This window comes from Plecotus auritus, assembly GCF_963455305.1.
Source record: "Plecotus auritus genome assembly, chromosome: 2".
In the NCBI taxonomy this organism is placed as follows: domain Eukaryota; kingdom Metazoa; phylum Chordata; class Mammalia; order Chiroptera; family Vespertilionidae; genus Plecotus; species Plecotus auritus.
Window position 1 is genome coordinate 27,675,478 of NC_137771.1, and position 236,586 is coordinate 27,912,063.

Consider the following 236,586-nt stretch of genomic DNA (forward strand, 5'->3'; position numbering starts at 1 on the left):
AAAAGCAGTTTATGGTGGGTAGTCATGTCTTAGGCCAGTATCTTCCCTGACAAAGGTCAATTTTTACCTTAACAGGGCCTATTGAAGTAATTTTCCTTTTTTTGGACCCCGCAAAACACAGGCACCACTCTGGGGAGACCACAAATCCCCTCATTGTCATTGAGTTAATTGCTGACTGTTAACTACCTTGCACCCACCTAAATAAAAGAAGTAGGTGTCTATCATTTTACTTTTCATCCAATCCCAGAGGTTTCCCAAGTTGCTTTCTCCCACCTCCCTAATCTGTCACCAATGGAGTTCATGTAACCCATTTATGTTTTCTCTTTTAATTGTAATGTATAAAACAGGGTGCAAAACTGCCATTCTCCGGAGTCTTATCTCAATCCATTGAGATTCTGCTTCCCGGCATTTGTCAAAAGTTTGGCTTAAATAAACTCTCAAAAACTCTTCACATGGAAATCATTGGAGAAAAAGAATATTTTGTGGTGGGGAGTCTCAACTCACCTTCAGAAGGTCTACCATTGAAAGCTGTGTATCTAAGACATTTGTATAGATGCCTGATGCACAGGTCTCCAGTTTTTTCTCCAATTAGCATTTTAAAAACAACTCAGAATATAACCCTGCTAAGTACTTTATTGCCCACATAAAGCTGAACAATTGATGAACATTGGTATGGACAATGTTGTTAAAATGTAAATATGAAATACTCAGTGACTAAAGAATGTTATGAACTGTTCTTGATGTGAGGAGACAAAGAGAATGAAATTCAACATATAATGGTTTCATTTTCTTGTATTTTATTCTTTGTTTATGTAAACTTCCTTGGAATATAAACTCAAGCACAGAGGCCTCCATTTGTAAACAAATCTGTTATTTTTGGATATTTTTGTAACGGTTGCTGTGATATTCAAGCTGGTTTCTTAGGGAAGTTTCTAATAACACATTTGGTAAAACTGTCTTCTGGATAATACTTTAGAGTTTTTTAAAGCTATACACAATTCTGGACTCGTTTGTGTGCTCAGAGATAGCAGAAAAGGAAATAGCAAGGCATTAGATATCCATGTGTATAAAAAAGCCAAATATAATTGCTTTGCGCCATTTCCTAATGTATTGTAATTGTTAACAAGGAGTTTGGTTACATGTATAGAAGTATTTTAATACATGATGATGAAAATAGAACTGTCAGAATACCTCTGAAAGATGTACATATATATAACCATTAGAATGGATGATCGCTGTGGGACTGGGGGCAAGGTAGTTTGTACACAGCTGTCACAGACATGAAAGGCTGCTCTGTAGGTGTAGATGTTCATGTGAATGGTCTTTATTTTGAAATGTATATATTGCTCTATGCTTATTACCAAGTGCTATTGCTGTTTATATATAGTAGAACTGTTGCGCCATGTTACAAAGCCATCTTACGGAGATGGCTTACCTCCAGCTCACACGTTTACCTTTAGTTTGTAAATTTTCTTTTCATTATTAAACGGCCTCGTGATAAAAAAAAAACAAAACTCTTCACAGGTTTGAATGTTTCTTACGTTAACAAAGTGGTCGGCAAACTCATTAGTCAACAGAGCGGCAAACCGCGGCTCACGAGCCGCAGTTTGCCGACCACTGCGTTAACAAATTAATTAGCTGAACCACTTGAAAGTCAGTTATAAGCATCATAACATCTCCTGCAAATACTTCCACTATTAACAACCTTGGCTTGAGAACAATGATGATCCACCACACAACTGTCACACTAAGGAAGTTTAACACTGACACAGTATCCTATATAATAAAGAGCTAATGTGCTAATTAGAACAAACAGCCGAACGACCATCCAGATGACCTTCTGGACGAAGCCAGGGCTGCCAGGGCCGGCCAAGGCTGTGAGGGCTGGCCGATGTTGCAAGGGGCTCCGAGGCCCAGCTGAGGCAGCCGGCTGTGAGGGCCGGCGGGGGCTGTGAGGGCTGAGCCCCTTGCGCGAATTTCGTGCATCGGGCCTCTAGTCTATCTATCTATACCAGCCGTGGGCAAACTACGGCCCGCGGGCCGGATCCGGCTGTTCTATCCGGTTCTCTTGCTCTCCCCTCCGCTCCTTTACTTTCAATTTATATTAGTTCACACAAACACTCCATCCATGCTTTTGTTCCGGCCCTCCGGTCCAGTTTAAGAACCCATTGTGGCCCTCGAGTCAAAAAGTTTGCCCACCCCTGATCTATACTAATAAAAGCCTAGGTGGCCCTCGCACCCTCACGCAATGCACCCATGTCGCCACAAGATAGGGAGGGTAGTTGGGGGCGACCAGGCCGGCAGGGGAGAGCAGTTGGGGGCGATCAGGCTGGCAGGGGAGGGAAGTTGGGGACCATCAGCCCAGCAGGGGAGGGCAGTTGGGGGCGAGATCAGGTCAGCAGAGGAGGGCAGTTAGGGGCAAGATCAGGCCGGCAGGGGAGGGCAGTTGGGGGCAATCGGGCCAGCAGGGGAGGGCAGTTGGGGGCAATCGGGCCAGCAGGGGAGGGCAGTTGGGGACAATTGACCCAGCAGGGGAGCAGTTAGGTGTCAATCAGGATGGCAGGGGAGGAGCTAGGGGGCGATCAGGCTGGCAAGCAGAGCAGTTAGGGGCAATCAGGCAGGCAGGCAGGCAGGCAGGCAGGCAGGAGGAGTGGTTAGGAGCCAGCAGTCCCGGATTGTGAGAGTGGTTAAACCGGCAGTTGGACATCCCCCAAGGGGTCCCAGATTGGAGAGGGTGCAGGGTGGGCTGAGGGACATCCCCCAACCCTGTGTATGAATTTCATGTACCGGGCCTCTAGTCTACACTAATAAAAGAGAATCATGCAAATTGACCATCCCTCCACTACACCCACCAGACAATCAGGAGTATGCAAATTAAACCAACAAAGATGGCGGCATCCATGGAACTGGAGCGAGCAGAAGACTTGGGTTGCCCCTAGTGACGGACGAAGCCAAGCTTCCCGCCTGCCCTGGCCGCCACTGAAGGAGTGGCTGGGGCCCTGGGTCGCTGGGGGTGACCCAGGCTTCCAGCCCACCCTGGCCTCCACTCAAGGAGGGATTGGGGAAAAAAAAGGAGGGGCTGGGAGCCTGGGTTGCAGGGGGGCATGGCCAGCCTGAAAAACGGCACTCAGCCCCTTACCCAGGCTGGCCACACAACCTTGGGGATAGGGTCCCCACTGGGGGGCTTGACCAGCCTGCAAACAGCCATCAGCCCCTCACCCAGGCTGGCCAGGCACCCCAGTGGGGACCCCCACCCTGAAGGGGATGTGGGCAGCCTGAAAATGGCCCTCAGCCCCTCACCCAGGCTGGCCAGGCACCCCAGCGGGACCCCCCCAACCTGAAGGGGGTGTGGCCAGCCTGAAAACAGCCCTCAGCTCCTCACCCAGGTTGGCCACGCCTCCCCCCAGCAGGGACCCTCACCCCATGGGGGCGTGGCCGGCCTGCAAACCACCACAGGCCCCTCGCCCAGGCTGCTCCACGCCCCAAGGGAACCGTCACCCTGATCTGGGACACCCTTCAGGGCAAACCAGCCGGCCCCCACCCATGCACCAGGCCTCTATCTATACTAATAAAAGGTTAATATGCTAATTTGACTGGGAGACCTTCCAGGAGACCTTCTGGACGTTCTTCTGGACAAAGCCATGGTGGTGGGGCCAAGGTAGAGGCAGTTAGAGGCCAAGAGGGGAGGGCAGTTGTGGGTGACCAGGCCGGTGGGGGGGGCCATTGGGGGTAATCAGGCCACGGGGGGGGGGAGCCATTGCGGGTGATCAGGCCGGCGGGGGGAGGGGCAGTTGGGGGTGAGCAGACCAGCAGGGGGGCCAGTTGGGGGTGAGCAGGCCAGTGGGGAGGGCAGGTTGGGGTGAGCAGGCCAGCAGGGGGGGCAGTTGGGGGTGAGCAGGCTGGCGGGGGGGCAGTTGGGGATGAGCACGCTGGCACGGGGGGCAGGTGGGGGTGATCAGGCTGGCAGGGGGCATCTGGGGGCGAGCAGGCTGGCGGCGGGGGGCAGTTGGGGGCAAGCAGGCCGGCAGGCAGAGTGGTTAGGGCCAATCAGACAGGCAGGCAGGTGAGCGGTTAGGAGCCAGCAGTCCCGGATTGCGAGAGGGATATCCAACTGCCAATTTAGGCCCGATCCCTGTAAACCGGCAGTAGGACATCCTTCGAGGGGTCACAGATTGGAGAGGGTACAGGCCGGGCTGAGGGACACCCCCCCCCCCGGTGCACGAATTTCATGCACCAGGCCACTAGTATATATATAAAAGCTTAAGTGTCCATTACGAGCAGTTGACCAAACAACCAGATGCTATGATGCACACTGACAACCAGGGGGCAGATGCTCAATGTAGGAGCTGCCCCCAGTGGTCAGTGCACTCCTACAGCCAACCTCCCATGGCTGGCCGACCTCCCACGGTCCATCCCCCCCGCTGGCCAGCCCTGATCAGCCCCGATCGGGATTGGGCAAGACAGCCCCAATCACGTGCCAGGCCGAGGGACCCCACACCTGCACAAATTCGTGCACCCGGCCTCTAGTTACCTAATAAAAATTTACAATCAAATTTTCTCAATTGTCCAAATAATGTCCTTCAACGATATTTTTAAAATCCAGGATCCAAACAAGAATCAAGTAATACATTTACTTACGGATCTCTTTTGTCTCCAATAATCTAGAACCCATCCTTAATTTTTTTTTTAATCTTTCATAACTTCAACATTTTTTTTAAAGAGTTCAGGCCAGTAGTTCCACAGATTGCCTCCTCAATTTGGACTTTTCTGATTAGTTCTTCATATATTATACTGAGGTTAAACATTTTTAATGCAAATATTATGTATGTAATATTGTCTCCCATTCTCTGAGTCCATTCAAATCAAGCTTTGGCCCTCCTCTCAACAATGTGGTTTACCAAAGTCACCAATAGGGACTTCCTTATTACTAAATCCTAAGGTCAATTCTTAGTTGTTCACGTTAGATAATCTGTCAGCAATATTTGACACACCTTCTTCTTGTGGGTTTGGAAACACCACTCTGTTCTGGTTTTCCTCTAACTTCACTGGCTGCTCCTTGTCAGTCTTTATTGAAGAATATTCTAAACAGTAAATATTGAAGTGACCCCAATAGAGTCCTTAGATCTCTTTTCTTTTCTTTTTAATTTTTTTCATTTTATTTTTTTCCATCTCTTTCTTTTAATCTATACTCACTCACTCACTCACTAGATCAATGCTTCTTAAACTAGTTGTGGTGAAGGATCAACCCACCAGCTTCCATGGCCAAGACAGGAATCCACAGGAAATAAACACTTGTGAATTGGATTCCTCTAGGTAATACTAAGAACAGTCCCCAGGAGGGATTGTTAAGCAGGAGATTATAATCATAATCACAACTATCCTATATAATAAAAACCCAGTGACCAAACGGCGGAATGACCAGAACGACCGGTCAACCAGTCACATACTGACCACCAGCGGGCAGATGCTCAACGCAGGAGCTGCCCCCTGGTGGTCAGTGTGCTACCACAGTGGGAGCGCCGCTCAACTGACCAGGATGAGCGGCTACTCCTGCTGTGAACCCCGGGCCAACGGGCAGGAACCCAGGCTGCAATCATCGCCTCCTCACCCCAGGCTCCTCCTCGCTCCCTGCCACCTCCTCCGGATACTTGCAGACCGCTCAGAGCCGCTGCCAGACTCACAGACCTGATACCAGAGGCTAGGAGGTGGGTTCGTGCCACCACAAGACTGAGGCCTACTCCATCGCCTCTCAGTGCTATTGTCCTTGGGCCCAGCCCCGACCGGGTCCCCTGAAGAGGCGAGTGATCCGGCTACACAGAAGATGCCAGACCAGGGAGCAGCTGCTCAGAGGGCGGGTCCACAGCCACTCAGCAGACCAGGATGAGCGGCGTTCCCACAGCGGGCCAATCCCCGCAGGCCACACCCCCCACCAGTGTGTAAATCCCATGCACTGGGCCTCTAGTCCTATATAATAAAAGCCTAATATGCAAATTTTCCCCTTGACCAGAGTTCAACCAGGAGTCCGACCAGGGGGCAGGGACAGCAGCAGCAGGCAGCCAGGGGAAGGGAGGCACTCTGGCCAGCAGCCGGCAGCCACTAGGGACCCTACCCATGCACAAGTTTCATGCACTGGGCCTCTAGTCTCTCTCTCTCTCTCTCTCTCTCTCTCTCTCTCTCTCTCTCTCTCTATATATATATATATATATATATATGTGTGTGTGTGTGTGTGTGTGTGTATACATACACACACACACACACACACACACACACACACACACACACACACACGCCCAGAGATTGGAACAGCGGAACAACCAGAATGACCGGTGGCTATGACGCGCACTGTGGCAGCCAACCAGTCTGATCCAGACCCCAATCGCTCCCCCTCCGCCGCCCTGGCCCCCCAACTGCCTGTGGCCACTTCCCCTGGCCGCCTGGCTCCCAATCAGGGGTGGGGCTGGCAGGCCAACTGCCCGCGGCCCCTCCCTCCGACTGGCCCCACCTCCGATCGGCCCCAACACCCCGATCAAGTGCAGGGCCAGCCAGCCAGGCAACTGCCCATGGCCCCTCCCCCCTGCCAGCCCGGCACAATGGGCCCCCATTGGGGCAGGCCAGCCAGACCCCACCTGTACACAAATTCGTGCACTGGGCCTCTAGTAATGATAACCATCTACTTACAAGCTGCCTCTTCTGGGAAGGCTCAACTCCTTCTGAAAAACAAGATACAAACATGTTAGAAAAAAAGGACCCATCTTGGTCCTACAGGTCTATACTAAATGTTAAAGACTATATATTTCTAAATGATAACCTTTTCCTTTGTCTCTTAAAGTTTAGTGCAATTTTAAGTATCACTTCTTTATTCTTCCTTCCCCAAAGGAATGTTTCTTAGAATACTTGTGACACTTTCCCCACTAGATGGAACCATCTCACCAGTGTAGATTTCCAGGCACTCCTTAGGCCAGCCATTAACTGCTGATGAATTGTAAAGAATTCATGCCATTAGTGTGAGGGATATAAAAGGAATGAACTGATTTATTTTTTAATTAGAAGATATCTTAGATAAATAAATATGTACAGAAAATAATAAAGAGATGAATACATGTACCACTGGCATGAAAAAGAATCCTTACAAAAACAGTTGGGGTCCCTGTGACTTACTCTCCAAATCTATCAAGTCCAAACTCCCACTAATCATCACTTAACAGCTATTCTTAATTTTTGTTTATCTTTTCTATATGTATCTCTGTATTTTATTACACATATATTCATTAGTTATAAATAGTTTTAAAATTATATATACACAGTTTCAAAGTATATGTATTCATCTGTTGGTATCAACATTATAATTGGGGAGATTCCCCTAAGTGGATGTACTCTTGACCCTTGAACAAAGTGGAGATTAGGGGAACCAACCACAGTAAAAAAATCTGTGTATAACTTCTGACTCCCCCCAAAAATTACAGTTGTCCCTCAGTCTCCACAGATTAGTTTCAGGATTCTCTGTTACCAAAATCCATGGATGCTCAAGTCCCTTATATAAAATGACATAGAACAATGCATACAGTCGGCCCTCTACATCCATGGATCCCCATGGATGGAAAAATACTATTTTCCATAACAATTGGTTGAATCTACAGATGCAAAACCCAGGGATACAGAGGGCCAAGTGTATATTTATTGAAAAAAATCCACATATACGTGGACACATGCAGTTCAAACCCGTGTTGTTCAAGGTTCAACTGTATTTCACTTTAGTTCATTAATCTTCAGTAGTCAGTCATCCAATCTATAAATACACTAATATTTATTTACCCATTCTCCAATAAGTAGAAACTTAATTTTCTTTCCATGTTTTTCTTCTCCATCAAAATAATGCTCCTGTAAACATGCTTGTATTTATTATCTCATGCACATGTATTTTGTAAAAAAGGTTTCTTAGAAGTGTACACTAGATGTGGAAATGCTGAGTCATAAAGTATCAGAAATTGCTCCCCCAAACTGCACCAACATTCTGTAAGAGTTCTTCCCAGACCAGTCTCACAAATTCCTGACGCTTATAACCAAAACCCTACTCAACATTTCAAATCCAACATGCCCCAAACTGAACTTGTTCTTTCCACCAACACTAACTCCATCCATAGCCTTTCCCCATCTCAGATCATGGTGATTCTATTCTTCTGGTTGTTCAGACAAAAAATTCTGGATGTCTAGACTCCTTTGTTTTTTATTTTTGTTTGTTTGTTTGTTTGTTTGTTTTCATAAACCCCACAGACCATTCGGCAGAAATTTAAATGGCTCTAACTTTAAAATACATCCAGAATACAACCATTTGCCACTATCTCCACAGACATATGCTTACACTCTTTTAAACAAAAATCTTAGATTTAGTCATGTTTTAGAAATCGGAACTTGGTGGAGGGGAGGGATATTAAAGTAACAGCATATACGTATTATATATTGTATAACACCCCAAAAATGCATTAAACACGTTAAAATTTCTGTAGCAAATGTATGATAGCCACAGTAAATATGATAAAAACTCTAAAGAATCTCAGTTAAGTTTTTCTGCTAAATGAGTTATAAAAAACCCTGTTAGTTTTTGGTATTGCAATCTAAGCCACCATGGTCCCTCCCTCAACCATCTCCCAACTAGTATCTCATTCCTGCTTCTACCCTTATACCTCTTACTAGAGGCTCGGTGCATGAAATTTGCGCACGGGGGGTGGGGGGGTAGGGAGCCCAGCCTGCACCCTCTCCAATCCAGGACCCTTTGGGGGATGTCCAACTGCCAGTTTAGGCCCGATCCTGGGGACATCCCTCTCACAATCCGGAACCACTGGCTCCTAACTGCTCACCTGCCTGCCTGCCTGATCGCCCCTAACTGTCCCCCCTGCTGGCCTGGTCACCCCCACCTGCCCCCCTGCCAGCCTGGTCGGCCCTCACTGCCCCCCTCTGCTGGCCTGGTCACCCCCAACTGCCGACCCTGCGGGCCTGGTCGCCCCATGCAGCCTGCTGCTCAATCATTTGGTTGCTCTCACTATCCCCCCTGCCGGCCTGGTTGCCCCATGCAGCCTGCTGCTCAGCCGTTTGGTCGCCCCTCACTAACCCCCCCCTGCCGGCCTAGTCATCCCACCAGCCTGTTCAGTTGTCCGTTTGGTTGCGATGGTCGCTTAGGCTTTTATTATTATAGATAGTCCATTATCAACATAACGAAGTGTTTCTTTTATTTATTTTTTTAATTAGTGGAAGGGAGAGATAGAAACATCAATGATGAGAGAGAATAATTGTTTGGCTGCCTACTACATGCCCCCCACTGGGGATCGAGCCTGCAATCCAGCATGTGCCCTGACTGGAATCGATCTGTCACCTCCTAGCTCATAGGTCCATGCTCAACCACTGAGCCATGCCGGCTAGGCAAGCCCTACCAATTCTACCTACAAAATATCTTTCTTAATCATCAATTTCACTTTATCTCCACTGCAATATCCCCTAGACCAAGCCAGCATCATCTTGTAACATCCATCTAATTTGTCTCCCTTTAAACTAATTTTGTTCACGTTAACTTTTAATGTTATGTAATGTGAATGTCATGTAATTAATATCTGCTTTCTAGGTAACATTATATGAATTTAATAAATCAAACACTGCAGTTCAAAAAGATCTCTTTAAATTGGGTCATTTCTATTCTTAAAACTCCTCAATGTATAAAGACTAAAATCCTTTCTGCAGCCTACAAGGCACTGGCTGCTACTGCCTACCTCTTCAGGATCATTTACACAATTCTCCAGTCTTGTAGTCTGATCTCTTACACATGCAATATTCCCACTCACCTACAGGTCTTTACCCCTGTTGTTCTCTCTCCCTGAAATTCTTTTCATACATTCTTGGACCTTAGCTTAAGCCCTATTTCTTCTGGGAAGATTTCCCTACACATAGTTTTCCAGCCTCCCTCTTTATAATTCTAACTCTTTATTGTAATTAGTTGCTTAATTATCTATTTCCTGGGACTGTTAGCTCTGAGAAGAGATCAGTCTTGCTCACAATGACATTCCTAGCATCCAGCACAATACCTAGTTATTAGGTACCAAATGAATATTTGATTAATAAATCAATGAATCAATCAAGTAAGTAAATGGTACTTACTAATATCGGTATCATTATAAAGCTCAAAATAGGGTTCTGTTCATTGGGAGTTAACACTGATGAAAACTGTCAACTGCAATTAGGTCAGCAAAAGGGGCTTTACTGGAGAAAGGACATGTTGTCACTTATTTACTGACAGTTGTCTGACTGGTAGCTAACTATTCCAGTGATTTAAAAAAAAAAAAAAATGCTTTCAGGCCCTGGCCAGGTGACTCAGCTTGTTGGAGCGTCGTCCTGTACACCAAAAGATTATGGGCTCAATTCCCCAGGCAGGGCACATACCTAGATCGCAGGTTTGATTCCCGGTTGGGGTGCATATAGGAGGCAATCAATTGATGTTTCTCTCTCTCTCTCTCTCACTTCCTCTCTCTCTTTAAAAAAAAAAAATCAATAAAATATATCCTTGAGTGAGGATTTTTTTTTTTAAAAAAAAAATGCTTTCAGGAGAGTAAAACGTTACCTACCAAAGAAATCCACTTTAAAGCCATATACTAATTGGCCTTAAAAGGATTATCTCTCTATACAAGTATCTCCTCAGCTCTGGCAGCAAATAAATCTTTGGAAATGCACAAAAACCTCCCTTTCCCATGTAGCAAATGAACCATTACTACTGCTCTGGGCATTATGGTGTGTTAGCTCCATTTATTCACATTTGAGTGTTAGTCTATCTTGAGGTCAGGAGCCAAGGGGGAAATCAGTGTATATGCAGCTATGGTACTCCCATGAAACTTTAATGTATTTCGTTCTTCTTGTTCTATTTGCTTGTTCCATTAAATTCACATCATCACTCTGAGAAAAGGTTCCAAAAATAGAGTATTTACATTATACAATAATACTAAGAAACATGGGAAAGCACAGAAAATTTGAAGTTCAGAAAACTAGGTTCATGTTATGGCTCAAAAATATATAATTAGTGTGACCTGGGATTTTACCTACCCATAGGCTTAGCTATAGTGCTTATGAAGGTCAAATAAAATAATGTATAGAAAAGTATTTTATTCTGAAAATTGTGACACAAATAACATGCTCTGATATGAGTCTGAAGAACAGTAAAGACAGTTTGATGATACTAACAGAATTTTTTCCCCATTTATTTTCCAATTACAGTTGATCTAACAGGATATTTCTACATGGCTCAAAAGTCAGAAAAATATTTAAATACAGTTCTACTACTTACTTTGCTCATAAAATCTTGTTTAGTTGTTAAATCTTTCTAAATCATTTTTCCTATCTGCACACCTAGAATAAAAATACCTATTTTGCCTATCTCATAAAAGTTACCCCAGGGCTCTGGCCAGGTGGCTCAGTTGACTGGAGGGTCTTCCCATACACCAAAGACTGAGGTTTCAATACCCAAAAGTTATCCCAAAGCTAGAATAAGAAAATATATTTAAAAGCTTAAGGTTCTCATATAAAAAGATGCTCCACATCATATCATCAGGGAAATACAAATTAAAATAATAACGAGATAGGACTATAAACCTATTAAGAAAGGCCAAAACCTAGAACACTGAATGCTGGGAGGGTGTGAAGCAACAGAGTCTCATATACTGTTGCTAAATAATACAGCCACTGGAAAGACAGTTTAGCAGTTTCTCCCAAAACTAAACACACTTCTACCTTAGAGTGGGGCAATTGCGCTCCTTGGTATTTACCAAAAGTAACTGAAAACTCATGTCCACACAAAAATCTGCACATTGGTGTTTATAGGAACTTTACTCATAATTGCCAAAACTTGGATGAAACCAAGATGTCCTTCAGTAGGTGAATAGATAAATAAAACGTGGTATAACCAGATAATGGAGTACTATTCAGCACTAAAAAGAAATGAGCTCTCAAGCCATGAAAGGCATGGAAGAAAGTTAAATGCATATTACTAAATGAAAGAAGTAAATCTGAAAAAGCTACATACCATATAACTTCAACTATATGACCTTCTGGAAAGGATAAAACCATGGACACAGTAACAAAGGGGCCGGGGCAGGAGGAGATGAATAGGCAGAGCACAGAGGATTTTTAAGGCAATGAAAATACTCTGTATTATAATGATGAGATATATGTCATCATACATTTGTCCAAACCCACAAATTATGTAACACCAAGAATGAACCCTAAGTTAAACCATTAACTTTTGGGGTGATTACAGTGTATTAATGAAGGGTCATTCATTGTTGGTAAAAAAAAAAAAAAAATGTAGCATTCTGGTTAGTGATGTTGATAAAGGGGGAGACCATGTATGTAGGGGCAGAGGGCACCTGGGAAATCTCTGTACCTTCCTCTCCTTTTGTTACAAACTTAAACTACTCTAAAAGAATAGTTTTTTTAAAAAACTGTGCCCCCAAAATAGCTTAAGACTTGACAGTTTGGATTATCATTAATACTAAGGAGTTGCATTTTTCTAATCTGACCTGCCTGTGCAAGCTAATGCATGAGGTGCTATTCTCCAAAAACTAATTCTATCCTTAAAAAACTCAAGAATAGAGATAGATTAAAAATGGATGCAGAGCAAGTGGATGCTTCACAGACATGCTCCCAGTAACAAACTGGTATTACAACTAAAATACAGAAAAACGTCCTGAATAATCAACAGAAAACTCGCAGGAAGAGAACCCTGATACTCGAGGACCAAAGGTGGAGACCGCATAGAGACTGGTAGGAGGGATGGAGGTGCAAAAGGGCTGACGGGGTGCCCACAGACTGCAAGTGAAGTCCCGGAGAGATATCTCAGCTATGGGGAGTTGCCACTGAGAACTCTTGGATCTAATCCCCAAGTTGGGCCCCCCAGCAGAGAGCACCAAAACTGAGGAGGGTACCCACATAACATCTGGCTGCGGAAAGCAGTGGGGTGCTGTCTTCCAGGGAGTGGCAGCTGAAAATTCAGGCACCCTCTTAAAGGGCCAACACACTAAACTCCCTGTGGAGCCACCCACCTTGTGCTCCAGTCAAGGGAGCGTGAAGCAGACTGGAGCTGTGAGAGCAGAAGCTAGGACTGGGGATTCAGGGGATAGACCTCAGAAGGCAGACACTCCAAGTTTCATGAGCTGAGTCATTCCCTCACACAGCGGAGGACATCTTTCCCACACAGACATCTGCCTTGCCCAGAGGGAAGACAGCTGACACACCCTATTGGAAAACACCTGGCCCTGAGGCCACTTAACCATGTGTACACCATAAGCGTCTATAGACACAAGGCACGAGGCAGACCTTTTTAAATTAAATTCAAAATATCATGGCAGTTAACAGGTTAAGAGATTAAAAATTAACAATTAGTCTCCAGGCAGAAGGAACTATCCCACCCTGTTGAAAAAAACTCTCATCACACCGGAGTAGGATTACCTGGGGGCAATTCAGGTTGGAATCCTATCAGTCTGTAGGCAGAGGTGGTCTCTGGAGATTTTGAGTTTGTGCCTGATCTAATTAGTCAGAAACAGCCTTTAACACCATCCTGCACTAGAGATTGAGAGGTGTAGAGGATCTACCTAATACATAGTCACAAACCCAAACAGAAAGCTAAAATGAGGAGCAAAAAAAATCCCCAAATGAAAGAACTAGGGAATTCTCCAGAAAATGAGATAAATGAAAGCAGAGATAAGAAATTTAACTGAATCAGAGTTCAGAATAATGATGGTAAAAATGCTCAACAGCATGAAAAAAGATATAGTAACTATGAAAAAAGAACAGTCTGAGATAAAGAAGGACATAACACAAAGAACACATTGGAAGGAATACACAGCAGATTAGGGGAAGCTAAGGATCAAATCAGTGAGTTAGAAGACAGAGTTGAAAATATCACTCAACCAGAGAACCAAAAAGAAAAAAAACAATTAAAAAACAGAAGGATAGCTTAAGGGAGCTGTGAGACAATGTGAAACATAACAATATTAGAATAGTAGGTATGTCAGAAGAGGCAGAAAGGGATAAAGGCACAGAGAAGTTGTTTGAAGAAATAATGGCATGCCGAAACCGGTTTGGCTCAGTGGATAGAGCGTCGGCCTGTGGACTGAAGGGTCCCGGGTTTGATTCCAGTCAAGGGCATGTACCTTGGTTGCGGGCACATCCCCAGTGGGAGGTGTGCAGGAGGCAGCTGATCGATGTTTCTCTCTCATCGATGTTTCTAGCTCTCTATCCCTCTCCCTTCCTCTCTGTAAAATATCAATAAAATATATTAAAAAAAAGAAAAAAGAAATAATGGCAGAAAACTTACCTCACCTGGTAAAGGAAAAAGTCACACAAGTGCAGGAGGCACAGAGAACCCCAAGCAAGAAGAACCCAAATAGGCCCATGCCCAGACACATCATAATTAAAATGCCAAAAATAAAAGACAAAGAGAGAATCTTAAAGTCAGCAAGAGAAAAGAAAACTTTTACCTACAAAGGAGTCCCCATAAGGCTGACACCTGACTTCTCATCAGAAACTCTACAGACCAGAAGGTGAATGACATGAAGTACTCAAGGTAATGGAAAGCAAAGATCTGAGGCCAAGATTACTATATCCAGCAAGGCTATCATTCAAAATAGACAGTCAAATAAAGAGCTTCCCAGACAAAAAAAAAAAAAAAAAAAAAAAAAAGGCTAAAGGAGTACATCACCATCAAGCCAGCATTACAAGAAATGCTAACGAGATTGCTGTAATGAGAAGAAACAGAGAGAAACCTAGCCATACAGAATTAAAATGGCAATAAATAAGTAACTATCAATAATAACCCTAAATGTAAATGGATTAAATGCTCCAATCAAAAAGCTTAGGGTAGGTGAATGGATACAAAAACATGACCCAACTATATGCTGTCTAGAAGAGACCCATCTCAAACCAAAGACACACACAGGATGAGAGTGAAGGGATGAAAAAAAATTTCCCATGCAAATGGAAAAGAAAAAAAAGCTGGAGTAGCAATACTCATATCCAACAAAATAGACTTTAAAATGAAGGCCATCACAAGAAACAACAAAGGTCATTAGATAATACTAAAGGGATCCATCCAACAAGAGGATATAACGCTGGTAAAAATATATGCACCCAATATAGGAGCACCTAAATATATTTTTTTAAAAAACTTCTAAAGGATTTTAACGGCGAGATCAACAACAACACAGTCATAGAAGGGGACTTTTTTTTAAATATATTTTATTGATTTTTTTACAGAGAGGAAGGGAGAGGGATAGAGTCAGAAACATCGTTGAGAGAGAAACATCGACCAGCTGCCACCTGCACAGCCCCCACTGGGGATGTGCCCGCAACCAAGGTACATGCCCTTGACTGGACTCGAACCCAGGACCCTTCAGTCTGCAGGCTGATGCTCTTTCCACTGAGCCAAACCAGCTAGGGCCATAGTAGGGGACTTTAAGACCCCTCTGTCTTCACTGAATAGATCTTCCAGACAAAAACTTAACAAGGAAACAGAGATTCTAAAGCAGTGGTCACCAACTGTTGCTCCGCGGACCACTGGTGGTCCGTGAGGTCCGAAAGGTTGGCGACCACTGGCTTAAGGACACCTTTGGACCAGCGGTCGCCAACCAGTAGTCCATGGACCACTGGTGGTCCGTGAGGTCCGAAAGGTTAGCAACTGCTGCTCTAAAGGACACACTGGATCACATGGATTTAACTGACATTTATAGAACATTTCACACCAACGCAGCAAAATATATATACTTCTCAAGTACACATGGATCATTCACAAAAATAGACCACATGTTAGGACACTAAACAAGTCTCTACAGGTTCAAGACAACTGAAATTATATCAAGCATCTTCTCAGATCACAGTGGAGTGAAATTAGAAATAAACTACAGTAAAAATGCCCCCAAACATTCAAACACATGGAGGCTAAATAGCATGGTATTAAACAATGAATGGGTTACCAACGAAATCAAGAAAGAAATCAAGGGAGAGTGTGCTTATTCTTCAATAAATTTCCACCTTTGCTATACCATCTTCTGTCCGTGGTTTCATTCTTCAACTCTGATGGACAAAGAGCCCAGGGAAGCCATCCTGCCCAGGGGAACACCACATATTCCAGTCCAAAAATCCTATATCATTACCAAGCGGCATATGACCATATTTAACTCAAGGGGAAAGGGAAGCAAAACCGCCACATGAACCTAAAAGGAGAATGAGAAGTATTGATATTGAGAGACCGCGCCATCTTGAAGAGGAAACTGGCTGTGATCGGAAGCCCAGCCTTACCTTCAACCGGGGAGACTTCGGATACCTCCCGGGACCCTACAACCACAACACTCAGGGACTAGCTGCGAACCCATGAACACCAAGACTCCAGCCTCCCTGACCACGGGCACCTTTAAAATCAGTCCAGGGGGAGACAAAGCAGCACCAAATATGCGGACGCGGACGGGCCATGCACCTTCTCACAGAGCAGATAGAAGGAACAGCTAAATTAAACAACACCCACCTGGAATGGGAGAATCAAATACAGCTAGTGAGGTAATCCATGGACAGAAAGGTCAGATATCGCCTAAAAAAAGCTCTGCCTCCTCAGATTCATCTGGGTGTTTGTTGTTTGGGTATTTGTTGTTTGCATTTTTTTGGATTAGTTGTTGTTGTTTTTTTTTTGGGGGGGGAGGTTTCTTACCATATACATATATTTTCCCCCTACATTTTTCTTCTCATTCTTTTCTCTCTTACATTTTTCCCTTTTCTCAATATCATTTTTGCACTTTTCTATCCCTAATTCTCTTTTCTCTGGTGGTCACCTTTATTTGGGGTTATTAGTATCATAAATACATTTGTGTTTGCTGCCCTGTGCATTGTGTCTTGTCGTGTTGTATTTTGTGCCTTTGAGTCAACGCAGGAGAAAGAGAGAGCTACATAACCAGACACTCTGAGAGGAGCGATAATGGGGAGACAAAAAAAACAGCCCGCATACGAAAGAAAAGGAGGCATCACCAGCAAAGGGAGTAAACCAAATGGAGGCAAGCAATATGTCAGAGAAAGAATTCAGAGCAATGGTCATAAGGATGCTGAAAAGGATGGAAGACAAATTCACCAATATGTGGAAGAACCAAGAGGAAATGAAGAAGAACCAAGAAGAAATGAAAAATGGCATCGATGCAATAAAGAACTCAATAGAAAGCATCAACAACAGACTAGTAGAAGCAGAGGACCACATCAGTGAGCTAGAAGACAAGGTAGAAAAAAATACCCAAGCAGAGCAGCATCTAGGAAAAAAAAAACAACACTTAATAAACAGGAGGAGAGCCTAAGGGAACTTTGGAACAACACAAAACAAAACAACATCCGCATAACAGGAATGCCAAAAGGAGAGGAAACTGAGCAAGAAATAGAAAACCTGTTTGAAGAAATAATGACGGAAAACTTCCCTGATATAGGGAAGAAAAAACTCACACAAGTCCAAGAAGCTCACAGAGTCCCAAACAAAATGAACCCCAAAAGACCAATGCCAAGGCACATTATAATTAAATTGGAAAACAACAACGACAAACTAAGAATCTTAAAGGCTGCCAGAGAGAGACAGAAAGTTACCTACAAGGGAACTCCCATCAGATTATTGACTGATTTCTCAACAGAAACACATCAGGCCAGAAGAGAATGGAATGAAATATACAAAGTCATGCAAAGGAAGGGCCTGAATCCAAGAATACTGTACCCAGAAAGGCTATCAATCAAAGTTGAGGGTAAAATCAGGAGCTTCATAGACAAAAAAGGACTAAGAGAGTTTATTACCACCAAACCAGCAATGCAAGAAATGCTAAAGGATCTGCTGTAAAAAGAAGAAATAGGAAAGAAAGAAGGAACACAGGCATAAAGAATAAAAATGGTGACTAGTACCTATCAATAATAACTTTAAATGCAAATGGATTAAATGCCCCAATCAAAAGACATAGGGTAATTTCACAGACTTAGAAAGAACTCTCCAAAAATTCATCTGGAATAAAAAAAAAAACCCCGAATAGCCACAGCAATCCTGAGAAAGAAGAAAAAAGTAGGTGGGATCTCAATACCAGATCTCAAGCTGTATTACAAAACCACTGTTCTCAAAACTGCCTGGTACTGGCATAAGAACAGACATATAGAACAATGGAACAGAACAGAGAACCTAGAAATCGACCCAAGCCATTATGCTCAATTAATATTTGACAAAGGAGGCAAGAGCGTACAATGGAGTCACGACAACCTCTTCAATAAATGGTGCTGGGAAATTTGATGAGATACATGCAAAAAAATGAAACTAGATCACCAACTTACACCATACACAAACTCAAAATGGCTAAAGAACTTAAATGTGAAACAGGAAACCATAAAAATCCTACAAGACTCCATAGGTAGCAAAATAGCTGACATTTCTCGTAGCAATATCTTTACAGTTACAGCTCCTGGGGCAATGGAGACTAAGGAGAAAATAAACAAATGGGACTACATCAAAATAAAAAGCTTATGCACAGCAAAAGAAACCATCAACATAACAACAAGAAAGCCTACTGCATGGGAGAACATATTTGCCAATAATATTTCAGATAAGGATTTAATCTCCAAAATTTACAGAGAACTCATACAACTTAACAAAAGGAAGATAAACGATCCAATCAAAAAATGGGCAAAGGATCTAAATAGACACTTTTCGAATGAGGACATACAGAAGGCCCAGAGACATATGAAAACATGCTCAAAGTCACTAATCATCCGAGAGATGCAAATCAAAACAATGAGATACCATCTCATACCAGTCAGAATGGCTATCATCAACAAATCAATAAACGACAAGTGCTGGCCAGGATGCAGAGAAAAAGGAACCCTCGTGCACTGCTGGTGGGAATGCAGACTGGTGCAGCCACTGTGGAGAACAGTATGGAGTTTCCTCAACAAGTTAAAAATGGAACTCCCATTTGACCCAGTAATCCCACTTCTAGGAATATATCCCAAGAAACCACAAACATCAATCAGAAAGGATATATGCACCCCTATGTTCACAGCAGCACAATTTACAATAGCTAAGATTTGGAAACAGCCTAAGTGCCCATCAGCAGATGAGTGGATTAGAAAACTGTGATACATCTACACAATGGAATACTACGCCGCTATAAAAAAGAAGAAACTTTTACCATTTGCAACAGCATGGATGGAACTGGAGAGCATTATGCTAAGTGAAATAAGCCAGTCGGAGAAAGATAAATATCACATGATCTCACTCATATGTGGGATATAATGATCAACATAATTTGATGAACAAGAATAGATCCAGAGACAAATGGCAGGGGAGGTGGCGGCGGGGGGTGTGGGGGGGTGGTGGTTAGAGAGCAACCAAAGGACTTGTATGCATGCATATTAGCATAACCAATGGACACAGACACTGGGGCAGTGGGGGCTTGCCCAAGGTGGGAATGGCTGGGAGGGGGGGGGTCAACTGGGGAAAAAGTAGACATATGTAAAACTTTAGACAATTAAAAAATAAAAAAGACTTTAAAAAATAAAAACACAGATATTAACAATAAAATTGCAGGGAAAGGAAGGGAGGAATGGAGGGAGGGAGAGAGGGAGGGATCAAATTGAAACAAATGAAAATGAACACACAACAACCCAAAATCTCTGCAACATAGCAAAAGCAGTCCTGAGAGGGAAGTTCATAGCACTACAGGCATACCTCAAAAAACAAAAAAAAATCAGCAAAAACCTATTTAATCCTACAACTTAAAGAACTAGAAAGAGAACAAGAAAAGCCCAGAGTAATAATAAAGATTAGAGCAGAAATAAATAACATAGAGACTAAACAAACAAACAAAAAAAAATCAATTAAACCAAAAGCTGGTTCTTTGAAAGGATAAACAAAATTGATAAAATCAGTAGCCAGACTCATCAAGAAACAAAGAGAGAGGACCCAAATAAATAAAATCAGAAACAAAAGTAGAGAAGTAATCACTGACACCACAGAAATACAAAGGATTGTAAGAGAATACTATGAACAACTATATGCCAACAAGCTGGACAATGTGGATGAAATAGACAAATTCCTAGAAAAATACAATCTCCCAAAACTAAATCAGGAAGAATAAAAAAAATCTGAATAGGCTAATAACAATTGATGAAATAGAAGTAGTAATAAAAAATAAAAAAAATAAAAAAAAACGCCCACTAAACAAAAGCCCAGGAGGTCCAGATGGCTTCACAGGAGAGTTCTACCAAATATTCAAAGAAGGACCAACACCTATAATCCTCAAACTATTTCAGAAAATCCTAGAGGAAGAAACACTTCCATTCTCTTTTTATGAGGTCAGCATTATCCTAATTCCAAAACCAAATAAAGAGACTACAAAGAAAGAGAATTACAGGAAATCCCTGATGAACATAGATGCTAAAATCCTCAACAAAATATTAGCAATCGCATCCAGCAATATATTAAAAAGATCATACACCATGATCAAGTGGGATTTATTCCAGGGATGCAAGGTTGGTACAATATTTGCAAATCAATAAACATAATACATCACATAAACAAACTGAAAGACAAAAATCACATGATCATATCAATAGACGCAGAAAAAGCATTCGACAAAATCCAACACCCATTTTTGATAAAAACTCTCAGCAAAGTGGGAATAGAGGAAGCATATCTCAACATGATAAAGGCCATATATGATAAACCTACAGCCCACATCAAACTCAGTGGGCAAAAACTGAAACCATTTCTCCTAAGAACAGGAACAAGACAGGAATGCCCACTTTCACCACTCCTGTTCAACATAGTACTGAAAGTGCTAGCCATAGCGATCAGACAAGAAGAAGAAATAAAAGGCATCCAAATTGGAAAAGAAGTAAAACTGTCCTTATTCGCAGATGACATGATATTGTACATAGGAAACCCCAAAGTCTCCATCAAAAAAATACTAGACTTAATAAATGAATTCGCAATGTAGCAGGATACAAAATTAACATCCAGAAATCTATGGCTTTTTTATACAACAACTAGGAGCCCAGAGTGCAATTCAAAATCGCGCAGCACCATCCACTCTCGAGTCACTGGTCTGGCCCTGCGTTGCTCTCCGGCCCTTGAAGCAGCTGCGACTGCTGCTGATCAGGCCCTCCCCCAGCACAGGCACGTGGAGACCCCTGCTGCCCCACCCCCGACGCTGCATGCACAACCTCCTCCTCTTCGGTCGACCCGTTATGGTGTCCCAGTTAATTAGCATATTTCTCTATTTTAGATAGATAGATAGATAGATAGATAGATAGATAGATAGATAGATAATGAACTCACAGAAAGAGAAACTTAAAAACAATCTCATTTACCATTGCAACAAAAAAAATAAGATACCTAAGAATAAACTTAAGTAAGGATATAAAAGACCTGTACTCGGAAAACTACAGGATGTTGAAAAAAGAGACAGAGGAAGACATAAACATATGTAAGAATATACCGTGTTCATGGATTGGTAGAATCAACATCATTAAAATGTCCATACTACCCAATGCAATCCCCATTAAGATACCAATGGCATATTTCACAAACCTAGAACAAACTCTCTGAAAATTCATCTGGAATAAAAAAAGACCCCGAATAGCCACAGCAATCCTGAGAAAGAAGAACAAAGTTGGAGGGATCACAATACCAGATATCAAGCTATATTACAAAGCCACTGTTTTCAAAACTGCCTGGTACTGGCACAAGAACAGACATATAGAACAATGGAACAAAACAGAGAACCCAGAAATCAACCCAAGCCATTATGCTCAATTAATATTTGACAAAGGAGGCAAGAGCAAATAATAGAGTCAAGATAGTCTTTTCAATAAATGGTGCTGGGAAAATTGGATACATGCAAAAAAATGAAATTAGACCACCAACTTTTATACCATACAAAAATAAACTCAAAATGGCTAAAGGAATTAAATGTCAGATGGGACACCATAAAAAACTTAGAAGAATCCATAAAATAAACAAATGGGACTACATCAAAATAAAAAGCTTATGCACAGCAAAAGACACCATGATCAAAACAACAAGAAAGCCCACTGCATGGGAGAACACATTTGCCAATGTTATCTCCGATAAGGGTTTAATCTCCAACATTTACAGGGAACTCACACAACTTAACAAAAAGAAGATAAACAATGCAATCAAAACATGGGCAAAGGTCCTAAATAGACACTTCTCAAAAGAGGATATACCGAAGGTCAAAAGACATATGAAAACATGCTCAAAGTCACTAATCATCCAAGAGTTGCAAATCAAAACAACAATGAGGTACCATCTCACACCTGTCAGAATGGCTATCATCAACAAATCAACAAACGACAAGTGTTGGCGAGGATGTGGAGAAAAGGAACCCTCTTGCACTGCTGGTGGGAATGCAGACTGGGGCAGCCACTGTTGAAAATCATATGAGTTTCCTCAAAAAATTAAAAATGGAACTCCCATTTGACCCAATAATCCTACTTCTAGCAATATATCCCAAGAAATCAGAAACACCAATCAGAAAGGATATATGCACCCCTATGTTCACAGCAGCACAACTGACAATAGCTAAGATTTGAAAACAGCCTAAGTGCCCATCAGCAGATGAGTGGATTAAAAAACTGTGGTACATCTACACAATGGAATACTACCCTGCTGTAAAAAAGAAGGAACTCTTACCATTTGCAACAGCATAGATGGACCTGGAAAGCATTATGCTAAGCAAAATAAGCCAGTCAGAGATAGATAAATACATGACCTCACTCATTTGTGGAATATAATGAACAACATAAACTGATGAACAAAAATAGAGCCAGAGGAAAAAATATTTTAGAATAGAAGTAATCCTGCTATTTGCAGATTTTTAATATTTCCTGCAACTTTTGTGATATTATACTATGTTAGCACAGTTTTGGTAATATTATTATATTTAAAATATTTTTTCTTGAAATAATGTTTATTGCATGTAACATTATATTTTAAATCACTTTTCTTGAAATATTGTTTATTGCAAAAAAAAAAAAGTACCTTCATGGCAAAGTCTTGCCTGATCCTTTACATGTGTCTACATAGCACCTGGCTTAACATACATAAAATGTTGATAGGAACACAGGAGGGCAGAAAGGAAATAAAAGAAGAAACAGAAGCAGAGAGAGAGGAGAAAAGGAAAAAAAGAAAAGAGAAAAAGAAAGGAAAGAAGGCGAAAAGGGAAAGTTAGGAAGAAAGGGAGGGGGAGGGAGAAAGGAGAGAAAACACTAAGATGGTTTAGAATGTGTTGTAAAAATATTTAATATTTTGGCTGATTTTCCAAAATACAGATATCTATAATAATAAAAGCGTAATATGCAAATCGACCAAATGGCGGAACAGCAGAATGACCGTCCCGATGACCACGCTATGACACACACTGGCGCCAGGCCAGCCAAGATGAGTGCGATGCAATTGGTGGGGGGAGGGGGGCCACCATCGCCCCGCAGAGGGAGGCCCAGGCCACCGACAGGCAGGCTGCAGCGGGTAGGCGGCCGTGGGGCAATAGATCACGGGGCTCCTGGACTTCGAAAGGGTGCAGGCTGGGCTGAGGGACCCCCACACCCCCCAAGTGCACATATTTCGTGCACTGGGCTCTAGTATCTAATAAGAGAAGCAACATTTCAATTAAAAAGAGCTGACTTTGGCTATTTCAATTCATTACAGATGAGAAAATAGGTTGCAGTGCTGATTTCTGGCATATATAGGGGACTGACTATAAAATAAAGCACACTAGGAAAATGCAAACATATATAAGTGCGATCATATGGTATTTGTCTTTGTCTGACTGGTGTATTTCACTTAGCCTAATAATCCCCAAACTGATGATCAAAATAGAAACAGAGGCATTGGGTACATGGAACAAACTGACAGCTGTCATAGGAGGGAGGTTGAGGAGCTGGATGAAAGAAGGTGAAGGGATTAAACAAAAAACAAAACAAAACAAAACAAAAACAAAAAAAATCACACGTATATATACAACACATAGACACAGACAACAGTGTGGTGATAACCAGAGATAAAGGGGTGGAGTAGGTAGAGGTGGGCAAAGGGGGACAAACAGGGACAGAAGAGACTGGTCTGGACAATGGGTGCACGACAAAACGCGAAGATGTTTTGTTGAGTTGTACATTTGAAAACTGTTTACTTTTGTGAACCAATGTCATCCTAATCAATATCAAAGAAAAACAAAAAAACTCAAGAATATATTGCTTAGAGCAGCGGTTCTCAACCTGTGGGTTGCGACCCCTTTGGGGGTCGAACAACCCTTTCACAGGGATCGCCTAAGACCATCAGAAAACACAGATATTTACATTATGATTCATAACAGTAGCAAAATTACAGTTATGAAGTAGCAACGAAAATAATTTTATGGTTGGGGGTCACCACAATATGAGGAACTGTATTAAAGGGTCACGGCATTAAGAAGGTTGAGAACCACTGGCTTAGAGTCTCTAAAATTTTACTATTACCATTTGGATCCCTCCAACTGACAAACATTTTTTTAAAAAAAATCTTTATTGTTTAAAGTATTACATATGCCCCCCTTTTTCCCATTGACCCCTTCTAGCCCACCACCCCCACCCATACCCCAGGCTTTCACCACCCTATTGTCTGTGTCTGTACATTATGCATATATGCATACAAGTTCTTTGGTTGATCTCTTCCCACCCACCTCCGCCTCCCCTCTGAGATTCGTCAATCTGTTCTATGCTTGTATGTCTCTGGATCTATTTTGTTCATTAGTTTATTATGTCCATTAAATTCTACATATGAGTGAGATCATGTGATATTTGTCTTTCTCTGATTGGCTTATTTCACTTAGCATAATACTCTCCACAACTGACAAACTTTGATAGTCCCTGCAGAAGATGATATTTCCCAAAGAGCTTAATGTCTTACTACAATGAACAAAATAAAAATTCTTGAACTATATTGCAAAGAAGCTGCACACACTAAATTCTAGAGAAATAACCACTCACTCCCTTTCACTTATCCACAATGCAAACTTATAAAGGTATTACATACAGAACAAACTGTGTTGTTCCCATGGGGAATCACTGTTTATCTATACTCGTACGCATTACTCATTATTCACAATGACTAAACCCATAAAGTATTTCCCAAGAAAAGACAAAGACCAAGTGTCCAAAGGCAGTAACCACTACCCCCACAAATAAATATGCAAGCCAAGAGTCACAAGGCTGGTGTTTGTACTTTATATCAATAGTCACCAGCATGGAGATGACTGTGGATCAAAACTGTCTCTGCCTGAGACAGCTCCTTCCCTGAGTCATTCATTCATTAACTCACTCATTTATTCATTGCTTTTCCATTGCAGTAGCACCACTTTCCCCAGAGAAGGAAATTAACAAGCTCTTAAAAAAACATAACTCAACCTTCCACTCCACTGGAAGTGAATGAAGAATTGGGTTCTGGAGACAACTTCTCAACTGATATTTAAAATCAAGTGGAGGGGCCCTAACCGATTTGGCTCAGTGGATTGAGCATCAGCCTGTGGACTGAAGGGTCCCGGGTTCGATTCTGGTCAAGGGCATGTACCTTGGTTGCGGGCACATCCCCAGTGGGGGGTGTGAAGGAGACGGCTGATCGATGTTTCTCTCTCATCGATGTTCCTAACTCTCTATTCCTCTCCCTTCCTCTCTGTAAAAAATCAATTAAAAATATTTTAAAAAATAAATAAATAAAATCAAGTGGAGGGGAGAGGCATTCTCCACCACTGAAAAACTGGATATTTCGTTACAGAACTTGTAAGGAAATCCATAAAGTGTGACTAACATAAGTAACCACTGGGGTGAGAGTAGGTGTGGAGAACAACATTCTAGGGCCCACTCAGACTCCACTGCTAATGACAGTATCATCCTGTACTTCAGTGTCCCACTGAATAAAAAAAGAAAAATACGTTTAACTATTTATTGAAATCAGTACTAATGACAATACCATCTTGTACTCTGAGTAAAAGACAAATATGTTTAACCATTTATTAAAATACAATATAAATACAGAAAAGTACACACAGCATACAACTCAAAAACTGAACGGGGGGGGGGGGGACAAAGGGGAATATGTACACATGTAATACCTTAATCAATAAAAAAAAATTTTTTTGAAAAAAAAACCTGAACAAACCAGTGTAACCAACAGGCAGATTTTTTAAAATATATTTTTATTGATTTCAGAGAAAGAAACATCAATGATGAGAATCACTGATCAGCTGCCTCCTGCATTCCCCCAATGGGGATAGAGCCCACAACCTGAGCATATGCCCTGACTGGGAATGGAATCATAACCTCTTGGTTCATAGGTCGACGCTCAACAGCTGAGCCATGCCAGTCAGGCCAACAGGCAGATTTTTTTTAAATGCATATTACCATTAACCTAGAAGCATTCTTATGCCCCCTCTTGGAGTCACTGCCTATGACAACCCTCCCCGAAAAAACCGGGGGGTTAGTTGATTTCTAACTTTATATATCAGTTTTGGTATTTTGGCATTTTCTTTAAATTGAATATACAGTACATACTCTTTTGTACCTAACACTTGTGCTCAACATATGTTTAATTCAAATCCCAGAAAGCAAAAAGTAAATGAAAAAAATTACAGTATTTGAAGTAATAATGGCTAAGAAATTTCCAAAATTAATAATAGAAATGAATACACATTTACAGGAAGCACAATGTACCCCAAGAAGGATTGATTTTTTTTTTTTTGGAAGGATTGATTTTTTAAAAATTCAGACTAGGTAAATGATAGTAATACTGAAAAACTCCAAAGACAAAAACATCTTAAGAGTCAGAGAATAAGATCCATAACCTTTGAAGTAATGACAATTAGAGTGGCAATATGTTTCTCTATGATAGAAACCGAAAGACAGCTAAACAGTATGTACAAAGCGTGAAAGAAAATGACTACCAACTAAAACTGTGCACCTACACAAACTATCTTTCAAGGTCAAAGGCAAAATAATAACATTTAAATAAATGTAAGCATTTACTACCAACATACCTATACTAAAAGAATGTCAAAATGGTGTACTTTAGGGAGAAGAAAAACGATCCCAGAAAGAAAGTTTAAGAATCTAAAAGAAATACTGAGAAAGAAAACTAGTAAACTTATGTAAATCTCAATAAGCACTAACTGTATAAAATAACAATAGCAGAAATACCTAATTTATAGAATTTTTTAAAGGAAAAAGTTAAAATACTGGACAAAAATAGCATTAAGTTTGGAGTGGGTTATGAGAGGAAAGGATTCCTTATGGTGTTCAGGAGGAGGTTAAAATCTGAATTTGTTCTAATTCACCAGTACAATTAGAAAAATCTAGTAAGAAAACAAATCAAAAAAGCTCTATCAGTAATTTTAAATGGCAAAAAAAAAATGAAGAAGCAATAAGGTATAGAAATGTAGGACATGGAATGCAAGAAATAATATGGCAGAAACAAGGTCAAATATACCAGTAATCATCATAAGTATAAATAGAAACATTTACCCGTATATACAGAAAAAACATACAACATATTGCATGCCATTTGCAACAGCTATACCAAAAGCAAAATGACATGGAAAGGTTGAAATAAAAGGATAGTTGGGCTTTAGAAAAATTAGCAAGACAGACAAACTTCTGCTAATATTGATCAATAAAAATATCTTAAGTGAGGTTTAAAAAACATTTAAAATCCAAAAATTTTTTGTCAACAATGTTTTCCAATATGCATTATGTTGTCATATGTTCTACAAAATAACTAAGTACCCCTGAACAATGGCACTTTAAGTACTTTCATTTCTGAACATCAAAGCTAATAAATGGGGTAGGAAACATTGCACAATTCTCCTGAGAGTAATAATTTTTTGAGCAGAACAAATATTCTCAATTCAGAACCTGGAAAATTGGGTTCTCCATACAATGCAAACTGATTACTGTATCTGCCTTATGGCCAGATACTTACTTAACATGAAAATGATGGAGCTAATTTGTTTATTGTGGCTAGTATTTGACCTTTCAAAGTTAAAATAAAATCACCTCCCATAAAGTTGATTGGGAAATAAGGCAAATATAAAAGTGCCTTCATCTATTCACTAAGAATTTCAACTTCAAAAATCTTTTACTGAAGAGGCTCCAAAAGTAGCAGCAGTATGAGAACCAATGTTTACCATAAGGAAGACCCAAACCTAAACTGCTCTTCATGTAAAACAATGTCAATTCCTACACAGAATGGAGGCTCCTCTAGTTTAAAAGAAAGATGCTCACACATTATCTCTCAGATGCTTAGTGTGTGACCATGCAAGCTGAAACCACTACAGCTTTTTTTCTAATAAGTAGGAAGCCAGCTTAAGAATGAGGCCAATACACAGAGCAGAGAAGCTCAGCAAAAGACACTAGGGTTACCCAACTCTGAAACCCATCTAAACTCTTTCCATATTTGTAAGTCAATACATTCCTTTAGTATTTATGAACCAGGAGGTAATGGTTAAATTCCAAGTCAGGGCACATGTCTGAGTTGAGGGCTCCATCCCCAGTATGCGGCATGCAGAAGGCAGCCAATCAATGATTCTCTCTCATCAATGAAGTTTTTCTCTCTCTCTCTCCCTCTCCCTTCCTCACTGAAATCAATAAAAACATATATTAATGTATGTATATACATACACACATATATATATTTAAAATACTCAAAGTCAAGTTTTCTGTTACTTTCGTTCAGAGTATCCTAACCTATACACCTAGCCCAGCCACTTACAAGTTGTCTGTCCCTGAGGAAATTGCTGAGCTTCACATATCTGAAAAAAAATGACCAATCAGAAAGCTATCACCCCTCTCCATCCATTAGATCTTCTTGACTTTTTGACCATAACAGTCTCATAACTGGTCTTCCTGCTGCAGCCCTTGCCTCTATAGTCTACTTTCAATATGACAGTGGAATACAGAAGGGAAGGCATTGAGTTTTTCAAAATCTGACCATAGAATATGGCAGAACTATAATCTGAACCAATCTTCTGTTCCTTCTTTAAAATTATCTGTACTTGAACATCCAGACAATACCTACTTATCATCAATGTCATAATGATTAAATAAAAACTATAGCCTAGCAATGTAGGACACAAAACACAATAAATGCATTATATACTATACAGCCACTTCCCAGGGAACCTGGCAAAGAAAACTGGAGGGTCAAAGCAGGTTGTTTCTTAGCTGACTTTCTGAAAAACTATGAGGAAGTCCACCTCACCAAAAAGCAGTTAGTGAGGCCCAAACATTTATTTGGATTTTCATCTTCTAATCTGAGGTTACCCAGTAGATTACCTGTATCACTGGGTACACTTTAGCTTTTGTGTTTTTATGTACAAAAATCTAAAACTAACTTTTAAAATTTTACATTATAATTTATCTGTTTAAAACAAATAATCTAAACTGCTGCTTTTCAAGCATTACTTCTTTTTCAGAATGTTCTATGCAGTCTTCTGGAGAATAAACTTTAAAGTAATAAAGAAAAAAAAGGTGCCAAAACTGGTTTGGCTCAGTGGATAGAGCGTCAGCCTGCGGACTGAAAGGTCCCGGGTTCGATTCCAGTCAAGGGCATGTAACTTGGTTGCGGGCACATCCCCAGTAGGAGGTGTGCAAGAGGCAGCTGATCGATGTTTCTCTCTCATCGATGTTTCTGACTATCTATCCTTCTTCCTTCCTCTCTGTAAAAAATCAATAAAATACATTAAAAAAAAAAAAAAAAAAAAAAAAAAAAAGAAAAAAAAGGAGGCAGTAAAAATACCCTCCAGTGCTATGTAATCCACAATTTGGAACTCCTGTAATCCTCCTATATAATAAAAGGGTAATATGCAAATTGTCCCCTCGACCAGAGTTCAACCAGGGGGTGGGGCCAGCCCGCCAACCACCCATGGCCCCTCCCACCAGTCAGTCCCACCCCCAAATGCCCCACCCCCACCCCATTGGGGGCAGGCTGGCCAGCCAACCTCCTGCGTCCCCTCCCCACGCCGGCAGATGGGCCCCATGCACAAATTCGTGCACCAGGCCTCTAGTATAGAAACAAAGACTCAGAAGAAGGGCATCAGTAAACAGGGTAGCAGATACTGGAGAATGACTCAGTACATGGGAGAAAAATAACTGACTGAACACAAAACAGGCACAATTCCCATTCAACAAATAGGATTCCCTTTCTGAATCCTGGCATCTGAAGAGAAATAAAGATATAAATAGACAATGCATTAAATGTGCTTAAAAAGCCAGCCATTTTTAACAGCTACTTGAACATACATCACTATTTATTAGAGGTCTTTGAGTACTTTATAATTATTTCTCAAAATACCCCCAAGAAAGCAAGTGACACATCTAACTGAACCAACTGTACTAATGTAAGAAATTAAAATAAGGCATTAATTTTTAAAGCCTGGTCATACTGAACAACTGCTGAAATTCAGTGGGTGTTTTCAGTGGGCTTTGAATGGTTACAATGCCATTAATAAGAAGCACAAATGATTAACAATAATAACTACAAATATAATAATTTGATTAAATTTTACCAATCCTATACATTTTCTTTTTGAGCATTTTAAAGAAACCAAAACAATGTTAATGCATGATAATTAAAAAGACCCTAGGTGCTTTGCATACATAAAAAAAAGTACTTTACAAATGTCAAACAAACAAAATTAAAACAAAAGAAATAGCTACATTTCATAATGAGATCTTTACCAGGGGGATTATTTTATACTGAAAGCTTTATTATATCAATCCTTAAAACAGTCAATGATGGACTAAATAAAGCTTGCTTATTCCTATTAAGACTAAAATGGGATGATCTACTTTACAAAGTGAAAAAATTAATGATCAAATTTAAAAGAATTCTGGTATGTATTCTCTTAGTGCTAAGAGCATTCATTAAAACTCAGTTGAAGTTGTCTATCATCCTCTTTATTTCCCCCTTCATCTTACTTGCCTCTTCCTGTGCCAAATTTCACAAGACTTAGGGAGAAAAAGGCTTCCAAACCAAGTGTCAGATATATGGCTATTATTTATGGCTACATTGTATGTATGTATGCAGTGATAATTTAGAAAAGTTCTTAAAACTATGGTGTAGAGCCAAACATGTATTACACATATATGTCACTTTATTAAGAGGGGCAAAGTGAAGAGACAGGTACAATGGTCAGGAACAGAATGTTTACTGTAAACAATCTGCCAGTAGTAATGTCTGCTATCCAAAATTAGGGTTGCATTCATCATAGTCTTATTTAATTGTTCCATTCACGTAATATAATGTCAGTCAGCCCAAGCAGCAATGTTTTCTATCAAAGTAGAAACAATTTTTATAATTATAACTATACATAATGGCATAAAGAAGAACTTAGTGGCATACTATCCTACTTCAAATAAATTAAATAAAATTGAAGCAATCTGTTCAGTACATTTTTAAAAGACACTCAGAGGAAGAAGATCAGTAAAAAGACTCTGTTACTCACCTGTAACCCTCTCCTTCGTAGAATACTGGAATCATCCATAATAAGTATCAGACGAAAAAAGCCACTCCCCAGACAGTCAACTAGTAGTGCCTACTTGCTTACTGCTGGGTGATGAGGCAATCAATCCCATTCTCCATGCTGTGCCCACTAACTATGGCTCCACTAAACCAGTTCTTTTCTCAGTCCAGCATGAGTAGATAATCACTGCCTCACATCAGTGCCACGTCTTTCTTCACAGCAGTACAGACAGATCTCATCTAAATCACCACCAAAACTGGGGAAAATATTTCATATTTCTTTTCTTTTCCATGCATACACCTTTGGTTGAAAATATCTGAAGTACCAAGAAAATGACAAAGGTTCAAAAAAAATTCCAATCTTTGATATCCTAACTTCACTGCTTATTAAAAAGGTTTAACAAACAACAGTCTCCACCTACAGCTATTAAGCTTATAAAATCCATGTCACGTTTTCCCTTCCAAAAACAAAACCACTCCACATGTTTAAAAAAAGATAACAATTCTTCAGAAATACAAAGAAAAACATATTATCCTGATGCCTGTGTTTTCGAATTAGCTGCCATAAAACCAGTTTTTGTTTTGACTCAGTCGGCAAAATTCCTTTCATCCTTTGTACAGACAAAGCAAATGTCAGATTCTTTCGATACTGTCACAGGCTCTTTTGTTTCTTTATCTCTAGATACACTGTTCTTTACTTCTTGGACAGTCACGAAAGCCTCTTTCTTCAGAAGCTTAGATCATTGCTGAAGTCGGTTCCACTGCTCTTTTATGTCTGGAGGGGGCTAGTACATATGTGGTGAGCTCTGAGCATGGACAAATTCATTCATCTATTCATTGCTGACAGTACTGTCACAGGAAAAGCTCCCCATTCCGTCAGACTTCTAAAAGGACACAGCATGAAAAAGTCTAGTTTTACCCAGGCTTTAATAATCTCAGGACAATTTATTTGGTCACTGGCTGCCATTTTCAAAGCAGGTCTTCAGCCAAATTTAAAAATGTTCCTAGTCTCTTAATTTATAACTTAAAACTCATTTTTTTTAGAGCTCCAGAGTGAAAGATTAACTCTCATGATTTTGTCATTTAAATGCTCCATAGCAATGTTTTAAACTTTCCAATTCTATAGTAATCACCAGAATTCTAGGAAACACAGGAGGAAAGTGAGGAAAGTTGATTTTTTCTAATGAGTCACAATAAAAAAAATGGTTAGCTAAGGCAACACTATATTTTTAGGAACACATTATCTACCAATTCACAGTTGTTTTTCTCCAAATTATAAGACATATTATAAATTATGCACTCACCAAAGGATTTCAAGAAATATTAATCCAAATTTCCTAATTTGAGAAATAAAGGTACATATAAAGCACCCTGAATCAGGCTATTATACACTCTCAGGGATAAATATAGTAATAACTACAGAATGGATTCAGACTGCATCCAACAAGGAAAAGCTGTCCCTCATATAATTATGGCAGCTGCACTAACAGTCTGGGGCTTAAAAGAAAGTCTATTTACAAAATCTTTTTCTGGTATTCTTACAGCTGACTTAGTCACAAGAGCTGTAGCCACATTGCTGAAAATAGCACAGAAAGCAGGATCCACCTCCCTTTCATTCAGTAAAAAAACTTCTAATCCTGAACACAACCAGTGTGGTCTTTCATTGTTAGAGCTAATAAATCCACATCTCCATGGACTCCTTCCATCTGCTGCTTTAAACAACTAACAGCTGGATTATGTCCATGGGGAAAACAAACACAAGACCTGAACAGAGCTTATTTGCATAGGGTGTGCTATCCACTGGCTGAGTGTCTGCAAAGTCACAGGCTTTTTTTTTTTTTTTAATTTTTTTTTTATTGATTTTAGAGAGGAAGGGAGAAGGAGAGAGAGATAGAAACATCAATGATGAGAGAAAATCATTGATCGGCTGCCTCCTGCACATCCCCTACTGGAGATCGAGCCTGCAACCCAGGAATGTGCCCTTGACTGAAATCGAACCTGGGACCCCTCAGTCCACAGGATGACGCTCTATCCACTGAGCCAAACCAGCTAGGGCAAGTCACAGCTTTTAAAGCTATAGAACCTCTCTATCAGAATAGATTGTATTAGCTAACTAAAACATATACACTGAGTGGCCAGATTATTATGATCTCTGAACACATAATAATCTGGCCACTCAGCGTATATCCTATATAACAAAAGGCTAATATGCAAATTGTCCCCTCGACCAGGAGTTCGACCAGCAGGCAGGCCGGCCAAGCACCCATGTACCCTCCCCCTGGCCAGGCTGGCCGGACCCCACCCATGCACGAATTCATGCCCCGGGCCTCTAATACACACACACACACACACACACACACACACACACACACACATACACACACACACACTGAGTGGCCAGATTATTATGCATTCAGAGATCATAATAATCTGGCCACTCAGTGTATATATTTATCAGCAGAGAGGAAGTAGAAGTGAGCCTCTAATCTGTTCCTCCTTGTAGAAATATACATGGCATATTCCCATAAACTATTCAGAACAGTGATTCATAATTCAAACTCCTCATTCATTTACTAATTCAGGAATCATTTATTATGCCAAGCAATAAGATGGGCATGGAGAAAGATTACCAAGATTAACATTACCCATAGACTAATAATTATATTCTAGAAGAGTTCGAATTCAATGGGAAAGCCAAATGCAAACAAGTAATTATAATACAATGTGAAAATTTACAAAAAGGTTTCTAGTGGAAGTGTTATCTGGTTGCTGAAGATAAAGACAATAAAGATAATGGCAGGAGTTGAGAGGAGTAGGAAAATTTATGCCTGATGATATTATCTATCTATCTATATATATAAAAGGCTAATATGCAAAGTGTCCCCTTGGGACTTCGACCGGTAGTTTGATCACTCGCTATGACGTGCACTGACCACCAGGGGGCGGGGCGGAAGAAAGGAAGGCCCCAGCCGGCAGCCAGAAGGCCCTGATCGGCCCTGATTGCCAGCCAGGCCTAGGGACCCTACCCGTGCACGAATTTCGTGCACCAGGCCTCTAGTCTAACATAAAAGGGGAGGAATAATTAGGTGGTTAGTAAATACAGCAACCAGGAAGGCAAGGGTTTAGACATATGGATTGACAAGAAAAATTAGCCTAATTTTGGGGGTAATTTCATATTGAATAAATTTGATTTATAAATGATGTGATAATTTGGCTGAAATGCCTTATTTTATAACTAGACAAATGAGGGCCCTACTATACAATTTCTTAGCAGGAAATATAACCTGCTCAGAAATTATATAGTAGAAACTTGAACTCATGTTTCTGCTGGAACATGCAGCTTTCTAAACAGAACAGATAGAGGAGGGTTTCTTGTCCCAGAAAGAATGAGTAGAACAATTTCAACAACTTCTCTACTATACATTAATTTGGTGTTAATAAGACTATTTGGCAATGAACTACCATGAATTGTAGAGGTTCCAAGTTCTGCGCTTTGCTCTGTGTGCAGTGTTACATGCAGTGACTGTGATAGGCCTGGTGAAAACGGCCCCTTCAGGATTTAGGTTTTGTAGGGGGGAGTAGGTAGAAGTTATTATATTCACCTCCTCCCAAATCAGAAATACAACTAAATTATAGAACAATCAACCTGAAGACTAGCTGAGAATCCAGAGGGAATATCTCAATTGCAGGGGTCCACCCCCTGCCTGAGGAGCAAGGGGTTTCAACCCCATGCTGGGCTGCCAGCCCTGGGAAGAGGAGCCCACAAACTCCTGGCTGTGAAGATCAGTGGGGTTTCCGACTGCCACAGTGAGACAAGAGACTGCAAGAAACCCAGGTGCCCTTTTATAGGACCAGTGCACAAAATCACATTCACAGGCGCTCTCCCTGGCCTCCTGTGGAGGGACAGTAGCTCAGAGCAGACTGAAGTCATACAGGGAGAGATTGGGTTGTGCAGCATTTGGGAGAGGGCTGGAGGAACAGCTGCCAATATACCTGTGTTGAGTCCTTTTCCCACATCACCCAAAGACAGTATCTTTCCATAGTCCGGCACTCCCCTCCAAAGAGCATCAGCCTGGGGAGATGTACTAGCTCTACCTTCCTGACTCCCTGGGGGCCCATGCTGCCAAACTTGTACCCTGCAGAGGAATCAGCTATGGAACTTAGGGGAAGAATGGATGAACTCAGTGAGAACTTAAAAAGATAGTAAGCATAAAAAAGGACATAACCATAAAAAAAGTCAGAAATAAAAAATATAATATCTGAAATTAAAAAGTACACTAAAAGAAATTAACAGCAGATTAAATGAAGCAGAGGAAAAAGTCAGAGATTTGGAAGACAAGATAGCAGAAAACATCCAAGCAACCAAAAAGAAAAAAGAATTTAAAAAAATGAAGATAGCTTAGACCTCTGGGACAATATCAACTATAACAACATCTGAATCATAGGGATACCAGAAAGAGAAGAAAGCATGGGATTAAGAATCTATTTGAAGAAATGATAACTGAAAACTTCCCTAACTTGGTGAAGGAAAAAAAGACACAAGTCCAGGAAGCACAGAGTCCCAAAGAGGCACACACCAAGACATATCATAATTAAAATGGCAAAGGTTAAAGACAAAGAATCTTAAAAGCAGCAACAGGGAGAACAATTTTGCAAGAAACAAACCTTGCTACCATGAAACCACTTGAAAACAGAATTATTAAACAAAAAGTTTACAAATAACTATTTGCTCTCTACCTTATTTTCTAAAAGAACTTTAACTTATAATTTATATATACAAATTTTAAATTAAGGTATAGTAAATGCTATATTTACATGTATTTTATTAAGCCAGAAAACTGTGGAATAATAGAATTTCTGAATTACAAGAAATTGTCTGGGATGAAGACAATCTCAAGATTTATGAAAAAAATTAGCAATGATTTGACCAAAATTGCAATATGATTTAACATAAAGTAATTCATAGTCAAAACTATATATGTAAGCTCAATATTTTAAAAAGTTGTAAGATATACAGGATATCATCCACTTGCCCCCACAAGATTATCCCCTGTACCTCAAACTGCAGGAACATTATGAACTACATCCACAGGTTGCCCTGCCCTCTTCTGTCCAGAGGGGGTCAACCAATAAGTAGCACCAGCAGGAGATCACAGAAAGAAAAGAGGGTAAGGGAGAGTGTCAGGGACAATTTATTCTCCTTGGCTGGTCCCTGCTGGGTCATGTTAGGCTGGCTATATCCCACTACTACAAGTCATATCAATTGTCAGGTTGTCCTCTACACACAGCCACCTCTGTCTCCCAAGTTCCAAGCATTACTTCCTCCCCTCATCCTTTCTCCAACGCTAGGTAATAGCAACAGTTTACTATTAAGCAGAAGGTACTATGTGTATATTGTCATTTCACTATACTCTACTCATATCCCTTTATTATAAGCTCATAATTTGTTCTGTTTCCTTCCAGGAACCTAATATGTGGACTAAAATTAAATGTATTTTCATTTTTATTTGCATACTCTACAGAATAGAAATTCCTTTCAACTCACAGAGAAATTTTTATGTAGTAAGAATTATGTAACTTATATACTAATATGCATAGCCCATGAACATGGACAATAGGGTAGTGAAGATCTGGGTGGGTGGGTAGAAACTGGGAGGAGGGGGGGAGGGGTGAAAATGGGAGAGATCTGTAACATTAACAACAATAAAAAAATGTAGAAAGACAGAACCAAGTAAACCTCTCCCTACATATAATCCCAATAAAAATCTTCAATATCTGAATAGTTGAGAAAATTATCAATAAATCCAACCAAAACTGCAATTCAAATAACCCAACCTGCCAAAGACTTTTCTTTCCACTTATGTACAACTCTTAAAATAGACTTTCAAGTCAGACCTACCTGCCCTAGCCGGTTTAGCTCAGTGGATAGAGCGTCAGCCTACAGACTGAAGGGTCCCGGGTTTGATTCCGGTCAAGGGCACATACCTCGATTGCAGGCTCCTCCCCACCCCGGGGCCCTGGTCAGGGTTCGGGTAGGAGGCAATGAATTGATGTGTTTCTCTCACATCAATATTTCTCTCTGTTTCCCACCCCCCCCACCCCCCGTCTAAAAATCAATGGAAAAATATCTTAGCGTGATTAAAAAAAAAAAAAAATCAGACCTGCCTGGTTTTGAATTCCTGCTCTAACATTCACTTACAGCAAAGTGTTTAACTTTGCTTTGTTCTCTATTGTATTCCAGGCACCTGGTACAATGGTGATATATAGGGGGTACTTCAGAAATATTTGTGAGATGAACGAACAAATGAACAAATTGCTGCGAGCATGACATTTCCTCACCTGTAACGTAAGATAATTACATCTACCTCAGAAAGTTCCTGAGAAAATAAGGAATATATGTATGCAAAAGAACTTAGGTGTGGTGTCTAGTAAATATTAATTTTCTATCCCAACTCAAATATCTCTAATAATTTGACTGTTTCATGACAGAATATACCAATATCAGTACTTTTCAATCTTTCCTCAATATTGTTAAATAAACCTATGCATAGCAATACATAACATTAGTGGCTCAATTAAAAGACTTTCTGTACAAAATTTATAAAACAGAACAAAACCTAGTTATAAATTTTAACTAGTGATTTAATAATACCATTTTTACACATATAAAACTTTGTGCGAAGCTTGCATAAATTTTCTGTCATGCATTCTAACCCTAAATAAATTCAATAACATGTCTTTCAATAGTCTCAGTAAACTGATTTATCTTTTAAAAAATAATTTTAAGTGCCTTTTTAAAATACCAAAGCCACTATTTTTTAAGGCAGTACACCTTAGATTCTTTACAAATTATCACAGAAGATATAATTAAAATGTTTAACAATCTAAAATTCAGCTCCATTTTGTTCAGGCAAAATAACTAGTCTGTTCTTTTGCTTCTCTTTTAAGAATTCTCTTGAGAATAAGCAACTAGGCTGCTAATAGTTTGTTCAATCTCATGAAACTCTCCCAACTTTTTATTTTAAAGTCTCTTATGAAATATTACTCTCATACCTTTGAAAAGACACTAGGTGGCATTGGAAACATGTTCCTCTTATAAAAAAGAAAATAGAAAGTACAACAATTCTCAAGTTAATAGGCAGTGAGTGCACTTAACCTAAACTCCTAAAATTCTTACTAAGTTTAATACTTCACTGTCTTATACTATTTGCCTTTCATATATAAATTGTTCATGTTTCCCTACATTCCTTTTCATTCTCTGCATTTTCTTCCATGACTTATTTCACAGCTTCCAAATCCCTATCTATAGTTCTAAAACTGACCTCCTTTACTCCAGATGTCTATTTCTAAGAATAGCTAACAAATGGATAACATGCAAAAGAATTAATTTGAACACCCCCCTACTTTATACAAAAGTTCATTTTAAATGGATCAGTGAAGTAAATATATGAACTAAAACCATATAACACATAATAGATAGCATAGAGTTAAATCTTCCTGACCTGTTATCTGGCAATGAATTCTTAGACATGAAACCAAAAGCACAAGCAACAAAAGGAAAAAATAGATAAATTTGACTTCAAAAATTTTATGTATCAAAGGACATTATAATGAAAGTGAAAAGATATACAGAATGAAAAATAATTGTAAATCACAGGCCTGATAAAGGGTCTAGTATCAAGAATAAATAACTCTTGCCGAAACCGGTTTGGCTCAGTGGATAAAGCGTCGGCCTGCGGACTGAAGGGTCCCGGGTTCGATTCCGGTCAAGGGCATGTACCTTGGTTGCGGGCACATACCCAGTAGGGAGTGTGCAGGAGGCAGCTGATCGATGTTTCTCTCTCATCGATGTTTCTAGATCTCTATCCCTCTCCCTTCCTCTCTGTAAAATATCAATAAAATATATTTTTTTAAAAAAAAGAATAAATAACTCTTACAACTCAACAACAAAAGGACAAACAACATAATTATTTGTTTTACTTTAATTTTTTTTATTTTTCAATTATAGTTGACATACAATATATCAGTTTCAGGTGTACAACCCAGTGATTAGACATTATATAACTTACTAAGTGATCATCCCAATAAATCTCATAATGATCTGACACCATAAATAGTTATTACAATATCGACTATATTCTCTACACTGTACTTTACTACTGTAACTATGACTAGTCTGTAACTACCAATTTGTACTTCTTAATCCCTTCATCTTTTCACTCATCCCTGCCAACACTCCTCCCATCTGGCAACTGTCAAAATATTTTTTTCTTAAAATGTTTTTATTAATTTCAGAGAGAAGGGAGAGGGAGAAAGATAAAAACATCAATGAGAAAGAATCATCAATCAGCTGCCGCCTGCATGCCCCCTACTGGGATCAAGCCCACAACCCAGGCATGTGCCCTGACCAGGAATTGAACCATGACCTCCTGGACTTAGGGAAAGAGTAGATGAACTTAATGAGAACTTCAACAAGAGACAGGAAACATAAAACAGAATCTATACTAATAAAAGCAACCACTGACCCACACTGGCCAGGCCAAAGTATTTTCTGTATCCATGAATCTGTTTCTGTTTTGCTTGTCAGTTTATTTTGTTCATTCAATTGTTGATAGATATGTATTTATTGCCATTTTATTGTTAGTATTTTTTTTTTCATTCTTCTTAAAAAAGACCCTTTAATATTCCATGTAATACTGGTTTGGTGGTAATGTACTCCTTTAGCTTTTTCTTATCTAGGAAGCTCATGTCCTTCAGTTCTAAATGATAGCTTTATTGGGTGATCTTGGTTTTAGGTCCTTGCTTTTCATCACTGAATATTTCTTGCCAATCCCTTCTGAACTGCAAAGTTTCTGTTCAGAAACCAGCTGACAGTTTTATGGGAGCTCCCTTCTAGGTAACCAACTGCTTTTCTCTTGATGCTTTTAAGATTCTTTGTCTTTAACCTTTGCCATTTTAATTATGATGTGTCTTGGTATGGTCCTCTTTGGGTTCATCTTTGCTTGGGACTCTGTGCTTCCTGAACTTGTATGCCTATTTCCTTCACTATGTTAAGGAAGTTTTCTGTCATTACTTTTTCAAATAGATTTTCAATTCCTTGCTTTCTCTCTTCTCTTTCCAGCACCCCCATGATGCAAATGTTGGCATGCTTGAAGTCCCAGGGCACCTTATACTATCCTCATTTTTTTGGATTTTTTGTTCTGATTGGATATTTTCTGCTTCCTTATCTTCCAAATATCTAATTTGATGCTTTGCTTCATCTACTCCAATGTATTCTTCATTTCTGACTAGTTCTTTTTTATTTTCTAACTAGAGGCCCGGTGCACAAAATTCGTGCACGGGACGGGGGAGTCCCTCAGCCCAGCCTGCACCCTCTCCAATCCAGGACCCCTCGGAGATGTCCGACTGGGCCTAAACTGGCAGTCGGACATCCCTCTCACAATTGGGGACCGCTGGCTCCTAAACGGTTGCCTGCCTGCCTGCCTGATCGCCCCTACCCCTCTGCCTGCCTGCCTGATCACCTCTAACCACCTCTGCCTACCCTAACCACCTCTGCCTGCTGCCTGATTGCCCCTAACTGCTCCCCTGCCGACCTGATCACCCCTAACTGCTCCCCTGCCAGCCTGATCGCCCCTAACCGCCTCTGCCTCGGCCTCCACCACCACAGCTTTGTCCAGAATGACATCCAGAAGGTCGTTTGGTCTAATTAGCATATTATGCTTTTATTAGTATAGATTCTGTTTTATGTTTCCTATCTCTTGTTGAAGTTCTCATTAAGTTCATCTACTCTTTCCCTAAGTCCATTGAGCATACTTATAACCAGAGTCTTGAACTTTGCATCTAGTAGATTATCTCCATTTTGTTTAGTTCTTTTTTTCCAGAGTTTTGTTCAGTTCTTTTTTTCTGGAGTTTTGTTCTCTTCGTCCATTTGAGAAATGTTTGTTTGTCTCCTCATTTTGGCAGCCTCTTGTGTTTGTTTCTATATATTAGGTAGAGCTGCTATGTCTCCCAGGCCTGGTAGAGTGGCCTAATGTATTAAGTATCCTGTAGGTCCAGTGGCATGGCCTCCCAAGTTCACCCAAGCTGAGCACTCCAAGTGTGTGTGTCCCTTACTCCTGATGTGTGGGCTGTGTATAACCTTCTGTTGTAGTTGACCCTTGATTGCTGTTGGCACATCAATGGGAGGAATTTACTCCCAGGCTGATGGGCTGGAAGGATTGACTGCAACCACTGTGGAGGGGCCCAGTCCACAGAGCAGGACTTACTTCAGTGGGGCTCCAGTGCCCACTGAGTTTGCCGCTTGAATGTGTTGTTTGTGGAGGTGGTTGGGGGTGCTTCTATGTGGTATGAAGCTGTCCACCTGATGTACTGGTTCTGGGGCCTCCTGGAGGTGCAGGCCAGGTTCAGCCACCACCTATGTTCTACCTGGGGCCACCTGGCATGAGCTACAAAGCGATCTGCATATAGCTGCTATTTGTGCTAGGCTAGGAGTTGCCCAAGAGAGACCAAGCTACAAACCAAGGCCAGCTGCAGTTAGTGCTGGGCCTGGGGTCACTTAAAGAAACATATGAGGGAGAAACCAAGATGGCGGCATAGGTAAACACCTAAACTGCTGCCTCGCACAACAATTTCAAAACTACAACTAAAAGACAGAACAGACACCATCCAGAACCACAGGAAAGCAGGCTGAGTGAAAATTCTACAACTAGAAGGAAGGAGAAAAGCTCACAGAGAATTGGAGGTACGGCAAAGGGGCTTTGTGCGCGCAGAGAGGAAGGGCGGCTGAGAGCTTGGCTGACTTCCTCTGGCGGAAGGGGGAAGGAAGCCTCCGACCGCGAGCTGGGAAAGGCAGAAGTCTGAAGGCGCACACGGGCCAGTGCGCACAAAGGCTGCGGAGGTAGCCATAGGCTTTCCCTAGTGAAAGGGAGTCAGAGGATCCTGACTGAGCCCCAGTTCTGACTGCAGTGAACCCCGGTTCCAGGCGAGCCCCTGGGGACCCACGCTCTTGTAGGGGGAGTCTGGACTCTCGGGCGGAGACTCGGGAGCCGGGGAAGGCGGAGGACTGAAAGTGCGCACACGCGCCGCGCCGGTGCGCACAAAGGCTGCGGGGGTTGCCACAGGCTTTCCCTAGTGGAGGGGAGTCAGAGGATTCTGACTGCACCGAGCCCCAGTTCTGACTGCAGTGAACCCCAGTTCCAGGCGAGCCCCTGGGGACCCACGCTCTTGTGGGGGGAGTCTGGACTCTCAGGCGGAGACTCGAGCTGGGGAAAGCGGAGGACTGAAAGCGCACATGCGCGCAGGGGCGGGGCTGACAGGAAGCCAAGACTGAGACTCCACCCCATCCAAGCTGAGCACAAAGGCTATTGCAATTTGGCAAGTCTAATCCTATAAGGCTGTCTCCAGCACCGGGCTTCTCCCAGCATAGACACAGCTGATCCTTACAGCCAACTGGCCCGGAGGTCAATTCTTCCCAGTGATACCAACAACAATAAAGACTTAATTACAACAAGGCTGTACACACAGGCCACAAAGGGGTGCACCAAGAGTGTCCACCTCAGGTTAACTGGGGAGGCAGACCCACTGGGCCATATTGGAAACCTAGCACAAATATCTACCTTACCAACTCAGGGATTCAGTGAAAATGCGGGGTCAAAGAATCAGATCACAAACGAAAGAAATGGAGGAAAACAAACGACTGGATATAGAATTCAAAACCACCGTTATAAGACTTTTTAAGAATATCCTAGAAAAGGCCGATAAATATAACGAGACCCTCGAAGATATGAAAAAGGACCAACTAGAAATTAAACATACACTGACTGAAATAAAAAATATTATACAGAGACCCAGAAACAGAATAGAGGAACCCAAGAATCAAGTCAAAGAATTCAAATACAAAGAAGCAAAAAACACTCAACCGAAAAAGCAAAAAGCAAAAAAAATCCAAAAAGTTGAAGATAATGTAAGAAGACTCTGGGACAACTTCAAGCGTACCAACATCAGAATTATGGGGGTGCCAGAAGAAGAGAGAGAGCAAGATACTGAAAACCTATTTGAAGAAATAATGACCGAAAACTTCCCCCACCTGGTGAAAGAAATAGACTTACAAGTCCAGGAAGTGCACAGAACCCCAAACAAAAGGAATCCAAAGAGGACCACACCAAGACACATCATAATTAAAATGCCAAGAGCAAAAGACAAAGAGAGAATCTTAAAAGCAGCAAGAGAAAAACAGTTAATTACCTACAAGGGAGCACCCATACGACTGTCAGCTGATTTCTCAACAGAAACTATGCAGGCCAGACGGGAGTGGCAAGAAATTTTCAAAGTGATGAATAGCAAGAACCTACAACCAAGATTACTCTACCCAGCAAAGCTATCATTCAGAATTGAAGGGCAGATAAAGAGCTTCACAGATAAGAAAAAGCTGAAGGAGTTCATCACCACCAAACCAGTATTATATGAAATGCTGAAAGGTATTCTTAAAGAAGAGGAAGAAGAAAAAAGTAAAGAGAAAAATTATGAACAACAAATACATATCTATCAACAAGCGAACCTAAAAATCAAGTGAATTAAAAACTTGAGGAACAGAATAATCTGGTGAATATAATAGAATCAGGGGCATAGAAAGGGAGTGGACTGATAATTCTCAGGGGGAAAGGGGTATGGGGGAGTTCATGAAGAGAATGGACAAAAATCATACACCTATGGATGAGGACAGTGGGGGGGAGGTAAGGGCAGAAGGTGGGGTGGGAAAGGGGTGGAGGGGAGCTATGGGGGGGAAAAGGAGAAATAATTGTAATAATCTGAATAAAGATTTATTTAAAAAAAAAAAAAAAAAGAAACATATGAGGCACACTGAAGCCTTATGCTGCTTGCTAGAGAAATTTTAGGTAAGTGTGAAGCATGAGCCAAGGCAGGTTGTTCGTATAGAAAAGCCACTGGAAAACAGCTTGGGTGGGTCCAAAAGTGGGATTGGGTGGGGCTCTGAGAATCACCAGAGTGGGACAAACCATGATAGCCAGGCTAATGGAGAATCAAATATGACTCCTGCCTGCTGGCTTTGTGGGGGGAGGTCTCAGAAAAGGAATAGTGGCCTCTGCCAGCACTTCTGTCGGGGAGAAAGCTGCCCCTCCTGCTCTTGACCTGATGCCAGACAATTCAGTTCCTCCCATATGTCTCTGGTGCCTTCTGAGCTACTCCCCAGCACTGGAGCTCAGAGGGAGTGAGTCCAAGTTAAGTCCATGTACAAGCCCTTTAAGAGGAACACCTGGGACTCCAGGAGCCCTCAGCAACCATCCCTGCTAGCCTTTACAGCCAAAAGTTATGGAGACTTCTCTTCCTGGCACTGGAAACCTGAGCTGGGAACCCTAGTGTGGGGCTGGGACCCCTCACTTCATACTGAATTTTTTCATAACTCTCAGTACATAATTAGTATCAGTGACAGTATAAGAGAACAGTCAGAATATATTCAATTAAATTCCATTATTTTTCTATTCTTCACTTTGAGAAATAAAACTATCCAAATCCTAAAAAGGAAAATAATAGATGTGGCAATGACAATCAATGATTTATTCATAAAGCAAGGGACCAGCTTTACTGACACTTACCAAACCAGCGGTAAGAGAAGGTGCAGACTGTCCAAGGGACTGATTCCTCATTCGAACCAGGTTTGATGCTTCTCCTGAAGACTGCCAAGTCGCCTGTCCCACACTGCTATGTACACTGCTGGACAAGGGGAGCAGCTGCTTACCTTCAAATAAAAGGTTTAGAAAATATACCTGTAATTATTTTAATTAATTAATGAAAAATATAATGATATCAACTGGATAAAAGTGTATTGATCCAAAACAAAGTCAAGTTCCTCCATAACCATTTCAGAATCTGCAGCCCTTTAAAAATTCCAACCATCTTGGTGGTGGTGAGAATTCCAAATGGAACACTAACTAAACTATTTAAAATTCTCTGTAATATCTACCACCATGCCACCTCCAACCCCTCACCCTAAGATCTGACCTAGCATGCTAGGAGTTTTCCAGTCTTTTCCATCCTGTTTAGTTTTTCAACAACTCAATGCAACATGACAGTCTTCTAGTTTAGCCTTTAGGTTTCCAGAAGACAAACACTGAATCTATACTGCTCTTTCAAGACTCCATGTGTTCAGCCAGGACTGACTACCTTAATCCCATTGAAAGACTACAAAAAAGTCACTTACTAAAGACTGAGTATCTAGAACTGCAATGATTTTCTAATTGAGATACAAGTCTTATTTCAAACCCTTCCTCCACACCATTCTTAACGTTGCTGATAGTGATCTAACCAAAACAAATGTGGTCCTGTCATTCCCTTCCTTAAAAATGTCTAAAGACTGCCTACTGTTTAAAGAATTAAGCCAAACTTTTAAAAATACTAAAAGGATCCTCCATAAATCGATTATCTTCCTGGCCTTATCTTCTTCAGGAGTTCCATACCCATTCTCTCACTAACCTTCAATTTATGCCCTGCACTTTCACCTGGCTTTATCTTGATCACCCAATTCAATTGGAAATACTTCCTCTTCCTGGCAAAATCCTATTCGTAATGGAAAGAACCACTATAATAAAGTATAAGCAAAAGAAGGTTTCGTTTTGGTTTTTCTACTACATACTCTTTTACTGCAAACAAAACTGACAAGTTATTTAGAGAGCAATTTAGCAAAACTTATAAAAATGTTGACCTGAATATGTTTGGACCCAGCATTCCACTTGTAGAAATGTAGTATAAAGAAAAAATATATATATATAGACCAGGATGTTCATCTTAGCAATTCTCACCAAAATAATATTAGAAATAAGTATTTGTTACAAGTTAAAGAAATTATAATATTTCCACATAATAAAATACTAAGCCCAGTAAAAATAATGAGGCAGCTCAACATTTAATTAAAAGAAAAATGCTCAATAGTTCCTATTTAGTGAAAAATGCAGAAAGTATGTAGCATATGATGCCATTTTTTAAAATAAAAGTTTGTATATATTTTAAATAATTATTAAATGTATGTTGAAATACACTGAGTGGCCAGATTATTATGATCTCTGAACGCATAATAATTTGGCCACTCGATGTATATCCTATATAATATCCTATATAATAAAAGGCTAATATGCAAATTGTCCCCTTGACCAGGAAGGAGTTCGACCAGCAGGCAGGCCAGCCAAGTGACCATGTTCCCTACCCCTGGCCAGGCTGGCCGGACCCCACCCATGCACAAATTCATGCACCAGGCCTCTAATATCTACATTAATAAAAGAGAAACATGCAAATTAACCATCACTCTGCTACACCCACAAGCCACGTCCACCAGCCAATCAGGAGCAAGTATGCAGATTAACCCAACCAAGATGGCAGCCAGCCACAGAGCTGGAGCAAGCAGGAGTCTTGGGTTGCCCAGGCAATGGAGGAAGCCAAGCTTCCCACCCTGGCCTGGCCCTGGCCTCCGCTCAAGGCTACAAAGTTTCAATTATAGAAGATAAATAAATCCTAGATACTTGCTTCCAGCCGGCCCTGGCCTCCGCTCAAGGAGGCACTGAAAAAGAAAAAAAGGAGGGGCTGGGACCTTGGGTCACCAGGGGTTGATCAGGCCAGGATGGGATGGCAGGGGCCGATGGGGGTAAGGAGACCAGCAGGGGAGCCAGCTGGGGGTGAGCAGGCCGTCAGTGGGGATCAGTTGGAGGTGATCGGGACAGTGGGGGGGGGGGCAGTTTGGAGTGAGCAGGCCAGCAGGGGGGTAGTTGGGGGTGAGCAGGCCAGTGGGGAGGTAAGGTGGGGGCGAGCAGGCCAGCAGGGGGGGGCAGTTGGAGGTGAGCAGGCTGGCACGGGGGGCAGTTAAGAGTGATCTGGCTGGCAGGCGGGCATATGGGGGCGAGCAGGCCTGCGGCGGGGGGCAGTGGGGGTGAGCAGGCTGGCAGGCAGAGTGGTTAGAGGCAATCAGGCAAGCAGGCAGGCAGGTGAGTGGCTAGAGCCAGCAGTCCCAGATTGTGAGGGATGTCCGACTGCTGAGGCCCGATCCCTGTAAACTGGCAGTAGGACATCCTTCGAGGGATCCCAGATTGGAGAGGGTGCAGGCTGGGCTGAAGAACACCCCTCCCCCACCCCCGTGCACAAATTTCGTGCACCGGGCCACTAATACACACACACACACACACACACACACACACACTGAGTGGCCATTTTATTATGCATTCAGAGATCATAATAATCTGGCCACTCAGTGTATAATGGAATATGTGTAAGTGGGTTTGGAGGGAGGGAAACAGAAGAAAGTAATGATTAAGGACTTTTTCCTTTTTCCTATTTTTCCTTTTTCCTATAGCATCTGCCTCAAAGGGTGACTTAAAAGGAGGCTCAGTGCCTAGTAATTCACCCAAAGGTAAACAACCTGGATATTTATGCAAATATACTGCAGAACATGCAGCAACATAGACTACTGATAACAGCCCAAGGTACAATGCTATTATCTGCCCAAGGTCACACAATTAATGGGTCCAGGAACTATTGTGGTGTTCAATGAATCTGTCTTCAAAGCTAGTGGCTGGTTTAGGGCTTTCATGTATAGTGCCCCCAAGTCTTTCCAACTAATTCTCATAAATATCTACTTGTCTTCTTCAGTCATCAACCTCATTTAGACTAACATCATTCAGGGACTAGCAAAATGTATGTCTTTTTACTTCTAGTATCTTTACACCTATTACAAATGCCAAATACCTTATTTCAGGCCATCAGCATCTTAGCCACTCTTGTTGCAGCTCAAGGAGGATTCTTTTTGCTCTTTACATGCACAGAACATATACAGACATAATCTTTAGCCTTTAAAAGGAGTCTCCATCTACTTCATCCTTCCTTTCATACATACCATCCTTGAGCCATTTACCCATGAGTATCAGGTTTTTTTAAATGTTCCTCTGGAGGGCATGAACGAGTCTCACATCCCCACACCTAGTCTTGCCTTATGATAGGGTTTATCACATCCTATTAAAACTCTTTAATGCCCTACTAAACTATGGGTTCAGTAAGGATCAAAATAAGAATTTCAAGTCATTTAAAAATTCCTCGAAGAAAGATGGTATCTGCAGTGTGGGAGAGGGACTCAGCACAGGGATCCTGGCGGCTATCCCTTCAGCTCTCTCCCCAAAGCCACAAACCCCAGTCTCTCCTCCCACAACTCTAGTCCACTCTGTCTTCCCTCTGCCGGAACCCAGGTTCCTGAAAGCAGAAATGACCCAAGACTACCATTAGGCTAAATAATTATGTCAAATGATCCTAATCTATGTACCAGAAAATCCTGAGACCAAGGAGTTTTTCTTACTTATTGAAGAAATATTGCTGATGGAGAAAGGTCAAAATCTTCAGGAACATGATCAAGATAGTAAAGAAAACAGCAGCAGAGAGAGAAAACCAAGATGGCGGCATAAGTAAGCACCTAAACTGCTGCCCCATACAACAATTTCAAAACTACAACTAAAAGACAGAACAGACACCATCCAGAACCACAGGAAAGCTGGCTGAGTGGAAATTCTACAACTGGAAGGAAGGAGGAAAGCTCACGGAGAAGGAGTGGCAAAGGGCTGAGGTATGGAGACACGCGCGCGCCGAGAGGAAGGGCGGCGGAGTGCCTGGCTGGCTTTCTCTGGCGGAAGGGGGAAGGAAGCCCCCGACTGCACTGAACCCCAGTTCCGACTGCACTGAACCCCAGTTCCGGGCGAAACCCTGTGGACCCAGGCTCATACAGGGGGAGTTTGGACTGTCAGGTAGAGAGAAAGGCACATGGAGACTCGGAGATTTGGAGACTCGGGGGAGCCGCGGCAGCAGGGGTCTAGAGGCGCGAGTGCGCACAAAGACTGACTGCGGAGGTTGCCACAGGCTATCCCTAGCAGAAGGGAGTCAGAAGCTCCTGACTGCACTGAACCCCAGTTCTGACTGCACTGAACCGCAGTTCCGGGCGAGCCCCTAGGGACCTACACTCTTACGGGGGAAATCTGGACTGTCAGGCAGAAACTCGGGAACCGCGGAAGGCAGAGGTCTGGAGGCGCGCGCACAAGGGCAGGGCTGACGGGAAGCCAAGGCTGTCTGCTCCGCCCTGAGACTCCACCGCTTCCAAGCTGAGCACAGAGGCTTTTGCAATCTGGCAAGGCTAATCCTATAAGGCTGTCTCCAGCACCGAAAATCTCCCAGCGTAGACACAGCTGATCCTTACAGCCAACTGGCCTGCAGGTCAATTCCTCCCAGTGATACCAACAACAATCAAGACTTAACTACAACAAGGCTGTACACACAGTCCACAAAGGGGTGCACCAAGAGTGTCCACCGCAGGTTAACTGGGGAGGCAGACCCACTGGGCCATATTGGAAACCTAGCACACAAATCTACCTTACCAACTCAGGGAAGCAGTGAAAAATGGGGAGACGAAGGAACAGATCACAAACAAAAGAAATGGAGGAAAACAAACAACTGAATATAGAATTTAAAACCTTGGTTATAAGGCTTTTCAAGAATATCCTAGAAAAGGCCGATAAATATAACGAGACCCTCGAAGATATGAAAAAGGACCAACTAGAAATTAAACACACACTGACTGAAATAAAAAATATTATACAGAGACCCAACAACAGACTAGAGGAATGCAAGAATCAAGTCAAAGATTTGAAATACAAAGAAGCAAAAAACACTCAACCGGAAAAGCAAAAAGAAAAAATAATCCAAAAAGTTGAAGATAGTGAAAGAAGACTCTGGGACAACTTCAAGCGTACCAACATCAGAATTATGGGGGTGCCAGAAGAAGAGAGAGAGCAAGATACTGAAAACCTATTGGAAGAAATAATGACAGAAAACTTCCCTGACCTGGTGAAAGAAATAGACTTACAAGTCCAGGAAGCGCACAGATCCCCAAACAAAAGGAATCCAAAGAGGACCACACCAAGACACATCATAATTAAAATGCCAAGAGCAAAAGACAAAGAGAGAATACTAAAAGCAGCAAGAGAAAAACAGTTAGTTACCTACAAGGGAGCACCCATACGATTGTCAGCTGATTTCTCAACAGAAACTATGCAGGCCAGACGGGAGTGGCAAGAAATATTCAAAGTGATGAATAGCAAGAACCTACAACCAAGTCTACTCTACCCAGCAAAGCTATCATTCAGAATGGAAGGTCAGATAAAGAGCTTCACCACCAAATGAGTATTATATGAAATGCTGAAAGATATTCTTTAAGAAGAGGAAGAAGAAAAAAGTAAAGATAAAAATTATGAACAACAAATACATATCTATCAACAAGTGAACCTAAAAATCAAGTGAATTAAAAATCTGATGAACAGAATAAACTGGTGAATATAATAGAATCAGGGGCATAGAAAGAGAGTGGACTGATAATTCTCGGGGGGAAAGGGGTGTGGGGGGTGCAGGAAGAGACTGGACAAAAATCGTACACCTATGGATGAGGACAGTGGGGGGGAGGTAAGGGCAAAGGGTGGGGTGGGAACCGGGTGGAGGGGAGCTATGGGGGGAAAAAGGAGAAACAATTGTAATAATCTGAACAATAAAGATTTATTAAATTAAAAAAAAAAAAAGAAAACAGCAGCAGAGACAGTGACAGAGAAAGCAGTGAGGAGCTAAGAAAGCTCTGATGAATGTGAAGTTGGGGTGATAAAAGGTACTACTATGGTTTAATCTTCATATATTTTCATTACTGTGTAACAGAAATATAAAGAAGAAAGCTGCAAATAAATAAATGAATAAATAAATAAATGTTCCTCAAGAACTTAATTTTTTAGAGAATGGTAATGAAGTTGGGTTCCCTTTTTAATATCACGTATATACTGCCATATTCCTGCTAAATTAGGGGATTAAAAACTTTAGTAGATATACATTATAAACAAACTATTGTATAATAATACAACAGAGAAGTAATTCCTAGATTTAAGAATATATTGAAAATATTTACAATTAATCTAAAAAAATCACATAACCTCCCCATAATGCTAAAATGGCATTTGCTAAAATCGCTGAGAGTCAAGATTCCTAACCTGATAAAAAGTATCTTACTTCAAAAGCCTGTGTGATGTTTAATATGGAAACTCTAGAAGTGTCCCTATTGAGAAAAAAAAAAAAAAAAAGAGCTTTGTTCAAAGGCAAATAGGCAAGAGAAGAAAATAAATGCATAAATGGGGAAGGGGGACTTTTTCCATAAAGCCCTCCACACACACAAAAATAATAATGGTGATCTAAACTTCCATAAGCCCAGAGAAGAGCCTGCCTGCCTCTGTCTGCAAATGTTGCCAAGTTCTCCAGATGATCTGCCTACTCCTCATCTATAAATTCTAAAGGAAAGCTAGTTTAACTTACCTATCCACATACAAAGGCTAATATCATATCTTTATCTCTCTTCAAAATAAGGTCCTGCTGGGGAAAGAGGCTTACACAACTGCAGAAGATACCCATTTGGACATATAGAGCTTGAAGTGTACCAAGAATTGCCAAAAATTTGAGGAAAACAAACAACATAAAACAGAAGCAACAAAATGTACAAATGAAGCAACTAGCTCCTTAGTAAATAAATAATTCAGGGAAAAAAATTAATTCCAATTAATATTCTTACAATGATTCAAGAGGCCATTATATAAAATATTCCCAGTTAAAGATGGATGACTGAGTATATACTTTTATCTTTTGTCCCCAAGGAAACTCCATTAAAATTAAAAATAAAGAAGTAAAATAAACAAAGTGGAGAAAGAAAGAGGGAGGGAGGGAAGGAGGTATGAGAGAGAGATGAACAAATTATAAGGAATGAACAAATTATTGTTGGGAAAATCTAAAGAGGATAGGTGAATCATAATAAATAGAACTGGGCAAAAAAAGGCACAAGGTATAATAAACATAGAGGAGGTTGCAGTTAAATGGGGTATCAGGCTGCCCTGCAAAATCTTAGATAAGTTCAGTGCTCAGAAATGCAAAATACCTAAAAGGACATAAAGTAAGACATAAGGTTGAAATCAGACTAACTGAAAATATATAGGTAGAACAGTCAAACACAATCACAGCCCCACATTGTACCACCCAGTAACCAGGCCACTATCTCACCGGATAGAAGGGATATAGCATCACAGAGCAAAGCAAAGGATTCTGGTAGTTAGGGGTCGAAAGAAAAAGTGGTGAGCCCTAACAGGTTTGGCTCAGTGGATAGGGCATCAGCCTGCCAAAGGGTCCCAGGTTCGATTCCAGTCAAGGACTCGTACCTCCATCGAGGCTCATGTAGAAAAGCAACCAATCAATGTGATTCTCTCACATCAATATTTCTCTCTGTCTTTCCCTCTCTCTTCCACTCTATCTGAAAATCAGTGGAAAAATATCCTCGGGTGAGGATTTAAAAGAAAAAGAGTTGATTCATAAACAAAAGAAAACCTTTTTTAAAAATTTTAATTCAAAAATCTATTTACTCACAGAGAATTAGAAGATAAACACATTTTTAAAAGAAGAGCAGAATGTCTGGCTGGCATGGCTCAATGGCTGAGCGTTGACCTATGAGAACCAGAAGGTCACAGTTGAATTCCCACCCAGTAAGGGCATATGCAGACTCAATCCCCAGTGTGGGGCATGCAGGAGGCAGCCGATCAATGATTCTCTTTCATCATGGATGTTTCTATCTCTCTCTCCTTCTCCCTTTCTCTCTGAAATCAATAAATACATTTAAAAAGAGAGAAAAATTAAAAAGAGAGAGAGAGAATAATGCTAAAAAAAATTAAATAAGAAACAGCTCTTTATGATCAAATACATATCTGACAAAATAAAAATGTCAATAGACAAATGAGAAGATAAAGCCAAGAAAATAGCCCTAAAAAGGGACAAAAATAAAAAGATGTTGAAAACTGTTTACTCTTAAGCCAAGAAGTATGGCAGGATTATATTTACTTCTCTACTGATCTAATATTTTAGCAGGAGTCACATAGATTCTCTTTTTAACACACTCATTGATTGCTTAAAATTATGCCACATTTTAATTGCTTCCTATTTGGAACATGACTTCCTTGTATAATTTTTTCCCCTTGAATTTTTTAACTTTTCAATGGAAAAGGGGGGAAGACACTATGGGCACTAAATGGGTTTTCAAATTGGGGGGGAAAAGATAATCAAAAGAAGCAAAGGATGTGAAGTCCATAGAAGTAAGTAGAGAGCAACAATCAGATTAAAAGGAAATAATCAATGACAGTGGTCAATCAAGAAATATTAGCAGGTTCAGGAGGTTAGTGTTCAGAGATACCAAGAAGTAGTAACGAGAGGAAGACAGACTTAGCCATAAGTGTTCTATACAAAACTACCACCAGAGAAGAAGCTGTCAAGATGCCAATTCAGTTGGTCCACCTTTAAATATTGACAACACAGTCTCACATTTCTTAAAAAACAAAATAGATACTTACCTGACACAGAACTGGCCAGGCTTCCTCTCCGTAACTTAGAGTCATCCTGACTAAGTTGTCGGTGAAGTTTAGCTTTTCCAGTGGATGAAAATATGTCAGGATTACTGAGCTTCCTGAAGAGCAGGGGACTAAGTCCAGGTATAACATCCTTCAAAGAGAAAAAAGTAAAACATAAGTCTTACATAAGACAAACGAGAAGCTTAAGGATAAATAACTGAAATCTATATTAACAGACATTTGAAAAACAAGACTCAAGTAACAGGTACCATGGCAATACTAAAAGCCACAGGCAGCCCTGGCCAGTGTGGGTGTGGCTCAGTTGGTTGGAGTGTTATCTGTGCATCGAAGAGTCTTGGGTTTGATTCCCAGTCACAGCACATACCCAAGTTGTGGTTTCAATGCCCCTCGATGTAATGTGTGTCTCTCTCTCTCTCTCTCTCTCTCTCTCTCTCTCTCTCTCTGTGCCATGCTCCCTCCCTCTCCCTCTAAAATCAATAAAAACATATCCTCGAGTGAGGACTTAAAAAATAATAAATAAATAAATAAATAAATAAATAAATAAATAAAATAAGGGGAAAATGAAAAAATGCCTACCTCCTTGAGAAAACTTTTTAAAAGCCCTCTTTAGGTCATATACGGTGATTGATGGTTTCACAAACATGGGAAAATACTATACATAATATAATTTACAAATACCCAAGCATAAAGAAAAGAGTGAAGTTGATGAGAAGAAAAAAAATTTTTAATTGGTAGCAAAAAGATAAAATGAGATATTTAGGCACTGTATCATTAAAATAATCAATGTGAGCAGCAAGAAAGGAGAATTGGAAGCAGCAGTTAATGCAAAAAGAGAGGGCAGCAAGGGAGCAGCCTACATTCCCACTATTTGGTGTGTTGATGAAGAAATAGAATCTATGCATCAGGGAGAAATCATGGATGGAAGCAGGGTTTGGACACTAATGTTAGTAACTCACCAAAAATGGCTGGCCACTCACAGAGGCAACACCCCCAGCAAGAAAATTTGGGTAGAGGAAAATGAGAAAGCCTTGGAATATATCAAACTAAAGTAAAATCCTACATGAAGGCAATACAGAAAGTAAAGGTCCATCCCATGAGAGCGCCAGCACTTGATTGGATGACTGCTACACTGGATGAGCAATCAGTCTTAGTCAGAAAAGAATCAACAATCAATAGGGAACTAGGTCAGCACCAATTAAGAGAAAGTCATATCCTTTCCAATCTCCCTATTCCATATCATAACACACCAAAGAAAAGAAGCCAGAAAATAGAGAGAGAAAAAATAAAAGCAGGTCATGCCCCTTCTTGTTCCAAGTCTCCCTTGTCAAAACCTTGCAAGGGGAAGAAAATATAAATTTAACTGGCCATGAAATTTAACTTTTAAATTAGAATGTCTTTTTAACTTTTACTTAAGAAGCCTGCTCATTTCAAAAAAGTACATATACCTCAGAATATAACTCAATGCATTTTCACAATTTAAACATATTCATGTAATCAACATCAAGATTTAAAAAAAAAAAAAAAAAAAAAAAAAAAGCCCTGACTAGTGTGGGAGTTGTCCTGTACACTGAAAGGTTGCTGGTTCAATTCCTGGTCAGGGCACATACCCGGAATGCGGGCTCAATCCCCAGTAAGGGGCATGCAGGAGGCAGCCAATCGGATGTTTCACTCTCATATCCATGTTTCCCTCTCCCTCTCCTTCTCCTTTCCTCTCTCTCTAAAAATCAATTTTAAAATATTTTTTAGCCTGGCCGGTGTGGCTCAGTGGTTGAGTGTCAACCCATGAACCAGGAGGTCACATTTAATTGCCGGTCAGGGCACATGCCTGGGTTGCAGGCTCAATCCCCAGTAGCGGGTGTGCAGGAGTCAGCCAATCAATGATTCTCTCTCATCATTGATGTTTCTATCTCTCTCTCCCTCTCCCTTCCTCTCTGAAATCAAGTTTAAAAAATGTTTTTAAAAATGTGTTTTTTTAAAGACATAACCAAGGGCCTAAGAAAGTCCCTGTGTTCCCTTCCAGTCACTTCCCCAGTTGCCTCCAGAGTAACCACTATCCAAGCTTCTAACAGAATAGATTATATAAAGTGAAAACCTTTATATGAACCACTCAGTATGAACTGTTCTGTGTCCTGCTTCATTTGCTCAACTAAGCTTTTATAGCAGAACACACACACCAAAAATAGCAGAACATTATTGAGTTTATCCAAGAAGTCATTAAGGGAGAGGATATGAGAACTAAACAAAAAAGACAAAACCACAAAAAGCCCAAGAGAGAAAGAAAAAGGACATGAGAAATAGAACTTCCTTACTGACTTCCATACTAACTTACTTCTTACAGTTTTCTAGTTCCCATTTCTAGTTCTTTACAAAGTCCAGTCAAACTACATGCTTTCAGGTTCAATGGGATAAGACGGTGACCTTATAATAAGCTCTTCCTTTCTGCTTAAACTAGATCAGATTGGTTTCTATCATTATTATGATCAAACCTAGAATGACTTCCGGGTTTCTGACTTGGGTGGGATGCTTATCAACCCTGGGAATACAGAAGGAAAAACAAGTTTACAAATAAAACACTGCTATGGCAATAGTAAATATGAGCATAACTACAAATTACAGTACTTTTCCAATAACTATTAAGGGAGCTATAAACATTTAACAAGAAGGAAGGAAGGGGGGAAGAGAGAGGAGGGCAGGAAGGGAAGGGAAGGAGCAAAGGAAGGGAAGGAGGGAGAGAAGGAAGGGAAGGAAGGAGACATTCATAACTCTCTTCAACTACTTGAGGGCTATTTCCTACATTGTAAAAGAGTAATCTCCTTACTGCAGAGGCCAGAATTAGAATTACTGGATGAAAATAACAGAAGGGTTAGTTAGAAGGAAGAACTGTCTTACAGTGACTAAGCCATCTTAAAAAGGAATGGATTGTGCCAGTAGAAATATGGGGGGAAAAAGGTAAAAACATCAGGATGCTAAAGCAGTAAGTTCTCAAAATGTGGTTCCCAGGCCAGCAGCAACAACCTCACTTGTGAACTTGTTAGAAACAAATTCTCAGGCCCTACCCTAGATCTACTAAATCACAAATTCTGGGAGAGGAGACCAGCAATCTATACTTTAACAAACCCGCCACGGAATTCTGAAGCACACTAACATTTGAGAACTGCCAGACTAGATAAAAAACTTTCAATATGACGCCACCAGCACACAGATATGTTGATCAGTTGTATTATATCATAAATAATTCAAAATTGATAATAAAGTACTCAGGTTTGCAACTAGTTTAATTTCTTAATTAAATGAAAGCAGGTTCTTGGTAAACGCTATAATAAATTCGCTTGCACTGCAATATGCTTTAAGTGAGATTTTTAAGAGACAGAATTACAGCAAGCATGGCAAAAAATACATATAATCTATTGTAGCAATATTGTAACAGTAACATCTAACATATGCCATGCACATTTCAATTGTCAAATAAAATTTTTAAAGGTGAAATGTTGCCTTACTATACAATCTCTACATGTTCCTTCCAATTCTAAGAGAGTATTGCTTTCTCTTTTAATTCAGAGTGCTAAATTGTGGCTATTTTGCCTCCTGGTAGTTTTCACCGAGTCCTGCCTCTCTGGGCTCAGAACCATCTCTCTCCTCCACATTAGCAAAGCAAGTCTCAGGCTAACTACCCACAGGCTAGTGCTCTACTATGCTATGAAAAATATGATACAAAGTAAGCACAGGATTCACAGCTGAAAACAGGAGTCTACACACTAAAAATATGTCTATCGGGCTAAAACCCTGGGTTAACTTTAATTAGGAGTTGTCTTACCCCATATGACTGGTAATTAAGTAGGTGAAAAAAATTTATACCCTGTGGCAATTTCTTCCTGACCTACCCTGCCAAGAGTCAATCGCAGGTGCCATACTGCTCAAAGTCCATTCTCTTAATTCCTATAAAAAAGCCTTTGTTTGATATCCACATGCAAAAAAAAAACTTTGACCCCATACCTCAAGCATATCAAACACAACATATACAAAAATTAACTCTAAATGGATAATGAATCAAACCATAAAACCTAAAACTATAAAACTTCAGAAGAAAATACAAGAGTAAATTTTTGTAGCTTTGAGTTAGGTAAACTTCTTAGGACACAAAGCACAAGTCTTAAGAGAACAAATTTACCAACTGGACTTCAACAAATTTTAAAACTACTATTCTGCCCTGGCCTATATGGCTCAGTTGGTTGAGCATTCTCCCGTGCACCAAAAGATCACCAGTTCGATCCAATCGGGGTGTGTACAGAAGGCAACTGATCAATGTTTACCTCTCCCATTGATCTCTCTCTCCCCCCCCCCCCCAACCCTTTCTTCTCTCTCTAAAAATCAATAAAAACATATTTTTTTAAAAAACTACTTTACGGGGAGATCAAAGATGGCTGCTGACAGCAAGGCAGGCTACAAGACAGTGTGTGAGAGAGAATGAAAGGAGAGTGTGTGGATGTACGGGGAGTGTCTATTTGTGACTGAGGGACAGCTATATTCCAGGGGACTGTTGGGGACTGCTGGACTGGGCTCCCCTGACTGGGCAGCCTCCATTGCTGCTGAAATCTCTCCTGGAGTGATTGGCTCTGCCGCAGAAACCGTGCCATCTTGAAGGGGAGAGTGGCTGTGATGGGAAGCCTAGCCCTACCTTCAATCGGGAAGAATTGGATACCTCCCGGGACCCTACAACCGCAACACCCAGGGATCGCTGCGAACCCACAAACACCAGGTCTCAAAGAGGGCGAATACACGGACTCAGACGAGCTCGGCACCTTCTTATGGAAAGGTGAGATTTCGCCCAGAGAAAGGTGAGATCTGCAATCCAAACTAGAGGGAGAAACACCTGCAGCGGGATCTAAAGATTCAGAGGAAGTCTGCGCCCCACAAAATCCATGGCCGTTGGGGCCAGCATAGTCTGCGAATGTGGAAGGGGGTCCACAGGGCTGCTGACAGAAGGGAACTCTATAAATCAACCCAGAGCGGGCTGGGCACAAAAACGCAGCCTGAAGCTGTACCAGTAAACCAGCTGTGCTGTGCCAGGGGGAAAAGACATGCACAGAGACGTGAGCAGAGTCGCGTGTAGTGCCGGGGTAAAAAAGCCAAGAGTTCACGCACTTACTCTTTTTTTCCCTTTTCTCATTATCATTTTTGCACTTTTTTTTTATCCCCTAATTCTCTTTTCTCTGGTGGTCACCTTTATTTGTGGTTATTAGTATCATAAATACATTTGTGTTCAGTGCCTTGTGCGTTGTTGAGCCTTTTTGGAACCTGGGGATCAGAGCAGGGAGTAAAGATCAGAAAACCAGCTCTGGGGCAGTCTATACCCCAAAACCAGTATTAAGTGCAGCAGGGAAAACAAATTCTAAATACTGGGTAGAGAGGACTTATAGCCCTGGATGTCAATACAGAAACACTGCCACCCAGGGGTTGAATCACAAATTGACTCTTATGTAAATACAACCACAGGCAGGCTGAGAAACAAAGAAATACTGCCTGCTTGAAAACAAGATTGTGGCCCTAGTCAGTTTGGCTCAGTGGATAGAGCATCAGTCTGCAGACTGAAGGGTCCCAGGTTCGATTCCAGCCAAGGGCACATGCCTGGGTTGCAGGATCGATCCCCAGTGGGGGGTGTGCAGGAGGCAGCCAATCAATGATTCTCTCTCATGATTGATGTTTCTATCTCTCTCTCCCTCAACCTTCCTCTCTGAAACCAATAAAAGAAATATATAAAAAAAGAAAGAAAACAAGATTGTGGCTTATGACACAGAGGAGCTGTGGAACGCAGGGAACTTTAATACTGTCCTGACTACCTGACAGGAAATAGGCATGCCAAACAGAACAGTAGAGGAAGTGAATGACCTTCACTACTGCACATTTTTATTTTTTATCTTTTATTTAAGAAACTAAATTATTTTCTCACTTGATTTTACCTTTTTAATTGTTATATTTTTAGTCAGTATTATTACTACTATTATTTTACCTTTTCATTAAAGTTTCATTTTATTTTATCTTTATTTTATTTTATTTTATTTTGGGATTAGTGTTCTACATTCTATTTTCCTTTTTCCTTTAACATAATTTTACTTTATCTCAAGTTTACCTTTATGCCAACACTCTCTTCCTCACTTTTCCCCTTTTGTTGTCCTGTTTCTCTTACCATATTCCTGCTTTAGATTTTCCCTATTCCTTCTTTTTACCCCGTTAAAAATTCACCCTACTTATATATCTAATTTCCGATCCCCTGCTCCAAGTCCATACATACTTCTCTCTTCTTTTTCTTCACTATCCAAATTTTTTCTCTTCCCTTTTTTTTGTTTGTTTGTTGGTGGTGGTGGTGGTTTTTTATGTTTTTTTTATTTTGTTTTGTTTTTCCCTTCTTTCTCTCTGTCCTATTGATGTTGCTAGTTTGTTGATTAGATTGGTTTGTTTATTTGTTTGTGTGATTGTTTCTCTCTCTTTTTTTTTTCTTCTTCTGTTTTTCCTCTCCTCACATGTTATTAGTTGCTGTTTGTAGTTTGCATTCATATCTGGGAGTTGGTTGTTTGTACTTTTTAGGATTAGTTATTGTTCTATTGGAGTTTTCTCCCTATATAAATAGTTTTCCCTCTTCTTTTTTATTTTCTTTCTTTTCTCTCTTACTTTTTGTCCTTTTCTCAATATCATTTTTGCACCTTTTTTTTAACCCCTAATTCTCTTTTCTCTGGTGGTCACCTTTATTTGTGGTTATTAGTATCGTGAACACATTTGTGTTCAGTGCCTTGTGCGCTGCTGTACCTTGTTGAGTTGTATTTTGTGCCTTTAAGTCAATGCAGGAGAGAGAGAGCTACATAACCAGACACCCGGAGAGGAGAGATCATGGGGAGACAAAAAAACAGCCCGCATACAAAAGAAAAGTATGCATCACCAGAAAAAGAAGTAAACGAAATGGAGGCAAGCAATATGTCAGAGAAAGAATTCAGAGCAATGGTCATAAGGTCGCTGAAAAGGTTGGAAGGCAAATTCAACAATACGTGTAAGAAGAACCAAGAAGAAATGAAAAATGACATCACTGCAATAAAGAACTCAATAGAAAGCATCAACAGTAGACTAGAAGAAGCAAGGACCCCATCTGTGAGCTAGAAGACAAGGTAGGAAAAAATTCTCAAGGAGAGCAGCATCTAGAAAAAAATCTTTAAAAACAGGAAGACAGCCTAAGACAGTGGTGGGCAAACTTTTTGACTCGAGGGCCACAATGGGTTCTTAAACTGGACCGGAGGGCCAGAACAAAAGCATGGATGGAGTGTTTGTGTGAACTAATATAAATTCAAAGTAAAGGAGCGGAGGGGAGAGCAAGAGAACCCTCCGCTCTTTCAGCTCCACGGGCCGGATAGAACAGCCGAACGAGCCGGATCTGGCCCACGGGCCATCTTTTGCCCACGGCTGGCCTAAGAGAACTTTAGGACAATACAAAACGAAACAACATCCACATAATAGGGATGCCAGAAGGAGAGGAAACTGAGCAAGAAATAGAAAACCTGTTTGAAGAAATAATGACAGAAAACTTCCCTGATATAGGGAAGAAAAAAAATCACACAAGTTGAAGAAGCTCACAGAGTCCCAAACAAAATGAACCCCAAAAGACTGACGCCAAGGCACATTATAATTAAATTGGCAAACACCAGCGACAAACTAAGAATCTTAAAAGCGGCCAGAGTTAGACAGAAAGTTATCTACAAAGGATCCCCCATTAGACTAGCAACTGATTTCTCAACAGAAACACATCAGGCCAGAGGGAATGGAATGAAATATACAAAGTCATGCAAAGGAAGGGTCTGAATCCAAGACTACTGTACCCAGCAAGGATATCAATCAAAATTGAGGGTGAAATCAGGAGCTTCACAGACAAAAAAAGACTAAGGGAGTTTATCACCACCAAACCAGCAATGCAAGAAATACTAAAGGGTCTGCTGTAAAAAGAAGAAATAGGAAGCGAAGAAGGAACACAGGCATAAAAAATAAAATGGCAACCAACAAATACCTATTAATAATAACTTTAAATGTAAATGGATTAAATGCCCCCAACAAAAGACATAGGGTAGCTCAGTGGATAAGAAAACATGACCCATATATCTGCTGTCTACAGGAAACCCACCTCAGAAGAACCCACACAGACTGATGATGAAGGGAAGGAAAAAGGTATTTCAGGCGAATGGAAATGAAAAAAAAGCCAGAGTAGCAATACTTATATCTGACAAATTAGATCTCAAACTGAAAGCCATAACAAGAGATAAGGAAGACCACTTCATAATACTAAAGGGAGCAATCCAACAAGAAGATATAACTCGGGTAAACATATATGCACCCAATACAGGAGACACCCAAATACATAAAAAAAAACTTCTGGAGGATATCAAGTGAGAGATTGACAGCAATACAGTCATAGTAGGGAACTGTAATACCCTACTAACACCACTGGACAAATCCTCTAAACAAAAAATCATCAAAGAAACACCAATCCTAAATGACTCACTAGATCAGATGAAATTAATTGACATCTTCAGAACATATCACACCAAAGCCACAGAATATACATTCTTCTCAAGTACACATGGGTCATTTTCAAAGATAGACCATATATTGGGACACAGGCAAAGTCTCTTCAAATTCAAGAAGACAGAAATCATATCAAGCATTTTCTCAGATCACAATGGCATAAAACTAGAAATCAACTACAATAAAAACAATTTAAAAAATCAAACATGTGGAGACTAAATATCATGCTATTAAACAATGATTGTGTTACCAAAGAGATCAAAGAACAAATAAAAAGCATCATGGCAACAAACGACAATGAAAACACAGCAATTCAAAATCTATAGGACACAGTGAAAGCAGTCTTGAGAGGGAAGTTCACAGCTCTACAGGCCTACTGCAAAAAAACAAGAAACAATGGTAATAAATTATCTAACCCTACAACTCAAAGAGTTAGAAAGAGAGCAACAAGAAAAGCCCAGCGTAAGGAGAAGGAAGGAAATAAAGATCAGAGCAGAAATAAACCACATAGAGACCAAAAAAAAAATACAAAATAGATCAACAAAACCAAGAGCTGGTTCTTTGAAAGGGTAAACAAGATTGATGAACCTCTAGCCAGGCTCACCAAGAAGCAAAGAGAGAGGACCCAAATAAACAAAATCAGAAATGAAAGAGGTTAAGTAACAACCGATCCCACAGAAATACAAATGATTATGAAAAAATACTATGAACGGCTCTATTCCAATAAAATGGACAACCTAGATGAAATGGACATATTCTTAGAAAAATACAAGCTCCTGAAACTCAACCAAGAAGAATCAAAAAACTTGAATAAGCTGATAACTACCGAAGAAATTGAAACAGCAATCAAAAATCTTCCAGCAGCCCTGGCTGATTTGGCTCAGTGGATAGAGCATCAGCCTGTGGACTGAAGGGTCTCAGGTTCGATTCCGGCCAAGGGCACATGCCTGGGGTTGCCAGCTCGATCCCCAGTAGAGGGCATGCAGAAGGCAGCCAAACAATGATTCTCTCTCATGATTGATGTTTCTATCTCTCTCTCCCCCTTCTCCCTTCCTCTCTGAAATCAATAAAAATATATTTTTTAAAAAAATCTTCCAGCAAACAAAAGCCCTGGTCCGGACAGCTTTACAGGAGAGTGCTACCAAGCATTCAAAGAAGAACTAAAACCTATCCTCCTCAGAATATTCCAAAAAATTCAAGAGGAGGGCACACTTCCAAGCTCTGTCTATGAAGCCAGCATTACCCTAATCTCAAAACCAGATAAAGATACCACAAAAAAAAGAGAACTACAGCCCCAGCTGGTTTGGCTCAGTGGACAGAGAGTTGGCCTGCAGACTGAAGGGTCCCGGGTTCAGTTCTAGTCAAGGGCACATGCCCAGGTTACAGGCTCGATCCCTGGTAGGGGGCGTGCAGGAGTCAGCCAATCGGTGAATCTCTCTTATCATTGATGTTTCTGTCTCTCTCCCCCTCTCCCTTCCTCTCTGAAATCATTAAAAACATATTTTTTTAAAAAAGAGAGAGAGAGAGAACTACAGGCCAGTATCCTTGATGAACATAGATGCTAAAATCCTCAACAAAATTCTAACAAATCAGATTCAGCCTTACATTGGAAAGATCATACACCATGACCAAGTGGGATTTATTCCGGGGATGCAAGGATGGTACAATATCCGCAAATCAATAAATGTGATACATCACATAAACAAACTGAGAGACAAAAATCACATAATCATATCAATTGATGCAGAAAAAGCATTTGACGAAATCCAACACCCTTTCTTGATAAGAACTCTCAGCAAAGTGGGAATAGAGGTATCACACCTCAACATAATAAAAGCCCTATATGACAAATCCACAGCCAACATCATACTCAATGGGCAAAAACTAAACCCATTTCCCCTAAGAACAGGAACAATGCAAGGATGACCACTTTCAACACTCCTGTTCGACATAGTACTGAAAATGCTAGCCATAGCGATCAGACAAGAAGAAATAAAAGGCATCCAAATTGGAAAAGAAGAAGTAAAACTGTCCTTATTCGCAGATGACATGATACTATACATAGAAAACCCCAAAGACTCCATCAAAAAACTACTAGACCTAATAAATGAATTTGGCAATGTAGCAGGATACAAAATTAATACCGAGAAATTTATGGCCTTTTTTTACACCAATAATGAACTCACAGAAAGAGAAACGAAAAAAACAATCCCATTTACCATTGCACCAAAAAAAATAAGATACTTAGGAATAAACTCAACTAAGGACGTAAAAGACCTGTTCTCAGAAAACTACAGGACATTGAAAAAAGAGATAGAGGAAGACATAAACAAATGGAAGAACATACCATGTTCATGGATTGGTAATATCAACATCATTAAAATGTCCATACTACCTAAAGCAATTTATAGATTCAATGCAATACCTATTAAAATACCAATGGCATATTTCAAAGATCTAGAACAAAATCTCCAAAAATTCATCTGGAATAAAAAAAGACCCTGCATAGCCACAGCTATCCTGAGAAAGAAGAACAAAGTTGGAGGGATCACAATAACAGACATCAAGCTATATTACCAAGCCACAGTTCTCAAAACTGCCTGGTACTGGCACAAGAACAAACATATAGAACAATGGAACAGAATAGAGAACCCAGAAATTGACCCAAGCCATTACACTCAATTAATATTTGACAAAAGAGCTTAAGAGCATACAATGGAGTCAAGACAATCTAATAAATGGTGCTGGGAAAATTGGCCAGATACATGCAAAAAAATGAAACTAGACCACCAACTTACATCATACACAAAAATAAAGTCAAAATGGATAAAGGTCTTAAATGTAAGATGGGAAACCATAAAAATCTTAGAAGAATCCGTAGGCAGCAAAATATCAGACATATGTCGTAGCAATATCTGTACTGATACAGCTACTAGGGCAATGGAAACTAAGGAGAAAATAAACAAATGGGATTACATCAAAATAAAAAGCTTCTTCAGAGCAAAAGAAACCATCAGCAAAACAACAAGAGAGCCCACTGCATGGGAGAACACATTTGCCAATATTATATCTAAAAAGGGCCTAATCTCCAAAATTTATAGGGAATCCTACATCTTAAAATAAAGAAGATAAACAATCCAATCAAAAAATGGGCAAAGGTCCAAAATAGACACTTTTCAAAAGTGGACATATAGGGAGAAACCAAGATGGCGGCATAGGTAAGCACCTAAACTGCTGCCTCGCACAACCATTTCAAAACTAAAACTAAAAGACAGAACGGACACCATCCAGAACCACAGGAAAGCTGGCTGAGTGAAAATTCTACAACTAGAAGGAAAGAGAAAAGCTCACAGAGAATTGGAGGTACGGCAAAGGGTCTTTGTGCGCGCAGAGAGGAAGGGCGGCTGAGAGCCTGGCTGGCTTTCTCTGGTGGAAGGGGGAAGGAAACCCCCGACCACACTGAACCCCAGTTCTGACTGCACTGAACCCCAGTCCCGGGCGAAACCCTGTGAACCCAGGCTCATACAGGGGGAGTCTGGACTGTCAGGTAGAGAGAAAGGCACCCGGAGACTCGGAGACCCGGGGGAGACCCGGGGGAACCCCGGCCGGCAGGGGTCTGGAGGCACGCCCGCCAGTGGGCACAAAGGCTGCGGAGGTTGCCACAGGCTTTCCCTAGCAGAAGGGAGTCAGAAGCTCCTGACTGCACTGAACCCCAGTTCTGACGGCACTGAACCCCAGTTCCAAGTGAGCCCCTGGGGACCCACGCTCTTACAAAAGGGAGAGGGGGAATCTGGACTCTCAGGCGGAGACTCGGGAGCTGGGGAAGGCAGAGGTCTGGAGGCGCGCGCATGCCAGTGCACACAAAGGCTGCAGAGGTTGCCACAGGCTTTCCCTAGTGGAAGGGAGTCAGAAGCTCCTGACTGCACTGAGCCCCAGTTCTGACTGCACTGAACCCCAGTTCCAGGCGAGCCCCTGGGGACCCACGCTCTTGTGGGGGGAATCTGGACTCTCGGGTGGAGACTCAGGAGCCGGGGAAGGCAGAGCTCTGGGGGAGCGCGCGTGCGCAAGGGCAAGGCTGACTGGAAGCCAAGACTGTCTGCTCCGCCCTCAGACTCCACCCCATCCAAGCTGAGCACACAGGCTATTGCAATTTGGCAAGTCTAATCCTATAAGGCTGTCTCCAGCACCGAACTTCTCCCAGCATAGACACAGCTGATCCTTACAGCCAACTGGTCTGGAGGTCAATTCCTCCCAGTGATACCAACAACAATCAAGACTTAACTACAACAAGGCTGTACACACAGTCCACAAAGGGGTGCACCAAGACTGTCCACCGCAGGTTAACTGGGGAGGCCGACCCACTGGGCCATATAGGAAACCTAGCACACAAAGCTACCCTACCAACTCAGGGAAGCAGTGAAAATGCGGCGTCAAAGAAACAGATCACAAACGAAAGAAATGGAGGAAAACAAACGACTGGATATAGAATTCAAAACCACGGTTATAAGGCTTTTCAAGAATATCCTAGAAAAGGCCGATAAATATAATGAGACCCTCGAAGATATGAAAAAGGACCAACTAGAAATTAAACATACACTGACTGAAATAAAAAATATTATACAGAGACCCAACAACAGACTAGAGGAACACAAGAATCAAGTCAAAGAATTGAAATACAAAGAAGCAAAAAACACTCAACCGAAAAAGCAAAAAGAAAAAAAAAATCCAAAAAGTTGAAGATAATGTAAGAAGACTCTGGGACAACTTCAAGCGTACCAACATCAGAATTCTGGGGGTGCCAGAAGAAGAGAGAGAGCAAGATACTGAAAGCCTATTGGAAGAAATAATAACTGAAAACTTCCCTGACCTGGTGAAAGAAATAGACTTACAAGTCCAGGAAGCGCACAGAACCCCAAACAAAAGGAATCCAAAGAGGACCACACCAAGACACATCATAATTAAAATGCCAAGAGCAAAAGACAAAGAGAGAATACTAAAAGCAGCAAGAGAAAAACAGTTAATTACCTACAAGGGAGCACCCATACGAATGTCAGCTGATTTCTCAACAGAAACTATGCAGGCCAGACGGGAGTGGCAAGAAATTTTCAAAGTGATGAATAGCAAGAACCTACAACCAAGATTACTCTACCCAGCAAAGCTATCATTCAGAATTGAAAGGCAGATAAGAGCTTCACAGATAAGAAAAAGCTAAAGGAGTTTATCACCACCAAACCAGTATTATACGAAATGCTGAAAGGTATTCTTAAAGAAGAGGAAGAAGAAAAAAGTAAAGATAAAAATTATGAACAACAAATATGTATCTATCAACAAGTGAACCTAAAAATCAAGTGAATTAAAAACCTGAGGAACAGAATAATCTGGTGAATATAATAGAATCAGGGGCATAGAAAGAGAGTGGACTGATAATTCTCAGGGGGAAAGGGGTATGGGGGGGTTCAGGAAGAGACTGGACAAAAATCATACACCTATGGATGAGGACAATGGGGGGGAGGTAAGGGCAGAAGGTGGGGTGGGAACCGGGTGGAAGGAAGCTATGGGGGGGGAAAGGAGAAACAATTGTAATAATCTGAATAACGATTTATTTTTTAAAAAAAGTGGACATAAAAAAAAAAAGTGGACATATAGAAGGCCAAGAGACATATGAAAACATGCTCAAAGTCACTAATCATCCGAGAGATGAAACTCAAAATGACAATTAGATACCATCTCACACCTGTCAGAATGGCTATCATCAACAAATCAACAAACGGCAAGTGCTTGCAGGGATGTGGAGAAAAAGAACCCTCTTGCACTACTGGTGGGAATGCAGACTGGTACAGCCACTGTGGAAAACAGTATGGAGTTTCCTCAAAAAATTAAAAATGGAACTCCCATTTGACCCAGTAATCCCACTCCTAGAAATATAGCCCAAGGAATCAGAAACACCAATCAGAAAGGACATATGCACCGCTATGTTCATAGCAGCACAATTTACAATAGCTAAGATTTGGAAACAGCCTAAGTGCCCATCAGCAGATGAGTGGGTTAAAAAACTGTGGTACAGCCGAAACCGGTTTGGCTCAGTGGATAGAGCGTCGGCCTGCGGACTCAAGGGTCCCGGGTTCGATTCCGGTCAAGGGCATGTACCTTGGTTGCGGGCACATCCTCAGTGGGAGGTGTGCAGGAGGCAGCTGATCGATGTTTCTCTCTCATCGATGTTTCTAGCTCTCTATCCCTCTCCCTTCCTCTCTGTGAAATATCAATAAAAAAATATATATATTTAAAAAAAAAAACTGTGGTACATCTACACAATGGAATACTATGCTGTGTAAAAAAGAACTCTTACATTCGCAACAGCATGGGTGGACATGAAGAGCATTATGCTAAGCAAAATAAGCCAGTCAGAGAAAGATAAATATCACATGATCTCACTCATCTGTGGAATATAATGAACAACATAAACTGATGAACAAAAATAGATGCAGAGAGAAGAGAAGCATCGAACAGACTGTTAAACTTCAGAGTGAAGGCAGGGGAACGTAGGGGGGTATAAGAGATCAACCAAATGACTTATATGTCTGCATATAAGCATAACCAATGGACACAGACACTAGGGGGGTGAAGGAATGTGCTGGGAGTTGAGGGTGGCAGGGAAGAGGTCAATGGGGGGAAAAGGAGACATATGTAATACTTTAAACAATAAAGAATTAAAAGAAAAAAAAATAACCTGGGGAGAGTACTTCTAGGAATATAACCTAAGAGACCCAAAACACCAATCAGAAAGAATGTATGCATCCCTATGAATATATGCATCCCTATGAACACAATTTACAATAGCTAAGATCTGGAAACAGACCAAGTGCCCATCAGGAGATGAGTGGATAAAAAAGCTGTGGTATATTTATACCATGGAATACTATGTAGCAGTAAAAAAGAAGAATATCTTACCCTTTGAGACAGTATGGAGGGACCTGGAGGGTATCATGCTAAGTGAAATAAGTCAGTCAGAGAAAGACAAGTATCAAATGATCTCACTCATAAGTGGAATCTAAGTAACAAAATAAACTGATGAATGGAGTTGATCCAGAGACGTGGAACAGAGTGTGGAATCTCAGAGGGAAGGCGGGGAGAGTGGGTGAGTGGGAGGTAATCAACCAAAGACCTTGTATGCATATATGCATAACTCGTGGACATCCTATCTAATAAAAGAGTAATATGCAAATTGACCATACCTCCGCCACACCCACCAGCCAATCAGGAGCGGATATGCAAATAAACCCAACCAAGATGGCTGCAGCCACAGAGAGCAGGAGAGAGGCTTGGGTTTCCCCAGCAATGGAGGAAGCCAAGCTTTCTGCCTGCCCTTGCTGGCCCAGGCCTCCACTCCAGGCTACAAAGTTTCAATTATAGAAGATAAATAAATCCCAACAGAAATGGCAGCAGCCACGGAGCTGGAGAAAGCAGGAGGCTAGGGTTACCCCCAGCGATGAAGGATGCCAAGCTTCTGCAGCCCTGGACTGCTTTGGCCTCTGGTTAAGGCTACAAAGTTTCAATTATAGAAGATAAATAAATCCCAACAAAAATGGCTGCCGCCATGAAGCGAGCAGAAGGCTTGGCTACGCTCCAGGCTACAAAGTTTCAATTGTAGAAGATAAATAAATCCCAGATACCAGGGCCTCCGCTTGGGTCGCCAGGGGGCATGGCCAGCCTGCAAACCACCACAGGCCCCTCACCCAGGCCGCCCCACGCCCCAAGGGAACCCCCACCCTCATCCGGGACACACTTCAGGGCAAACCAGCTGGCCCCCACCCGTGCACCAGGCCTATATCCTATCTAATAAAAGAGTAATATGCAGATTGACCATCACTCCAACATATAAGATGGCTGCCCCCATGTGGTCTAAGATCCTGCCCCCATGTGGACACAAGATGGCCACTACAAGATGGCCAGCAGGGGAGGGCAGTTGGGAGGAATCAGGCCTGCAAGGGAGGGCAGTTGTGGGCAATCAGGCCAGCAGGGGAGGGCAGTTGGGAGGGACTAGGCCTGCAAGGGAGGGCAGTTGGGGGTGATCAAGCCTGCAGGGGAGGGCAGTTAGGGGTGACCAGGCCGGCAGAGTAGGGAAGTTGGGGGCAAACAGGCTGGCAGGGGAGCAGTTAGACATCAATCAGGCTGGCAGGTTAGGGGGTGATCAGGCTGGCAAGCAGAAGCAGTTAGGGGCAATCAGGAAGACAGGCAGGCGAGCAGTTGGGAACCAGCAGTCCTGGATTGTGAGAGGGATGTCCGACTGCCCGTTTAGGCCCGATCCCACTGGGATTGGGTCTAAACGGGCAGTCGGACATCCCTCGAGGGGTCCCAAATTGGAGAGGGTGCAGGCTGGGCTGAGGGACACCCCCCGCCCCCTGTGCACGAATTTCATGCACCGGGCCTCTAGCAGACAATAGGGTGGTGAAGGCCTGAGGCAGGGGAGCGGGGGAGGCTGGAGGGGGTCAATGGGGGAAAAGGGGGACATATGTAATACTTTCATCAATAAAGAATTATTAAAATAAATAAATAATAAAAAATAAATAAAACCTAAGGAGACTATACTATCTTCTAAGCCAGTTACTTAATAAAGAAAAAGTTTCCCTAAAGAGAAAATGCCAAACTAAAGCCTCCTTTCAAGCTGAACAAAGTAAAATAATAGTTCAAGAACATCCACAAATCAAAGGTCCAAAACATATAATTTTCTATTATATTTCTTTCTAAAAGCAAATGAGAACAGTAAAAAAATATGAATTCTATTTTCATACATTCTGTACATGTACTTTTAAAATATGATAATTAACCATTATTGAGCACTTCTTGGTATTGGCTTTGTAGTAAGTGTTTTATATGGATTAATTTCTTAAATCCTCACAATAACCCTATAAGATAGGTAATAATAGCTCTATTTTATATATATATCTGGGATAATTGAGGTTTAGAACACTTAAGTAGCTTGCCTAAGGTCACAGAGTTGGAATTTGAAGTCATAGAATGACTCAATCTTAATCACTATACATTCACTAAGAAGTATTTTAGAACCTTCTATATACAATTCTAGAAACTGAAGATATAGCAGTGAGAAAAACCCAAATTCTTCCCCTCATGATCCATATATTCTAACTAGAGCCCCGGAGCACAAATTCATGAATGGGTGGGGTCCCTTGGCCTGTCCGGCGATCAGGGGCTGATCAGGCCTGTCTCGCCCAGTCCTGATCGAGACCGATGAGGACTGGCCAGCTGGGGAGGGGCCGCAGGAAGTTGGCCAGCCGGCTGGGGAAGGACCGCGGGAGGGCTCCAGGGCATGTCTGGCCCTCTCGCCCAGTCCCGATCAGCCAGACCCCAGCAACAAGTTAACCTACCAGTCGGAGCGTCTTCCCCCTGGTGGTCAGTGCGCGTCATAGCGACTGGTCGAGCAGTCAACCAATCAGTTGGATACTTAGCATATTACACTTTTATTATATAGGATGTGGAAGAATTACAATAAACAATAAATATCTAACACTAACAGGTGACTAAAAAGAGGAAAGACAATGACTAAGCATGTTACTTTAAAAATTGGTCAAGAGCCCAGCTAGCATGGCTCAATGGTTGAGTGTCAACATATGAACCAGGAGGTCACAGTTCTATTCCCAGTCAGGGCACATGCTCAGGTTGCCGATTCGATCCCCAGAAGGGCATGTGCAGGAGGCAGCCAATCAATGATTCTCTCTCATCACTGATGTTTCTATCTCTCTATCCTCTCCCTTCCTCACTCTCGAAAAAAAATCAATTAAAACATTTTTTTCAAATGTGAAAATTAAAAAATAAACTCTATATATAAAAGCCTAAGCAACCAAATGACCAAACTACCAGTCGCTATGACGTGCACTGACCACCAGGGGACAGACGCTCAATGCATAGGATCGGGCTCCCTCCTGTCTGGATCGGGCCTGCAGGGATTGGGCTCCCTCCTGTCTGGATTGGGCCTGCAGGGATCGGGCTCCCTCCTGTCTGGATCGGGCCTGCAGGGATTGGGCTCCCTCCTGTCCGGATCAGGCCTGCAGGGATTGGGCCAAAACCAACTATCCAACATCCCCTGAGGGGTCCCAGATTACATGAGGGCACAGGCCAGGCCTCTAATAATAATATAAAAACTGGCCAAGGGCCCTAGCCATTTCTACTCAGTGGTTAGAGCATCAGTCTGAAGGATTGTGGATTCGAATTCAATCAAGGGCAAGTACCTCTGTTGCAGTCTCAATCCCCGGCCCCAGTCTCTTTCATATCCATGTTTTCCTCACTCTCTCTCCCGCACCCTTCCACTCTCTGAAAATCAATGGGAAAAATATCCTCAGGTGAGGATTAACAACAACAAAAACTGGTCAGAAAGACCTCTTTGAGGAGGTTATATCTGGACAGAGACCTGAATAAAATGAGAAAATGAGGATGCCAGTCATATATACATATATAGTATACTGTATATATATAATTTGGAAAAAGAACATCTCAGGTAGAAAAAACTACCGAGTGCAAAAGTCCTCAATAATTTTTAAAATGTCCTCAGGCGGGAGCAGACAATATACTTGGAGATGATCAAGGCAGCCAGTGTGACTAAAGCTCAATGAACAAGAACAGTGGAAGGAAATGAGATTTGAGAGGCCAAAAGACAGATCATGCAGAATCTTAGAGGACAAAGCAAGCATTTTGGATTCTCATCTAAACTGATGGAAAGCCACTGTAGGGTTTTAGTAGGAATGGGTGACAAACTCTGATTTAAGCTTTTACAGGGTGATATGACTGATCTTGCTATGTGCAAAATACCATGGGGAAGGGAGACTGGAGGGTGGGGTAATGGGAGGTGGGGTGGGGTAATGGGAGGTGAGGTGGGGATAATGAGAGGTGTAGTGGGGGTGGGCAACCAGAATATAACCAGGTGACTTTTACAATAATCCAGATGAAAGATGATAGAGGTTAAGCTTATGGTAGTGATGGGGCTAGTGGGGAAAAGTCTCATGCAATATGAATGTAGCACCAACCAGACCTGATGGGCTGAATGTGAACTATGAGGTCAAGTAAAGAATCAAAGACAACTTCCAAATTTTGGTCTGAGTAATGGATGGTAGTGCTATTTGCTGACATGGGAAAGACTAGGGAAGAAGAACACCTGACCAGCGTGGCTCAGTGGTTGAATCGACCTGTGAACCAGGAGGTCATGGGTTCGACTCCTGGTCAGGGCATATGCCTGGGTTGTGGAATCAATCTCCAGTGGGGTACATGCAAGAGGCAGCCAATCAATGAGACTCCTTCATCATGAATGTTTCTCTCTCTCCTGCTCCCTTCCTCTCTGAAATAAATTTTTTTAAAAAAAATTTTTTTAAAGAAGCAGACTGGGAAGAAAAAAAAATCAAAAGTACTGTTTTGGATATGTTAAATTTAAGAGATCTAAATTTAAGAGATCTATTAGCTATTCAAATGGAAATGCTATAGACCGATAACTAAAAATAGGAGTCTAGAGCTCAGAAGAAAGGACAAGACTAGAGAAATACTGTGGGAATAATCAGCATACAGATGGAATGTAAAGCAATACAATCTGATGAGATCAAACAGGAGGAAGAAAAGAATACAGAAGCAAAGACTGAAACCTCTGAAGTACAAGTGAGATAGGAAGAAAACCAAGAAAGCACAGTTCAAGAAGCCAAATAGTGGAACGATCAACCATGTCAATGCAACAGGTTAAGTAAAATGGAGACTGCAAATAGACCACTAGGTTTGGCCAATGATGACCATGACATAAGTGGTTCATTGGAATGATGGGAGGCAAAAGCTTGATTTGAGTGGGTTCAAGAAATTGAAAGGAGAGGAAATGAAAGCAAAAGGTAAGAACAATACTTTCAAATAGTTTTGTTATAAAGAGGAGCATTCTCCTACTCACAGACAATTATTTCATATCACTTGCTCTTTTGCCTAAATTACTGCAAGAGCCTCTTAACTGGTCTCTCTGCTTCCACATACCCATTCGGTCTCAAATAGATCAGATTAAAATGAATGTTACCTCAAGTGCTTCCTCTGCTCAAAACTCTCCAATGGCTTCCCATCTCATCTATAATAATAAAAGTGTAATATGCTAATTAGACCGGACAGCCAAACGACCTTCCGGACAATCTTCCAGATGAAGCCGGGGCTGGGAGGGCCGAGCCCCTTGCATGAATTTCATGCATCGGGCCTCTAGTTTAACACAAATGCTGAAATCCTTACAACTGCCTTCACAATTTGAAACTCTCCACAATCCAGCCCTTCTCTCCCCAAACTTTCCCCTCTGAGCTCATCTACTACCTTCTCTTATTCCATTCCAGCCAAACTGGACTCTTTACTGTACCTTAAAAACAAATTTTAAAGGTAGGAAGCCCAAGGTACTTCCTATTCCCTCTACCAAGTATGCCCTTCTTCGGATAATCTAAATCAGCCGTGGGCAAACTACGGCCCGCGGGCCGGATCCGGCCCGTTCGGCTGTCCTATCCGGCCCGCGGAGCCGAAAGAGCGGAGGTTTCTCTTGCTCTCCCCTCCACTCCTTCACCAGCAGCAGTGTTAACATGGCAACGTCGGGAAACACGGCCGCAGCTCCTTCTTCTGAGTGGGCGGATTTATATCCACCCATTCAGTAGAAGGAACAACCTCTCAATCTTCCAGAGGCTCCTTGTAATGCCCGCGGATGCGTCCCCCGACATCACCCTGGGAATGCGTAGACACGTTATCGTGGTGATGTAGGGAGACACGCCCCTGGAGAGCACAGTATCGGAGCATTAGCTAAAAAGGAGACCAACAACACTGTTCCCACTGAAGTTGATGTTTTAAAGACCAAAAACCTTTCAACCCAGGCTACACTGCCATCTACATCTACGTCCCGGGCATAATTTGGAAGTTGCACTAAAGAAAATGTTTAATTTACTGTTTACACATTTTGTTCTTTTCTATTTGTTTTAGTTTTAAATTATTTTATTATATTTAAGTTTAATTTGAAAGGCTTTTGTACCTTTCCTTTGTTAGGCAATTTTATTTTGCCTTTGCCATCTTCAATAGAAGGTATGTTATTGTGCTATGATTCCTCCATTTTTTGAAGTTTCAAATTATAATAATTAGTGTTTACATTCTTCTTGTTAAAATGTTTGAAATGAATAAAACTATTGAAATAAAAAAAAAAGACCGTACCCTTTTATGTAATGATGTTTACTTTGAATTTATATTAGTTCACACAAACACTCCATCCATGCTTTAGTTCCGGCCCTCTGGTCCAGTTTAAGAACCCATTGTGGCCCTCGAGTCAAAAAGTTTGCCCACCCCTGATCTAAATGCTTCTATCTCTTACATCCTTCAGGTTTTTATTCAAATATCCCATTCCAAAGAGATGTCTTTCCTGATAATGCTATTTAAAATCATAATCCCCCATTACTTCATATTCTCTTTCCCTGCTTTATTTTCTTCATAATACTTATCCATATAACATACTACATATTTTACTAATTTATTATCTAATTCTCTCTACTAGAATAGAAACTTCATGAAAGCAGAGTTTAAATCTGCCTTTTGCACTGCTATAATCTCAAGAGTACTAAAAAAAAAAACACGAAGGCTGAAACCGGTTTGGCTCAGTGGGATAGAGCGTCGGCCTGGGGACTGAAGGGTCCCAGGTTTGATTCCGGTCAAGGGCATGTACCTTGGTTGCGGGCACATCCCCAGTAGGGGGTGTCCAGGAGGCAGCTGATCGATGTTCCTCTCTCATCGATGTTTCTAACTCTCTATCCCTCTCCCTTCCTCTCTGTAAAAAATCAATAAAATATATATTAAAAAAAAAAACACAAAGTTTTTGAAAATGTAAACTATTATAGCATGTTTATATGTGATGAGAATCATCAATAAAAAAGAAAACTAATGATTCAGGAGTATCAAGAGTATGAAGGAATAATAAGACTAAAAATCTTTTTTTTATTTTCTTTACTGATTAAGGTACTAATATATGTGTCCTTATACCCCCATAAGAATAAAACTCTTAATCAGATGTAGATTAAGATAGTAGGTACATACTATTCATACCAATAGAAAGTAAATGATGTGGTACAGATACAGTAGAGTAGATAATTTATAATGGGAGCTGGTAAAAAGTTCTCTTCTGATTACCTGTTTTTTCCTCCTCAGTGAAACAGGAAGCAAAGACATCCATTAAGAGTCAAGATGAGCCCTAGCTGGTTTGCCTCAGTGGATAGAGTGTCAGCCTGTGGATTGAAGGGTCCCTAGTTCAATTCTAGTCAAGGGCACGTACTTCAGTTGCACCCTCCCAGCCCTGGTCAAGGGCATGCGGGAGGCAACCAATGTGTCTCTCTCACATCGGTGTTTCTCTCTGTCTCTCCCACTCTCTCTAAAAACCAATGAAAAAAATACCCTTGGGTAAGGATTGTTTAAAAAAAAAAAAAAAGATGACAGCCCTGCCAGTGTGGCTCAGTAGTTGAGCATTGACCCATGAACCAAAAGGTCACAGGTTCGAGTCCCGATTCTCAGTCAGGACACATGCCCGGGTTTCTGGCTCAATCCCCAGTGCAGGGGCATGCAAAAGCTTGACTGGAGTGGGTTCAAGAAAGATGAGGGGAGAGGAAATGAAAGCAAAAGATAAGAACAACTTGCTCTTTTGCCTGAATTACTGCAATCAATGTTTCTCTCATCGATGTTTCTAACTATCCTTCCCCCTTCCTCTCTCTCTAAAAATCAATTTAAAAAAAAAAAAGAGTAAAGATGACAAAAACAGTGTTGGAGTTTGAGAAGAGAGAAAAATTAAACTATCATTTAACAGTGAAGGAATCAGGGAAATGTCACACAAATGACTGTCAGTACTGACAGACTCCTTAAGGTCCATGATCACAAATTTTGATGTCAACATGACCATGTTTTCTTTCCAGCCACATTCAGCTGCAGGTGAATAGGCAGAATTGGTTTAATTTGTCAAACAAGTATGACAAAAGGGAAAAGAGGCAAGAGAATTGAAGGTACATACACAGGAAAGATTATGATAGCCCATGAAATGTTAAGTTGGATAAGGAGAAAAGTAGAGGTAATTGACAATGAAACAATGGTTTAAACAAAAAACAATGAACTGGGGGTTCCAAAGAACTTTGAACAGTTTTTGGAGAAAATTCTGAAAGGAGTGTGAACTGGAGAAAAGGAAGATGATGTAAAGGTCAGAGTGTGTGGTAAGTTCAAAACTAAAATTTTAGAGGTGAAATGATTATTGGTAAAAATAAAATATACCTAATGAACATGGTATTAGGAGGCTCAGGTTGAGGTCAATTCTTCACACCAATTATTCACTGTACAATCACTGTATACATGGTTATAGCACTGAGGAAAAAAAACAGTCCTTGGGTATTAAAATGAGGTACAACGTTAACAAAAAAAAGTCGTCAAATATGTCTCACTAACAATACATTATATGTAGGCCCTTACTCTCAACAGGCTAACAGCCTTTGCTCTCCCTTGAGAATTCTTCCTCTTCCCCCAGGGCTAGCTAGCCCTTGATCCAACAACCCGTTTTCAAACCCCCTTGAATCCCAAGTATGTATATTAATGATGAATAACAACCAACATCTACTGATGAAAAGTAATAATTACCAAGGTACCATGAGATTTCACCAAGAAAGTACAAAGCTAGTTAGCAAATTTAGCAGAGAACCATATAGTAGCTAAGATCAGCAATGAAGGAACTATACTCATTGCAATATTTGGCTGCCTCTGATAGTCCTGACTGTAGGTCACCATCAGTAACTGGTGGAAAAGCTTTTAGGTTGATTTTTAGGCTAAGGAGCATTCAGTAGAACAAAGATGGGAAAACTCTGTAAACAGATGTATCCTACCCTCATCAGGAAACACTGTCCAACTTGCTTCAACCATCCCATGCTCTCTGCTCCCAGTACCCTTAAGGAAATCAAATCTTCCCAAGCTAAGAGGTTTTCAGGAGCTGGCCCTTACCCATCTTCTGGATAAGAGGGGGAGGAAAGACTGCCAGGTTGGCATGGCTCAGTGGTTGAGCGTTGACCTATGAACCAGGAGGTCAAGGTTCGATTTCCAGTCAGGGCACATGCCCGGGGTTGTGGGCTCAATCCCCTGTGTGAGGCATGCAGGAGGCATCCGATCAATGATTCTCTCTCATCATTGATGTTTCTATCTCTCTCTCCCATTCCCTTCCTCTCTAAAATCAATAATAAAAATAGATTTTTTTAAAAGAGGGGGAGGGAAGGCTAATAAACTTTCTGTATTGAAAACTCAGAAGAATTCTCAAATGCCCATGTCTCAATCACCATGTTCTACATTCTATCCCCCACACAATTGCCAGAATAATCCAGCTAAAACACATGTAAGACCATCCGGCTCCCCTATTTACTACCCTTTTATTTAGTACTAAAGATTAAATGAGGAGATGGTGCTGATTTTCATGAAAAATTTTTTGAAAATTTCTCCATGGTGCTGAAGGAATTCGAGGAACTAAAATTGAACTCCATCCTCAAAACAATGTCTCATTTCCTTTACTTGACTATTTCTATCATAGTACCATTATTACTCCAATCACTCAAATTCAAAATATTTGAATCATTTTCTCTCCCTTCAATAAATAATTACTTATTAGAACTATTGTGAGCATAACCCCTGACTATGCATTATGGTAAATAAAATGATGATACAGTTCCTACCCTCAATAATTTATAACTTAAAAGCAGAAATGAATCTACAAAATAAATACAAAAGGACAGAAGTGTTAAAACACTGTTCATTCGTTCATCCATTCATTCAGCAAATATTTATTTAGAACCTACTATATACCTAGGAATGGATAAAACAATTTGCTATAGAAACAAAGTGGGATGAAAATATTTATTAAGTACCTATCTACTATATGATTTCTAATCATTATTTCATTTAATCTCATAGAACCACGTTTTTACTTTTGTATCATGGAATTGTGAGAATTGGAATTTAGAAGATTCACAGATTTACTGAAGCCCAATCAAAGATCCGCTTAGGATCCTACATAAAAATTAAAAAATTAAAAATTAAAACTTCACAGAATAGTTTCTGTGTCACTTGAGTTAGGCCTGAAAGCTTGAGTAGAATTTTAATGGGCATAGACAGAGAAGAAAGAGTTTTTCAGATAGATGATTAATTAAAATACATGAAAGTGCCTAGCAATAAATGAATATTTACTGAATGCCCATTACATACCAGTTAAACAGTAAAGGCTGAGGATACAATAATGAAGACAGCCTCTCAACAGTTTTTTCTCTGATGAGAGACTGACAACCAATTATGGTATTAGTTAGCAAATATCTATTTCAAGCACCAGCACATATCTATGTTTCTAATAAATATTCAGACTAATAACTATGTTTCAAATACAATACCAGGCCTTAGGTATGCAACAGTAAATGAAAGTCTGACATGAAAGTGAAATAGACAATTTGTATTTATGCAACAATGGACGCAAAACTAAATCTTGGGAACCAAGAAGGGGCATCTAACTCTGATTCTTCAAAAAGTGGTAAGTATCAAGTAGACCTTGAATGCCAAGGTCTTCAGACTTTATTCTATGGGTATTAAGAAGCTAATGAAGGTTACTTAAGATAAAGAAATGAAATGATCAATTTAACAAATATTTATCACTGGAACTCAGGTAGCAATGAGGTCCAATATTTTTGTAACAGAATGCAGCATAAATTAGAGACTAAAAGCCGAGAAATGCAGTTGAAGTATTACAACAGCCAAGACAAAAGTTTATAAATGCTGTATTAAGCTAATGACAGTGTGAATAAAGATTTGAAAGATGTCATGAAGGTAGAATCAACAGAGCCTGGATAAGGGAAAAGGAAAAGTCAAAGACCATGGATACAATTTCAATTTTGATGACAAAAACAAAGAAAAGACACAGGTAGAAGCATACTTCAAAGGAGAAATAATAGGTTCTATTTTAATGATACAGTAAGCCACTAAAGATCCAAGCCCTGCATCCTGCTCAGAATTTATTCCTAAATGCCACTATAGTATCCTAGCTAATAAAAAGGGAATATGCTAATTGACCATCACACCCTCACAAAGATGGCGGCACCCACAGTCACAAGATGGTGGCGCCCAGTCCCCTCAGCCCCGCCAGGGCGGCAGGCACGCAGCACAGCCGGGCCCACCCCCAGGTGGGTCCAGCTGCTCTGTGTGCCTGCCTCCGGAGTCCCCCAGTCCCCTCAGCCCCCCGGCCTCCCAGGGCCGGCCTGAGGCGCAGGCAAGCCTCAGACGTCAGCTGCCGAGCCGCCCAGGGCTGCCTGAGGCTCAGGTAACCAGGGCCAGCCGAGGCTTGCACTGCTGGCAGTGGCAGCAGCAGAGGTGTGATGGGGGCGTCGCCTTCCCGATTGCTGGGTCACCTCCCGCCCCTGAGGGCTCCCGGACTGTGAGAGGGGACAGGCTGGGCTGAGGGACCACCCCCGCTCCAGTGCATGAATTTTCATGCACCGGGCCTCTAGTAAAGTATACCAAGCATTACTTCATGTCATGAGAAATGGAGAACAAAGTCATTGAGAGGTATATGTTTGTTAATTGGCTATGCTCCTACTCCCTGGATGAATGGAGCCCATCTAGCCTCTAATACACACAACTGAAATTTTTACCTTTTCAAAATCAAATAATTACAAGTTATGGACTTTCAAAGACACTATCAAATTATAAAAATCACAAATGCTGAAAATCTATGCTGGAAACATTAAGCCCAGAAAAGGAAATGTACAGCTAAGGAAAAAGGTCAGGCATAGAGTCTCAGATCACTCTACAAAAAGGTTCTGTAACACAATGCCATTAATAAAGAGGGCCATAGACCCTTGTTCCACATCCTAAGCACTTGCCACAAATAGGAAAGTCTACTAAAAAACAGAGTACAATTAAGGAAAAAGCTAAGAACAGAGGACATATCCTCAAGGAACATTTAGGGGACAGGAAAAGAAAACAAAAAAAAGACACACAGGAAGCAGTCAGGCAAACAGAAGTGGAATGGATATTATGACCAAAGAAAATATCAAGGAACACACAGTCAATAGTGACAAAGAGGATGAGGACTAGGGGAAGACTATCAGATTTAATTATTTAAAGGTTTCTGGGACTGCTACATATCTCTATGTGTAATTCTTTCACAATTAAAACTTTTCACAAGTAGTCATGCATTACTTTTTAATTTCAAAAGACATTTTAATATCCATCCTGGTACATTCACACAATGGAAAGCTATACAGCAATGAAAAAGAACCAACTATTTCCACAAGCAACAACATAGATGGATTTCACACACGTGATTTAAATAAAATCTAATCACAAAAGAGTACAAACTGTAAGATTCCATTTATATGAAGCTCAAGAAGAGGCAAAACTAATCCATGGCGATAGAGGTTAGGAAGGTGGTTACCTTTCGAGGATTGTAGAGTTTAATAATGTTCTACATTTTTATCTAAGTAGTGGTCACATACATATATTCATCCTCTAAAAATTCATTGGCTGAATGAACCTTTGATTTGTATTTAAGTCACACCTCAATAAAATAAAATAAAAAACGTACAAAATTATTGGTGACCTTGAAGACATCAGTTTTGGGAGAGTTTAAGTGCAGAAGCCAAACCATAATATGAGAAATGTATACAAAGTGAGGAAACTGATTCATTTTCAAGAAGGTTGATGGTGAAGCAAAGAAGAAATAACAAAGTAGCTTGGGTGGGTTATACAATTCAGGGAAACTGTGTTATTTTTATTTTATTTGAGATTTAAGACAAAGAGAAAATAACATACATAACAAGGGCAAATGAGATAGAATGAAACCAAGAGCATTAATAGAGGGATTAGCCTCAGAGAAGGGGATGAATACTTTTCTCTGAGATTGATGCAAAGGATGAGTGAACACAGAAATCCTGACAGAAATAAGAGGAGAAAATCAAGTAACCTTGAACTCTATAGTGAAGCATGCAATAAAGTCCATTGGACCAGGTAAGTTGATTAAGGAAAGGATCTGAGCTTTAAATACATTTTTAAAGTTCCAAATAGGTACTGCAGAAAATATAAAAGGCAAGGATAATGGGAGAAATTACAGCAATAGGACAATGCTCAGTGGCCTGAAAGCAAGGGCAGAGATAGCCCATGGTGCAGTCTGCTCAGGATTGGGTGGAGAACAAAAGGTGAAAGAACGAAAGGGGGGGGAATCCAAATGCTAGCATGTGCATCACTGAAACTATATAATAAGGAGTGATGTCTCGGGAAAATACTTATTTAACTAATAGAAGTCTTAAAAGATTCAAAGATGAAGTCACTAGGTCTAGAGTGCAAAAGGAAAACTGTCAGTAGAGTTCATTACAGAACATTTTTCTGCAAATCCCACAAGATCAAAGACCACACAGTCTCCTTTCACTGAACTTCCTACAGCTACAAGTGGTAACTTCTCCCGGATAAAACTGACCTTTAACCTCTACCTCGAACTACACCTACACTTGATTAATAAATCATACAAACACATCCTGTCCATTCAGAAACTCCATGGATATTTTTTCACTGCTTTCTGTGTTTTCCCATCAAGATGTTTTCAGTGGAAAACTCTTAGAAGGGAGAGCCTATAATCTATGAATTTCCTGTTCACAGCATCGGGCTTGGGATTGCACACATGCAGGTGTTTTAAAAAGTGCTTTCTCATGAAATAGATCGTTATTGAGAACTTTAGAAACAATTCTGAACACACTCCTACAAGACTATAATGATGGCCAAATCAGAGAATGCTTAGGAATAACATCCGTTTTATACCTGTCAAGAAAACCTTTAGGAAGTAGGATAACATTTACTACATAATATTGATTTTCCTATTTTATACTGTTTATCCCTCTAGGTAACTCCTTAAATACCCCTTTAGTAAGCTGCTTCTTTGCAGTGCATTTACTCCCAGCCCACATTCCTGCGTCCCTTCTTCCCATCCAGAACCCCTGACTACAAACGCTGATAGGACCATTTTTTCACCCTCTACTCCCCCATTTCCCATTCAACCCCAGGCCATCACTTCATTTCTCCACTCCCCATTTTTCTGCCTCTCCAGATCTCCCATTCCTCCTGCGGTACTCAGTCCCCACCCCTCAAAAGCCCTAGTCTTCCCGCCGGAGATCCCCTCCCCCACCTCTTCCATTCAGGCTCCCCCTCCATCCTTCCCCACCCCACCCCGGACCCCCAGCCCTCCCTACCTGCTCCTTGACCTCAGGCCCCGTGGGCCCGGTCCGCTCCTCCAGTCGCTGCCTCCCGGGCGGCGCTCGCCGGCGCGGGGGCAGGAGCTGGGGCAGCTCGGCCGCCCGCTGAGTCCCATCCTCCCCGCGGGCAGCCGGCAGGGGCGGCTGAGGTCGGTCACGGCAGCGGCTCCGCTTCATATCTGCGGCTGGGCCCCGCGGGCGTCAGCGCCGCGACAGTCCCGGCCCCGCACGACTCCGGGCCGCAGCGCTGCCGCGCCAACCACCGCCCGCAGCCACCATGGCCCGGCGGGCGCCCGAGGCCACCGACCCCAGCTCGCGGCTCCTCTGTGCTTTCTGGAGCCTTTTCGGCGCTCCTCACGGAGAAGGCAGCATCGCCGCCGCCTCGTTTTCTCCCACCCGGCACGCGTTTAGCCGGCCATCCGCAGGCGACGCCGCCGGCTCTACAGCCAGCTGCCCGCCCGCTTCCAGCCGGGCCCCGCCCCTCCCTTCCCTTCCCCTCCCCTGGCGCGCGCACGGGGAGCCCGCCCGCCACCTCCGGCCGCGCGCGGCCTCCCGCGCACGCGCCAGTGAACGGTCGCGAGAGACCCGCCCGTGGCCCCTCTGTGTAGTGGGGAGAGCGGAAGAGGGTGGGGCTCCCAGCGGGCAACTGCGGCTGCAGACACTCATTGATTCTTTCATTCATCCATTCATAAAAATGTGTGCTCGGCCAAGGTAAGTGGTAAGGATCCAAAAATGAGTTAGAACTGGCCAGTGCCTTCAAGGAACTATGGGGAGAGGGACCAAGAGCAGCAAGGAGTCAAAATATACGACTAATTAATAAAATACTAATGCAATGCCTTTTTATTGAGAGCTTGCCACCGTCACCTAATCTTCACACTTTGGAGGCAGGTCTGCTCACTCTCATGTTACAGATAAGAAGACCGAAGTGAAGTGACGTGCTCTGCAAATCAGTCAACAAATTAGACCGGACCCAAATTCTGGCTTTTATGATCCTTTCCACTATTTCCTGCTGCTTCCAGAAAGTAAGATAGGGTGTGCAAAATCCTATAAAAGAGGAAGAAGTGATGGATTCCTCTGGGGGAAGGGAGGACAAAAAGGCTTCCAGAATGATTCCCATGATTCCCCAGTGACAATGAAGTCATCATGTTATAACCCGTCCAGCCTGGCCACAGCCAGTCCATCTGTGGCCTGAGCAGCCTGGCCTGTCACTTCAGTGACTCATCTGCTCAGCAACGTGGCTATAGATCAGCACTGTCTGGCATCCTGCTCTGGCTTCAGCTAGTCTGCCACAATGTTGTATTTTCCTTTCTTTTGACTTGACCATAGTTCTTTCCCTGAAGGCTGCACTCATTTTTCCTGGACCTCCTCCCTGAACCCTTTCTGAAAAATAATAGCTACCATTATAGAGTGCCTACTGGACCTACAGACACTGGGCATCAATTCACAAATATGCAAACAAGAAGTAAGTTGTACCTTGATACCCCAAGGCTGCAGGTTTAAGCCCAGGTCAGAAGCAGCCAATGAATGCATAAATAAGTAGAACAATAAATCCATATTCTCTGTGTGTGTGTGTCTCCCTCTCTCTCTTCTTCTCTCTTAAAAATAATTGATCAATTTTTTTAAAAGAGGTAAGTTGTGTTATTTCTAATTCACAGTTGAGGAAACTGAGACACAAGTTACATAATATGCTAAATATGATACAGCCAATAAGTTCAAGGCCAGGACTCAAAGCAAGGTCTAACAGATACTGGAGCCTGCACACACAATAGAATATATAGCAAAGGTGATGTGATATCACTCCATGATTAAATTACAAGAGATTCTGTCTTGTTAGCAGACTCACTCTCACTCTACTAATGGCTTTGAAGAAGCAAGATACCATGTTCTGAACTGCCCATGGAGAGGGCCATGTGGCAGGAAATACCAGAGACTCTCTAGGAGCTAGGGGCAGCCTCTGGTCCAAGAGCCAGCAGCAAAGAAAAAAAACCCCAAAGTGCTAAATTCTACAACCATAAAATCCACAATCTGAGTGAGCTTGGAAACAGATCCTTTTCCAGGTAAGAACATAGCTCAGCCATACCTGAATTCCTGATCCACAGAAACTGGGAGATAAGTGTGTGTGTTATTTTAAGCTGATAAGTTTGTGGTAACGTATTACACAGAAATAGAAAACGAATATAACAGCCAGATACTCACCTTCTCAGCCTTTCATCAGCCAGAGAGGACCATGTGACACAATCTGGCCTGAATCCACTCTTACCTTCCTTTCTCAGTTTAATAAATGACAAGCCTTTTTTTTTTTTTTTTTTTTTTCAGTTGCTCAGGCCAAAACCTCAGAATGATCCTGAGTCTTCTCTTTCTCACGTTATATCCATTCCACTCGTAAATCCTATGCAGATTAAGAGGATAGACAACCCTAGCTAATGTGGCTCAATTGGATGGAGCTTTGTTCCAGTGCACAGGAAGGGACTTGGGTTTGATTCCCAGTCAGGGTACGTACCCAGGTTGTGGGTTCCATCCTTGATTAGGGTGCGTATGAGAGGCAACCAATGGATGTTTCTCATACTGATGTTTCTCTTTCTTCCTTCTCTCTCTCTCAGAAACAAAAAAAAGGTATTAATTATCTGGGAGAGAGGTGATGAAAGCAAGTACTACCAAAGTGATAGTAGTGATGGAAGAGAGTAAATGGATTTTATTTTTTTTAAATATATTTTATTGATTTTTTACAGAGAGGAAGGGAGAGGGATAGAGAGTTAGAAACATCAATGAGAGAGAAACATCGATCCACTGCCTCCTGCACACTCCCTACTGGGAATGTGTCCGCAATCAAGATACATGCCCTTGACCGGAATCGAACCTGGGACCCTTCAGTCTGCAGGCCGACGCTCTCCACTGAGCCAAACCGGTTAGGGCAAGAGTAAATGGATTTTAGAGAAACTCAGAAAAGTAAAAACAGGACCTGCTATCTGCATCAGGGTACAGAGAAAAAGAAAAGACTTGAGAATGATTTACAAGTTTCTGTCTTGGGTAACTGAGATAGGGAACATGAAGAAGTCTGAAGGAGATGATGATTAGATAATTGTTTTAGATGTGTTTACTTTTAAGTGCCAAGTGAAGATGTTCAATGAGCTATTGATTAAAGTGATGTAGAGCTCAGAACTGAGAGCTACCAATATTTAGATGTGTAATTAATACACATATAACCTTAATCTTAGAGTATAAATATGATCACATCACTTTTCTTTTTTCTAGTCAGTCACTTGGGACCCCAGCAAGTCTAGTATCTCCTTTATTATCTTAAAATTCCAAGGTTCCTATATATTCTAAAAGGTAAGAGTGGCAGTTATCTAGTGTTATATAACAAAACAACCCAAAATTTATGACTTAAAACAACAATCATTTATTTGGCTTACAATTCTGTGGGCCAACTAGGCAATGATTGCTTGCTAATCCTCCTAGTGGAGGATACTCCCAGTTTTTCTAGGGAGTTGGGGAATGTACACACCCTCTTGGAGAAGGCTGCTTTCAGTGATACTAACATGCTCTTCTATGAAAGACTCCCGATGTTATTCAAAGGAGCCCACTCCTCTTAAGAGTCAGCTTTAAGGATTCCTTATTATAATTACAGCAAAAACAGATACTTGTCTCCCAATATCCATTCTCCCTTTTATCATTGGACACATGGCCACCTAGAATAAAAACAATTTCCCAGCCTTTTTTATGGCTAAGTAGAGCCATGTGACTAAGCTCTTACCAATGAGATATGAGCATAAGTGATGAGTGCAACTCTTAAGTTATGTTCTTAAAGAGAAAAGGCATGTCTTCCCTTTCTCCTTTTCTCCCTTTATCCAGCCTGTTGCTTGGAAAGTGTTCATAATAGAAATTTATCTTGGACCACAGGGATGAGGAAACATCTTAGGGATGGCAATGCAACAATGTAGAAAGTTCCAAGATGAACTCATAGAGCAGAGCTGCCATCCTTGCTCTCTGTACTATTATGTGAGAGTTCACTCTATACGTCTATCTTGTTTAAGTCACTGTATTTTGGGTGTCTGTTACATGTAACTAAACCTCCATTGTTATCCCTTAAAATGGTGTTACTAGTACCTGTTATATTAGAGAAGCTGATGGATCACAAATGTAATCTTTGGCAGGGCATGGGCTCCAGATGGAAACTGAATCCATATTAAATACATTAGGATACATTTGGCATCTCAGGGAAATCCAAGAATAAAAGTAAAGCTGACCTCAGGGAATTTGGACTGGAAGCATCTCTAGGATCCTCAGCAGTAAAAGTTTAGGATAATTTATTCCATGCTGTTATTACCATGACTAAGTTTCTCTCTTGATCTCTGCTTTAATTCATGTGTCTTTTTGCTTTTCTTCCCTGAATTAACCAGCTTATTTACCCTCTGTTCTGTATTATTGCTCTATACCATAACTTCTGCCTAACAATATTTTCTACTTAGCCAAAACTTTGTCTTGATCAAAGCCTCTTCTCTACTAATTGTCTCTCTATACAATTTAAAATTTTCATTTCTTTTTTTTTAAATATATATTTTATTGATTTTTTACAGAAAGGAAGGGAGAGGGATAGAGAGTTAGAAACACTGATGAGAGAAAAACATTGATCAGCTGCCTCCTGCACATCTCCTACTGGGGATGTGCCTGCAACCAAGGTACATGCCCTTGACCGGAATCGAACTTGGGACCTTTCAGTTCGCAGGCTGACGCTCTATCCATGGAGCCAAACTGGTTAGGGCTAAAATTATCATTTCTTGCCTCTAATATCTGATTCATTCTCTACTTCTTAATTCACTTACCTAAGGACAAGAAGCTAATTGCCCATATTTTACCTTTCAAGTTACTTTAATAGCTGCTGGATAACCTACACATTAGTCAGGAGTACCTTCCAGGTCCAATCAGCAATGTCTAGAAATTTGAAAGATAATATCAAGTGGTACCAAAAATGACCGCCTAGGACTGTAAGGGAGGGATAATCTATCTATATATATAAAACCCTAATATGCAAATAGACCGAACAGCGGAACAACCGAACAACCAGTCGCTATAACGTGTGCTGACCACCAGGGGGCGTGCACAGACCATGGCAGGTGGCAGAGCACAAAACATGGTGGGCGTCAGCCGCGGTGGGATGGTGGAGCAGATGAGCAGGGGTGCCAGACCAAGGCGGGGCGCCAGTCACTGTCATCAGGGCGAGCCTCTGGCCGTTACTGAAAATTCTTTGCTCCCGCACACCGTGGTCCCGCCTGGCACTCGCACCCACTGCTGGTGCCGGCCCCGCTGACACCCACTGCTGGTGCCCAGCACCAATCCCGATTGCCCCTGAGGGCTTCTCCACCTCAGGGCAGCAGCCGCCACTCGCACCCGCTGATGGCACTGACCCCAATCACTCCACACCATCAGCGGGTGACAGCAGGGCTGGCGCCATCAACTGGTAGGAGCAGCTGCAGCAGCGGGAGCAGGGCTGTCGACAGGGGACCCGGGCTGTGGCAGGAGGGGCGTGGAGGATGGGCCAAGACTCACCCCTGTGCCCACACCAGCCTCATGGCCCACAGTTCCTTTCAAGGTGCACGAATTCTTGCACTAGATCGGGCCTAAACGGGCAGTCGGACATCCCTCTCACAATCCAGGACTGCTGGCTCCCAACTGCTTACCTGCCTGCCTTCCTGATTGCCCCTAACCACTTCTGCCTGCCTGCCTGATCACCCCCTAACCACTCCCAACAGCCTGATTGATGCCTAACTGCTCCCCTGCCAGCCTGGTCACCCCTAACTGCCCTCCCCTGCAGGCCTGGTCATCCCTAACTGCCCTCCCCTGCAGGCCTGGGTCCCCCCCAACTGCCCTTCCCTGCAGGCCTGGTCGCCCCCAACTTCCCTCCTCTGCCAGCCTAGTCACCTCTAACTGCCCTCCCCTGCAGGCCTGGTCCCTCCCAACTGCCCTCCCCTGCTGGCCCTCTTGTGGCGGCTATCTTGTGTGCACATGGGGGCAGCCATCTTGTGTGTTGGAGTGATGGTCAATTTGCATATTACTCTTTTATTAGATAGGATTATTAGGTAGGATAGAGACCTGGTGCATGGGTGGGGGCCAGCTGGTTTGCCCTGAAGGGTGTCCCGGATCAGGGAGGGGGTTCCCTTGGAGCGTGGGGCAGCCTGGGCATTACTGAAAATTCTTTGTGGTGGTTTGCAGGCCGGCCATGCCCCCTAGCGACCCAAACAGAGGCCCTGATATCTGGGATTTATTTATCTTCTATAATTGAAACTTTGTAGCCTTGAGCAGAGCCAAGCCTCCTGCTCGCTCCGTGGCTGCAGCCATTTTTGTTGGGATTTATTTATCTTCTATAATTGAAACTTTGTAGCCTTGAGTAGAGGCCTGGGCCTGCCAGGGTGTGTGGAAAGCTTGGCTTCCTCCATTGCCAGGGAAACCCAAGCTTCCTACTCACTCAGTGGCTGCAGCCATCTTGGTTGGGTTAATTTGCATACTCACTCCTGATTGGTTGGTGGGCGTGGTTTGTGGGTGTAGTGGAGTGATGGTTAATTTGCATATTACTCTTTTATTAGATAGGATATGTGACAGAGTGAAAATGCTTACAACCTTCTCTCCCATCCTGGAGACTTCTCCTGGGCCAAGAGAATTCTATGGATGCCAGACTGCTTCTTTGGACTTTGAGAATGCAGGATAAGGAGAATGAGAAATAGGAAGAATACAGGCATACCTCAGAGATTTTGTAGGTTCAGTTCCAGACCACTGCAATAGAACAAATATCTCAGTTGTTACATAAAATTTCTCAGGAGCCAAGAAACCAAGAAAGGGACTGATATCTGCAGCATTACATTGTGAATTTATTAAGGAAACTTACATATGGGGTGTGCCTCCAGTGGCAATGAGAAGACATGGATATCCTCTGCCACATGGCAAATGCTAAGGGGTTCTATGGGACAGGGCAGGTTGGATAGGGGTACTGGGGCATGACCCTCCCCAGGTAAGAAGAAAAGACCTTACTTGCTTGCCCAGAGGTGGGCCTGTTCCAGTAACCAGCACACTGTGGGGCATAGGGGAAGTTAGATCAGTCTCTGAGGGGATTTTTGGGAAGCAACCTTTGTTCTGGGCAGGATCTAGCAGGCAGTTCAACAGTGGCCACATCATGAAAATATCTCTCCTCCACAGCAATAAAGCAAGCCACACTTAATTTTTTTGGTTTCCCAGTGCATATAAAAGTTGTGTTTACACTATACTTCAGTCTATTAAGTATGCCATAGCATTGTGTCTTTAAAAATGTACATACCTTGGCCTGGCTGGGTGGCTCAGTTGGTTGGAGTGTTGTCCCATACACCAAAAGGTTACAGGTTCAATCCCCAGTCAGGGCACCTATGGGAGGCAACCCATCCATGTTTCTCTCTCACATCGATGTTTCTCTGTTTCTCTACATCTCCCTTCCTCTTTCTCTAAAATCAATAAAAACATATCCTTGGGTGACGATTTTAAAAATATATATACCTTAATTTTAAAATACTTTATTGCTAAAATATGCTAACCATCATTTGAGCCTTTTGCCAGTCATAATCTTTTTGCTGGTGAAGGGTCTTGCTGCTATGTTGATGGCTGCTGACTTTTCAGGGTAGTGGTGGCTGTGGCAATTTTAAAAACAAGACAGCAAGAAGTTTGCTGCATTGGCCTTTCTTTTCACTGATTTCTCTGTAACATACATTGCTGTTTGATAGCATTTTACTCACAGTAGAACTTTCAAAATGCTGTGGCTGTTTTGATCTTCCATCCAGACCACTAAAACTTTCTCCACATCAGCAATAAGGCTGTTTTGCTTTCTTATCATTTGTGTGTTCACTGGAGTAGCACTTTTCATTTCCTTCAAGAACTTTTCCTTTGCATTCACAACTTAGCTTACTGTTTGGTGCAAGAGGCCTACCTTTTGGCCTAGCTCAGCTTTCAACATGCCTTCCTCACTAAACATAACCATTTCTAGCTTTTGATTTAAAGTGAGAGATATGCAACTCTTCCTTTCAGTTAAACACTAAGAAGTAATTATGGGACTATTAATTGGCCAAATTTCAATACTGTTGTGTCTCAGGGAATGGGGAGGCCCAAGGAGGGAAAGAGACAGAGAAAAGCTAATCGGTAGAGCAGTCAGAATATACAGAAAATTAATCAAGTTCACCATCTTATACGAGCATGGTCCATGGCACACCAAAACAATTATAATAGTATCATCAAAGATCACTGATCACAGATCACCATAACAAATAAATATTAAAAAGTTTGAAATATTGCAAGAATTACTGAAATGTGGCACACAAACATGAAGTGAGCAAATGCTGTTGGAAAAACAACACCAATAGACTTGCTCAACACAGGTTTGCCACAAGCCTTCAATTTGTAAAAAAACAGTATCTTCAAAAATCAATCAAGTGAAGTGCAATAAAATGAAGATAGAAGTAGAACTTAGATCAAGAAGCTAAGTTGAGCCCTGGCCAGGTGGTTCAGTTGATTGAAGTGTCATCCCATACACCAAAAGGTTAGGGGTTCAATTCCCAGTCAGAACATGTACGGGAGGCAACCTATCCATGTTTCCCTCTCACATCTCTCTCTCTCTCTCTCTCTCCATCTCCCTTTCTTTCTCTAAGCATGTCATCCAGTGAGGATTTTTTTTTTAAATGTCTCTCTTTCTCTTTCTCTCTCTAAAACCAATAAAAACATATCCTCAGGTGAGGATCAAAAAGTAAAAATAAATAATAGCAATCAATGGCAAATAAAATAAGAAAATCCATTTCACCGTGACACATATTTTTGGTGTTAAAGTTTTATAATTTAGATTTTTAAAAATTATAATAGATTTGGGGATATCTTTGTAAACTTCAGTCATTATTAATTGAGCTAGTCTCAGATCCATGTCTTGTCCCTCCTCTCCTTTGCCCTAACTTGCAGGAAATTAACTCATGCAAGTTATATTTCTAAAGTGCTATAATGTGGCCCAGCCCACGTGGCTCAGTGGTTGAGCGTCGACTTATGAACCAGGAGGTCACAGTTCAATTCCCAGTCAGGGCATATGTCCAGGTTGCGGGCTCGATCCCCAGTGTGGGGTGTGTAGGAGGCAGTCCATCGATGATTCTCTTTCATCATTGATGTTTCTATCTCTTTCTCCCTCTCCCTTCCTCTCTGAAAATGTTCTTTAATAAAATTTTTTAAAAATTAAGTGTCCTAATCTGGTTACTTTTGGTTACTGGGTGGGATATTGGGGAATCTCTGCTTCAGGTAGCATCTCTAACATTGGCTGTGTCTTTTCTATGGTTCCAGGTCTCACCAGTCCCTTCCTCATATCTCAGCTTCCACAGAACAGTCCTTCCTTCTGTGCTTTCAGTTCCCACTGAGTGGTCCCAGCTCATGGTCTCTCTTAACCACCTCCTCCTCTGATTCTCCAGCCTAGGGATGGTAGAAGTTTCCTGCTGTTGGTAATTTCTGAGTTGCTTCCCCATCCCCTGTTTCACTTCCAACCTATTTGTAACTAGTTCCTTGTATTAAATTCCTTCTACTTAATTACTGGCACAGGCTCTGTTTCTCTGACTAGACCCTAACAGATTGACCTAAATAGTGTGTATAAACCAAGAGCATTAATTCCATGCAATCATCCATCAAAGGACAAGAAAGGAGACCATGGAGACTAAAGAATTCCAGGAGCAATGAGTTAGATGGGAGTTTTTCTACACAGTTCTTCTATGGAATCCCAGAGGGTGGGCTATCTCTCCTAATATAAATCATTCTTAGTAGTCAATCTTAAATTCTATAATCATCTGTTGAATGTCCATTCATGCTATATCCTGAGGGAGATACAAAAATGAACTAGACATAATACTTGCCTAGGATCAAGGATATCAGAGTCTAGTATAAGAAATAAAACATGTACAAGTGATCAGAAATAGGCAACACTTGTGTATGAGGATTCAAAGTAAGAAAGGATCAATTCTAGCTGTAGGTCCAGAAAGGAGATGCCATTTGCACAGAACCTTGAACTGTTTTGATATTGAGAGACCATAGATGGAACAGCATGAACAGAGGGGACCTGGGAAATGCAGGTGGTTTATAGTGAATGATAAGTATTTTAAGTTCACTAGTGCAGTATGTGAATAGAAGTAGTGAAAAATACGGATGGAAAAGGCAGTAAGTCAATCTTAGAAACCCTTCAAAATATAGTCTTCAGCCGAAACTGGTTTGGCTCAGTTGATAGAGCGTCGGCCTGTGGACTGAAGGGTCCCGGGTTCGATTCCGGTCAAGGGCATGTACCTTGGTTGCGGGCACATCCCCAGTGGGAGGTGTGCAGGAGGCAGCTGATCGATGTTTCTCTCTCATCGATGTTTCTAACTCTCTATCCCTCTCCCTTCCTCTCTTTAAAATATCAATAAAATATATTTTAAAAATATATATATATATAGTCTTCAGACATTGGGCCATGAGTTGGCAAACTACAGACCACAGGCCAAATATGGCTTGCTGTCTATTTTTGTTAGGCCTGTGTTACACATCAACATTTGCAATAAAATATCTACTACTTGATCCTTTAAAGTACAATTTGTGATGATAGAAAACACTAATTTTTTTAAACCCAAATTAAGTAAAATGTTATCTCCCATCCAAAAAGAATTCTATTCTTTCCATGAGTTTTTATTTTTTATACAGTTTAATGAGCATCATTATGACTATTACTCTTTATCTAATAGACAGCTTACCTTTGATTCACTTGGTTCTTTTTCTGGGGTTTTGTCTTGTGTTTTTATTTGGAATGTATTCTTTTATCTACTCCTTTTGCCTGTTTGTTTCTCTGTATTAGGTAGGTCAGCTATGTCTCCTGGTCTTTAAAAAATGGCCTATTTAGAAGGTGTCCTATGGGCTCAGTGGTGGAATCCCCTCTTGTCAGAAGAGCCACGTGCTCCACAGGTGTTCTCGGGATGGACTAGTGTGGCCTCCTGTTGTGGTTGGGCCAGGACTGCTATGGACACACTGGCAGGAGAGGCTAGTCCAGCCGTGGGCAAACTACGGCCCATCCGGCCCGTTCGGCTGTTCTATCCGGCCCGCGGAGCCGAAAGAGTGGAGGGTTCTCTTGCTCTCCGCTCCACTCCTTCACCAGCAGCAGTGTTAACATGGCAACGTCGGGAAACATGGCCGCAGCTCCTTCTTCTGAGTGGGCAGATTTATATCCGCCCATTCAGTAGAAGGAACAACCTCTCAATCTTCCAGAGGCTACTTGTAATGCCCGTGGACGCGTCCCCCGACATCACCCTGGGAATGCGTAGACACGTTATCGTGGTGATGTAGGGAGACACGCCCCTGGAGAGCACAGTATCAGAGCCTTTCTGAGGTAAGATTAAGAGCTCTACTCAAACACAATTTTTTCCTGTTCCCACATTCTGTACATCGCAATGACTTGTTAATAAAACAACAAAGACTTTCAGCTTTTAGGGCTTGTATCCACTGCAGTTTTTTTTCCCACTGCGGACGCGCGCAGCAGGGAAAAAGACACACAGAGGACATGTCACACTAGCCATGCTGCGGCTGCATTTTTTTGCTGATACAGATGTGGTATCAGTAACGCTACCGTGGCCACTAACCGCATTTACTGTTTACACATTTTGTTCTTTTCTATTTGTTTTAGTTTTAAATTATTTTATTATATTTAAGTTTAATTTGAAAGGCTTTTGTACCTTTCCTTTGTTAGGCAATTTTATTTTGCCTTTGCCATCTTCAATAGAAGGTATGTTATTGTGCTATGATTCCTCCATTTTTTGAAGTTTCAAGTTATAATAATTAGTGTTTACATTCTTCTTGTTAAAATGTTTGAAATGAATAAAACTATTGAAATAAACATCATTCCTTTTGTGGAATGATGTTTACTTTGAATTTATATTAGTTCACACAAACACTCCATCCATGCTTTTGTTCTGGCCCTCCGGTCCAGTTTAAGAACCCATTGTGGCCCTTGAGTCAAAAAGTTTGCCCACCCCTGGGCTAGTCCCTGGCTGGGCTGGCTGTGAGGCCTGGCTGCAACTGTTGCAGACACACTGCTGCATGCTGGTGCTGACTAAGGCTGCCCACTGGGTGTGACAGGGCAGGAGCCACTTTGAAGGGGTGCCAGCTGGGTGGGTCCTCAGGGAAATGCTAGGGCGGGGTGAACAGTGTTAGCAAGGTTAATGGAGAGTGTCAGAAATGGCCCTTGCCACCATTAGACCAGCAAGGAGGGAGAGGGAAGAAAAGTGAGAGAGGGAATGACACCCACCAACACTTCTTTTATATATATATATATATATATATATATATATATATATATATATATATATATATATATATATTTTATTGATTTTTTACAGAGAGGAAGAGAGAGGGATAGAAAGTTAGAAACATCGATGAGAGAGAGACATCGATCAGCTGCCTCCTGCACGCCCCCTACTGGGGATGTGCCCACAACCCAGGTACATGCCCTTGACCGGAATCGAACCTGGGACCCTTCAGACTGCAGGCCGACACTCTATCCACTGAGCCAAACCGGTTAGGGCACCACCAACACTTCTGACTCAGAAGAAAGTTCTAACAGAACCCTGTCCCTCCAGCACACACCCTAAAATTAGTCAATGTATCACATTGATGTATGACACAGGTGCTTTTCAAACTGCAGCCTCTGTGCTCAGAATCACAAAGAGCTCATACTTGGTTTTCTATAGCCCTTTGGCTCTCCCAGATGTAAACCCTGCTGATTTTTAAGCAAGATGTTATGGGGCTCCTTTTCTGGTACAGGTCCCCCAGTCTGAGGTTCAGAATCCCTCACTTTTGGGAGTGGGGGACCTCAGTTTATATCATTCCCACCTGTGGGTCACCAAAGGAGAAGTGGCGGGTGTGGTGGGTCCTGGCTAGACTTATCTTTTCCCCTCCTACCTGTCTCAATATGGCTTTTTCTTTTCTTTTTTTATAAATCTTTATTGTTGAAAGAATTACATATACTTTTTCCCCCAATGACCCCTTCAGCCTCCCCCTGCTCCCCACCCCAGGCCTTTACCACCCTATTATCTGTGTCCACTGGTTATGCATATATGCATACAAGGTCTTTGGTTGATTACCTCCCACCCACCCACCCTCCCCTACGTTCCCTCCGAGATTCCACACTCTTCCATTTCTCTGGATCCACTCCATTCATCAGTTTGTTACTTAAATTCCACATATGAGTGAGATCATGTGATACTTGTCTTTTTCTGACTTATTTCACTTAGCATGATACTCTCCAGATCCCTCCATATTGTCTTAAAGGTAAGAGATTCTTGTTTTTTTACTATTACATAGTATCCCACGGTATAAATGTACCACAATTTTTTTACCCACTCATCTCCTGATGGGCACTTGGGCTGTTTCCAGATCTTAGCTATTGTAAATTGTGCTGCTATGAACATAGGCGTGCCTACATTTTTTTTTTTATTGGTGTTTTGGGTTTCCTAGGATATATTCCTAGTGGGATCACTGGGTCAAATGGCAGTTCCATATTTAATTTTTTGAGGAAACTTCATAATGTGGCTTTTTTATTTATATCTGTACTTGTAAAAAATTTGTTCTGCTTGTCTTCAGGTCATTCTCAGAGACGGTTGCTCTATATGTAATTGTAGTTTTGGTGTCAATGAGAGCAAGTGAGCTCAGGACCTTCCTATTCTGCCACCTTGAACATGAAGCCAAAAGCCTTGCTCTTGAATGCCAATTTAGCTTTTCTTTTTTTTTTCTTTTTTCTTTTTTTTTAAAAATATATTTTATTGATTTTTTACAGAGAGGGAGAGGGATAGAGAGTTAGAAACATCGATGAGAGAGAAACATCTATCAGCTGCCTCCTGCACGCCCCCCACTGGGGATGTGCCCGCAACCACGGTACATGCCCTTGACTGGAATCAAACCTGGGACCCTTCAGTCCGCAGGCCGATGCTCTATCCACTGAGCCAAACCGGTCAGGGCCAATTTAGCTTTTCTATGGAAAATCATTCCTTGCTTGCGGTTGATGCACTGCCCCAGCAACAAACGTGTCTCTGGATCATTGAATCATTGTCCCCCTCATGAGTTTGTTGTTTTTTTAAGTACTCAGTTATTATTGTATTTTGAATTTTGTCAGTAATAAGTCTGTAGAAATTTGTTTTCTGTGTTCTTATAAAAACACCTACATAATATCCTTAGTTTTCCCTCTTGGCCCACAAAGCCTAAAATATCTACTACCTGATCCTTTAAAGAAAAAGTTCGCTGACCTCTGGTCTGCATTAGGCAGTAAAGTAGCCAGGCTCAGCGATGTGCTTTGGGACATCTGGTTGCATTTGGATAATCATTCCAAGAAAAATGGACCCCAATACAGTAATCCAGAAGAGAGACGATGAGGACTGTATTAGTCAAAACTTATCTGGCTGCAAGTGATCCAAATCTAATGTAACCTCATAAGCAAAAGTGAACATGGAACACACTGTTAGTTGCCTATCCAATATCCATTTCTCTATCTTCTATAGTAGAATTCCAATTTGCTATGGAGCACCAATGTATGTAGTAGCTAAAAATTCTTACCTTTCTAGAGTGCAAATGGGGGTAATCTGTACTTAGGGGTGGTCACATGGCTCAGTTCCGGCAAATGAGAAAATAAAAGGAAGTTTCAGAGTTGGGCTTCCACAGGTATGTGGTTGGTGTGCTTACTCCTTCAGTCCTTTGTCCTTTGTCCTTTCCTTCTCTTCTTGATAAGAAAGCAGACTTTGCTTGGAAGGTATAGCCACTATCCTGCCTCATATTAAGGATGGTGGAACAGGAAGACAGAGGAGCCTGGTCTTTTATGACGTTCTGTAATCTGAAACAGTTTCTCTTACCCTGGAATGCCTATCTCCAAGTATCTTTTTATGGTAGGAAATAAATTCCTATATGGTTAAGCCATGTTAATTAGTTGCAACTGAGCCCATCCCTAGCTGATAAAGAGAACGTATTAGAAGGATCCGAAGAATTCACAGATCATACAAACTGAACTGGAGTTCAACAAACTGTTCTTGAAAGATGCTGAGTACTGTAGATCTTACCTCTTTATTTCATTGCTTAATAAATAGTAAAGACTGATTTACTATATCATGATATCCTCTTACAATGCAATATTATATAACCACTATAATGATAGCAATTAAAAAGTATATACTAGCCGGTTTTGCTCAGTGGATAGAGCATTGGCCTGTGGACTAAAGAGTCCCGGGTTCAATTCCAGTCAGGGGCACATGCCTGGGTTGCGGGCTCGATCCCCAGTAGGGGATGTGCAGAAGGCAGCCGATCAATGATTCTCTCTCATCATTGATGTTTCTATCTCTCTCTCTCTCTCCCTTCCTCTCTAAAGTCAATAAATATATATATATATATATATATATATATATATATATATAGCAGCATGAAAAATGTTTCTAACATAACCTTAGTTATATTAGCAATGCTCCATGTATAAATTCAAATCAACAAAAGTGTATGAAGTAGAAAATTAAAGTTTACCCCAGGGTAACTATTGTTAAAAGTTTTGTATGTTTACAAACGTTTTTCTATGCACAGAAAATTGTATATCCTAATTTTACTTATCAGTGTATGTTGAGCATTTTACATATCATTAAATAGTCCTCTAAGACATATTTAATGGCAGTTTGATAATCGACTGTTCAAATAATATACAATTATTTACTCAACCATCTCCTTATCTCTAAAACTATAGTAAGCTTTTGGATCCAAGTAATTGAAACACACTTAATAAGCTAAAGGGGAAAAGATGAGCTGTTATAAGGATACTGGACTGTTCCACAAAATGAAGATAAAGGAATGCCAAAAGTGACTAGAATGTACAATGGAATGCTCCTGCTAATACTTTTCTCTCTCTCTTTTGTCTCTGCTTCTCCCCACATCTCTGCCTCATTCTCTTCTCTCTGCCAAATGGAATTCTTTGCCCTTCAGTCCACCTGGAGGATAACAGTCTGACACAGTTCCTGAATTTTTTACTTCTTCCATTCAAGATAGCTTGAACTAAACTGGAATTCCTAAGTAAGAAAGACAATATAATTGACCTAGTTAGGACAGGTTAGGTCTACCCTGGTCCAATCAACAGTGGCCAATGGATGAAGGTCCCACTTGAGGCTAGAGTAAGGAAGGTGATGATATGAATAGGTCCTTATGTTCTCAGAGAAGGGTGAATCACTGTAAGCTAAGAAGATACCCCCAAAGATGTCTACTAATGCCTTCATGCTACCTTCTTAGAATGGACAGATAAGTGAAATCATCAATTCAAATGATATGGGCATTGTAAGGCCAATTTGCTTTCCAAAGAAAGCATCAGCCTACACTTCCACCTGCAGTGACTGGGAGTTCCTGTTTGCCTACACCCTGCTAACTCTAAAAAAATGGAGGCTCTGACATTTTATTTTGAAAGGGGAAAAGTGGTATCTCAATGTTGTTTTAATTATTTTAATCACTAGTGGGCTGAGCATTTTCTTAGGTATTGATGGACATAGCAGAGCTGCTTTGTGAGCCTCTCCTTGGGAAGATAGTGACGATTCTCCCCTACAGGGCTGAGGAGCGAGGCTGTCTGATGGGACATATGAATGGATAGGACCTCTGAAGCTGTTTTACAAATGTCTGCATTTCTTCCAGGCTGCCCATGCCTGCTGGCCACCCACTACCATCCCCTGCCTGGATCCCCTCCCTCCCGCCAGCAGAAAGTCTAGCTGTCCAGGTTGCCCAGCTCTGTGGGAAAGTATTTGTAGAGCAAGCTCAGAAGCCCCTATTGGCAGAGTCAACACTGGAGCAATCTGTACTACAGCACATAAGCTGGGTATGGGTGGTACCAGATCCAGCTATGTGGAGAATTTAGCTGTATTATCTTGTGGAGCATGCAACTATGAAGACTGAAGTTTTATTCCCCTGCCCATCATCTCTCTGCGATGTTTCACCCATCCCACCCACAGCCTCCAGTGCACATTTCTGTCATTGCATTTGTATACTGTGTTATCAATATCTGTGCTAGTGTCTTTTTCCTCCATAAAGTATCAACTCCTTGAGGACACGAGTTGAGGTCTGTCTTGTTCGTCTCTGTGTCATCAGTTCTATGAAATTCCTCTACTAGACTTGCTCTGCCAATATTTCATCAGAGCTGCCTGGTTGGGAAAGATAAAAACTAGAGACTGTAAGAACAGTAGAGGCTCAAGAAGGACCATTTGTTATCCGAAAAGCTAAAGAACAAAAATATTTTTTACTGAGGACTGAATTTACAAGACTTACGGTAAAAGGAAACTAGCATTTTCTAAGTACCTACTAAGTGCCAGGCATTTGTACTATTCAGTCCTCTCATTCACCTGGTTTCTTGCTTATAGTTGTCAGGCTCCCGGGACTGTAAGAAAGATGGTAGTCAGCATCTCCAGGCCTACATGATCTTAGATAAGAATCTGCAGCCAAAAAGGAAAGGGATTCTCTCCCACAGTCTATAGATTAAGCCAAAAAAATTATTCTGATTAGGTCTACTTTGGTCATATATCCCCTCTGGGTCAATCACTGAGCCAGGGAGATGGACTACTATGACAGGCCTTAGATAAGTTATGTGTCACATGACAAGAGGAACAAGTTTTGTTAACCCAAACAACGGAAATGGAAAAGCTTGCTGGACAGCCAAGAGCCTTAGTTACCAGGGCTAAAAAGTATTGGAGCAATTGTCTGCCTTGGGATCCTTTCCTCTAACACTATAAGGACTGTCTTCTTGTGCCTTGAGGGAACATGCCTTTTTAGCCAAGCATTGAATACTGGGCCTGGTCTGAAATAATTCAGAGAACTGAATAGTCAGCACATCTGGGTGAAACTTCTCCCACTACTAGGTCTTCAGATAAGAAATTTCAGGTCCAGGCAGAATCCATTATCAGTCCCCAAGCAACAGGAGTTGTTTTGAGACCAAACACAGTCATGCCCCATTTTTTTAATCCTAGTTAGTTTCCAGTCCTCCTTCACTAAATGATGACTGACTCTCAAACTCACTCTTCCTCTAGCCATTTTCTTCACTCACTTTTTTTTTCCTCAGATATGCCTCAAGTTTATTAAAGATGCCCTATATACACATTTGCTACTAAAAATTAAAAGAGTACATCAAAAAATGTGTTACAATTCAAATGAGTGCAAGAATACAGTGTATGCCATGTCATAATTCTTTTTTTAAGGTGTGAGTTTTGTTATATATATATATATATATATATATATATATATATATATATAATTGATTGATTTCAGAGAGGCAGGGAGACAGAGAGAGAGATAGACACATCAATGATGAGAGAGAATCATTGATCAGCTGCCTCCGCATGCTCCCCACTTGAGCATATGCCCTTGACTGGAAATGAACCCTGGACCCATCAGTCTGCAGGCTGACGCTCTATCCACTGAGGCAAGCCAGCCAAAAGCATGTCATAATCCTTAACAATACCAGAAGGACCTGGATGTGATAGGCAATGACTACAGCCACATTGAAGTACTGGTTCATTCTTGTTCTTCTTGCTGTTTTGAATAGCCTCATTCCTTCTCCTCAGCCATGTTGGAAACAGTTCTTTGAGGTCTCTTTTAAGACTTGCCATTGTCCACAATCCACGTCTCCTCCTGTAAACCAGGCCATAACTCAGCGTCAGTACATATTCTTCTCTGTCCTGTTGGGGTGAAAGTTTTCCTGAATCTTCTTCATCGAACAGCTGAGAAAACGACCCAGTGGAGGGGGCGTTAAGCTCTATTGGTGAATCTATTGCTAGTCCAGTCACAGGCTGGAGTTCCTCCTAGAATCCGAAGGCAGAGTTCAAGCAGAAGGTCTCTTCACTCACTTTTTAAGAGACTTGCTATGGAAATTTATTCATCCATCCCTTCAAAAATAATTAAACACCTGCTATGTACCAGGACTATGTTGGGCACCTTAAAAAACTTAAAAATAGCCCTAGCTGGTTTTGCTCAGTGGATAGAGCATCAGTCTGTGGACTGAAGGGTCCCAAGTTCAATTCCAGACAAGGGCACGTACCTTGGTTGCAGGCTCCTCCCTGGCCCGAGCTCTGGTGGGGCGCGTGCCAGAGGCAACCAATTGAAACTCTGTCTTTCCCTCTCTTCCACTCTCTCTAAAAATCAATGGAAAAATATCCTCAGATGAGGATTAAAAAAACAACAACAACAACAACTTAAAAATAGAAGACCTGCCGGGCCGGCATGGCTCAGTGGTTCAGCGCTGACCTGTGAACCATGAGGTCATGGTTCAATTCCTGGTCAGGGCACATGCCCGGGTTGCAGGCTCAATCCCCAGTGTGGAGCATGCAGGAGGCAGCCAATCCCTGATTCTCTCTTGTCATTAATGTTTCTGTCTCTCTCTCCCTCTCCCTTCCTCTCTGAAATCAATGAAAATATATATTAAAAAAAAAAAATAGAAGACCTACAGGGGGTTAAATTAACAGATGTAAGCCTGACCAGATGAAGCTTTCTACTGAGTCCTTTCAGACTCTTCCTGAATCCCAGGTCTGCAGAGCACTAAACAAAACACGTGTGTGGACGAAAGGGGCCACATGCTAACCTGACAAGCTCAGGGGAGGCCTGCATGGCAGTCTTGCAAACTCAGAGACCTAAAGTAACAACAAAGGATGGTCTGAAATGAAACTTTAACTAAAAGCAGTTATGGTGGGTAGTTACATCCTAGGCCGGTATCTTCACTGACAAGGTCAACCTTTACCTTAATTGAGCCTATTTGTCTTTTTCCATCTATAATAACATACCCTTGAAATGTCTGGGTAACTTGTAACTTCCCTTTTTCTGGACCCCTTGTGGCACAACCTAATGTGCCAGGCACCAGGACAGATACCACAATTCCTTCATTATTATCATGATTATTGTTCCTGCACCCACCTAACTATGTGTCTATCATTTTACTTTATATCCAATTCCTGGGGTCCCCCCCTCCACTTTGCTTTCTCCCGCCTCCCTAGTCTATCACCAATGGATTTCATGTAACCCACCTAGTCCCTTCCTTTGATTGCAATGTATAAATATAGATGTAACCTGCCATTCTCCGGAGCATTATCTCAATTCGTTGAGGTTCTGCTTCCCGGCATATGTCGACAGTTTGGCTCAAATAAACTCACAAAAATTCTTTACAGGTTTGAATGTTTTTATGTGAACAGGTGTGAGACTACCAGATGTGGTTTCCAAGTGTCCCCTTTATGATTCAGTTACCAAAAAATACAGGACACTTTTTTCAATCAAATAAATAAATAGAACTATCTAAACAATTGGGGACTTGAAAAAGATAAGGCTATGTTTTTTTCTGGAAGTGGAGTATAACTGACTTTACACATATGTGCTCAACTTGTACCTTGGCCCAAAGCTGATGGTCTCACCTCACCAGCTATCCACACAGTTGGTGATTTTCTTTAAAATTTAGCAACAGCAGCAATAGCTGGGTAGTTCTAATAACAAGGTCAACTGCTCAAGGGTATTTCTGGGAACTATGGTTTCTTAGTAAAACCAAAAAAATAGTCCCCCTGGTCTTCCTCATCTCTACTCTGTTCTGTTGTCAGGGAAAGTGATAAACTCAATTTCCCCAGGCTAGAGTAAACCACACTTCAGCCACCATACATTCTGAGTAATAACAGCTGATTTGAGTTAAGAGATCTCAGGTGCTTTTAAATGGAGCATATAGTACTCTCTAGTATCTTTCCAGAACTCAGTGTTAACTCTTAAGCCTGCCCTTGCTATGTGTGTGACAGGAGTACAAATAGCACTAGTTGAAAAGCCATGTCTTCTAGGGTGAAACCTTCAAACTGTCAAAACCTTATTTTGTCATGTGCTATGAGACAGAAACCTTCCCAAAAGCCTTGGGATGAAAGAGAGGCAAAAATAGGCAGAAATGCTATTTGCTTAGCCTTAGAAAATCCAGGCATTTGATCAGTGATGGTGAGAGGAAACTGATATAAACCTTCAGGCAAGGCAAAGGAAGCAGCCAGAGTAGTCTCTTGCATACTTAGTGTCCATTGTATGCAGAGCTGGCAAAGAGCCGCTAGACCAAGAAAGAAAAGGCAGACATCTCTCCCCTGGTGGGTCAGTTGGTTGAGTGTTGACCTATGACCTAGGAGGCCACAGTTCAAGTCCCGGTCAGGGCATATGCCCGGGTTGTGGGCTTGATCCCCAGTGTAGGCATACAAGAGGCAGCTCTCTCATCATTGATGTTTCTATCTCTCTCTCCCTTTCCCTTCCTCTCCGAAATAAATAAAAAATATTTAAAGAAAAAACACAGACACCTGATTGAGATCTCATCTTGTGTTAGTTTCTATTGTTTATAGATAAACTGGAATAATATGCTGTATTGATTAAGTAGATGTTTTGATAGAGGCAGCAAGTTTGGAAAGTCATAATCAATCTCTCCAATACCCAGAAGATGCAAACTCTGCAGACCAGCCAGCCTTGGGCAGGCCAGGAGGAGACTGATTACACCAGAGGGATTGGTGTATCCTTGGAGAGTGGGTGCTCTAATTAGAATTCCCCTAGAAACAGACCCTGAAACAAGGATTCAAGAGCAAGTAGTTTATTAAGCAGTATAGGAAACACCAGCAGGGAAGTGAGGAGTGAGAAAGGAAGGGAAAGAAGTCAATAAAGAACAAGTTATCAAACTAGCTATCACTATAGGTGATTGGAACTTAATCCAATAGAGAAACTGTGGGAAATTATGTAGAATACAGGTCTCAGAGTTATTCCATGTCAAGGGTGAGGAATAGATCCCATCAGTCATTGGCTGAGAACTGCTCCAAGGGATATTAATTCCCTCCATCACCATCTCTGTCACTGCACATCCAGCCGCCACATACCTGGACTGAGTGGCCTTCAGGCAAAGAGATGCAGATGCAGATGCAAGCAGATGGAAGTTTGTTTCTCAGTACTTAAGTGATAAGGCCCAAAGGGTAAAGGCAGGGTACCAGCAGCATCTGCTACAAAAGGGCTGGAAGATGGTGTGCATCAAATTTTGTGAGACCTTTGGGCAAACTTGGAGAAGCTTTGTGGACCCTACGTGACAAAGTTAGGGAGCTGAAATTCCCTTCTTTCCCCTTCTCTACTATACAGTAAATTACAGTGCCAAGGCCTGCAGGAGAATTCTGGTGGAGGGTAGCCAAGCAATTGGAAGGTTCCTTGAAGAGATGGCTGGAGTGTAAGAATATAAGCAATTTTCTCTCAATTCCTGTGAGATGCCTCTGAATATTCTTTGGAATGTCTGGGGGGACTTTTGAGGGGCACTGAGGTCCTGCATGGCAAATGGAGGCTAAGCACCACTGTGATTGGACATTAACAATAAGATAGCTTCTTTTGAACCCATATTTGGTGAGGCCTAGAATATTCTGATTGCACAGAGCTGTGGTATGACTCCATGTGATGGCATATACAAAGGGGCTAAGGCAATACTGCATACAGAGGCAAATTCAATACAAGGCAACTTTTATTACTTTTGTGATCTCAGTCATTGAAAAGAGTCATCAAAGACAGAAAGGGCACATCTCTAAGAATTCCAAGTCCTTTTTTTTTAAAAAAAAAATATATTTTATTGATATTTTACAGAGAGGAAGGGAGAGGGATAGAGAGCTAGAAACATCGATGAGAGAGAAACATCGATCAGCTGCCTCCTGCACACCTCCCACTGGGGATGTGCCCGCAACCACGGTACATGCCCTTGACCGGAATCGAACCCGAGACCCTTCAGTCCGCAGGCCGATGCTCTATCCACTGAGCCAAACCGGTTTCGGCTCCAAGTCCTTTTTAACATAAAATTTTTACATGTCTGTCTGGACTTTTGGAAGTAAAGGAGAATCAGAGGCAATCACTTTCCCTACCCCATCTAGCCCTTCTGACCTAAGGTATTTGTGTCAGTGTGTATTTGTGCATGTGTGTGTGTGTGTGTAATCACATTAGTATGCATATCTCTGTGTATGTCCATAATGTGTATGTAGAATTTGCATGTTAGTGTGTGTGCATGTTTGTGGGCATGTGTGTCAGTCTGTGGGGGTTGCAGGGAGGTAACAATAATGCCTTCTTTTCCTCTACAACTTGGCATCAAGCCCAGTGGTCTCTCCTCCAAAGTTGCCTTGTGATCCTGAATCTGGGGGAAAATAAAGAGGCAAATTATTCAGGCAGCGCTAACTCTTGGGGCCAGCTGCAAAGAGACTGGGTGGTGGGCTAAATAGATGATTGATAGTCCAACCAGGCACAACCTGGACCAGAACCTAAAGAGCACATCTATGAGCATGAGCGGGGGCGGGGGAGGGCAGGTAGCAGGGACAGAAAACAGAAAGCAGAGCAAGGTAGGGACAGGAGTGAGATAGGGCAGCTCAAAAACTGGAGTCAAGAGATAAGAACTGAGAAGCCCTTTTCTATGATATACTGGATCCAGATAATGATTTTTCCAACCCCTTATCTCAGGAGGCCCAGATTGGCCAGGCAGAACTTCCTGAACAGCCCCTGTTCAATGCCAGCCCAAGCTGAAGCAGGGCCAAGTTACAAAATAAACTGGATGAAGGCGGAAATTCAGCTTGGCTTCCCTGGGACCTAACACAGCAGCCAGAGTCAGAGCAGATGCATGCTCCATGTGCAGGAAATCCACTAGCCACTTTGGCCATATAGGAAGCAATCATCCTCACAATAACAATGGCTTGTGTTTGCAGAGAGACAGATAGTTTATGGGCCCTTTAACTGTATTATCTCATTTTTGCCTCATATGGGCCCTTTGGGGACATTGTCATATGCATTTTATAGATGAAGTGATATAAATTTAGAGGTTAAGTAATTTTCCTGTGATCATATAACTGGTTAGTGAACACATCTAGCAATTCAGGTTTGTCTGACTCCAAAGCCAGAACATTATATCTCTTCTTTTTCCTTTCCCAAATTTGTCTCCTCAGTGCTCTATTCCTGGAGACATATACTGTAGAGGCTCCTGGAAAAAAAGAGTCCACTTCATTAGGCCCTATAAAACCCAAGAACCTGTTTGTCTTCAAGCAGATAATGTCCTCTGCTCAGCCACCTGATGCTTTTCCTGCCAATTCACTCAAGGAACCCTGTATGAACTGGGATAAAGCAAACTTGGGAGCAGAATGTCTCATAGTCTATCTTGGTAAATGTTCTATGTGCATTTGAAAACAATATCTATTCTGAGTATAGAGTTCTATAAATGTCTATTAGGTCAAGTTTGTTGATAGTATTGTTCAAAGCTTCTGCAGGATACACATGCCATTGAGGTCAGAGACAATGAGAACTGACACGGGTTTCAGTCCATCCTTGTGAGCTACAACTTGTGCTCCGGCCATTATTTTTCCAGTCTTTTTTCTCTATTTCATTTTGGCTATGTCTTCTATTGCTATGTCTTCAGGTTAACTGATCTGCAGTATCTAATCTGCTGCTATTCCCATCCAATGTGTTTTTCATTTCATTCTTTTTTTTTTTTCCTCTAGAAGCTTTATTTGGGACTTTTTCTTATATCTTCCATGTTTCAGTTTAACATGCTCATACATGCTTCCTTTTACCTTTTTGAACATATGAAATGTAGTTAAAATAATTTTGATGTCTTCGTCTATTAATTATATCATCTGTGTCACTTCTGGATCTGTTGTCTACTGATTGATTTTTCTCCTCATCATAGTTTATATTCTTTGCTTCTTTGCATGACTGATAATTTTTTATTGGATGCCTTACTTTGTCAGTTGTTGGATGCTGGATATTTTTTAATTTCTATAAATATTCTTGAGCTTTGTTCCAAAAAAAACCAGTTTGATTATTTCAAGGCTTATTTTAAAAATATTTTTAATATGTTTTTATTGATTTCAGAGAAAGGAAGAGGGAAAGAGAGATAGAAATATCAGTGATGAGAAAGAATCATTGATAGGCTGCCTCCTACACACTCCCTACTGGGAATCGAGCCTGCAACCCGGTCATGTGCCCTGACTAGAAATTGAACCGTGACCTCCTGGTTCATAGGTTAATGCTCAACCACTGAACCACACTGGTAGGCTCAAGGCTTATTTTTAAGCTTTGTTAGGTGGGACAAGAACAGCTTTTAATCTAGCGATAATTTTGCTATACAACTGAAGCGTTACCCTACCTGATGACCTACTCTGGCTCTTGGGAACATGAAATGTTTCCAGCCTATGTGAGACCAGGATTTTCCCACCTACCTTCCCAAGACTTGGATAGTTCTCTTACACACATGTTCTGATCAGTACCCAGATGAAGATGTGAGGGGAATCTTCTAAAAATCTCCAACGTGCTCTCTTTTCTCTATGCTACTCTCTCCTCTCTGATACTTAATCTTGCAAATTCTATCCACCTTGGCCTCCTCAAGCTCTCAACACTGTCTCAACTCAGAGAATGCTGGACTCTGAGTTCTCCCTCCCTGAACTGTGGCAGGAAATTCTCTTCATGAAGCTGAGGCAATTACAGGGCTCACCTCATTTGTTTCCCTTCTCCCAAGGACCACTCTCTTGTTCTGCCTGTCTTCCAACATCTGAAAAGTATTGTTTCAAATATTTTGTCCAAACTTTTAGATATTTTATGCTGAAGGGAAGTGAAAGTCTATGAGGAGATACTTTGAGATTATGTAAACATTCTGTTCTCCAACATATTTTTATTCGATGGTTTTAGCATCCATTGACTATTCTTATTTATATCATCTATTGCCATGATGGTTGAAAATAGTGATTTCCTGACTATCATTCCTTCTACATTTTTTTCTATTTAATAAAAATATTTAATGCTGTCAAAAAGTATAAAAATACAGTAGAAGTGGCAGTACAATACAAAGTAGTCTCTCCTAATTTATTTCTTTTACATCTTTCCACATTTCATACATTAGATTAAAAAACTTAACAATACATCAAAGTAGAGAGTTCTGGAAAGTCTTCTGCTGGTGGTGATCTTCTTTCCCTGGATATAAAGTTTACTTTGTAAACAGACAAATGTGAGGCAATCTACAGGTTTATTAAGCCTCACATTAGTTTCCGGAGTGGGCTTCAGGTCTTGCTTTGCACATCAATGGTTCAAAATTTATAGCTGCAGAATATTCTCAAGTCATGAATATTTAGGTGTCTGTCAATCTTGGCCTTTTTCTTTTTCGTTCAGTCTCATTTAGCCTGTTTCATCTGCTGCACCTTCTGAGCAGTGTTAGCTTTTCTGTCTTCTCAAATTCGTTTCCATAGAACACTCTCACTGTTCTCCTCCACAGTATCTTGCATTTTAGAGGACAGTCCTGTATATCTGTCACCTGTCAGTTTTTCTTCTTCTAGCCCTATCCTGTTCCCATTGTATTTTTCATTCATTAGTTTGGTTGGTGAATGATCAAAAACAGGACATAAATCGCCGAAACTGGTTTGGCTCAGTGGATAGAGCGTCGGCCTGCGGACTGAAGGGTCCCGGGTTCGATTCCGGTCAAGGGCATGTACCTTGGTTGCGGGCACATCCCCAGTGGGGGGTGTGCAGGAGGCAGCTGATCGATGTTTCTCTCTCATCGATGTTTCTAGCTCTCTATCCCTCTCCCTTCCTCTCTGTAAAAAATCAATAAAATATATTTAAAAAAAAAAAAAAAAAAAGAATGTGTTTAAAAAAAAAAAAAAAAAAACAGGACATAAATCTTCTTTAGAAAGTTCTTTCCACCGTTTCTGTATATTTGAATCTCCCTTTATAAATTTTGCTCCTTCTATTATAGTCATATATGAAAATCTGAGTTGATCTGGCGTCTGAATAAGTCCCATTCGATATTTTCTCATATTCAGTAACAGTTGTTTAATGTTAATATCATCTCCTTTCTCCATCAGAACAAGACATGTATCTACTAGAGAAAAGGTGCCTGACCGCCCAATGCCTGCACTACAGTGAATCACTGCAGGCCCATGTTCAGGATTCAAGGAACCAGATTCTCTCACTTCACATAAAAAATTCAGAAATGAAGCTGGTGATTCAGGGACTCCAAAATCTGGCCAGGTAGTATAATGTAAGTGAGATATTGTTCTGGTTGCACCACTATTGATATTTTCTAACTGCAGTAGATGTACTGTATAATATGACTTCACATCTTCTGACAAGAACTTCACACTGAATCCTGTTTCTTTAAACAGCATCTCCCAGTCGTCTTTTGTTGGCCAGTACTGTGCACATTTAACCGACTCTTTCTCTACAACTCGGTTTAGCATCACAATTGCTTTCATCTTTTGCTGCCAAACCATGAGCCAGAAATGACAAGCTGTATTAGGAAGTGGACCTTGTGTTAAGATGTAACTCCTTTGTGCCTCTTCTATGTCAACTCAGCTGGCATTAATATAATCATTTTCAGCATTTTGCAGTTTAACACGACTATGATCATATGGGCTTACATCTCTGTATCTGTTTCGATTTCTGTTTTCTGGAAACTTGGCCACTCTGTGAGGATAGTCATGGGACTCATTTCGAATTTCCCGCGCGCGCCACAAGACGCCGCTGTAGTCTCTACATTTTTTTAGTTGGCCTATTACTATGAAAAATAGCTTATATGTATTTAGGTATTTAATTAGTGTGATGAACAAACTCTAGGATGGTCTCCATGATCCCTGCCTCCTGGTGTTCACTACCTTATGTGACCCCTTCCCTTTCAATGTGTGAGACTTGTGACTTGATTCTAAACAACAGCATACAGCAAAGGTGACTATATGTATGTGGTTATCTGTATGTGCTCATACTACGTAAGATTTATCTATCTTGCTAGAACCTGTCTCTCCTTTTCTAGCCATGTTGTGAGCTACCATATGAAGAACACTTTGCAGAGCTAAGGTTGGCCTCCTGTTGACAGCCAGGAAGAAAGACATCCCTCAATCTAGTAGCTGGCCCGTAAGGAACTGAGTACTGCCAACAACCAGGTGAGCTTGGGAGCAAATTCTTACCCAGTCCAGCCTCAAGTGAGATGGCAGCTTTGGTAAACTAGCTGATTAAAACTTTGGAGAACCCTGGAGAGAGGATCTAACTAAGCCATGGCCAGATTTCTGATTCTCTGAGGCTGTGAGATAATAAACTAAGCCATGGCCAGATTCAAAATTTTCTGAGGCTCCAAGATAATAAATGTGTGTTATTTTAAGGCACTGAATTCATGATATTATTGCTATATAGTAATAGATTGCTAATACAGTTAGAAATTCATATCTTTTAGTATCAGGACTAAAAGGACTCATGGAACTTTTTCTGAATTATATTTTTAAACTATAATATACATTAAATAAAGCATGAAAATGAATTGAACCTACAAATAGATTTTCAAATTACTGTTTTACAATATATTTAAGAAGAATAAAGCCTATTCTGTCTCATTGCTCTCAATAGAAAGAAAAGGGTCCTTTATACCATTAAAAGTAAAATAAAAGCTATTTTTAAAATTTTAAGTATGTTTATATTGATTTCAGAGAGAGGAAGGGAGAGGGAGAGAGAAATGTCAGTGAGAGAGGAAAATCAATCGGCTGCCTCCAGCACGCCCCTCACTGGGGATCAAGCCCACAAACCAGGCCTATGCCCTGACCAGGAATGGAACTGGCAACCTCCTGGTGCATGCGCCGACACTCAACCAACTGAGCCACATCAGCCGAGCAAAATAATAACTAATTTAGAAGTATTGAGCATGTCATATTTATATAATCATTTATTATTATTATTTTAATCCTCATTCAAGGATATTTTTCCATTGATTTTTTTTTTTAGAGAGTGGAAGAGAGAGGTAAAGACAGAGAGAAATCTCGATGTGAGAGAAATACATTGATTGGTTGCCTCCTGCACGCGCCCCAACCAAGGCCTGGGCCAGGGAGGAGCCGGCAACCGAGGTACATGCCCTTGACCGGAATCAAACCTGGGGTCCTTTGGTCCGCAGGTCGACGCTCTATCCAATGAGCCAAACCTGCTAGGGCTATATAATCCTTTGATTTTATAGTTTGTGTTACATATAATTTACACAAAAATAAATATACATCTATGTGTAAGGCATTTAAAATATTTTACTGGTGGGGTATATAATGAAACAGTTTAGAATTTACTGTCCTCTATCTATACCTTTTTTGTCCTATTATCAAAAGCCACCTTTGTTTTTAAAAAACTCAAAAGCCTTCAGGTTTTTCACTCTATTTAGAAGAGTGGTTCTCATCCTTAGTTGCATATTAGATTCACCTAGTCACTCTCGATTCCAATAATTACAAGCTGTTGTTGTTCCTTGTGATTAAGCCCCTATCCAGTGGTCGGCAAACTCATTAGTCAACAGAGCGGCAAACAGCGGCTCGCGAGCTGCATGTGGCTCGAGAGCCGCAGTTTGTCCTAGGGAATGGTCAGAACATTAGAAGACTGTGCCCCACCGCAAGCCAATTTAACCAGCATCATCTCTGGGGGTTATGCATAGTATTGTTTTAAAAACTCTTCAGGTGGTTCTAATGAGCAGCCAGGGTTGAGAATTACTGCCTTTGAAATAAGCAATTGTCTTTGAAAAGTACTTTGTGAAAAAAGACTCAGTTGGAAAAACATCCTGTTTGAGGTGTGATTCTCTGGCTAAATCCAACTCCTGGAAGCCCGGAAACTGACCCCTAGAGGAAATTTAATCCAGATCACAAGATGTCCAGCCAGCATTCACCTCACTTCTCTTAACCAAAATAAAGTCATGAGTATTAGATAAAGGTCAAAACTAACATATGTTTTAGATGCAAAGCGGTCCTCAACCAAGATTCAAGAAGTTTCAAGTTTTGAGGGAAGTAAGGACAATGGTGAACGGCGAACTTTGAGGTCAGTTCTCTTCTGCTGTGTAAATAAGCTACTTTACTTATCCTTTGATTCTCTGTTGACTTGCTTGCCAAATTAGTAAATACAGTGACTGCAGAACAATCGAGCACTTCTGGGCTGGGCACCAAAAAAGAAGCAGTAGGTACTTCACATAATTTGCAAACACTCCTTTTCTTCCATAACCACTGCATTGTTTTCTATCTCCTCTGCGTTTCAAGGTTACATATTTCCTTGGCTAATATGAGAAATCTGTTTTGTCTCTGCCTCTGATAATTCTACAGCAAGTTTTCTGTTCAAATCTAAAAGTTGGCTCTTTTATCAAAATATCTTTCTTTCCTACTCATTATTTCCAACTCAAACTATTATTTCTCAGGGGAAATGAACAGAAAGAAAGAAAAACACAAGTAGTGATCTTCTGATGAATAAATTTAGTCTATTTTATTGTAAAACAGATTGCTTAATTAGCAAGTCTCCATTCTCTAATCTTTAACATAATTTTCCAAGGAAAACATAATTTTCCAAACTGTATTCTAACAACTCAGAATCTTTTTAAATTGAGTATGGTTTAACTCAGTCGCAGTGAGCTCCCTCTGGTGTCCAGATTGTGATCTCTAAATACCATTTCCCATTAGAGAGCACCTTTCTGTTTACTAGATGGGATGCTGCCTGATTCATGAATTATTGAATAAAGCCAATTAGATCTTTTTTTTAAAAAGTACCTATGTTATAGTTGTAATTAGCTACTTTATTAATATTCATAAAGGAAGAGAGCAAAAGGAGAGTCAGATATTATAAGCATTGTTATCTGGGCAGCTTCACCAGGAAGCTACAGTTTTACACTCCCCTGGAAACAACCAGTCCATTCCCTGCGGATCACTGGAGGGAGATATCAAACAAAGGATAAGATGGATGCATGCATAGTGAAGTCAGGGTGACATAGGGAAGGTGCTTGCCTGTCAGTGTAGCCTGGGAAGAGGATCATTGGCTAGGAAGGTGGAGCCACTGCAAGCCTAGGAAACCTTGGAAGGGTAAAATCCCCAAAGAGTTCCCTCTCTCATATGCTCTTTTTCTTTTTTTTTTTTTTAATACATTTTATTGATTTTTTACAGAGAGGAAGGAAGAGGGATAGAGAGTTAGAAACATCAATGAGAGAGAAACATTGATCAGCTGCCTCCTGCACACCCCCCACTGGGGATGTGCCCGCAACCAAGGTACATGCCCTTGACGGGGATCGAACCTGGGACCCTTCAGTCCGCAGGCCGACGCTCTATCCACTGAGCCAAACCGGTTAGGGCTCATATGCTCTTTTTCGCTCTTGCTCTTGTGCCCATGTACTCGCCCTGTTCTCTCTCCATGTTCTCTCTTAAGCCGCTGCATGGCCCACACACAACGGACTGCAACTGGGAACACAAGCCAAGCTAGCCAGATGCTGGACTGGACTGGACTTTGACATAGTGCAAAAATTCTGGGCAGTGGCCTTAATTCCTACCCTGCTGAAGACAAGATTGGACTTCTTCCATGGCAAAATGGACAGAGATGGGAACTCCCTTAATTTTGCATCATCAATAAAGCTTCCCACAAAACCCCATCCTCCCATAGGGGCCTCAGCAAATTCTTTTCCTGGGGGCACCCCAAGAACTCATTTCCACCTATAACATCTAGAGCTCTGTGGAGAAATAGCTGATTCCAACACTTGCTATTGTCTTTTTTTTTGACCAGCTTAGTGGGTATTGTAAGATTCGAGGCGCAGGAAACGGGAGTCGGAGACCAAGGCATGTTAAAGGAGGAAGTTTATTCTGCACTAACGAGCGAGATTCATTACGGAGGAGGATTAGAGGAGAAGGACCCAGCCGGACTGCCTCGCAGACTGGGGAGACAGCAACACGTGCAGCGGTGAACACGCCTTTTGAGGGGAGGAGCAGGAAGGGGTGGGGCCCAGGGCAGAACAGGAAGGGGTGGGGCCCAGGGCACTCCTCACGCGCTGATTGGTGGTTGAATGTCTTGGGGATGTCCCGGCAGCAGATGCCGGATACGTCATACTCTGCCCACCAGTTGGGGGAAGGGAGGATCTATCAGGTATGAAATAGTATCTTCTTGTAGTTGGTTTTTTTTTTAATATATTTTATTGATTTTTTTACAGAGAGGAAGAGAGAGGGATAGAGAGTCAGAAACATCGATGAGAGAGAAACACCAATCAGCTGCCTCCTGCACACCTCCTACTGGAGATGTGCCTGCAACCAAGGAACATGCCCTTGACTGGAATCGAACCTGGGACCTTTCAGTCCCCAGGCTGATGCTCTATCCACTGAGCCAAACCGGTTTCGGCTCAATTAAAGTCTTGAAATTTAACTTGGAAAGACCATCACATATATATATATACACACACATACACACATATATATATCCCAAAGATTATATTATATATATTTTTGTAATTATTCTAAAAGATATCAATTAAATTTAAACTGGTTTTTATATTAAAACTTTGGTTGAGACCATAGAATTTTTTTTTAATGTATTTTATTGATTTTTTACAGAGAGGAAGGGAGAGGGATAGAGAGTTAGAAACATCGATGAGAGAGGAACATCGATCAGCTGCTTCCTGCACACCCCCTACTGGGGATGTGCCCGCAACCAAGGTACATGCCCTTGACTGGAATTGAAGCTGGGACCTTTCAGTCTGCAAGCCGACACTCTATCCACTGAGCCAAACCGGTTAGGGCAAGAGACCATAGAATTAATCCTCTTTTTTAATCAGACCTAGGTTGAAATTTTACAACATGTAGTACACATAAAGACTACAATATATTTTGAACTACTAATATCTCCAGAGAAAATACAATAATTATTTTCTCAAAAATAAATTTGCATACTTTATGCATTTTGTTATCACAACCATATGATTTCCCCCAACTGAATTTGAACTTTAAACTCTTAGAAGCCTTAAATTTTAGGTGGCAAGTTAAATATTTAGCATTTCTCAGATTAGTAATAACTTCACATTTTTAAGGATATATTTCAAAAATACAATACATTAATAGATTCAATTCTGTCCTCTAGATTTTTCATATGAGGCAAACTCAGATTAATATTTCAGGATTTTTCATTTTAAAATACCTAGATATTTAATAAATTTTTATTATTTAATTCAGCAAACTCCAAAGTTTTAAGTTGCCAAAGACTTTGGAAAACTACGTTTCTGGCTGGGGAAAGGAGGGGGAAACAGGGAAGCGAGCCTGTAGCTATTTGAATGTAAAACTGTCGGAGGAGGATCCAAGATGGCGGCATAGGTAAACACCTAAACTGCTGCCTCGCACAACAATTTCAAAACTACAACTAAAAGACAAAACGTCTATCACTCAAAACCACGGGAAAGCTGGCTGAGTGGAAGTTCTACAACTAGAAGGAAAGAGCAAACAGCATTGAGAGGTGCACAAGCGCTGAAAAGCTGAGGTACGGAGGCGCGCGAATCAGGCTGGCGACGGGCATCTGGGGGTGCTGCTTTTTTCAACCCGAAGGGAGACAAGCTCCCAATTACTCCAAACTCCAGTTTCTGGGGAGCCGCGGGGGACCCAAACTCCTACGGGGAGAAGCTGGACTGTCTGCCGTGGGGTCAGAAAGTGAGGGTGGCTTGCTTGCAGGGCTGCGCGCAGGAATAATTGTTTACTGTGCTGGGGCACGGGATGCGGGGACACGGTTGGAGACGCAGAGCCGACTAACTGGAGCCATTGCTGTTTGCCACGCCTTAGCCTAGTCACGCCCTGAGACCCTGCCCTGCACAATCTACAAACCCACCCAAGCTCCAAGCAGCGGCTTTAGCATATGAATGACCTGCCCTATCGCAGCTTAACCTAGCAAACTTGCAGCCCTGGTCAGACAGCTCCAAAACCTCCAAACCCCAAGCAAAGAGGAGAAAACTGTAGTTCTCGCTGTAGTGCCTGCTGGGTGGCCTCAGACAGTAGATGACCTGCACCCCATTAGAGATCCAGAAGCCTGTGTACCTAGTGGTCAGTGTGAGACACCAGATTTCAACTCCTCACATCCATAAGTGACACATTCAAGAGGCAGACTCAGTGAGCACCAAAGCCCCACTGAAACAAGTCCTGCACCATAAGCATGTCTCCAGTGCAGCAGTTCTTCCATTATAGACACAGCGGGTCCTCACAGCCAATTGGCCTGGAGGTCAATTCCTCCCAGTATACCAACAGCAATCAAGGCTTAACTACACCAAGACTTTGCACTCAGCCCACAAAGGGGTGTACCAAAGGCATCCACCTCAGGTGATTGGGGAGGCTGAGCTACTGGCCCCTATAGGTCACCTACCACACAAAGCCACTCCATCAACACAGGGAAGCAGCAAAATGCGGAGACAAAGAAACATGTCACGAATGAAAGAAATGGAGAAAAGCAAACTATTGGACGACATAGAGTTCAGAACCACATTTATAAGGTTACTCAAGAATCTTCTAAAAACCGCTGAGGAACTTAGTGAGACCATTAAGGATCTTAATGAGAATGCCAAAAAAATGGAAAAGGACCAGTCAGAAATTAAGCATACACTGTCTGAAATAAAGAATATACAGAAACTCAACTGTAGATCAACGTACCCCAAGAATCAAACCAAAGATCTGAAATATGAGGAAACAAAAAACACCCAACCAGAAAAACAAAAAGAAAAAAGAATCCAAAAATATGAAGATAGTGTAAGGAGCCTCTGGGACAACTTTAAGCGTACCAACATCCGAATTTTTGGGGTGCCAGAAGAAGAGAAGAGAGCAAAATATTGAAAACCTATTAGAAGAAATAATGACAGAAAACTTTTCCTACCTGGTGAAAGAAATAGACTTACAAGTTCAGGAAGCACACAGAACCCCATACAAGAGGAATCCAAAGAGGACCACACCAAGACACATCATAATTAAAATGCCAAGGGCAAAAGACAAAGAGAGAATCTTGAAAGCAGCAAGAGAAAAACGGTTAGTTACCTACAAGGGAGCACCCATACGGCTGTCAGCTGAATTCTCGGCAGAAACTATGCAGGCCAGAAGGGAGTGGCAAGAAATATTCAAAGTGATGAACATCAAGAACCTACAACCGAGATTATTCTACCCAGCAAAGCTATCATTCAGAGTTGAAGGTCAGATAAAGAGCTTCACAGACAAGAAAAAGCTAAAGAAGTTCATCACCACCAAACCAGGATTACATGAAATGCTGAAGGGTATTCTTTAAGAAGAGGAAGAATGCCAAAACCGGTTTGGCTCAGTGGATAGAGCATCAGCCTGTGGACTGAAAGGTCCCAGGTTCGATTCCGGTCAAGGGCATGTACCTTGGTTGTGGGCACGTCCCCAGTAGGGGGTGTGCAGGAGGCAGCTGATGGATGTTTCTAACTCTCTATCCCTCTCCCTTCCTCTCTGTAAAAAAATCAATAAAATATATTTTAAAAAAAAGAAGAGGAAGAAGAAGAAAAAGGTAAAGATAAAAATTATGAATAACAAAACGACATCAAATACATACCTACCAACAAGTGAATCTAAAAATCAAGTGAATAAAAAAATATGAAGAACAGAATGGACTGGTGAATATAATAGAATCAGGGACATAGAAAGGGAGTGGACTGACAATTTTCAGGGGGAAAGGGGTGTGAGAGGTGCGGGAAGAGATTGGACAAAAATCTTACACCTATGGATGAAGACAGTGGCTGGGGGAAAGGGCATGGGGTGGGGTGGGGAATCAGGTGGAGGGGAGCTATGGGGGGGAAAAAAAGAGGAACACCTGTAATAATCTGAACAATAAAGATTTATTTTAAAAAAATGTAAAACTGTCACATTCTTTCCTTAGAGAAACACCTAAGGTTTCTGCTTAGGGAAATGTGTCCAGCCCCCTCCTCCATCAATATATCTATACTTATCACTGAAAAGCTCTACCACAAATCCTTCATTTTAGTTACATCTATTTATCCCTGTTTTAACAATTTTGAGATTTTAAAGCCAATTATTATTATCCAAGGCATTTACTTTGGCAAATTCTGTAACAGGGATAACTTACTGACTTTTAGTGGCCTTAATGTTAACTTTGGAATGTGGTCCATTATTACTTAAAAACTACCCTTTATTATGGAAACATTAATCTTGTTGCCTAAACCAAGCCTGTATATTTTTCTTGGGTCATTTTTGCCATCTTTTTTTGAGAAAAACAGTCCTGGGTTTATTCTATAGCATCCGTAAAGAGATTGAGCTCAGCCCAAGATCCATCCAAGATCAGACAGGGCGCGCCTTTGTCTTAAGCCAGACTTTTTCTTTTCATGAGTACAAAAATCCCAGACATATCCCCAAATTCTGCTAAATTTTAAATGATGCACCGGGAAATAAAAAACATGGTGAAAATGAGACTTTTTAATAGCACTCTCGAGAGTGGGCGTCCATTTTACAGGATCACCAAAAGACTTAGTAATAAATGGGCCACGTGTCTCCCCACCCCCACATCCTGTTTGCTCTGGGGAAATTCAGTCAATGGCTTGGCCGCCTAGGTTTCTTTTCTTATTAAATTAAAGGCATGCTTAATAAACTAATAATAAACACATTAAACCAAACAAAAAGGACAGATCAACAAACATATAGACAAGACTTAATAAATCAAAGTTATTTTCCTGGTCTTTTCTCTCCATAGCTTTGACTACCCTTTAAAGTTATTTTAGCTAAACTCTGCCTGTCCCAAGGCATCATATGGTAATTTTCAGACAATGCATCAGAGAGTCCACCTGCAAGAGAGCTGACAGCTCCACCCTTTCTAGCTGCCGAGCCTCTCCACACCAGAGGTGGAGGATCCAGCGGGGCCTTTTTAGTTATTAAAGACTTTTGATCCCCAATACAAATCAGGCACAATACAATTTGAACAAGACCCCACATAGTTAAATATGACAAGGGCACTCTTTTTCTTTGAGCCTGATTTAAGAGAGTTCCTTTTGACATTTGAATTTCTTTATCCTTGAGCATGGAAGCTAAAAATTTACAATGGTATTTTTGCCTTCTGGTCGAATCCTTCCCCATTATGGCCTGGCTTGAAACAAAATACATCCTCGCACACTTTGGATCGCGAATTCCAAAGCTTGGCGCGAGCTTTATGTGCAGTGAATCTCCTCATCTTTTTTCCAGTGAATCCCCACCTTTACCAGTGAACAAGTTCTTTCGCTCAGGCGAATAATCTTCTCCAGTCCCTGTCTCAGGCACCATAAATGCCACAGTCTTTTGCAAGGGTTCGGGAACCTGGAGAAGGGGCCGTGCATAAATGGATACACTAGACAAGAAATACAAATTTGGAAGGCATGGGGAACCAGGCAGATCACTTCTCTCTAGTGGAAAAGTTCTCTGACTTTTCCATCCCCTTTGCTTTTATTTACTAGGACAGTGGTTGGCAAACTCATTAGTCAACAGAGCCAAATATCAACAGTACAACGACTGAAATTTCTTTTGAGAGCCAAATTTTTAAACTTAAACTTCTTCTAATGCCACTTCTTCAAAATAGACTTGCCCAGGCCATTGTATTTTGTGGAAGAGCCACACTCAAGGGGCCAAAGAGCCGCATGTGGCTCGTGAGCCACAGTTTGCCAACCACGGTATTAGAACATACATTTGCCCATAAGCAAAGCAAACACACATATCAAAGGTAAGGTTTGGTAAACATAAAGGATTATCAGGTAAGGGGAATTGCCTTCAGCTGTTCAGCCAGGAGCAGGTAATAATATGCAGATTTTCAGCCATGCTGAATATCAAAATCCATCAGCTTTCTGACGGACTTCTCGCATTTTTTTATGCTAACTACTGTTGGTCTTTGCCTCCAGCAGGAGAGATAGAAAAATCAATATTGAGAGACAATTGATTGGCTACCTCCTGCATACCCCCGAATAGGGATGGAGCCTGCAACCTGGCCATGCACCCTGAGGGAATCAAACTGTGACCTCCTGGTTCATAGATAGATACTCAACCACTGAGCCCCACCAGTTGGGCTCTTCTTGTAGTTTTTATTCTATTTCCCCAGTGACTAATGATGTTGAGCATATTTTTATGTGCTTATTTGTCATTTGTAGACCTTCCTTGGGGAATTTAAAATCAAATCCTTTGCTCATTAAAAAAAAAAAAAAGACTATATTTAGAACAGATTTAGAATTACACAAAAGAAATGAGAAGATGGAACAGAGAGTTCCATATACCCAGTACTCAATTTCCTCTATTATTAACATTTTGCATTAGTATGGAACTTTTTTTTTCAATATGTTTTTATTGACTTTAGAGAGAGAGGAAGGGAGGTAGATAGAGAAACATCGATAAAAAAGTATGGTACATTTTTTATAATTAATGAATTAATACTGATATATTATTAACTAAATTCCATAGATTTTCAGTTTCTTAATTTTTACCTAATGTTTTTTCTGTTCCAGGATAGCATCCAGAACTCAATATTACATTTAATGGTCATGATTTCTTAGGCTGTGACAGTTGCTTAGACTTTTCTTGTTTTTGATGATCATAAGACCTTTGAGGAATGGTTAGGTATTTTGTAGGATGCCCTTTTGGAATTTGTCTTATGTGTTTTACATAATTAGACTGGGTTGTGGGTTTTGGAGAGGAAGATTACAGTGCCATTTTCGTCACCTTATATCAAGAGTACATATTATCAACATGACTTGTGATTGTTGCCCTTTGCCCATTTTTAAATTGGGTTATTGTTTTTTGTTTTTCAGTTGTAAGCATTCTTTACATATCCTATATAATAAAACCCTAATATGCAAATCGACTGAACAGCGGAACCACCAGCAAATGACCGATCACTATGACACGCACTGACCACCAGGGGGCAGACGCTCAACGCAGGAGCTACCCCCTGGTGATCAGTGCACTCCCACAGGGGGAGCACCGCTAAGCCAGAAGACGGGCTCACGGGAGCACAGTGACGGTGGCGGGAGCCTCTCACGCCTCCACTGCAGGTGGGTGGTAAGAAGCGAGGGGTTCCAGACTGCGAGAGGGCATGAGCTGGGCTGCACTGCAGGACCCTCCCCCTACCCCCTGTGCACAAATTTCATGCACCGGACCTCTAGTTTTAGATATAAGCCCCTTACCAGATGTATGATTTGCACAAATTTTATCTCATTCTTTGGTTGTCTTTTTTTTGTGTGTGTGTGTGTAATATTTTTCATTGATTTCAGAGAGGAAGGGAGAGAGAGAGATAGAAACATCGATGAGAGAGAATCATTGATCAGCTGCCTCCTGCACACCCCCTACTGGGGGTCGAGCCCTCAACCCAAGCATGTGCCCTGGATCAGAATCGTACCTGAGACCCTTCAGTCTGTAGACTGACAGTCTATCCACTAAGCCAAACCAGCTAGGGCCTTTGGTTGTCTTTTAACTTTCTTAATGGTGTCCTTTGAAGCACAAAAGTTTTTAATTTTGTTGAAGTTCAATTTATTTATTTATTTTGTCACTTGCACTTTTGGTGTTGAAGAAGCCATTACTTAACCCAAAGTCATGAAAATTTATGCCTATGTTTTCTTTTTTTTTAAATATATTTATTGATTTTTTTACAGAGAGGAAGGGAGAGGGATAGAGAGTTAGAAACATCGATGAGAGAGAAACATCAATCAGCTGCCTCCTGCACACCTCCTACTGGGGATGTGCCCATAACCAAGGTACATGCCCTTGACCGGAATCGAACCTGGGACCTTTCAGTCTGCAGGCCTATGCTCTATTCACTGAGCCAAACCAGTTTACGGCTGCCTATGTTTTCTTTAAACAAGTTATAGTTTGGGGCATTTATATTTAGTTTTTTTGATCTGCCTATATAAGAAATATCCAAAATTGTAGAGAATTTTTGAGTTCATTTGAGACAAACTGACAACAATGCCAGGAAGCAAGATCTTAAATACTCCCTTGAGGGTGGTTATGTCTCTGAGGGGCCTAAAAAAGAGAATTACTCTGGCATTTCAAAGTAATGTGTTACCCTACATGCACAAGAACAATGCATAGGGCTTGCTTAAGCCAAAAATAACCTTTAGTAGGGAAGTTGTAGGCTGAGACATGACTACCCACAATTACCTCCCCAGTTAGGAATTATGATCAGATCGCCCTGTGAGGTTACTTTCAGTTAGATTTATTACAGTAACCTTTTTTCATCCACAAAATCATGGTTGAAAGAAACTGAAGGAGAGCTAAATAAATGGAAAGACATCCTGTATTCATGGATCGTAAAACTTAAAATATTGTTCAGATGACAATATTCCTTATGTAAGAAATGCAATCTTCCTTACATTCCCTCCTAATTACAAACGTATAAAAGAAATGGCAAAACTATCATTATCTGGAACATTTAAGATCTTGCTTCCTGACATTGCTGTCAGTTTGGCTCAAATAAATTCTTATAAAAATTATCTACAGGTTTGGACATTCTTACATTGACATTTTGTAGTCTTCAGTTACAACTTTTATACTTCTTTTATTAAATTTATTCCTAAGTATTTTATTGTTTTCATGCTATCATAAATGGAATTGTGTTCTTTCTTTATTTTTTATTTTTTTAGTTAATCCTCACCAGAGGATATTTTTTCCATTAATTTCTAGAAAGAGTAGAAGGGAGGGAAGGGGAGAGACAGGAGAGAGAGAAACATTGATGTTAGAGAGACACATAAATTGGTTGCCTACTGCATGCACCCTAACAGGGGCAAGGGGGATTAAACATGCAACCCAAGTATGTATCCTTGACCAGGAATCGAACCCTCCAGTGCATAGGCCAATGCTCTAACCCACTGAGCAACACCAACCAGGGCTGTAATTGTTTTCTTAATTTTCTTTTCAGATTGTTTATTTCTAGACTATAGTAATACAATTGATTTTTGTATACTATTTTGTATTTGCAACCTTGCTGAATTCAATTATTAATTCTAATAGTTTTTTGTGTGTACATGGATTCTGTATAATTTTTTATACAAGATCTTGTCATCTGCAAATAGAAATTTTTATTTGCTTATTTTCAATCTGGATGCCTTTTATTTCTTTTTCTTTCTTAATTTCTCTGGCTAAACCTCCAGTGCAATGTTGAATAGAAGTAGTGAGAGCGGACGTCTTCATCTTGTTCCTTACCTTAGTGGGGAAAGTATTCAGCCTTTCACAATCAAGTATGATGTTAGCTGAGAGGTTTTTTTGGTAGATTCTTTATCAGAATGAAACCTATAGGTGGGGATACCTTCTATTCCTAGTTTGTTGTGTGTTTTTATCATCAAAGGGCACCTTACATTTTAAATGTATCATTTTACTTGCTCTCTAGAGAATGGATTGGAGTGGACAAGGTCTAAAACAAGGAGACTGGTTAGGATGCTATTGTGTTAATCTAGGTGAGAGATGATAATGACTTGCAGTTTTTTAGGCAAGAAATGATGAAAGAGAGTGGGAACTAACTCGGAGATCATCAGAATAATCAGAGCTATGAAGACAATAGAACTGATATAGCTTTGAGACAATTGGGCACAGCAGATAATGTTGCTGTCCTGCCCAGCTCTACTTCACTAGGCTGGTACAAAAGTGCCCCCAGCTACTGTGGGTGTTGGCTGATAATGGCTCACACCTGCACTTCTCTCTCTTAACAATTGACATTAGCTACCTCATCCAGAGAAATCTGGAAGGTTTCCATCCCTTTAGAAGATAATAACTAAAAGGCTATCCACCATATCTAACAGGACTATATATTACAAAGATTATGATCCTTGAACTGCCCACTGGGAATGAAAGCCATCTCTTTGGCATGATGAATTCAGCTATTAATGAAAGCCATATATTAAGCTGTTGAGATTATCTATGATAATTGGTCCCAGAAGTTTACTAAGCAATTTGCAGAACTCTGGAGATAATTAAAATACTTGTGGTTAGAAAATAAAGGAAAACAAGTTCTCAAAAGTTATGTTAGTTCAGCCCAGCTGGCGTGGCTCAGTGGTTGAGCATCGACCTATGTACCAGGAGATCACGGTTCGATTCCAGGTGAGGGCACATGCCTAGGTTGTGGGCTCGATCCCCAGTGTGGGTCTTGCAGGGGGCAGCAGATCGATGATTCTCTCTCATGGTTGATGTTTCAATCTCTCTCTCCCTCTCCTATCCTCTCTGAAATCAATAAATATATTTACATATATTTTTTAAAGTTCTGTTAGTTTATGGAGTGATGGAAATAATTTGTTTCTTGACTGTAGTAGGCTATATGACTTTATACTTGTGATGGCCACATGAATGTGCCTCAAGACTTTTAACTACAGGGAGCATAATAACCAAAGGCCCTAGCTGCTGGGCCTAGAAATCTATCAACACATTTGAACCAATGATATGTTTCAATGGACTATTCCCAGACAGTGAATGGGCACAACAAGGATACTAAGGCAGGTGCATTGTGGAAGTTCCTAAGAAGATCAATGTTAGCTCAGATTCCCAAAGACCTTGCCTGCTATTCTTTCCTTAGACATCCTAGCATTCAAGGACACTCTCAACTTTTTTTCATTCTCTTTTTCATTTGGATCAGGCTTGAACTGTGATAACAGCCTTTCTTGGTTACCTCCTCATTTCTATTACAAGTGTTGCCCTAAAAAATATTTTTAAATTCCTTCTATGTTTGATTTTATATTGGCATCTGCTTTAAGGATAACCTGGACTAACACAATACATATGTCAAAACTCAGAACTGTACATTCAAAAAGGGTGAATTTTACTGCATGTAAATTATACCTCAATAAACTTGGCTTAAAAAATGTTATGTTAGTTTTAAACATTTATCAACAGCAGGTGAGTCAAGCCTGTTTCTTCTCCATTCTACTTCTACCATCTACTTCCAAGGTTATATCTTGAAACAGTCACATACCTAGGTTGCAGTTCGATCCCCAGGGTTGGGGCTCATATAGGAAGCAACCAATCGATGTGTCTCTCCCCCATGGATGTTTCTCTCCCTTTCTCTCTCTTTCTCTCCCTTCCACTCTCTCTAAAATCAATTTTAAAAAAAGATTTGTTCATTAAAAATAATAAGTAAATAGGCTGATAAATTGGTAAAATTATGAACTTCTGTTCATCAAAAGAAACGTTAAATAAAATATATAGATGAACCTCAAAATTGGAAGGAAGCATTGGCAATGTGGAAGAACGGGGACACATGCTAACCTGACAAGCTCAGGGAAGGCCTACATGGCAGTCTTGCAAACTCAAGGACCTAAAGTAACCACAAAGGATGGTCTGAAATTAAACTTTAACCAAAAGCAGTTATGCCCTAACCGGTTTGGCTCAGCGGATAGAGCGTCGCCCTGCGGACTGAAGGGTCCCAGGTGCGATTCCAGTCAAAGGCATGTACCTTGGTTGCGGCACATCCCCAGTAGGGGGTGTGCAGGAGGCAGCTGATCGATGTTTCTCTCTCATCTGATGTTTCGAACTCTCTATCCCTCTCCCTTCCTCTCTGTAAAAAAATCAATAAAAATATATTAAAAAATAAAAAATAAATAAAAGCAGTTATGATGGGTAGTCATCTCCTAGGCCGGTATCTTCACTGACAAGGTAAACCTTTACCTTAACTGAGCCTATCTGTCTTTTTGCATTTATGATAACATATCCTTGAAATGTCTGGGTAACTTACAACTTCCCTTTTTCCGGACCCCTTGGGGCACAACCTAATGTGCCTGGGCGCCAGGACAGATACCACAAATTCCTTCATTGTTATCATGTTAATTATTCTTGCACCCAGCTAAGTATGTGTCTATCATTTTACTTTTTATCCAATTCTAGAGGTTCCTCACACCCACCTGCCCCGCTCTCCCTCCCCCCTGCTTTGCTTTCTCCCACTTAGGCTTTTATATATATAGAAGATGCTCAAGGTCACTAATCATCAAGAGATGCAAATCAAAATGACAATGAGGTACCATCTCACACCTGTCAGAATGGCTATTATCAACAAATCAACAAACAATAAGTTGATGTGGAGAAAAAGGAACCCTCATGCATTGCTGTGGGGAATGCAGACTGGTGCAGCCACTGTGGAAGACAGTATGGAGTTTCCTCAAAAAACTAAAACTGGAACTCCCATTTGACCCAGTAAGCCCACTTCTAGGATATATTCCAAGAAACCAGAAACACCAATCAGAAAGGACATATGTACCCCTATGTTCATAGCAGCACAATTGACAATAGCTAAGATTTGAAAACAGCCTAAGTGCCCATCAGCAAATGAGTGGATTGAAAAACTGTGGTACATCTACACAATGGAATAATACTCTGCTGTAAAAAAGAAGGAACTTTTACCATTTGCAACAACATGGGTGGACCTGGAGAGCATTATGCTAAGCGAAATAAGCCAGTCAGAGAAAGATAAATATCACATGACCTCACTCATTTGTGGAATATAATGAACATAAAGTGATGAACAAAAATAGACCCAGAGACATAGAAGCATCGAAAAGACCGTCCAACCTCAAAGGGAAGGCTGGTAGGGGGAGGGGAGGGGTAAGAGATCAACCAAAGGATTTGTATGCATGCATATGAGCATAACCCATGGACACAGACAGTAGGAAGGTGAGGGTGTGTGCTGGGAAGTGGGAATGGCTGGAGAGAGGTCAATGGGGGAAAAAGGAGACATGTAATACTTTGAACAATAAAGAATTTAAATTTTTTTAAAAATCAAACATGGAATTTTAATCTTAATTTTCCCTCATATAAATAAAAAATGGCTTAGCCCATGTTTTAAAAAAATGAAATACCATTTTACACTCACCAGGTTATGTAAAATTGAAATGTTGGCAAAGATGTAGAATAAGGTAACTCTCATTCACTGCCGGAATGTAAATTGAAACAAAGAGTTTGGAAAAGAGGTATTTTTTAGTGAAATTGAAGATGCACATACAGTATGTTTCAGCAATTCTGCTGCTAGGTACATACTGTGAAGCAGAGGTTTTCAAAATGCTGGATGCAATCTAATAGTAGATTGTGAATTTAATTTTAATGGTGCAGAAGTATAATTTTCTGAAAGGTAAATATAAAATTTTTTTCTGAAATATAAATATAAAATTTCATAGAAATATAAAATAAACACATGTCAAAACATTATTTATATTAATTAATGAGGGAGCCAGAAAATGTTATAGGAATGTTGTATAAATTTGCTAAGAATCAGGCATGTTGAAATGAATTTGCTGAGAGACAAATGTGGTTTAATATCCCATAGGTCAATATAATTGTAGTGTTTGGGGATATCTCTTTGACAGAGTAGACAAGAATTACTTTAAATATCAATTAGCTTATAAAATAGCTTAGTCAATAGAAAGTCAGAAGTCCTAATGGATTCAAATCCTTCCAGCTTCTGCTGGACAATGCCTGCCTTACAGTGAAAGGGCTCCAACCCTTACCCAGCAATCTCTTTCATTCATTTCCAAGTCTTTAACAATTTTTCCTGACACTGGGTCCCCTTTTAGCATTTTTCATAATGCAACCAAAAAGAAGAAATAAAAATTTAGTGTATTGCTGGTAGTAAGTATAAAGTCTTGTGAATACAGTCAACAACATAGTTAATTACTATGTATGATGCCAGGTGGGTACTTGAAATACTACCCAGGGACCACTGTGTTTAAAGTACATGATTGCCTAACTACTATGCTGTACACCTGAAGCTAATACACACACACACACACACACACACACACACACACACACACACACACACATATATATATACACCCTATATATAATCTCTCTCTCTCTTAAAAAAAAAAAAAAGAGAGAGAGAGAGAGAAATATGCTAATTAACCGGGACTCCCTAAGGGATAGACCCGACAAGAGGAGGTTGCGCCTGCGCAGCATTGCAGGCAGGGCAGCAGGGGCCTCCCAGCGCCTGTGCTGAGAGAGGGCCTAGGCTGCTTCAAGGGCCAGAGAGAGAGGCAGGGCCTGATCCCCAGCGCCTTGAGATTTTGAATCGCTCTCTGGGCTCCTAGTACAAAATAATACTGAATGTAAAATGTAATTGAAAAATAAAATTAAAAAAACGTTTTGTGAAGGTTTTGTTTCAGGTATATTCGCTTATATACACACATATGAGGTATTATTTGGTTTGATGTAGAGTGTTTTTGTTCACTGTGGGCTAGGGTCAAAAAGTTTGAAAGCCATTTAAGTGACATATGAGGTTCAACAGGGAAAATAACTGGACGTTTTGAGTTCTACCTTCCCTCATAGTTGACATCCATTCACATTGCCGGGATCACTCCGGCCAACTCAGAAAAATGATCTGAGTGAATGGTAAATAATAGAGAGAAGCTACAAATATCACATCATTCCGTGTGCACCTGAAAAGAGTGTGTTATATGTCCATTATATTTCAATAAAAAATAAAGTTAAAAAATATTAGAAGCGACTTGCCGTATGTTCCTCTCTTTTCCTTGGCACTGAGGTTCGCTGGCTGCCTCGGATGCCACAAGAATGGAGAGAGCGTCCGTGGAGTGCAAAAAGGAGGAGCCGACCAGCCCCACAGGCAGGAATTCCCGCTTACAGCTAGAAGGTTCGCTGACGCGAGGAATCAGGCACCAGCTCTGAGCCGCAGCAGCGCGACACCGGGAGGCATCGCTGCCCGCGAGCGTAAGAGCACTGCGCAGGCGCAGACCCAGTAGAGCCGAGCCTGCAGCCACCGCCGACCGCAGTGCCGAGTCACCAGCCCCTGCCCGCCTCGTCACCCGCGCCGGTTTCCCCGCCCCCTGCCCCGGCTGCGCGCGCAGCGCTGGAGCCGGCTCCGGCGGGAAGGGGAAGCGGCGGGTAAGAAAGGCTCAGCGTCCCGGTTGCTTCTATGACGGGGTTGGGACTTTCCTCTGGGGCTCTCTCCGGCTCTCGGGACCCCTGAGGAGGAGGAGGAGAGAGAGGAGCCCCTGAAATCGGCTTCCTCCTGCCGCTTAGGTGTGCCTCTGCTAGTCGAAGTGTTTTCGCCCTCACCGGAGCTTCTCTGGTCCGGTCCGCTCCCCGCCTCCACTGGGGAACTCGAAGGCCCAGCCCCCGGCCAGGCTGCCACCCCCGGACGGGTCTAGGATGCCTTCCCCGCCATTTAGGTAGCACCGGAATGTTTACCCGCCTGCAGTGGCGCAGCAGCTTAAGGGTAACTCTCCAGGCAGCCCCCACCTCAAGCACAGAGAGCCTCGTGGTTTTGTTTGTTTTGACACTCGCTTGTCCTGGGTTTCTTTTTGACACCTTTTACTGAAGCAGCTTTCGTGCTTTACTTCCTCTGGGCTGCTCCGCGGTTTCACGTTTGAGGCTCTGGATGCTCGTCTCTTACATCCCTGTGCAATGTCCCAGAATTATGATCTTTCCCTGCGGAAATACAGTCACACCCTGTGTTCCTTTTGGAATGAAATACACTAGTGGTAGTGGAATGGTATCAGCAGTTTCTAAAAGCGTGGTTAATAGATTAGGATATCTTCTGTCAGCTACCAGAGTGGATGGATATTCAGTGAACTCTTAGTAGCAGGAGGCAACATTTTAGCCCAGTGGCTGTGCTCGATGCCTTGAAGGTACCTTGTATTTAAATCACCAGGGAAAATCTGACAGGAAGAAATCTAAAACAGAATAAAGCTTGAGCCGAAACCGGTTTGGCTCAGTGGATAGAGCGTCGGCCTGCGGACTGAGGGGTCCCGGTTCGATTCCGGTCAAGGGCATGTACCTTGGTTGTGGGCACATCCCCAGTGGGAGGTGTGCAGGAGGCAGCTGATCGATGTTTCTAGCTCTCTATCCCTCTCCCTTCCTCTCTGTAAAATGTCAATAAAATATATTTAAAAAAAAAAAAGAATAAAGCTTGATAGCCAGGTCATGTTTAATAATATCTGCAGGTCAAATTTCTATGTAGAGACAAATACACTGTTTACTTTTATATGCCAGTTAAATATTGGCATTCTGTAGATACTGTTGTGAATGGCAGCCATCTAGCAACTTCTCAAATTTGTCAAGTTAATTTCTAGATAATTATGATAATAGCTTAGTTATTTTTACTTTGATGAGTTTTAATGCTATAAACTTAACCACTTTTTTTCTAACATCAGCCCACACCATTCCTGTCAGCCTAAATTACAAAACCCTAGCCATCTTAGATGTCCCCTGTGCTTCATCTCCTTATATTACATGGTTTCTTGATTAAAAAATAACTTGGATTTATATCTTTGATTCTCATTGTTGAAGCTGAACCGGCTGTGTTTTAGGACTTTGCTACCTCTTAGCTTATCCCCCTGAAGGCTCAAATAACAGTTCTGGAACATTATGTTTACTCTCAAACCTACAAAAAGCGCAAGTCCAAATTTCTGTGCTTGGATTTCTCTATAACCTGGCATGTGGGAAGAGCCCAGGACTTAAAGAAGACCTGTATTCAAATACTGAGACAGTCATTACATTAACAGTGTTCTTAGGAAACTTTAAGCTTGTTTCCTTTTCTGTCATTTTGAATAACAGTATCTTTTCCTTCCAGCCTCTTAATTATTGTGAGAATTATAGGTGACATAATGTGTTGAAAAGCTATCAGAGTTGTACAAAAACAACTTAAGGTATTGTTATTTCTCGTTGTACTGACTCATTTTACCGACATTTGAAAACCTAATATATGTTAGATTCTTGTGCTATAGCTATGAAAGATAGTCCCTGCTTTTGAGGGGCTTCCTTTCAAGGAACTTTCAGAGAGAGTAGGAGTAGGAGTAGGGTGATAGAGTGTCTGACAAGGTAAGAGTGTGATATAGATTGTAAAATAGGTAAGCTTAGGGTGAGCACCAAACCCAGAGGAGAGGAACAGGGAAGAGTTTCTAAAGGAAATTATATTTGAACAGTCTTGAATTATAACAAAGATCCAGAACAGAAGGAAGAGGTGTGGAAGGGTACCATGAGAGTCACTTTTAAAGAACTGCAAATTGTTAGGTTTTGTTGGAGTATTGAGTTCAAAGAGGAGTACAGGAGACAGAGGTGAGATTTGAAGGACTTTTGTGTGCTAAGGGAAGTGTACAAATTGAAGGATTCTAAGCAGTTACCCTGGTCACAGTTGTTTTTTGAAAGTTCATTCTGGCTACAATGTGTGCTTCCTTACTGCAGTGTACAAAAGCTTCTTTCTGCCTTTGTGCCTTTCCTTATTTTCTTTACTCCACCCAGAAAAGCTAATGCCCTCTCCTCATACTTACTATCTTTCAATATCCAGTTCAGGTTCCATTTTTCCGAGTCCTCCAATTATTTTGGATCCTATTACTTATTCCTTTCTCTGAAACCCTAGGAATGGTACCACACAGTTTAGTCCTTATTAGTTTCATGTGTGTTTTATTACCTAAGTAGATTGTAAGTTCCTTGAGGATAAGGAATGTTCCATATGTATATGAATAAAAAACATGTTAAACACAAAAATATGATGTTTGGTCTCTTTCTATTTTGTTTTTCAGGGTAAGACCAGATTATGGGCAGAAGTCCTTTAAATTAATTTATCATCATCATGGCTAATGAGGGCTGTCCCAAGGCTGGTGATAGTCTTTTTTCATCAGATAAACATGCCCAACTCATCTTGGCCCAGATCAATAAAATGAGGAGCGGACAGCATTTCTGTGATGTGCAGCTACAAGTTGGGAAGGAAACTTTTAAAGTTCATCGGCTGGTTCTGGCTGCCAGTAGTCCTTACTTTGCAGCTTTGTTCACTGGAGGAATGAAAGAGTCCTCAAAAGATGTTGTACAGATTCTAGGAATTGAAGCTGCAATATTTCAAATACTTCTAGATTTCATTTATACAGGTATGTTAAGTGAGCCTGTAGTTTTAAGTGAAGAATGATGCAGTCACTGATGTACTGCTATGGAAATATAAATTGATATTACTTATATGGAAAGTAATTTCGCAATTTATTATTATGAGTCTTTGAAAGATTCCTATCTTTTGTTTTTTTGTTTTTGTTTTTTTTTTTAATTTTTATTGATGTCAGAGAGGAAGGGAGAGGGGGAGAGAGAGAGAGAGAAACAGCAGTGATGAGAGAGAATCATTGATCGGCCGCCTCCTGCATGGCCCCTACTGGGGATCGAGCCCACAACCCGGGCATGTGCCCTTGACCGGAATTGAACCCGGGACCCTTCAGTCCGCAGGCCGATGCTCTATCCACTGAGCAACACCAGCCAGGGCAAAAGATTCCTATCTTTTGACCTTGTATTCTTTTTCTAGGAATACTAAGGAACTAATTAGGGATTCAGGCTAACATTTATGTACCAGGATATTTATAACATCCTATATAATAAAGAGGTAATATGCAAATGGTCGTTACGCTGTGACGCGTAATGACTAGCATAGAGCTACAGGAGTGTGGAGCAGCAAGCTACCAGTGGCGAAGAGCTACAGGAGGGTACAGAGCTACAGGAGGGCAGGGCAGAGAGCCACGAGCGGCGGTGGGCGGGGTGGCCAGCTGAGGCACACGGCAACTCGTGCACGGATTCCTGCACAGTGCTACTATTTATAATAGTTTAATTGCAATCTAATTCTCCCTCAGTAGGTTATATGGTTAAATAAATTATGGTACATATAGGTAATAGAATATTTTTTAGATCTTGCAAATGATTTAAATATATACTATCATGGAAGGATGTTTGCAATATATTAAATGAAGATAATCTGTATGTAAATACCATTTCAATTTTGTTTTAAAAAATCATTTGTGTGTGCTGAAACCGGTTTGGCTCAGTGGATAGAGTGTCAGCCTGCGGACTGAAGGGTCCCGGGTTCGATTCCGGTCAAGGGCATGTACCTTGGTTGCGGGCACATCCTCAGTGGAAGGTGTGCAGGAGGCAGCTGATCGATGTTTCTCTCTCATCGATGTTTCTAGCTCTCTATCCCTCTCCCTTCCTCTCTGTGAAATATCAATAAAATATATTAAAAAAAATCATTTGTGTATATTTGTATTTGTTTACCTCTAGATGATGGAATATGGAAGATTCTTATTTTTCCATTTTTTTCTGTTTTTCCTTCAAAATGTCATAATCAATTATTTTAATCAAAACTTTTACTTCTAAAATTTTTTGAAGAGTTTTAATGATATTAGAAAATACACATAAAAACTATATATAAAGTTTTAATCTTACGTAACAAATATACATGGGAAAATTTTGAAAGAAATATAATAAAATGTTAATAGTGTATATATATGGAAAATGTGTGATTTTCATACTCATTTTTATACTTTTCTACCTAAAGTTTTTTCTGTAGTGAATACATATTACTCTTACAATCAGGAGAAAAAGTTTAAAACAATGACTGTTGTTTGGTCTAGTTTTGAGACTACACCATGCTCTCCGTAAAGGAGATCATTATGTGGCCTGATAAAGTGTTGCTTATTTAATGCATAATATTTACAACTGGAAAATAACAAAAGAAAATAATTTTTCTTTGTGTAGTTCCATATTCTTTTTTGGAAAATTTCAGAAAATAACTTAATTGGAGGATTGTAAAAATGACTTTTTTATCTACTGAAAATAATGCAGCTCTGCCTATTGGCAATGTACAAATTAACATTGAGAGGTTCTTGATTTCTCTTTTGTAAATGACTTCTGTGAGTTGAAAACTGCCTCATAAATACCCCTGCTTCTCATACTTGCAAAATAGAAATGAACAGATTAATCCAATGGAATTAATTGAACTACATAAAAACAGAAGAAATGCCACAAACTGTCTACTCCGCCTCTGTTGTCTGATAATAGCAAGAAGAGATATTTAGTGAAAGAGAATGTTCATGGCATCATTACCATATTGCTGGTGATTAGCACTTCCATCAAAGAAATAAGAAGTGATAAAACCCAGAGAAATAAAAGCTACTGAGCATATTTAGGGGAAAATAACATTGTACAATGTTAACATTTAAGGCTAAAACTGGTGTAACAGTTAAGAATAATGTTTGTCTGCTAGTAAAAGATATAAAGTGGCTTAACCAGATAGGAGTTTGTTTATTTTTCCACAAAAATGAATCCATAGTAATTCAAAGGCTGGTATAGTGGCTTCATGATGTCATTAGTGTCCCATTATTTATCCATCATTTTGCTCCACCATCTGTAGTTTGTAGCTTCTAATGTTGTCACTGAACTCCAGCCAGTGGAAGGAGGAAGAGGGAAAGGCAAAAGAGTCTGCCCCCTGAGTCTATCCCCTTTTTAATCTTTTCTAGTAACCCTAACCAATAATTACTACTTATATCCTTTTGGCTAACCTCAGTCAAAAATTCATTTCTATCTGCCAAAGGAAGCTAAGAAATATAATTTCAGCTGGGCACAATTGTTACCCATAGCAAAATCAAGGTTTTATTAGTAAAGATGAAAATAAATTTTGGGTATATATATATTAGGGAACTTTGTAATCTGATACAATTAGTTAAAAAAAATGTTCTTTGATTTTCATTGTAATGGCATTTCCTTTTTGGGAAATGTGGGGGCAGCAAAGCCTGTTATTCTCTTGATCTCGCCTTTGGACTTATCTATACACTAGAGGCCCAGTGCACGGAATTCATGCACTCGGGTGGGGGTGTCCCTCAGCCTGGCCTGTGCCCTCTTGCAGTCCGGGAGCCCTTGGGGGATGTCTGACTAATGGCTTAGGCCCGCTTACCCCGGGGAGCGGGCCTAAGCCAGCAGTCGGCCATCCTTACCGCTGTCACGGAGGCAGGAGAGGCTTCCACCACCGCCACTGCGCTCACCAGCCGTGAACCCGGCTTCTGGCTGAGCAGCGCTCTCTCTGTGGGAGCGCACTGACCACCAGGAGGCAGCTCCTGCATTGAGTTTCTGCCCCCTGGTGGTCAGTGCATGTCATAGCAACCAATCATTCCACAGTTCGGTCAATTTGCATATTAGCCTTTTATTATATAGGATTCATTATTAACTATTCTGCTAAGTCTTAACAGATTTCTCACCTTAGATTTTTTTTTATGCATTTCACTTAGAATCAAATGATCTGGGTTTGTTATCTAGCTCTGCCACTAATAAGCTATGTGATATAAGGCATTTCATTTAACTTTATAGTCAAATATTCATTCTTTTTTATATTTATGAATACTTTTTGAGCTAGGCACTATGTATATGAAGTAAAGATGACAGGAATGGATGACCTCTACCTTCACAAAGTTTTCTATGTAATGCAGATTAGGTATTTACAAAATAGAAAGGAGCTTGTGAGAGCCTCATTTTTCTTATGGTAAAATGTAGCACTTTATAATTCTTGTGAAGGTTAAATAAGATAAAATTTAATAAAAAAGTACTTTTTGTAATCTATAAAACCTTATTAACTTGGTGGGCATTCTTTTTATTACTCTTAAGTAACTCTTGGCATAATCCAGTAGCAGTCATTCAGCCCCCTTATATCACAACCCATGATCTTATCTTCTTCAACTAAGTTTGTGGTGAGTTCTCATTTTATTCAAGTAAGTTTTATATCAGTTTTCTCTGAAGCCACTACCATTTACTCCCATGGTGGATTCCATTTCTTATACTTTTGGAAAAAAAGCCTGTTTGCATTCAACAAGCCATATTCTGCCTCTCAACCATAATATCTTTGGTCATTCATTCATTCATTCAAAACAAAATTTTTGAGCACTTAAGAGTGGACTAGGCATTGGAAATACAGAAGGGGCAAGTCTTGACCCAACAGACTATAAATCTAATTGGGAAAACAAACTTTAAACAAATAGTTTAAAGGAGCGAATGGGGAGAAAAGGAGTAAAGGGAAAGTATAAAATTGAATGGAGAGTTTATCCTTATTAGGAAGGAGAATTACAGTGGTTTATTTTCCTTCTAAATATGATTGAATATTTGATGTCCTCCCAAAGTCACTATGTAAATATATGAAAGTGAAGCCCTCGGAAAAAAGAGTGGTGTATGTATATATATATTTACTTAAATGTTAACTATTAGTAACTTATCATATGTTATAGACTCTTGGTTATACCTAATATTAAATTAACATTTGTACATCATTTTATCATAATTGAAGATAGAGACCCTGTCTTGCCTTCCCCAGTGCCTAACTACATGTTTATTAGATGCATATAGCTTTACGTTAAAAGCATGGGGTTTGGTGTCAATCCCTACCCTTAACTCACTTAACCATGTGATTTGAGGAGAATTTACTTAAACTTTTACAAAAACAAAACAAAAACCCTACTGTATGGGGTTGCTGTCAGAGTTAAATGAATGTATAAAGCAATTAATGCTATGTGTAGTTCATTGTAAGTGTTCCATAAATGTTATGTATCTTTATCATTTAAGTTTTGTGCTCTTTCTATAAATCCTTTGTTGTCTTTTTACTTAGCTATTGGTGGAATCGAATATAATGCCTGTTTAATATAAGTCAAATGTTTGTTTTTATTTTACTGTACTGGTTATTTGTCTCCTTGTTTCCCTAGGCATAGTGGACATAGGTGTGAATAATGTCCAGGAGTTGCTTGTTGCAGCAGACATGCTACAGTTGACTGAAGTTGTTAATCTTTGCTGTGCATTTCTGAAAGGACAAATTGATCCACTGAACTGCATTGGGATCTTTCAGTTCTCTGAGCAAATTGCCTGCCATGATCTTTTGGAATTCACAGAAAACTATATTCATGTCCATTTCTTGGAGGTTCAGAGTGGGGAAGAGTTCCTGGCACTTACAAAAGATCAGTTGATCAAAATTTTGCGAAGTGAAGAGCTTAGCATTGAGGATGAATACCAGGTCTTCTTAGCTGCAATGCAGTGGATTCTCAAAGATCTGGGAAAAAGAAAAAAATATGTGGTGGAAGTGCTAGACCCAATTCGATTTCCTTTATTACCTCCTCAGAGGCTTTTAAAGTATATAGAAGGTAATTTTTTGTTGTATATCAGTCAATTACTTATCCAATGGCTATTTTGCTTTCTGAAATGTGATAGTGTTTTTATTTTTCAGTTCAATAGCAGACATTTATTGAATGATTACTGTATGCAAGATATAGATTTGTGTTTTTTATGGGTAGACAGTTGTATTTCCATATTTCTACTTTTATTTTAATAAAATCCTTATGTACCTTTCTTTTTTTTTTTAAAACTCTTTTTTAAATATATTTTATTGACTTTTTGCAGAGAGGAAGGGAGAGGAGGGATAGAGAGTTAGAAACATCGATCAGCTGCCTCCTGCACGCCCCCTACTGGGGATGTGCCCACAACCAAGGTACATGCCCTTGACCGGAATCGAACCCGGGACCCTTCAGTCCCCAGGCCAACGCTCTACCCACTGAGCCAAACCAGTTAGGGCTTATGTACCTTTCTTGAAATTAAATACTAATGGAGATTAGAGCTATAGATAAAATTACTTAGCTAAAATACTGCTGTTTTTGGCAGTACTAATTATTTCAGTATAAGATTTCCTCTTGTCACTTTTAAAAAGTAAGCAAAACCTAATATTTGAGGAAAATGCATATGCTAAAAACAAAACTAAAACAATAAATCCTATAAGTCCTCTCATTATAAAATACATTTTATATTGATATAGCTCCTGAGTGCCTTTGAATCATCTTTAGGTTCTAAACTTTGAAAATACTTTTCACCATAGTATAAAATAGTTTTTGTCTTTATATTAGAACAATGATAATATTTAAATTTATTTTTTTAACTACTTTAGACTTGATTTCAAGATTTGAAGGTTGTTTTTTTGTTAATCCTCACCCAAGGATATTTTTCCATTGATTTTTAGGGAGAGTCGAGGAGAGAGGGAAAGACAGAGAGAAATATCAATGCGAGAGAAACACATCGATTGGTTGCCTCCTCCTGCACACACCCAGACCAGGGCCAGAGAGGAACCTACAACTAAGCTTCGTGCCCTTGACCAGAATCGAACCCAGGACCCTTTGGTCCACAGACTGACACTCTATCCACTGAGCCAAACTGGCAAGATTTGAAGTTTTTACTCTTGTCCTACACTGAATGAAACTTGAGGATGTGACTGAATTATAAATAATGTAAGAGCTAATTCTCTGGACATCTTTTCTATTTTAGTTTAACTACTTTGTTTCTCCCATCTAAAATTTGAGAGCTAGCTGTTACGTTCTCACCACTTCTTTCTAGCTTGAAACATGAAAGAAGTGGAAGAATAGAGATTTGCTAAGGCTCTGGTCCTTCCTTAGGGACCTGGTTCTGAACTCTCTTATGAGATCCTAATATTGATCTTATGTTAGGACCTACTTAACCCAGCCAAGGATGTATCTCATATATACTTTGGCTAGCAAGGTGCTCTCTTAGATGGCAAACCCTGGCGATCCTCTCTACCTTTACTGCTGGTCCTATAAGGGATTTTCCTTTTAGTGGTTTTGACTTCTCAGTGTGGCTTCTTAACTACTCAATCTACCTTTCTCCAAATTATTAATTATTAGTAAGAATTCTCAAGATTTTTTTAAATTGACCTTCTTTCCTCAATATTGCATCTGAGATGTTGGGACAAGCCTAGGAGACAGTCCCTTGCTAGCATAAATGGGCCTTTATGCAAATTTGAAAATAGTGCCCTTTTAGGGGGTCTTAGAGCTTGCCAGATGGGATACAGGTTGACTTTCATCCCCAGTTCACCTCCTCAGCTAAGTACCCTTGAGTAGGAAAAACCTACCCAATCATGTTCAAAGTCTCTAGGAAATGGATCTCATCCCAACAGCTCTTTTGTTTCTTGCTTTGACTATCATTTTATAAAGTTTATGACATAATTTTGTACCCTTTTGTTATTAGGTTGTATGTATTGAATTTTGGGCTACTTTTTTTTCATTTTGTTAAATAATTGTGATTCTATTTCACCTTGCCATCTTTATTTAGAAATCCTCATACATGTATTTTAAAATTGTCTAGTATGAAGCATTATTAAAAATATTTTTTTATTGATTTCAGAGAGGAAAGGAGAAGGAGAGATAGAAACATCAACGATGAGAGAGAATCAATGATTGGCTGCCTCCTGCACACCCCCTACTGGGGGCTGAGCCCACAACATGTGTCCTGACCAGGAATCAAACTGTGACCTCCTGGTTCATAAGTCGACACATAACCATTTGGGCTGAAGCATTTTTTAAAAAAATATGTATTTATTGATTTTAGAGAGAGAGAGAGAAACATCAATTTGTGTGCTGGCCATTGTGGCTCAGTTGATTGAGCATCATCCTGTGCACTAAAAGGTTGCCGGTTCAATTTCTGTTCAGGGCACATGTCTAGATTGCTGGTTGGATACCCAATAAGGATGTTTTTGGAAGGCAACCAACAAATGTTTCTCTCTCACATTGATGTTTCTCTCCCTCTCCCTTCCTCTCTCTCTAAAACAATCAACAAAAAACATATTAAAAAGAAAAAGAAACATTGATTTGTTGTTATACTTATTTATGCAACCATTGGTTGATTGTTATATGTGCCCTGACCTGGGATAGAACCCGCAATCTTAGCATTTCAGGCTACACTCTAACCAACTGAGCTACCCGGTCAGGGCCATGAAGTATATTTTTAAAAACAATCTTTGGCCAAGCCAGGGTGACTCTGGTTGAGTGTCAATCTATGAGATCACAGTTTGATTCCCAATTATATGCTTGATCCCCAGTGGTAGGTATGCAGGAGGCAGCCAATCAATGTTTCTCTCTCATCATTGATGTTTCTCTTTCTCCCTCAAACTTTCTCTTTAAAATCAATAAAAATATATTTAAGTATATTTTTTAGTAACAATGAGAACAATAATATTTGGTATTATAGGAAGTGGTGTGGTTAAATCACACCATTGTTTGATGATGAGTTTTTATTTTTTGATTGTCAAATATTTTTATGTAAGCATATCTTTTCAATATTATTTAAAAGTTGATTAAACATTATCTTTTTAAACATTGCTTTAGGAGTATCTGATTTTAATCTTCGTGTTGCATTGCAAACACTTTTGAAAGAGTACTGTGAGGTGTGCAAATCTCCCAAAGAGAACAAGTTTTGTAGTTTTCTGCAGACATCTAAGGTTCGACCTCGGAAGAAAGCAAGAAAGTATCTATATGCAGTAGGTGAGAACCTTTATTTATTTATTTATTTATTTTCTTTCTCTTTTTACATTGTATTTATTGGAGTGACATTGGTTAATAAAATTATGTAGGTTTTAGATGTACAATTTTATAATACACCATAGGTGATAGAGGTTATCTTTATTTTCAGGATCAAAATCTTTTAATATTTTATTGTTATTATACATGTCAGAATATTCAGATGTGTCAAATAGACATATTTAATTTTACATGCAGGCTACACATTTATAAATTGTAGTTATATAATACAGTGAACACATCTAAAAATTAAATAGCTACTCATTTGACATCATTATTCTGTGATCTGAATTTTTGGTTCTTAGATTACTCAATTATTGTCAATAACTGACTACAGAAATATTACTTTAAAAGTTGAAAATTTGCTTCAGGAGTATCTGATTTTAATCTTCGTGTTGCATTGCAGGAAGGAAAATGAACCTCAAAAATATTAACTGTTCACAGTGTCATAGATGGTCATTAGGGATGATAAGAACCAGCGGTCTCCAAAGTGTGGCTGTGTAGGATAATCCATAGGCATATCAGATAAACATATTAAAACCTCTCTTTATTTTTATTTTAAAAGCATTAAACCATATCAGTATTTGATATATATATATATACACATACTAGTATTGACAGATCGCCTAGATTTATATGGATAATATAATTTATATATAAATGTTTTCTATATAATTTATGTGTATGTAATTATATTATAATTTTATATATGCTATAATGTATAAATATATAATTTTTAGTGCATACTAAACTTTTTTAATGAGATGTGCAGTCAAACGTGAATTTCAACTCCCTATTTTAAAAAAAATATATGTTTCTATTAATTTTTTTAGATAGAGGAGAAGGGAGAGGGAGAGAGAGAAAGCAATCTGCTGCCTCCTGGACACCCCTAAAGGGGTTTGAGCCCACAAGTACAGTGTGTGCCTTGACCAGGAGTTGAATCAGCAACCTCTTGCTGCATGGGATGACACTCAACTGAGCCGCACTAGCAGGGCTCAATTCTCAATTTTTAGTTGAAAGAGACACTAATAGAGGTCATAATGAGACTTTTTAAAAAATACGTTTTTATTGATTTCTTTTCCTTTTTTTTTTTCCCCAAAGCGAGAGAGAGAGAGAGAGGAAGGGGGGGGGGAGAGAGAGAGAGAGCGAGAACGAGAAACATAGATCCCCTGCCTCCTGCATGCACCCTGACCGGGGATGGAGCAAAACGTGGGCACGTGCCTTGACAGAATCAGACTGTGACCTTTTGGTGCACAGAATGAAGCTCAACCAACTGAGCCCCACTGCCCAGGGCAGAAACTTTTTAACTAGACAGATAACCAGCTCCTAGACCTAGATTATGTTTTTTGTTTTTTTGGGGTTTTTGTTTTTTTGTTGTTAATCCTCACCCAATGGGGATATTTTTCCCCATTGATTTTTTTAGAGACAGTGGAAGGGAGTCAGGGGGAGAGAGAGAGAGCATCAATGTGAGAGAGACACATGGATTTATTGCTTCCACACCCCCCCCAACCGGGGCTGGAGATCAAACCTGTAACCTGGATGCATGCCCTTGACCAGGAATGGAACCCGAGACCCTTTGGTCTGCATGCCAACACTAACCACTGAGCACACCGGCAAGGGCTAGATTTATGTTTTATCTAATATTCTATATAACTAAGACCACATAGTACAACATTGTGGTTAATTTACTTTATTTAAGCCATAATCTTTCAGGACTTGGCACATTTAAGAATAATATATGTATATATGGCAAGCTCTAAAGCATTTATTCCATGCTATGAAATATTTATACTAAATGTCTAGATGTAGAGGGTTAGATTTTTCTCCTTATTACATTTCCATATTTAGTGGTAAGGGATTTGCTGTGTTCCTCCTTTCCTTCCTTTGTTCAGGTGGATATACTCGGTTGCAGGGTGGACGTTGGAGTGATAGCAGAGCCCTCAGCTGTGTAGAACGTTTTGACACCTTTAGCCAGTACTGGACCACTGTATCTTCACTTCATCAAGCTCGATGTGGGCTGGGAGTAGCAGTTCTGGGAGGGATGGTCTATGCTATTGGAGGTAATGATGAGAATGTCTTATTTCCCTTATTAATCTCTAGCTATAAGTTGGCTGAATTCTTATATGCTTTACATATATTGTGAGGCTATGGGGTATACATAGCTACATTGTGCTTAATAAATATTTATTGAATAAATGAGTGAAAGAAATTAAAAGAAAACACAAGATAACTGAATATTTCAGACCAGAGGGATACTATAATTTTTCATAAGGCAGAATACTTAAGTTTGGTATTGTCTGGGGTTTTTTTGTTGTTGTTTTAAATATATTTGTATTTATTTCAGAGAGGAAGGAAGAGGGAAAGAGAGATAGAAACATCACTGAGGAGAGAGAATCATTGATTGGCTGCCTCCTGTACAACCCACACTGGGGATCAAGCCCACAACCCGGGCATGTGCCTTGACCAGGAATCGAACCATAACCTCCTGGTTCATAGTTCAACATTCAACCACTGAGCCACACTGGCCAAGCACTGTTGTGTGTTTTTTAATTGCTTTTTAAAATACATATTTTATTGATTTCAGAGAGAGAGAGAGAGAAAAACATCAATGATGAGCCTTAGCCGGTTTGGCTCAGTGGATTGAGTGTTGGCCTGCAGACTAAAGGGTCCTGGGTTCGATTCCAGTCAAGGGCATATGCCCAGGTTGCTGGCTCAATCCCGTGTGGGGCATGCAGGAGGCAGCTGATCAATGATTTTTCTGTCATCATTGATGTTTCTATCTCTCTTTCTCCCTTCTTCTCTGAAATCAATAAAAAAAATTTTTTTTTGAAGAAAAGTTGTTCATACAATGTGGCACCAAAATTTAGGTTGATTTTTATCATTAAAAAGTTTTTAAATTCTGAAAGCTGCATTACAAATCAATTTTAATTAACCAAGTTATCCAGTTAGTGGGACATATAAAAACCAAGTCAACTAGACATTTGGATATATTTCTTTTTCTTTTTCTTTTTTTTTTAAATTTTTTTGAAATATATTTTATTGATTTTTTAGAGAGGAAGGGAGCGGGATAGAGAGCCAGAAACATTGATGAGAGAGAAACATCAACATCAATCAGCTGCCTCCTGCACACCCCCCCAACAGGGATGTGCCCGCAACAAGGTACATGCCCTTGACCGGAATCAAACCCGGCACCCCTGAGTCCTCAGGCCGATGCTCTATCCACCGAGCCAAACCGGCCAGGGCAAAACTTTTTTTTTTTTTTTTAATAAATCTTTATTCAGATTATTACAATTGTTTCTCCTTTTTCCCCCCATAGCTCCCCTCCACCCAGTTCCCACCCCACCTTCTGCCCTTACCTCCCCCCCACTGTCCTCATCCATAGGTGCATGATTTTTGTCCAGTCTCTTCATGAACCCCCCATACCCCTTTCCCCCTGAGAATTATCAGTCCACTCCCTTTCTATGCCCCTGATTCTATTATATTCACCAGATTATTCTGTTCCTCAGGTTTTTAATTCACTTGATTTTTAGGTTCACTTGTTGGTAGATATGTATTTGTTGTTCATAATTTTTCTCTTTACTTTTTTCTTCTTCCTCTTCTTTAAGAATACCTTTCAGCATTTCATATAATACTGGTTTGGTGGTGATGAACTCCTTCAGCTTTTTCTTATCTGTGAAGCTCTTTATCTGACCTTCAAATCTGAATGATAGCTTTGCTGGGTAGAGTAATCTTGGTTGTAGGTTCTTGCTATTCATCACATTGAAAATTTCTTGCCACTCCCGTCTGGCCTGCATAGTTTCTGTTGAGAAATCAGCTGACAATCGTATGGGTGCTCCCTTGTAGGTAATTAACTGTTTTTCTCTTGCTGCTTTTAATATTCTCTCTTTGTCTTTTGCTCTTGGCATTTTAATTATGATGTGTCTTGGTGTGGTCCTCTTTGGATTCCTTCTGTTTGGGGTTCTGTGGGCTTCCTGGACTTGTAAGTCTATTTCTTTCACCAGGTGGGGGAAGTTTTCGGTCATTATTTCTTCCAATAGGTTTTCAGTATCTTGCTCTCTCTCTTCTTCTGGCACCCCCATAATTCTGATGTTGGTACACTTGAAGTTGTCCCAGAGTCTTCTTACACTATCTTCAACTTTTTGGATTTTTTTTTTTTTTGCTTTTTGCTTTTTCGGTTGAGTGTTTTTTGCTTCTTTGTATTTCAATTCTTTGACTTGATTCTTGTGTTCCTCTAGTCTGTTGTTGGGTCTCTGTATAATATTTTTTATTTCAGTCAGTGTATGTTTAATTTCTAGTTGGTCCTTTTTCATATCTTCGAGGGTCTCGTTATATATATCGGCCTTTTCTAGGATATTCTTAAAAAGCCTTATAACCGTGGTTTTGAATTCTATATCCAGTCGTTTGTTTTCCTCCATTTCTTTCGTTTGTGATCTGTTTCTTTGACGCCGCATTTTCACTGCTTCCCTGAGTTGGTAGGGTAAATTTGTGTGCTAGGTTTCCTATATGGCCCAGTGGGTCGGCCTCCCCAGTTAACCTGAGGTGGACACTCTTGGTGCACTCCTTTGTGGACTGTGTGTACAGCCTTGTTGTAGTTAAATCTTGATTGTTGTTGGTATCACTGGGAGGAATTGACCTTCAGGCCAGTTGGCTGTAAGGATCAGCTGCGTCTATGCTGGGAGAAGTTCAGTGCTGGAGACAGCCTTATAGGATTAGACTTGCCAAATTGCAATAGCCTCTGTGCTGGGCTTGGATGGGGTGGAGTCTCAGGGCGGAGCAGACAGTCTTGGCTTCCCGTCAGCCTTGCCTTTGTGCGCACCCGCAGACCTCTGCCTTCCCGGCTTCCGAGTCTCCGCCCGAGAGTCCAGACTCCCCCCACAAGAGCGTGGGTCCCCAGGGGCTCGCCTGGAACCGGGGTTCAGTGCAGTCAGAACTGGGGCCCAGTGCGTTCAGGAGCCTCCGACTCCCTTCCACTAGGGAAAGTCTGTGGCAACCTCCGCAGCCTTTGTGCGCACTGGCATGCGCGCGCCTTCAGTCCTCCACCTTCCCGGCTCCCAAGTCTCCGCCCGAGAGTCCAGATTCCCCCCACAAGAGCGTGGGTCCCCAGGGGTTCGCCTGGAACTGGGGTCCAGTGCAGTCAGAACTGGGGCTCAGTGCGGTCAGGAGCCTCTGACTCCCTTCTGCTAGGGAAAGCCTGTGGCAACCTCCGCAGCCTTTGTGCGCACTGGCACGCCGCGCCTTCAGACTTCTGCCTTCCCGGCTCCCGAGTCTCCGCCCGAGAGTCCAGACTCCCCCCCGTAAGAGCGTGGGTCCCCAGGGGCTCGCCCGGAACTGGGGTTCAGTGCAGTCAGAACTGGGGTTCAGTGCGGTCGGGGGCTTCCTTCCCCCTTCCGCCAGAGAAAGTCAGCCAGGCTCTCAGCCGCCCTTCCTCTCTGCGTGCACAAAGACCCTTTGCCATACCTCCAATTCTCTGTGAGCTTTTCTCTTTCCTTCTAGTTGTAGAATTTTCACTCAGCCAGCTTTCCTGTGGTTCTGGATGGTGTCCGTTCTGTCTTTTAGTTGTAGTTTTGAAATTGTTGTGCGAGGCAGCAGTTTAGGTGTTTACCTATGCCGCCATCTTGGTTTCCCTCCCCTGGATATATTTCTTGATTGAAATCATAGTGTTTTATGAAACTATTATTGTGAAATATATGCTCCAGCCAACTGAACCACACTGAACAAGGCTCTAAATACTGTTTTAAAAAATTAAGATATAATTCACATACCATCAAATTCACCATTTAGAATATATAGTTCAGTGGTTTTTAGTATATTCACAAAGTAGTGCTACCATCACCACTCATTCCAAAACATTTTCATCACTGCAAAAAGCCTCTCTTATCATTTAGGGAAATTTATTTTTTAAATTTTATTGATTTCAGAGGGGAAGGAGAGGTAGAGAGAAATAGAAACATCAATGATGAGAGAGAATCATTGATCTGATGCCTCCTGCACGCCCCCTACTGGGGATTGAGCCCGCAACCTGGGCATGTGCCCTTAACTGGAATCGAACCCAGGACTCTTCAGTCCACAGGCCGACGCTCTATCCACTGACTGAGCCAAACCGGGTAGGGCATTTAGGGAAATTTTTATATCAGTGTAGGGAACTGTTTACTAGCCATATTCCCAGACTCCAGCCAAGGGTCTACCTTGCAAAGCAAGCCTTTCTAAAGATAGGCAGTCTCTGGCCTGCTATGTTAACTCTTCTGCACAGTAGGAGTTTTGTATACATTCAGGATTCTAGGCCCTAATACAGTTAAATGTGCTGCAAATATCTTTCCTACTCTGCTGATTCACCTTTCACTTTTATGGTATCTTTTTTTATTTTTTAATCTTCTCCCGAAGGTATGTTTTCACAGACTTTAGAGGGGAAGGGAGAGAGAGAGAGAAACATCTATGAATGAGATAAACACCAATTGACTGCCTCCCTCCCTTTCTTGCCCCCGCCAGCAATCCAGCCCACAACCTAGGTATGTGCTCTGACCAGAAATCAAACCAGCAACCTTTCAGTACCTAGGTTGAGGCTCCAACCAACCTGACCCACACAGGCCAGGACTTTTTATAGTATCTTTTGATAAACAAATGTTTTTAATTTTAATGTAGCCAACTCTATTATTTTTTTCTCTTTATGGTTAGTGTTTCTTTTACCTTTTTAAAGAAATCCTTCCCTACTCCAAAGTCATGAGGATACATATCTTGACTGCTTTCTAAAATTTTATAGTTTTTCCATTTACATTTATGTCTATAATCTACCTGGAATTGAGTTTTTATGGATAGTGTGAGTAGGGAACCAGTTTCCTTTACCCCCCCTATATAGATAGAACCAATTATCCTAGCATACAAAAACTTTTCATTCTTCACTGCTCTGCAGTACAAACTGTCATATGCCTAGTAATTATATATGCATGGGTCTGTTTCTAGATTTCTTTTCTGTTCCATTGGACTATTTGTCTCTATCTTAATTACTATAGCTCTATTTAAGTCTAATAAGCTTACCTGATAGGATAGTTTCTCAATTTCTGGGAGTGCTTGCCTATTCTAGATCCTTTGTACTTCCCATATAAATTTTAGAATCAGTTTGTTTTTAAAAATAATACTGTATGATTCCACTTATGTGAGGTTCTTAGAATAGTCAAAATAATAAAGACAAAGTATAATGGTGATTGCCAGAGGCTGGGAGAGGTAAAAATGGGGTGTTTTTTAATACGTATAGCGTCTCAGTTTGATAAGATGAAAAGGGTTATGGGATGGGTGGTTGTGAAGGCTACACAACATGTGAATGTGTTTAACATCACTGAACTGTAAACTTAAAAATAGTTAAGATAGTAAATTTTATGTTGTGTTAAATGTAACCAAAAAAAAATATTTTTTTTAAAAATTGGGATAAACCAGTTTGGGGATAATGATATCTCTCTCTCTCTCTCTCTCTCTCTCTCTCTCTATAGATATATATATATATATATATATATATATATATATATATATATATATATATATATAATTTTTTGTTGTTAATCCTCACCTGAGGATATTTTTCCATTGGAAAAGAGAGGGAGAGACAGAGAGAGAGAAACATCGATGTGAGAGAGACACATCAATGGTTGCCTCTCACATAAGCCCTGTCTAGGGCCGGGGATCAAGCCTGCAACCGAGGTAGATGCCCTTGACCAGAATCAAACCCAGGACCCTTCAGTCCATGGGCCGACACACTATCCACTAAGCCAAACTGGCTAGGGCAATAATCATCTTTACAGTGACTCTTCTAATTCATGAAGATGATACATCTCTTCATTTATTTAGATATCTCTTAATTAAAAATTTTATCTAAATAAAATTCGAGGTCTTATACAAACTTTGATTAGATTTACTCCTATGTATAGTATATTTTAAAATTCTATTTTAAGTAATATCTTTTTTTTATGCTCATAGATGTATTATAGATAGATAGATAGATAGATAGATAGATACAGATATAAAGGTATGGGCCTATAGATACATTATATACTTACATATGTATTACACTTATGTGTTTGTGTGTGTGTGTGTGTGTGTATATATATATATATATACACACATATATATATATGATTGGTATCTTCTTTTATTTATTTATTTATTTTTTAAAATATATTTTATTGATATTTTACAGAGAGGAAGGGAGAGGGATAGAGAGTTAGAAACATCAATGAGAGAGAAACATCGATCAGCTGCCTCCTGCACACCTCCCACTGGGGATGTGCCCGCAACCAAGGTACATGCCCTTGACCGGAATCGAACCTGGGACCCCTGAGTCCGCAGGCCGATGCTCTATCCACTGAGCCAAACCGGCCAGGGCGGTATCTTCTTTTATATTGTTACTTAATTGTATGTGTGATGTGGGACTTCTTGCCACAGCTTAAATCATAGTTAAACCGTAGTTTTGCCCATTTTCCAATAAATTCCATTAATTTCCACTTAATTTTTTTCATATTTTTTAGACAAAGTGACTACAGTTATCAAATCCATATATACAACTCAGTGTTTTGTGGGGTTTTTTAAAGTTTATCTTTATTGTTGAAAGTATTATAGATGTCCCCCTTTTTTCCCCATTGACCCCCCCACACCTGTCCCCACCTCCCCACAGGCCTTCACCACACTATTTTCTGTTTGTTGCTAGATAAGAATTACATTACTAGTAAAACTCAAATTTTACAATTGTCAAAATGCAAATTGTGTGGATTGTTTTGGGTGCTAGAATTAGAAATAGATAATAGGAAAATTGTGCCATTACTACATTAAATGAATAGTGCTATGATTTCAAACTAACACTTGCTGGGCAAGTGAATTTTAATAAATAGTATAAAATCAGACATAATAGTTGAATTTCTGACAACGTGAAATGCTACTGAATATTGTATTCTAGACTATTAGCATTACTAAATCTCCTCATATGTGTCTCTTTTATTTAACTTAGGTGAAAAAGATTCAATGATTTTTGATTGTACTGAATGCTATGATCCAGTTACTAAACAGTGGACAACTGTAGCTTCAATGAATCACCCCCGCTGTGGCTTGGGAGTGTGTGTGTGTTATGGGGCTATCTATGCTTTGGGTAATTATGCTGTTCAATTTAAAGATATCTAATGTTATTTAAATTCTTAGATTCTGATTACTTAGAAATTTTACTTCCCTCCCATAAGAAACATTTTCCTTTCAGCTTTATAAATTATTCTTCTCAAAATACTATTAGTTGGGGGGTATTATCAAATGTGGAGTTCTTAGAAAGAGATGGAGATAAAATATAGATGAGATATCCAATGAAGCTCTTTAGCTGATAGTTAAACTGCATGATTAGTATAAGCAGTCTAAATATGCAGAAGTTGTTTCAAAAGATAGTTTTGCAAAATAACAAATTTTCTATGCAATATGTTGAAGTTTGGGTGGTTATTTTTAGTATATTTTTATTTATTTATTTTTTAAAAAATATTTTTATTGATTTCTGAGAGGAAGGAAGAGGGAAATAGAAACAGCAATGATGAGAATCATTGATTGGCTGCTTCCTGCACACCCCACACGGGATCAAGCTCACAATCCAGGCATATACCCTGGCTAGAATTGAACTGTGACCTGGTTCATAGGTCAGTGCTCAACCACTGAGCCATGCCAGCTGAGCTATATTTGTTGATTTTATTTTTTTTTAATTTATTTTATTGATTTTTTACAGAGAGGAATGGAGAGAGATAGAGAGTTAGAAACATCGATGAGAGAAACATCAATCAGCTGCCTCCTGCACACCTCCTACTGGGGATGTGCCTGCATCCAAGGTACATGCCCTTGACTGGAATCAAACCTGGGCCCTTTCAATTCGCAGGCCAACGCTCTATCCACTGAGCCAAACTGGTTAGGGCTATATTTGTTGATTTTAGAGAGAGGAAGAGAGCGGGATAGAGAGATAGAAACATCAATGAGAGAGAAGCATCATCGATCTGCTGCCTCCTGTACACCCCCTACTGGGAATTGAGCCCACAATCTGCGCATGTGCCCTGACCTGGAATTGAACCGTGAACCAGGAGGCCTATGCTCAGCCACTGAAACACACTGGGCAGATTGTTTTGTTTTATTTTAAATTCCTAGTTGAAAATAGGCAGAGAGTTAAAAGATCTGAGTTCTACTCACAGTCAAATTCTAACTTCTCATGTGATCTTGGACAAATAACCCCTCTATTCCATGTGATAATAATTCATAATATGAAGTTGTCAGGTTAGATGTTTTCTAAGGTGTTTTTGATAAATAAGATTCCTTTATCCCAGACATAACATTTTTCTGTTTGGTTGTAGGTGGATGGGTTGGAGCTGAGATAGGGAACACCATTGAACGATTTGATCCTGATGAAAATAAATGGGAAGTAGTTGGCAACATGGCTATGTCACGCTACTACTTTGGCTGTTGTGAAATGCAAGGTGATTGATTGCTTTATAAAATGTTTTTCCTGAAAATATCTATAATAATAAAAGTGTAATATGCAAATTGGGTGAACGACCAAACAGCAGGACAACCATCTGGACCACCACGCTATGACACCCACTGGCTCCAGGCCAGCCAAGGCGGGTGCGATGTGATTGGTCGGTGGCCCGGCCATGGCCCAACGATCACCCTGCAGAGGGAGACCCAGGCCACCAGCCAGCAGGGCAATCAATCAATTGGGGGGCTCTACGATTGCCCCAAAGAGGGAGGCCCAGGTCAACAACCAGCAAGCTGCAGTGGGTGGGCGAGGCCTACTTTTTTGGGGCAATGATGGATTGTGGGATTCCCAGATTGTGAGAGGGCACAGGCTGGGCTGAGGGACCCCCCCCCCCCACCGCCCAAGTGCACGAATTTCGTGCACTGGGCCTCTAGTATATTTATAAAAACTGAACCTGAGGTGTTTATTTACACAAAAATATATTTATGTCTATTACTATTAAATGTTTAACACTAACAATATGGAAGTTCTGCTTTTAACCTCATATCTTTTTAACTTCTTATTTATTTCTGTATTATCAAATAATATATTTTTCTCCAACATAAACAAAGTTAGAATTTAAAATTACAGATAGGCAAAAACACCTGACTAGCAAAATAAGCATTTAAAATATCATTCTTGCCCTAGCCAGTTTGGCTCAGTGGATAGAGCATCGGCCTGTGCACTGAAGGGTCCTGGGTTCAATTCCAGTCAAGGGCAAATGCCTAGGTTTGCAGGCTCCGTCCCCAGGTAGAGGACGTGCAGGAGGCAGCTGATCAGTGATTCTCTCTCATCATTGATGTTTCTCTCTCTCCCTCTCCCTTCCTCTCTCAAATCAATAAAAATATTTTTTAAAAAATAAATAAATAAAAATAAAATGTCATTTTTGTCTTGGCTGGCTTGGCTCAGTGATTAGAGTGTTGGCCTATGGACCAAAGGATCTCAGGTTCAATTCCTGTTTGTGTTATGGTTCTCTAGACCATTAGCATTACTAAATCTCAAGGGCACGTACTTTGGTTGCAGATTCCCCAGCCCCATAGGGGTGCATACGGGAGGTAACCAATAAATGTGTCTCTCTCACATCAGTTTCTCTCTCTCTCTCACATCAGTTTCTTTCTTTCTTCCCTTCCACTCTCTAGAAATCAATGGAAAAAATATCCTTGGTGAGGATTAAAAAATAAATAAACTAAATTAAATGTCATGTTATTGTTATTTTGTCTCTCATTCAGGCCTTAGCAAGTATTTCTAAGTAAGGAGAGAATATTAAAAAACAATCTTCACATTCTCTGCTTATAGGCTTCTTCAGTGTGTTTTTTATAGGGTACATTGTGATCCAGTCCACGTAGAATATAATGCTACAATAGATTTGAAAAATGTTGCACTGAATATTATAATGGTGTACGGACATTATTTTGTCTATTATACCCTGAGAGATAGTTAGTTCTGTCAAATAAAACCTGATTCTCTGTCCAGAGTTAGAGAGCAAAATTATATGTACCTGCAGAGTAGGAAGCAGTCTGCCCATTGTTATATGACAACTCAGCCTACTTTGTTCCCAGCTCAGGTTCTTCCTGCTTTGTGAGCACTTTCTCAGATTTCCACTAGCATTTAAATGTACAAATTACATGGTGCAAACTATATTATTTAATATTATAATGTTCTCTAGTTGTTTTATATTTATTATTTTTATCTTCCCATCTAAAAATCATAGAGTCAGAGAGGCATCTTGGAGATTATCTATTTCAACCCCTTTATTTATAAATGAGGAAGCTGAAGATTAGGAAGGTTGTGAGTTATCTTTTTTCATAGCTGGTTACTAGATAGCTGGAGCTAGAACCCAAGTTTATTAACATTTAGCTCCATTTCTTAAAATGCCATTAAAGTGAGGAGTTATAACCTATAGCTCCTCGCTTTAGAATGTGGGAAACACCCTGGGTACTCAGAAATAATTGTAAATTGACAGAACCATTAGTTTCAATCAAATTTAAATTTAAAAAGGAACTCTCTATGAATTATATTCCATTATACACTAGTGATTGATCTGATATTTTAATCTAGCCATATAAATATTATAATTTAAATTCAATTATCTATTTTATGTCCATCTGAACAACAGGTGGGCTTTCACAGTTTAAGTGCATAATATATTTTTTAATATATTTTTATTGATTTCAGAGATGAAGAGAGACAGAGCGAGAGAAACATCAATGATGAGAGGGAATCATTGATCAGCCTCCTGCACACCCCCTACTGGGGGATCCAGCTAGCAACCCAGGCATGTGCCCTGACAGGGAATCAAATCATGACCTCCTGGTTCATAAAGTCAATGTTCAACCACTAAGCCACACCTGCCAGGTTTAAATGCATAATATTTTTTTAGGGGGGAAAAAAGTCCCTTTCCCTTTCCTTTGTTACCTATACATGGTAGCATATGGAACTTGAGATCATCAAGAAGACAATAAGATGGGAAATGCTTGTCTGACATTTATTTTCTTATAGCATCATTAGGTTCGTTGAAAATTCAATTACACTGTAAATTCATACCCCTAACTCTTTGTAACATGCTTAAATGTGAACTGTAATAAACTAGACAGACGTCAATTTTCTGTTAAAAAAAATTGTTATAGCCCTATATTAAATATAACAAACTGAAATCACAACTTTTGCTAATTGTGTCCTATTTTCTATAGCATCTGAGCAAAAATATTTCATTTCCAGGTTTAATTTATGTAATTGGGGGCATCAGCACTGAAGGAATAGAACTTCGTTCTTTTGAAGTTTATGATCCACTTTCCAAGCGTTGGTCTCCACTTCCTCCAATGGCAACCAGGAGAGCATATCTTGGGGTGGCTGCACTCAATGACTGCATATATTCTATTGGAGGGTGGAATGAGACTCAAGATGCTCTTCATACTGTAGAAAAATACTCCTTTGAAGAGGTAGGTTGGATGATTTCAGATATTTAGTATCCTGTTATTCTTTTAATGTCTTTAAGATCTGTAATACTCTCCAGTGGTCGGCAAACTGTGGCTCGCAAGCCACATGCGGCTCTTTGGCCCCTTGAGTGTGGCTCTTGCACAAAATACCACGGCCTGGGCGAGTCTATTTTGAAGAAGTGGCGTTAGAAGAAGTTTAAGTTTAAAAAATTTGGCTCTCAAAAGAAATTTCAATCGTCGTACTGTTGATATTTGGCTCTGTTGGCTCTGCGACCACTACTCTAGCCAGTTTGGCTCAGTGGATAGTGTAGCCTGCAGACTGCAGGGCCCCAGGTTCAATTATGGTCAAGGGCACATACCTCAGTTGCAGGCTCAATCCCTGGCCCTGGTTGGGGCTAGTGTGGGAGGCAACCAATCGATGTGTCTCTCTCACATAAATGTTTCTCTCTTTCTGTCTTCTCCCCCCCTCCACAGACCCCCTTCACCCTCTCTCTCAGAATCAGTGGAAAAATATCCTCGGGTGTGGATTAACAACAAAAAAGATCTGTAGTGATGTACATTCTTTCATTCATGATGTTGATCATTGTTTTCTTCTCTTTTCAAAAGAAGTAACTTTTGGTGTCATTGATTTTTTTTTCTACTTATTGTCCACTTTCTATTTCATTTATTTCTGTTCCTATTTTTTTTCCTTCTATTTGTTTTGGGTTTAATTTGCTCTTCTTTTTCTAGAATCTTAAAGTGGAGGCTTATCTGATTGACTTTCAGACCATTCTTTTCCTATAATGTAATAAACCTTTAAAGCTATAAATTGTTTTCAAGTACTTCTTTAACTACACCCCACACATTTTTATATGTTTTGTTTTAATTAGCATTTATCTCAAAATATCTTCTAATTTTCCTGGTAATTCCTTCTTTGACCAATAAGTTGTTAGAAATATGTTATTGCCAAAACCGGTTTGGCTCAGTGGATAGAGCGTCAGCCTGCGGACTGAAGGGTCCCAGGTTCGATTCCGGTCAAGGGCATGTACCTTGGTTGCGGGCACATCCCCAGTAGGAGGTGTGCAAGAGGCAGCTGATCGATGTTTCTCTCTCATCGATGTTTCTAGCTCTCTATCCCTCTCCCTTCCTCTCTGTAAAAAATCAATAAATTATATTTTAAAAAAATATATATGTTATTTAATTTCCAAATATTTGGGGATTTTCCAGATACCTTTGTGCTAGTGATTTCTAATTTAATTTCATTGTGATCAAAGAGCATACTTTGTGGTGGTAAATATTTCATGTGCACCTGAAAAGAATTTGTTTTCTGCTGTTGTTGAGTGTAGTGTTCTATAAATGTCAGTTAAATCAACTTGATTAGTGTTGTTCAAGTATGTCCAACTTGTCTCATTGTTTTGTAAATTACTAAGAGAAAAGTGTTGAAATCTCCACCTATCATGGATTTGTCTATTTTTCCTTTACATTTCTGAATCTCTGTTTTTAAGTCTATACACACATTGAGATTATTATGTCTGCTTGATTAATTCATCCTTTCATAGTATGAAAGGTTTTTCTTTACCTCTGTAATAACCTTCGTTCTGAAGTCTACTGTCTGTTATTAATGCAACCATTAATGTAATCAAGTTGTGTTTTGATTAGTATTTGCATGGTATATCTTTTTTTCCCTTCTACTTTAAATCTATGTCTTCACAACTGCATCTCTTGTAGGATAACATATAGTTGTGGTCTGTTTTTTTATGCAATTTGGCAATATCTGACTTTCAAATGGAGTATTTAGAGTTTTTACTATTTATATGTAATGTCATTACAGATATGGATGGTTTTTAGACTTTTATTTTGTTGTTTTTTTATTTGTATAATCCATTTCTTTATCCTTTCCCCCCTTTTTCTATCTTTATGTTGATTTTTTTGTTTATTTTGCAGTTAACCATATCTCTTCACCTTTTTTCTAAGAGCTTTAGGGCTTACATTATATATTATATAAATTTACATTATATACATGTATATTTTAATGTATCAAATTTAACTTCAAATAATATATACTACTTTATTTTCAATGTAAGAAACTTACAAAAATACTTTCATGCCCAACTCTAATCCTTTGTGCTATTTTATTTCTGTATTTATTGTTATAGTTATTTAAAAAATTATATTTGAAATACATTTTAATGAGAAAGTCTTTGATAATTATGCATATGTTTACCATTTCTAGTTTTATTTATTCTTTTGTGCAGAGCTAAGTTTGTCTCTCATATCATTTTCTCTTAGCCTAAAGAACTTTTAAAAGTATTTCAGTGTTAAAAAAAAAAAAGTATTTCAGTGTTGCTCTGCTGGCAAAGATTCTCTTAGCTTAGCTTAACTTCCATTTTCTGAAATTCCTTTTTTCCATCTTCACTTCTAAAGATATTTTGCTGAGTATAGAATAGGTTGTTGAGTGTTTTTTTTCCTATTACCTTGAAGGTGTTTATCTTCTTGCTTTGTTTCTGATGGGAAGTCAGTAGTCATTCTTACCGTTTTCCCTGTATGTAATGTGTCTCTTTTTCTTTGGCAGCTTTTAAGATTTTCTCTTTATCATGGGTTTCCAGTAACTTGATTATGTGTTTCTCATTGGAGTTTTGTGTTTAACCTGCTTGGAATTCATTGAAATTCTTGAATCTTTGGAATTATAGCTTCCATCAATGTTGTCAGCCATATTTCTTCAAATATTTTCTTGCTCTCTTACTGGGACTCCAATAACAGGCATGTCAGATCACTTGATATTGTCCCACAGATCACTGAGGGTCTTAAATTTTTCCCCATCTTTTTTTCTCTTTGTTCTTCAGTTTGTTTTTATTTTCCAGCTTTATTGAGATATAGCTGACATATAAAAGTTGCATATATTTAAGGTGTACAGTGTGACATTTTGATATACATCCTATATAATAAAAGCGTAATATGCTAAGTGTCTGACCATTCGGTTGACCACTCGACCAGTCGTATGATGCGCACTGACCACCAGGGGGCAGACACTCTGACCCATAGGTTATCTTGCTGCTGGGGTCCTGCCAATTGGGACTGGGCGAAACAGCCCTGATCACAGGCCAGGCCGAGGGAACTCACCCATGCACGAATTCATGCACTGGACCTCTAGTTTACATTATAAAATGATTATCTTAATCAGGCTAATAAATATATCCATCACCTCACATAGTTCCCTGTTCCTTTTTTAGTGTGGTGAGAGCACATAAGGTCTGCTTTCTTAGCAAATTTCAAGTATAGAATATAGTATTATTAACTGTAGTTACTGCTGAACATTATATCTCTAGAACTTATTCACCCTGCATAATTGAAACTTTGTTCTCTGGGCTTCAGTTTGGATAGTTTCTATTGCTGTGTCTATAAGTTCATTAAACTTCTGCATATCTAAACTTCTAATTTGTAGTGTCTAAGCCACTATAGGGAATTTTTCATTTCAGATACTGTATTTTTTAACTCTAAAAGGACTTTTTGTTTGTTTATTTGTTTGTTTTGTTTTCTACTTCTCCCATCACTATGTTTATGCTTTCCTTTAGAACCTTGGAAATATTTATATCTGGGGCTTTTAAATTTTATTTTTCAATTATAGTTGGCACAATATTATATTACTTTCTGGTATGTACAACATAGTGATTAGCCATTTATGTACCTTATGAAGATTACCACAGTAAGTCTAGTACCCATTTGATACCATACATACATTTAAGTTCAAATCAGCAAACACACATTGACTTTCTATAATGTGGTGCAGCTATGCTGGATACTGGGATGTGAGGCTCATTAAGTCCCTGTCCTCAGGGACTAAACCTGGCCTGGTGGCTCAGTTGGTTAGAATGTAGTCCTGATACACCAAGGTTGAGGGGTCAATCCCCTGTCAGGGCACATACAAGAATCAACCAATGAGTGCATAAATAAGTGGAACAACAAATTGATATTCCCCCCCGCCCCTCCCTCTCTGCCTCCCTTCCTCTCTCTCTCAAATCAATCAATACTTTTTTTTAAATTTCACTTTCTAGCATTGAGGAATAATCATTGTTCACTTTTCACGATTTTATAAACTTTGTTCATCATTTACTTTATTTCCAGGATCCTTTTTACCTGGCTACTTGCTCATTTCTCTCTTGATTATTTCCCAGGACCTTTATTAACTTTTCTATTTTCTGAGTATAGAATTTTCTCTGAAGTAGGGATTTATAACTCTTTTGGCTATAGCAGCTTATTGAAATTTCTTCAGGGAATAACGCATACCAGGAGTTAGCAAACTTTTTGTTCAAGGGCCACAATCTCTTCTTTTGGCATTTTTATATTTATTTATTTACTTAACTTATTATTTTCTTTTATTTTTTTAATCCTCACCTGAGGATATTTTCCCATTGATTTTTAGAGAGAGTGGAAGAGAGGGAAAGACAGAGAGAAATATCGATGTCAGAGAAACACATCGCTCGGTTGCATCCTGCACAAGCCCTGACCAGGGACCGGGCTGGAGAGGAACCTGTAACTGAGGTACATGCCCTTGACCAGAATCAAACCTGGGACCCTTTGGCCCGCAGGCCAACACTGTATCCACTGAGCCAAACTGGCTAGGGGCATTTTTGTTTGTTTTCATATGTTTGTATTGATTTTTAGATAGAGAGGAAGGAAGAAGGAGAGATAGAAACATCGATGAGAGAGACACATCCATTAGCTATCTCCTGCATGCCCCCTGTTGGAGATTGAGCCCACAACCTGGGCATGAGCCCTGACCTGGAATTGAACCTGGGACCTCTTGGTCCATGGGATGACACTCAATCCACTGAGCCATACCAGCCTGGCTTATTTTTGTTTGTTTTTTTTAATAACTTTTTAATGTGGAAAAAATTATTAGTTTGTAGTCTTACACAAATAGGTTTCCAACCCCGATCTATACTACTTTTCTTAAGTATGTTTTGCAGTCACTAACTCCACTAGATGGTCCTTGCAAAAAGTATTACATGGTCAAGTAAATTTGGCAAGTGTTTTTTGCTATGTCACTTACATGGAGATTTACCGCGCGTGTGCACACATTACCTACTTGTATTCCATAGAACTAGTTTTTCAGAATGCCTGCCTATATAGAATCTCTAGATTTATTTTGTGATAATAATTTATAATTAATCACAGACTTTTCAATTATTTTCCTCTAAATTTACTACTTTGTCTACATTTACTTGAAAGTTTATTTTAAAATGTTCTATATACTGATGTGACTGGATTGTCAGTTTGAAATTTAAACATAAAAAGAACCATAGTATCTGATTTCTTTGCAGTTTTTTCTATTATTATTTTATGACACTGCTAACTTATTTTTTTCTCTTAACCAGGAAAAGTGGGTTGAAGTTGCCTCGATGAAAGTGCCTAGAGCAGGCATGTGTGTTGTGGCAGTCAATGGGCTTCTGTATGTTTCTGGAGGTCGATCTTCCAGCCATGATTTCTTGGCACCAGGTACCTTGGACTCAGTTGAAGTTTATAACCCTCATTCAGATACATGGACTGAAATAGGTAATATGATCACCAGTCGTTGTGAAGGAGGTGTTGCTGTACTATGAACTATAAACTGTCAGAGAGCACAAGAAACATTTTGAAAATATAGGTTCTGACTTTTTGCAAATCACACATGTATTTGGTCATAGGACCCTTTGATTCTGTTAAATTTTCCATGTATTTGATAGATAAATAACTAAAGATTATTTTTCTAAGAATTTGAGTGAAAAGGATATGGAATATGTCCTAAATTAATAAAGAGCTCACAAAAATTTGCCACGCTTACTAATAAAAATGCTATTTATGCTCAAGAATTGTTCAGTTAGGAGTAGAGTCCTATTTGTAAAAATTATTTACTAGAAACTTCTTGGCAAATGGCCCCTTTAGCAGCTTCTCCATTGTAATTCAAGCTGTAACATGACCCTGTGTGATATAAGAGTATCAGTGGTGCTCTCGCTGGTTTGGCTCAATGGATAAAGCATCAGCCTGCGGACTGAAGGGTCCGGGTTCGGTTCCGGTCAGGGGCACATGCCCGGGTTGCGGGCTTGATCCCCAGTGGCAGCATGCAGGAGGCAGCCAATCGGTGATTCTCTCTCATCATTGATGTTTCTATTTCTCTCTTCCTCTCCCTTCCTCTCTGAAATCAATAAAGATATATATTTTTTAAAAAAAGAGTATCAGTGGAACAGTTTCAAGGTGTCAAAAATTCATAATGCAATCCAGAGCACAATTTTTCTTTTTTCCTTTTTTTTTATTTTTTTTAATCCTCGCCCGAGGATATTTTTCCATTGATTTTTAGGGAGAGAGAGAGGGAAAGACGGAGAGAAATATCAATGTGAAAGACATCAATTAGTTGTCTTCTGCATGAGCCTCGACTGGGGCCCAGGCCAGGGAGGAGCTTGCAACCAAGGTAGGTGCCCTTGACCAGAATCGAACCGCGGGACCCTTTGGTCCACAGGCCGATGCTCTATCCGCTGAGCCAAACTGGCTAGGGCCAGAGCACAATTTTTCTTGGCCATAGTTTAATTTACAGTGAATAGCCAATGAAACAACATCCTACTTTTACTTCATGCTAAGAGTTTCCCTAGCCCCAAACTTTTTAAAAAAATGTATTTGTATTGATTTCAGAGAGGGCAGGAGAGGGAGAGTTAGAAATATCAATGAGAGAGAATCATTGATTGCTTGCCTCCTGCATGCCCCACACTGGGGATCGAGCCCGCAACCCAAGCATATGCCCTGAGCAGGAATCAAACTGTGACTTCCTGGTTCATAGGTCGATGCTCAACCAGTGAGCCACATCTACCAGGGTTAGCCTCATACTTTTTCTTGACAAAGATATATGGGAGGGACATATATAGCTACTGTTAGAAATATCTAGCTACTTATATAGAGAGATAAAAGCATTTAAAAAAAGCTTTTGCTCACATTTTTTGTCTTGATGCTGAGAATGCAAATAATTAAGAGGAGGTACTTAGTGATAGTCCCTTTATTGCAATAGGTTGATGGAATGGGTGATAGAGCCCAGTAGGTGGTATGCACCTACTAAATTTCTCCCCTATTTTCTAAATAGGCACCAAAAATATCTGTTTGGCTTTGGGAAGATGGAATTTTATTAGATCATCTAGCTTTGTAAAGCTTACTTGTACTTGGGCAAGCCTAATCATGAGTTTACTACAAAGCTACTGCCTGGCTTAGAGAAGGTAGGATTTTAGATACCTGTGAAATTTTTTTTTTCTAATATATTTTATTGATTTTTTTACAGAGAGGAAGAGAGAGGGATAGAGAGTTAGAAACATCGATGAGAAACATCGATCAGCTGCCTCCTGCACACCTCCTACTGGGGATGTGCCCGCAACCAAGGTACATGCCCTTGACCGGAATCGAACCTGGGACCTTTCAGTCCGCAGGCCGATGCTCTATCCACTGAGCCAAACCAGTCAGGGCTGAAAATTCTTATAGACACTGACTCATAAGTATAAGATGAAAGGCTTCTGATCCGAAACTACTTCTCAAAATTTATTTTTCCCCTGAGCATTTTAAAGAATTGTTCTCTGTCCAGTTCTGAGAGAAAGATTTGTGTACATGATCATCACTTTTAAGTTATTTCTACTAGTCAGTTGGAGCCATTTATATGAAAGATCTTGCATACAATTAGGTTTTTACCTAGCTGATTCCAGGATTGATTAGTATATTCCCCCTTTTCTTTACTAAAGTCCTTCAGCATATTGTTACAAGGATCAACAGCTTATTTAGAATGAAAACTTTAAGCATTAAAGACTCAGGTAGCATTAATATCCAAAATACACTGAGTGGCCAGATTATTATGATCTCTGAACGCATAATAATCTGGCCACTCAGTGTGTGTGTGTGTGTGTGTGTGTGTGTGTGTGTGTGTGTGTGTGTGTGTGTGTGTGTGTGTTAGAGGCCAGGTGCATGAATTCGTGCATGGGTGGGGTTCAGCCAGCCTGGCCAGGGGAAGGGGATATGGGCGGTTGGCCGGCCTGCCTGCTGGTCGAACTCCTGGTCGAGGGGACAATTTGCATATTAGCCTTTTATTTTATAGGATATACACTGAGTGGCCAGATTATTATGTGTTCAGAGATCATAATAATCTGGCCACTCAGTGTATTTGGATTGGTCCACAAGAATACTTTTCTTCGTAACTTAACCATATGCTTATATTAAGAAAAGCTTATGGCCCTGGCCTGTATTACTCAGTTGGTTGGGCATCATCCCATGCACTAAAAGGTTGCCAGTTCGATTCCCAGCCAGGGCACATGCCCAGGATTTGGCTCAATCCCCAGTGGGGGTTGTGTAGGAGGCAGTTAATCAATGTTTCGCTCTCACATTGATGCTTCTTTCTCTCTCCTTTTCTCTCTCTTTAAAAGTCAATTTAAAAATCTTCCAAAAGAAAGAAAGAAAAGCTCATATTGTGCAGACAGAAAGCTCTGAAAGTCTGAAAGGTCACAAATACCTAATTGGGATCTGTAAAATGTAAAGGAATGAAATGTCAAGTTAATTTATAGGTTAAGCTCATGTGCCTTTAATATTTCTAGTTACAGAGAATCTGCTTTCAAAAGAGATTTATAAAATGATCCTAATTTAATTTTCATTATTGCCTAACAAACCTAAAATGGCACTGTGAAAGGGGGGCATTATGTACTACTGTGGCAGAAATGTAATGTCAAGACAATGTTTGGCCTTAATAGGTCCAGATGACCCCTGAAAAATAGGTAATTGTAAATATGCTTATTGTTTCCTAGGTAATGAGATTGTTTTAAAAAATATATATACTAATAAAGTATTTTGATTTTTGCTCTTCCAAGGTTTTGCTTTTCCTTCTGAGAATGATCTTCTGAAGAGTATGAGTTTTCTTTTTTTAATATATTTTTTATTGACTTCAGAGAGGAAGGGAAAGGGAGATAGAAACATCAGAGAATCATTCATTGATCGGCTGCCTCCTGCATGCCCCATAGAGAATGGAGCCTGCAACCTGGGCATGTGCCCTTAGCCAGAATCGAACCCAGACCCTTCAGTCCACAGGCCAATGTTCTATACACTGAGCCAAACTGGATAGGGCAAGAGTATGAGTTTTCTTTCCTTTATTATCAGGCTATAGTAAACTGTTCTCTACCTTAATAAAGAAGGATCATGTGGTGGTTTCAGCCACAGGCTTTAATTGGTATACTTCTCAATGATCCAAACAAGTTCTAGTTCTGTACCAAAGAAATTTTTTAAAATATGTTTTTATTGATTTTAGAGAGAGAGGAAGTGAGAGATAGAAACATGAATGAGAAACATTGATAAGCTGCCTCCTGCATGTCCCCTACTTGGGATCAAACCCTCATCCCGGTCATGTGCCCTGATCAGAAATTGAACTGGTGACCTCTTGGTGCATGGGTTGATGCTCAACCATTGAGCCACACCAGCAGGGCACAGAAATTTAAACAACAGAATTTATTGTCTCATAGTTTCAGAGATCGGAAGTCTGGACTCAAGGTGTTGGTAGAGTTGGTTCCTTCTGAAGGCTTAGAGGGAGGGATCTGTTCCAGGCTTCACTCCTGGACATACAGATAGCCATCTTCACATTCACATGGCATTCTCCCTATATACATGTTGTCTCTAAATTTTCCCGTTATAAGAATTCCAGTAATATTATATTATAGCCTACTCTTATGACTTCATTTTAATCGTTATTACCTCTGTAAAGACCCTACCTCCAAATATGGTCACATTCTTAAATATTGGGGATTAAGACTTCAACTCACAATTTAATACATAACAGGTGTGTAAGAAAGTAAACAGGCTATCAATCTAGACTCTTATCTCTTCGCTGCAAGAATCACTAGCACGGAAATCATATGTATATAATTTACTTATGAAATTTGATATTTGAATACTTATACAAAGATAACATACCAGGTGAAATCATTTCCTTATTTATATTCTTACATAAATTCCTTTTTTATGAGACTAAGAATCTCAAAAGACAAGGTTTTCAAATTAGAATCCTAAGGTGATGTTTTTGCTGTTTTGAAAAAGCTTTCTGGGAGTTAACATGTAACACTAGATAGCCCTATTCATTGGAATATCAAGATGGCTCCAGCTTGATTTTTCCTAATTTTATGTACTAACGGCTTTATCTTTTAAATAATTTTGACCTGCTGTTGTTCTATTTGATGGTAAGTTGCATCTATACTCTGCCAAATATCCTGATAAAAACTAGGAAAAAGTGTCCAGATTCTCTTTAAACATGACTTCCCCTTGTGACACTACTCCCAAATGACTTTAGAGCCACAGATCCTCTCAGCTCATATAACTAGGTTATACCAGGTAAAATGAGCTTGGGAATGCAATCCCCAGGGCAGCTGCAATGAAAACTCTACCCTAGAACGCTTATTATTTTCAGACATTCATGAACTGAAGTTTTCCTCTTGAAATGGGAGAGTATGTGTGTTTTTCAATGATCATAGGCTCTAAAAAAAGGGATTTTTTTCATCTTTTGCTTTTAATTTTACATTTTTTTCAAAATAAAACTTTGAAATGAGTGGAGCACTATATAATTCCTAAGACTGAATGAGAACTCTAACCTAATATAACATAAAAAGGACTTGTTAGGGATTTTCAAGCTGTTGATCATATAATTCCTATGAAATAGATTTTTTAGAAGTGAAAAAATATGACTAAATTACCATTAGTGGGAAACAAAGAGCTAAACAGTAGTAGAAGAAAAAGGGTATGTAAAACAACCTTACAAGGCTGTAGCCAACGTCCTAACATCATCTACCAAGTAGTTTTATATTTATTCTACTTGTCCAGGTCTCTGTGGTCCTTTCTCTGGATAGATATTTTTAAGTAATAAAGTGATTACAAACGATAAAAAGGCCAATAAAGTGACTACTATCCTCAGGGCTTTGAACCAATTGGGATAATCTGGCAAAAGAAAAAATTCAGTATGTAATGCTATCCCCAAACCTATCATTACTGTGACTATAGCTTCACTGAGGCTTTCAGAAATAAGGAAGGCAAACCATGAAAACAGGACAGGAGCTATACTACTAGCTAAATTGAGGTAGTCTGGTTTGGCTGGACTACCTTCTGGCAGAACAAAACCCCATCTGATCCCTCCCAAGAAAGATAGGAAACTGGCTCCATAAGCCATCTGAGTAAAAGCTAATACGGGGATGTAAGTCTTTATCATCACCATGATCAGTGGTGGAGCAAGGAAGGGGATTAGTCCCGCCAGAGAGATGTATAATGCTGGCTTTGGGCTGTCAGGCAGGTACGTGATAGTTTTCGGTGGCCTGGCTGGAAGCACTTCTTCCTTCTGCTTCTTCTTAAAGCTGCATGGGGAAGTATGATAGTATTGTGTCTTGCTCATACACACTGGAAATGATGAGAAAGGCCTAGGCCTTAGAAACAAAGGTGAAAAGTTCTGTTGGAGACATGCCTTGAGAGAAAGTGTTTCTATTCTCCTGCTGGCTCCTAGTCCAACTGTGAAAGAGTACTTCAGCATCTACATAGAGAAAATAAACCAGAAGACAAAAGCAGATTTTTTAAAATGTGTATCACCAAATGTCTTAGTTAATTTCAAACTAGAACAATATAAAAACAAACTAACTGCTTTCTGTTAGCACATCGAACTTTACAGAAAGGTTGGACTACAGAGTGATGTTATTGCTGGCTAAGACTATTAACAGCTATACCAATACAAAAGAAACTACTGAATAGAAGCCAGTTATGTTTTGGCTTACCACTTATCCCATGAGAAAATATCTCAAAGAACAGGTAAAGACTGGATATTTAGTATTTGGCATTCTAAACTGACTCTTGTACTTACAAATTGCAAAAGTAGTTGCACTAATCACTGAGGCAATACTACTTCATGTAGAGAAAAGCAGTGTACCTTCCAATATAGTTTTATGGACACTGCATACTTTTCATAGGTCCATGCCTTTCTACATGTCTCTGCCTAGCATTCTGGCTTACTACTTTTCTATTTGGGAACTGTTTTTACAAATTCAGATTAAAACTTTCTCCAATCTGCCCTGGCTGGTTTGGCTTAGTGGACAGAGCGTCGGCCTGCTGACTGAAGGGTCCCAGGTTTGATTCTGGCCAAGGGCACATGCCCAGGTTGTGGGCTTGGTCCCCAGTGTGGGGCGTGCAGGAGGCAGCCAATCAATGATTCCCTCTCATCATTGATGTTTCTGTCTCTTCCACTTCCTTCCTCTCTGAAATCAATAAAAATATATATTTTTAAAAAACAAAACTTCCTCCAATCCTTTAAGTACCTATGTGTACTTCCACTTATAATTCTCACAGTGAATTAAAATTGTGAGTAGACTTGAGAACCAGGACCATATTTTTTTCTTTGCCGAAAAAAACACACCTTGTGTCTTTCATGTTATGTGACCAAATAAACTTCTCTGCTGATTCTATGCTTTAGTAAGCAGATTCCAGACTTCAACTAGTAAATAGATTACAAGTAACTCGAGAAGTGTTAGATGAAAGCAAAAATGAAAGTTATTTAAGAATCTTGGTGATTCCTCAAAATGCTAGGAATGATTCCATCTTGGGACCTCTTTTTTCCTTTAGTCTAGATACAGGGGTGGGCAAACTTTTTGACTCGAGGGCCACAATGGGTTCTTAAACTGGACCGGAGGGCCAGAATAAAAGTATGGATGGAGTGTTTGTGTGAACTAATATAAATTCAAAGTAAAGGAGCGGAGGGGAGAGCAAGAGAACCGGATAGAACAGCTGGATCCGGCCCACGGGCCGTAGTTTGCCCAAGGCTGGTCTAGAATGTTCTTCTCTGAGCTACCTGCATGGCCCATTCCCTAATTTCTGACCACCCCATTTATATAAAGTGCAATCGTAAGTCTATTTATTTATTTTTTAGTCTTTATTAAGGTATTACATATGTGTCCTTATCCCCCCATTGCTCCCCCCAGTTCATACCCTCACCAAGTAAAATACTAAATATTTTATTTGTACTTTACAAACACACACACACACACACACACACACACACACACACACACACTTAAATATCAGGAAAGGATTTTTTTGTCTTCCTTTTCACTGCTATTGCCCAGCCAAACCATGCCTGGCAAGTAGTGCTCAAATATTTGCTAAATAAACCAACCTTTGAAGATGCTTGAGAAAACTTCTGGGTGAAGTGAAGCATACTGGGACCTAATGAAGTCTTGCTCAGGAAGATGCCAGGCAGTTCTGATTAATGTATTTTTATAGCTAAGTGGACACGCTGAATCAGAAGCATGTTGCTGTGTACAAAATAAGATGTCAAAAAAACACACAAATAGATGTCACTTAATTTTATTCATTTTATACATAATTTTCTTAAAGTAACTTGAGAATTGCCTGGCTGGCATGGCCCAGTGGTTGAATATTGACCTATGAACCAGGAGGTCACAGTTCCATTCCTGATCAGGGCACATGCCCTGGTTGCAGGCTCAATTCCCAGTGGGGGGCATGCAGGAGGTAGCCAATTCATGATTCTCATCATTGATGTTTCTCTCTCTCTCTTCATCTCTGAATTCAATAAAAATGTATTTTAAAAAATAATAAAGTAACTTGAGAATTTCTTCTATATAACTTTCCTTTTAAAACAATCATTAACATTTTCAAAAAATCAGTAACATGTTAATAGATCCTTTCCTTCTCTGAAAATATTAATGCACAGAGATCTGGATTTTACAGATAACCATCATTTCCCAGCTGTGTGTCCTTAGATAAATTGCTTCCTTGAAGTGCCAATTTCTTATCTTTAAAACTGAAGGTCATAGCATCCCTGTTCTTTTCCCCACTTATTTATTTTGGGACTTAGGAGTTTATAGCTCAAAATAATAATAATAATACAATTCAGCTGTGAACCAGACACTGTTTGATATACAAAAACTAATTAATTACACCTCCTCAACTTGGTACTGAGAGACTGTATAACCTGGTAAGCTAGAGCACAAACTTTGAAGTCAAACAATCTAGATTGGAATCCTTGCCCCACCACTTACTAGCTGAGACTTCAGACAAGCATTTAATCTTGTTAAGATGCAATTCATTCACCCTTGAAGATAAGGATTATAATAACTACACAGGATCGCTGTAAAAATTAAATCATTTAATGTAAAGAGCTGAGAACTGTCCCCAACACAAAGAAAGCACTCAAAAAATATTTGCTGCCCTAGTCGGTTTGGCTCAGTGGATAGAGCATCGGCCTGCAGATTGAAGGGTCCGGGGTTCGATTCTGGTCAAGGGCACATACCTAGGTTGCAGGCTCGGTATGGTCCGGGTGCCTGCTGGAGGCAACCAGCTGATGTGTCTCTTTCACCTCGAGGTTTCTCTCTCTCTCTCTCTCTCCCCCTCCCTTCTACTCTCTCTAAAAATCAATGGGAAAATATCCATTGTGAGGATTAACAAAAAAAATTTTTTTTGCCCTAGCTGGTTTGGCTCAGTGGCTAGACTCCCAGGGGTGGGCAAACTTTTTGACTCGAGGGCCACAATGGGTTCTTAAACTGGACCGGAGGGCTGGAACAAAAGCATGGATGGAGTGTTTGTGTGAACTAATATAAATTCAAAGTAAAGGAGCAGAGGGGAGAGCAAGAGAACCCTCCGCTCTTTCGGCTCCGCGGGCCGGATAGAACAGCCGAACAGGCCGGATCCGGCCCGCGGGCCGTAGTTTGCCCACGGCTGCCTAGCCACTTCAGCCTGCAGACTGAATGAATGGTCCCAGATTCCATTCCAATCAAGGGCACATGGTTGGGTTTCGGACTCAATTCCCAGTAGGGGGTGTGCAGGAGGCAGCCGATCAATGATTCTCATCATTGATGTTTCTATCTTTCCCTCTCCCTTCCTCTCTAAAATCAATAAAAATACATTTAAAAAACAAAAATATATATTTTAAAAAATTTTTATTCTTTTTTAATGCCTTTTTTATTACTGATTTATTACTTACGTAAGTAGCCAGTAAAGTGACTGAGAATATGAATCCATATGTCTTATGTGAATCCCATTCTTTGTTCTCTTCCCCCCGTTTTTTATTTTTATTTTCTTGTGTGTGAGTGTGTGTCCCACTCTTAACCAGGAGAATGAGGAGTCTAAACCCCCCCCCAAAAAAATTCCCAAACCCACAGTTGCCTCTCCATTAACAATTTTAATGAACTAATTTCTTTTATTTGTGTGGGGTTTTTTAGTTACTGATTTTTAGAGAGAGAGGAAGGGAGAGAGATACTGATTTGTTGTTCCACTTATTCATTCTTGGTTGATTCTTGTAGGTGCCCTGACTTGGGATGGAACCCGCAACCTTGGCTATGGCAAAGACGCTCTAACCAAGGCAATGAACTAATTTCTTGATCACAAACCTGAGAATTCCTGTATACTGGTCAATGTCGTCATTCTATACATAGGAAGGAAGTAGTGAGTTAAGTTATCCTGGGCCTCTGAGTAGATCTTAAAATGACACCCACCACATACACTTCGTAACTCCCAGACACACATTTATCTGCAGGGCCCATACAATCACTTTTATGCAAAATCACCTGCTTAAGGGCCTTCTGGACCACCCCACTTAAAATCTCAGCGCTCTCTCCACCTTTGGAACTCTCTATGCACTGTGATATATGTGCTTTCCAACTCGTGAGTTAAAGCGAATAAATGATAGCCTAAAACTCGAGGACGGGGAATTAAGAACAGACCCAAGGGTTAATCCGCTTCAATTCAGGCGAAACTCTCAGTATTTCCACTGCCCCAAAAGAAAAAGTTGCAAACTGCAAGCCTCAGAGCCTACATCTGAGAAAAGGGGATGGAGTCTGAACTCTCGGATCCTCGGTAAACTTACCCCGACAATGCCCGTGGCTCTGGTTTACTGCCAACCCCTTTTGCCCCCCGCCCCCTTTCCAACCTGCATTTCTGGCAGCAGCCCTATTACTCACTTGCCAGTGTCGCGCGGAGAGATGGAAAGCTGAGCTGCAAGAACAGCCAAGTACTCCTGAAAAGGCACTTCCGGCAAGTGGGGTTAGAATCCTCCACTTCCTGTCAACTGAAAAAAAAAATGAATCCGGGTGGGATCGTGAGCAGCGCTAAGTGGTTCCTACTTTGGGTTTTCCTTTCCGCCTTGGATCATTCTCTTAATTTAGTGAAATCCGGCTTTTGAAGTCTGTAGGGTACGTACCTGAAGGATCCTTGCCTCTCTATTCCAGGTTTCCTAGGCAGTTCGGAAGGTAGAGTGCTACAACTGAAACAATCTCAGAGTGATGGTGGAAGAAGGTAGGAGAGATTTGGAGTGTGAATTGGCCAAATTGCTTGTTATCTCTGGAACTCATCTTTTAGTGTGCATAACAGGGTTTCTCAGATCTACGGGGCATATCTCACTGCGATTTAGGGTCCTAATAAACAAAAGTAAACATGGAACATAGTGTTAGTTGCCTATCCAATATCCATTTCTCTGTCTTCCATATTAACAGAATTCCAGTTGTGTATGGGGCACCAATGTATGAAGAAAAAAACTTTTTACTTCCATTCTCTTTGCTAGGGCCTGGAAACTTCATTAAGAAATAAGGGGAGCCCGACTGGTGTGGCTCAGAGGTAGAGCGTGGTACCACGAATCAGGTCACTGCTGTGGGCTCAATCCCCTGTGGGGGGCGTGCAGGAGGCAGCTGATACATTTTTCTCTCTCATGGATGTTTCTCTCTATCCCTCTCCCTTCCTCTCTCTAAAGTCAATAAAAATATTTTTTAAAGAAAGGAAAGAAGAGGAGCACGGGGGAGGGGAGGGGTAGGGAAGGGAAAAGATTAACCAAAGAACATATATGCATATATGCATAACCCATGAACATACAGTGTGGGGAAGGCCTAGGGTGGGGCTGGGGGGACAGAAAGGGGAAATGGACATCTGTAATACTGTCAATAATTTTTTTAAGAGCACAAGGGGAAGGATTTTCATGCTCATGAAAGGTGTGGTAAGAGCTTTGGGGGTGATTCAAAAAGATCATTCATCCTGTCACCCTTGGCTTTAATTTTTGTCGGTTATGTGACCTTGGACGAGTTCGTTCCCTTCTCTGGGCCTCCATTGTACAGTCTATCAAAGAGGAACAGCACCAAGCAATTTGAGTGGTCTTCTTAAGACAAGTAAAAGGACAGACAGCTCAAGAAGCCCATGCTAGCCAGTTTCTCCATCCCTCCGGATTCTGGGTAGCTCAGCTTCCAGGCTGCCGGTCATCATGTGATTTAGCTTCCAGTGCTGGATGGGCTCACAGCAAATTCTTCGAAATTGTAACCGCTTCTAGTCGCGATAGGCTTTCGCTTTTATTTCCTCCTTTGTGTGTTTTGGCAGCGCCGCCCCTTCCCGTCGTGCAATACCCATGAGACTTTAGTTTAGAGAACAGCTTCTCTGCTGGGCAGAGGCCAGAAATCCGCACTGTGCTCGTCAAGGGCGTGACGCCAGCCGTCAGGCGGAACTACCACTCCCGACGGGTAGCGCGTCGCGCGCCGGAGCGCTGGCCTCCAGAGCCCGGTCGTGTGGCCCGCTGGGGGCTGGAGTCTTAACGACACGCGCTCGTGAAGGAGCGGAAGGTGGGAAAGGGTCGGCAAACGCATGCTCCTACGAAACCGGTTTGCTAGTACTTGTAGAGGTAATTTGGGGATGGGGTGTGGGAGGGTAAGGAACGAAGGAGCAGGGAAAAGCGGGTACACATATACAACCCCCCCCCCCCCCCACAACACTCATTGACACGCGTCCAGGCCCTAGGATTGGGCCGGGGGGGGAGGGGGGCGGTGAAGGGAACACCGAAGTCTTCTGGCCCCGCCTCTAATCGAGGCGGAGGGAGCTGGGGGTGGGGCAGGGAATAACCGCCGCTCACGTGCCCCGAACGTTGCCGGCGTGAAGCGCCGGCGGGGTCACCCGAACAGGGCGCGTGCGCGTGCGTCCCAGTGGGCGTTGGGAGTGGGTGGGTGTGTGAGGCGGTGTTGAATGGGGGCGGGCTGGGCTGATCATCGCTCCTCCCCCTCCACCCGCCGTGCCCCTCCTGGGCAGTGTGGGCCGGGCAGCCATTTTGGGAAGAGCTTTGTTATGGTTGTGGGCTCTCCAGCTCTGCGGGATCAGGAAGCCGAGGACGCGTCCTCAGACACCGCGTCTGGTGCCTAGCTGCAGCCCGGCCGCTGCCCAGTGAGTAGGAGTTCCCTACAGCGGGGCAATAAGAGATCTAGATTTTCCCGGCGCGGGACTCCACCCGGTGCCTGACCGGCCGTCTATTGAAACAAGTTGGAGGAGGCTCTCACACAGGTGGTTGGGTGTAGGTGGGCCCGGGGAAGGGGAGCGGAGCCCATGGGTCGTGTGGTTGGCACCGGACACCTCCTTCCGCGCGTGGGCTTTGGACGCGAGCGTCGTCGCGGCGCTGCCGGAGGGCTCCTACTTCAACTTTGGTCTGCGGGTCGGAACGCTCACCTGCGGCTCTCTGGCTCCTCTCCAGGCGCTTTAGCCTGGCGGTTGAGTGACTTGGTTTACGGGTTTCTTTTTCTTCTTAGATTAGAGCCAAGGGCTTTTTTCCAATGAAGGAAAATAATGAGGAAATAATCGTGTTAGTCAAATGTGGTGTGTATGAGGGGGACAAACCTTTAACCCCCAACGTTCTGGTTCTCCGTGGTAGCGAGGTGTTTTCGTTGATTTAGCACCTACCATCACGACCCTCGAAAAAAAGCTGGTAGATCTTGAAGTATGATGAGGATGTTTTGTTTGTTTTGTTTCTGTTTTAAATCTACCTCTAACACACACACACCTCCCACACCCCCGGTGAAATTCAAAAGAAACGCTGAATCTAAAATGGCTGTAGCTTGGGGAAGTGCCTTGAGCCTCGGTAACTTAAAATACGTTAAGTCGTTTTAAATTTTCAATTGTTTCTCCTACGGGGACAACTTAAATCTTTTGATCTTTTGTTTTTTTTTTGTAATTGGTGTCTTATCTTGAAAAGGCCTTGGTAGGTGAAAACAAAGGTGAGGCCAAAGAAGTTTGCTTACTCCAAAAGTTTACATAAGAGTGGGTGCGGGGTTTGTTTGTTGTAATTGCTTATAGTTTTGAAACTGTTCTTTGGTGTTAATTTTATCATCCAACTTTGTGCTCTGAGGTTGGTTTGTCGTATTTGTTGAAATAACTTGCTCTTTGATATTTATTGCTTAGGAAAAAACGGAGTTCATGGGTGGTTCATGTTTTAGTTTAGTAACAAGTCACTTTCCTGTGTAAATCCCTTCCTGAAGTAAAGTGACGGGTATTCTTCAACACACTTAGATTTGTAATTTGGTGGACTGCTGGCTTTTTCTAAGGTCTTTTATGTGTAATACTTGAAAGAGAATCTGAGTGCTGTTAAGTTTGAGTCGTTTATTAGAGTGTAAGACAAGTGAAAACAAACTTGAGCTGTGGAGCGTCTGATGGTTGTGCCGTTTTAAACAAAAGCCTGTCTTTTTGTTCGCTTTTTTTTTTTCCTATAAGATCCAAAAGTATAACTGAAAACAAAAAGGCAAGAGAATGTAAACCAGAAACAGTTAACTTAAGTGTTTGGGAAGGTGCTTGAGTTTCAAATTGTAATCTGTAAACTATAATAAAATGCTAATGTGAATGAGAACTTTGGAATTAATAGTTAAATAAACTGTCATTTTCCCCGAGAGAGTCAGTGTCAGTTTATCTTCCTACACTCTTTCAATACAAACATTTATTTTTGTCAGTTTATTTTTTAGGATATTTTGTTGTTCTTATTTTGGTGGTTTTACAAAAAAAAGAAAAACATTTAAAGTGCTTTATAGAAATTACAAGTCAGTTTGGGTGTTTTTTTTGTCATCGTTGCCTACTGGACCCATAAACTTTCTCTATCAGTGGCTGTTTAAAAGCTTGGCTAAGGAGGGGGCACATGCAACGATTTTAATAAGTTTGGAATAGTAAGAGATCTGGAGCACATTTCTACTTACAAATTCATTTTCAAATGCTCAGTTAAAGATAAAACACAATTCTGAATCAGACTTCAGCAGACTGCGTATGTTTTATTGTTAAAGTGTATACACTTAATAACAGTGATAACTCTAATGTGTCAGGGACTGACTATTCCTTGAAGTGCTTTACATTTATTTATTATTCCTATGAGGTAAATAATTGTTTTACCCCTCATTTTTTAGTTGTGGAAAAACCCAGACTCATCCAGCTAGTATTTAAAGCTATTGGAAAGATGAGAACACACAAAATTTTAAAGGATCAGCTGGAAAAGTAGTCCATAGAAAAGATAAATTTTGGTGTGTGTGTATATATGGTTTTTCAAATGGATGGTAAAAAATTCTATGTGGTGCATAGATAATACTGCCTCATAAATGACTATTAATCAAATTCTGAATTTTATTTCCCACTGAAGTCTGTTTAAAACAAAACTGACTATAGTCAAACTTGAATAATAGTTCAATAAACAGAGCTAAACTTTTTTTGTCCAAAAGTATATCTTAACTAAAGAGGTAAAATATTGCTATTATTATGTAAATTGGATTTCTATAGGTGATTTCAAATAAACTAGGCAGATCTATTTAAAGGATTCTAATAGTTATTTTCCTTTACTAAAGCGAATAATCAGCCTTTGAATGATCTTTTGGGCAATTTTTTTTCTTTTTTTTTTCTTTTTGCTTTTTATTCCCCAGAGAAGAAGGCGGGGGTTGGGGGGGGGGGGGCGGGCGGGAGAGAGAGAGAAAGAAAGAAACATCAATGATGAGAGAGAATCATTGATTGACTACCTCCTGCATGCCCTTCTCCCCCACTGGGGATGAAGCCCACAACCCTGGCATGTGCCCTTGACCGGAATCGAACCCGGGACCCTTCAGTCCGAAGACTGATGCTCTATGCACTGAGCCAAAATATCTAGGGCTTTTTTTCTTTTCTCTCTCTCTCTTTTTTTTTTTTTTTTTTTTTTTTTTTGAGAGAGAGAGAGAAAACATCCATTTGTTGTTTCACTTACTAGTAATTGTGCATTCATTGGTTGATACTTGTATGTGCCCTGACTTGGGATTGAACCCACAACCTTGGTGTATCGGAATGATGCGCTAACCAGACAGGGCTATTTTTCATTTTTTAGACAGAACATGTCAATTATTCTCCTTTTTAAGAAATACAGAGGCACATGCCTTGAGGTGGTGAACACAGTGCAATATGCAGATGATGTATTATAGAATTGTACACCTTAAACCTATATAATTAACAAATGTAATCCCAATAAATTAAAAAAAAGAAGAACTGAAAGAGGCTGAACTATGTATGGTGCCAGTATCAGCATGCTGGGTGCTAGGAATACCTAGATGACCTTAAAACATTTCCTGCCATCAAAGAGCTTGGTGGTGTAACAAACACAAAAATATTCAAGGTTAACAACATAGCTGTCTTTCAAGTTGATTTTTTAACATACTAATTAAATTTACCTTCCTTTTCTTTTTTTAAATACATATTTTTTAATTTATTTCAGAGAGGAAGGGACAGGGAGAGAGATATAGAAACATCAGTGATGAGAATCATTGATCGGCTGCCTCCTGCATGCACCCTACTGGGGATTGAGCCCGCAACCTGGGCATGTGCGAATCCAAGGACTCTTCAGTTCGCAGGCCATTGCTCTATCCGCTGAGCCAAACCAGCTAGGGCTACCTTCCGTTTCTATGATAAAACTATTTTGCCTTATATTAACCAAACATCAGGCTAAGGAATCACCAGCATAAACAAAATTTTAGTACACTTTTCTGAGCAGTAGGTCTATTTACGTGGAATAAGGTTTCTTTGTTTTTTGGGGTTCTTTTCTTTGTTGTTTTTTTAATATATTTTGACTTTTCACAGAGAGGAAGGGAGAGGGACAGAGAGTTAGAAACACCGATGAGAGAGAAACATCGATCAGCTGCCTCCTGCACACCCCCCACTGGGGATGCGCCTGCAACCAGGGCACATGCCACTGACCGGAATCGAACCCGGGACCCTTCAGTCCGCAGGCCGACGCTCCATCCACTGAGCCAAACTGGTTTTGGCTCTTAGTTTTTTTTGTTTGTTTGTTGTTGTTTTTTAAATCTAATTTAAGTTTGGCTATACTTTAAGTTTAAATTGCAAACTCTTGTTTCTGCTGATTATAAGTTAAAATTTTATTATGTAAAGTATTTCTTTTTGAGTTATTGCTATTCTTAAAGTTTATATTTATAAGTATCTTGTAAAGTTGGTTTGGGTGCTCTTTAGCTAGTTAATTAAAAGGCAGAGCTATTCCAGTGTTTCTGCTATGTGTTTATGAATTATTAGCTCGACTTTTTAATTAGTCTTTGCAGGTATGATGGGAAGGGTAGTGAGAACCATTATTGTGGGTTTCATAAGCTAAAGCCTATAATATAGTCCAATATATAATCTCACTATTCCCTAACTGTATGGTGCTCTTCTCTTCTACAAGTGAGTGTACAGAGGTTCTGAAAAGTTAAGTAAATAATTGATATAACATAAGGAGAGAGGGGGATTCAGGCAGTTTTATCTGATTCCGAAGAGCTGTTTCCACTACATCATGTAGAGAGATAGTATGATACAGTAATTAAGGGTACCAACTTTATAGCCCGAGTTTGAATCTCAGCATTGTCACTTGATAGCTTTATGACTTTGGGAGAGTTTAGGTAAGGTTTCTGTGCCTGTTTCTTCCTCTGTTAAATGGGGAAAGTTGTACCTTCTCATAGGATTATTGGAGTTAACAAATAAAATATTTGTAGAGTTCTTAAAACAATGCCTGACAATAGCAAGCACTTCATAATTATTAAATCTAAATTGTCTGAATTTATCTTTAATGTACATCCATTTACCAATCGAGTGAAATCTGAACAGATCATTGCACAGGAGTTTTTTTTACTTTGTTTTTCCTTCTTAGATTCAATGTTTATGTTGACTTTCCTAGTTTTTTTTTGTTTGTTTTTTGTTTTTAAGCAGAACCCAGACCCCACATGCTGTAATTGACTGATTTTCTTTCAAGCCTCTTAATTTGTCTGTCTCTTCTCTCTTTTTCTTTGCACTTTGTTGAAGAAACCAGGTCATTTGTCCTGCAGAGTTTCCCATATTCTAGATTTTCCTGATTTCCTGTAAATTAGTAGTTAGATGTAGAAGCTTAGATTGAGTTTGAATTTTGGGGAAGAGGAGTCAGGAGGCTAACTTCATAGGTGATTCTGTGCTTTTTGGGGATTCCCTTCTGACCCCATTGAGTATTAACTTTTCAGGTAGTTTGTTTCCTGTCCTTTTTTTTATTTCTAGTATATATTTATTGTATTATAAAAATTGAGCTAAGTATGGTGGGTTTGCAGTGGTTTTGTATTCTGGTTTTGGGTACTAGTGAATAGTTTTCTCAGCCTATTTGGTCTGAAATTTTCTCTTCCCGCTATTGTTTTATTCTCACCATCTATTAAACATTTTATTCCTAACACTTATTGAATACACACTTTTGGCAGGTACTTCTCTTTTCTTTCCCCCAGGGGAAAACATCCTGGCAACTATTTTTAACACTACATATATTCACTCATTTAGTCATCAACTTTCCAACAATCTTGAAATTATAAATAGGATTTGAAGCAAAAAGAAGTGAAGTAACTTGTTAGCCCAAAGTTGTACAGCTAGTAAATGACAGAGCCAACTAGATCCAGAGTCTGCTCTTCTAACTTAAAAGTAATGTTTGGGTGGGAAGCAAAGTTTATTATTGAGAAGAGAATTTTAGAAACGCTTGAAGTAAAAATGTATGTCTTCTGATATAGTAGTCACTACTATTAAATCTCAGTTATAAAAACTATATTTTTTTAAAATGTATTTTATTGATTTTTTACAGAGAGGAAGGGAGAGGGAGAGAGAATTAGAAACATCGATGAGAGAGAAACATCAATCAGGTGCCTCCTGCACACCCCCTACTGGGGATGTGCCCGCAACCAAGGTACATGTCCTTGACCGGAATCGAACCTGGGACCCTTCAGTCCGCAGGCCAACGCTCTATACACTGAGCCAAACCAGCTAGGACAAAACTATAGTTTTTTTAATGTGACAAATAGACTATTTACTAACAGACATAGGGAATTTGGAGCCTTTCAGGGCCAATGTAGGTGCAAATATTTGATAAAAGTTACTACTATTAAATAGCCTATTTGTAGTGTAGTTGATAACTTTTAGGACAAATGCTATTAAAGCATTTTTGCTGGTTCTAAACCCTTAGTTTCGGATACTTGCATAAATCTAATCTCTAATCTACTTAGTTATCTAAATCTTCTAGCCAGAATTTAATGTTTCAGATTGCATTAGATAGGAAATGTACATATGTATCATATTAGTAGTATTCTTATTTGGAACTGTTATGATTTCAGTGAATTCCATTTCTATTTGTGGGATAATAAGTGTTTAAGTATGGTTGCAGCAAGTATTTGTGACTTTGAAAGACAAAATATTGGAAAGGAGATTAAACACCTGTGAAAGGTTATAAATTTTAGGTTTTAAAATTTTTCTTTGTAAAATTACTTTCAGGAAATGTTTTTTGGAATATGAAGCAGAAGAAAATACATATTAAAGTTTATTACTAATGGGAATACTGGAAGAATTCTTGTGCTGCACATTGTACTCATTGGGCTTTAAAGCGATCCTTTGTTGTTCCAATTATCTGTTTATCATTTTAACCCCTTTCCAGTGTTGCCTTTTTGTGACTCTTAGAGAGGAAACTGGAAAGGCTGTGTGCCTATAACTTGTATGTATACACACATACACATATCATACATACACTTTCTGTCCTGGACCCCTGGCAGCTGTCCCACTCAAATACACTCGACTGAGGACTTGTACCTGGATAGGTGCAAAGAAGCAAGGACAGTTTAGAATCCATTCCATTGGCTGGTGGCAGTGCTAGTGGAGCAGTTTCCTGAGGCTCTTCCTGTGGTGTGACCTTGGTTGGTGGTCTTGACTAAGCTTTACTTGGTTTTTGCATGTTTGCCAAGTTAAGGAGGCTCTCATTCATTCTCTGAACTCCCTATATCTGATAAATTCCTTTTCTGGCTTAATCTACCTAAATACGGTTGGTTTCTTTCAACCAAAGACCCTAATTTTTTAATTGTCAATTTGCTCCTTCCAGAAGATTTTGTTTGTTACTGCCTCTACATAGGGTCATTTCCTAACAAAGTGAAAAACTTCCAATTCTTTTTTTATTTTATTTTTATTTCAGAGGAAGGGAGAGAGAGATAGAAACATCAGTGATGAAAGAGAACCACTGACTGGCTGCCTCCTGCATGCCCCCTACTGGGAATCGAGCTCGAAACCTGGGCATGTGCCCTTGACTGGAATTGAACCCGGGACCCTTCAGTCCACAGGCTGACGGCTCTATCCACTGATCCAAACTGGCTGTGGCATAAACTTTTTGAAAATATATTTTTTATTGATTTCAGAGAGGGAAGGAGACAGAGACAGAGACAGAGAGAGACTCAATGATGAGAGAGAATCATTGATTGGCTACCTCCTGCACACCCTCTACTGGGGATCGAGCCCACAGCCCAGACATGTGCTCTTGACCAGAATCAAACCTGGGACCTTTCAATCCCCAGGCCGACTGCTCTATATATACTCCCAATTCTTAAAAGCAGTAGTTCTCAACCTTTAAAAATTTGTCTGGAGAAAGGCCTGGATATTTTGTCTTGTGTTGTGTTCATGTATGATTAAGATTGGTGGGTCAATAGAGGTTTCACAGCTTCAACTTTATATTTGCCAATTCTAAAGTGGTTTACACTTCCACCCACAATATATGAGAATTCCTTGTTGCTTTACATCTTTATCAATACTTGATATTTGCAGAAGTTTTTGCCAGGTTAATAGGTTTGAAATAGTCTCTCATGATTTGAGGTTTTAAAAGTAGAAATTTGTGAGTGATTCAAGGTAATATTTTCTGTAGTGCTTTATATTATTTCAGAGCACTTGTATATCACATGCATCTCTTGTAGACAGACTAATATATAAGATTTCCGGTTATATTTTTGACAAATAGGTTTGTCGTCATCAAGTTTGTACTAGAAACAGATTTTTTTGTTTATTGGACCCCAAATATATGACAGCAGGTTTAACTTCTCAATAATAACTATGATATTTTCTTAATGGGAAAATGCTACAGTGAAAAAAATCTTAAAGGTGTCTTATGTCCTTTTGGTTCATTCCTGCTCACATTTCATGTCCTTTATGAATTCTTAAATAAGGATTTTTCTCCTCTGAAGTTAAAATAAATACTAAAGTAGAAAATGACTTTCTGCTTTTTTGTGAAGTATCAAATATGAGGATTAAAAAAATTAAGTAACGTGCCCTGGCCAGCATTGCTCAGTGGTTAGTCAGCCTGCCCACTAGAGGGTTGCAGGTTCCATTTCCGCTCAAGAGCATGTACTTGGGTTGCAGGTCTGATCCACGCCCTCAGTCTGGGCGTGTGCAGGAGGCAACCAATCAATGTGTCTCTCTCATATCACACTCTCTACCCCATCACTTTTCCCCTCCTTGCTTGTCCGGTGGGGATTTAAAATAATTTTTTTAATAAAAATTAAGCAACAGGCTTACCAATAACCCTGGTGTTTTCCTTATTGAGGACTTAGGAGGAGGCAAACTGATAATACAGGCAGTTAGGAAATGAGTATAGAGTTGTAGGGTTACTCAGTCTTTTAGAGGAAGTGAAAGTGTTAGACATTTAAACATAAGTAGTGTTCTCAGTTCATGAGATTTGGAAAGGAAATATTAGGACCAGTGAATATCTGAAAATAGGAGTTACTGTTTTGGGCTCTGCAGTTGAAGGAACAGGAATATTCAAAGAGCTCTTAACAGTAAGATAAAGGAGCTACTAATTGATGTAATTGTCATCAATTATTACTTAACAGTCATCCTGTATACTAAGATTGTCTCATTTGCTATTAACCCCTACCAAGTGATTCCCATCTGTAGGGGAGATATAATATGTAAACAAATAAAAGTAATGCATGATGGATGCTTGAGTATAGATATGTGCATGATATAATGCTTCATGAAGCAGGAATTGAAGTCACCCACTTAGAGGTGAGAACTGATGGCTTGAAAGTAAATGAGAGAGTGAAGAGATTCCAGAGAAACAAAAAATGCTGCATCAGAGCTTTTGAGTAGCTGTTAAATTTACAGAGCAAAAGAAAACGTTGGGAAAGAAGTAATCAGAGGGTAGGGAGAGGATCAGGATATCATAATGCAGTCCACTCACACTGCTCTCTGACAAAGACTTCCCCAGCCCTTCATGAATATTATCAATGTAAGGGTGACAGTTTTTCTTTTTTTTAAATATGAGTTGTCCTTTTTCTAACGTTCTACTTATCCAAATAAAATCGGCAACCTGTATCATTGAAACATTTTGAAATTTATAGCTTTATGCAATCCAAATCTGAAAACTGTAGTCTTAATGATACAATGTCATAGAAACCAAGAGAAGGGATTTTAAGATGGGATTGGCCCAGGTACATGTAAACAGTATAAGTCATTGAGGGTGGTGAGTCACAAGTTTCTGACCTTTGAGAATATATTGGTCAGGGTGTTTTGTTGTAGATAACAAATGTTTAAAAGCATGGTTTTGTGTTTTTCTTCAACCACTGTCAACTTTCATGGGTGATAGAACAGAGTAACCAAGATTTTGATTTTACTGGGATTGGAGTTTGGGAGTTGGATACAGGTTTCGAGAGAAGAGCCAGTGCATTCAGGGAGTACATAATGATGGACTAGGTCAGTGGTCGGCAAACTCATTAGTCAACAGAGCCAAATATCAACAGTACAATGATTGAAATTTCTTTTGAGAGCTAAATTTTTTAAACTTCAACTTCTTCTAACGCCACTTCTTCAAAATAGACTCGCCCAGGCTGTGGTATTTTGTGGAAGAGCCACACTCCAGGGGCCAAAGAGCCGCATGTGGCTCGCGAGCCACAGTTTACCGACCACGGGACTAGGTAATTTAAACTACAAAACTATGCTAACTGGTCTTACTTTAAATTCATGATAACTTACAAATGTGGGCCCTTACTGTGCTGGGAAACTAGTGTATTTAGTTCATTCACTCCCAGTTCTCATTTCATACCCTAACAGTTAGGGCCTAACTCTTCTCAAACCTGCTCCCTCCCATTCTGAGGACTTTGTTTCTACTTCATTGAGAAGATAGTTGCAATCAGAATAGACAGTCTAAGCTCTCCTGGTAGTAGTACTCAGGTATTCAGCCTTCCCTCTACTATTACTGTAAATAACAAAGCCATTGAAGGCCAATCTTTGCTGGCATATCAAATCCCACTCTTCACCTACTCAAGAGCATTGTTTTCAGCTTCATCAACTACATCAGGTTTTTCTTTACTAGGTCATTCCCATCAATGTACCAAAAAAAACCACTTCTTTGATCTTCTAGCTGCTACCCATTTCTTTGTTCTACAACACTCAAAGGAGTGTTGCAGTCTACAGTCCCTTAGAACCCACTCAAAACAGGCTTTCACCATGGCCCTATGCAACATAGTCACTAGTAACTTACATGCTGCTAAATCCAGTGGTCAGTTCTCAGTCTTCCATCATTTATTAGCATTTCATATAGTTGATCATTCCTACTTTATTGAAATACACTTCTGCTGACCTTCTTTCTGGGTCCCCATACTCTTTTGGTTTTCTCCTCAATGGTCCCAAATTTTAAAAGTTTTACTTTGTGGCTATTGTGACTAAAGCTGCTATGAAAATTCACTTTCAAGACTGATTAAAAATTAGACACTATTTTTTTTTTATTTTCCCATAGGTGTTTTTTTTGTATTCTATATTACAGCCAAAGCCCCAGTGGTGGTATAGAGGTAACTTGAATTGTTGTGTATATATGGGAGGGAAGTAATTTGGTATAGATTGAGGAATAAATAGGGGAGTGAGAAAATGAAAACATTAAGTGTCCTCTGCTCTCTATAGAAATTTTGTTAAGAAAGATTAAAGGGAAATGAGCATTAATACCTAAACGGAATACAGACTGGAGGAGAGATGGGTGTGGTTTTTGTTAGTTGAATAAAACCAGAGTAGATAGAGGTTGTAGGTACCAGTAATCGTAGGTGGTGACACTACTGGACTATGGAGAAAATGAGAGCAAGTGAGATCAAAATACACACAAGGTAGAGTGGTAAAGGAAACCTAAGGAGAGGAGATTGAGATAAGGCCCTTGGCAGGGATAGCCTGTACTAGCAGTATAAGTTTAATTATAAGGTGTAAAATTAGGACATGTTGTAAAGTACCTCATAGATTGCCGGGGTGTATATGAAATGCCTGGTAAGTTACAGGTTTTGAAAAGGTTGATCGTCAACCTGCCAGTGTGGCTCAGTGGTTGAGTGTTGACCTATGAACCAGGAAGTCATGGTTTGATTCCGTCAGGGCACATGCCCGGGTTTTGGGCTTAATCCCCAGTAGGGGGTGTGCAATAGGTGGCAGATCGTTGATGTTTCTCTCTCTTCCTCTCTCTGAAATAAAAAGAAAATAAAAGGTTGATTATTAGTCAGATAGTTATGAATGGTTGGATCAAGTATTTAGATACAGGTCATTCTGATATATTGCAGGGAGAAAGCAAAAGCACTTGAATAAGCCGAAACCGGTTTGGCTCAGTGGATAGAGCGTCAGCCTGCAGACTGAAGGGTCCCAGGTTCGATTCCGGTCAAGGGCACGTACCTTGGTTGTGGGCACATCCCCAGTAGGGGGTGTGCAGGAGGCAGCTGATCAATGTTTCTCTCTCATCGATGTTTCTAACTCTCTATCCCTCTCCCTTCCTCTCTGTAAAAAATCAATAAAATATATATTTTTTAAAAAAAGCACTTGAATAAAACCTGAAAAAGAATGAAGTAGATACATCATTGCTTATATTTAATATTGACTTTATTGACATCCACGAGGTTTATTATAATTATTTAATTGTGGAAGAATACACATAATATAAGATTTACCATCACAACCATTTTTTTTAAAATATATTTTATTGATTTTTTACCGAGAGGAAGGGAGAGGGATAGAGAGTTAGAAACATAGATGAGAAACATCGATCAGCTGACTCTTGCACACCCCCTACTGACGATGTGCCCACAACCAAGGTATATGCTTTGACCGGAATCGAACCTGGGACCCTTGAGTCTGCAGGCCAATGCTCTATCCACTGAGCCAAACCGGTTAGGGCCATCATAACCATTTTAAACTGTACCATTTGGTCACATTAAGTACATTGACAATGTTTTGCAATCACCGCCACTATCTAGTTCCAGAATTTTTCATTATCCCAGACATAAACCTCATATGCATTAAGCATTCAGACTTCCTTTCCCCTAGTCCCTGGTAACTGCTAATCTGTGTTCTGTTGCTGCGGATTGGCTATTTCATATAAATGGAGTCATATAGTAATATTTGTCATTTTTTTGTACCTGGTTTCTTTCACTTAGCATAATGTTTTCAAGGTTTATCCATGTAGTAGTGTTGCAGAAGACCGGAAAAAAAAAACAAAAACAAGCAATGCTTAGAGAGATTAGAGTTCCACTTTATTATATACTGGTGGGCTCAGAGAAAAATGAATTTCAAATTCATCTGGCATGGCATGAGAGCATGGGAGTATCTAGTCTCTGGCCTACAAGGTCAGACAGCTAAGTTTATCTTCCTCATTATTCAAGCAGGCTAGAAAGCAATGTTATTTTTTCAGAATAAGGGGCTGTCTAAAAATTGCAGAGTTGACTTTACAGAATAAGGGACTATCTAAATAGCAGAGAATTTCAAACAGTAGTTTTACAAAATAGGGGTTAGCCTTCTCAGTAGCATGTATCAGAACTTCATTACTTTTTATAGCTGAATAATACTCTATTGTATGGATTTATGACATTTCGTTTATTCATCTGTTGATGGATATATGAATGGGTTGTTTTACTTTGTGGCTATTGTAACTAAAGCTGCTATGAACATTCACTTAAAAAGTTTTTGTGTGGACAGATGTTTTCATTTCTCTTGGATATATACTTAGGAGTGGAAATGTTAGGTCATATGGTAGCTCTGTAACTTTTTGAGGAACCACCAAATGTTTTCCACAGCAGCTGCACCATTTTATATTTCTACCAATGATGTAGAGGGTTCTAATTTTTCTGCATCCTTGCTTTATTATAATTTATTAAACCTTCGAATCTTTTCTACTTGGAAGGCATCGTGCTAGATGTTGTGTGAGTTTCAAAGAAGGACATTCTAGAAGCAACAATTTTTTGGCCTGCTGCTGAGAGTTAAGATCAACATTTGTAATTCTTTCAGAAGGAGCAAGTGTTAAGTGCATTAGAAGGCACAATTAAAGTACTTTGAGGATTTCAGAAGGGGAGATTACTTGTGAGGAAAGACTTCTTAATTATCAGACCAAGGAATTTAAATCCTATTTTGTGGTTGGTAGAAAGCCAGAACATTTCTGAGCCAGGAAAGTGATATAATTTGAGCCTGGATTTAGGAAGAGTGATCTGGCAGCCAAGAGTAGAGTCTGAGCCCTAGCTGGTTTGGCTCAGTGGATAGAGCATCAGCCCACATACTGAAGGGTCCTGAGTTTGATTCCAGTCAAGGGCACGCACCTCGGTTACAGGCTTGATCTTTGGCTCTCGTCAGGATGCGTAGGGGAAGCAACCAATCCATGTGTCTCTCTCACATCAATATTTCTCTCTGTCTTTCCCTCTCTCTTCCACACTCTCTAAAAATAAATGGAAAAATATCCTTGGGTGAGGATTAAAAGAGTAGAGGGCGAAAGAGACTATAGTGTCTGTGAAACCAGATTTTTTATTGGAGAGTAATTGGAACTTGGAGTGACAAATAGAAATGGAAACTAAGGAAAAAATATACAGGACTTGGAAAGTCATATCTTTGTTTAAAAGTTCTAAGAGAATTTTTAAGTGGATGTGTTTTCCCTTCTCAAAATTTCTCAATGATTAAGCAAAAGCCACTTTATTTAGTCTGCCTTTAAAAATGGTTACAGCCCCAAAAGACATCACCAAAGGACTTTATAAAATTTTATAAAAAGTGCCCTAACCAGTGTGGCTCAGTTGGTTGGAGCATCATCCTGTGCACCATAAGGTCATGAATTCAATTTTTTCCATCATCTAGATTATTAGGTCAGTTTGATTTTTAGTCTTTTTTTTTTTAACATATATTTTTATTGATTTTAGAGAAGAAGGGAGAGGGAGAGAGGGATAGAAACATCAATGATGTGAGTGAATCATTGATTGGCGGCCTCCTGCATGCACCCTACTGGAGACCGAGCCTGGAACCCTGACATATATGCCCTGACCAGGAGTCGGAACCGTGACCTTCTGGTTCATAAGTCAACGCTCAACCACTGAGCCACACCAGCCAGGCTGTTTTTAGTCTTTTTAAAAAGTGTTTTTGAAACTTACTTTCTATTAAGTGCCGCTCTAGCTGTAATATTGCAAATTTATTGTTTTTTTGTCGCTCTCTTTATTTTGAAATTTACCTCCTTTCTCACACAGTAAGCAATCTGACACCCATGCTTCCTAATATTTTACTTTTTTAAATAAATCTTGCCGAAACCGGTTTGGCTCAGTGGATAGAGCGTCGGCCTGCGGACTGAAGGATCCCGGGTTCGATTCCAGTCAAGGGCATGTACCTTGGTTGCGGGCACATCCCCAGTGGGAGGTGTGCAGGAGGCAGCTGATCGATGTTTCTCTCTCATCGATGTTTCTAGCTCTCTATCCCTCTCCCTTCCTCTCCGTAAAATATCAATAAAAATATATTTTTAAAAAAATAAATCTTTATTGTTCAGATTATTACAGTTGTTCCTCTTTTTTCCCCCCATAACTCCCCTCCACCCTGTTCCCACCCTACCCCCTGCCTTAACCCCCCTCCCCCACTGAACTTGTCCATAGGTTACGATTTTTTTTTATTTTTTTAAATACATCTTTATTCAGATTATTACAGTTGTTTCTCCTTTTTCCCCCCATAGCTCCCCTCCACCTGGTTGCCACCCCACATTCTGCCCTTACCTCCCCCCCACTGTCCTCATCCATAGGTTACGATTATTGTCCAGTCCCTTCCCACACCCCCAGCACCCCCTTCTCCCCTGAGAATTGTCAGTCCACTCCCTTTCTATGCCCCTGATTCTATTATATTCACCAGTTTATTCTGTTCATCAGATTTTTTATTCACTTGATTTTTACATTCCCTTGTTGATAGATATGTATTTGTTGTTCATAATTTTTTTTAAATATATTTTATTGATTTTTTACAGAGAGGAAGGGAGAGGGATAGAGAGTTAGAAACATCGATGAGAGAGAAACATCGATCAGCTGCCTCCTGCACACCTCCCCACCAGGGATGTGCCCGCAACCAAGGCACATGCCCCCGACCGGAATTGAACCCGGGACCCCTTAGTCCGCAGGCCGACGCTCTATCCACTGAGCCAAACCGGTTTTGGCTGTTGTTCATAATTTTTATCTTTACCTTTTTCTTCTTCTTCCTCTTCTTAAAGAATACCTTTCTGCATTTCATATAATACTGGTATGGTGGTGGTGAACTCCTTTAGCTTTTTCTTATCTGTGAAGCTCTTTATCTGACCTTCAATTCTGAATGATAGCTTTGCTGGGTAGAGTAGTCTTGGTTGTAGGTTCTTGCTATTCATCACTTTGAATATTTCTTGCCACTCCCGTCTGGCCTGCATAGTTTCTGTTGAGAAATCAGCTGACAGTTGTATGGGTGCTCCCTTGTAGGTAACTAACTGTTTTTCTCTTGCTGCTTTTAATATTCTCTCTTTGTCTTTTGCTCTTGGCATTTTAATTATGATGTGTCTTGGTGTGGTCCTCTTTGGATTCCTTTTGTTTGGGGTTCTGTGCGCTTCCTGGACTTGTAAGTCTATTTCTTTCACCAGGTGGGGGAAGTTTTCGGTCATTATTTCTTCTAATAGGTTTTCAATATCTTGCTCTCTCTCTTCTTCTGGCACGCCCATAATTCTGATGTTGGTATGCTTAAGGTTGTCCCAGAGGCTCCTTACACTATCTTCATATTTTTGGATTCTTTTTGCTTTTTTCTTTTCCGGTTGGGTGTTTTTTGCTTCTTTGTATTTCAAATCTTTGATTTGATTCTTGGGATCCTCTAGTCTGCTGTTGGATCTCTATATTATTCTTTATTTCAGTCAGTGTATGCTTAATTTCTAATTGTTCCTTTTTCATATCTGTGAGGGTCTCACTAAATTTCTCGGAGGTTTCTAGAAGATTCTTGAATAACCTTATAACCGTGGTTTTGAACTCTATATCCAGTCATTTGCTTTCCTCCATTTCTTTCGTTTGTGATCTGTTTCTTTGTCTCTGCATTTTGGCTGCTTCCCTGAGTTGATAGAGTGGCTTTGTGTGCTAGGTGTCCTATAGGGCCCAGTGGCTCAGTCTCCCCAGTTACCTGAGGTGGACAACTCTTAGTGCACCCCTTTGTGGGCTATGTGCACAGTCTTGTAGTTAAGCCTTGATTGCTGTTGGTATCACTGAAAGGAATTGACCTCCAGGCAAATTGGCTGTGAGGACCAGTTGTGTCTACAATGGGAGAACTTCTGTGCTGGACACACCCTTATGGGGCAGGACTTGCTTCAGTGGGACTTTGGCGCTCACTGAGTCTGCCCCCTGAGTGTGTCTCTTATGGATGTGAAGAGTTGTAATCTGCATGGTCTCACTCTGACCCCTGGGTACACTACACTGGCTCTTGGATCTCCAAGGAGGTGCAAAGTCAGCCACTGCCTGAGGCCACCCAGTAGGAGCTACAGAGAGATCTCTAGATTCCTCCTCTTTGTTTGGGGTTTGGAGGTGCCCAGATGAGGCCCAGTTGTGAAACAATGCAAGCTGCTGTGGGGCCTTGGGCCTTCTTTTGGAAGCTCTGGGGCTCTCTGACCCAGCTGCAGTTTGTTAGGTTTTAGATTGCAAAAGGCCAGGCCATTCATATGCAAACAGCTCTGCGCACAGCTTGGGTGGGGTTGTAAATTGGGTGGGGCGGGGTCTCAGGGAATCACCAGGGCGGAGCAAACAGCAGTGGCTGCCCATCAGCCCTGTCCCGAATAGGTCCCCGGGTCTCAGTGTCCCACAGCACTATGCAGGAACAGTGATCGCTAAAAGCACCTCTGAGAGAAAGCCGCCTTCGTGTTCTGGCCACCCGATGCCGGACAGTCCAGTTTCTCCTTGTATGAGTATGGGTCCCCAGAGTCATACCCGGAACTGGAGTTCAGAGCAGTCGGGAGCTTGTATCTCCCTCCCGATTGAAAAAGACAACAGCATACCCAGTTGCCAGCCCATTTCTGCGCTTGCCTTCGTACCTCCACACTTTCGCACCTCCTCCCAGTCTCAGTGCGCTTTCTCTTTCCTTCTAGTTGTATAACTTCCACTCAGCCAGCCTTCCCGTGGTTCTGAATGATATCCATTTTGTCTTTTGTAGTTTTGATGTGGTTGTGCAAGGCAACAAATTCAGGTGTTTACCTATGCCGCCACTTGGTTCCTCCCCTGTCTAATGTTTTTACTTTTTTTAAAAAATATATATTTTATTGGTTTTTTACAGAGAGGAAGGAAGAGGGATAGAGAGTTAGAAACATCGATGAGAGAGGAACATCAATCAGCTGCCTCCTGCACACCTCCTACTGGGGATGTGCCCACAACCAAGGTACATGCCCTTGACCGGAATTGAACCCGGGACCCTTGAGTCCCCAGGCCAATGCTCTTTCCACTGAGCCAAACTGACTAGGGCTAATATATTTTTTTTTTAATATATTTTATTGATATTTCACAGAGAGGAAGGGAGAGGGATAGAGAGCTAGAAACATCGATGAGAGAGAAACATCGATCAGCTGCCTCCTGCACACCTCCCACTGGGGATGTGCCCGCAACCAAGGTACATGCCCTTGACCGGAATCGAACCCGGGACCTTTCAGTCCGCAGGCCGACGCTCTATCCACTGAGCCAAACCGGTTTCGGCTAGGGCTAATATTTTTAATTTTTGATTAATTCCCAAAATATGACCAACCTCTTGTTATCACATTCTCCCTGAAAGTATTCCTTTCTCACCACACCCAGGTTGGAACTCCTGTGAAGGCACCTTGCTGCATGGAAGCCCTCAGCTAGCTTGTCCTTATCCCTGTGCCAGGATGCCCTTCTCATTCCACTCAGGCTCCCACTATGCTTTGGGCTGCCCTCCTACTGGGACACTTGCTTGCGTTGCCTAATGGGTGCTGACATCCTGCACTGTGCCGCTGCTTTACACACACACATTTCTCTATTCTCCACCCCACTTGGACACCCTTCACATCTGGTTAGGCCCCAACACCCTGCTCTGGGTCTCTGTAGCACCTCCTCTGCCACCAACAGATCCTTAACTTGCTTGACCCCACCTAACGACTTTGGACAGGATTTAATCAGGAAGGAGAAGGAGAGGGAACTGCAAGAGAAAGTCATTTTCTAATTTTTCAATGTGATTAGAGAACGTGGGTGTTTTATTCTTTGGAACTAATTGAAACATAACTAGCGTAAGGTCAGTTTTCTTTTTTTATATATATATATATTTTATTGATATTTTACAGAGAGGAAGGGAGAGGGATAGAGAGCTAGAAACATCGATGAGAGAGAAACATCGATCAGCTGCCTCCTGCACACCTCCCACTGGGGATGTGCCCGCAACCAAGGTACATGCCCTTGACCGGAATCGAACCCAGGACCCTTCAGTCCTCAGGCCGACGCTCTATCCACTGAGCCAAACCGGTCTCGGCAGGTCAGTTTTTATGACTATTCCATTTTTGCTGAAGGACTAGATACACTCTGGATGATTGATATATGTGTATGTTTATATGTATATGTACATGTATATGTGTTTCAACTTATAAATTACATTATTCAAATCATTTACCCAACTTCATATATGCTTATTTTGTTACTACTATTTAAGTATTACAAGTGTATAAAAAAGTGTAGAGAGAAACCAAGATGGCGGCATAGGTAAACACCTAAACTGCTGCCTCGCACAACAATTTCAAAACTACAACTAAAAGACAGAACGGACACCATCCAGAACCACAGGAAAGCTGGCTGAGTGAAAATTCTACAACTAGAAGGAAAAAGAAAAGCTCACAGAGAATTGGAGGTACGGCAAAGGGGCTTTGTGCGCGCAGAGAGGAAGGGCGGCTGAGAGCCTGGCTGACTTTCTCTGGCGGAAGGGGGAAGGAAGCCTCCGACCGCACTGAACCCCAGTTCTGACTGCACTGAACCCCAGTTCCGGGCGAACCCCTGGGGACCCACGCTCTTACGGGGGGAGTCTGGACTCTCGGGCGGAGACTCGGGAGCCGGGGAAGGCGGAGGACTGAAAGTGCGCACGCCTGTGCGCACAAAGGCTGCGGAAGTTGCCACAGGCTTTCCCTAGTGGAAGGGAGTCAGAGGATTCTGACTGCACTGAGCCCCAGTTCTGACTGCAGTGAACCCCAGTTCCAGGCGAACCCCTGGGGACCCACGCTCTTGTGGGGGGAGTCTGGACTCTCGGGTGGAGACTCGGGAGCCGGGGAAGGCGGAGGACTGAAAGTGCGCGCGTGCCAGTGCGCACAAAGGCTGCGGAAGTTGCCACAGGCTTTCCCTAGTGGAGGGGAGTCAGAGGCTCCTGACGGCACTGAGCCCCAGTTCTGACTGCACTGAACCCCAGTTCCAGGCGAGCCCCTGGGGACCCACGCTCTTGTGGGGGGAGTCTGGACTCTCAGGCGGAGACTCGAGCTGGGGAAGGCGGAGGACTGAAAGCGCACATGCGCGCAAGGGCAAGGCTGACAGGAAGCCAAGACTGAGACTCCACCCCATCCAAGCTGAGCACAGAGCCTATTGCAATTTGGCAAGTCTAATCCTATAAGGCTGTCTCCAGCACCGAACTTCTCCCAGCATAGACACAGCTGATCCTTATAGCCAACTGACCCGGAGGTCAATTCTTCCCAGTGATACCAACAACAATAAAGACTTAATTACAACAAGGCTGTACACACAGTCCACAAAGGGGTGCACCAAGAGTGTCCACCTCAGGTTAACTGGGGAAGCAGACCCACTGGGCCTTATTGGAAACCTAGCACAAATATCTACCTTACCAACTCGGAATCAGTGAAAATGCGGGGTCAAAGAATCAGATCACAAACAAAAGAAATGGAGGAAAACAAACGACTGGATATAGAATTCAAAACCACGGTTATAAGACTTTTTAAGAATATCCTAGAAAAGGCCGATAAATATAACGAGACCCTCGAAGATATGAAAAAGGACCAACTAGAAATTAAACATACACTGACTGAAATAAAAAATATTATACAGAGACCCAGAAACAGAATAGAGGAACACAAGAATCAAGTCAAAGAATTGAAATACAAAGAAGCAAAAAACACTCAACCGAAAAAGCAAAAAGCAAAAAAAAAAATCCAAAAAGTTGAAGATAATGTAAGAAGACTCTGGGACAACTTCAAGCGTACCAACATCAGAATTATGGGGGTGCCAGAAGAAGAGAGAGAGCAAGATACTGAAAACCTATTTGAAGAAATAATGACTGAAAACTTCCCCACCTGGTGAAAGAAATAGACTTACAAGTCCAGGAAGCCCACAGAACCCCAAACAAAAGGAATCCAAAGAGGACCACACCAAGACACATCATAATTAAAATGCCAAGAGCAAAAGACAAAGAGAGAATATTAAAAGCAGCAAGAGAAAAGCAGTTGATTACCTACAAGGGAGCACCCATACGACTGTCAGCTGATTTCTCAACAGAAACTATGCAGGCCAGACGGGAGTGGCAAGAAATTTTCAATGTGATGAATAGCAAGAACCTACAACCAAGATTACTCTACCCAGCAAAGCTATCATTCAGAATTGAAGGGCAGATAAAGAGCTTCACAGATAAGAATAAGCTGAAGGAGTTCATCACCACCAAACCAGTATTATATGAAATGCTGAAAGGTATTCTTAAAGAAGAGGAAGAAGAAAAAAGTAAAGAGAAAAATTATGAACAACAAATACATTTCTATCAACAAGCGAACCTAAAAATCAAGTGAATTAAAAACCTGAGGAACAGAATAATCTGGTGAATATAATAGAATCAGGGGCATAGAAAGGGAGTGGACTGATAATTCTCAGGGGGAAAAGGGTATGGGGGGTTCATGAAGAGAATGGACAAAAATCATACACCTATGGATGAGGACAGTGGGGGGGAGGTAAGGGCAGAAGGTGGGGTGGGAAATGGGTGGAGGGGAGCTATGGGGGGAAAAAGGAGAAATAATTGTAATCTGAATAAAGATTTATTTAAAAAATAAAAAAATAAAAAAAATAAAAAAGTGTAGAGAACAAGTGAATAGTCATATACACATCACTCAACTTAAGAAATAATGTATTATAGAAGCCCCCCATGATCTTTTTTATTTCTTTTCCTTTATTTCCCCACGGAGGTATTTACTATCCTGAATAATTAGATAGATGATGACTGTGGTAATAAATGAGCAAGTTCTATGGCTCTTTGACCACTTATAGCAAGCTGGTCTATGTATCAATCTAACAGACTCTTTAATTTGCATTTCCTTTTTTTTTTTTTAATTGACCTAAAGAGAGGAGTAGGGGGAGGTAGAGACAGACATGCTGGCGTCAATGAGAAAGAGAAACATTGATCAGTTGCCTCCCACATGCACCTCGACTAGGAATTGAACCTACAACCTGGGTATGTGCCCTGACTGAGAATCGAACCCATCACCTGTTGGTGGCCAGGGCATAATTTGCATTTCTGAATTCCTTTGATAGCTAATTGGATTGATGGTTATATAAAAAAGCAGGCTCTTGCCCTAGCTGGTTTGGCTCAGTGGATAAAAAAGCAGTCTCTTGCTTTCTCCCGATGATTCGTTTGATTGGGGCAAGGTTGTGGGTTTGATTCCTGGTCAGGGCACATACGGGAGACAACTGATCGATGTTTCTCTCTCACATCCATGTTTCTTTCTCTCCTTCCTATCTCTCTAAAATCATTGAAAACATATCCTCAGGTGAAGATTAAAAAAAAAAAAAAGGACAGACTCTCTTCAGGTGGCTTTTCTAAAATTCTTAGAATTATAACCAGATTATTATGTTGTTGCTGTAAGTGGTGACACATTAATGTCTAAATTGGACTTAATTTGATTGATCATTTGATTGTCTCATTTTAGCAATTAGCCTTATATATAAACAGTTAGGGGCCGTCACAACTGAACAGGCTGCGTGGGGCGACCAGGTTGGCAGAGGGGTTAGTGAGGGACGACCAAACCACTGAACAGCAGGCTGGACCAGGCTGGCGGGGGGGAGGGCATTTTGGGGAGATCAGGTCGGCGGGGGTGGGGGCAGTGAGGGATGACCTGGCTGTCAGTAAGGGGTGACCTGGCTGGTGGCAGGGGGCAGTTAGGGGCGACCAGGCCGGCGGGGGCAACAGTGAGGGGCGATCAGACCGGCAGGCAGAGGTGGTTAGTGATGATCAGGCTGACGGGGGGGATGGGCAGTTAGGGGCGACCAGGGCAGTGTGGGGGGGGGGGGCAGTTAGGGGCGATCAGGCAGGCAGGCAGGTGAGCAGTTGGGAGCCAGCAGTCCAGGATTGTGAGAGGGATGTCCGACTGCCAGTTTAGGCCCCGGGATCGGGCCTAAACTGGCAGTCAGACATCCCCCGAGGGTTCCAGATTGGAGAGGGTGCAGGCTGGGCTGAAGGAACCCTCCCCTTCCCTCCCCACGCCCCCCCCCCCCCCCCCGGTGCACAGATTTTGTGCACCAGGCCTCTAGTATATAATAATGATTTCACCTTATGATAATGTTATTTTGTTTTTGTTTTTTATAGTGTTAGATTCCTGTGGCCTTTCAAATGATTGATTAATGATGGATATGGATCCAAAATAATAAATGACTTCTCTACTGAAGCAATAGAAGATTCTTCACGTCACCTTCTAGTAGCTCAATTTCAGTCTTCAGGAAAGGGCAAAACAAGTGAAATACAGAAAACTGAAGAGAAGAAAACCTCACTTTGGAACACTTTCTCCTTGACTACTCCTTAACCCCCATCTTTCTACTTGTTTTAATTTTGCTGTGAATTTATAAATAGTGAAGACCAAAGAAATAGAAGATACATTTGGGAGCTTTATACCAAGAAATTTGCCTTGAAAGCTGCTATTTGGAGGGAAAAGTATATCAAGTTCCTGTCTGATTTTTTTTTAACAAGATTTCTTATATCCTTAGATTTTGAAGAATAAACAAATATAAATACATATCTGCACACTATTTTTAGCAGCTGTGTAAGAATAATGAGATATGTAAATTAAGGGCTTTGTCATGTGGATGTTTTGCCACTGGAGTTGAATGCTCAGAAGATCTTTTGTAGCTCTTTAGTGTTATATTTTTGATCTGTCACTTAGATGACATTATTTGCCCTTGCAAGTCCACCTCTCTTTCTAGTTATGACTTTGTTATGAACAGTGTTTGTACTCACTGTGCAAATATCCATGTATTATCTATTTAAACAACATCATAGAGCCATCACTCAAGGAAGTTGAATGAGGTGAACATAGACATAGGTCTTTCCCCTTCCCCCCATTTTTAAATGTAACAAATACTTTTTTATCTCCCCCTTCCCCTTCCCCCTCCCCCCTTTTCCCTTTTGGAAACTGTGTCAGGAACTAGGTAGTTTAAGATGAGCAATTGAGGGGACTGAGAGAGTGATCCACACAGAGCCTGGCTTCTTTGTGCTTCATCATAAGGTGTGCTGCTGGTCAGCCTTATTAAGCACCCTTCTAACGAGAACGTCGTGGGAAATCCAGCTGGCAGACTCAAGGAGTTCCAGAAACAGGACCACAGAGGTTACACTCTGGGGTAAATATTCTCCTATGTCTAACTTTGGAAGAAGACTGTGTATGTATATGTATCATGGAAGATATATTGCTTTCTGGTGTATTTGATTTTGGAAAATATCAGTGGGGTGATTTGGAGACAATAATGGATCTTTCAAGAAAAACTGAGATAGTTTGTGTTTGAGGAAATTAAAATGTGAACTAGCCCTGGCTGGTTTGGCTCAGTGGATAGAGCGTCGGCCTACGGACTGAAGGGTCCCAGGTTCGATTCCGGTCAAGGGCATGTACCTTGGTTGCGGGCACATCCCCAGTGGGGAGTGTGCAGGAGGCAGCTGATCGATGTTTCTCTCTCATCGATGTTTCTAACTCTCTATCCCTTTCCCTTCCTCTCTGTAAAAAATCAATAAAATATATAAAATGTGAACTAAAACTTATTTAAAAATATATTTTATTGATTTTTTTACAGGAGGAAGGGAGAGGGATAGAAAGTTAGAAATATCGATGAGAGAGAAACATCAATCAGCCGCCTCCTGCACACCCCCTACTGGGATGTGCCCGCAACCAAGGTACATGCCCTTGACTGGAATCGAACCCGGGACTCTTCAGTCCACAGGCCAACACTATCCACTGAGCCAAACCAGTTAGGGCTAAATAAAACTCTTGAAAGGTTGTATCTTCCTTCTCTAGGAAGATTTTTTTTTGTTTATTACTATTTTTTAATATATTTTTATTGATTTCAGAGAAGAAGAAGGGAAAGGGAGAGAGAGAGAGAAACATCATTGATGAGAGAAAATCACTGATTCTTTTCCTCCTGCACACCCTCAATCCAGGCTTGTGCCCCTGACCAGAATTGAACCCGGGACCCTTCAGTCCACAGGCCAGTGCTCTATCCTCTGAGCCAAACCAGCCAGGGCTAAATGTTTATTCTTAAGGTTCTTCTGCTATAATTCAAGAATTCATTAGCTTCTCCCTGACCAGTTTGGCTCAGTGGATAGAGCGTCAGCCTGCGGACTGAAGGATCCCAGGTTCAATTCCAGTCAAGGGCATGTACCTTGGTTTTGGGCACATCCCCAGTGGGGGGTGTGTAGGAGACAGCTGATCGATGTTTCTAACTCTCTGGCCCTTTCCCTTCCTCTCAGTAAAAAATCAATAAAATATATATATTTTTTTTAAATCATTAACTTCTTTCATATAACCTTCCAGGTCTAGGTCACTTTTTGTGTGTGTGTGTTTTTCATGGATACATATTCAGAGACCATTTCTTTGTTTAAAACTTCTCTGAAGTATGGATCCTGATCAGTAATATAGACAGACCCAGAAGGCAGGTCTTTCTGTAAAGAGCAGGATCTTAAGTAGTCACAAGCTGCTTTACACATTAGTATCAAGATCTTGGAAGCATAAATGATTAGAGTTCTCTCATTTTCAGATCCTGGCCATGAGGTTGGATGCCTCACCTTGCTGAAAAGAGACACTGGACCTAAATGGCGCAGCATGACTTTGTTCCTGCTTGGCTAAATTTTTCAACACCACAGGCAGTTAAGGTACTTGTCCATTCCTATAGCAACTATCCAAATACCAGTTTGGTTTTTTTCATGCCCAACTTGTCTATGGCTTCTGTTTTACAGACTAGGTGTTTTTGGGTTTTCAGCTTTGTGAGAGGATTTCAAATATGTTTTCACAGACTAATTACCTTTGTTCTATTTTATATATATACTAGAGGCCCGGTGCACAAAATTCGTGCACGGCGGCGGGGGGGGGGGGGGGGGAGTGTCCCTCAGCCCAGCCTGCACCCTCTCCAATCTGGGACCCCTCGAGGCAGTCTGACATCCCTCTCACAATCCAGGAGTGCTGGCTCCCAACTGCTCGCCTGCCTGCCTTCCTGATTGCACTTAACTGCTTCTGCCTGCCAGCCTGATCACCCCCTAACCACTCCCCTGCCAGCCTGATTGATGCCTAACTGCTCCCCTAACAGCCTGTTTGCCCCTAACTGCCCTCCCTTGCAGGCCTGGTCCCTCCCAACTGCCCTCCCCTGCTGGCCATCTTGTGTCCACATGGGGGCAGGATCTTTCACCATATGGCGGCAGCCATCTTGTGTGTTGGAGTGATGGTCAATCTGCATATTACTCTTTTATTAGATAGGATATAAATAGATAGATTTCAGAGAGGAAGGGAGAGGGAGAGGGAGATAAGATAATAAGAAACATCATTGATGAGAGTATTATTGATTGGCTGCCTCCTGCTTGTCCCCCTACTGGGGATGGAGCCTGCAACCCAGGTATGTGCCCTCACCCAGAATCGAACAGTGACCTCCTGGTTCATGGGTAGATGCTCAACCACTGAGCCACACCAGCCAGGCAAATTTCAATATTTTTAATAAAGCAACAGTAAGCAAAGTTGTGTGGTATTGGCATAAGGATAGGCATATTAAAGCAATGGAATAGAATAGAGAATTCAAAAATAGTCCTAAATATGTAACCAGTTGATTTTTTACTAAAGTGCCAAGGTAATTTAATGCAGAAATTAAAAACCATAAAACTTTTAGAAAAAATAGGAGAAAAATTGTTGTAACCCACTACAGTGGCTAAAATAAAAAAGACTGGCAATACCAAGTATTGGTGAAAATATTAATAAAATAGATGTAAAAGTGTCTATGCCCCAACCTGTATTTTTCCTCTAAGCCTGTGTCAAATATATCTTTACTTCAAATGGCTTTTTAGACTTTGGTCTCTATCATTTGAGATTATAGAAGGTCATAGAATAAAATTATTTGGAATAGGAAGGGACATTACAGTTCATTTATAAAATTGTTTCATAAACTGCTTTCTTTTTTGTATAACTTCAAAGACTTATTCTTCCTGACTTTTTTCCTCATGTGTGAGTAAAACGAAGATGATGCCAAATTATAGTATTGTTATAAGTATTAAGTAATGTTTGAAAATAAGTCTTTTATAAAACTACTAGAGGCCCGGCACATGAAATTTGTGCTCGGGTACATTCCCTAGGCCTAGCCTGCAATCAGGGCCATCTTTTCTGGCTGCCTGCAGCCAGCCCCACCCCAGCCCCCGCCGCCACCCACCCCAGTTGCCATTTGCCATCAGGCGATCTGAGCCTGATGGCCGGGGGAAGGGACCAAGAGGTCAGCCATTCCCGCTTGCTCACCTACCCCGCCCCTGCCGCAGGTCACCCTCCGTGTGTGGAGCAACTGGCGGGGCAGGGGCCTTGGCCTGGAACTAACTGCATCCCCCACCACCCACCCTCGGTTCCCCATTCGCCATCAGACAATCAGAGCTGGGGAAAATAACCAAGAGGTGGTCAGTGCACCTCATAGTGACTGGTCCAGGGGTCATTCTGGTCGTTCTGCTGTTAGGGTCAATTTGCATATTACCCTTTTATTACATAGGATAAAAACTTTGTGGAGTTGTTAATGGCCTACAAAGGTGGGCATTAAACCACTCCTTCTGTAGTCTGAAATAATTTACAGAAATAATAAGCTGTTTAGAATTTTTTTAAGGAAACATCTTAATTTTTCTTGCCTATTGCGAGATTAACTTAATATTTTTAAGTGTGAAGTTTTGGGACTTATTCTTTCTGGCAAGATTGTTTTCTGTTTTGTTTTGTTTTTAAATAGATCTTTATTAATTTCAGAGAGGAAGCGGGGGAAAGAGAGAGATAAAAACATCTATGATGAGAGAGAATCATTGATCGGCTGCCTCCTACATGCCCCACACTGGGAATCAAGCCAGAAACCTGGGCATGTGTCCTGACTGGAAATCGAACTGGGACCTTCTGGTTCATAGGTTGATAATCAACCGTTAAGCTACACCGGCTGTGCCTGGCAGTGTTTTTTGTGATTAATTGAAGTAGCTGCCTTTTCTTTCCTTCTGGGATAATGTAAATAAGTTAATGATTGAATATGTAACCTAGGCCTTCTCTTGACTCAGAGGCCTTGTGGTACCCTTATTATGGCCTATCTATCTATATATGTATAAGCTAATATGCTAAGTGTCCGACCGTCCGACGGGTCGTTATGATGTGCATTGACCACCAGGGGGCAGACGCTCAACGCAGGAACTGCTGTGACGCACACAAAGAAACGGCACTGCAGACCTGGCGCTCACAAAGCAACACTCAGCTTTCCCCAAGTGGGACACAGGCCCCGCCACCACCCTTGAGCAACAGCCCACCAAATTGCAGCCAACGTTGCGGAGACCACATGGCATAAAATGGGGCCCACAGCCCAGCCCAGAAATGGTGGCTATGGGTGCCGGGTAATGACGTCACATAGCAATGCCTGGCTTCCTCTCCCTAGCGATGACTAGCCTCCTTGCAGTTTCTTCACTCCAGGAACACAACTTGCTTTATAGCCAGCTGCAAACATTTTACACTTTAAACAAATGTCTGTGAAGCGTTTTCCTGTGCCTCATCTCATTTGATCCTCACAGAAGTCCTGGAGTAGGTAGATAGGAGACTCAGTGGAATCCTATTTTCTTTTCATTAGCCAGGAAACAGAGAATTAGAAAGTTTAGGAACTTGACCCCACTGAAAAGAAGTTAAGAAATGGTGGACCTTGAAAATGACTTCAGGTTTTCTCACTGTGCAAAATATAGTCAAACACTGCTGCAGTTAAATATTTTACCCTTTGTTCTCCCTGCGTGATCTACAATAATAATCTGCTTTGTGTTGATATTTACTGCTGTGTTGCTGACAGTTACCTGAAAGACAAGTTGGGGGGTGCTTCACTGGGCTGTAAAAAGTTTAGCTACATCAGAAAGCAGATCTAATTAAGCAAGTTTATTCTATATCTATAAAAGTCTAAGTTGACTCACGTATGTGTGATACATACACTGGCGCCATTCGCACACAAGTGTTTCGATCTGTCATTGTTGATCGTGAATTTGGTTGACACTTCTATTATAGAGAAATGGCAAATAGCGATATTAAAATATTTCTTAATTAGAGAGCACCAAAGGACTTGTATGCATGCATATTAGCATAACCATTGAACACAGACACTGGGGCGGTGGGGGCTATTAATTTCCTTTCAGTGTGCACGAATCCATGCACTGGTTCACTAGTATTCTCATAATGGCAGTTTCTGCCACAGTTATTTCTTGTTTTCTAAAAGCCTGCTACAAAACCTAAGAAAGACACATCTACTTACCTGTTTGTTTCCCTATTCTTTATCATCTTAGTCACCTACAGCCACCTTTGAAAAACACGGAGAGCACCTACCCCGAGGAGATGGTAGATTTGGAGTAAGCCGTCGTCGACATAATTCCTCTGATGGCTTTTTTAACAATGGACCTCTACGAACTACAGGAGGTGAGCCATGCCCAACTTCCATGTTTATATTTAAGCTACTCATTTAGGGCAAGCCCAGCATGAGGGAGCATGTCCATAATCTTGAAATTATGATCTTTTGTAAGCATAGTTCTCAGATCATCCAACTATGTTGGCTTTCTAACATTGTTATGTTCTCATGAGTCATTTATTCAGTGAAAGAACTCATATAGAAATTACATTAAAAGAAAAAGATATATTTTGTGATTTCTGTAAACTTTTTTATTTTTTTAAATATATATATTTTATTCGTTACAGAGAGGAAGGGAGAGGGATAAAAAGTTAGAAATATCGATGAGAGAGAAACACTGATCCGCTGCCTCCTGCACACCTCCCACTGGGGATGTGCCTGCAACCAAGGCACATGTCCCTGACCGGAATGGAACCTGGGACCCCTCAGTCCACAGGCTGGCACTCTTATCAACTGAGCCAAACCGTCAGGGCTTAATCTTTTATTTTAAAGGTCCCTCTGAAGGGCTTTTGGTGATACCATAAACCAGATCAGGAAGCATCTGGCCAAATTTCTGAATTTCCAGGAAGCAAATAATCTAATGTGTTACTTTTTCTTACTGTTCTAGATTCCTGGCACCAGCCCTCCCTGTTTCGCCATGATTCTATGGACTCGGGTGTCTCTAAGGGAACATATGCTGGAATCACAGGAAACCTATCTGGTTGGCATGGCTCTTCCCGTGGTCATGATGGCATGAGCCAGCGTAGTGGGGGTGGCGCAGGAAACCATCGCCACTGGAATGGCAGCTTTCACTCCAGGAAAGGCTGTGCCTTTCAGGAAAAGCCACCTACAGAGATTAGGGAAGAAAAGAAAGAAGACAAGGTGGAAAAGTTGCAGTTTGAAGAGGAAGACTTCGTAAGTATTATGATGGTTTAGTTGTGCAGTTAAAACCTAACAAATAATGTCTTAATTACAAGACCCTATTAGTAATGAGAACATTTCAGAAATTTCTAAAAATGAACTCCCTAAATTTAGATTTTTATTGTTTTCTGAGAAGAGTTGATTAGCATGAAGATAGTGTCAAAAATCTTGTGTAACTGAGCACATCTTTTGTTTTCATCTTTATGCCTTTGGAACTTTAAAAAAAATCCTTAATTTCCTTTAAGTTTTATAAGGTTTAGTATTCAAATATATAGTAATGTAAAAATGTAGTCCTACATGTTAAATTGTCTTTCTCCAATTATAAGAGTTTTTTTTCTCTTAAATTTGCCCTTTTATATAAAATAGTTATAATAAGTTATAAACATGCAATTAGTAGTACTCTAGCTATTGTCTATTTAGTGAAACTTGATGCTATTGTGTTGAATTACATGCCTTTTGGGCTCTAAATCAGAAGTACTCTTATAAGCAAATGCATGAAAGACTAGTAGGAGTGATGAAGAAACAAAATCTCTGTTGTTCATCACATTTTGAAAACTTGGTGAAATCATCAAATCATCAATCCAAAAAAGTTTAATTGTATTCTTATTATAAATGAGTTTCTTTTTGTACTTTTATTCCTATAATTAAATGAACCCACTGTAATTATAATTCATATCTGACATGAATATTTATCTAATATTTATCTATGACCACAACCAGCTGAGCATATAGAAAACAAGTGTATTTAGGTCTCTTCAATAGTTGGGTTTCTTATGTGCTTTGATAAAAAAAGAGATTGTAAAAAAACTGAAGTAGTATGGGGTAGAGTGGAAGTTATTTAGAGTACCTTCTAAACTAGGTATTAAACAACTGATTGGCATAGTTTGATAAGAAAGTCCTTTGTCAGTTCTGTGGCATTCCAACTGGAAAATGAATTGATGACAGAAAGAAAAAGATTAAGGTAGCATTATCTTCACCTGCTAAGTGATTTAAATGGAAATTTGTTGTCAAATCAAACCTGAACAAGGTCAGTAAGGGCAAATTTATTTTGCATTTATGTTTTTTATGCAATATTCTAAGTGTACATAAAGTATGAAGAAAATGGTCAAGTTAGCACATCACCTAACTTTGTGAAATATTAACATTTGCCAAATATGCTCTAGACTATTATTTTACAAAAGAATTAAAATATTACAACTTTTCCATCTGGCTGCAGCCTTCAGGAATCTTAAAAGGCTCAGTTAAATGATTCCCAGAAAACATGGAGCCAACTCATAAAACCCTTTAAGACCTAAATTCTTTTCCACTAAAAAAATCTTAAACCATCTATTTTTTGAGTAGAGGTTGTTCAACTAAAGGAGTAAATGTCTGTTAAATTTAAAAAAAAAAAAAAAAACGGTAAAATATGACAGATATAGTTAAAGCTTCCCTAATCTGTTCTCCTCACTTTTCTCCTAGAGGTAATCACCATCTTTATTTTCAATGTTTCATCATCCTCATACATGTTTTTTATAGACTTTTACTATCCTATCTAATAAAATAGTAATATGCAAATTAACCATCACTCCGCTACACCAACCAGCTACGCCCACCAGCCAATCAGGAGCGAATATGCAAATAAACCCAACCAAGATGGCCACAGCCACGGAGAGCAGGAGGGAGGCTTGGGTTTCCCCGGCAACAGAGGAAGCCAAGCTTTCCGCCTGCCCTTGCCGGCCTAGGCCTCCACTCAAGGCTACAAAGTTTCTATGATAGAAGATACATAAACCCAAACAGAAATGGCGGCAGCCACGGAGCTGGAAAGAGCAGGAGGCTAGGGTTGCCCGCGGCGATGGAAGAAGCCAAGCTTTCCACACACCCTGGCCGGCCCAGGCCTCTACTTAAGGCCACAAAGTTTCAATTATAAAAGATACATAAATCCCAATAGAAATGGCTGCCGCCATGGAGCAAGCAGAGGCTTGGCTCCGCTCCAGGCTACAAAGTTTCAATTGTAGAAGATAAACCCCAGATACCAGGGCCTCCACTTGGGTCTCCAGGGAGCGTGGCCGGCCTGCAAACCACCACAGGCCCCTCGCCCAGGCCGCCCCACGCCCCAAGGGAACCCCCACCCTGATCCGGGACACCCTTCAGGGCAAACCAGCTGGCCCCCACCCGTGCACCAGGCCTCTATCCTATCTAATAAAAGAATAATATGCAGATTGACCATCACTCCAACACACAAGATGGCCAGCAGGGGAGGGCAGTTGGGAGGGACCAGGCCTTAAAGGGAGGGCAGTTGGGGGCGATCAAGCCTGCAGGGGAGGGCAGTTAGGGGTGACCAAGTGGGCAGAGGAGGGAAGTTGGGGGCAACCAGGCCTGCAGGGAAAGGCAGTTGGGAGGGACCCGGGCCAGCAGGGGAGAGCAGTTGGGGGGGACCAGGCCTGCAGGGGAGGGCCACACACCCCCGTGCACGAATTTCGTGCACCGGTCCTCTAGTATGTATATATCCATAAATATTGTATAATATAATTTTTGCCTGATTTTGATCTTTATATGAATAGTATTATATTGTACTAGAGGCCCAGTGCACGAATTCATGAACCAGTGGGCTCCCTTGGCCTGGCCTGCGGGATCAGGACGAAACTGGCTCTCTGACATCCACCGAGGGTTCCCAGATTGTGAGATGGTGCAGGTCAAGCCAAGGGACCCCACCAGTGCATGATTGGGGCCGGGGAGGAACTACAGGAGGGCTCCAGGGTGTGTCTGGCCCATCTCACTCAGTCCTGATCAGCCAGAACCCAGCAGCAAGCTAACCTACTGGTCAGAGCATCTTCCCCCTGGTGGTCAGTGCACATCATAGCAAGCAGTTGAGCGGCCTTAGCATATCATTAGCATATTATGCGTTGATTGGTTGAACGGACGCCCAGACACTTAGCATATTAGGCTTTTATTATATAGGATTCTCTTTTATTTGCTTAAAATTGTTTTGAGATTTATCTGTATTAATACATATACCTCTGAATCAGTGGTTTTCAATCAAATACAAGTCTCCCCTCACCCCTATCTCCCCCTGGACACATTTGTCAGTATCTAGAGAAATTTTGCATGTCACAACTGAGGATAGTATATAGAGATCAGAGATGTTTCCTAATATCCTACAATACATAGAACAGCCCATTAAAAGAATTAGCCAGCCCAAAATGTTAGTAGTATGATGTTTGAGAAATCCTGCTCTATGTCTTTTTCACTGCTATATAATAAATACTCTATTGTGTGAATATAATAGATTTATTTATCCATTTCCTGTTGACAGACTTCTAGGTTGTAAAAGCTCTTATTTTATAGGATAAATCTAAATAATTGGAACTGAGGTATTGTAACTGGGGAAGGAAGAATAAAAAATAAGATTTCTTTCCAAAGTAAATTGAAGCATAATTAGTAATTAATTTGAATAGGAAAATAGGCGCAGAATTGGAAGGAAAAGATAACAGATCCTTGGTACCAAAGGAGAGATCTAAAGACAAGCACCTGGAATTAGAGAATAATAGTTGAGGTTTATAAATGAGTAGAATCACCCAAGGAGAAGCTATATATATAAAAAGCCTGTGGTCATGGCGCCCTTATGCCGTAACGACCAATCACCAGGAGGCTACATGTGTGGCAGGCATGCACAGGTGGGTGGGGACTTGATGCTGCATCCCCACGGGCACCGGCGGGGTCTTGACTCTGCAGGCGCCGACAGTTCAGGGTCTCGCGCTATTTCGAGGTGTGCACTCAGGTGGATGGGGCTGTGTGCGTGGCGAGGCGCATGCGGGTGGGCAGGGACTTGACTCTGGGTCTCACAACGCCGGTGTGACTTAACGCTGTGCCCCCGTGGGCACCGGCCCAGACTCTGACAAGGGAAGAGGGAGTGGATACCCTTACCCAGGACTTGACTCTGGGTCTTGCGGCGCCAGCTGGACTTGACACTGGGTTCCCCGCATGTACCAGTGGGGACTTGATGCTGCGTCTCTGCAGGCGCCAGCCCAGACTCTGACAGGAGGGAAGAGGGAGCCGGATACCCACAATATTGAAATGTTTCCTCTAATTAATTCCCTTTTAATGTGCACAAATTTCGTGCACTGGGCCACTAGTAATATATAAAGAGAGGAAGCCTAGAGTAGAACCTGTGGAATGTAAGGGATTACTGAGAAATAAATGGTTGAAGAAGAGTTATATTAAGAAAAAGTAGTTGGTCAAAAATAACAAAGGTCTTTTGTAGAAAGTTATTTTGTTTTAAAACAGTATTAGTTTTTATCCCTGGCCGGATAGTTCAGTTGGTTAGAGTGTCATCCTGATATGCCAAAGTTAGGATGAATGCATAAATAAGTGGAACAATAAATCTATCCATCTCTCCCTCTCTGAAATCAACCATGTTCTTTTTAATGGGCAAGATGTGAATGGCTATTCCCAACGGAAATTATACAAATGGCCAATAGACACATAGATAAAAACGATCCATGTTTTTGGTCATAATTTGGAAATTCAAGTTAGTATCACCATGACATACTGCTAAACACAAAATTTGGTGACGTTTTAGAGTACCTGGAACTCTCTTACATTGTTAGTGGGATTGTGAAGCAGACAACCATTTTGGGGAAAGGCAGTTTCTTAAAAAATAAACATAAATTTACCTTGTGGCCCATTACTTCCACTTCTAGCTTTTTCCTAAGAGAAATCAAAGTATATATGTATTTATTATAATTTCATTCATAATAGCCCAAAATTAGAAATAATTTAAATGTCTATCAACATAAAAATAGAAAAGTTGTGGTGTAATCATGTAATTAATTATTTATTCAGTAATCAAAAGGAATGACTGATGTAATAACATGATGAATATCAGTGAAGCCTTACAATGAAGGGTACATACTCTATAATTACATTAATATGACATTCTAGAACAGGCAAATAACCTATAGGGGGACAAAAATCAGAAATCATTGCCTATGTGGAATGGGGATTGACTTGGGAAAAGCTTGGGTGAACTTATTAATTGTAGGAAATAGTTGTCTTTATAGAGGTTGGCAAGGTGTAATCATTTTTCAAAACTCCAGGAATAGTAGTATACTTAGTATTGGTGCTTTTCATTGTATGTAAATTTTATTAAGAAGTACATTAATGTCACCAGTCATGGGATGGGACAAGAGCAGATCATAAGCCTTCTGGTGTGATGCACTGAGGATCCAACATTACTTCTGAATTCCTTCCAAAAATGCATATCCCTGAATCTAACCATGAGGAAACATTACACATACTAACCCACGATTTTGTGGCCCTCAATTAGACAGACAAAATTTTCTGTTTGTATGTCATGTGAAAATTAATACCCTGTCCATTTTAAAATGCTTTTAACCAAGTTTTGCTTATAATTAAATTAATATGTGGTTTTCTATATTTATAAGTATATTTTTCTTGATTTCAGAGAGGGAGAGAGAGCTAGAAACATCAATGATGAGAGAGAGTCATTGAATCGGCTGCCTCTTGCACACCCCACAATGGGGGTAGAGCCCGCAACCCAGTCATATGCCCTGACTAGGAATTGAACCATGATCTCCTGGTTTATAGGACGAAGCTCAACCACTGAGCCACACCAGGACAAGTCTACATATTTAAATCCAAGAGTGATTGCTCATAAACAATGTTCAGCAAATGATAAGCACATTATCGCATCGCATTGCACGTGGCAATCAATTCTGTTGTTGCGTGGGGTGACCTTCTGCTACAGTTTTAACTTGTGCTGGCCGATGTTGCCACGTGCGCTAAGCCACACCTCAGCTGAGTGCATTTGTTCACTCGAGGTGACTGGTGAATACATGCATTTACTAGACCTATTGAGTTTAAATTTAAATTTGCTGTAATACATATAGAAAACTTTTCTGTGAAATTAAACTTTTCATTCCTACTTAATTTTACACAAATGTGTCTACATAAGTAAACTCAGGTAAACTAATTTAGAATTACACATTCAGAAAACCAACTTTCAGCTTTAACAGACATCCCCTTGCCTGAATTAGTCCATTATATCAAGGTTTTATTGTACTCAAATTGAGGTTTCTAAAGAAGAGTTAGAAAAGATTCCACAAAAAAACTAGCCTCTACTCAAAAAAATGTTATGGTTATGAATAAAAAGTTCCAGATTAAAGAAAACCAAAGAGAACAACTAAAGGCAACATGTGAACCTAGATTGGATTCTGGATGGTGAGAAAAACGATGTTTTTAAAACTTTGTTTTGCTATAAAAGACATCAGTGTTAATGGCTTAAGTAAGGGTTGTGGATTGTAAATAGTATTTATTGTTAAATTCCTGGTTTTTACAATTATACTATGATTATGAGAGTGTCTTTTAAGGAAATACATAATAAAGTTTTGAAGATGAGTGACATCAAGTCATCAACCTGCAAATGCTGCAGAAAAAATATATCTACAGAGAATGAATGGTGGAGTAAATGTGGTAAAGTGTTGACATCATTGGTGAGAGCAAAGAGGAGGTTATCAACTCTGCTTTTGTGGAGCAAGTGCAGAAGCTGAGCTTCAAGATAGTATATTAGATGGAGCCTAATGATGAGTACTGTGTGGCAGCTCAAGGAGTTTGATGAAAAAAACTTAGTCTCAACTACCAAGGGGGGCCTGGAGCTACCTGAGGATGAAGAGAAGAAGACAATGGAAGAGAGCAAGGCCAAGTGTGAGAATCTGCAAACTCATGAAAGAAATCTTGGATAAGAAGGTTGAGAAGGTGCCGAAACCGGTTTGGCTCAATGGATAGAGCGTCGGCCTGCGGACTGAAGGGTCCCGGGTTCGATTCCGGTCAAGGGCATGTACCTTGGTTGCAGGCACATCCCCAGTGGGAGGTGTGCAGGAGGCAGCTGATCGATGTTTCTCTCTCATCGATGTTTCTAGCTCTCTATCCCTCTCCCTTCTGCTCTGTAAAAAATCAATAAAATATATTTAAAAAAAAAAAAAGAAGGTTGAGAAGGTGACAATCTCCAGTCAGTTTATGTCTTTACCCTGCTGCATGTGACTAGTACCTACAGCTGGACAGACAACATGGAGCAGCATATCATGAAAGCCTGGATACTTTGGGATTACTGTTCAATGGGCTACACAATGGCCAAAAAGGACCTTGTACTGCTGTTTGAAACTGCGCTGCTCTCTTCTGACATCTCATGTGAGGATACCCAGACCCACTCCAATTGCATTACTGCATGATCAAGCTAGGCCTAGTAGGCATTGATGAAATTGATGTGACAGCAGAAGAACCCAGTGCTGCTGTTCCTGACGAGATGATCATCATCATCCCATTAAGGGTGATAAAGATGCCTCTTACGTGAAAGAAGTCCATAAGGAGTTTCTACCTGCAGACCGTATGCCCTCTGTATTGTGTCTCCATGGCTTGCTTTCCCAGCAGCCCTGAGTGGCCCAGCCCACCTGGCTTCCTCTGCTGATGTCTAGTGGTTTTTTTCTCTCCTGTCTTTCTGCCTAAGGCAGAATACAAGAGTCTCAAACCTTGCCTTCCCTTCCCACATTTGACATCAGGTTTGGATGTTGTTCATTTGGGGGGAGGGGAAGTTGTTTGTTTGATTTTGAAATTAAAGTAGGCAAAAGAAAGAAGATGGCAGTCTTATACAAAAAATAATATGAATATTAGGATGGTGTAATGAGTGATTGGCTAAGAAGAAGAAAGAGAATGCTAAAGAAGATTGAAATAGCAGATAAAAGGAGCAGCCACTAACCCTAAGGCTAAGATGAGCACCTAAGGAAGAATTCCCCATTCCCCCATCACCACCCCAGGATTGAGATCCAGACCTTGTTGAAAAAGGCTTAGCTGTGGCTCATGAATGGCTGAGCAATTGCTGAGGTATTTCTCCAGGGAACTGGAAAACTTTCTCCTAGAGTACTTGATAATGCTGTTCATGGAAGATGCCTCCCTGCTACAAAATCACTCAAGTCAGAGTTCACTTGTACTTCAGAACCTGGCTTAGCAGGAATTGGGTGCTACAGGAGTCTGCTGAGTAAGCACACTGGAACAAGAAGCAAAAGTTTCTCCATTCTCTACTAATAAAAATTAGAATGCCATCTTGACAAAGGAAAATTTTTAAAGTGCACAGAAACATTTACACAGAGCAGACAGAATGGATGACTTTGGAATTAAGAGACAATAAATGGATAACTACCACAGGGTTCTATCATTGTTCATACTAACCAGCAATATTCCCTTTCAAAGCAAAAATTTTTTGGAATAGGACAAAACTTTTGGAAATAGAATCCAGATTGAGCTTCAGAGTCCATCCGGTGTGGCTCAGTATTTGAGCATCCACCTATGAACTAGCAGGTCACAGTTTGATTCTTGGTCAGGATACTTGACCCTGTTGTAGGCTCGATCCCCAGTAGGGGACATGCAGGAGTCGGGATCGATGATTTCTCTCTCATCATTGATGTTTCTTTTTTTTTTTTAATATATTTTATTGATATTTTACAGAGAGGAAGGGAGAGGGATAGAGAGCTAGAAACATCGATGAGAGAGAAACATCGATCAGCTGCCTCCTGCACACCTCCCACTGGGGATGTGCCCGCAACCAAGGTACATGCCCTTGACCGAAATCGAACCTGGGACCCTTCAGTCCACAGGCCGACGCTCTATCCACTGAGCCAAACCAGTTTCGGCTCATCATTGATGTTTCTATCTTTCCTTCTCCTTCTCTGAAATCAATAAAAATATATCTTTTAAATAAAAAAAAAAAAAACAGATGATTGAGCTGCATAGGCAGATAGAGAGGAAAGACAAGGTTCAGATAAAAAGAGGAAATTGGGGCAAGGGGACAGCCAGGACATCAAAGTGAACCTTTTTTTTTTTTTTTTTTTTTTTCCCCCTCTATGAAAACAAGAGTGCTCTAAAGCATGATGTTTTTTAAAAAAAGCTATCTTGCCCTAACCGGTTTGGCTCAGTGGGTAGAGCATCAGCCTGTGGGCTGAGAGGTCCCAGGTTCGATTCTGGTCAAGGGCATGTACCTTGGTTGCAGCCACATCCCCAGTAGGAGGTGTGCAGGAGGCAGCTGATTGATGTTGCTCTCTCATTGATGTTTCTAACTCTCCCTCTCCCTTCCTCTCTGTAAAAAATCAATACAATATGTTTGTTTTTTTAAAAAAAGCTATCTTGATCCACATTCCCAAAAATAATTACACACAAATGAACAAATTAAGGAGAAACAAATAGATTAAAATTAGAATTAAGAAAAAATGATACAGACCTTTTGGCAGGAAAAGTTCCAATCCTATATAATAAAAGGCTAATATGCAGAACGACCGGTTGCTATGACGTGCACTGACCACCAGGAGGCAAACACTCAACTCAGGACTGCCCCTGGTGGTCAGTGCACTCCCACAGGGAGCACTACTCAGCCAGAAGCCCTGAGCTGGGCTCATGGCTGGCGAGCGCAACCGTGGTGGTGGGAGCCTCTCCCGCCTCCGCGGCAGCGCTGAGGATATCCAACTGAGGGCTTAGGCCTGCTCCTGTAGGCCGTGAATCGGACATGCCCCAAGGGCTCCCAGACTGCAAGAGGGCACAGGCCGGGCTAATGGACCCCCCTGAGTGCATGAATTTTGTGCACTGTGCCTCTAGTATATGTATAATAGGATCCCTACCCGCCACTCCACAAAAAAGAACCCAAACAAAGGAATGGTTTAAATGATAAAAAGTGCAATTCAGGAATAATTTATATTACAATAAGATTTGTAGCTAAAAATTGAAAGGATAGTCAGAACAGCCAACATCTAGATGGTGATAAAATATTAGACTCAAACAGTAAAAAAAAATGTCCTTTGGTCATCTAGGCATAAAGACCAAGTGACTCATAAAAGAAAGAAAATCAGAGACACTTTGACAACAAACCTTTATAACAAATCAGTGTAGTAACAGTTGCAGTATTCAATAAAAGAAAATGTGAGCCAAGGGTTTTAAGCTATGTGAAACTTCCCTTCCGTTATAAACGTTAATTATCAATGTATAGAAATTCAGAATACTGTTCCTAAGGCTTTTCCTGAGGAAAGTACTAGACAACAAGCTTCAGACAACCAAACTGACCAGAAAGACAGCAAGCAGCAAAAGGAATGGTGGTAAATATTAACTATGCTTAATTGTAGAACTAAGACTAAATGAGAGTTAAAAGAAAGTATTAGCATGTAATAGCTATGGCTCTGTCAATCTATGTACAGCATAACTATTTTAATGGGAGAATGGGGAGAACATGTACAAAAAATTAACATTTTAATCATACTGGTGGTATAATATTGATATTGTTTTTCTGAGACTATTGTAATATGGAATAAAGCTATTGAATATGATATTCTATACCTTGTATCCTTGAAAGTCAGGATTCTTGGTGTAGAAGAAAGGAAATACAGATATAAGAAATATTCAATAAAACCCCAAGGTACTCAATTTGAATTAGAAATATCAATAAGAAGTATTTTATCTTTGAAAATGTGTCATATACAAACACACCTGCCTCGCTCTGTCCACTGAAAAGATCTAAAAACAATGATCAATCCCATAGCAATGAGCATTCCTAGTGCCCAGATTGTGGTCTTGAAATACCATTACTGGAAAGAACATTTATTTTAAGATAAGCTTGGGATATTTTGTCATACTAAGTAGCAAAGAAGTAAAGACTTCTAGGGTTGTATCAAAAGGATTCAGAAGCCAAATTAGAGGTTCCCACTGGCCAAACATGGGATAATTCATGTCTCAATTAAGGTTAATAATTGCAAGGGTTTTAGTCACAACTATAATTAAATCTGTGAGTTCACAGTAATACCTCATCTTAGAAACTAGCATGCATTTTATCTTTTCTATATGAATCATACTACTGAGTCACCAAATAGAGGAAGTTCCTTTTAATGGAAGTATAATAGCTAATGAAGGAGTAATAAAATTAGAAGGCCATTGTTTTGCAGCTTGTAGTGAGTTAATAGTTTTAGGCTGTAGGCATCAATGAGTGCCACCATCACACAAAAAAGCACAACCAGATGTATGTGTCTCCTAAAAGAAAACATAACACCAGTAAGAAGTTGCCTTGCCAAAATAAAGAGGCAGAGAGGAGATTCTGTAACCTCTAGAACCAACTACCAATTTATAGAAAATACAGAGGTATAAGATTTTTTAAAGTAATCTGTAGATTAAGAGAGTTTAATTTTTTTTGTAGACAAAACTATAGTTTTGAGGGATACACAAAAGCAAAGAGGTGATCATTATAAATCAGGAGAGAAGGATTTTGTTTTTGAATGAGGCTTATAAAATGTTTACAAGAATTTTGCCTATTTGTTTTTTTTTTGTGTTTGTTTTTTTTTAATATATTTTATTGATTTTTTTACAGAGAGGAAGGGAGAGGGATAGAGAGTTAGAAACATCGATGAGAGAGAAACATCGATCAGCTGCCTCCTGCACACCTCCCACTGGGGATGTGCCCGCAACCAAGGTACATGCCCTTGACCGGAATCGAACCTGGGACCCTTCAGTCCGCAGACCGACGCTCTATCCACTGAGCCAAACCGGTTTTGGCACCTATTTGTTTTATGCAGTTATTTTAAATTTTTAAAAATCAGTGGAAAGAGAGCAAAGCTATCACATAAATAAGGGCAGTATTTCTGAAAACCCTAGATAGAATGTGACTAAGAATGCAGGTGTCTGCCCTAGCTGGTTTGGCTCAATGAATAGTGTCAGTCTGCGGACTGAAGAGTCCCAGGTTCGATTCCAGCCAAGGGCACATGCCTGGATTGTGAGCTGGATCCCCAGTGTGGGGCATGCAGAAGGCAGCTGATCGAAGATTATCTCTCATCTCTCATCATTGATGCTTCTATCTCTATCCTCCCTTCCTCTCTGAAATCAATAAAAATATATATTTTTTTTAAATGCAGGTATCTGATTGGGCAAAGGTGTAATGGCCACCTTAACGAGAAAGGTGTCTTAAGACTGACAGACAAAGCAGGCAACTCCATAGAATTTATTACAGGGTAATTTACTTAATGGAAGATTGGGTTGAAGACTAAGGAACTCCGCAGATTATTCTCCTCTATGGTATACTTTTTATATATATATATATTTAATTGATTTTTTTACAGAGCGGAAGGGAGAGGGATAGAGAGAAACATGGATCAGCTGCCTCCTGCACACCCCCTATTGGGGATGTGGCCGCAACCAAGGTACATGCCCTTGACCGGAATCAAACCTGGGATCCTTCAGTCTGCAGGCCGAAGCTCTATACACTGAGCCAAACGGGTTAGGGCTGGTATACTTTTTTGATAGTGTAACTTGGGTACTAATAATTGATAAGACAAAGGGACAAAAATGCAGTAGCTCCTGGGGCTGTACCTCCTGGTGGTCTTGGGGTAGAGTATTGTTTATCATTGCTACTATCAATAGTTTGATATTTATCTCAGTTGTCATGCCATTTTGGCTATTAACTAACAAAAATGTTTATGGCTTCATTTTAAGGAACACAGATAATCAGTTGGAAGGCTTTGATATGCTTGCTAAGAACAGAGGTTAAATATCACATGTTCTCACTCATTTGTGGAATATAAAGAACATCATAAACTGATGAACAAAAATAGATACAGAGACAAAGAAGAATCGAACATACTGTCAAACTTCAGCGGGAAGGCAAGGGGGTGGTAATAGATCTATCAAAGGGTTTGTATGCATGCATATAAAGATAACCAATGGACACAGACACTAGAGGGGAGAGGGCATGTGCCAGGGAGTGGGGGAAGTCAATGGGGGAAAAAGGAGACATATGTACTACTATTTGTAATACTTTAAACAATAATAATAATAAAAAAAAAGATTAAAAAACAAACAATGAGGTTGGTCAAAGGTCACAGCATGAAACTTAAAAAATCGAATGAAATTGAGACACAGAGATGGAGTTGGTGTTTTTCACACATCTATAAACTAGGCCTATTAAAACCTCATATTCTAAAAAAAAACACAAAACACATCATATTCTGTCACTGATTTGTCCACTTATATAGTGAGTTGGTATTTGTATCTGTGCTTATTCTAAAGTAATGATTCTCACCTTGACAGGTAGAAATTACATACCTGCTGGGGCCCTACCCATAGAGATTTTTATTCAGAAGCTCTATAGTGGAGTCTGGGCATCTTTCTATTTGTTTAATATTCCATGGTCAATTGTGCCAAAAAGACATTTCTTATTCTATTACCAGATTTTAAAGTTTAGGCTTGGACACCAGTGCCATTCTCAAGTCCAGTCTATTGCTCTTTAACACTTCTCCATCCTTTTCCTCATCTTCCTTTACTTCTGTTGCCTTCATTACTTTCATGGACTATGAAATCAGTCTCCTAATGGTCTCCTGGTTGATGTTTAAACCCTCAAATACATCCTTCAAGCTGCTACCAGACCATGTAAACTAATGATTGGATCATGGTTAACTCTGTTTATGAAAGATGGATCATTACCTATAGAAATAAGCCAGTCTCCCAGAAATACTCCACAAGCCAGCTCTTGCCTACTTTGCCCAACATCTCTTTCCTCACAAAAAGATCCCCTCTTTCCCTAGTACTAATCATGTTGAACTATTTGCAGGTTGCTGAATATTTTATTCTTTTTCATGCTTTCCTGTCTTAGTGTTCACTGAGCATTCTGTTCTTTAGAATCGCCCATATTCCAGCTTTGGAAATGGTCTTTAAGGACTCTTAGTCATCTCCCAATGAAAACTTTTCTAAGAGCACTTCTCTTTCACATGAAATTGACTATTCTTAGTACTCCTTCTTTAATATAGATATTTTCATAGCCCCTATAACCTTTCATTGGACTTATTTGTCTTCAAGTTTATCTTTATAGTGAAACTAACCCTTGTGGGGACAAGGACTCTTTTTAATTGGCTTAATTACCTTTGTATTACTAGTGCAGTCCCTGGCACATGGTTTGCTTCTGTCCTAAAGCAATCTTAGAAATGCTATAATTACTATACATTTCACTGACAGGTTGTCCTTAAATCTGAGAAAAGTGATTCACATTCTAATTCATTCAGCTTTCTGTGCCTCCTTATTTGGCATACATGTCTATAGAAAGATAAAACCTTGCAGATTTAGTCTGTTTTGTTTTGGTTTTTTTCTCCTCTTTTTAAAGGAAATGAAACCCAAAAGAGCCTAAGATTAATATAAGACCTGTCTATTTTGTATTTCAATATCATTTATCTGTTAGTTATTTCTGAATACAGCATTAAGTAAATGCTGCTGATATTATTTGATAGGTTCCATGGTGGTACTACTTTGCAAAAGGCGCCAAAATGATTAGCTTTCTATATCAACCATTAATATCCCTTTTTTCCTAGCCTTCTTTGAATCCAGAAGCTGGCAAACAGAATCAGCCATGCAGACCTATTGGGACCCCTTCTGGAGTGTGGGGTAGGTAGATTTTGCCATTTTAAAGGCACAACTTTAAATTTTTCATATCAGGGTGAGGAGCAAAAATTCTTTATCTCTCTTGTTTTGTTTCTTTATCTTGTTTCTCATCTCATCTATTTGCACATAGTAACTAACATCTATTAACTCCTACTCTGCCCCCCCAAAATACCATTGAAATGTAATAGTAGTGGAGTTAGAATACAGATTATTGAGAGCTTATAGAGCCCTGAACTTAAAACAGATTTTTTTTTCTGTTTTTGAAAGCAGATTTTAAGCAAAGGGAGAATTATATATAAAGCTTATAAGAAGTAATTTTTAATTAACATTGCTAATTTGTTTATTACAATTAATTGAATTATAGGTGTTATCAATGTCTCCTAAATATTTGGTAGGCATATATAACAATGTATTCTAAGCATTCTTCCACATTACTAAATAGTCTTCTAAAGTGTTATTGGAAATACCACATCCTATAGACTACTTTATTCAACCAAGTTCCAGTTGCTGAGTTTTTTTGGGTTTTTGTTTTGGCTTGGCAATTACAAAGGATGCTTATTATATAGGGAAAGGAGGAAATATATAAATACATACTTATAAATGGGAATAACTAGCCTTATAAAAAACTAACAGACAAATCAGTGTATTTCAAACCAAACATGATGTGGCATTTTAGGATATTTGGAATTTACAAACTGGACTCTCCTAGTCCCTACATTAGACATGTTCAGTAGCCAGGCATCATATTGGGAAGGCTTTATCTAAATACTGGGTTTGGATCTTGAGTTTTAGGATTAAGGATGGTTGCTGTACCATTTCCCCTTTGTTGATGGTATATGGCAGCTTCCCCGGTTTCTTTTTTTTTTTTTTAATATATTTTATTGATTTTTTACAGAGAGGAAGGAAGAGGGATAGAAAGTTAGAAACATCGATGAGAGGGAAACATCAATCAGCTGCCTCTTGCACACCTCCCACTGGGGATGTGCCCGCAACCAAGTTACGTGCCCTTGACCGGAATCGAACCTGGGACCCCTCAGTCCGCAGGCCGACGCTCTATCCACTGAGCCAAATCGGTTTTGGCAACTTCCCCAGTTTCTTGATCTCCATTCCCATGCTGACAGGAGCTGCCACCCTTGGATATATTCTTGTTTGCTCTGTGCCTGAGTGATACACCATACACTAGAAAGGTTATGCCCCTCAAAGACTACTAACATCTTTGGGCTTTCTGGTTGATTTATGACTTTAGAATCAGGTGCTTAATATACTGTCTTTTTTTCTACAATTCCCAAGTAGTATCGCTTTTGAGAGTATCTGTTAAGTACACACCAGGAATGTTTGTCCCTCAGTCTCAATTGTCAATTTTTTGTTGAATGCGAGGCCTTCGTATAAACTGTGCTTCCTGTTAACTAATATTTTTACATTCTTTTGTTTCTCCACTATTGTATTTCACAGAAAACCCACCTGGTGCCAAACAAACCTCCAAAATGCTAGTTATCAAAAAAGTTTCCAAAGAAGATCCTGCTGCTGCCTTCTCTGCTGCATTCACCTCACCAGGATCTCACTATGCAAATGGGAACAAATCGTCCAACATGGTTCCAAGCGTCTATAAGAACCTGGTTCCTAAGCCTGCACCACCTCCTTCCAAGGTATGATTTGGAATCCATGTAAGAACTTTACAGAGCAGAAGTTTGGGGATAAATTGGGGAGGGAATAGTAAATTTATATTTTTCTGTTGAATCATTCACCAAGTATTCAGAACTTGTTATATATGTATTTTTTTGTATTCTGTCTCCACACTCTACTGCTGTGGACTGGATTTTTAGTAGGCCTCTCATTCATTAGCTTCATCTCATAAACCTGCCTTTATTTTTTTTTTAAGTCAATGATTTTTTTTAATAGATCTTTATTAATTTCAGAGAGGAAGGGAGAGGGAGAAAGAGATAGAAATATCAATGATGAGAGAGAACCATTGATCGGCTGCCTCCTGTTGCCCCACACTGGGGTTCAAGCCCACTACCCGTCATGTGCCCTGACCAGGAATCGAACTGTGACCTTCTGGTTCATAGGTCAACACTGAACCACTGAGCCACACCGGTCAGGCAAAACTGCTTCTTCTGATTTTCTGTTTCCATTAATAGCACTAACATACATCTGATCATTTAGCTGAGTATCTCGACTGCTTCTTTCCTCTTCCTCATGATTCATTCCCCATGTCAAAAAATTATAAAGTCCCTATCAGTTACTACTTTTCTAATGTCCTATGCCCTTGTCATCTCATCTTTACTGTTGTATATACTTCTGTTCCTTCATTTTTCTATTCATCTTTCACAGAACTGCCAGAATGATCATCCTTGAATATGTCATGTCCTTTTCCTAAATCCCTTCAGTGGTCTCAAACCATCTATATAGTAGGGGCTGGTAAACTTTTCTGTAAAGGATCATATAATAAATAGTTTAGGCTTTGCTGGTCACATACAATATATGGTCTTTGTTTAGCCCATGGGTCGTAGCTTGCCAACCCTATCAAAGATATCTGTGGGTAGGTGAATTTAAGATAGCAACCAGGGTTCTCAGCATTTGTCAATTGTTGATGAGACATTGAGGAAAATAACAAAAAATACTTTTACCCTTAGCAGTTTGAAAGTTTTTGGTAATCTTTGACTTGAGGTTTTAGGAAAGTAGCGTAGGTCTGAAAAAACAACTCAGGAGATTCTGGAATTATGTGGGTTGAAGTGGAGATAGTGGCACGTTTGAGACTTGACAATAAAAAGAAATAGAATATAGGTGTAGGTGAGATTAAGTGAAAGGATGAAGAAAATCTTTAGGAAGAAGCCTGTGATGACACCTGGAAATGTACTTGAAAGAGGTCATAAAAGGATTATGGTCCAGCAAGAAATAACAGGAATAAAACTTACAAGTGGAATTATTTTTTTAAAGGGTTTAGGAATACTTGTTCCTCTGATGTAGAATGAAAAGAATGTGAATATCTATAAAGTGGAGGTAATGATACCAATCTTTTAAGGGTTTTTCAAGGAATAATGAGAACATTTTGTGCAGTACTTAAAATTAGCATATAGTAAGTACTAATAAATGGTAGCCATTACTGTCAACATGGCAGCACCTTATGTTGCATTCCTTAAGAGTTTATGAAGAGTTTTCATAAGTGTTACTTTATTTTAAACTAGAGGCCCGGTTCACGAATTTGTGCACCAGTGGGGTCCCTCGGCCTGGCCTGCGGGATTGGGCCAAAACCAGCTCTCTAACATACCCCAAGGGGTCCCAGATTGCAAGAGGGCACAGGCCATGTCGTGGGACCCCACCAGTGCACCATCAGGGCCAGGGAGGGATGTGGGAGTTTGGCCAGCCTGGGAGGGACTGCGGGAAGGCTCCAGGGCGTGTCTGGCCCTTCAGTCCTGATAGGCCAGACCCCAGCAACAAGCTAACCTACTGGTTGGAGCATCTGCCCCCTGGTGGTCAGTGCATGTCTTAGTGAGCTGTCCAGCAGCCTTAGCATATCATTAGCATATTATGCTTTGATTGTTTAAGATCTTAAAAATCTTTAGAGGGTAGTGCTTGCTTTAACAGCACATACACCAAAATTGGAATAATACAGAGAATATTAGCATGGCCTCTGCACAAGGATGATACACAAATTCGTGAAGCAGTCCATATTTTTGTGTTTAAAACGGTACAAACAAAAAAATAGGGGATCAAGAAGTGTCAAGGATAAAAATCATAACATAGAGCTTAGGATCAGTTTAGCCCTGTTGTGTAGGACTAAATAGAAGATAGATTGAAAATAGGAAAACTGATGTAAAGGCTGCTGCTGTTGTCCTTGTAAAAGGCAATGAAGCTTCAACAGGGATGGTAAAAGTAGGCAAAGAAAGGAGGTGGTGATGCCACATAATGGGAAGCAGATTAGACAGGAAGAAAACAGAAAACACTTAAGTATTCTTCCGTGGGAAACTGGAATAACTATGGAACCATTTCACTGGAGTTAGATAAGTGAGAAAGATCAGTTTCAGGAAAAGTTAGAGTGGTTCTTGGTACCTTGAATATAAGATGTTAGAGGAAGGAAGAGGTGAAATGACTAGTAGGCAGATGGAGATTTATCTATTCATTTTTCTCTAGATGTTCCAACAAATGATTATAGAGAAGGAGATTGAAGATACAATGGAGAAATAATTGACAAATTCTCAAAGGAAAAAGAACAAACAGATACAGAATGGTAGAAAGGATAAAGCTATCAAAGGAACTTGAGGTGCAAAGCAAGTAATTAGGGAAAGTTTGGATTCAGTGATTTCTATTTTTCAGTCCAATAGAAGGCACAGAATCATTTGAGTTGGAGAATTGGGCTTGGTTTGTACTTTGGAGGAAAAGACAGCACATTTTTTAAAAAGAAAACAGTGGTCGGTATGTGGTTCACTTTAGAGTATTTCCGTATATTATTCCTCTAATGTAAAGGTGTGGGTCATAATTGTTTTCTCCGATGAGCAGCAGTGTTTGAGTAATGGAAAATGAAGATCAAGTTGGGCAGAGATGTAGGTATCCTTTTGCATATAACACTGCCTGTTAAACCTTCTGTACTACTATGACAGAAACCTTCGGGGTTTCTATGTCCTGTGTATATTTAGCCTGACATAAGCAGCCATCTTTATATATTTGAGCAAGAAAAAACAATCTTTTATCTGTCTCTTAACTGCTTGCATGTTCTTTTGGAGTCATTGTGAAAAAATTTACCACATACTAGTTGAGTAACCTTGAACAAATTGTATAACTTTTTTTTTTTTTTTAAATATATTTTATTGATTTTTTACAGAGAGGAAAGGAGAGGGATAGAGAGTTAGAAACATCGATGAGAGAGAGACATCGATCAGCTGCCTCCTGCACACCTCCCACTGGAGATGTGCCCGCAACCAAGGTACATGCCCTTGACCGGAATCGAACCCGGGACCTTTCAGTCTGAAGGCTGACGCTCTATCCACTGAGCCAAACCGGTTAGGGCAAATTGTATAACTTTCTTAACCTCAGTGTCATTCTCTGTAAAATGTGAATATCATAATTATGCCTGATTGAATTAAGAATTAAAACAGTATGATGAGCATCTGATACATGGTAGATAATCAGTTAATTTCCTTCCTAAAGCCTATAGTATCCTCTTTAATACCAAGAAAGAATTCTTTTCACTCAGACCCTTTCTTTGTTGTGAATGTCTCTCGGTTTTCATTGTTTCATTCTGGAAAAAGAGGTTGTTTTCACTTGTTTCAGTCTCACTCCATCAACATGCTTTGTCTTCCCTATTCTCTTCAGACAGTGTGATTGCCTCTGTATTCCAGCTATGCTGTCATCATAGTTGGGGCCAGGGCCAGAGTGACAGAATATGCCCAGACCCCACTAGGCTGGACCAAAGAAGGGCCTCTGGACTAAGCAGGAATGTTCAGCCATTTACATTGCCCACCCTGGACTGGAACTAGCCATTGAAGTTTCTGGAAAACAGCATTTTTCTGGAGTGCTTTTTTTTTAGGGTATCAGGATTACATTGAGGTTAACAACACACCACAAAAGAAAACATTTTGGTGTCACATAATTTTTGAAAATGCTGTATATTATATCTGCTTCTCAAATGCACATGTACAGTTAGATGTTTTGAGAAATAGCACAGTAAAGAAAGCTGTTGAACTTTATTCACTCCAGCATGTTCCAGGCTTGTTGAACTAGAGATTTTTTTGTTGTTGGTTTTTTGAAAAATACCTATTAATATCCGTGGATTTTTTTGGTTCCCATCTGCCTTTTCATTTCAAGTGCCTAAGAGGTTGCTTCCCTCCAAACATGATGAAACGGGTTTGCTCTGGAAAATAATGTTCCCATGTAACATTTTACTCTTTGCCTTGTGATCTTGCAGGCTGAGCTTCTTTCTGTCTGCATGCTTGTTCTAATTTGTTCTTTCTTCCCATGTAGCCCAGTGCATGGAAAGCTAACAGAATGGAACACAAATCAGGATCCCTTTCCTCTAGCCGGGAGTCTGCTTTTACCAGTCCAATCTCTGTTACCAAACCAGTAGTACTGGCTGGTGGTGCAGTTTTAAGCTCTCCCAAAGAGGTGAGTGAAGATAAAACAGAGGCCTTTGCTAAAGTTGCCATTTCCCATTTACTTTACTGATGTACTCAGTGTGACATATACAGCTCTAACTCGATTTCCTTTGTATCTCTGCTTGGCTCAAAGTCATTTGTTTACTGGTGATTCCTGTTAGCATGCAAAAATGGGCAGTAGCTGAGTGGGGTAGTTGCTTTATGGTAGACCAGGGTCAGCCTGTTTTTAAACTGACATTATGCACATGGTGTCTAGAAAAATCAAAGAGGTGCTATGTAAGCCATCTAGTCTTATTTAATTTTTAAATTTTTTTTATTGATTTTAGAGAGAGAAACATCAATGATGAGGATTAGTGATGGGCTGCCTCCTGCGCGCCCCCTGCTAGAGATCGAGCCAGCAACCTGGGCATGTGCCCTGACCAGGAATTGAACCATGACCTCTTGGTTCATAGGTCCACACTCAACCACTGAGCCACACCGGCTGGGCAAGCCATCCAGTCTTAACTGTAAAAAAACAGCAAAGCTAAAGTATGTTTAAATGAAAAGGATATTTAATTTATTAGTTAGCTTGTCTGTTTGTTTTGGGGTATAAAAGACAGAATGATAGGCTACCAGATTCTGGAAATTAATCCATGTAGAAGTGACCTGGAGAATCCCAGTAGTTGCTGTTTGCAATCTGTTTGTGGTATTTGTGCAGAGTCCCTCCAGCACCACTCCTCCCATTGAGATCAGCTCCTCTCGTCTGACCAAGTTGACCCGCCGAACCACCGACAGGAAAAGCGAGTTTCTGAAGACTCTGAAGGATGACCGGAATGGAGACTTCTCAGAGAACAGAGACTGTGACAAGCTGGAGGATGTAAGAGCATAAGATTTCTTCTGGGCAGTATAGGTGTTTTCTTACGTTATATGTGTGCTTTTTTTCTTAGGAGAAAGATGTAGCAAGTTTTTAAATGTATAGAAAAGTGTCTGTAGGAGTAACAGCTTATGGTAAAATGAGTTTAATTCTTTGTTCAACAGATTTCAAATTAGGGCTTATTTTTATTTTTTTTTTAAAATTTTATATATATATGTGTATATATATATATCTTTATTGATTTCAGAGAGGAAGGGAGAGGGAAAGAGAAACATCAATGATGAGAGAAAAATCATTGATCAGCTGCCTCCTGCACGTCCCCCCAATGGGGATCAAGCCCTCAACCCAGGCATGTTCCCTTGACCAGAATCGAACCTGGGACCCTTCAGTCTGCAGGCCGATGCTCTATCCACTGAGCCAAACCAGCTAGGGGTAATTAGGGCTTATTTTAATAATAGTTGCCTTGGGACTCAGTATTCTTCAACTGAGCTGCAGTGCTTTAGTCTTGAACTGGTCAGTTCTATAAGAAGTTGGTAAACAGTAGAAGCTTTTGTCAGTTAGGGCTATATTGTATTGCAAAATAAGAACAATAGTATCTAGTAGCTTCTTCATAGTTGACATAACCTGTAGATGGTGGCCAGTTGGTATCCTTTGGAAATCTTAGCAAGTTCTCATTTTTTTTTTTTAAATATATATTTTTATTGATTTCAGAGAGGAAGGGAGAGAGAGAGATAGAAACATCAATGATGAGAGAGAATCATTGATCAGCTGCCTCCTGTACACCCCCTGCTGGGGATCGAGCCCACAACCCGGGCATGTGCCCTTGACTGGAATCGAACCCGGGACCCTCAGTCCGCAGGCCGACTGCTCTATCCACTGAGTCAAACCACGTAGGGCAAGTCCTCCTTTTTAAAAATATATATTTTATTGATTTCAGAGAGGAAGGGAGAGGGAGAGATAGAAACATCTATGATGAGAGAGAATCATCGATAGAGCTGCCTCCTGCATGCTCCTGAGCCTGCAACCCAGGCATGTGCCTGACCAGGAATTGAACCAGGACCTCCTGGTTCATAGGTCAGTGCTCAACCACTGAGCCACACTAGTCCGGTGCAAGTCCTCATTTTTATTTTTATTTCTTTTTAAAGATCTTTAAGTTAATTTTAAAGAGGGAGGGAAGAAGAGAGGGAGAGAAACAGAGAAAGAGAAAGAGGTGACAGTTGACAGCGAAACATCGATCGGCTGTCTCCTGCATGTTCCCCACAACCCAGGCATGTGCCCTAAACTGGAATTGAACTGGTAACCCTTTGGTGCATGGGACAGCTCCCAACCAACTGAGACACGGTGGCCAGGGCTATTCCTCATTTTTAAATGGGGAAAACCTATGGGTTGAAGTTGTCTTCTGTCAAGTACTTCCCTGGTTCTCACTCCTTCTTCTTGTAGATCACTTTCCTTGCCTGAAAGGATTGTTACACAAAGTGTGTTCTTTTTTTCCTTATTTCAGTTGGAGGACAACAGCACACCTGAACCAAAGGAAAATGGAGAGGAAGGCTGTCATCAGAATGGTCTCCCTCTCCCTGTAGAGGAGGAAAGGGAGGTCCTCTCACACTCACTGGAAGCAGAGCACAGGTAAGTGAGAGTCTGATCACAGAGAATGCGGTGTGTGGCCTGCAAGGAGCTGGACCATACTTAAGACATCTCAGGTTGAGTCCAGCATACAATTGGAAGTCCCATGAGCACCCTAACTTGTTCTCTGTATGCCCCAGATTGCCCTGTTTCTCAATGGGTGTTCCTTTACAGACAACGAGCTTTTTCAAACTCCTGCAGGGTTCCTCAAACTACGGCCCGCGGGCCACATGCGGCCCGCTGAGGACATTTATCCGGCCCACCGGGTGCCGCTGCCTGTCCTGCTTAGCAGCCAGCTCATCCCGGGCCCGCAGTGCGCATAGGAATTTGTTCATAGTTTTTTTTTTTAAACTATAGTCCGGCCCTCCAACGGTCTGAGGGACAGTGAACTGGCCCCCTGTTTAAAAAGTTTGAGAACCCCTGTCTAAGGCTTTTGTGTAGTTTAGTTTCAGACTCAGTTTATAGCTCCAGTTGAAAAGAGGAGAGAGGAACCTGTTTCCTGCGACTGTTGTGCTCTCTCCTTGGACCCTCCTAGCCCATCTGAGCAGTTACTAAACGACTCTTTTAAGGGGCCTTGGGAGGCATGAGGCCCCAATGTCTGGAGCTTGTTCTTTAAATGAGAGCCTTAAACACAGAGCAGCCAACTGTCTGGGCAGCTGAATGGCACATGGGGCCTACCGAGTATTATAGTACCTTCCTGAAACCAGGCTCCTGTGCAGAGGAACTTTTGGGGTCATAATGTTAAGAAGGAGACCATTAATGTCATGAAATTGAACAAGAACTTTATTACAAAAAAAAACCAAAAAACTTTATTACATGTGGAAATGTGCTAATTTGCTCACGAGACAAAAGTGAGATTTATTCCTCTGTTTTTTCTATGGGACAGTGACGGCCCTTGCAATTTTGCTCTTTTCATTATGCTGTGTTATTTTCTGCTTTTAATATCTCTTCTCTGTAGCTCTTATGATCTGGAAAGAGCAACTTTGGAGAATCCCCCATTTAATTACAAGCACCTAACTAACAATAAAGCTTATTTCACTGGGGATAAAAGAACCTAAGTTTCTTCTCTAACATCGAAGTGGGTACCATTGCCCCTGGGCAGAAAAGTTTTCTGTGGAAAGTTGTGGGCTTCCCACTTATGCTTAAAGGCATGTTTTCTTTGCCTGACCCCCTTCCTCCAGGTTATTGAAAGCAATGGGATGGCAGGAGTATCCTGAAAATGATGAGAATTTCCTTCCCCTCACAGAGGATGAGCTTAAAGAGTTCCATATGAAGACAGAGCAGGTATGTCATTAATCTTTCCTGGAGACCAATTAACGAGTAGGAAAATTGAGGTGTCAGGACAGTCGTTGCCCTTAAGGAGCCCAGCTTAGTGCGAGAGAAGGACCTTGAAAAAGAAAATATAAGTTGCCATTTTTTATACACACACACACACACACACACACACACACACACAAACACACACACCACCACCACCACCACCACCACCACCACCCCAAGCGACAGTTTGGAGACCATCCAACCTGTAGCTATGATGCGTAATAACCACCAGGGGGCAGGCGCTCAACACAAGAGCTTCCAAGCTGCAGTGACTTGGTAGCTGCGGTTCTTGGGTGACACACCCAGAACCAGAGAGGAGGGAGCCCAATTCCGGGGTGCATCACCCAAGAACCGCCCTCTCGCAAATCCAGGACCCCTCCGGATGTCAGAGAGCCGGTTTCGGCCTGATCCCCACAATCAAAATATAAAAGGACATCTAAATCTGCCTAGGCAATAGCTATCTGCAGTGTTGCATACAAAAACCAGGTCAGTGGTTAGCAGGTTCCAGGAGGTAGTATATTCTTTCATCTGGAAGCTTTCACCCCTTATCAGAACCACAAGACTGTATTCCAAAGTTGTGAACTAAGCCCTTGGTTCCTAGGGACGCAGGCTCACCCTCTTATGCTGTTAGTCCTGTGGGTTTCCTCTGGTACTCTGGCCAGAGCCAAGAAGCCAAATTTGAATTTATTCAGTAAATGCTTGAATTCTTGCTCTGAGTAAAATACTGCCAGACCTTAGAATTTACAGTGATGGACATGATCAATGAAATCTTGCCCTAACCGGTTTGGCTCAGTGGATAGAGCGTCGGCCTGCGGAGTGAAGGGTCCCAGGTTTGATTCAGGTCAAGGGCATGTACCTTGGTTGCAGGCACATCCCCAGTAGTGGGTGTGCAGGAGGCAGCTGATCGATGTTTCTCTCGCATCAATGTTTCTAATTCTCTATCCCTCTCCTTTCCTCTCTGTAAAAAATCAATAAAATATATATTTAAAAAAAAAAAAAAAAAAAAGATCAATGGAATCTCTACAGACCTCATGGAGCTCCTATCCTAGTGGTATATATATAAATCATAAGTACCAATTGTGTCCTATAAAGCAAAAATATAGGCTAAAAGACTTTGCTACTCAGAACTCTGTTTCCCTATCATTGTCATCACCTGGGAGCTTGTAGAAATACAGAAGCTCAAACCCTGCCTCAGTCATTCTGAATCTGCATTTTAAACAGATACTTAGATTATTCATTTGTGCATTAAAGTGTGATAAGCACTCCTACAAGAAATCTTGCATCTGTTAGAAGGCCTCCCTCTAAAATCTGCCTAGAATTGAATTTCAGCCTGACCTTTCCCAGGTCCCAAGGGCCCTGTGTCAATATTGATGTTTTGTTTTGTTTTTCTTTGTTTCCCATGCTTACACAGCTGAGAAGAAATGGCTTTGGGAAGAATGGCTTCTTGCAAAGCCGCACTTCCAGCCTGTTCTCCCCTTGGAGAAGCACGTGCAAAGCAGAGTTTGAGGATTCAGACACAGAAACCAGTAGCAGTGAAACATCAGATGACGATGCCTGGAAGTAGGCACATAAATATTCACCGTTAAATCTGACCCATAAACTCAGCTTGTGTGCTTCGGAGAATACAAAAAATCTTATCCTTTTCTTACGTTGTTGTTGAATATTTCATGCACAAGGGAAATAATCATATCCCAAAGAGAGAGCGATTGGCTTGTTTAGCTTTTGTTGTTTTTCTTTCCTGTTATTTGCTTTGTAGAGAAAATTTGTGTGGTGAGAAATATTTTTGAAATACACACACAGTCTATATGGGGCGATGCACAAGTGGGAGCTGCCAGTGCAGGGAGGAGGAGACACTGGTCTGCAGCAATAGCTCCCACCAGCCCTTGGGGCACTCACCCCTGTGCTCAAGCAATCATTGTCAATGACAAAGTGACTATTGAAGTTATAATTGTATTAAATTAATGCTAATAATTTGGATATTTTATTTTATTTTTGGCTGCTCGGGTAACGTTAGCCCTTAACCAAGCATATGTGGGGGGGGGGGGGGGGGTGTTTGTTTGTTTCTTTTTTTTTCTGTTTTGGGTACAGCTGTAAAATATTTGGATATAGGAAATGTGTTATTCTTGCGGCCTTGATATTCAGGGTGGATTGTAAAATATAAATTTTTGTGAGATTTCAAAGATTAAGATTATTTTGATAACATTATTTACAGATTTAAAAGATGTGGTTATCACAGGTCTTGAGGGGGAAACTACTGCATAAAATAACTAACTTGGAATAAATATTTTGCATCAGTTTGGATTGTCTTGTGTAAGAAGTATATTTTCTTTAAAATTAGGTTGAGTGGTTTCTTTTTTAGGGGAACTGCTTCTGGCAGTATGAGGAACATCTGAATTCACACGCACCTGTTTCTCCTTTTAGCAGCTACTTTTTTGAAAAACCTGTGCAATAAAATTACCAGTAATAAAATCAGAAACCCAAGTTTATTTCCAGAAACTGTTATTCACTGCCCATGTACTTACCAATGTATAGATATTAAGGAAGGTCTGTGCCTCATTTTTCCTGCAAAATAAGAATATGTGGGAAAGGGTTTGAGCCAATGCTGGCTAGGTGACCAGTGGAGGAGACAGATTTTTTCATTCAACAATACTCCCCAGGTTCTTGTGTGTCCCAGGTATTGTGCAAGGCTCTGGGTGATACAAAGAGAGCCCGGACCAGTAGGGAAGAGAAGACACAGTTATGTTAAAAATGAAAATTTAACCCTGGCCAGGTAGCTCAGTTGGTTAGAGCATCATCCCCATATGCCAAGGTTACAGATTTTATTCCCAGTCAGGACACATACAAGAATCAACCAGTGAGCCTGATCAGTTGTGGCTCAGTTTGTTGGGCATCGTTCCGTGCACTGAAAGGTTTCTGGTTAAATTCCCAATCAGGGCACATGCCCAGTTTGCAGGCTTGATTCCCCAGTAGGGGTGTGCAGGAGGCCGTCAATTGATGTTCCGCTCTTTCTCTCTAAAAATCAATACAAGTATTTTTTTAATCAACCAATGAATGCAGAAATAAGTAGAACAACAAATCAATGTTTCTCTCTACCTCCCTTCCCTTTCTAAAATCAGTCAATAAAAAGAATACCCCTGGCTGGTGGTGTCAATGGTAGAGTGTCAGCCCACTCACTGACTCAATTCCTGGTCAAGGGCACACACCTGGGTTACAGATTCAATCCCTGCCCTGGTTGGGGCCCATGTGGGAGGCAACAAATCAATGAGTCTCCACTCTAAAAACCAATGGAAGCCGAAACCGGTTTGGCTCAGTGGATAGAGCGTTGGCCTGCGGACTGAAGGGTCCCGGGTTCGATTCCGGTCAAGGGCATGTACCTTGATTGCGGGCACATCCCCAGTTGGGGGGTGTGCAGGAGGCAGCTGATCGATGTTTCTCTCTCATCGATGTTTCTAGCTCTCTATCCCTCTCCCTTCCTCTCTGTAAAAAATCAATAAAATATATTTTTTAAAAAAAAACAATGGAAAAAATATCCTCAGATGAGGATTAACAAAAGTAAATATATCTTCTTTTTAATGTATATTTTTATTGCCCCAGCTGGTTTGGCTAAGTGGATAGAGCATCAGCCTGTGGACCAAAGGGTCACAGGTTCAATTCTGGTCAAGGGTATATACCTTGGTTGCAGTCTCCTCCCCTGTCCAGGGCTCCTTCAGGAGGCAACCAATCAATGTATTTCTCTCACATAGATGTTTCTCTGTCTTTCCCACTCTCCCTAAAAGTCAGTGGAAAAATATCCTCGGTTGAGGATTAACAAAAAATGTATATATTTTTTTATTTCAGAGAGGGAGAGAGGGATAGAAACAAATGATGAGAGCAAATCATTGATCTGCTGCCTCCTGCACGCTCCACACTGGGGATCAAGCCTGCAATCCAGGCACGGGAATCAAACCATGAACTCCTGGTTCATAGGTCAACGCTCAACCACTGAGCCATGCTGGCTGGGCTAAATAAAAAATTTTAATGAAAGTTTAGGCCAAGATCTGATGGACAAGCAGCAGTTAAACAACAGATATTTACTGCCACTCTGGCAGTCCCCACAGTACATGGTCCCTAGTGGATATAGAGGTCCAAGATGATACTCTAATGGGTGACAGCAGAAGAGTAACAGGCCTGATTTCATGTTAGAATGATGACTAACGAAGTGTGGGCTCCAGGTGGGGTTTAAGTTAGAGACAGATCAGAATGACATTTTCTAGATTCTAAGGTTGGGAAGGCAGAGACCCTATCTGCCTTTCTGTACTCGTCTCTTCTGCTACTGGTATAAACAGTCTATGTGCAAGCTGTGGAAATAGTGGCTAAGATAGAGCAGTAAGAATTATATTGTATTTCATGGAATATATATTCTTTTAAGACATTTTTTATGCACTAAGAGAAAGATTGCCAAATTGTGACACTCCCGTTAGTCATGAATCTGATCCCAGTGTTTAAAAATGTGCATCTTAGAATCAATGAAATTCATTCATGCACCACATAATGATGTTCCAGTTAACAGGCCCCATACAACAGTGGTCCCATCTATCTTTCTAATAAAAGTAATATGCAAATTGACCACCACTCCAACACAAGATGGCTGCCCCATGTGGACACAAGATGGCCAGCAGGGGAGGACAGTTGGGGGCGATCAAGCCTGCAGGGGAGGGCAGTTAGGGGTGACCAGGCCAGCAGAGGAGGGAAGTTGGGGTGGACTAGGCCTGCAGGGAAGGGCAGTTGGGGACCCAGGCCTGCAGGGGAGAACAGTTGGGGGGGACTGGGCCTGCAGGGAAGGGCAGTTGGGGGCAATCAGGCTGGCAAGGGAGCAGTTAGGCATCAGGCTGGCAGGGGAGTGGTTAGGGGGTGATCAAGCTGGCAGGCAGAAGTGGTTAGGGGCAATCAGGAAGGCAGGCAGGTGAGCAGTTGGGAGCCAGCAGTCCTGGATTGTGAGAGGGATCCCAGATTGGAGAGGGTGCAGGCTGGGCTGAGGGACATAACCTCCCGTGCACGAATTTCATGCACCGGGCCTCTAGTATATATATAAAAAGCTAAGTGTCTGCCTGACCGGTAGCTATGATGTACAGTGACCACCGGGGGCAGACGCTCAACGCAGGAGCTGCCATGATGCACACTGGCCATTGAAAAATAACACCATGGACCTGGTGCCAATAAACAAACACTCAGCTTCCCCCAAGTGGGATACAGGCCCCACTACCCTGAAGCAACACCCCACCAAATCACAGCCAACGCTGCCAAGACGCCATGTCACAAAATGTGGTCCACAGCCCAGCCCAGAAGCGGTCACTTTGGACACTGGGTAATGATGTTACATAACAACACCCAGCTTCCTCTCCCTAGCTACTAGCCTCCTTGGAGTTTCTTCAGCCCAGGAACCCAACTTGCTTTATAGCCAGGTGCAAACATTTTACACTTTAACCAAATGTTTGTGAAGCGTTTTCCCATGCCTCATCTCATTTGATCCTCACAAAAGTCCTGGAGTAGATAGGAGACTTTCTTTCATTAACAGGAAAACAGAGATTTAGAAACTTGACCCAACTGGAAAGAAGTAAGAACTGGTGGAACTTGAAAATGACTTCAGGTTTCTCATTGCGCAGAATATAGTCAAACACTGCTGCAGTTAAATACTTTACCCTTAGTTCTCCCTGTGTGATCTACAGTAATAATCTGCTTTTTGTTGATATTTACTGCTGTGTTGCTGACAATTACCTGAAAGAGAAGTTGGGGGATGCTTCACTGGGCTGGAAAAAGTTTAGCTACATCAGAAAGCAGATCTAATTAAGCAAGTTTGTCTATATAAAAGGCTAAGTTGACTGGCACATTCAAGATACATACAAAGCTCTTGCTGGCAGCAATCACACACGTGTTTTGATCGGTCATTGTCGATCATGAATTTGGTTGACACTTATAGAGAAAGGGTGAATAGCAATATTAAAATATTTCTTATAATTAATTTCTTTCAATGTGCACAAATCTGTGCACCGAGCCACTAGTAAAATTATAATAGAGCTAAAAAAAATCCTATCACCTAGTGACATAGCCATCATAAGCACAATGCATTACTTACAAGTTTGTAGTGATGCTGGTGTAAACAAACCTGCCCTGCCATTTGTATAAAAGTATAGTACATACCATTATACCATACATAATGCTTGATAATACTTATTGGTTTATGTATTTACTATACTTTTTATTTTAGAGTGTGCTCTTTCTACTTACAAGTTTGCTGTGAAGCACTATGTTGTGTTATGCGGACAGCAGCCTCATATATCTCATGCTTACTACATCTCTTGAATATTCTCTTGGCTTGATTTAATCTCATGTTTTGGACATACTGTGCAGTAGGGGTGCGGAACCTTTTTTCTGCCAAGGGCCATTTGGATATTTATAACATCATTCACTTACTATAAATTTATGTTGCTATGAAAAAAGCTAGATTTTTAAAATTATCTCGATATATCTCTCTCACATTGATGTTTCTCTCTCTGTCTCTCCTCCCTCCCACTCTTTAAAAAAAATCAGTAGAGCCCTAACTGGTTTGGCACAGTGGATAGCAGCCTTGGGCAAACTACAGCCCACGGGCCGGATCCGGCTGTTCTATCCGGTTCTCTTGCTCTCCCCTCCGCTCCTTTACTTTGAATTTATATTAGTTCACACAAACACTCCATCCATGCTTTTGTTCTGGCCCTCTGGTCCAGTTTAAGAACCCATTGTGGCCCTCAAGTCAAAAAGTTTGCCCACCCCTGGGATAGAGCGTCGGCCTGCGGACTGGAAGGTCCCAGGTTCAATTCCGGTCATGGGCATGTACCTTGGTTGCGGGCACATCCCCAGTAGGAGGTGTGCAAGAGGCAGCTGATCAATGTTTCTCTTTCATCAATGTTTCTCTCTATCCCTCTCCCTTCTTCTCTGTAAAAAATCAATAAAATATATATATTTTTTAAAAAAATCAGTAGAGCCCAGCCAGCGTGGTTCAGTGATTGCGCGTAGACCTATGAACCAGGAGGTCACGGTTCAATTCCGTTAGGGCACATGCCCGGTTTCCAGGCTCAATCCGAAGTGTGGGGCGTGCAGCAGGCGGCCGATCAATGATTCTCTCTCCCTTCCTCTCTGAAATGAATTTAAAACTCTTTTTCAATTAATAGAAAAATATCCTTGGGTGAGGATTAACAAAAAAGAGAGAACAAGCGAGGCAGCTGTACCCTCTTCCAGGACATACAAAAGTCTATCCAAGATGAGTAGGGTAAAACTCAGGATGCCATAAAAGCTACCATGGTCATGAAGAACCTGAACCTGGCTCTTTTGCATCTACATACCCTAGGTTCAGCCAGCAAAGACTCCCTTTCTTTTTTTAATATGTCTTTATTGTATTTTTGAGAGGGAGAGGAAGAGAAGATAGAAACATTGATGATAGATAAACATTGATCAGCTGCCTCCTGCACACCCCCAATGTGATTAACCCTGAAACCCAGGCATGTGCCCTGACCGGGAATCGAACCAGCGACCTCTTGGTGCATTGGAAGACATTCAATTCATTGAGCCATGCTGGCCAGGCAAGACTATTTCTTAACTTCCTGGAGAACCACTTCCTAGATGAGGTGAAATTCATCAAGGAGGTGGTTGACCACCTGACTAACACAGGCCAACTGAACTGGGCAATATCTGTTTAAAGGTTTCACCCTCAAACATAACTAAAAGCCTTTGGAGACCAGAGACCTCTGAGGGGCCCCTCTGTGGCCCCTGGTGTCAGGTTTCTCTGCCTGAGCCTCTCCCGGCAGCCTTCTAACCACCATGGTGCCCTCTCCAATGCCCTGGACCAAATGGAAACAAAGCTTTTGGCAGAAGAAAAAAAAGACATGGTTTCCTGACAGAATGCTCATAAAGGCAGACTGCCTACTCTCCCGTGTTTCAAGAATGAAGAATGAGCCCTAACCGGTTTGGCTCAGTGGATGGAGCATCGGCCTGCAGACTCAAGGGTCCCAGGTTCGATTCTGGTCAAGGGCATGTACCTTGGTTGCGGGCACATACCCAGTAGGGAGTGTGCAGGAGGCAGCTGATTAATGTTTCTCTCTCATTGATGTTTCTAACTCTCTATCCCTCTCCCTTCCTCTCTGTAAAAAATCAATAAAATATATTTAAAAAAAAAAAAAAAGAATGAAGAATGATACTAACTTGGGTTACATCCAGTTAGGCAAACAAAAATGAGTAAGATAACACTTTCCTGCCAGAGGCCATTAGATAACCAATGATAGAGTGTGTTAAAAGGGCTCAGCGAGCCCTAGCCGCTTTGGCTCAGTGGATAGAGTGCTCCTTCAGACTAAAGGGTCCCGGGTTCGATTCCAGTCAAGGGCACATGCCCCAGTTGTGGGCGTGATCCCCAGTGGCGGGGTGGGCAGGATCCCCAGTGGGGTGCGGGGGGGGGGGGCAGGAGGCAGCCAATCAATGATTCGCATCATTGATGTTTTTATCTCTCTCCCTCTCTCTGAAATCAATAAAATATATATATATATATATATATATATATATATATATATATATATATATATATATTGCCCTAACTGGTTTGGCTCAGTGGATAGAGCGTTGGCCTGCGGACTGAAGGGTCCCAGGTTCGATTCCGGTCAAGGGCATGTACCTTGGTTGCAGGCACATCCCCAGTAGGGGGTGTGCAGGAGGCAGCTGAATGTTTCTTTCTTTTTTTTTTTTTTTGCAGCTGAATGTTTCTAACTCTCTATCCCTCTCCCTTCCTCTCTGTAAAAAAATCAATAAAAAATATATATTAAAAAAATATATATTTTTAAAGGGCTCAGCGAGTCCAGGAGGCAGCTGCTCATTCCCCTTTGTTTTATTAATATAG

The 236,586-nt window shown here is 40.8% G+C and overlaps 4 protein-coding genes and 1 pseudogene across 22 annotated transcripts in view; 2 read left to right on the plus strand and 3 right to left on the minus strand.

Moving 5' to 3' along the window:
• Positions 1-84,380, minus strand: part of MAST2 (microtubule associated serine/threonine kinase 2) — a 187,694-nt gene extending 103,314 nt beyond the window's left edge. For 3 of the 9 annotated variants that reach the window (XM_080656390.1, XM_080656385.1, XM_080656387.1), the window contains exons 1-4: positions 83,901-84,365; positions 54,046-54,193; positions 45,208-45,350; positions 6,679-6,710 (exon numbers count right to left, since the gene is read on the minus strand). In XM_080656390.1, coding sequence (XP_080512516.1) covers positions 6,679-6,710; positions 45,208-45,350; positions 54,046-54,193; positions 83,901-84,080 — 503 coding nt within the window. In that variant the 5' untranslated portion in view covers positions 84,081-84,365. Of the gene's footprint in view, positions 1-6,678; positions 6,711-31,580; positions 31,644-45,207; positions 45,351-54,045; positions 54,194-83,900 lie in introns of those variants that run through there. The other 6 variants (XM_080656392.1, XM_080656391.1, XM_080656389.1 and 3 more) reach the window with 5 other exon arrangements.
• A 25,575-nt stretch (positions 84,381-109,955) lies between these two features.
• Positions 109,956-115,794, minus strand: LOC308242702 (tyrosine-protein phosphatase non-receptor type 2-like; annotated as a pseudogene). The gene is made up of 3 exons: positions 115,790-115,794; positions 110,600-111,461; positions 109,956-110,326 (listed from the first exon to the last, which is right to left on the minus strand). The product of its transcript is annotated as a tyrosine-protein phosphatase non-receptor type 2-like (transcript).
• IPP (intracisternal A particle-promoted polypeptide) lies at positions 113,653-161,460 on the plus strand. Of its 8 annotated transcripts, none has more exons than XM_080656398.1 (9): positions 113,653-113,759; positions 133,192-133,533; positions 138,160-138,591; positions 141,613-141,768; positions 143,697-143,864; positions 150,794-150,931; positions 152,157-152,279; positions 155,039-155,259; positions 160,611-161,460. In XM_080656398.1, exons 2-9 carry the CDS (start codon positions 133,242-133,244, stop codon positions 160,833-160,835), a joined length of 1,755 nt encoding a protein of 584 aa, XP_080512524.1. In that variant the 5' UTR covers positions 113,653-113,759; positions 133,192-133,241; the 3' UTR covers positions 160,836-161,460. The 8 variants fall into 8 exon arrangements, with proteins under 8 accessions (XP_080512524.1, XP_080512523.1, XP_080512530.1 ...); XM_080656397.1 differs by lacking the exon at positions 113,653-113,759 and adding an exon at positions 130,497-130,552; XM_080656400.1 differs by lacking the exons at positions 113,653-113,759; positions 160,611-161,460 and adding exons at positions 130,510-130,552; positions 155,731-156,061.
• Positions 161,461-164,489: 3,029 nt separating this feature from the next.
• On the minus strand, positions 164,490-171,330 carry TMEM69 (transmembrane protein 69). Its single transcript, XM_080656405.1, has 3 exons — positions 171,219-171,330; positions 168,416-168,554; positions 164,490-166,786 (listed from the first exon to the last, which is right to left on the minus strand). The coding sequence occupies exons 2-3, from the start codon at positions 168,455-168,457 to the stop codon at positions 166,073-166,075; spliced, it is 756 nt and encodes a 251-aa protein (XP_080512531.1). The 5' UTR covers positions 168,458-168,554; positions 171,219-171,330; the 3' UTR covers positions 164,490-166,072.
• Positions 171,331-172,733: 1,403 nt separating this feature from the next.
• GPBP1L1 (GC-rich promoter binding protein 1 like 1) lies at positions 172,734-229,986 on the plus strand. 3 transcript variants are annotated; one of them, XM_080654467.1, is made up of 13 exons: positions 173,300-173,448; positions 196,147-196,488; positions 197,060-197,171; positions 198,576-198,690; positions 202,342-202,471; positions 203,068-203,354; positions 217,733-217,805; positions 219,255-219,448; positions 223,761-223,901; positions 224,589-224,747; positions 226,246-226,370; positions 227,549-227,651; positions 229,099-229,986. In XM_080654467.1, exons 4-13 carry the CDS (start codon positions 198,631-198,633, stop codon positions 229,249-229,251), a joined length of 1,425 nt encoding a protein of 474 aa, XP_080510593.1. In that variant the 5' UTR covers positions 173,300-173,448; positions 196,147-196,488; positions 197,060-197,171; positions 198,576-198,630; the 3' UTR covers positions 229,252-229,986. The 3 variants fall into 3 exon arrangements, with proteins under 3 accessions (XP_080510592.1, XP_080510593.1, XP_080510591.1); XM_080654466.1 differs by lacking the exon at positions 173,300-173,448 and adding an exon at positions 172,734-172,915 and having other exon boundaries at positions 196,147-197,171; XM_080654465.1 differs by having other exon boundaries at positions 196,147-197,171.
• The last annotated feature ends 6,600 nt before the right edge of the window (positions 229,987-236,586 follow it).

Bases quoted from the DNA above. Each gene is read 5' to 3' on its own strand.
- TMEM69 (XM_080656405.1), bottom strand. From the start codon at position 168,457: ATGCTTCACTTCACCCAGAAGTTTTCTCAAGCATCTTCAAAG. The intron at 166,787-168,415 runs GTTGGTTTATTT...TTCTCTATGTAG, and splicing joins TTTCTCAAGCATCTTCAAAG to ATGCTGAAGTACTCTTTCAC.
- IPP (XM_080656398.1), top strand. From the start codon at position 133,242: ATGGCTAATGAGGGCTGTCCCAAGGCTGGTGATAGTCTTTTTTCATCA. The intron at 141,769-143,696 runs GTGAGAACCTTT...TCCTTTGTTCAG, and splicing joins AAAGTATCTATATGCAGTAG to GTGGATATACTCGGTTGCAG. The intron at 152,280-155,038 runs GTGATTGATTGC...TTTCATTTCCAG, and splicing joins TGGCTGTTGTGAAATGCAAG to GTTTAATTTATGTAATTGGG.
- GPBP1L1 (XM_080654466.1), top strand. From the start codon at position 198,631: ATGGCGCAGCATGACTTTGTTCCTGCTTGGCTAAATTTTTCAACACCA. The intron at 202,472-203,067 runs GTGAGCCATGCC...TTACTGTTCTAG, and splicing joins ACCTCTACGAACTACAGGAG to ATTCCTGGCACCAGCCCTCC. The intron at 223,902-224,588 runs GTGAGTGAAGAT...GTATTTGTGCAG, and splicing joins TTTTAAGCTCTCCCAAAGAG to AGTCCCTCCAGCACCACTCC.